The 254,972-nt window shown below is 36.6% G+C and overlaps 6 protein-coding genes and 4 long non-coding RNA genes across 14 annotated transcripts; 8 read left to right on the forward strand and 2 right to left on the reverse strand.

The window, feature by feature from the left end:
• The first annotated feature begins 3,673 nt into the window (after nucleotides 1-3,673).
• LOC139779088 (uncharacterized) lies at nucleotides 3,674-4,375 on the forward strand. The gene is made up of 2 exons (XR_011719803.1): nucleotides 3,674-4,086; nucleotides 4,162-4,375. It is a non-coding gene; the product is annotated as an uncharacterized lncRNA (long non-coding RNA).
• Nucleotides 4,376-21,181: 16,806 nt separating this feature from the next.
• On the forward strand, nucleotides 21,182-25,531 carry LOC139779100 (uncharacterized). The gene is made up of 11 exons (XM_071717342.1): nucleotides 21,182-21,330; nucleotides 21,497-22,070; nucleotides 22,608-22,738; nucleotides 23,027-23,287; nucleotides 23,352-23,497; nucleotides 23,759-23,825; nucleotides 23,901-24,045; nucleotides 24,168-24,415; nucleotides 24,660-24,777; nucleotides 24,979-25,112; nucleotides 25,196-25,531. The coding sequence occupies exons 2-11, from the start codon at nucleotides 22,001-22,003 to the stop codon at nucleotides 25,529-25,531; spliced, it is 1,656 nt and encodes a 551-aa protein (XP_071573443.1). The 5' UTR covers nucleotides 21,182-21,330; nucleotides 21,497-22,000.
• LOC139779093 (uncharacterized) lies at nucleotides 24,775-28,255 on the forward strand. Its single transcript, XM_071717336.1, has 2 exons — nucleotides 24,775-25,112; nucleotides 25,196-28,255. The coding sequence occupies exon 2, from the start codon at nucleotides 25,772-25,774 to the stop codon at nucleotides 28,226-28,228; it is 2,457 nt and encodes an 818-aa protein (XP_071573437.1). The 5' UTR covers nucleotides 24,775-25,112; nucleotides 25,196-25,771; the 3' UTR covers nucleotides 28,229-28,255.
• A 22,424-nt stretch (nucleotides 28,256-50,679) lies between these two features.
• On the reverse strand, nucleotides 50,680-136,381 carry LOC139779089 (uncharacterized). Of its 2 annotated transcripts, XR_011719804.1 has the most exons (5): nucleotides 135,956-136,381; nucleotides 131,582-131,726; nucleotides 65,140-65,702; nucleotides 52,977-53,146; nucleotides 50,680-51,210 (listed from the first exon to the last, which is right to left on the reverse strand). XR_011719804.1 is itself a non-coding variant. In XM_071717330.1 (3 exons), the coding sequence occupies exons 1-3, from the start codon at nucleotides 136,208-136,210 to the stop codon at nucleotides 129,287-129,289; spliced, it is 546 nt and encodes a 181-aa protein (XP_071573431.1). In that variant the 5' UTR covers nucleotides 136,211-136,381; the 3' UTR covers nucleotides 129,008-129,286. The 2 variants fall into 2 exon arrangements, 1 of the variants encoding a protein (XP_071573431.1); XM_071717330.1 differs by lacking the exons at nucleotides 50,680-51,210; nucleotides 52,977-53,146; nucleotides 65,140-65,702 and adding an exon at nucleotides 129,008-129,432.
• LOC139779084 (uncharacterized) lies at nucleotides 86,488-87,401 on the forward strand. The gene is made up of 2 exons (XR_011719800.1): nucleotides 86,488-86,936; nucleotides 87,011-87,401. It is a non-coding gene; the product is annotated as an uncharacterized lncRNA (long non-coding RNA).
• Nucleotides 89,624-91,222, forward strand: LOC139779094 (uncharacterized). The gene is made up of 5 exons (XM_071717337.1): nucleotides 89,624-89,708; nucleotides 90,126-90,253; nucleotides 90,403-90,528; nucleotides 90,657-90,848; nucleotides 91,070-91,222. The coding sequence occupies exons 1-5, from the start codon at nucleotides 89,624-89,626 to the stop codon at nucleotides 91,220-91,222; spliced, it is 684 nt and encodes a 227-aa protein (XP_071573438.1).
• Nucleotides 91,292-92,224, forward strand: LOC139779086 (uncharacterized). Its single transcript, XR_011719802.1, has 3 exons — nucleotides 91,292-91,358; nucleotides 91,576-91,752; nucleotides 92,090-92,224. It is a non-coding gene; the product is annotated as an uncharacterized lncRNA (long non-coding RNA).
• Nucleotides 92,879-93,857, forward strand: LOC139779085 (uncharacterized). Its single transcript, XR_011719801.1, has 3 exons — nucleotides 92,879-93,009; nucleotides 93,098-93,231; nucleotides 93,769-93,857. It is a non-coding gene; the product is annotated as an uncharacterized lncRNA (long non-coding RNA).
• A 9,457-nt stretch (nucleotides 136,382-145,838) lies between the features above and the next one.
• LOC139779082 (cationic amino acid transporter 2) lies at nucleotides 145,839-159,982 on the reverse strand. Of its 3 annotated transcripts, XM_071717326.1 has the most exons (13): nucleotides 159,815-159,982; nucleotides 159,628-159,747; nucleotides 159,061-159,239; nucleotides 152,390-152,633; nucleotides 150,815-151,099; nucleotides 150,416-150,520; nucleotides 149,717-150,116; nucleotides 149,065-149,204; nucleotides 148,898-149,000; nucleotides 148,577-148,725; nucleotides 148,337-148,503; nucleotides 147,946-148,054; nucleotides 145,839-147,853 (listed from the first exon to the last, which is right to left on the reverse strand). In XM_071717326.1, the coding sequence occupies exons 1-13, from the start codon at nucleotides 159,870-159,872 to the stop codon at nucleotides 147,735-147,737; spliced, it is 2,178 nt and encodes a 725-aa protein (XP_071573427.1). In that variant the 5' UTR covers nucleotides 159,873-159,982; the 3' UTR covers nucleotides 145,839-147,734. The 3 variants fall into 3 exon arrangements, with proteins under 3 accessions (XP_071573427.1, XP_071573426.1, XP_071573425.1); XM_071717325.1 differs by lacking the exons at nucleotides 159,061-159,239; nucleotides 159,628-159,747; nucleotides 159,815-159,982 and adding an exon at nucleotides 157,871-158,111; XM_071717324.1 differs by lacking the exons at nucleotides 159,061-159,239; nucleotides 159,628-159,747; nucleotides 159,815-159,982 and adding an exon at nucleotides 153,026-153,406.
• An 11,018-nt stretch (nucleotides 159,983-171,000) lies between these two features.
• Pkc53e (Protein C kinase 53E) lies at nucleotides 171,001-242,589 on the forward strand. 2 transcript variants are annotated; one of them, XM_071717328.1, is made up of 14 exons: nucleotides 171,001-171,194; nucleotides 205,969-206,000; nucleotides 206,095-206,177; nucleotides 214,625-214,736; nucleotides 228,017-228,145; nucleotides 231,232-231,385; nucleotides 231,922-232,150; nucleotides 233,139-233,270; nucleotides 233,361-233,534; nucleotides 234,010-234,101; nucleotides 234,533-234,734; nucleotides 235,175-235,363; nucleotides 236,914-237,054; nucleotides 237,121-242,589. In XM_071717328.1, exons 1-14 carry the CDS (start codon nucleotides 171,001-171,003, stop codon nucleotides 237,271-237,273), a joined length of 2,016 nt encoding a protein of 671 aa, XP_071573429.1. In that variant the 3' UTR covers nucleotides 237,274-242,589. The 2 variants fall into 2 exon arrangements, with proteins under 2 accessions (XP_071573429.1, XP_071573430.1); XM_071717329.1 differs by lacking the exon at nucleotides 214,625-214,736 and adding an exon at nucleotides 221,667-221,775.
• Nucleotides 242,590-254,972: the final 12,383 nt, after the last annotated feature.

The following is a 254,972-nucleotide window of genomic DNA, read 5'->3' on the forward strand; positions in this document are numbered from 1 at the left end:
CGTTTTTGCTTAAAAAGTAGAAAAAGTAGAATATTAACTCAAGAACACCACACCGCGGTGTAGCACACTCACGTTTGTTATTAAAATGCCCGCCGTTTCTATAAATAGTGAAAGTTAGGGAACCAAAATGGTAAGGTAATTAAACTTTTGTTCCCTCTCTACGACTCCTTATGCTACGCAGCCTCATTTGCCGTTTAGTATAGAGATGTATGGCACGCCATTAAAAATAATATGTATTACATGTAGGGGAGACCGGGGCTAGTTGTCACACTTCAAATACTGATTTTTAAAAAAATGTTAGCAATATTTTATAATGTCGTATACTACTTTATAATGTAGCTACATCCTTTAGATGTAAGAAAAAAAAATATTAGACTTGTATATATTTATACACAAAAAAGTTATCTAATTCTAAGCAAAACCGCGCAAATGTGACAACTTACCCCATACCCAGGGTTAGTTGTCACATGACTCTGGATTGATTGTCATGTATCTTTCATGTAGAGGAAACATACAACAAATAGTTCCTGTTTTAATATTTTATTAAAATTAGTGCCAGTTTTTGGTAAATTTAACTTAATAATATATTGCAGCATGAATTAAACGAAAAATTAATAATTTTCATAAATTTTGTAATATAATTCTCATAAACTTAGAGTAAATGAAAGAATAATAATTCTCATAAACTTTGTAATACTTTCATAAACTTTGAGTAAATAAAAGAATAATAATTCTCATAAACTTTGAATCCCATCTCATTTGAGACAACTTACCCCGAACGGTCATTTTGAACAAAAAAGATTATATTTATAAACTATGTTGCAATGACGGTTAACTAAATACAGGAAAAATTATCTAAAACTATAATGTTTCTTATGACCAAAAAGAAATTACGACTAGTAATTCCAAAAACCAACGGAACAATAAAAATAAAGGCAAGAAAAATTTACTCATGACCTCCAATTTTTAAAAAGTGCTCGTAAATATCATATGCGATGTTTTTGAAACGAGCTATTTCGTACACCCGACTAACATGTTAGTCCTATCGTGCACGATAGGAGCAACCTACACTATAAAGAAGAACATTCCACTCAATCTATTAAGTGAGATATAAGCTTTGTGACAACTTACCCGTGTGACTTCTAGCCCCGGTCTCCCCTATACATGCTACACCCATGTGTGGTGTGGGTTCTTTTGCGTCACGGTCCACAGACAACTTTTATCACGTCTAAACAATATATTTTTTAAAGAAATCACTATTTTATTTCTCTCTGAAAAGTTACATCCTTTACCTTCAACAAATAATTAGTCTTTTTATAAATACGACGTTGAAAAAAAAGTAATTTTTGGAAGCAAATAGCGCTTTTTTGTGAGTCAGGAAATTTCTACCCGGGCTTTTTCCGAAATTAACTTTTGTTTTTAAATGTTAATTGTAATTACAATGACACAGATGCGGTCCTGATATTCTGGCGTTTAAATAAAAAAAAACATGTTTAAAGATATCGACTTTTCGAAAAGTTATTGATAATAATTGAAAGCACACTGAGTATCGTACATCCAATGTGGTGAAATCGGGACTTTTAGAAAGTCTGATGTTTTAGGATTAATAAACTATAATAAAACAAATAATTAACAATTTATTACAGCAGTACTTTATTTTATTCACTTGCAGTTTTATTATCACATATATTTTACAACCCTAACAATAAAATATGTTTAACGTTATAACATCGTGTGTTATCCTACACGGAGAGAATTTTCTGTTAGAATTTACGCTGAAAATCATGATAGTTGTGGGACAACTATCATGTATTACGAAGAATTTTATGCGAGTTATTCTGATTAATCTACCATAATACAAAATATCAATATCTATTACATTAAAATATAAAACATGTTTGATTAATTTTATTAAAATATACAGTAAAATTTCAGCATTTTTTCAAAAATTACCAATCTGCTTGGTAAATTTAACGGTAAAATATAACGAAAAATTTTCTCCGTGTATGTACATTATATATAAATGTTTGTATAAAAATATAAGTTTGCGAAAGTTTGCATTAAATTACTTTATCATCTAAACATTGGGTAACTTCCTCATTATATCTCCTATTGAATTCGTTTTCAAATCGCTTTACATTCATGATTGTTGCTTTAATCGCATTATGCTACAGTAAAAAGCTACGGTAAGAAAATTTTCGATTGACATTTTCTCATGGAAATTTGCATACTCGTGAGAGTTTGAAATAACATTGGTAAATACTTTGGCTTTTTTCTCGTTAGAGTAACGCAAGAATTTATTTTAAAAGTACATTATTTATTTAAAAAAAAAACGCCCCTTGATGAAGCCACTTGTAGATACACAATCAATAAACGCTCGCAACAATTTTCATTCCTTCTACTAACAATTAATGTGCGCCGTTACCTTAACTTATTTCCAAAGTTTTCGTATAAAATCACAAGTAAATAAGCCAATGATATTTTTAATACATTATACATTATTTAATACATTACATTATTTACTTTAATCAGTTTTTGGACAATTCAATTTCATTGTTTCAGATTTATTCTCGCAAGCGTTTTGCGCAATTACGTATTTCAGGTAGCCCCAATACTCGAGACCGTACAGAAAGAGAATTACAATTGTCAGATTTATTGATCTCGGTTTGTGCAGCTTATGAAAAAGAGAGACTTATCGATTATAAAGAAAATACATTTTACTATACAAGTGCGAAACCATTCCATTTGATAATTTCAATTTTGGGCAAGGTAATGGTTTTTTAATATAACAAATAATACGAATCGAAGTTTATAACAACACTTGGTTAGAAGTATATTCTACATACACCTTTCTTTCCCTCCCTCTCTTTCTTCCTCTTTCTCTCTTTCTTCACCCATACAAAATTGTCTTTCACATGAAACATACGATATAACATTGAAGCAATTGATGTACAGCTTTTGTGTGATGTACAACAAACTAATACAAAAGTATGAAAACCTACACAACGCGAATTGTGACAATTATCATGAAAAATGTTATATCATTACGGTAAAAAAAAAAGAAAAATACAATTCTGATTGTGAGATTAACTTAAATGTTTCAATGTAGGTACAAATTTGATCAAGAGATACCGGTACCATCGTATGCGGTAATTATTGTGGATTCTTTATACAAGAGAGAAATTAATGATAGGACAAAAGTTGTGGTAGAAAAGAAATTTATTAATAAAAAATTTGATATAATATTGAGTATATTTTTAGCATTACAACAAATGACTTTTATGTTGTTTTCAGTTGTTGGACAGTATCAAATAGAACGATTAGTTAAACGTGCTCTCTTTAGAATTTAATATTATACCAAAAGAAACACCAAAAAGAATCGCATCGGATAAAAGCCTTTTTAAGTTAGTAAAAAAATAGGTAAAATGGACTAAGAAGATTAATATATACCGTCAATGAGGATATATGAAGATAATAAAAAAATTGTATTTCTAAATTATTTACACTCATTTTATGAGCAATTAAATCAAAAGAAGCTAGGATTAATTTTAGAATATCACTTTCTAAAATTAGAAAACGATGAAATTACGTAAATATTCTTTATTCAGATATTATTCATTATTCACATCTGCACTTAATGTAAAGCGCACGTTTCTTTCGCAGGTTTCTTTGGTTCCTACTAGGGACCCGGACCGGACCGAAACCGAAACCGAAAACCGTACTGTAACCGTATTTTGTAACGTAACGACGAACACAGAGAGCTTGAGTATCGTACTGTATATCGTCCGGAAATATTAGCCTTAAACGGACGCACGAGGTGTTGCATGATACACTTCTATTATACGAGTGGTAGATCATACGTCAGATGTATGTCGTGCATTTCATCGATTGACGATAATGATGATCCACAACTGTACGCCGTGCGAAAACATAAAACCGGCCCGCACAACAAGTTAAGCGGTCGTTTCTGTAGGAATTGCAGAGAGCCACTTTACACGATATTTCCATGCAATATATGTCCTATTTGCACGAAATAGGACATTGCAATATGAAACCTCGTGAAGTTTCATCGAATCAACGCAAAACGTAAGTATTACTTTGCATAAATTTTTCAAAATTTATTTTTTCCATAAATTATTTATCTACTTTATTTTTCTACAGTTTCAGAAGCAAGATGTAAATGTCATTATATCTTAAAAAAAATTAAGACCAGAAGATAAAAACATAAAAAACAATGAAGAAATGACATCTACGTCGAAAGATCATCATTTATTATAATATATTATTAATTATGATACATATTTTATACAATCCGTATAAATTAAAATAAAAAACATGTGTATGTAATGTGAAATAAAAACATATGTATCAAAAATTAAGATTTACAACCTATAAATCCACGCACTCAGTATGCATATGTAAACAATTTAATTTAATAAAAATTAAAATAAGAAAATTTTAATAAACCGGAACCGAAAAAACTGTAATTTGCACAATACCGATACTTTTGTTAGCTAAAAAACCGAAACAGAAACCGAAACCTTTATTAAGTATTTTAATGGACCGAAACCGGAACCGAACCGATATTTTTGTCCGGAGAGAATTCATGTGGGTTTGCATGCAACAAACGAGGGAGTTTTCGTGTCGATGGTCAAATTAACCGGCAACTATGCTGACGGCGTTTATTTCGACGAGAAATCGTGGCAGCAGTTTTAAGAGAACATGGGACTCGTGAACGAATATTTAAATGGGGAAACCAAATTGAAGCCGAATTCTATCTCCATTAACAATATCTCCGTCAATTTTACCTCAGCCTACGGAGCAAGATCTGTATTGATGGCGTACATGGAAAACGAGGAGAATACTTCCACCAGGTCGGGTTATCAAACAGACGAGAAGAATTATTCACCAGCGAAGAAACAAAAAACATATTCAGTGGCAATTGTGATGCAGAAGCCTACATTTCTCGGACTGAAAAATACTGCGAAATGCATCGATGCGCATTTATCACATTTAAAATCAGTGGCTAATAATGTTAACGATTGTGTGCGTTAACTTATTAAAGAAATAGAGTTAAATCTCCCTAAAAGTTATATAGATGTAGATATTGTGAAATTAATTTTCAGAGGAAATTACAACGACATCGAGCATAATGTACGTATGCAAATAACCGATTTAACTTTCCTCGATATGTATTTTAATATAGTATTTTTAGAACTTATTTTGCTGCGCTTTACCGAAATCCACCGTATAATTTTGTCGAATCGCGGATTGTAAATTTTATAACATTATTGTTAGAACAATTTATCTACAGCTTTATTTTATAAGCAACTATAAATTGTATTTTTTCCTATGAAGAATTTGTAGAAATAAACATTTTTTGTAACTTCCACTTTCATCTATTTTACTTCAATCCACACGTTCCTTTAAATTGGACTTTAAATTGGACAGGAATCGGTTTATATTAAGGTAATATCTCAATATTTTCCGCTACAGGTTGGTTTTCTAGTTGTTGACGTTTTTGTGTGGAGGAGGGAAAGAGAATCTTGATTTGAAATAATAGCTTGATCTGCAATCTAATCCGTTTAATTTGAACCCGTTTAATTGAAACCTCCCTTTTTCGTCATTCAACCTGAGGTTTCTTGAAAATGAATTTTATAGTTACCACACTCTTTATCAGCAAAAACTGAGAGTCGTGGCTGTTTTAATTTTTCTAAGCAAATATGTCATCGCAGTACATAAGCGAGCGCCGATGTCCAGCTGCTAGAATTTATAAGTAAATTCTAATGTCAGGTGCATCATGTACACTTCTACTCTAAATTTGAACTGCTATGACTGTCTTCTTCATGGTGTCATAAATTTGTAGACCATGAAAGTACCAAAATGGATCTGAAAATTACATATCCGTGCGACGGTGTAAGTGTTTTGTGCTACGTGTATTTATGTAATAGTTTTTGTTTTACCCGGTAAACATTTTTTTACCGGGAATGACCTTGTCATTCAGAGATGGCGTGATCTATCTCAGAAGGGCTTTCCCCCGGAACAGCGGGAGGCACTACTTAAGAAATACTGTCCGTCGAAAGAAGCGACTTTTCTCAGAGCTCCCAGGCTGAATCCTGAATGCAAATCAGCCCTAAAAAACAATGCTATCGTAAAGAGGGACGAATATGGTTGCGCAAACCAAGACCAGGTAGGCGCTGCTTTGTTTGCCATTGGAGAGGCTATTTCGGAATTTCTCAAACCAGACACGCAACAGAGTTCTCTGAACTCTGAAGCTCGGCTGGCCGTCGCAAAAGTTAACGACGGAGCTAAGATTTTAGCAGATCATTTCTACCGCCTCTCCTCATATAGGAGGGCGTTAATCAAACCGTCCTTTAATATCCTGGCCAAAAAGACGGCCATTCCGGCAGATAACCTATTATTCGGTTCTTTGTTCGGCGAGGACGCGCATTGACGGATATTACGAGACACCGACTAATGACGACGACGTACTCGATAAGAATATAAATAAGTGTATATGCGTTCATTTAAATGAATAAAAAAATTTATTAGCTACAAATTTATTCAGTAGGCTAGGGCGTTCAGTAGCCTAACCAAATTCATTGTTTGTTTCACATATATAGTGTCAACACATTACATTAAGAAACCGAATATAGTAGATAGGGACAGTCTTTACTTTTACCTTTACCTGTACCTCCGTTATAAGACTGATTATAATCTAAAAAAGACTGATAATATATATTATAAAACATTCTAATCGTGTTGTGTACTTAACTGGCTTAGCCCTGTACTTGGGCTAACCAAAAGTAACACTCAAGATCTCGACAATCATATAATTAGGACATTGTTTCTTTATTCGGTTTTTACCAAACAGTGATTATCAAACAGTTTATTCCAGTCGAGATCCAGCTATAACTACATACAATATACAGTCTAATTACATTACAGATAAACGAGACGCGACGTTACGTTCTACAGTTTCACGGTTGCCTTTGGCACGGATGTTCCACGTGTTTTCAGGTGAATCACAATAGAACGCTTTCGGCCGCGAATCGCGAGGACACGATCGACACGAGCGAACACTCGCGATGACATGTCATCTCCGAAGAAGGCCATAATTTCTGAAGAAGTAGTACACATAACTACATGTACCCCGGTGGAAGTAAAGATACGCCAAACTCAAGAATGTTATCAACAATTACCAGTATCAAAGGAAAACGAAACATACTTCTTAACGCCTCGATATACTTATTATACTTAACGCCTTATTATACTTAAAATCCTAGATGAGCAAATATATGCGTGCTTCCACGCAACATCTCATCAAAGTATTTAATAGATCATCCAAACTTGATATTCATATCGCCTAATTTAATTGGCGCAGATAAATTATATCAAATTAAATTGTTCGCTCAGCACACTGCAAACGTGCGTGCCGAATATTATTTGGTCACCAGTATAATTATAATCACATGTGGTTAAACAAGAGTTTAGGTATGTTTCTTTATAACAAATTTATAAACCGAACGCCGATTATTGATGCGGAAACAAAGGAATTTTTATTAACAAACTTAGGCGGAATTTACCAAAACTCCCAAGCTCCCCAAGCTTGACGACGAATTTCAAATTTAATGTCTCCTCCAAAAGATAGCCCAGTTTCTCCGCACGAGCCCCACTCGTGCGGAGGGTGCAGTTTGGAATATAAAAATTCCTGTGATCAGGTGGACTCGAACCCGGTTCCTCGGAGTTACGAGTCCGATATAATGATTTGGGATCCAATTGGCAAGCAGATATGTGTTGTAGACAACACGATTATTGCCCATACTGGATTCCACCAAAGACCACCAAATATAACTTATACAATAATTCCCCTTATGTGATATCGCTTTACCACAAGACCACACTGCCTCGAACGCATATCCTTTTTAAAACAGGAATGCAAATCTCGTGCAGTAAGATACTTCCTACGATGTACCATCTAAACGACGGATGGTACAGCATAACATCAAATGTAGAATACAGCAGATCACCTACAATAATGGAGCCGATTTCCGTGTAATATATGCCCGATTTGCACACAATAAGAAAAAAACATTATCGCGAGTGGCTCTTAAAAGTTCATACTCGGGGCTAAAGTTTTTTGTGTCAAGTGGGCGGTATAAAGAAAACATTTTTTCAAAACAGTGAACAAAAATGGAGATGGACAATAATTTCGAGGCAATAATGGATGTAGATTCATCCGACGAGGATCGTCCGTTGTCACCGGACAGCACTTATAACAGCGATGAAGACGATAACCGTAAAGAAGTTATCAAAAAAATAGTGTCGCGTCCCGAATTTTTAGCGTTAAATGGACGTACGAAGTGTTGCGCCATTTATTTTTATTATATATACGGTTCATATATCCTGTGTGATTCGTGTATGATCGCTTCACCAGACACTGGTGAGCATATATTTGCGGTTCGAAAGCATGTAACCGAACCGTACGACGTAATAAATGGTCGATTTTGCAAAGATTGTCGTAGTACTCCATTGTACCAAATATTGCCGTGCAACATGTGTCCGATTTGCATGAAGTGATAAAAAAAAAAACATTATCGCGAGTGGAACATTATATATAACGTGTGCAACATGGTGTGGATAATTGAAGAAGAGAACTCTATAGAGTTTCCAAAATCTGTGGATGATTTAAAAATGGAATATATTACAATAGATGTCACCGATAATTTGCGTGAAGAAGATCAACGAGTGGCATTACAACGATCCCGGATCCTTAGCTGCAAGCGGCATTTACACTAACCAAGACCTTGAAAAACTGAGAGACCACATAATGTTTCCCGCCGAAAAGACTGAGATATTGAATAGAGTAGCACGTGGCGTAATGGGGGAACCGACCATAACACAAGGGACGTCACTCTCTTACCTCTTGGACGAAAGTTTTTTTTTTTAGAAACCCATCATTTAGAATCGAAGCCCAAAAATCATGAACTCAAAAGACTCAGGAAGCACAACCTCCTCTTCAACCTCCATGGGATCACGAAAGCTTAGGTCCGAAACAGCGTCTTCAACCAGAACACAAGATCAAGCGTATGATCCGGTCGATCGAACGGATTTAGAGGACTACCTTCCTGAAGGACAACACGGAACAATACGAGACATCTACAAGGAGGGTACAGTTGACGGAAGAGAAGGATCTAGTCAACTAATACCTTTAATAGAACCACCCACCAAGAAAAGAAGACATCAACATTTGCCAAAAGAACCTATAGAACAACCCAAGAAACCAACCAAACAAGATGAGATCATCAACCTACTAAGGGACATTAGAGATCAACAGCAGACTATGATGGCTGACATTCTAACCAGATTAGAAGCTCTAGAAAACGGTCAAAAGCAAATGAGGTCCAAGCAAAAGGAGACACGGAGAAATTGAAGAAACAAGAAGAAGACGTTGCAGCGTCCATTCAAGCTTGCCAGACCAGAATGGCTCTGATGGAAGCCCGAGTCCAAGGTCTTCAAGAGGTCAGAAGAGATGAAGCCACTTAGGTTCTCCCCACGACTCGAGAAGCCCACACAGCAACACCTCACATCATGGAAGCAACACAAGCACCCAAGAAAAGTGGGAGTCTAAAAGTGGACTGGTCCAGGATCGGGAAATAAAACCTAATCCACCATTAGGGAAACACTGCCATACATTGTGCCAAATTACGCTACTCAAGATATCTGCCTATATAATTTTTTGTGTGTGCATTTTAGCTTGTATTTTCTTTTTTTTAAACTACGTTCTAGAAACTTCTAGAAAACCTCCCCCCTTAAGACGCGTAGGAAGTGGTGAGAATCTCGCGCGGGGAATTCTGGCCATTTTCGGGTATAAAAAGGGCGGAAAACGCCGCGGAGCGACACATCATTTTTGGCTTCGGCTTCATTAGTTACATAGTTTAGACTTCGGCTCTGTTACTCGACTTAAATCATTTTTCTAACTCTTACTCAAGTCCAGACAGACACTTTCCGACATTCGACTGTACGATCAAGTCCGAGCATTCGCGCTCGATTCTAAGACTTAATCCCTGTACTCTTATACTTTAAGACCGCGCTTCACGCACAACTCAGTTTGTACTAAAATATAAGAATTGTTACGTCCTGCGAACTCCACGACTTCCCTTTTTCGCTTAAATTCCTCTGCGCTCAGGATAGCCGTTAAGATTAGGATAAGGTAAACTAAGCACGGACGGTTGTCGATCGACGAGTGAGCCTTGATCCTTGCACATTCCTTTTCCTTTTTTATAGGTAAAGTATCTGTTTACCTAGGCGCTTAAACGCAACCTTCCAGATGACGAATTAGTGACGGACGGGGCATACGTGACAGGATTTTCATCGGCTTTGTCAGGCCTAAAACTGAAAGAATGTAAACCTGGCGACTCGACGCGCCAAATGGGCCTTAATGGGTTGATGAAGATCTTTATTGCATCAAGCGAGCTTTCAAAATGCACGTACGATGTTTCCGACAAGCGGAAACAAAGCCTGAGACGTGTCCGTAAATACACGTGGTGGAGTTTTTTTTGCTTGCATTTAAGATTGAGAGGTGTGCATCGTCCGTCAACACAAAAACAGGGCCGCGAGATAAAAAAAAACCCTAATAAAGGAGAAACCAGCGATAACCGAAAAACAAGTAAGTCACTGGAGGAAGCGATGGGTTGCACCCCGAATAAGACAGTGGGGGCCTTACGAGAAGACTCGCCAATGAACAGTCGGAAAAATCGACAACCGTCTCTAGCTTTCTAGGATAGGTGAAAATTTAAGAATCCACCTCTCGGGTAAAAACATCCCGCCAACGAGAAATCCTTTAAACAAAAATTAGAAGCATCTCTCCAACCCGGAGTCCCCCAAATGAAAACCTGACACATCCCACACGAAATTCATCCCTTCCATCCCTTTAACTTTCCTATATAAACCCCGACATTGGAGCACTCAGCCTCATTTATTTTTCTTCATCTTTATCTCCTGAACTTCGGTCTCCTCGAACCCTACAGTCAGACTTCCAAGTTGAGTTGTGCGCGTTGAAATTACGAGTGTTCGCTGAGAGCCCGAGGATCATCGGTTCCGGCTATTTCTACTCTCAATCCAACCAGCGTCAAGTAGTAAGTCGTATATACACTTTATTTATTTATCCCCATTTTTTCGTGTGTCCAGAAGTTCTCTCGGTTAACCATTAATCCATAATCCTTAAACATTAATCCCTCTAACCCTCCAATCACCTTTTCTATATTACTTCTGAGTTAGCTGATTTATCGGCGGGCTCGGAGTAATTTCTTTTTCTATATTACTTCTGAGTTAGCTGATTTATCGGCGGGCTCGGAGTAATCTCTATTATATTACTTCTGAGTTAGCTGATTTATCGGCGGGCTCGGAGTAATTTCTTTTTCTATATTACTTCTGAGTTAGCTGATTTAACGGCGGGCTCGGAGTAATCCCTTTTCTATTCACTGCTGGGAACCTCAGCAGACTCTCTCTCTTTAATTCCAATCCTCCAAAATCGAGTCGACTTCCCGCGGTTTACGGTTTTTAACAATTAACAAGCTATTAACTTGTAGTGGAATCCCGCGGTCCCCCCTTTAAGAAATCTCGAAGGGCCGTAAAACATGAGCGTGATCGTCGAAAGCAGCAAGAGCAAAGGAGATTAGAAAACGAACAAACTAAACCGGGTCCTCCGCGTGTCGCCAGTCCACCGCCTCCACCAACCTTCTCGGAGGAACCCTGTTCCTCTCAGCAGAGCCGCCCCGTCGTGGCACCTCGCCCTATTATTCTACCATCACGGCCTTTCCCCGCATCTTCTCGCCCTGTTTGTCGGGTGGCCCCATTCCGCGTGGTCCCCGTCAACCCCGATCCGGCCCCCCTGCTCGAACCCTCGTACTCCCCGGTTCCATCCCCGACCCCGTCGACAGCCTCGACCGTTGAGGTTCTCGAGGAAGAGGTCGATCCCGAAATAGTCACCTTAGATTGATTATTACTTTCCTTCCCAAAATTCTTGTTTCTATTCCACGAACATTCCTTCTCATATCTTTTACTTTTAAATCCGACTTAATTTAAGCTAACATTTTGTAATTTTATTTCCCTTAGGTTAAATTATCGTTTGTATTTCTTATTTCTCGTAAGTCTTATTATCATATTCTACCCCTCTCAATTATAAATTTTATGCTCAGTATACACATACACACCGCACACATATTTAATTAAATTCATGTAAACTCTATTCTACGATTAATTGTAATAATAGCGGGCAGGAGGTGCATTGAATAGGTTTTCCCTTCAAAAATCCTGCCCGATCACCTCCGCACTAGTATAACACCCGCGATGAATACACCTTACACAAACACTTTCACTCTAAAATATTTCAATTCTCCGTTTAAGTTGCCTATGCCTTACTAAACTGTAATATCGATAGTTTGCTCAAATTATATTTAGAATAAATGTTTTTTTTTTCATGTTAACTGTGAGTTCCCACCTCATTTATTTTTAACTTGAGATTCACCCATTACTCATCCCCCACCTCTCGAGATCGCACAAGGTTCGATCCTAAGTTAAAGGGATTAAATTTCCTGACTTAAAACAGGACCGACGATCGCACCGCTCTAGGAAGGCGTCCTACCGTTCCTACGGACGTCGACCCTTCCTGAGCCATTGAAAAGTGCGTTCCGCTCGCGCCACGCGCCTCAGAGCGTGTACCTGCGAGCGACATTTGTGAGTATCTGGTTGCGTCCTTCCTTACCCCTACCCCTCTGGTTAGCCTTTCCTTCGCTTCCCAGTTTTTCTTATCCTAATCCAGGGGTTGGACGTAACAGAATAAAGGTAAGATAAGTTTGAAAAAGGAATAAGCTTGAAATCTGGGATCTCATCTCGTATTTAAATTCTTAAACAATAACTCCTGAGATTCGGCTCGCAGTTTTCGCTGACAAAGAGTGTGGCGAACTGGTACTTTCGCTGCCGAAAGGCGTGGCGATTACGGGGTTGATTCTTAGAAATCGCAATAACCGCTATTAATTCTCAAAAGTGAGTTTGGCCTTTACGCTGACGAAGAGTGTGGCGAGCTTAAAATTCATTTTCGAGAACTCGGGCTGAATGACGAAAAAGGGAGGTAGACGAGTTCAAATCAAACGAATTAGGTTCCAGATCAAACAAGCTGTTACTTCTAATCGAGATCCTCTCCCCCTCCTCCAGGAATTGCAACAACTAAAAAACGCACCTCCATTTAAACCTATTCCTGTCGACTCCGACATTGATTATCCTAATTACAATCAGATAGATAAAAGTGATCCTCGTTACGAAACTTATAAACTCAGATATCTTTTCGGTCCCGAGTAATAATAATAATAATAATAACTTTCACACGACTTGTCCAAATCCCTGGTAAATTGCTTAAATGCATTGACCAAAAAAAAAAAAAAAACGGACGAACAACAGACAGAATGTGACAGCACAGTGACCTTCAGAATGTAGTAGTGTTACGTCCTGCAGACTCCACGATTCCCCTTTTTCGCGAGAATTCTTAGGTACCTAAGATAGCCCTAGGTTTAAGATAAGTAAACTAAGCGCGGACGGTTATCGATCGGCAAGCGAGGTTTGATCTCCTCGCATTCTTTTTTTTTACGATCAAACTGCCTATTTGCTTGAGGAACTAAAAGCGACCTCCCAGACGAATTCTATCAGTTGTCTGGCCCACCCGGTGACATGACGCGCGAAAAGGGCCTTAGTCGCAGATAAAATTGGTAAAAATCTTTATTGCATCGAGCGAGGTTTGTTCGTACGATGTTTCCGACAAACAGAAACAAAGCCTAACACGTGTTCTAAAATACACATGGTGGAAGTTTCTGTTTGCACTTAAGATCGAGAGGTATGGATCGTCTGTTAACATAGGAACAGGGTCGCGAGATAAATAAGGACCCCTAATAAAAGGAAAATCGGCAATAGTCGAAAACAAATGCGTCATGCGACACTGGGAGAAGCGATGAGTTGCACCCCCGATAGGACGGTGGAGGTCTTACGAGGGGACTCACCAATGGAAAACCGGAAAAATCGATAACCGTCTCTAGCTTTCTAGGATAGGCGAAAACTTAAGATCTGGCTCTTGGGTGAGAAACGTCTCGCCCAATAGAAAACCCTCTAGATAAAAATTAGAAGAATCCCACCAACCAAAAGTCCCAAAACGAAAACCAGACACCTCCCACAAGGAAACCACCCTTTCCACCCTTGGAACTTTCCTATAAAAATCGCGACTTTAAGCACTTACTGTCACTTCCGATCCGGCACGAGACAATTCACTTCTGAGTTCATATACTCATCCCAGTTTTCGTTAAATATTATAGACGATTTTCTGTTGTTCGCCATCCTAAAGAATTGCGAGTAAATTCTGTGCGCGCTAAGTGCCACGAACCACCTTCACTAGCGACTCGGCGAGACCTGCGGTCAGCACCAGGCCCGACAGAGATTCATATATACCTATATACCTGATCAAAAAGTAAGTCCCACCTACATGTACATATATACGTATATATCGGCTCCCCTTCGTTTATATATTCACGGGCTAGGGAAGTCTCTCAGTTATAACCCTTCCATTAGCCGATTTATCGGTCGATTCCGAATAACCTCCATTGCTTTGAGTTAACTGGCTCGGTGGATTCGGGGTATGTTGCTTTGGGTTAGCTGGCTCGGTGGACGTGGGGTATGTTGCTCTGAGTTAACTGACTCGTCGGTGGACTCGGGGTACACTGCTTTGGGTTAGCTGGGTAGGTGGACGCGAGGTACACTGCTTTGGGTTAGCTGGGTCGGTGGACGCGAGGTATATTGCTTTGAGTTAGCTGACTCGTTGGCGGACTCGAACTACTCCTTAGATTTAATCTCCAAAACCTGAGGTGACTTCCCCGCACTTGACGGATTTAAATATTAACAATCCGCTAATTTCTAGTGGATTCCCCCGGTCCCACCCGTAAGAAGTCGCGAAACGCCGCGAAACACGAGAGACGTCGCCAAACCAAACGGGCGCGAAAGGAAGTCGAAAATCAAGGGGGAGGATTCCCTCGGGAACAAGACAACACAGATCCTCCGCGTCTCGCCACTCCACCCCCCCTACCAGCCTTCTCAGAGGAACCCTGTTCCTCACAGCAGTGTCCCCCCGCCATACCATCTCGCCCTATTACCCTACCGTCTCGCCTCGTTCCCCCACTTTATCGCCCCGTTTGCCGCGTCCGCCCTTTCCGCATACTCCCCGTTAGACCCAATCCCCCTCCTCCGGTCGAACACAGGGTAACATCCCCGACCCCCTCGACCGCCTCCACCATCGACATCGATGAACCTAACCCTCCCGAAATAGTCACCCTAGATTAACAATCATTTTTTTTATCCATAAATTCTTGTCCCTCTGTTTTCACTCCCCAAACTTTTCTTTATATTTAGTTCTTAATGTCGACTTAAATTAGTTTCAAGTACTCATATACACCACACGCACACTTAATCAAATCATTATGCTATTCAATGCCGATCTCGATGTAATAATAGCGGGCAGGATGTCCACTTCCAAATAGATTCCCCCTCAAAAGGTTCTGCCCGATCGCCCCCGCACTTATGTAACACCCGCGAGAAGTACACACATGTACCTTAAACATACACTTCCATTGTAAAATGCTTTCAATCTACCGTTTAATTTGCCTAGTTCTCACCTATTGTAATATCGACAGATTACTTAACTTAAATTTATAATAAATATTTTATTTATGTTAAATACAAATTTCCATTTATTTATAATCTAAGACCTAACCCCCTACTCATCTCCCTCTCGAAATTGCACGAGGTCCGATCCCGAGTTAAAGGGATTAAATTCCTTGACTCGAAAGAGGACCGACGATCGTACCGCTCACGGAAGGCGTCTTAGCGTCCCTACAAACGTTGACCCTTCCTGAGTCATAAAAGTGCGTTCGGGCTCGCGCCACGCGCCGCAGAGCGCGTACCTGCGAGCAGTATTCTTAAGCTTCGAGTTGCGTCCTTCCTTACCCCGACCCCCCCTGGTTAGCCATTCCTTCGCTTCCCAGATTTTCTTATCCTAATCCCGGGGTTGGACGTAACAGTAGCTATTCCTAATAATGGTAAAGATATTCTAAAACAGAGAATCCCAGCGAAATAGGTGTATGAAAATTGAAAATTGTGATGCTTTCGAAAATAATTGCTGCTTTAATCCGAATTGTGGTCTCCTTCACAAATATAAATACTGCTATAAATATCAGAATACTATATGTCGTGCGTCAAATACTTGTGAGTATATTCAATAAGGACGAACCATACTGCATATATATATAATAAAAATGTAGAAAATGAGACCACCAACGCCAAACTCAAGGACCGAGGAAGAAAAGAATGAGAAATACGGGTCGATTGACGGAGTCCTCCCGGAAGAACATCAAGACACGTACAGGATACTTCTGGATAGCGCGTGCATCCGGGATCTTGAAGAAGAGAACGGTATGGTCCTGACTCCACCTGGCCACGGACGAATGTGCCTGGCTTGTTACCTAGATCACCTGCCGCCGCTCGAAGACGACGAGGGGATACCAGAAGTGGAGGGGTTCGAGATAAAAAGGAGTTACCACTCCCTAAGTTCGAGGCGACACGGCCTCCCGCCAGCAACAAAGATCTGTTACTCCGAATGCGACGAAGTGATAATGGGCCTAAGACTAGCCCGACAATGCCGTGACTGCATCGAGGAATTCTTCGTGCAGAAGGAAATACCATAAGATCTCTTTATAATATGAAGAAAAATATGTAACACATAAGGGAGGGTGGGAAGAAAGTGAGGAAAGCCTCGAATTTGCTAACCAATGCCTTAGCTAGACAATTTTTGTCACGCCATTATTCTAGAAGTTTTTGGAAATATTTTCAACTATAAATAGCCTGTAACACTATAGTTGAGAGTTAGTCCTTACTTGTCCGATCGTACTGGAGTCGTCTTGCACGCTCTTAGTTAGTCAGACAAGTGAAGTGCTTCAAAAATGTCTCTCCGTGTAATTTTAGTGGAGTTTTTCAAAGTGAGTTGCAATTTAAGCAATCGCTTAAATGAGCTTGTAGAAGCAGTGTCAAACGACGAAGAGGCTAATTACAGACTATTCGGACGTTTCGTGGATGGGTGCAGCAATACCCTATTATGTGTGATGAACGAACTGGGTTACTGTGGGAGAAATCAAACATTGGTGGACATTATTTTAAACGAAATAGAAACGCGCAGAGCTGTTGGCCACGTGGAAGAAGATGCAGGAAGAGGCCATATAGCAAGATTCCTGCGTCGTAACGGAGGAACAGGTAAGTGTTAGAAATAGAAATTGTACCTTAAAATTTTAATATAGTGGAGTTTATTACTAAAATTTAAATTAATTTAATAGTGGAGAACCGCATTGCCGTTGTGCAACCGGTCCGACGAGGACAGAGACGCCGAGCGGAAGAGAACATTGCCGAAGAGGAGGCAGTACCAGCACGTAAGTTAGAAAGAATAAAATTAATTAATCATTAAAAATCTGGTAGAAAAGCGAAACAGAAATTTACTAGTTATACTTTCAGAGAAAAAAATAAACGGACATACAAAATGCCGATCATTCCGGAAAATCGACTTATTAATACGGACGAAACTAATGGATATGACGCGAGAGAACAGGACCTTGTCGCTTGATTGACGATCACAGTCTCTATTAACGTTGTACGTTTAACTCCGTATAGTTGATCGCGTCTCGATATCTGACGATCGTGAGTGAAAGATAGTGTTCATAAATCGATGTGACCAAAATCGCTTCACAAGCAGCAAGTGTAGCGTTCTCGCGACGCCGACGCCGACGCCGACGCCGACGGTTGCTTCTGGCGAGTGAAGTTGGCCGTGCGATTTACGAAATTCTCTCCGCCATGTTATCGTCTATCTACGGGACATCGCGGCATGGGCCGACGTGGGCCGACGGGCGTCGAGCGGATCGTACAGCTTCGTTCGCAGCTTCTTCGTCGTAATTTTTCCGTTGCAGTGTAACTAAGTACGCGCCGCGTCGCGAGATTAATATACGCCATATAGCTAGATTCCTGCGTCGTAACAGAGGAACAGGTAAGTGTTAGAAATAAAAATTGTGCCTTAAAATTTTAATATAGTGGAGTTCATTACTAAAATTTAAATTAATTTAATAGTGGAGAACCGCACGCCGAGCGGAAGAGAACATTGCCGAGGAGGAGGCAGTACCAGCACGTAAGTTAAAAAGAATAAAATTAATTAATCATTAAAAATAACAAATATTATAAATATTAAATTTTATAGAAAGAGCTAGAATCGAGGCACCACCCGCAGACATCCCCGTCATCGATTTATCTTCTGGTAAGAGACTATTTAATAATAACACGTAAAAGCTAACACTTACAATATTTGTATAATAAAACAAATATAATTTATGTTGTTTTAGATGATGAAGAAGCGAAGAAGAGAAGGTGAGAATTGTGAGCTCACCCGATTCGGCCGTATTTACGTCGCGTAAGTTTTAAAAAATAAGTTAAGATAAAAATTTAGCAACGACTAAAAAGAAATAACAAAATGTTACATTTCACCAGGAAGGGAAGAAGAAGAAGAAGAATCGGAATTAGACGATATTTTCACCTCAGGCATCGATGAGGTGATCGAACGAATAATGATGGAAGACGAGGAGGAGGAGAATTATACCATAAGGTATAAATATACCTCAAAATTTCACTTTCGCACATTTATTCAGTTTGTTACAAAATATTTAAAACAGTGAGAACGAAAGTAGAACGCAGTCGATCGACAGATGCGCAAACACTTTATTAATTCAGAACAAAAATGTCATAGATGGATAAACTTATAAACTTCATCGCCTCGCGCACGCTGGAATAAATTAATTCGGGAGTAAATTAAAGTCGCATTGAATTGCGACGTATCGGATCAGTCAGCACAATCTTTGATGCGAGTTTTGTTTTCTGTTTTTCTTACATACCTGCATGCTAAGCTAGGATCTCAAACCGGCCATAAAATTTTGGCTAACCATGATCAATCCTTTTCTCCTTATATTTCCATAAAATGCGTAAAACTCTCGCTCTATTTATATAAAAATTTTCTAGTTTTTTAGATTCCTAATTTGATTTTGCACACTTAGTATCGCAAACTTCGTTTCCCGAGGAGAACCGCAACGAGTTTTTCGAACTTGTTACACAAGTGCAACTATTGAATTCCACTGGTCAATTCACCAAGTCAATTGTTCGAGAATACTTTCAAATTCAGACAATAGAAAGAAAGAGAAAGAGAGAGAGAGAGAGAGAGGGGGGGAGGGAAAAGATAGAGAACGATAGATGAAAAACGATTATAGATAGATTAGATTTTTTTGTGGGGATACTTGAATAACTGAATATAGAAAGCGGGCTAACTAAGAACCAGGCGCGGTAAATAATGCGCAAAAGTTTTATTTTTATTTCTATTTTACATATCTTCCAACCTTGACTGCGCGCCGATAAATATTACCACATGCCTCAGTGGTCGAATTGGTACGACACCTTCACGGAATGAAGGAAGTTCCAGGTTCGAACCCTGGCTGAGGTAATATTTTTCGCAATGATTTCTTTACAGTTATTTAGATGCATATAGCATCAAAAATTAAATCGAATCGATTTAATTAAGTGTAAAGAGGGGGATTTTACTACTCCAACCGGAACTGTGTTTCAAGTTTGACAAATTTAGTCGGCGCGCAGTCAAGGTTGGAAGATATGTAAAATAGAAATAAAAATAAAACTTTTGCGCATTATTTACCGCGCCCAGTTCTTAGTTAGCCCGTTTTCTATATTCGTGCGGATTTCCATTGGAACCTATACTTCGAATTTTGAATAACTGAAACTGTAAAGCAATTTTTCCCAAACTCCAAGCAATTTTAACCAAACTCTTGAAAATCACAGTATCAAAAATTTGATACTAATTTTTCCAAATGTTCGGCTATCGTTACTGATGGTGCTAGAGGTTATAGAACTCGTTAAAATGCGTGACGCTAATATCGCAAAACTTACGTTGCATGATACATGCTTATACATGATACCAGCAACTATATTATTTTTGTTCGAAATCGAACAATGTGTCGAACATGTATATTTCCATCTATGTCAGAATATACAGTATGTTAGTAATAAGTATAAACATTTTGTAACCATCTTACAGCAAAATTGTATCACGGATAAATGTCAGGCAAGGAAAGTACTGAGTGAGGTGTCTGATAAAAGTTCGCTTATAGATTGCGAACTATTAGCTTTTGCATTAGATAATATTGTATATGAAGTAAAATGTAAATAATGAATAAAAAATTAAATATTAGTATAAATAGTGGCAAAATTATTTTTTAATCTATCTCTTCCGTTTCCTCCATACCTTTATTTCCATCAACACGTTCTAACATTAACCTCCTCTATATTCAAATTATATATATATATATATATGTTGCGGTAATGTCCTTTTCAATTATATAAACGATAAACTCTGTACAACGATTCAAAATGGCGTCGTGAAACATGTCCCGACACGTAGCTCTTCATAGGGAAGAGGACATGATAATTGTAGGTCATAAATTATAGCAGCCTATCATCGGCGCTCGATTTTATAACGCTGTTTGTTTGCTGTATGGCTCTTTGTTGAAAATTTATTGGACGCACACGCAAAAAACAAATATCCGGCTGCAATCTTGAAAGAACCTTTTCCTGCGTCCCAGAATTCAACTAAAAATCTGTAGTTTACGTCACGTAAAATATGGTTTTTGTTGATTTTTTTTGGAACGCAGACCTAGAAAAAAATGGTTTTCGGCGCAATAATTATAACCTAAAACTCGCCTTTGTACTCGTACCGCGTGATGGCCCCCCTCCCTGCCGAGATTCCATTCGCTACACGGAAAAAAAGGCTTGGTTAAATTTACCAAGTTTTTCTTGGTTACATATATATTGGTAACTACAACCATTGACTTGGTTGCCGTAACCATGTACATTTAATGAGTTTGACAATTCAAATTTGGTAGGAACTATTGGTGCTTATAACCAACGTAATTGGTTGAGGTAACCAAGAAACTGTATTCCGATTGGTCATCCAGAAATTAGTTCTCACAACCAATGACCGTAGCTAGTTTAACCAAGTTCTTGGTGAATTAAAAAGCCATGGCTGCACTGCAGTTGAAGACTGAACGTGCTGACGTACGAATGTCGTTCGACCTGTTGTTGCGTCGTCGTTGACGATTTTTCTCATCGGCGTCGTGTGCGGGTATCGGTCGCGGTGAAACGCGAGCGGTAAGTAGTATAGTAATGCTAATTCGAAGCCATGGTGTTCGCGCGGGGATACAGGGCGAGGGAATCCACGCGCCGCCGAGATTCCCCCTCCCGGCCGAGATTCCCTCGCCCAGCACCATGGCTTCGAATTGGTATTGCTATACTATTGCGGTAAACCCCTCGGCAGTGAGTTTCTCGGTCGTGTCGATAACTGCATGTCCGCGGTATAGGTGTTGTGACTGTTGTGAGGTATCTTGGAGAACGAGAGCGCGGCGGGAATCGCCGGCGGACCCGCGAAGTCCTTCGGCGCGCGGCGGCCAGCGGAGAATCTGCGTCCCGGATTCCCGGCGACGTTCGCGAGCCCTGAGAGGGCTCGTCGACTTTTTCCGCGCGATCGGTCACGTCGGCGACCGATCGGCGACCCGGCGCAGCACCGCGCGCGTCACGTTGCGACGCAGCGTGGCGCGGTTTGGCGCGGCTTCGCTCGGCTTGTAACCGTCATCATCATCGTCGTGGTTACCGTCCCGCGATTGCCGGTTGCTTCGCCGCAATCGAAGACTTTTGACACGAGTGCACCGACCGCGCGAATCTTCATCGTCGTCGTCGTCATCGTCATCGTCATCGTCACCGTCGCCGCCGCCGTCGTCGTCGCAGACGAACGGAAGAAAGGGAAATCATCGATGTGTGTGCAATGATGGAAGCAAGTGTGGCGGATTTATTGAAAAATTGGGGATTTGAGAAGTTTGTCTCAATATTTGAAGGTAAGTTCTGTTGTACAATTAAATTAGATTTTTAATTAATAAGTTTTGCAAAGTGTGAATTGTCTGCATCGTGTGAAATTTCCATTTATTTTTTTCGTGCATGATGCACATAACCTATACAATAGACTTATCCGGCCGGTGTCTGCGTTCGTATCCTTGCACTAACCAAATCTACAATGTGCTCTTTGCTTCCTGTTGTCTGCTCTTAACTTCTTTGCGATTATCTCGTATTTCGTAATTCCGTCGCGTAACGTGATGTTTTTTGTCTCTTCTGAAGTTCGTCAATTTTTGTCTTCGTCAAGTTACATATTTAATTTAAAGTTAACATAGTTGGGCAAAATCCGTGTGTACACTTTAGTTCTCTCCTTGTTAGATGACACATGTAATGCCACACCTTTTCTTTTTTTTAACATTTACCAAGAAATCACAGGCACTCGTGAGTGATAAGATTTCATGAAAAATGTTTTTTATTGTAAACTGTTTAAATCTTGTACCTTATTGCTTGTATCTTCTTACTTATTAAACGATTTCTAACAGAGAATGAAGTTAATATGGATGCGATGAAGGTGATGACTCATGAAGATGTAGTTTTATTATTCCCCAAAGCTGGCCCCAGAATGAAGTTTTGGTCAAAGTTACAGGAGTGGCAATCAAGAAATAAAAATGCGGTATTACTGAAAATATATGCTCCTACATTTTTATATCCAATAGTGACAGAGAGTAACAAGTCTGCATGAACTTATTTTTTAACACTACTATTCCTTTAATCCTCTGTATTGTATATTACATACACATGCTCATATTAAAGGTTTCATGACGATAAAGCATCTAGCATGTACTACTTTTCCCAGCGAAGTACAAATACTTTTTATTTTATGCATGTTAGTTCTATTGTATATTGTATTTTATGATAATGGTTTATATCCACATAGATTCTGATACTTAATTTATTACAGATTACTATAAATACTAGTACCGACATAGATTTATCTTTGCCAACGAACCCGGTGACAGGAAATGAAATACGCATGCTTGATGCGAAACATCTTTTTGAACAAGACGCACTGGCATTGCCTATCAATATCAAAGATATCGACTTAATAATACCATCGACATCACATCTGCAGGAAAATTCAATAGATATTTTTATCACGGATGTTAAAACAATATCTGAAGAACAAACTCCCGTCGTCCAGTGCAAAAGAAACTTAAAAAATGTATGAGATTATTTACCCCCAGAAAAGTGCTCGAACCTACCTAACAATTTGTATTTTATTTCAGTCAGTCAATAAATATATTGATGACGACGCAGTTAACAGCGCAGGGATTAGAGAGGCCTTCGACTCAGGCACTTTTACTGAAAAACACAGATTAAAACTCAGTCGTCTCATTATTACAAAGGAATTCAAAAACGACACCAGTGCAAAGTAAGACTTTTTAGAACTGACATACGCGCACGCGCATACATACACACATACATACACACAAACACACACACACACACACACACACACACACACACACACACACACACACACACACACACACACACACACGGATACTGTGTTGGATAAATTACTTATCTTACAATGATTTATGTCACTAAAAAAAAATAGAAACTAATTATACATGGAACTACAATTGTCAACATAATACTTACCCTTTCTTATCGTTAATTATCATTACAGAATCAGACCAGAAAGATTTTTGAAGTTAGCTGCAGAAATCAGCGAGGTTTTTCCCGGCGAGGACGCGGTATGCACGATTAGTTATAACGTAATCACGGGATATGCAAATATATACTATTTATTATTTTTATGTATTTTTTAGCGTTTGTATTACATTCCGCGATGTGTGTCTAATGGTAAAGAAGTTGCGCCAAAAGGGAAATTATACAACCAATATACAAATTTAGTAAGGAAATTTCGACTGAATGATCTTCGAGGTAAATCTGCAAATAATGTAGAAGAAAAAGGTTAGTAATTTATATGATATTTAAGAAATAAATATTGAGATTACCGTTTAACGCCATATAGTCCTTACATTTATGTTGTAAGTAAAGTTTATTTTTTAATCATAAAATTGTTTTCCAAATAGAAAATAACGGTTGTAACGACGACGACATAAATGTCACAAATGATTTGGCATGGTTATCAATAAGAGTGGAACCATGGACTACCGTACAGGAAAAATGGCAGGCTACCAGTAAATATCGGCTTGCTATTTTACAAAAACAAGAAACCAATAATTTTCGCAAGCGCAAGAACAGTGGTCAGCCACCAGATAAAGTATCGGATTATATTAAAAAGTACAAGGCGCTACGATCAGGAGATGGATACACATTGGTAAGAATAATAACTTCTATCTGTAATTTGAAGAAACATTTGCATAACAAAGAAACGATAGAAAAAAAGACGTTCTACATTGCCCCGTCACACACACACACACACACACACACACACACACACACACACACACACACACACACACACACACACACACACACACAAAATAGTATTTTTATTAAAAACAAAATTCATTAATGTTAGCATGTTTTACAAATCAATATTTTGTTTCTAATTTTGGCAGCTCGAATCGGACTTTTTACAATTGTATCCGCAGTCCGATATAAATCTGACGAGTAAGTGGACAAAGTTTGTCCAGAAAGTACTGGAGTTTAGTCCACCCGAGAACGATGGTTTGGCAGGCATGTACATTTATGCACGATATTTACACTATTCTATTATTTCAAACCTATGTATTTTTACATAATTGTAGATTGTGTCTATGAATGTAGAACTTTAATACTAAACAAAAGTGTTATTCTGCAGTTTTCCTAACATTAAAATTTGAAAAAAAATTGTTGCGCTAGTAATTAACTTCTCTGAAATTATTTTTATTTTGATAGACGAGTCACCAGTCACAATTTTGCATAAGTTTGCTAAACTTTTTGAGCCAGTAACACTGAATGCACGAATTGGCAAATTCAAGACGCGGCCGACTAAAACAGAAATTGCGGAAGGATTGGTGTTGCACGTAAAGGTATGTAAGGTTCCTACACTTTTTAATATGTTGAAACTATTTTTCTTTTTTACATGTATTTTAAATTTCATCATGTGTTATAGGTTATTGACGATTTGATGCCAGCAATTGACCGTATGCGCTCGAAAGCTGGGCAGTTAAAAACAACATTGCAACCCCTGGCGGCAGTTGTTGGCCTCACTCCGCAAAATATAACTGAATCGTACGTTGCAATAGACGACATTTTATACAAGCTGGACAGTCCATTACGAGCCGTCGATGTCTGCTTTAAGTGCATTCATGCCTTACATGCACAGTATCCAGTGCAAAGTGAACGCCCATGGTTGGTACTACAGCAGATCATTTATGACATCTACACGCTGTGGGACGCTCAGATTCCTGCTGTAATACAGATGTGCAAGAAGTTTGCACTCGCGTAACACGAAGTACATTTTAAAGACTATTAATATAATATAAATTATAAAACTATTAGTATAATATAGATTATAAGACTATTAGTATAATATAGATTATAAGATTATTAGTATAATATAGATTATAGTTATAAACTGCGTTAATTGGTACGTTGTAACCAGTCGTTGATAATTTGATCTCCCGTCGGGCTGTAGATCAGGTTAGGTCCTCATTGCAGATCATTAGTTAAAACACAAGCCGCTAAAATGCCGCATTGCACAGAATGTGGCCTCCTCGTGCCGTCGGTACAAGCCCTTCAGATACACAATACGATTGCGCATAACTTATCTAACTCTGCAGTATTTAGATGTAAAGAAAATGATTGTTCCCGCGATTTTTCAACGTGGAAAACATTCAAGAAACATTTACTTTTCGCGCACAGCTGTTTTTTAAACACCCCATCCCAGGAACGACATTGTAGAGACCGTTCTAAAGAGCCCGAAATAGGGAATGTAGACTACGATGAACCTATCATTGATGGTTCTGCTACTGCAGCACATAAATTTTGGGAATCGCCATCTGATTCTATGCAAGAACAACTGCATGACGTCGTACTTTCCTTTTGCACAAAATTATACGCAACTCCTGACTTACCTCGTTCGTATGTTCAGGTAATGCTTGAGAATACAAAAGAGTTAATAAACGCAATGACTGCCATTACAAAATCAGCGTTAAGCTCAACGTTGGAAAACAGAGCTGAATGTAACGTTACAATAACGGAATTCACAGCAGCTTTGGATGCAATGTCCGCACCCTTTGAGTTGCTTGCGACTGAACATCGGCGTTTTAATGTGTTCAAAGAGAAAGACGGCTTTGTACTTCCCGAAAGTTACGTTGTGGGCGAAACTGTAGAAGATAAACTTGTCAATGGTAGAATAATAAAAGAAACGAGTCCCGTATATGCACAGTTCATACCATTGCGGAAAACGCTGCACTGCTTTTTCAGTCTCCCAGGAGTGCTAGAATCTGTTCTTAACTACATGACGGACCTATCAGAACAGTTTGGGATTCTGTCGAATTTTATTCAGGGAGAACTGTGGCAACAAAAAATCAAACATTTCTCTGGAAAAACTGTTATCCCGCTATTTATTTATTATGACGATTTTGAAGTGAATAATCCCCTAGGAAGTCACGCTGGAATACAGAAGTTAGGAGGCGTTTACTGTACGATCCCATGCCTACCACCCGAATTTAAATCTACGCTTGAAAATATTTTTCTTGTGGCGCTTTTCCACGCGGATGATCGAAAAGCTTTTGGAAATGAAAGTATTTATCGTATCCTCATTGATGAAATAAATTATTTACAAGAGTACGGAATTACTTTACAGTTGAACGGAATAGATAAAACTATTTTCTTTGCTTTGGGATTGTTCACTGGAGATAACCTGGGGATAAATTCAGCTTTCGATTTCGTGGAAAGCTTCAGGGGAACTCATTTCTGTCGGTTTTGCAATCTTTCTGGCAAAGAGATGGTTACTGATTTGATTGAAAGGAAAGAAAAATTAAGACGTGTTGGAGAATATGAAAAAGACCTCGAAATGGGACTGACTTTGAGTGGTATAAAAAAACGCTCAATTTGGAATGACGTAAATTTCTTCCACATTTACGAAAACTTTTATGTAGATCCGTTACATGACTTGTCTGAAGGAGCTTTTAAATATGGCATGGCTCATGTACTTTATTACTACATTTTTAATGCAAATAAAAAAATACCACTCGAAGTATTAAACGAAAGAATGCGCACTTTCAACTATAACGCCAATAACATAACTAATAAACCGCCGCTTATTCGTTATAGTGAAATTAAAGACAAGAAGCTCTCAATGACAGGTAGTGAAATGGTAAATTTTGTCTATATTTTTCCTCTGCTCATTGGCGATTATGTTTCTCCGGGTGAAGTGTGGGAATTTTACTTGACACTCAGAAACATTTATGACATTGTTGCAGCAAAAGACATTCAACCGGGATGTTACATTCAACTCGCCAACTACGTTACTGAACATCATAGATTATATATTAAATTATTCAAAGATAATCTAAAAGCTAAACATCATAATATGGTACACTATGCCAGAATAATGCGAAAGTCAGGGCCAATAATTGCTCTAAGCACAATAAGAAACGAATCGAAAAATAGACAATTCAAACAAAGCGCTAATTCCACATACTCTAGACGGAATATAACGTATACTCTCGCTTTGAAAGAAACTTTTAGATTATTTTTCAGACAGCTGTGCGGGCGAGGACTTGTTTCAAAATTTGAGGTAGGACCTCATAGTCTTATGAACCGAATATGCCTTGAGGACATTGAAAACTCATTACCCGTTTTAGAACTCCAAACTACTTATATCGACGTGCCGTGGATAATTTCGAAGGGTATTTCGTACAAATTAAATACCTGTCTAGTTCTGAAACTTGATTCGGATGAGATACCTGTTTTTGGCATTATTAAAACAATTATCTGCAATGAGGAAAAAAAAGTAATCGTTCAATGCAACATATGTACAACCGTTGGATTTAATGAAAACCTTCATTCCTATGAAATAATTAGTACAAATAATTACAATTTCTTTCAACTTGACACATTGTTTACGAATTTTCCATGTATCCTGCACCGAATGGCAAGCGGTCAATTATTTGTCACATTAAAATATGTAATTTAAACAAATAAATACTAATTACTTTATAAATACTTTCATAATTATATAGGTAACAGAACCCCGCAATTAACTAGAAAATTATACATTTTTATGTGAAATATTTTTTATAGCTCAGTTTATCCGTGAAAATATTTTTTCTTATAATAAGAAAAAATATTTTCACGGATAAACTGAGCTACAAAAAATATTTCACATAAAAATGTATAATTTTCTAGTGCTTTGATCTATTAATTTCACCAATAAAGATGGTTAAATTAACTACGGCCGTTGGTTGCATCAGCCCTAGTAGTTGGTTCTATCAACCAACTAACTTGGTAAAGTCAACCAAAACAATAGGTTAGAGCAACCCAGTCACACCTGAGTGACATCCAATTTCTTTTGGATGGTTCAACCAAGTACTATGGCTGCTCCAACTACGGCAGTCTAATCAAGTTCCGTTGGTATATGTAACCAAGAAATCAACTGGCGCATATATAAGCAAGGCACTTGGTCAAGGCGACCATTTTTTTGGTTATCTCAACCAAGTCTTTTTTTCCGTGTACCGCGAGATCCCACTCTTCCAACGTAGATACTTGACCAAAAATTTTAGACGATTCAACCCTAGAAGTACGTTAAAAAAACTCCGAGATATACGGGTAAAAAAGAGAAACAAAGAAACGCCGAAAAAGAAAGTTGGCCTGGGAGTCTCACGGAGACCCCCGCTGTGTATGTCTAGAATTAACCGTCGCGATGTCCTCTTTACATATGTTTTTTAGGTATGTAGTTTATCACAGATAAAGCTAAAAATTACGTTTCCGTGTGTCGGGGTAAGTATTTTGTGCTGTGCATTAATAAAATTTGTGCGTTAATTTGTGTAATAATTTTTTGTTTTTATTTTTTAGTACATAAAAGTTGGTCGGTTGAAGGTTGCGGAGGTACCTCAATCGAGGGTGCAAATGCAAGTATAATTTCAATTTACTCCATACGAGCAAATATCTCCGAGAATGAGATACATGTCGTGTGCGCATGTACATATGTACATATACAGGGTGTCACATTGCTACACGCGTGGCGACACATTCGCACACAAATGAATCGCTTATACACGGACGTATTAAAACAACGCTGCAATTTGGAACGACAAGTAATGAAAAACGCGCTTGGCCTCGCAATTCATGCTCCAGACGATTTCGCGTATCAAATCGTAAAGAGCCCAGGATACATGGCCATAATTTCTGGCGAAGTAGTACATATAACTAAATGTACCCCAGTGGAAGTAAAAATACGCCAAACTCGAGAATGTTATCAACAATTGCCAATATCAAAAGGAAACGAAACATACTTCTTAACACCTCGAACGCATATACTTTTTAAAACAGGAATGCAAATCTTGTGCAGTAGGATACTTCCTACAATGTACCATCTAAACGACGGATGGTACCGCATTACTCCAAACGTGGAATACAGCAGAGCACCTACGATAATGGAACCGATAACCATGCCTACCTGACATTATAGCGATCCAGGATCCTTGGCTGCAGGCGGCATTTACACCAACCAAGACCTCGAAAAACTAAGGGATCATATAATGTTTCCTAATACGTTTTTACAAGTTACAAGTACGTTTAACAAATATACTTTCAGTTGAATAATTGTAACATAGACATGTTTAGGTTTGACAAATCTCTCTTTTATTTAACAAACTTAAAAATTTTACATAACTTTAATATTATTCATGATCAATAGAAGTGTTTCATATTTCTCAATTTTTTTATATTGATTTTTATTTTACCATTAATTTTCTAGATGAACGAAATACCTGGAAAGCATCCTGGTACAACAGTTTATGTGTACAATGACTACACCTATAACAAAGATTCTCGCAATAATAACATTTTACGATGCAGTACTCGTCGTTCTTCAAGATGTCCTGGTACTATAACCATTGATAAGAATGGCGAAATACATTTAAAAGAAGAACATAACCATACTAAGACACAATGGAAAATACAACAGTCTGCTATGATATTAGAAATGTTACAACTTTGCCGAGAGACGTCTTTGCCTCTAAAAGAAATATTCGATAGTGTCTGTAGAAAGTAAGTATTATAAAACGTGATATGTTTTTCCCGCCGAAAAAACCGGAATACTGAATATCGTAGCACGAGGCGTAATGGGGGAACCGACCATAACACAAGGGATGTAACTCTCTTACCTCTTGGATAAAAATTCTTTGCAGAAAATCACAGAGAACGCCTGGAAGAAAATCTGGGGAACGTTCTTAATTTTTGGCAATGCAACTGCAGGATTAATCGGAATATACTTCTTTGCAAGGACAGCAAAGCTGATAATCGACACCATTATACACGGTTACGCACTACATACTATATACGGATGATCAATACATTTAGTCAGAGCACTGTGGGACTCGGTGACCAATCTACTACTGACAAAATACAGCCGAAGGATGACAAAAAACAGAGAAGAGAAGCAGGAGCACCCCCGCTCCCGGCCGAACAAGGAAAAACTGCAGCGGACACTGAACACGCACACGAACACGCACACGCACACGCACACACTCAACTCTTACGATCTCCGTCGTACCATATTGCTATGCAAAGCAATGTGGAAAACGTGAAAAAATCTACTATACGCAACGAAGCTCACAAAACGTATCCACAGCTGTAAACAAAAATATTTTTCTCTCTTTTCTTTCTCTTCCTCTCAAGGAGGACTGAGAGTGTGGCCTCTTTCTCATGACTTTCACATGACTTGTCCAAGTTCCTGGTAAATTGCTTAAATGCATTGACCAAAAAACGGACGAACAACAGACAGAACGTGACACAATTCACCCGGAGCACAACCTACGTCACTATCGGAAGAGAACTCCAGCAATCAAATCAGATTAAAAAGTAATCCCGCCTCCTTAATTTTGTATAAAAATCGCGACTTTGCGCACTTGGAGTCACTTCCGATCCAGCACGAAGCAGTTTACTTTTGAAGCCGTACTCATCGCAGTTCTCACGCGTCCGATTAGTTACTTAAACATCAAAAACAGATTTCTGTTGCGTCGCGGCTTAACAATCGCGAGTCAATTCTGTGCGCGCCAACACCACGTCGCAGTACCGAATCGAACCAAGGCCCCGGAAGAATCCACAATCCGGCATCACCGCCCATTCACTAGTTGTATTCAACACCATTGTGTTCAATAGTAATAGTAATAGTAATAGTTGTCGGCTTTCTAAGATCTCTCAGTTTTAATAGTAAGTGGTTCCACTTGGTGGTTCCACAATATACTCACGTAATTTAAAATATCAATCAATTCATATATAATTTAAAAAGTCAGGTTTAGGTAATTACTGACCGCACAATTACTGACCCAGAGACGTTTTAGATCCCGAAATCACCGTCAGCAATAGTAAGTCCGAAATATCAGCTAGCCCTTTTTTATTATATGTATGTAGTATATACAATAATGGGAATACATATATATGTATTTATCTTTAAAAACCTCCCCCTATTTCTAATGAAAAAAACTGTTATGTGCGCGTTATCTCTACTCGCTCATTCAGTAACAGCCCTACTCTCGCTCGCTCGACGAGTCGATGACGGCGTTGCGCCCGTGTCGTAAACACGTCCTCCAAGCCTAACAACATATCACCGCGAGAAGTCTTCATTATTATCTGCCTTTCACTGTCCCTTCTCGAATCGTTAACTCGAGTGGGGAAACATAATATAAAAGCACATCCGACCAGTGCGCGCTTTCATTGTTGAGTGATCAAGCAGACGGTCGAAAAAAAGTAAGTAGTTCAAAATATATTTCAATATTAGAAGAAGAAAGATCATTAATATGATATAAAATATATGTATGATATATTTATGAGAGATGATATCAATCAATCTTTCAACCTTATATATTGGCCCACACTAGAAAAAATGTTTTGTTGTATGAACCAAAATATTGTTGTAACGACAAAATTTCGTTCAGTTTCTTACTTCGACAAGATATCTATGGACATCATGGGACCGCTGCCCACCACCACCACAGGACACTCCTATATTCTCACGATCCAAGACCTCCTCACAAAATACTCCCTAGCCATCCCTTTAAGGCAGGCGTCCGCCGTAGACGTAGCCGACGCGTTCGCCAAAGATTTCATCTGCGTGTACGGAGCCCCAAGAGCTTGGCTCACAGATCAGGGTAGTCATTTCATAAACGCACTCATGCGTAACATCGCCAAGAAATTCCGCATCACCCAGAACAAAACAACGGCCTATAGGCCACAATCAAACGGTTCCGTGGAACGATCCCATCACGTACTATGGGAATACCTGAAACAATTCTGTGAAAGGAACAATTGGGACGAATACCTGAAATTTGCGACTTTCTCGTATAATACTAGCGTTCACGAGGGCACACTATACACACCGTACGAACTAATCTTCGGAAAAACTGCGCGCGCACCATCGAGCGACCCACCGCTGGGAGACGAACCCAATGAAACCTACGTCGATTACCTAGAACAGCTGTTCGAAAAATTGCGTAGTACACAGGATAATGCCCGCGAGAATCTTAACCGCGCTAAAATGCGATCCAAAACATATTACGGCAAAAAAATGAATGCGCGCACCTTTAGAGTAGGAGACCGCGTATACCTTTTAAAGGAACCGAACAAGGGAAAGCTGGACGACCAGTACACAGGCCCTTATGAAATAATAGAAACTCAAGAGAATAATAATGTTAAACTCCAAGTAGGTAATAAGCTAAGGATAGTACACGTAGACAAATTAAAGTTAGCTAGAACTTAATAACCTCCCCCACAGTGCACAGAACTTAAGAATTCTTCCCCCACAATGTATCTGTCCCCCACCCCACATAGCCATAAAACTAGCCATAAAACCTAGTATATAAGCACAACCCAATGACCGCCGGCAGCAGTACAGCTTGAACCACTACACAATCATGGAGCCCCTCACCGTATGGATCACCATCATGACCATAATCGGTACCCCAGCACATGGCTTACTGGGTTTCGACTGCAGAGGCGAAGGATTGAACGTGACGACGCTGTCACTTACCGACATCGGAGACTGCGAACTGGAGGATCTGGAACCCATCACCGAGGAAACGTACTTGCAACTCTTGCAACTGAGCGAATTCGACCACACCACTGGAATACAGTGTAAAATAGAAGTCGACCGAGATATAAAACACTGCGGGTGGTCCTCATACAACTCAGCCGTGCAGGGCGGGAAGTATGAATATATACACGAGATATCTGGCAACGCCTGCCGCAAAATGCAAGACAGCGGAACCATTTATCTAGGCGGAGCCAGCGGAATCATAGCCGGCATCAAAGTAAACGCCACCACCACACGAACAATCACTATGGCCGGATCTTTGACTCTCTTTTTAATTATGGACAAAACGTTCGTGAAAATAACGCTGATCGTCGCATTACACCAGCAGCCTCATCTCTCATTGAGATAACAAGATTTGCTTTTGATGAATACGCTACAAATAGTAGTGATTTTAAAAAGGCAATCTGTCCTGAATATCTGGACTATTATGCTACAGCTCTTTTATGGTTTAGAGCTATAACACTCAAAGTAGCAGCTCAAGACGCTATCAGTGAAGAAGAGGAGAGTATCTACCGCCAAATAAAAAGATACTCTTATTGCGTACCTGATCCAATTTTATTTCAGCTACGCATGTTTGGATTAATTCAAACCCTAACTAGGGAGCATCTGCGCTCAAAGTTTCCTAGCCGGACCACAACAACGCGTCACACTTCTTACTCCCGAAATCCCGCGTACTGACCAAAAGTGGCACGATTAGGGATTGCAACGAACTCTTACCCACCATGTATAGAATAGACGAAGCATGGTTCAAGCTAACGCCACGCCCAGTGGAAGCGTTACCCCCACCCACGATCCAACCTCTAAGTAATCCACAATGGAAGTACATGAACCCAACCAACCTCGCCACGAGCGGCATATATTCCACGCAAGATCTCGACCGCTTCCGTAACCACATAATGTTCCCCATCGAGAAACCAGCGATGATAAACACACTGGTGCAAGGAGCAATGGGCCGCAACATTCCTCGCGGAACTGTCTCACTATACAACCTGATGGACGAAGAATCATTGGAGAAAATCGCGGAAAGCACCGGACAGCGTTTGTGGAATGGGTTTGTCACATTCGGTTCAGCAAGCGCCGGAGTACTGGCCATCATCCTTTTATTCCGACTAGCCAAGCTGATAATCGACTCAATCATCAGAGGCTACGCGCATCACTCCGTTTACGGTTGGAGCATACATCTCCTGGGAGCAGTGTGGAGTTCCATCACCCACCTACTCTTGCACCTCAGCAGCAGGAAGCCCACCCCCGAAAACACCGACCCAGAGGCACGACCTCTCGAGATGACCACACTCGTCACCGCCAAAGGAAAACCCAGCACGAGCAATGGCAACGTCAAAGAAATGGACTACGGCGAGCTTAGGAAGTACTTACACGACGGTAAATAACCAATAAGAAATAAATGTAGCCCTAGATTAATAAGATGATAACCGTACCCTTGTAGCCTTTAGAGATAAGTAAAACACCCGCCAATAAAAGTAGCGGCATAACAAAATGTTGGAACAAGGTCCAACATTTTAAAATAAGGGGGGAGGTGTTACGTCCACCCCACCACACTCCCGCCGCTCCCCCCTCGGAGCACCTGATATAGAAGTCTCAATATTACCCTACTCGCGCGCAAGACATAATCGAAATTACGTATCCCGCTGATGGGGTAAGTATGGTGATTCGCGAGTAAATTTTAATTTATAGTTTTTTAAATTAACTGTGTGTTTTCTACATTACAGATGCTGTGGGTTAATAATTTTCCCGTTCAAAATGTTCAATTATATGTGTTACGTCCTGCAGACTCCACGATTTCCCTTTTTCGCGGGAATTCTTGTGCGCCTAAGAGTGGCCCTTAAGATTAGGATACACAAACCGAGCACGGACGGTTGTCGATCGGGGAGTGAGTTTAGATCTCCTCACATTCCTTTTTTATGATCAAATAAAACCAACCCTCCAGATTACGAATTGGTGACAGACGGGGCGTATGGTGACCAGATTCTCAGCAACCTTATCGGGCCCATAACTATAAACCCGGCGACACGATGCGTAAAAGGGGCCTTAATTCCAGACAGGGGTTGATGGGGATCTGTACTGTATCGTGCGACTAGCTCAAATTTCCCGCGCAATGTTCCGACAAACAGAAACGAGATCTAAAACGTGCTTTTGGAAATCTTGTAAAAGCACGTGGCGGAAGTTTCTGTTTGCACTTAGCAATAAAACTGCAATAAAACTGCACTTGAGATTGGAGGGATATGCGTCGTCTGTCGGTGATTCGAGCAGGGTCGCAAGATAAATAAGAAACCCTAACAAAAGAGAAATCGGCGATAGTCGAAAAACAAATGAGTCACTGGAGGAAACGATAGGTTGCACCCCCAGCAAGACAGTGGGGGCCTTACGAGGGGACTCACCAATGAACAACCGGAAAAATCGACAACCGTCTCTAGCTTTCTAGGATAGGCGAAAACTTAAGAGTCCACCTCTTGGGTGAAGACCACATCCCACCCAATAAGAAATCCTTAAACACAAATTAGAAACATCCTGCCAACCAGAAGTTCCCAAGACGAAACCAGACACCTCCCACAACGAAACCCACCCTTTCCATCCTTGAAACTTCCCTATAAAAATCGCGACATTACGGGACTCGCTCTCTTAGTGCAGCTCCTCTTCTGACAGTTCACTTCTTCGGCCCGGTTTATTTCAATTTACTTCGCCTCTCTTCCGTTTACGAACAGTATCACATTTAAATCCGATCTCAAGTTTTAAGTTAAATTCTGTGCGTGGACTTAAACTCATTGAGTATCGACGAGAGGCTATCCACAGGGCCCAAAGAGATCCAGCTAGCTACCCACGGGGCTCAAAGAGATTCAGTTGTTCTACTTCAGTTTGATCAGCACCAAGAAGTAAGTCCTCTACATACATATTCATATATTGATATCGGGTCCCTTTTATCATTATCTTACCCCTTTTGTATTCACCCGAACACTCACGCGTTCGGGAAGTCCCTCGGTTAAACATTAAACGTTAACGTTAAACATTAACCCTTCCAACCCTCCAATTCTCTTCACTATTCCGAATTAGCCGATTTATCGGTGGATTCGGAATAATCTCTATTGTTCCGAATTAGCCGATTTTTCGGTGGAGTCGAAATAATCTCTGTTCGTTGTTCCGAATTAGCCGATTTATCGGTGGATTCGGAAAAATCTCTATTGTTCCGAATTAGCCGATTTTTCGGTGGACTCGGAATAATCTCTCTCTATTACTTCGAGTTAGCTGACTCGTCAGTGGACTCGAGGTATTCTTTTAATTTCTTTAATCTCCAAAACCCGAGGCGACTTCCCCACAGTTAACGGACTTTTAACAATCCGCTAACTTGTAGTGGATTCGGGCTGTCCCACCCACAAGAGATCGAAAAACGCCGCGAGACACGAAAGGAATCGTCAGAACAAGCGGGCGCGAAGGGAGCTTGACTTCCCTCAGGAATCAGTCAACGCAGGTCCTCCGCGACTCGCCACTCCACCGCCTCCGCCAGCTTTTACGGAGGAACCCTGTTCTTCACAGGAAAATCGCCCCGTTGACCCCCTTTCTCGCCCTGTCATCCTGCCTTCTCGCCCTTTCGTCCCATCTTCTCGCCCTGTTTGTCGCGTGGCCCCTTTTCGCGTGGTCCCCATCAATCCCGATCCCGCCCCCTTACTAGAGCCTCCCGATTCTCCGACCTCCTCAACCGCCTCGACTCTCGATCTCGAGGAAGGACTCAATCCCGAAGTAGTTACCCTCGATTAATAATTAGCATCTTTATAGCATAAAAATTATTTACTTTTCTTTTATGTTTTAGTTTAATTTAAATACTCACATACATCCCACACGCACACAGTTAAATTCGTGTAACTCTAATCCTAAACTAATTGTAATAATAGCGGGCAGGAGGTGCATTGAATAGGTTTCCCCTTCAAAGATCCTGCCCGATCACCCCCGCCCCAATGTAACACCCGCGGTAACTATACACTCACACACTCGAATAACATACACTCCGGCATATCTCAATGCCTGATTCTCTACCAATGTCAGTACAACCATTATTTTATTGTAATGTTCACCCTACCAATCTCAGCAACACGTATTGTTTTATTGTATAATAAATGTTTAATTTGTTTATAAAATTTAATTAAATGTTCCTTTTATTTTAAATAAGACCTCACCCTCAGTACCATTATTCCTCTCGAAATCGCACGAGGTCCGATCCTGAGTTAAAGGGATTGAATTCCCTGACTCGAAAGAGGACCTACGGTCGCACCGCTCACGGAAGGCGTCCTATCGTCTCTACGGACATTGACCCTTCCCGAGCCATAGAAAGCGCGTCCGGCTCGCGCCACGCGCCTCAGAGCGTGTACCTGCGAGCAAATTTCTTAAGCGTCTAGTTGCGTCTTTCCTTACCCCGACCCCTCTGGTTAGCCTTTCCTTTGCTTCCCGGATTTTCTTATCCTAATCTCGGGGTTGGACGTAACATATGACATGATATATATGCGGATCCCACGCGATCAGGTATGCGTGACATATTTAATATTTTTAATATTATTAACGAAACGTTCTGTTGTTTACATATATGTGATTAATAATTATATAGATTAACATCCATTATTGCTCGATTATTGGCCTTTCCCTTATTAATTGTTATATTTATACGAGCATGCTAGTGTTATTTAATTTATTGAGGATAATCCTAATCTGATTTTAACGAGGGCTGACAAAGGGAATGTCACTGTAGCACTTGATAAAGATAGATACATAACCAAAATGGAAGAATTACTAGGGGATACAGAAACATATAAAATCGTTTCTAGAGATCCCACTAAAAAATTAACAACTCGTGCTCGGGAACTATTAACGAGATGGAAAAAATCGGAATTTATATCAGATTCACTATACAGATCTCTATATTGTAGTGATAGGACATTACCGAGAGCTTACGGACTCCACAAGATCCATAAAAATAATTGTCCTTTCAGAATAATAGTTTCGTCGGTAGGTAGGCCTCTATATAATTTAGCTGCATTCCTCCACAAGATCATGCATAGAAGCTTTCCGAAAGGGAATAGTCATATCGCGAACAGTGTTGAATTAGTCAAAAAAACTTTCCAAAGTTCATATCAGTAGAATCCGCGTCCAACGGGATTCATAATACTATCGCTTCTGGTCTCGACCCGCGCCGTCAACTTTATCGTTATTATGACTAAATTCTGTGCGCGCCAAAATCACGTCGCAGTACCGATCCGAACCAAGGCTCCAGAAGAATCCTCGATCCAGGATCGTCGCCGCAATTACTGACCCGGAGACGTTTTACATCCCGAGATCACCGTCAGCAATAGTAAGTCCGAAATATCCGCTAGCCTTTTTTTCTATATATATATGTATATATACAATTAACGGGAATACATATATATTATATATTTATCTTCAAAGAAACCTCCCCCTATTTTGGATTCAAAAATATAAAACCAATTTTAGTGTACTTGCACGTGCACCGCCGCAAGTCCCTGGGGGTAATTATCCGGAATCGGATAAAACGGAACAGGCGCGCCCGTATAGTGGAGCGACAGCCTCCTCGCTTCATTTTTGAAACATAAACGATCTCCGCATATCAATCCTCGCTTCTCCTCGATTCTCCCCCTTCACCATCCCCCTCATCAGTCTCCTCTTCCATTACAAGTAACATGAATGCTTTAATGTGTAGAAGATGAACAGATAATACGCAAAAGTTTAATAGACGGTGTGGAGGCGATCATAACAGATACCATCCAGGTTGCAAACCAAGAGGCCAAGAGCAATTGGCGAAATAATAAAATTTTGGAAGACGAACATTTCATCGAAGAAGTACATAAACGCCCCCCGCTGTGGAATTTCAAGCTTCCTCTTGGTGAACGAACTATGCGAGCCAAAAAAAAGTTGTGGGAAGAGATAAAAACAGCGATGAATGGTAATATTCTATATTCATAATTTACAGTAGCGGCGTAAAGTATTTTGACAAAGCGTTTATTGCCGGTAGAGCGCACCACCGTACGCGCTGCGTAGTAGAAATTGTTGTTAGTAAACACTTTTCCGCAGTCTGCAGCGGCGACAAAATCAGTTTTGATTGGGTGGATGTTTCGTTTCCGAGGTGCCGCTATTATCTTTAATCTGTAAGTCGAAAAGTATTTTGACACAGTGGGTTTAAGAGCGACACGCAGGGGCTCACGTAAGTTACTTTATTCACGGTTTTTGCTTATTTTATATTTTGTTTACGTTCAGGAGCTATGCCAAAACAAAAGGAATACTCCAACGACATAAAATTGGCTGTTATTGCAGCATTAAAAAATGGAAAATCTCAAGCTCAAGTAGCGAGGGATTTTAATCTGAGCAGACAAATAATTTCGGTTTGGAACCGTAAACAGCAGTCCACAGGCTCGGTTAGCAACAAACAAAGATCGGGTCGACCGCCAAAACTTACTGACAGGGTATCTAGAATTATCCGCCGCATGAGTGTCGCTAACCCACGTCTGACAGCAGCTGACATTAAGAGAGATTTAAATGAGAATCACAGTCTTGACATCAGTTTAACCACTGTAAAACAATACCTTCGCAACGCAAATTTGTTTGGCAGACGTCCTTCCAAAAAGCCATTTATATCCGCGAAGAACAGAAAGGCGCGTCTCGAATTTGCCCAAAAACACAAGAACTGGACTAGTAAGGAGTGGGCTCGTGTACTGTGGAGCGACGAAAGTAAGTTCAATATGTTCTCATCTGATGGCATAAGGTATGTTAGACGACCTCCAAACAAAAGAGATGACCCCAAGTATCAGGTACCGACTGTTAAGCACGGTGGTGGCCATGTCATGGTTTGGGGCTGCTTCTCTTATTCAGGAGTCGGTCCGTTAGTCGAAGTGAAGAGCATCATGGACCGATTTTGTTACTGTGAAATACTGCAGAATTACATGCTCCCTTATGCTAAGCACAACCTTGTCAGAAACTGGATTTTTCAGCAGGATAACGATCCAAAACATACCTCTGCACATGTAAAAAAGTTCTTTACATCTAAGAAGATTAAAGTTCTAGAGTGGCCAAGTCAAAGTCCCGATCTAAATCCAATAGAACATTTATGGGAAGAGTTAGATAGACGGATTAGAAAAAGAAAATTCTCCAGAAAACAAGATTTGATGGCCTGTCTTGCAGAAGAATGGAAGGAAATACCATTAAGTGTGATCACCAAACTTATTGACTCTATGCCGGCAAGATGTGCGGCTGTGATTAAATCTAAGGGCTTTGCCACTTAAATATTAAAGCTTCTGGTGCAGTCAAATTAATTTTTGATGGTTAATTACAGGCTTTGTTTAAAATTTTTAACAGATAATGGTGTTGTCAAAATACTTTCTTTCCACATTTGTTTAAAAAATGTAAAAAAAAACGTAGTTTTCGTTTATAAATGTTATATTTTTTTTCTTTCATTTCTACTGAGAGGCATTGTTGCCTTTGGACACATATTATAACTTTGTTTCAGAAATAAACATTTATTTTCTATAAATTGTGCTTGTCAAAATACTTTCCGCCGCTACTGTAAGTGGGATAAGATTAAGTAGAGAGCCATTAAACATATTTTTGTATTTTTTCTAGATACAATAGACATTACGACTATGAAGAAAAAATGGAAGTCATTGTGCGATACTTATAGGACGTACAAAAATAAACAGCAGAAACCAAGCGGTTCAGCAGGGACCTCACAAAAGAAATGGGTGCATTTCGAACAAATAAAGTTTCTTAGTGATTTGCAGCCCGAAATCAAGTACGTATTTATGAAATAACGAGCGTACAAACATATCTTAATGCAGTAGTACATATTTGTTTATATTCATTGCATGTAAATTTAAACTATCATGTAATTTAAAGAGTCATCCCCCCTCTTGGAACCCTCCTATTCTCCAGTTCCTTCCGAGGAACTGGCGGAGTTCCGGGAGAGATCACCATCTTTTAATCTTTCCCCGGTTCCTTTCGTATACCGAGAGGAATTTCTCGACAGAACTTCTTCCCCCGCGCTCTCTACCTCGACCACCATTTACCGCGACCGATCCCCCTCTCCCTCCTTCTCCAGCTCGAGTATCGAAATACTCGAGAAATTCTCCCCCCGAACCTCATCCCCTACCATAGAAATAATTTACGAATGTATAAACCTATAATTAGTTAATAACCATGTATCAAACCTTATGTATCAAATCCCTTAACCGCTCATTAAATCGCACAAAGTCCGATCCTCGGTAATAGGAATATTATATCCTTGATCGAAAACATGACCACAAGTGCACGAAAACTCTCAGTAGGCGTAATAGCGTCCCTTCTGGACGTTGACCCTCGACTGGAGTTTTCCCGAAAAGTGCATTCGACTCGAGGGACGCGCCCTTCTAGCGTGAACCCGAGATAACACAAGATCTTGTTACGTCTTCCCATATATCCCCCTCTCTTGGATAGCCTTTCCTTCGCTATCCTTCAAACCAATATTCGTAAATTCCGGGGTTCTGACGTAACAGTTCGGATCCCTCACAATCAGGTATGTATGAATATTTTCATAGATTTAACATTTTTTTAATTTTTGTTTAATCTGTTTTCAGCGCTATATATATATACGCGATATACAGATCCAAGGGTTTATAAATTTGGAGCACCAGCGTTGGGTCCGCTGGTTCCGAACTATAGACCAGGAAAATAATGACGAAATATGGGGAAATTCCGGTGACGTAGATATCTTCGCCTTACGTCGACTATTTGATATGGAGGAAGATTTTGAAGAAAAAGAAAAAGAACTGTGGTGATTTTAAAATGTCACAATTTTTAAGAATAAATATTTTTTAAATCCATATAATATGGTAAAATATTTAAATTATTTTTTCTTTTTGTTTACCATTCCTCCTATTCCATGTCATTAGAATTACGCTGCGATATTGTCTTCGTTTATTTAAATATAATATTAAAAATTAAATATCGCGACGTTGGCGAAGAAAAGATACGCGATCGTGAGCGAGAACGCGAATAGAGCTGCAAATGATGGAGAAGGCGAACGCGAAGAGGACACCCGAGAGAAATAGCCGAGTGTGAGACAAGACGTGAATGGATGACACACAGATAAGAAGGTAAGAGAGAGAGAGAGAGAGAGAGAGAGAGAGAGAGAGAGAGAGAGAGAGAGAGAGGAGAGAGAGAGAGAGAGAGGGAGAGAGAGAGAGAGAGAGGAGAGAGAGAGAGAGAGAGAGAGAGAGGAGAGAGAGAGAGAGAGAGAGAGGAGAGAGAGAGAGAGAGAGAGAGAGAGAGGAGAGAGAGAGAGAGAGGAGAGAGAGAGAGAGGAGAGAGAGAGAGAGAGAGAGAGAGAGAGAGAGAGGAGAGAGAGAGAGAGAGAGAGAGAGAGAGAGAGAGAGAGAGAGAGAGAGAGAGAGAGGAGAGAGAGAGAGGAGAGAGAGAGAGAGAGAGAGAGAGAGAGAGAGAGAGAGAGAGAGAGAGAGAGAGAGAGAGAGAGAGAGAGAGAGAGAGAGAGAGAGAGAGAGAGAGAGAGAGAGAGAGAGAGAGAGAGAGAGAGAGAGAGAGAGAGAGGGAGAGAGAGAGAGAGAGATTGATTGGTTTTATTTAAGCCATAGTCAAGACTTTAGGCTATTTGTGAATTAACAATATAAAATGTAAAACAAGACATAAACAAAATGTATAAACAAAAATATAAAGACGCAGTGAAATCGCTGCCAATGTGCAATTAGGAGCAAATAAACATTGAAAACATTAGCAAGCGAGTGAAATACACATGGCAGTGACTGAAAACATGTGCTTGGACTCGCTCGTAAGGCGAGCAACGAATAATCAAGCATAAAAACTAAAAATGAGATGAAAAGTATAACGTACACTGCAAACCAAGAACTAACTCAACTTAAATAATAATAAGTATAGTAAAAGAATGTGTAAAATTGCTGCGGATGTCCATTAAATATACACTGAGTTGAAAATTGTGAAGTATAACGGAATTACATTGAAAGCTGGGACACTCGCCGATAGTTGTTGCGGCTTAAATTGTGGTGCCATTGCATGTATAGAAAATATAGCACACTGTTCAAAGCGAAATATTCCAGTTATTATAGGTCGCGAATTTTTAGAAAAAAACGACCTATACAATATTCCTTGTCCATCATCATTACTTGGAATTTATAGTGTGCACTCTTGCTCAGAATTGAAATCGTGGCCATTAAAAAATGTTATTAGAAAATATGTGAAGTTGCCGCATGAAAATGACAAATATGCAGTTTTTCCATTGATACATAGCAAAATGTAATATGTATTGAAACAGAATGGCTGGCACGTTGAAGATGTACGTAGTCGTTGAATTTGAAGATGGACTTTCAGTAGTTCCAAAGAATTGGTTGACTGAAGATCTGACGGAAGCCTTTTGGCCTAAGTACACTAGTACTGCGAGACACGACAAAGCAGTTAAACGTATGGAGGAGCCGGAATCTACATGGTCAAAATGTTCCATTCGAAAAATATATGGGACATATTGTAAGTAATATTATATTTGTTTCTGAAATATGTGTATTATTATTTGTTTTCCACATGCAACATTAATGTTTGTTGATGTCTTTTAATAATTATAGGACAATGGTACATGTTTTTATTCCCATTATGTTATTTTGTTGCAGTGAATTATGACGTGGCAAGACAAAAGTTGAAACGAGCCGAAGAAGAGTCTGATCTTACATCAAATACCGAGAAAGATGAATATCGTAAGAGATCAAGGAAAAATAGAGCAAAAAAAGATAGAAACTCATCAATGAGCAGCAATGATACTGAACTGTCAGATGACAGTAGTATATTTGAGAGTATGCCAAAAGCACCGAAGTTTTCAAACAAAGTTACACATTGGAAAAAAACGGAAAATGCACAAAAAAGTAAGAACTTTATAAAGCACTAGCTTAAGCTTGACGGCGTTGCCGAGGAATCCGTGATAACATATTTTATCTTTTTTTACCCCGTTAGGGGTCAAATTTCTAAAAATACCTTCTAAGTGGGTGCTTACGTCACAGAAAAAACATACTCCGAATTTCCTGTTTCTAAGTTTAAGGGTTTGGGCTGGGCGTTGATGACTGATGAATCAGTCGGGACATTTGCTTATATATGTTTATAAATTATCAGAACCGATTCGTTACAGTAGCAGAAATATTACTTGTGATAAACAATTCATCTCTGTGCCTCTAACGCGACGAAAATTCTTTACAAATAACATATCTTACAGTAGAACTAATTATGCTTTATAAACTGTATGCAGTGTCCATCGTAACGGTCCCTACGATATTTAAAACCCTTTCGACAGATAAAAAAAATTGTAAGGTGTTATACTTTGAGATTTACCAATAGCAGTTATAGTACTTTGTGACGTGACAATGTCGCGTCCACCGCCCGGACGGTAGCTCGGCCGAGGGGAAGATCGGGGATGTCGCCTCGACTTGAGTAGGGGAGGGCTATTCGCGCTAATTAATCATAAGTTAGATTCGTAGGTACGACAGGTGATGCCGGAGCGTGTGATTGGCGACGGAGGAATGTAACGACTTGTATCGCAACGAGGGAAGGAAGGACGCTTGGGAGACGCTGGAGGGAGTGGTTGACCGACGGGCGGGTCACACGGGCCCGCCACCGCCAAAGCGCATGGAATGTGCTCGCACAGCACATCCCTGGCACCGCCGCAGCATAACGGAGGGGTACAACACCGCTACCGCGGAGCGAGTGGACGTCCCGGACGCCTCCCCCGACGGTACCTAGGGCGCCGAGCAGCACAGCTACGGCCTGACCAGCCTGGCTAAAGGCCATCGCACACAAAATGTATAGTAGAGCTCTAAAAAATCACAGAGAATGCCTGGAAGAAAATCTGAGGAACGTTCTTAAACTTTGGCAACGCAATTGCAGGATTAATCGGAATATACTTCTGCGCAAGGACAACAAAACTAATAATTGACATTGTTATACAAGACGGTTACGCACTACACACCATATATGGACGGTCAATACATTTAGTCGGAGCACTGTGGGACTCGGTGACCAATCTACTACTGCATCTAGCGCGAGGGACATCCAAGGATGACGAAAATCAGGAAAAAGAAGTAGAAGCACCCCCGCTGTCAGCCGAACAAGAAAAAACTGCAGCGGACACTGAACACGCACATGCACACGCTCAACTTTTACGATCTACTTGATATCATATTGCAATGCAAAACGACGTAATCTTGCCGGGTTCGGTCTCTATTTTTAAAGTTAGACACTCTGTATTCCCTTTCGTTCCAAAGGTGAAAATCTACTTCGCCTGCTTTAGGGCAGGACACATTAGTAAGACCTGCAAGGGTAAACCGAGGTGTATTTTCTGCGGTAAAGACAAGCACGACTCTGACGAGGTATGTCCTGACAAAGCAGATGCATTAACTGCGGTGGACCGCATCTCGCTAAGTCTTTCGAATGCCCTATAGTCGTACACAGAAAACGTGAAAAAACCTAGTATCCGTAACGAAACTCACAATATATACCCACAGCTATAAGAATCCCTCCCCCTTTTTTTTCAAAAGGACTGGAAACAATAAAAATCCAAATGTCAAAAATATGATAACTATATTAGCTAGTTAAAGAATAAAATGTGAAACTCGAAAAACAACAAACCGAGCGATAGTCAGTACGATCTCGACTCACGGAGAACACACATGTCCTGCTCAATATTCCTATCGGTCGTTATTTATACAAAACCATCAGGATATTCACAATTTTAATTTAATTTAATTTAATTTAATTTAATTTAATTTAATTTAATTTAATTTAATTTAATTTGACACCTGATCCTCACAATAATGCTCACTTGGATATTCTTCATATATACTCTTCATACTCTTAGTATGAAAATTAATTTGCAGGACGAAATAATTCTAAAAATATTAAAAAACCTAGATATGAGGTCGTTGAGCCATATGTACGCAACAAATAAACGCCTCAGAAGAATAATTTGTTCTAATTTTATTTGCAGTAATATATCTTGTAAAAGGCCCTTTACTTTAATTGCAAATTTCCCACAAGCGCACTCTTTTGCTAGCTATCAAGCTGCATGGTCTGTGGTGACTGCGATTTTGCTCGTCGAAGATATCCTTATATTATATTTTCAACCAAGGAGGATTATATATAAATATGACACTTTTTTGTAGTATAACTTAATTAAAAAAATAGTCATATTAAATGAGAATATATTGAATCTCATTATTTAGATTTAGGCGTGATATTGCACCCTTATTTAATTTCCTACATGCTCTCGCGGTATACGCGTGCTATACATACTATATACGGATGATCAGTACATTTAGTCGGAGCACTGTTGGACTCGGTGACCAATCTACTACTGCATCTAGCGCGAGGGACGTCGAAGAATGACGAAAATCAGGAAAAGGAAGTAGGAGCACTCCCGCTCCCAACCGAACAAGAAAAACTGCAGCGGACACTGAACACGCACACGCACACGCACACACTCAACTTTTACGATCTCCTTCGTACCATAGTGCTATGCAAAACGACGTAGAAAACGTGAAAAAAACTAGTCCGCAACGAAACTTACAATATGTATCCACAATTATATAAACTCTTTTTTTTCCTTCTTTCTTTCCTTCTCTTCTTTTCTTTCTCTTCCTCTCGAAAAGGACTAAAAGTAATAAAATCCAGATGTCGAAAATATGAAAACTGTATTAACTAAGTTAAGAACAAATGTAAGCATTTGTTGAGTACTAAAAATAGTTGGAAATGGACTCTAGAATATTAGCAGGCTTTTGTCAATTTGAAAGAAGCATTTGTTGAAACATTATTCCTTCATCTTTACATGCCTAATAAGCCATTCGTATTACAGACAGATGCTAGTGATAAAGGTATAGCCGAAATTTTATATCAATATGTAAAACCCGAAAACTCGAGCGATAGTCAGTACAATCTCGACTCGCAAAGAACACGCAACGGAAGATTCCCAGCGATCATTTATAAGTACGCAAGAGGTTAAGGTAAATACTAAATAAAACAATTATGTTATACATATATATACATACATTCGATTTAAAATTAACACGAACACATATATACATAAAATAGTATTAAAATGAGACCACCGACGCTGGATGAGAGGAGCGAAGAGGAGAGGAACGAAAACTATGGGCCGATCGACGGAGTTCTCCCTGTGGAACACCGAAACACATACGGGATCCTCCTAGAAAGCGGGTGCATTCGCGACCAAAGAATCTAGAACGCCATAAGAATCTAGGTGATCTCTCGGGTCACGTGCGAATTAATCTCACGCTTTTCCGTGAAAAGCGGATTTGAACTAAGACCAACGCCTCGCGGCGATTGATAAAGTTAAGCTTCTGGAAGGGACTGTCAAAGAGCAAGGTGATAACGTACTCGCCAATGAATAACCGCTAATTAGAAATTGCTCATAGGCAATAACAATTTTTGGGGAAACTTGTCAGGGGATAAGCGGAAAATCGAAACCTACGTCACTATCTCCAAGCACTATCTGAAGAGAACTCCAGCAATCAAATCAGATTAAAAAGTAATCCCGCCTCCTTAATTTTGTATAAAAATCGCGACTTTGCGCACTTGGAGTCACTTCCGATCCAGCACGAAGCAGTTTATTTTTGAAGCCGTACTCATCGCAGTTCTCACGCGTCCGATTAGTTACTTAAACATCAAAAACAGATTTCTGTTGCGTCGCGGCTTAACAATCGCGAGTCAATTCGTCACGTCGCAGTACCGAATCGAACTAAGGCCCCGGAAGAATCCACAATCCGGCATCACCGCCCATTCACTAGTTGTATTCAACACCATTGTGTTCAATAGTAATAGTAGTAGTAATAGTTGTCGGCTTTCTAAGATCTCTCAGTTTTAATAGTAAGTGGTTCCACTTGGTGGTTCCACAATATACTCACGTAATTTAAAATATCAATCAATTCATATATAATTTAAAAAGTCAGGTTTAGGTAATTACTGACCGCACAATTACTGACCCAGAGACGTTTTAGATCCCGAAATCACCGTCAGCAATAGTAAGTCCGAAATATTCGCTAGCCCTTTTTTCATTATATGTATGTAGTATATACAATAATGGGAATACATATATATGTATTTATCTTTTAAAACCTCCCCCTATTTCAGATTTAAAAATATAACCCGATTTTAGTGTACTCGCAAATTCACCGCCGGAAGTCCCTGAGGGTAATTATCCGGAATCGGATAAAATGGAACAGGCGCGCCCGTATAGTGGAGCGACAGCTCCTCGCTTTATTTTTAAGTCGTGAACGGCCTCCGCATATCGGCCACACTATCCTCGATTCTCTCCCTTCATCATCGCCCTCACCTGTCTCCTGTTCCCTTATGTATCGGGTGTTCCCCGATACCCCAGAATCATCCCCCTTTCTGGAACCCTCCTATTCTCCAGTTCCTTCCGAGGAACTAGCAGAGTTCCGGGAGAGATCACCATCCTTCAATCTTTCCCCGGTTCCTTTCGTATACCGCGAGGAATTTCTCGATAGAACTGCTTCCCCCGCGCTCTCTACCTCGACTACCCTCTACCGTGACCGATCACCTTCTCCCTCCTTCTCCAGCTCGAGTATCGAAATACTCGAGGAATTCTCCCCCCGAACCTCATCCCCTACCATAGAAATAATTTGAATTGTGTGTCACACAGAAGTATCTGTTTCATTTATTATCCGGAACTACTGCGCGTACGCGAGACGATCCTCAGATTCGAGAGTTATTGGAAAAGGAATGGGTGGGAATGGGAAGGATGACTTTCAAAATGGTCGAAACGACCTGCGTAAACTAGCGAAAGAATGTATAGCGAAAATTTAGCGTGAAAAAATAGAGTAACTTTTAGGTTTTGTGATATATGGCATTGTTATTCGCATAACATTTTAGAGAGTTTTTGCAATACCATTTTCAGATACGTTTACCGTATCTGAAAAACAGTATTGCAAAAACTCCCTGTTAACTTTAACGGAGTCGATAAACGACGTGTATCCCGCTAAATGTAAATTTCGCATAGTGAGCTTTCCATTTTCGGGGATCTCTGCAATCCACATTCAATAAAATTTTTTAGTTTCGGTCTTTCTCCTTTGTAACAGTACATTAGGTGTTTTGCAATTTTTGTAAAATGGAATATATGCGCTAAGATTCGTACGATTTGCGCGTAGAAACCCTACCAAGTTATAGGTATTAGATAAATTACTGCTCGTAGTTATTTCCCAGTAAGCAAGAAACATCAAGAAACATTTTAACTACATTGCAGCAACGTTAATGCAACATAGTTAAAATGTTTCTTGACGTTTCTTGCTTACTGGGTTATATAATGTTCTCAAAGAACAAGAAAAGAATTATTACCTCCAACCTAAAATAGAAATTGTCAAATTGAATGATTTCACGCTCGTATAGTAGAATACGTTTTCTTCATAATCGATAAGCTGCACAAACCGAACAATAAGTCTGACGACAATTGTAATCTTTTTTCTGCACGATCTCGACAATATATGTCCTTTTTAAAATTAATATGAAATAATATTAATATAAAATTCTTGATAGAAATAAATCAGAAATTACGAGATTTTATGTCCAAAAATTTACTTTTACTTACTTATACTTGAATTATAGAATTTTGATAGGACTGAATTTAATATTACATAACATAACAAGTTTAATATCCTGATATCGTATGCTAATATTACGTAATAAAAATAATATATTTTATATAAAAAATAATACGTTTTAAGGGGGAATATACACCTAGGAAAGAAAGAAGGGCGACTACGGCGTCGACAACAAAATTTAGAAGATATGGGCGTACCTTCCACTTCGGAAAACCTATATTATGGACCTGGTATCGATGACTCTGTGTAAGTTGAACAAATTTCATAATTTATCCATCAAAACATTTTCAAACGCGTTTTTCTCAAAACAACGTTTTTTAAACTGGTACCCAAAATATCTCGAAAACCACTGACCCAATGGACTTGGAATTTCTCGTGGTTATTGTATACATAATTATCTATCGCATGTCATAAAATTTTTTTTTCAATTCTTAGTTTTTGTTTTTTGGGTAAAAAAACAACTATGACACTTCAAAGATAATAGTATCTATTTTCATTTCCTGTTTGATTTTTTGTTTTAGATGATTTTTGACGAATCGCCGTTGGGTACCGTTTTGAAACATTTTTTTACGGCACTCCGTAGACGACTCTAGTACTCCGTGAATTTGTAACATTTTTTAATAAAAAAAATTTTAAACATTCTTGAAAGTGTATATTTTTAACTACAAAAAACCCCGACCCGATAATTCCAATAGTTCCCCTGAAAAAAATTCCCGAAAATTACTTTCTTTTTCGTTTCTAGGTGTATATTCCCCCTTAATATAGCACACATAATTTCGATATAACTTAATTATAAGTAAAATATAACATTTTGTTCATTCTACCTACACATGCATTTTTATAAAAATATTATTCCTACATCTATTCTTAGATTCTAGGGGGAAATCTGAAGAAGAGATTGAAGAGGGAATGAGAGATTCGTTTTCGGAGTGACTGATAAATGGGAGGGGGGAATTGAGGGAAATGATTGATCAAGTTTAGACGGATTCACTCTGTCAAGAGAAGAAGAAAATGGGTTGGTAACTCGCAGATTACTTAAGGTGTTTAAACATTCGCGGTATTTGAGATCTAAAAGCTCGCGTGCTTTACGTGCTAGCTTGTTTCGTCGATTCCGGCTGTGCTTGGCGGCCGATCGGGACTTTCGCTTTTTATATAAGAAATCGGCTGGAATTCTCGGGTCCACTATATATATAAAATTTATTTCGTTATTGATTGATTTAAACAGTTCGGAGTCAATTTTCTCTCTATCTCTTATGGGCGTGTATCAATAGATTTGAGAATGATTACGATAACTACCTTTGGCCCCTTGAAATGTTATATAGTGGTTTTCGGAGGGATTTTTGGCGAGGAATATGAGAAAAGTAGTAAAAAAATTTTCCGAGGTTTCTCATCCGAATCCGAAATCTATCATTGTATAACGGTTCTGTTTTCAACTTTCTACGCGAACCAAGATTCACCCTATCTGCGGGAGAGGGGCGGTAGCCTATATGTGTACTGTCTATACACACAATCAAAGTATTATTTAAAAACTCATATTATTTATTTTTAACTTCAAAACCGTATATCTTGAAAACTAGAACAGTTAGCCTTATAAAATCTATATAATTTTTTGTTTAGCGTAAAAAATACTACCAGAAAATATTAAATCAAGAGGCCAAAGTTATCATAATCGTGCCCAGATTTGAGTTATTTGAGTTAATTGAGAATGCTACGGATCTAATCGTTGATTTACTAACAATTAAGTAACACTACCCAAGTGTCACTCGCCGATTTTTTTGAAACTGTGCACCCATGTAAAACATGGAAAAATATTTGTGTCGTGTTTTTTTTATTTGTGCTCATAAAGCGTTTTAAGAGTAGACACTATACTCAAAATATTGATATTTTCAACCTTATGTATAACAACCCTTTAGGCCATGTACATTATCTTGAACGGTTTTTGCACCAGAATACTATCTCTAGAAGTTTTCAGGGTCGTTAATTAGGAATTCTTTTATTGGTCACGTGATGCCATTGGAATCGTGATACGTATTTCGTGAACAAAGTTTAAACTCCCGTTCTTTGCCGAACCCAGGATGAATCAACGTGGAGGTGACGAGCAAAACTATTCTTTTTTTATTTTACAATTTTTATTTTACAATTTCTTATTTTACAATTTTTTAATTTTCTTTAGAATTTTTTTTCAAAGTAATCGCATGTATAATAACACATGTCTTAACTCTAGCTCGCCACACTCCGGTCCAGTGGATCGCTGAACGATTTTCGGTTTTCTAGTTGTCACATAATAATTAACATAATTTTCTAGTTTCCTTATAATAAGTTCAGCTTAAATTCAAATCATTTTCTTGACATGATATTATCATAAACATCTTATTCAAAGTCTGTATTTTCAATTTCTACAATACAAGTTTAAAAATATTAATTAGAATGAAAATGACAACGCGATAAAGTCGAGCGGTCTCACGAACCGGAGTGTAGCGAATTAAGGACTCGAAAATAACTGATTCTAATGGCATCACGTGACTAATAAAAGAATTCCTAATCAACGACCCTGAAAACTCCTTATAGAGATAGTATTCTGGTGCAAAAACCATTCAAGATAACGTACATGGTCTAAAGGGTTGTTATACACAAGGTTGAAAAGTCAATATTTCGAGTATAGTTTCTACTCTTAAAACGCTTTATGAGCACAAATAAAAAGACACGACACAAATATTTTTCGAAGTTCTACATGTGTGCACATGTTTAAAAAAAATCGGCGAGTGACACTTGGATAGTGTTACTTGTAAGTTAACCCGTGATAGCAGTAAGGAAAAAAGTTGGAAATCGTAGAGGATAGAAATAAAGAAAGAAGATGATATAAGTGACGAATAATGTCCAGATATTCGAGAGTTCGATGCCCTACTTTAATAAAGAGAAAAAAAATAGAAGAAATTTATAAGACTTACTACTTGTTGAAATCTTTGAAAGTTCCTTTGATTTGCTCTGCATCGCTCTGAAGCCTTGTAACTTCGCCTTGTAACTTCGCAGAAATTCTCGAATACTTGGCACTTGGCGGTTTTTGGCTCCGGAATAGATAAACTATCCTTCGTGCAGTTCCCAGGATCAAGCCTTCTATCTGCAATTATTGATTAACATGTAAAAATGCAAACTATATACTTGAATAACTGATATTGGATCAACGATTAAGGAGGTTCCGTCGCTACAGAAAAATGCAGCCAGTTTCATGAAATTTTAATATGTTGTTCTAGAATGCAAAATAGAATTATGTGAATTTTTTGGGAATTTTTCACCGTCCCGTTTTGAAAACAATCTACTCCAAAAATTTAAAAAGTACAATTTTTGGAGTAGATTTTTTTCAAAACGGGACGGTGAAAAATTCTCAAAAAATTCAAATAATTCTATTTTGCATTCCAGAACAACATATTAAAATTTCATGAAACTGGCTGCATTTTTAACATAGGTTCTTATGGGAAATGACATATTGCATACCTTCAGAATGAAATAAGTGCAAGAAAAAATGCAAATGATAGGGAAAAAAATATGCACATGTAACTTAATAATTTACAAATAAATGAGCGAAAGAAAGGGGAAGGTTACCGCACATTTCGTAGAAAAATTAATTATTAAAGCATAAATTGCTTGATTTTTCGTCTGCTAGACTGCCACGATCGTGAGCAGCTTCACGCACTATACACGCGGCGACCAATCAGAGCAATCCCCTTCATTCCCACTACTTCAAACGTTAGTGCGCTGTTGCCAGAACCCCCGCGTCCCACTACTCCCCCCGATGAAGCAACCGAACCTCCTTAATTCCAGAATAGCGATATGGGAAAAACTTGCAAAAACCTATTTAACCCTTTGTTGCATAAATTTTTCTGTTAAACATATTTAGCTAAATTTTAGTATATAAAGGTTTTTGGGGTTGCTAATTGCAAATCTGAAATAGTTTAATAAATTAAAATTGTGCACTTAATATATGGCAGCAAAATTGAACAAAATTAACTATGGTTTATTATTGAAATATAAAATTGTTTTTTTAAGTTTTATAGACTTCTATTTTAAATCTGCAGTCAAAATTTCAAAATACAAAATAACAGATCCAATATAGAAGAAATTTTTGCTGCTTTTTAACGAAAAGATCTAATATATATAAATAAAAAAATATATATATATACCACAAATATAAGTTAAATAAAAATAAATTTTTAAAATTCTTATACAAGAGAATCTTGCAAAGTATGAAATTCCGCTGGTAATAAAATTTTATTTTAGAAATGATAGATGCATTTTGTTTCGTGCTCGGCCGGAGATTTCGCGGAGCGCGATTTATGCCGGCACCATTCAGAAAGAGCGCGAAACGAGCTCTCTAAAGTAGAATCAGTGAAAATATCACTAATTGAAACAGTAAAATAGGATTTCACTGAGAATCAGTGAGTATTTCACTGAACTTCAGTAGAAACGTTTACTTTTTGTTCCTTTATCTTATATCTCACTGATTATGGTCAGTGAAAGTAAGATGTCACTGTAAAATCAGTTATCTGTTGGTAATGCTGATTGATGGTGCGAGGAAGCGGAATAGGGTTGTGATGTGTGAAACAGAAGACGAGAGCGAAGTATACGTGACGAAGGACGAAGCGGTGTTAAGTGTACATTACGAAAAACGAGAGAAGCTGCGGTACTGAGCTAAGCGTGCTTGCGAAAAAGGAGAGGTTAAAAGTAAGTACGGAAGCTTCTTGAGCCGTAGTTCATTTACCGCGGGTACTGACGAGTACGGTGGCCCAACGGGGCGAGGTTATAGTTTGCCAACGGGGCAAAGACAGAGGCCCAACGGGGCTAGATTATAGTTTGCCAACGGGGCGGAGACGGTGGCCCAACGGGCCCATAGTAAATCGCGATAAACTAGAAACTGTTTCTCCCTTTTCATTTTCAGCATAAACCACGGCGTATTGAACCAGAGAACTGAACATCAAACAGAATAAGATTATTAATCTCGGTAATCGTTGGAAATAAGATTATATAAAACAAACTATATTATATATACATATTTTTTAAATTATTTTAAGGTGTCTAAAAATTGCATTTACAAAATCGCCACAATAAATAAATTATATTAAATCAATAAATATACGAATTTTATTGTTTTAATATCAAAATGTATTAATATCAACCCCTACCACTTTTTCCTTTTCCTTGTACAACATAACATCTAGAAAATTCCAACTAACAGTAACATAACCTCAATATTATAATTTCCTATTCAACAATATAATTGTAAACTACAAAACATATTGTACGTAACAGTTACATTGTTGAATAGAAAATTATAACATGTATTAAGGTTATTACTCTTTGTTACTGTTTGCTGGGACATTTACTGATTTAATCAGCTTGCATTACTGATTTTGCTGTTCAAAGTCACTGTTTCCAGTAGTCCAATATTACTGAGTAAAACAGTCCATATTACTGATTTAATCAGCTGACATTACTGATTTTGCTGCTCCAAGTCACTGTTTCTAGTAGTCCAATATTACTGATTGAAACAGTCAATATTAATAACTAATTCTTTCAGTGAAATGTCACTGATTCTCAGTGGTATACTTATAACTGCTTCAATCAATGACTATTTACTGTTTCCCAGTGAAAATACACTGATTCTCTTTTAGAGAGAGGGGAGCCCTTAGGAAAATTTACTTAAAGTTTTTTAAAGTTACTTAAAGTATTATAAAGTATTATAAAGTATACTAGCCGTAATAATAGTATACTAAGAGTATAATAGTAGACTAATAGTATACTGACAGCCGAGCGTAAAGTTTTCTTTAAGTTATTAACCTCAATAAAAACTTTATAAGCAAGTCGCAAATATACTTTAAATTTACTTTTAACAAACGTAATACTTATAAATATACTTTAACTTTACTTTTTATAAAGGTAATACTTAAAGCTGATTTTAACTTATGCGTGTTGTTTCAACAGTATACTTAAAAAGACAAGTTCCCTTTTTCACCACACTTGCACCACACGAGACATTAAGAAATATTATATCATATATCCAATTCAAAATTTTATTACTCTTTTTAAACTGAATTTGTTTCTTAAGATGATTTTTGGAAAATTATATATTAGCGCTGGTTATGACATATGTAGACTATATATAACACTTACATCAAATTAAGAAGTAGTCTACCACGTAAGGCAGTTGGCTCGCGATCCAGAGGTCCCGAGTTCGAATCCCACCAAGGTAAGTGTGTTTTTCAAATACGAGAAAATATTTATAATCATAGACTGCATCTTAAGAAACAAATTTAGTTATAAAATAGTAATAAAATTTCGAAATAAATAATTTTTTTTTATTCCAGGTGAATATCGGAAATCAGTGTCCTCTAGTATTAAGAGGACTGTAATCTTAAGTCTAGTGTCTCATGGTTAGAGGATATTCCTCTAGATTTTAAAATATCTTCTTGAGACCGTATTTCAGAGGAAAATCCTCTAAAATCAAGCGGGAGCCACTAAATGACAGAATATTTTTTTTGGGGTGATTAATAGTAATTGCATGAGTTAACTTAAAGTAACCTTTAAAGTATATTATAGAAATACTTAAAGTTTGGTTCGAAATCACTTCTAGTTTATCAATAGTTTATCAATAGTAATTTCTTTGGTAAACTTTCTAGTTTATTTTAAGTTTTTTTAAGTAAATTTTCCTAAGGGAGGGCTGCGGATGAGAGAACGACGTCAGCAACCGGTATTGAATTGCACCGGAAACTCGTTGTGAATTTCACGGACACTGTCGTAGTTCGAATCGCTCGGAAATCGTGAGTCGTCGGTTGTCTGCCGCAAACGCGAGACGGAGATCTTGCCGAGCATCGACTTGATGCCCTTACGACGGAAATCTTGCGGTCGAACGGAGGAGATCTTGTCCGCGAGGCAGCCGACGAGCGCGAACGCGACACGATGACAGTGATCGGAGACGAGCTCACTTAGTGAGCATGATGGTCACTCTCGTAGATTGCGTTTTAGCGCCTGTAGCGACTCAAAATCTGTCGTACTTATCCCGCGTTTGAGCGGGTGAGCACGCGCGAATCGTCACTATCGCGACTTAAAGAATGTGGAGTCCCTTGACACTCACGCACTTTGCTGAAATGATTGGGCGGCGATGCCGCGCATGAATCGGTGGAGAAACCACGCACACAGAATGTTTGCCATTATGCCGAAATCACTTGATTTGAAGACGTGTGAAACGAGTCTGTCTCGAGGTCGTTCTCTTCCGCCGGGAGGGTTCGCGAGAAACGGAAACGGGGCAGAGATCCGGAACGCGACGCTCTCTGATTGATGCGACGATTAACGGAGTTGCGCTGTGGGCACAATTTTCGCGAACAAAGACACTGCGCGTCTGGAGTTGCGCCGTGCTCCGATTCTCGACAATGCCGGCATGCGCGCACCTGTGCGTGGGGCAGCATCGACGCGTGATCGACCACGCGGGGCGGCGTAGTGATCCTCCACACGGAAAAAATTATGAGGGGCCTGCTGCACTTTGCATGGTAAAGCTGCTCTCACATCACAGTTGAGTGGACTGCCGACTCGAATTTGGGCGAGTAACTGTCCCAGTGCTGCCTCTTGTACGAAAGTATCTGCATTACCAACGCTTTCAGATCGCAGTCGTCGCAGTTTGGGAGAGCAGCTGTCCCAAAAAAAGAGAGCATGTGTTTCAAATCGTGAACGCGAAACTCATCTCCGGTTTGCGCTGCAACAATCGCAATTGCGTCAGCAACTGCCCCAAAATTTTTTCCGTGCAGGGAGTGATCGGAATAAGCGGTATCGTTTTCTATTGGTCGGCGGCTATTTGTTTCAAAACCGGAAACAGAGAGAGAAAGAGCGAGCGAGTAAGAGAGATACAGCTATACAGACTGGGCTCTGGGCTGCGATCAGTAATGGCGTAATACGTGCGAGAATACGTGATTGCGTGGTTTTCTTCGCCGCTGTTCCTCATTTCTACGACTATTTTTACTTTAAGTGAGTGACTTTAAGTGAGTGAATGCGTGAAAGAATCGATCTCGACCCGAGGCATCTATTAGGTAAGCATATAACGTCGTAACTGATACGTTTCTTGTGCGTTGATGCCGTTGACCCACGTTACTTTACGCTACGCTACCATACAATAGTATTGTGCGGAGGCTCTAATGCTTTATTGAAAAAATGTAAAGGAAAAAAACAACTACAGTCATAATTTGCATGTAGCTTAACATCACATAACCTATGCAATTATTTATAAATACGTAAATTTTATTTACAGAAAAAGAAAAATGACAGGTTGCAGTGCAGATTATTGTACGAACTCATCGAGCAAAAACTTCCAAATGTGTAGATTCCCACGAGAAGAGAAAAGAAGAAAACTGTGGATTGCTAATGTTAACCGTGCAGACTGGATTCCTGGAGTGAGTTCGACATTGTGTTCAGTAAGTACAAACATAATATATTTATTTGACTTATGTCCATTTCTACCAATATAGATTAACTTTAATCACGGTTTAACTTATTTTTCATCTTTTTCTAGTTCTTAAAATTAGAGAAAGATAAAAGGTAAGTTAAGCCAAAATCAAAGTTAATCTGCATTGGTGGAAATGGATATTAATGATAAGGAAAAGTTTTAAAATAAATTTTGCTTATTTAAAAGTTAATGTTCTTTGCATTTTTTATAAAAAAGATTACTATAAGTATTAACTATTACTTATCATTTTTACTATTAACTATTACTTACTATTTTTAGGACTAAATAGAATTAACAAAAATAACAAAATTTTAATACACAAAATAATTATATTTCATTGTTATTCCTTATTTTTCTAATTAAATTACTCAATATTTTTGTCAGATTCATTTCTCAGACGAGATGTGGGAAAAAACACAGGGAGGTAAACGCCGCTTGAAATCTACAGCAGTTCCAATTGTTTTTGGTGATTGTCTGATACCAGTAAATACATCTGTACAAGAAGAAGATGAACCAAGGAATATTGATATATTCCAAGATACATTGCCACATACATCGCAAGAAGCACAGGAAGAAATACCCATAAATAATGGTAAGATCTCATTACATTACAGTATTTATTAGTGGTAATATAAAAACATTTTTTAAGAAAGTAAAGAATTATATGTTAAAATTTTTAATTTTTTAATGTTTATAATATATTTTACATTCAAATTCAATTCTTCGAAGAAGTCATTCATCGAAGAAAATCCAAAGTGTGTTCAGAACTATTTTAAATATAATAAATATATCGCTTTTTGTATAAATAATGAAATACAATACTTAAATTATCATTTTTATCATAAATTAGTTGAAAATTCGAACTTTTAAGCTAAAAATAAATATTTATTATTTTTAGTAGGGCTTTTCTTTAAACCAGTATTTAATTTTTTTTGCGACCAAATGTCAGTTTTCTATTTAAAAAAATTTATGTGCAGGTGATGTTCACAACGATTCGCAGGAAGAAATTCAGATTGAAACTGAAGGAAGTATTGAAGAACTGAAGGAAAAACCTAACTTCAAAGAAACGCCTTTCAAAGAAACACTTGAACAACGATTGAGTAGATTAGAGAAGTTGTATGAAAAATCGGAAAAATCTAGGATAGCTTTGAAAAAAAATCTTATTGCAGCCAATAAACGGAATAAAAAATTACAACAGGAAGTACGTTCAAACAAATTAAAGAAAAGTTTATCTCGCATTCTAAATAAAGATCAAATTAATTTATTAACTCGAGAATATAAAAGAATGCCTCGTTGGTGCAACGAAACTTTGATGAATGCTTACAAATTAAGATTTGCATGTGGCACAGCAGGTTATGAAGAAATTTTACGACAAAAACTTCCTTTCCCTTGTATTAGAACACTAACAAAAAAATTGGAAAATTTAAAATTTTTTAGTGGTGAGGTAATTACAGAAGTATTCGAATTTTTAAAAATTAAAATTGCTCACTTTGAAAAAGATTTGTACAAAGACTGTATGATAGTTCTCGACAAAATGAGTATTACACCAGGAAGGTTTTACGATACACCAACGAATATGTACGTTGGCAATGTAACTCTAGTCGGGCACGATCATACTGCAACGGCAACTCACGCATTAGTTATAATGTTAGCTGGGCTTGGTGCGAGGTGGAAACAAGTAGTGAGATACGATCTTACGGGCGATTCTGTAAAAGGTGCAAATTTAAAACCTGTGATTGATGGAATTATTACAAAAGCCGAAGAAATTGGATTGCGCGTCCACGCAATCACCTCGGACATGGGCCCAGCTAACCAAGCTATGTGGAGAGCGTACGGCATTAATGCTTCGCGACATTCACAAATAATTAATTGGTGTAAGCATCCGTTCGATAAGGAAAGGAAATTGTATTTTTACGCGGATTCACCACATGCTTTTAAAAATACAAAAGCGGGATTTTTAAATAACAAAATTATTACTATTCCTAATAAGTTTTGCGAAAAATATTCTTTACCTTCAAATGTAGCTAATTGTGAACATTTAAAAGACGTACTTAACGAAGATAAAAATATCGATTTAAAGTTAGCACCCAAGCTACGTGAAGAATATTTAGATACTAGCAATCACTTCCTAAAAATGCGAGTTAGCAATGCAACCAGAGTTTTTTGCGAAGAAATAAGTTTAGGATTACAATACTTGGTAAATGGCAATTATAGTGATGAGCGATTAACAACTGCGTGGTTCGTAGATTTTATGGCACGATGGTTTCATATATCATGAGCAGTAGGGATATTGGAATAGCTTTAAGTCATGAAAAGCCTGAAAAGTATAATGAAGCAATTGAATTTCTTGAAGAGGCTATTGAACTTTTCACATGTATGAAAGTAGGCAATGATGGTAGGTGGAAACCGTTTCAAACTGCGTTAATAATATCTACAAAAACGGTTATTGAATTATCAAAAGATTTATTAAGTAATGGCTTTACTTTCTTTTTAGCATCACGATTAACACAAGACTGTTTAGAAAATTTGTTTTCGATAATTAGACTAAAAAATGTTATTCCAAACGCTCTGCAATTCAAAAATAATTTGAAACTTATAACTATTTCACAATTTATGAAGCCAATTTGTAAAAGTAATTATTACGAAGACGATCGTCAATTCTTATCGGAGTTTTTAGATACCCTATTAAAAAATCGCTCTGTTAACTCGCATTTTTTAACAAGTAATACTAGTAGTTTTGAGCCACTTATTTCTAATCAACGTATTTTTATAAGCCAGACTGAATTAAATGTTTTATATCACATAGCTGGATATATCGTAGCAAATATTCATAAAAATCAAAAGGTTTGCGATGTATGTATAAATGCTACTAAATCGAATACAATGATTAATCACTCTTATAATTTATTAAGCAGAATCAAAACCAAAAAACGAAAATGCTACTTTTTTGTAAACATTAAAACATTTAAATTTTTCATCCAAATGGAAAGAATTTTCCGAATGTTCTATAAGCAAGTGCATTTGCAAAAAACTAATTTGAAAAGTTTTTTTGTCACTAAATACGAAGAAATTGCATTTTCATTACCCGAATGCCACAATCTGAAAAGAAAAATTATTCTTCGTTATCATGCGTTTAGACTGAAGACCCGTTCAACGAAATTAAAATTGAATAAGAGTGTAACTTATGCCAGTAAAAGTGTAGCAATGCATGAATATGTCAAATAAAATATCTTTTATTCTTTGCTTTTATTTGGTTTCGTTCTCTTTTATACTTTGTTTTCATAGAAATACAATAATTGGCAATTTTAGGATACATTCTTTCAAAAAATGTATGCATTATAAGTCATTTATATTACGCTATATTTGTTTTGAAAAGTAGAAAATAAATTAACGTGCATTTATTTTGTTTCAGATGCAATCCAGCATTAAAAAATAAATTTAAAATATTATAAATCGAAAATGTGACAATGATCAAGTTTTACAATATTTTTTTAATACATTTATTATACACAAATTAATTTTACACGATTCGGCAGCTTTTAAACACTTTTCATATACACATTTTTAAACATTTTTGCATTTATATATTTATTCTTTTAAGTTACATCTGTTTTTTATCATCAATATATATTTTTTACGAAAGGAACTCTTGCGCACCAATTACCACGTCTGGCTCTCATTTAGCCCGCTTCTCTACTATTCGTGAATTTCCAATAAAGCCTTATCTGTGCAACATTATATGATCAATAAAATATCAATTTTTATCTTAACAAATTTTCTCTTTTTAACTTACTTTTTATAAACTTCCTTATTATTCCTAACTGAAATGTACTTTTAATACTACAATTTTATGTAAATATTTTCTATTTTATATAAATGTACATATACATATACATATATATGTATATATGTATGTGTGTGTATATATATATATATGCTTATTGTACTCTAACTTAACCAAAGACTTTTTACAATTCTAAACCAATAATAAAAGAAATATACATGTTTTTAAACTCACAAAGTAAAATATATATAAAGAATTTGTTTATATTTCATTATTTGTGTAAATAAACTATAATTGTAAGAATTACTGTACAACATTTTCGGTATTTAAATATTAAATATTTTATTTTTCTCATTATATAAGAATAATCCACTCATAAAAATGCCATGTAAGGTTTCATTGTTGACATTTTTCCGCGATGCTGATTGGTTTTTCATTGCACTTACTTCGTAAACATCTATCATCACTTATTTTGACAGTTTGTGTATCAATTGGTTAATAGTATAATGTAATAGGAATTGTATAATTAAAGCTAAATAGCACGCGCGTAGCGCGCGTCTGTCATGTCTAATTATATAAAATATACACATTTGCATTGAAACACGTTTGAGTTTTGCCGCTGAACATACCACTTCCGGTTTTGAAACAAAAATGGCGACGGTTATTCCGATCACTCCCTGGGCTGCGTTCGGAAACGTCACCCGGGTACACACGGGTATACTCCCTTCTCCTTCTAACTCGCTGAGATAGAGAGAGAAGGGAGTATACTCGTGTGCACTCGGGTGACGTTTTCGAACGCAGCCCTGGAGGAACACTAGGGCGGCGTGATCGACAACGCCGCCTAGAGTTCCTCTAGTAAGAGTTAGGACACCGTCCGCCATTAATGGGGAATTATGCGAACGATCGAGAGAGACAGCCTCCCCACTCGTACTTTTCATGGGTCTTTGTCTCACTCCCACTTACAGCTTTGTCTCACTCCCACTAACGTCTTCCCCATTAATGGCGGAACCAATCAGGAGTCAGACCGGGGTGTCCTAACTCTTACTAGAGGAACTCTAACGCCGCCGTGCGGATCGAATCCGTGCTATGAGACTGACAGCAGGCACGTAGCAGTCAGCCTCGCGGCCCGATTGCATCGAAAATATGTTCGATCCTTTTAACAATATATAAATATACCACAAATATAAGTTAAATATAAATAATTTTTTATAATTCTTATACAAGAGAATCTTGCAAAGTATGAAATTCCGCTGGTAATAAAATTTTATTTTAGAAATGATAAATGCATTTAGTTTTATCAGCGGTAGAGCAAAAAAAAAACGGAAAAATAATTACATATTTTTCATAATTACATATTACATGTTGTTTATGTTCGTATGTACAAGTCTTACAATTAGAAACATAACGATATCAAATATGTTACTACACAAATCAATTGTGAAATAAATAAAAACATAGAAAAACTGCGAAGAAATAGGCGCTCCTTAAATAAGGACACTATGCACAATAAATGCTTAAAGCTTTGACGTATGTTTTCGGTGTTGAATGTTACGTCGATCTACAAATTGATGCCGAGTTAAAAAAAAATAACATTGCAATAAAATATTCTTTCTATTAATAAATTTGTCTCAGTAGACTTTGGAGTTGAAAAGATAATATCTATAATTTTCCGTAATTGAGACAAAAAAATAGCGCTTAAATTGATTTTATACATGACGTATAAGTCTGTTCAGCGTTAATTTGAATGTATATAAATTCGTTGCATCGGTTTCTTTATTGCTATTACCTGATTTAGAAGTCCACCTCATGTTATTTTTATGTTCTTTCTGTTGAGATATATGGATTTCACTGGAATAAGCGTGCGCCACGTGATAAAGTGAACGAGAAAAATGAACACTTTATTGAGTCACGTTTCACACAAAAATAAAAAATATAGTTCTAGCAGTGTTCGTATAAATTTAGTGAATAGTTTACTCCAAAACAGTTTAAAAAATAAACGTCGATTGCGCCGATTTTAGCCGATAATTTTACTTCTCGCCGAACCGTTACACGTGTTCGCTTTTCGACTTGGCGCAGGCAAGTAAAGAGATTCGAACGAAGATGAAGTATCGTTCTTATGTTAGTATTGATCGATACTGCAGAGTGCGCAACTTGCCGGTTACATTTAGGCCGGTATTCATGGCTGCGTTCAGATTCTTCACCCGAGTGCTAAAAATCCTATAGTATGTTATATGTTATATGCACTATAGATTTTCAGCACCCAGGTGGGGAATCGGAATGCACTCCATAGTCAGATCTTATTTCACGACCGACGCTAGCATCCCGCCACACTCTTCGTGGAATTTGTTAACTTATACAACGAGCAATAAATTCAGGATTAAATATTTTGAGAGCAATAAATAATATCAATGTAACACCAAAATTAATTCAGCAAATAATTTTTTAAACATACTTTACTCTTGTGACGCTAGCACATGATGCCATACTCTTGGTGGATTTTGTTAATTTTAACAACGAGCAATAAATTAAAAAGTAACGTAAAAAAAATTTTTGTTAGATTTTCAGCACCCAGGTGGGGAATCGGAATGCACTCCATAGTCAGATCTTATTTCACGACCGACGCTAGCGTCCCGCCACACTCTTGGTGGAATTTGTTAACTTATACAACGAGCAATAAATTCCAAAGTAACGTATTTTACGAGTATTTGGTTGGAAAAACAGTTTAATGATAAACTTATACGTTTAACTTTCTATTTTCGGTCGTTTTGCTGTTTGCGCCTTCGTCCGTTGTCGTTGCACCCGAGAGACATTAGAATCGATTGAATGTAAAAAAAAAATTTACCTTGTGTAGTAGAATTTCTCCCTCGTGGAATTTTATAGCCAGTATAACCTTTGCAGGGCAACCGTCATATGCCAATCTCTTAAGTGAGAAATCTTGAAGATTTTTCCTCCGAGCTAGAGGGACGTCCAGAGATGAATCGATGGAGGATTTCACGTTGCCGTGCAAACGATCTTTGTCTTCAATAAGTCACCAAGTCAAGTACAAAATCCAAGATAGAAAATATACTTGTTATAAACCGGCACTGCGAACTCTCCACGTGCGAGCCCGAGGATGTCTCAGCGCAGAATGAGAGAGTGGAGATGGATTTCGTTATGGATGTGCTTTCCGCTTTTGGCGAGCTAAGGTTTTCGATTGGTAGGATTTGTCCACGTGACACAAGTTTGGTCCTGCGTCTACGGCTGCCCATTGGTGAATTCAAAGTTGGTTCCTGACCATTCCGGTTTTTGTGGGGTGAGCTACCGCTCCTTCCAGTGCCTCATTGTGTTCTCCCCTATTCAGCACTTTCTCTTTTATTGTTAGAAGTTGCCAACAGACTCGGATCTCTGGGTTATTTCGGAATTTTTCTGGAAACACACAGTAAAAAATTTTGTGTATTTTTGTTAAAAATGGATCTTGTTAAAGTTTTTGTGTTAAAAAATTTAACATTCTTATGTGTTAGTTTAACTAATTTTGATTGTTATTTTGTTTTTTTTTTGTGTTAAATTTATATTTAAGTAAATCAAATGTAAAAATAACACATTTTATATTTAATCGTAAGGTTAACATAATGTAGTTTTGTTAAAAAAATATTCTTTTCATTTATATCTAACATTATACAGATGTCTGTTGTACATAAAATTTTCATTCACATATCATAAAACTTTTCTTTATTTTGTGTTAAATTATGGAAATATAATATTTGTGTCATAATTTGACATATTCACATTATGTTAAATTAACACACAAATTTGAGTGGACTGTTTGGGACATGTAATTTATGTTATATTTAACACAAATTTTTTATTACTGCGCAGAAATAAAAATGTACTTTTTTGTCAGAACTACGTGTCTAAAGCCTTGTGTCCGATGCTAGAAATCGCTTCGAAATCTCGGAGACGGAGAAAGAATTAACCAATCGCATTGGTCAATTGGCCGAATTGTTCAAATAAAATTGGTCAATTCTTTCTCCGTTCGAGATCTCGGAGCGATTCCTAGTATCGTGGACACAAGGCTTTACTAATGGTCTAGAACAAATAGACAGTTCCAGTAACATTTTTTGTATTAGGATTACAGAAATGTTAGACTCACGTCGCAAACTCCGTTTTTCGGTAAGACACTACTCAGGCAATATTTTTTTGCCGGTCTAGACAGATATACCTTTTTATTAAGATTTTCTTTGAAACTAAAAGCCTTTGGCATACGACGGCGCCGAGATTGTTGCCGCGGATCAGACGAAATTGATAAAAACTTTGTCTCATCTGCTTTAACTGTTTGAATTTTGTCGTCTGGAAGGTTTCTCTCTCGGTTTTATCTTATTTACATAAAATAAACATATCGCTCATTTGCTACAACAAAAACATAACTCAAAAATTGTTATTTTTGAACTGTTTGCAAAAGAAGGGTGAAAATTCAATACACTTAATGAAAAGCTAATATATATTAGACATTTTTGTTTTTTTACAATCAGTTATTGCAGCAAAATCGCATTTAAAAGTATAATATTAAAAATTTTAATGATATAAAGCATTCAAACTTATTTTTTTGGAAAATTATGTTTTCTGAGTTATGTCATTGTTGTAACAAATAAGCGATATAGAAAAAAGGAAACGTGTCAATATCATAGCCCGCTTGCTGGCAATCGTTAACAATTTCGTCAGTTTTAGTTTATTTCTTATTCTAAAAATTAATTTCGTAAGATTTCTACGAAACAAAGAAATCTGTGGAATTCACAGGACATAACATTTATATTTTTTAAAGACATTATCGGGATGTCATTACTGTAGTTAATAATTTTTTTTAAATTATTATTTAATTATTTGAGTATTAGAAGTAACATCTTGCTCATTATTTATGGTCTCTTTCAAGATTCGCTTTAATAATACTTAAATAAATCCGTTTCTAAAGTTTGGTTGATAATAAAGCGATAAAAATGACAAAACTTTATAAAATTATCTTGTTAAAGAACAATCAAAAAAGATGTTAAATTCTTTCGACAAAATGTATATTGTGTACAAAAATTTGTTGATACATATTTTAATTTAAATTGTGATACATGCACTTATTATTAAATATTAAAACTATTTGAAAAATAAAATCCACCCTATTTCATCAGAGTGTTTATGCAAATTTTGTTGAAAGTCGAGATGTCATGTAATTTCACCTGAGGAAGCGACGGGGTATTTTGCGCTGTATGAGGATGAACATTATCTTGCATAAGCAAGAATCTTCGTTCAATTCTATTACGCATTGGAGCACACGCGGACGCTCTTAAGACACGTACGGCACGGTGTCATCAACGGCTCGGCCTTCAAGCTTTACGACAGTTAGGGGATAATAGGCGTCGCTTCAACAAAAGAAACGACCCAACATGTGCATCCCAGCACTTTTCCCTAAGATTTCCTCCACATACTACTTTCCAAAATGCAATAAAATGACGAAAAAATCGCAGATCAATTTTTAATACGCAGTTTTGAAGGACAGGCTTTAAACTTTAAATTTATCTTAATTTCAGTTGTAAAAAAATTTGTGTAACTTAAACCATTTAGAGTGGTTTAACTTCGCAAAATTTTTGAAATATAAATTCTTCTCGAATTTTCCACCTCGCGCGCGCGCGCTTCTTAGTGTAATAACATCTTTGAAGAAGATAAATTTATAGAGGTGTTGTACGATGTTATGTATTTATAAAGATTGTTGTACGATGTTTTTCACAAAAATGTAAGTTCAAAGATCGAACAATTTCTGCGGAAGTTTAGTGATCTTTTAATTATGCTGTTGAGTGTATAATAAAAAAGACAAAACTTTCGCAAATTTTTTTGATGAAACATATTTTGTGTAAAAAAATATGTTGATACATGTTTTAATTCAAATTATGATGCATAATATGCTTATTATCAGATATTAAAGTTTACATCTATTTGAAGAATAAAATCCACTCTATCCCATCGGAGTATTTATGCAAATAAAAGCCTGTTCTTTTTAGCTGAACTTCTTGCACGGTTGCACATTTATAATACATTAATAATAGAAAATTTAGTGTTTAATTATCTATAAAAATAAAATTTATTTAGTAATTAAGGAAAATATTTTAATAACAATTTGGTGAAAGGTACGAAGGTTTCAGCATATTTCTGATATAGGGACGCTGTTGAGGCACAGCATTACACGTGTCATTGACGACTCGGACAGCTTTACGGCAGGGTCGACAGGGGACAATAGGCTTCAGTTCAACAGAAAAACGACCCAACATCTGCTCGTATACCTGCGCGACTCTGACTCATTATGTGTTCTATAACTTTTAAAATACTTCGAATTGGGCTCTGAAACTTTGGGAATATATTCTTGAATTGTTTAACTATCGATTAAGCAAAAAAAATTCGAAAATCTTGACCCTATAAACCAAGTTCCCCCCTTAAGAGCGTCCTTATATTAGAAATATGCTGGAATCGTACCTTCCACTATAGGACCTTCCACTATAAGACGTTATTAAAATATTTTTCTTAATTACTAAATAAATTTTATTTTTATAAATAATTAAATTCTAAATTTTCTATTATTAATGTATTATATATGTTTCATAATTATAATTGTGATAATAATATATATTATAATAATTAAAGTTTTGACAAGAGCTTTTCACATCATCGTGAGGTACAATTGTTGATGTTTTCTTTTAAGTGGTTTTCTCTATTTCCACTAAAGATCTATTCCACTAAATAATAAATAAAATGATCAAATATGTACATGACTTGACAGGAAAGTAAAATTCTCTATTATAAGAGATGCACTATAAGATATTATATAAAAACAAATGAGAAATATAGAAGAAACAGAATTAGCCAATTTTTATAAAAAATATTAATTTCATCTTCTGAATCGTGTGTACGATTTTACTAGCGATTTTATAATGTATCCATAGAGATTTTTAGCGAGGATAATGATTTATTGCTCAAAGAAGAAAATTTTTTAATGCAGATGTTACAAAAGATGTATCGACAAAAAAAAGTTTAGGTATTGTCATATATTATGCTTATCCAACAAAAAATTACTTTGCAAGAACAAGAAAAACATGAATCCGCCTTTTCTCAAATTACAGTCTTATTACAGAAGGATTCTGTTTTTCAGCTTTTAATGTTACTTATAAATCAAACTGTAAATTGCAAATTTTATATTGTATATTTCTCAATTCAAACATTATTTAAAGAATAATCAAAAAAAGCAAATGCAAATCAAGATATTAAAATGCAAATTATATATACAAGTAACTAAATTCTAATCTTATAATGGTAAAAAATGTATTTTATTAAATAATACATCAATTCCATGTAAATAATTTCTGATAATTACAAGACATCTGATAAAATAACTATAGTATTATCACAACATAAAGTAAATGTCAAAAAGGAGTACTTGGAAATTTTTATTTTTGACGTTTAAATGTAATTACACAATAACGTCAACATTGCGTACAATATTGAACAACTGAAATAAGTCTCACAATCAGCTAGAGTCTCATCGTCTCGTTCACTTCGTGAATTCCGTCCGGCAGTTGTCTTCGCGCTGACTGTGTCGATATCGAAAGATCAGACTCAATTTTGGCTAATTGTACAGGCGGTTCTGCGGAGCGTTAACACGGGTGTGAGTGGCTGCTGCGTGTGCCGGACATCGCCGCGAATCATCGTGCGATTGTGAACCGAACTGCCATCCGGTACGCGATTTGTGTCAATCTGACTAGCCTCCCCCGCGCGTTTGCCGCATCATTATCATCGCAAAGCGGCGATATACGTTCTTTGTTTTCAGTAAAACCTTTACGCATTTCTGTTGTGAAAAAAGTACTCTCTGCCTCTTCGTCTAAATCAACCCGTTCCTTCAGCTATTCTGAAGAATCGCGCCACGCACGTTCCGCGCTCAGCTCTGGGCGGTTCCAGCAATCGGAGCAGCTCCACGGCTTGCTCCGAAACAATAATTAAATGTATATTGTGTAATACATTTGGATATATATTAATTAATACAATATTTAACTCAAATTGCAATGGAAATATAATTATGCACGCATGAAATTAAATTTATTTTAAATACACTGGGCAACAAAATTATCGCAACAAAAATTTACGTCAAAAATTTGCCCAACTTCAAATAAGCATAACTCCGCGAAAAATTGTCATATCTAAAAGATTTTTTTCATTTTAAAGAGTGAAGTCTGTACTTTAAGGAACCATTGTTAGATTTTGAATTTAGCCTTCCCCCCTCCTGCCGTTCTTCGAAAAGTAAGGACGTGTTACGTCTCCAAAAAATTGCATACTTTGACACATTCTACGGAGTAGAATGAATTTTTTTCGTAACTATCATGGCAACCATCGTAAAATATGGACTTTTCCCTGCAAATTAAAAAAAAATTAAGTCCGATTTTTTTTCGCCGAGTTATGGCTTATCAAAGTTACCTATACATTTTTGTGCATTCAATTACAGCCAACATTAGTATTACCCGATGAACACTACGGGGAGGTTATGGGTCGAATTTTTCCTATCGTGTATGTGTGTGTGTGTGTGTGTGTGTGTGTGTGTGTGTTAGCAGAAATTTGCGCAAACTAATTTTTATTCAAACGAGGCATTATTTTTACGATTTTGTCTTTTGTTTTCCGAATGAGCAATACAATACAGTGACTGCAATACTGTGAAGTTACTTACAGAAGTAATGTACTGTGAAGTTACTTACTTCAGTATTACAAAACTTCACAGTATTGCAGTCACTGTATTAGTGTATTGTATTACTCATTCGGAAAACAAAAGACAAAATCGTAACAATAATGCCTCGTTTGAATAAAAATTAGTATGGGCAAATCTCTGCTCACACACACACACACACACACACACACACACACACACACACACACACACACACACACACACACACACACACACACACACACACACACACACACACACACACACACACACACACACACACACACACACACACACACACACACACACACACACACACGCACGCACACACACACACACACGCACGCAAACACGCACGCACGCACGCACGCACGCATACACGATAGGAAAAATCCGACCAATAACCTCCCCGTAGTGTTCATCGGGTAATACTAATGTTGGCGGTAATTGAATGCACAAAAATGCATAGGTAACTTTGATAAGCCATAACTCGGCGAAAAAAAATCGGACTTAATTTTTTTTTAATTTGCAGGGAAAAGTCCATATTTTACGATGGTTGCCATGATAGTTACGAAAAAAATTCATTCTACTCCGTAGAATGTGTTAAAGTATGCAATTTTTTGGAGACGTAACACGTCCTTACTTTTGGAAGAACGGCGGGAGGGGGGAGGCTAAATTCAAAATCTAACAATGGTTCCTTAAAGTACAGACTTCACCCTTTAAAATGAAAAAAAAATCTTCCAGATGTGACAATTTTTCGCGGAGTTATGCTTATTTGAAGTTGGGCAAATTTTTGACGTAAATTTTTGTTGCGATAATTTTGTTGCCCAGATTTGGAATTAATATTTTAAACAATTATGCATTTTAACCGATCTGTTGAAAATTGAATAAATATCAAACTGATGTAAAAAATTCATCACTTTATATATTGAAAAATACGAAAACAAAATCAAAGTCTAAAAATCTGTAAAATAAAAATTATGCAGAATGCAGGATAGATGGAGAAATAAATGACTTTGCTATGTAACACTTATTTCATCATATAGCAGATCAATTTTTACGGCTGCGTTCCATTATTCATTGCCAGTACTGAACCTCTATAGTATACGTGACGTAAACTATAAATTTTCAGTACTGACAGTGAATATAGGAACGCAGCCTGTGTGACCTTCTAGTTAATTATTATAAAGTCGTTTATTTAAGAAAAAGTTTGTTTAGTTACAAAGTTTATAAACACAGTTTACCGCAAAAGAAACAAACAGAAACTTCCGGATAGGACAGAAGATTAATTGCTAAAGAGAGTACTTGTGGATAAAATTATAAAAAAGATAATAAGAAAGATATATTTGAACACGACAATGCTTTTCAACGACATACCTAATACAAATTTTACTAACATATCTTTATCTGTAGGCAGGTATATCTATATTGTTATACAATAAAAGTGATATAAACTTAGTAACAAATTTGTTTTCGACGAGGAAGAGGCTAATTTTCGACAGAGGCCAGTCAGGCTCGACGCTATTCATTTTCATCGATTACCTGCATATGCGTAATCAAGTGATTCGAACAAGTAATCATTTATACATCTCTCAGTGTCTCTTCCATTAAGGAGAAAATTAACAGAAAAATGGAAACGGAAGCAAGAGAAAAAAACAATTCAAAATTTTTGTATAATTTGGTATGCTTACTTCAACTGGAAAACAAAGAAATCTCTTAAATCAAGAGTTCAAGTAATCTACAAAATATGGGACACAGAACAAATTGCACAACTCAAGAAAGACAGTACTTGTGAATAAAGTTACGAAGAATATAGTAAGAAAGGTGTTTCAACGACGATTTCCAATCATACACACAATACTGAAAGAATTTTATTAACATTTCTCTATCTGTAGGTAGTAATATATTATATCTATTATTATATTATTTAACAACATCATAATTTTTTTGTGCGCGCCAGGAAACAATTGCTAATACCTGTATTCGGCAAAATAAACGTATTTGTTGAACCCGTGGTGAATAATCTAAGTCTCGAGCTTCGTGCTGGCCCCTCACACGCTTGAACAGGCATCCTTACATTTCTAAATAGATCATTGACAAAAAGGAATTTTAAGATACCTTGCACATTTATAAATTCAGGTAGGGGAGACCGGGGCTAAAACGTCTACGGGGTAAATACGTCTAATCAAATATCTCGGAACCTGTATATTGTGCGAACTCGCTATTAACATTGTAAACGCTGCTTATAGTACCCATGTGACCAACGGAGTTTCGGCAGGTTACCTGCCGTGTTATGATTTTTACGAGGGCAAACGTGTTTTCGAAAGGTGAAAGTTACATTTTCTGCGCGTGGAAATTTTGTAATATCTGCAATAATATTTGCTCTCCAAATCTCGAGGTACGTGATTATAAAGAGTAATGCATGCTGAACACGAATCCAGTGTAGTTTTTTCATTATCGTTGATGTCTAATATTTCGTGGGCGATCAAACCTGAAACTTGTGTTTGGGGCTAATCGGTCAGTAAGCAGTCCGGGTGCATTTCCAAGGCATTTTCGGGCTCACTGCATATGGAATATGGATGAGACGGGAATTACAACCGTTCAGACACCGAATAGAGTCATCGGACGTCGAGGAGTGAAACAAGTCGGGCGAGTGATTTCTGCGGAAAGAAAAACCCTCGTAACTATTTTTTAATAATGTTTCGCATAAAAATTTTAAATAAATTTTTATATTTTTCTCTTAAAAAACAATTATTGCATGTATCCTATTATTTTTTAGAATTAGATGTACGTATATGTATTGAAAATGCAGTGCAGACTGTTATACCCCGGCATTTTTGAGATTTCAATTTTTCCACCGTTGTCGTTTTTGCTCTATACCGGTTAAACAAAGCGACGTAGACAAAAATTTCCTATATAAATTTTGTAGCTAAAGGTTTACTCTTTACAGTGGTATACCACATTTAACTACAATTATTTATTTTGTTGTTAAAAATCGGCACCGAAAAAAACGGACTGTTTAGCCCCGGTTTCCCCTATAATCTGGAAAATCTAGAACACAGGACAACTCAAGAAAAACAGTACTTGTGGATGAAATTATAAAAAAGATAATAAGAAAGATATATTTGAACACGACAATGCTTTTCAACGACATACCTAATACAAATTTTACTAACATATCTTTATCTGTAGGCAGGTATATCTATATTGTTATACAAAAAAGTGGTATAAACTTAAATTATATCGGTAATGAACGTCAAATATACAAATATACATATGTATAATTTCATATTCTGTTAGAAATTATTCGTAACTTTTATAGCAAGTACATACATAGATTCTCGCAGCGTCGAATATGGTTAAATTATCATTATGGTTACGGTCCATATGGTCTTCGTGAAAAGATGATTTTATAGGTCCAGCGCAGAACATCGGGTTGACAACTCAGACTCGAAAACCAACGAGAGTTACAAAGAAACTTTTTAAATCTAGATGATGTTAAGAATTAACTTAGTTTTATCCGCCATCATTACTACTACTTTATTATTACTAATGCTACTACATGCTATTTACATTTATTTTTCATTACATTTATATTCAAAAGCGCAGATTACTTCTCTTATCTCTAAAGGAGGTGCGTGTTCGTAATCGGCGAGATCGATTCGGATCTACCTTAACAGCCCTGCCGTTTCGTTCATTGAATTTGAACGTCAGAATTTTATTGTATTTTACAGGTTGCCGTTTTACAGGTTTTACATTTAATTTTGCAAGGCGGTGCCTGCGTCTCCGTTCATCCATAGATATCGTTTCCCATGCTTCAGACACCGTTGAAACCGACCGGAGAGATCGGTTGTCCAACATGCCAAAAATCATGTTGGATATTTCAAGAGGCAACTGTTTAATGATATCCAATTTCTTTTGTATAAATACATCAAAATATGAAACAATTCTCCTAAAGGCTTCCATTGCTCTTGATCTGTGTCCTGTATTCTTCGAGAACCTAAGAGATAATGATAGCTCCGCAGTCTCGATGCTAATATTTATACTGTTGTGGTACGTGATGTATGCCCCGTAGTTCTCCGCGTATCGCAACTGTTGTCCAGCGTGCTATGTTTCAGGGAGAGGGGTTTTAGTGGGTGCAAGCCCCACATACCTCGGGTGCCGGGGCCCGGGAAGATGCGCGAGGCATTTCCCCTCTTCCTACGGGAAGCTGATATTTATAGCGCTCTCCCTACCTCTGATAAAATAAAGACATTATTACAGCCAATCAGAACGCGCCATTTTCGGGGTGACCACATGACGTCATTTTATTGGTCGCCTTTTGCCGATTTTGCCGGCTTCTCTCTACCAATAAGCTACCCCTAAAATGGCGCGTTCTGATTGGCTGCCCCCTCCCTTACACTGATAAAAATAGGGGAGAGTTGCCGAATGCATACCAGTCGCCTAAATCATACCTCATCAATATTTCATATTATTACTTAATATAAGCAATATTTAGTAATAAAAATATGAAATAAATGAGAAATGAATAATATCAGAGAGAACCCTGAGAGAGGCCATCTCGGCCTTTTTCGTGGGACCGTCGAAAGCCTCTGTACACTATCGCCAGTACATCCATTTTCGAAATTGGTACTATGTAGCCACGTTTTTTTCCGATAAAACATCATTTTGGTGCGCGTCCGTGCTACATCTGCAAATGTAGTAGTGTTATATGTATAACAATTTAATTTGATTTATTTTGGTACTAGTATCGAGAAAAAGGTATAAGCAATATTTTTAAAGGCCGTCCTGCTTGTACCGAATGTCATTGCGATTAAATGCATTTTGGACTTTGCATTTTCTTAGTTATAAATTAAATATTAGTTCTTATCTTAGGTAACTAACATCCGCTAGAAACAGGTCAACCTATAGAGGCCCTCCACCGCCCCCGCCGATTCCGATCGGCGGTCCTCTTTTATTTACAATACGGTTTTTTCACATTTCTATTATTTATTTTATTTCTCTTACAATTTACTTTACAATAATGTACAACATTATAAAAGAGTTACATTACAAAATTGATTTGATATACAATAAAATTATACGATATACAATATACAATATTTCTTTTTGACATGAAATTACATTTACAACATTCGGTATGCGTACAATAACACGAAATTCTCACAATGTTAAAACATGTGGCTATTATGTTACATTTCTTACTAATTATTAAATAACTATAGTCGGAAGTTTATTTTACTTCATTTTTAATTTATGCGAGCAATCACGACCAAAAAGATTGTTAATAAATTTATTGCTTACGTTACTTAATCAAGGAGAATGTCAATTATTGTTATACTATACTATGTTTTACGAAACACAAAAAAAATGACCAATACGTGAAAAAAAATAAAGCTTCTTCCCGTAGCAGATCATTTTCTAGCAGATCAAAAATAAAAGAGAGTTTCATCGATACATGTATTATGTACGCAAATTAATATATTAATTTATTATAATATTTTATCAAATTCAATTAATTACAACAAATATACATTGATATATATAATTTGCATACATATAAGTATGTATATGTATACAATATATAGACGTATATTTTATGTATATTATTATATACTTTTCTGGATAACGCTTTAAATCTGTTCCGCTTGATAATAACAAATTTTATTTCGAAAACGGAAGTAAAAATCTCGACATTGTTTTTTTAAATAAGTAATATTAAAAATGAAACAACAATAATTTCATTGTAATACCGATATAACAAGAAAATGATTCTGTTCTAATGAAGTTGATCAAAGAATTAAATATTGCAAGTTGGACCCCCTCAAGATGGACATATAAAGAAATCATTGTTTATCTTTATACCAATTAATTTTTGTTTTGGTTATATTATTTGGTTATATAAAAATTCGGTTACGTATATAGGTATGTTTCTTAAACAATTTTAAATTCTTGCTTTCAATTCTGTGAGTGATGTGACATATGATAAAATTTCTTTCATGAAATATGTTCCGTATCTTTGTGTTATTCGATTTCCAAGTATCAGAATTTTTGTTTTTTTACTTACTTTCGATATCTCAAGCGATTAAAGTCGACAATTGGTTATTATTTGCAAACAGTAGGCATTTGTGATTCTTTTTTATTTGGAAAAGACTCATATGCATGATGTCTGACTTAAGTCATTGTTCATCGACTATCAGATATTGATTTTATCATTTAATATGACATTAAGATAATTTTCAATGTTGCTAATTATTTTAAAATTAATTACCCTTTTAGTTCATAATCCTATCAGCATTTCTCTAATTCAAACAAATGTACAATTGATAGTAGTAGAGTGTACATGTACTTTCCTAGCATATGTAATACATATTAAAGAATTAAAAATGATACGTTCACGGAAATTATTTTTATTAGTTTGCCTTCCTTAGCGTTCGCCATCCGAAGAACGAGCGCGTTTCTATGTGATGTGATATAATATATTCCAAAATCATGCAAAATCAAAAAATGTGTACCTTTCCTTTTTAAATTATGTGATTTTCATGCTTGTGTCATTTAACTTTGAGTATTTATTTCAGGGAATAAAGCATAGATGTTACAAAATTAAACTGATTATAAAGCGCGAGATTTAAACACTATAATATACATACTCGTACATAAATAGATAGACAGATAGACAGAGAAGGAGAGAGAAAAAGAGGGAAGGGGAAGGAGAGGGAAGAAAAAGAGTGAGAGAGAGAGGGGGGGGAGGCAAACAATTTGTAGTGTCGGATATGGTTTCTTATAGCGTTTTCCATTGGAAAAAACTCACTGGCACTGGCAGCACTGAGTGCTTAAAGCGTATTTCATTGATAGAATTAGTGAGCATGTTTCTGAAAAACTCGAAAACTGAAACACTGAGTGCCAGTGAGTTTTTCCCAATGGAAGACGCCTTTAAATAATCTCTGTTTCACGTTTTCTTTTTGCTGGGGCATTCAAAAACTTTAACATTTGATTTTAATACTGAATTAAGTCTATCTTAAATGAAATTATGTAATTCATTATTTTAGCTTATAACTCTAACATTTATCGAAATATCATAACTGGGCAATAGTGCTTGTCCTGGGTATAATAGCGACATGAAACAAGCACACAATAACGCTTTACATTTCGCCTAGGTAAGAGGCTTAGTTTAACTCTTGATAAGTGTTCTTTTTTACTGAAACTTGAATTAAGTTAAAAAGTCAAAATTGGGAAGTTTATTTTATAAAAGTAATGCATTATCATTTCCGTTTTCGTCTCTGAAGGGTAAATTGGAACCATTATTTAATAATTAACGTAATCATTACTATTTGCGTTACTTTTTTCTGATAATTCTTTTCTGATATAGAAAACTCTCTAATATTATATACCTACATAGGCATTTTTTTCTCATTTTCTCAAGCTTTCCTCAAGCACAAACAGAGATTATACAAGAGACAGAATTCATATATAGATATATTTTATACCTAATTATATAGTATATATATATATATATATAGTACATATCTACTATATATAGTATATATTTATGTTTTTATATAAAAATGTTTTACCGGGTATATTTAAACGGTATATTTAAACAAAATTAAAACATTTCTGTTTATTCTTTTGACCTTATCTCTCTCTTGATTCAAAACGAACCTGTTTTCCATTTAGCACTAATAAATGGTTTAATAAATTTTTATTATTAAACATTTATTGAAATTTATTGATTAAATTTTAATTCATTCTCTCGCCTGATTATATGCTTCTGACATTAATTGTCCATTTTCGAGAGTCTAAATTTCCTGCAGTTTAAATTATTAGACTTGAAATTTTAGGAAATCTAGAAATTATGCGCTTTCCGAGATTTTTTTAAGCTTCTTACCTTCTTATCTTCTTACCATTTCTTACCTGATTGTATTCTCGTGATACCTTATCCATTTTTCAGAACTGAAATTTTAGAGAAACAAGAATGTAATAAGAAAGTAGAAAACGTTTTCAAAATACATAAATAATGCTTTAACATAATACGTTTTTAAAAATTTGTAAACATTTTTGCTAATTATACTTTTATACAATTTGTTTTCAAATAAAAACACATTACGTAACTTCTAGCTGTTATTCCTTAATGCGAAACAAAGATAAGGATCATATAAAACAGAGAATATACGGAACGATACAGTAATTTGGTTTAATTTTAGTCGCCAATTTTCCAATGAAACTGTATTTGACAGTCTAAACATATCTGATTTATCTAACTCGATAAATTGTGCCAGTAAAGTACGAGCTTAATGCGGACGCAGTTGATGCCATGTACTGCAATGCAGGATGAATATTGAATCTATTTTCCTAAATTGACATGGTATAATATTAATACAATTTTGTTTATAGAGGAAATATGAACGTTTTGTTTAAAAAAAGTAGAATATTAACTCAAGAACACCACACCGGGTGTAGCACACTCACGTTTGTTATTAAAATGCCCGCCGTTTCTAAATAGTGAAAATTAGGGAATCAAAGTAGTAAGGTAATTAAACTTTTGTTCCTTCTCTACGACTCTTTATGCTGCGCAGCCTCATCTGCCGTTTAGTAGAGATGTATGGCACGCCATTAAAAATAATATTGGGTGTGTTACACCCATGTGTAGTGTGGGTTCTTTTGCGTCACGGTCCACAGACAACTTTTATCACGTCTAAACAATATATTTAAAAAAAATCACTATTTTATTTCTTTCTGAAAAGTTACATCCTTTACCTTCAACAAATAATTGATCTTTTTATATAATACAATGTTGAAAAAAAAGGTAATTTTTGGAAGCAAATAGCGCTTTTTTGTGAGTCAGGAAATTTCTACCCGGGCTTTTTCCAAAATTAACTTTTGTTTTTAAATGTTAATTGTAATTATAATGACACAGCTGCGTTCCTGATATTCTGGCGTTTAAATAAAAAAAAACATGTTTAAAGATATCGACTTTTCGAAAAGTTATTGATAATAATTGAAAGCACACTGAGTATCGTACATCCATGAGTGTGGTGAAAACGGGACTTTTAGGAAAAGTGTGATGTTTTAGGATTAATAAACTATAATAAAACAAATAATTAACAATTTATTACAGCAGTACTTTGTTTTATTCACTTGCAGTTTTATTATCACATATATTTTATCCTAACAATAAAATATGTTTAACGTTATAACATCGTGTGTTATCCTACATAGAGAGAATTTTTTGTTAGAATTTACCCTGAAAATCATGATAGTTGTGGGACAACTATTATGTATTACGAAGAATTTTATGCGAGCTATTCTGATTAATATCTACCATAATAAAAAATATTAATATCTTTTACAATAAGATATAAAACATGTTTAATTAATTTTATTAAAATATACAGTAAAATTTCAGCATTTTTTCAAAAATTACCAATCTGCTTGGTAAATTTAACGGTAAAATGTAACGAAAAATTGTCTCCGTGCATGTACATTATATATAAATATTTGTATAAAATATGGGTTTGCGAAAGTTTGCATTAAATTACTTTATCATCTGAACATTGGGTAACTTCCTCGTTATATCTCCCATCGAATTCGTTTTCAAATCGCTTTACATTCATGATTGTTGTTTCAATCGCATTACGCTACACTAAAAAGCTACGGTAAATAGTATATTGTGCACCAAGGGGAGAAAGTAGCGCTTTTCAGACGAGTGTGAAGTTTGCCGCCCGAGCCGAAAGCGAGGGCAGCAAATCACACGAGTCTGAAAAAGCTTTCGACCCGAGGTGCACACGATATTTTTCACAACACCTTTACAGAAATGTTCGACTTCCATGCCTAGAGAGAGGCGAGAGGGCTTTCCTATGCCGGGTGGAAAGTATCAATTTTCTCCCCTAGGGAGGAAAGTAAGCCCTGGCGTGAAATTGGCCACTTTCGCCCCTCTCTACAGGCATGGAAAGTTGAACTTTCCGTGGTGATGTAAAAAAAATTTTCGATTGACATTTTCTCATGGAAATTTGCATACTCGTGAGAGTTTAAAATGACATTGGTAAATACTTTGGCTTTTTTCTCGTTAGAGTAACGCAAGAATTTTAAAAGTACATTATTTATAAAAAAAAACGTCACTTGATGAAGGCACTTGTAGATACACAATCAATAGACGCTCGTAACAATTTTCATTCCTTCTACTAACAATTAACGTGTGCCGTTACCTTAACTTATTTCCAAAGTTTTCGTATAAAATCACAAGATAAATAAGCCAATGATATTTTTAATACGTTATATATTATTTGATACATTATATTATTTACTTTTAGTTTTTGGACAATTCAATTCGATTGTTTCAGATTTATTCTCGCGATTTGCGCAATTACGTATTTCAGGTAGCCCCGATACTCGAGACCGTGCAGAAAGAGAAATTACAATTGTCAGATTTATTGATCTCGGTTTGTGCGGCTTATGAAAAAGAGAGACTTATCGATTATGAAGAAAATGCATTTTGTTATACAAGTGCGAAACCATTCAATTTGATAATTTCAATTTTGGGCAAGGCAATGGTTTCTTATATAATACAACAAATAATACGAATCGAAGTTTATAACAATAACTTGGTTAGAAGTATATTATATATACACCTTTCTTTCCCTCCCTCTCTTTCTTCCTTTTTCTCTCTTTCTTCACCCATACAAAATTGTCTTTCTAAAGCAATTGATGTACAGCTTTTGTGTGATGTACAACAAACTAATACAAAAGTATGAAAACCTACAATGCAAGTTGTGACAATTATCATGAAAACTGTTATATTATTACGGTAAAAAAAAAAGAAAAATACAATTCTGATTGTGAGATTAACTTAAATGTCTTAATGTAGGTACAAATTTGATCAAGAGATACCGGTACCATCGTATGCGGTAATTATTGTGGGCTCTTTATACAAGAGATAAATTAATGATAGGACAAATATTGTGGCAGAAAAGAAATTTATTAATAAAAAATTTGATATAATATCGAGTATATTTGCATTACAACTAATGACTTTTATGTTGTTTTCTGTCGTTGGATAGTATCAAATAGAACGATTAGTTCCACGTGCTCTCTTTAGAATCTAATATCGTACAAAAAAAAACACCAATAAATTGACCCACAACGCCAAACAAAAACGGCGTTGGACGGAAGAGGAAAAAAAATTTTTAAACAACTTTTTAAAGAGTTTATCATCAACGAAATAACTCCGCACCTGAAAGAGCTAAAGAAAATAATGGTTGCGAATCCAAAAATTTTGGACCGGACTATACACGCAATTAGGAGACAAATCTACGATCAAATAAACGAAAAATACCCGAGTCGAAATTTTGATACTACTTTGACATTCTTAAGGATAGTTTGCACCTACTTAGATACTCTATAACCTAGAGAAAACCTACTTTGATAATATTACACTTATTAACTTCTTTTTTAAACCTCTAATTCTATACATTTTATTTTAATACTACCTTGAAGCTACAATGCTCCCAAAATTTTAATGCTGCTTTGACACTGAGATATTCCACAGCTAATAAAACCTATTTTAATGATATTATACTTATTAACTCCTCTTTTAAACTTTTAATTCTACAGATTTAATTTTAACGCTATACCCCGAGGCAAAAATATATGTCATACAAATGCTAAATAAAATTAAATCGACAATTAAAAGAGAAGTAACGAATAATTTTATTCAAGTTCCTTTTTATTAATTGGTAAAACAACATATGTTAAATTATCAAAATTTACATAAACACAAGGTGTTATAAGAGCATTAACAGGAATAACATAGAAATTATTTGTTACATAACATTTATACAAAAATTGTGCAGTAGAATACTCAAATTGATAACCCGTAGTGACAAATATATCATGTTTAAGAATTTCACAAATAACCGCATAATGTTGGTGACAGCAATTACAAAAAGGTTGATTACAATTTGAAAGTTTAATAAAACAATAAATAATACCTAATCTTTCTTCATTATTCTGAAAATATTGTACAACAGATGATTCAGTTTGCAAACTTCGATTATACATTTTAGATACATAAAGTTTGTTATGATATAAAAGCCTAAAATATTGATATATTACAGTATTATTGTACGGTATTTTACTATTGTTTAATGCAGTTGTAATGATATCTGTAATTTGTTGTAATTTATAAATTCCAACACTGTAACAATGCGGATATATTTCTTGTATAATCTTGACTTGCTTTTTTTTCTTTAAACAAAAATTTCGAATATCATTATTTGGTAATAATTCTATTATTCTAATCATTTTAATAAACTGATCTTGAGAACTAGCCAATTGTGTATCAATGTGACGTGTACCGTTTATTAATTTCAATAATTGGCCATTTAAATTTTCATACTCATAGCATGTGTAAGCCCATAAAGGTCCTAACTTTTTTACACAATCTCCTAAATGTAATAATAAATGAATGTTTATAGAACAAAATTGAATTCCGTACAAATCTTGAAATTCATGAACAAATCGACATAATAAATCTTGAGATATTTGTATCATAGAATTTGTGATATCATCAGAACTTAAAATAGTTATAGCTGTAACTAATCGTAAATAATGTTCAAAATAATCTGCACGCATTACCCCTTCAAAAATAGGAATAGAATAATAAAAGAAAAAACATTTTAATTCTGATGCCTTCCAGTGCACTAAATCTGCAACTGTACGTGGCATACGATGAACAAATTTCGGAGGTTTTATACTAATTAATCGTCTATTTATGATGTCAATAACTGGAAACAAAGAAAAAGAAGTATGTGAATATTTTTGATCAAAAAGTAATGTCATAATTTTTTTACCACACCGCCATCGACACAATGCATGCGATCAATAGCCATTCCAGTAATAAAATCTGGCATTATTTTTGATAAAACTGTATGACCTTTCACTCCCATAAAGGGTTTGTCTGATGCTCTAATGGCAAATTCAATAGATTGTTGAGACGTTCTTAAACTTAATTCATTTTCAAATGGATAAATATGCACGTAACTACGTGGAGCAATTTCGATATTTTCACCTTTACATAAGCACGAATGACAACCATAATCACCATTAAACTGAATAAAATTTAAACATTCACATTTTGCAGGAAGATCGCAAGTTCCGATTAATAATATACCTTTTACAATAATATGATTATTGTTAGGTAAATTGATTTCAATACCTTCAGCGATTTCTTGTAATGCTTTCATAAATTTATATAAAAATGTATTCATTGGGGGTTTTTTATCATTGTACCAGTAACCGACAAGTAAAGTATTTTCTCTTTTCTTTCTATCTTCAAAAGGTAATTCATTAATAGTAAGATATAATGGCCAAATGCTTATTTTTGATGATTTAAAAACTGGTATGCCGTCAGTATACCACGTGAAAGAAATATTATTAGGATTACGAAGAAAACCGTTGTTTATCCATTCTTGATAAAGTTGTCCATCGTAAATATCTGTTATTTTTCTTTGTAATTGTAATGGTCTTTGAAATTGACTTTGCAATTTATCATAAAATGAAGGTCTTGCATACATTTCTCTTAATTGATTTTTGCAAGATAGTTCGATAAAATAAGAATTGTTTGCTTGGCGACATAATGGACAAATATCTTGCATGAATCTTACTTCTCGATTACAGATCATACAATAATAATGTTTAATCATATTAGTTTTAAACAATAATGTATAATGTTCGCTTGAAATAAATAACAAGACAAAAGGGCTTGCGAACTAGCAGGTTGTTAATGCTGACATGTATTTAAAATCATAACAATGACTTGACAATAACAAACGTTTCGGCCATAACTGTGGCCTTCTTCAGTGTAGTCGTTAAATTAAAACAATATACCCCCTTATACAATAAAGAATCATTCGCTTACAAATTAGATGGCCTGCTACATTACATCGATTAAAACGCACTCGCTTACATACGCTCACACCCTACGCACATCGCCTCGGTCAGATCGCAGCTCGTAGACATATCGCGTCTGGTAATACTTCGAGCCTTCGTAAAGTCAGTTTGCCGCTCGCAGATATATCGCGTCTGGTAATCCTTCGAGCCTTCGCAGAATCATAATGAGAAGGAATCCGTCCCTACCCCGTCTTCAGACGGGGCGTTGGACAAGGTCGAATATATTAGGAACATGGAGTTATCACTCTCGGATACTTCCTTTTACCAATTAATTGAGAAAGATCCGGTAAAAAAACTCTCGAGCGAGTTACGCTCCTTAATAACAAGGTGGAAGAAGAAGGGGTATATTGATCACTCCATGTACCAAAAACTTAATTGTACGGACGGCATCCTACCGAGAGCTTACGGATTGCCTAAGATACATAAGCCGGGCAATCCTCTTAGAATTATTGTATCATCCATTAACAGCCCTTTGTATATGCTTGCTTGCTGTTTACATGAAATTCTGTCGAAAAGCGTTTCGGGATCTCCTAGCCATATTAATAATAGCTACCATTTAGTTAATAAATTAAATGGTATGCCGTTCGACTCTAATCGTACTCTGATATCATTGGATGTCGTTTCACTTTTTACCAATGTTCCAACAGACTTGGTGGTAGACAGTGTAACAAATAGGTGGGATGAGATTTCGAAACTCACAGACATTCCGTTTGACGAATTCACTATTGCAATCCGATTGGTTCTTAACTCGACATACTTCTCATTTAACAATAAATATTATAAGCAAATTTTTGGCAGCCCCATGGGGTCTCCACTATCACCAATAGCGGCAGATATGGTTATGTGTGATCTGGAGCGGGTTGCAATATCACGGCTTAATTATGTTCCACAGTTTTATATCCGGTATGTCGATGACATTGCAATGGATGCTCCTGGTAATGAGATTGAGAATACATTGGAGACGTTCAATTCGTTACATGATCGGTTGCAATTTACTTGTGAAATCGGACGCGAGGGCAAACTCAATTTTTTGGATGTTACCATTATAATAGAGGATGAGAGAATTATTTTCGACCATTTCCATAAACCAACCTACTCAGGCAGATATTTGAATTTTAATTCCAACCATCCTCTTTGTCACAAAAGAGGCGTAATATACGGGCTCATTGATAAGATCATCTCTCTTTCCCACCCGCAGTTTCACAAGGAAAATTTAAAAAACACAATTAACACATTACTTAAGAATGGATATCCGCTTGGTTTCATTTTTTCGACGATTAGAAGAAGAATTAAATTCCTAGCTCATAACACACAACCTAGCAGCCAATTTGCTAAGATTTCTAATTTTACTATTCCGTATATTAAAACTATTTCAGATGGCTTTACGACGTTAGCCAAAAATATTAATTTTCGCCCCGCCTTTACGATTCCGTTTAAGTTGAACAGGTTCATCACAACGGGCAAGGATAAATTAGACATATCAGCACACTGCGGAATAGTTTACAAGATAAGTTGTGTGGATTGTGATGCTACTTATGTGGGGCAATCTAAAAGACAGCTCAAAACCAGAATTAAAGAGCATAAATCCGATATCTTGAAGAGAAGCGGATCTCCATCAGTTATTACCGAACATCGTTTAAAAACGGATCATAGATTAGATTGGGAAGGAGTGAGGATCTTAGACAGTGAGCCGGTGTATAATAAACGTCTCATTTCTGAAATGTTACATATAAAAAGACAGAGCGACGGTCTCAACAAACAGAGTGACACGGAGTTATTGCCAGAAGCCTATCTCCCGATCCTCAACACTCTCCCACCTTCCTGATTCCCACGTGGGTCTCTTCTCCTTCCTCTCCCGTACTCTATCCCCTCCATAATTTCCCTCTGGATAGATCGCTGACTCTCGCATTTGACACCTGACCGACCACTGACGAACATGTGTCGTTCGAGAAGCGTTTCCGCGAGCGAAGGTAGCTAGTGCAGGTTGAGTTGTATGAGTTTACTGTTTCTTTTTAATTTAACACGAAATAAATTTCTGCATAAGGGCATCCATTCTTATCGTATTGTGAAGACGGGGTAGGGACGGATTCCTTCTCATTATGATTCTGCGAAGGCTCGAAGGATTACCAGACGCGATATATCTGCGAGCGGCAAACTGACTTTACGAAGGCTCGAAGTATTACCAGACGCGATATGTCTACGAGCTGCGATCTGACCGAGGCGATGTGCGTAGGGTGTGAGCGTATGTAAGCGAGTGCGTTTTAATCGATGTAATGTAGCAGGCCATCTAATTTGTAAGCGAATGATTCTTTATTGTATAAGGGGGTATATTGTTTTAATTTAACGACTACACTGAAGAAGGCCACAGTTATGGCCGAAACGTTTGTTATTGTCAAGTCATTGTTATGATTTTAAATACATGTCAGCATTAACAACCTGCTAGTTCGCAAGCCCTTTTGTCTTGTTATATATTAGTTTTATTTATACGAAAAAATTTTTTTAATTTATATAAACTATCTTTTTTTAAATTTCGAGATATACAATGAAATTCTAAAACAGTAATAATGTCAGCAATGCATGACATTGTAAGATTATGATGTAAAAGAAGAGATAAAATTAACATCATACTATCCCCAACAGTTATTTCAGCACCATGGTATAACGGTTCATTTTGGTCATAATTTTGATCGTTATTTTCATCTTCATTATCATTATTAATAAAACTGAAAGCACCATAACGGATAACACGAAACTTTTTTGGAAATTTATAAAAAATATTAGATCTTCAGAGCCTCATGCCTCTTTCATTTTATACAATGATCACCTTGTGCAGGATAATGAGACTATCGCAAACTGCTTTGCCGATTACTTCGAATCTGTCTACTCCGGCGACGATGGAAATAATATTGAACCTGAAATAGATCCTAATCTGGCTCACTCTCTGAATCTCCTCTTCTTGGATATATCTATAGAGGAGATGTACAATGAAATCGATAATCTCTCTCTAAATTGCGCCGCCGGTGTGGATGGTATTCCTCCATCAATCTTCAAGTCAAATATTTTTATCGCATCACGGTTCTTATGGCTAATATTTAACAAATCACTAAAAATGGGCTCATTTCCTGCAGTTTGGAAACAATGTCTTGTTTCTCCAATTTTTAAAGGAGGTGAACGCCAATTTGTTACAAACTACCGTCCTATTTGTAAGCAAAGCATAATGCCTAAGATCTTTGACAGCATTGTGGCTCGCAAGCTTGGAGCGCTTTGCAAAAACCTTATTATAATTGAACAACATGGATTTGTTCCTGGACGATCCACGACTACAAATCTGGTAAATTACTATAATTTTTTAGCGAATATTGTTGAGAGTGGATCCCAAGTTGACTCTGTTTATACTGATTTTGCGAAAGCGTTTGACACTGTGAATCGTACTCTTTTATTAAGTAAACTGCGAGCCTATGGAGTCGGAAGCTCTCTCTTGTGTTGGATCTCATGCTTTCTCTCAGATAGAACACAAATTGTAAAATATAAAAACAGTATATCTAGAAATATAACTGTCTCTTCCGGGGTGCCGCAAGGTTCGCATCTTGGCCCCCTTTTATTTATTTTATTTATTAACGATATCGCTATGTATATTAAATATTGCCTCTTTTTACTATATGCTGATGACTTGAAAATGTATCGAAAAATAAATGGACTTGCAGATGCATTATTGTTGCAACAGGATCTGCACAATCTTGAGGTCTGGTGTAAGAGAAACTGCCTTCGACTCAACACCCAAAAAAAAGTATTCTATTTACAAAGTGAAATTTCCTGTAATCCCATATTCTAAGCGGAAAGTTTTACAGAAAGAGTATTCCTCTGTCAATAAGTGGACTATTCATCAAAAATCTATTACATATTATTCTAACGGTTTTCCTCTTGTATTAAGAGGAATATGTTTACTTGAAGCGGAATGCCCTCTGAAATTAAGCGTTACTTCTGTATAGTAATAGAATACTTTTATCTTACGATAATTCACTCGTCTACGCAGAGTGAATCAAGAGACACGGTAGTGTCTCGCGCCAAGTACACGCGGAGAGAGACCGACCGTGACTCTTTTACGCGACGCGACGAGTTGCGAGTACTCGAGATTATTGTTTACGGCGGATGGCGTTTCCCGCGAAACGGACGACCGGGACGGGACACAGCTACCGCGCGATTCTCAGTTGTTTACGTATAAGCCCGGCTGGCAACAGTGGCAACTCATCTAGTCCGCGTGCAAGTCGGTGCTCGATATACGCAGCGTCCTGCGTCAATAGTTCGGGTTTCCGTGTAGAAAATTGAAGGATAAAAATTCGTTAAAGAAATTTACGTAGCCGGAGCGCGCGCGCGCGCGTGTGTGTGGTGTGTCGCGTGCGCAAAATTTTCTCTTTTTTTCCTCGCACGGCAGCGGGCAGGCTTCCGCTTTCGACGCACATTTTTCGTACGGAAACGACAAGTGTTAGCCAAGTGATTGCTTTTCTTGTAAATTAGTGCTTTGAGCCGATTTCACAGTCTCCGATTAAACTCACTCTGCATCTCTTTCTAACCCTCTTTCTGTCCCCCTTAGAAAGAGACGAAGAGTGAGTTTAATCGAAGGGTTAAGTTAATCGGAGATTGTGAAATCGGCCCAAAAATGAGTGACGATACTGACGATCGAGAATTCATTAGAAATACATTAACTGAATGGAAATTATCAAAATGGTATGACCGATTTATTGGTAAGTACAATATATTACTTTCTTATTTTTTATGTTTATAACTTATACAATCAAACGACGGGAAAACGCCGTAATTGGTCAGGACTGGATCTTGCTTGTCCGAATAATGTATTAATTCTTGAGTGACTTTTTACGTACAATTCTTTTTGCCCAGGCAGACCACGCGCCGTTACTTTCTGACATAACGCAATCTCAACCAAAGGCAGAACGATACAATCACATAATTAAATTGATGCCTGGTCTGCTTGGGCAGAAAGAATTGTACGTAAAAAAGTCACTCAAGAATTAATATATTATTCGGACAAGCAAAATCCAATCCTGACCGATTACGGCGTTTTCCCTTCGTTTTATTGTGTATCTTACACGGTCTTATAATCTCATACTTATTGTTTATAACTTATATTTTATGATCCTTAGAAGAAGATATTGATAAAGAGGCGTTTCTAAGTATAACTGAGACCGAGGTGTCAAGAATAATTACTACGATTGGAGGGATTCGCTGTTTTCTTGAGAGGAGGAAATTATTGATGGACAGTATTAAATTGGTAAGACAAAAGTTTTTATGATAATTTTGGTGTATGCGTTTCGAGGCAAAACATAAGGTTTTTTGGTTAGGTGTACCAAATTTTGGTTAGGTCAACAAAACTGTTTTTTCAGTGCATTATTTTTCTACTTGCATTATTTTGCTTATTAGGTGAATATTGATGATCCATTGGTACATAACACTTGTGATGCGGGTAAAAGTTCTTCAACGAATAAATTTGATCGATTGGTACATAACAATAATGATGCGGGTGAAAGTTCTTCAACGAATAATCAAGTTAGTATATTAAGCTTTATATTATTTAAGACTTAGTATATATATATATACAGTTAATATATTGTTCATTATGCAGCACACATATTTTCATGTCATGGGTTAAAGCATTGTATTTCTTACTGTCACAGGAAAAAAATGATTTAATTTTCATCGAGTTACCATCGGCCATTTTAAATTCTCCAAGTGACTCTGATGTGGAAGTACGAGAAAGAGATACATCTAAGAGATCACAACAGGATATAGAACAGGATATAGAAAAAGAGAATCGCGCACCTAAAAGACTTTGTCAATGGTTCGCAAAAACACAATATCAGAATCTGGTAAGTGCATTTACCACAACTTTTCTGATTAATTGTCAGGGTAACTTCTGTCATTAATTTTGTAAATTACAATACTTATTTTATGTTGCTTAAACGGAAATAGAATCCAAACATCATTTATGTCTAAAAGATATATATATCTAAAGATATATATCTTTTAGCACACTGGAATTTCATATGTTTCATTACGCTGTGTGTTAATAAATTCTTATCTCATATAGAATTTGGAACAGATTTTGCAAGAACATATAAAAGGTGACGCAATATTATTTTATTATAAACAACATGGCTTTCTAAATGCAGAGGCAAGAGGAATTCTCTTAGATATCGTAGCAAATTATATGCTTAAAATAAACAAAAAGTATGTTTTGTAAATTTTTAAAACGTTTTTAATATTTGTAGCATAGAACTCTATGTATAATTAACATAATTATCTTATCCAGGCCCTCATCTTACGAATTTGGATTTGTTAGTAAAAAAATCTGTGAAGTGTTTCCTACTGAAGCTGAAGTAAGACAGTTTCTTATTAAGTTCCTTTAGAATAAACCAAATTTCAGTTTTGTCAAAATTATTGCTTATAAAATGTATTGTCTTCAAATTGTTATTGTTTTCTATATATAGGGTAAGGGATACAGTAATTGGGAGGGGTACAGTTATTGGCATATTAATTTTTTTAATTCAAATTTCTCGTTAAATTTATTTATTTATTTATTTATTTTTCTGTAAGATACCTATTACTATCTGCCATTCACAAATGGCCCATCTCAAAAAAATTCCGCTGGAAAACTCGTAGATAAGGTACGAAATACCAAATCGTTACTGAAAAAGTTGGGTGTTGCATATCCCTTGAGGCAAGATGATGAAAACGATTCTGAAGAACCTGAAGGTCGATCTTCCATCGAAGGTAATGGGAAATAGGTTTTAGTTTATTTATTTGGTTGTATAGTAAAATTCTCTCTGTCCCCTCTCCCCCTCCCTCTCTCCTCTTTCTCTTCCCTCATGTGCGCGCGTGTGTGCGTGCGTGTGTGCGTGCGTGTGTGCGTGCGTGCGCGTGTGTGTGTGTGGTGTGTGTGCGTGCGTGTGTGGTGTGTGTGCGTGCGTGCGTGTGCGTGTGTGCGTGTGTGTGTGTGTGTGTGTGTGTGTGTGTGTGTGTGTGTGTGTGTGTGTGTGTGTGTGTGTGTGTGTGTGTGTGTGTGTGTGTAAAGAAATGTGTCGAGTGTTTTATTGTTTTTTTTGTGTAGAAAATGATGAAAATGTTCAAATAGCAGTCCGATGGTTAAAGATCAGCCGTGAACCTTGGCCAGATATTTTAAGAAATTGGGAGATTACATATGACTTCAGGCAAAGAATACTTGTGGATAACAAAACTGACACAGGTGCTCCTTTGCCAATAAGTGATTATTATGAGGAATGGGAAGTTTTATCACTTCCTCAGGGCTATACTTTAGTATGTACATTTTTATTTTTACATTTCATTTTTTATTTCTTTCGTATTGCTTTAGGTATCCGTTTTTTTTAAATATATTTTTTATATTCGATATATATTCACTTTTATCTAAGCTCGCCATACTTTCTTGCCCATAGTTTGCTACACTCCATTCCGTGAGACTGCTCGACATATCGTCTTGTTATTTCCATTTTAATTAATATTTTTAAGCTTGTAATGTAAGAATCAAAAATATCGAATGAAAATAAGTTGTTAATAATAAAAGCAGGTTGACAAAATGGATTTAAATAGAAATTATTGTAAAATATGCAAGAAATATGAAAAGTGAAAAAGTGAAGCACTTCAGGCGTCCACTGGACCGGAGTGTGGGTAAGCTAGGGTTAAAAGTTGTTTCTCTCATTTTAGTGCTAACAAAGTGACTTTGCTAAAAATATTTTGGCAAAATAGTCTATCATAGCCAGTTTATATTATAATAATTTTATTTTCAAGTATTCTTGAGATATATTTTTTAAATATTGCTCACTGGAAAATTATCTGTTTTTTTTTGTCAGCTTGAACTCGACTTTCGCAAAAAGTATCCAGAAAAAGATTCTGTGTTAGTATTTGCTTGGGAACGATATATGCCTGTTCTTAAGCAGTTGATGAAAGCAGAAATTAAAGATATATATGGAAAAAAATTATTAAAAAAATTAAATGATGAAAAGCTATCTTTAGGTTTGTAAGAGAGCATTTAAAAATATTTTTTCGTATGCTTCCTTCTATCTTAAAATCATAATTTTATAACTATTTTATTTTATTATAGAATCAGCATCTGCTTTGACATTATTTTTATTGCCTCATATGATTCCACCTAGAGATAAAATTAAATGTCACTCAGGGGAGAAGTTAAAAGCCAATGTTACGGAAGCTCGGAATGCTTTTATCCTCCAAGCAAGTGTAAGATTATTTATCTGTATTAACATACTATTTGTAAATTTTTCATTATGTATTCTAATAATATATGCATTTTGTATCTTCTACAAATCTTTCTTACAATTATTGAGTGTTACGAAGTAGCGCTGGGAGTTAGTTTTTGGCCAGAGATATGTTGCCTTTCTATAATCAAAGTTTAATTTCATGTTCTACTCTAATTGTCCCAGAATTGGAGTTTGTTAAAAGTAGTCCTTAAGTAGTGACAGGATTATCAAGACAGTCAATTTTGTCAAGAACCTACAAATATACTATTACATTTATTGAATAATATATATTTTCTCAAAGACAATAAAATTATCGATTCTTGACAAAATTTACCATCTTCATAACCCAATCACTATTTGAGACAATTGGGGCAGAACATAAAATACTTTGATTATAGAGAGGCTACGTATCTGTGGCCAAAAATTAACTCCCAGCGCTTCTTTGTAAACACCCATTATCATTACCATGTTTTATATTTGTAGTAAGTTTTTTAATTATTTATGTTTTAACATGCAGGTACCTGGAGATCTAATACCTGCTATAAAGAGGAGACAGGAAGTGGCCTTAAAACTTAACAAAAGAGTGCAACCCTTTATTGCTGTTGTTGGAGCCTCTGTAGAAAAATTTGATATGTGTTATGTTGTCATAGACAACATTAAATACAAATTCAACAGCATTGTGAAGGCATTTGACGTATGTTTCAAAGCTATACACTCCCTCAATACCGAATATTCATATGAGGCTAAAGGAGCTTGGCTTTTTGTTCAGCAAGCGTTGTACGGAATATCCACTCCTTATGATAAAAAAAATTCTGCAGTAGCTGCACTGGTTAAGTCATTTCAAGCTGTATGTAATACTTCTACTTCTTAAGTTGTTTGAAGTTCAGTGATCTCCATTGTTGAAAAGGCTGTATAGATTAAACTAAGCTACTTATATGACTGTTATGATGTATATTGTGTTGTGTAACAGCTGAAGAACTTACAATTAGTCAATGATCAATAGTTTTAATTCGACGGTTTTTTAATAGTGTTTACATTAAAGTTCACATTAAGTGACCTGTTAATGATTTGATAATTATCCTGACTTCCATTATGGGACTAACTTGCTATATATGTCAAAGTGTTTCAAAGACCCCTTTGTCTCTAATTACACACATAAAAGTATTTCATCCTCTTCAAGCGCATAGTGCTGTGACATGCCCTGTTTCTAACTGTATTAAAATGTGTCCTTCATTGCGAGCCTTTAAACGACATTTAGTAAAATGTTACTCTAAAAGAGTCGATAGTTCACATAACACGACATTGTCTTTAGAGGCTACTCTTGAAAGAAATATAGTAGAACATCCAAATGAAAGTGACTCTCCAACTTTTCCAATGGACTTTGAACCATGTGAGACAAATACTGTAGAAAATCTTGATATTTCAAGTTATGATTTCAAGAAAGCTTTGGTGACATCTTCTCTTGCTTTTGTTTCAAAACTTTATGCTTCTAACACTCTAAATAGAACTCATGTTCAAGAGATTGTAGATTCAACATCGGAGCTTTTGACTAGTGGATACATTAACTTGTTAAAAAATAAAGTTATTAATATACTGCAAAACCCTAACCGCAGAAGTGAAGATCTGCAGGAACTTTGTCTCATGTTTGATGCTTGTGAAAATATTTTTGATGGATTACAAACTGATCATCAAAGACTAAACGCTTTTAAAGATAGTGACCAGTATGTGGCTCCTGTTAGTTATATTATTGGTAGTTATTATCGACCAAGAACGAAGAGTAACAAAACAATAATGAATCATGAACTAGATGTTGGTCAATATGTCCCAATGAAGGAGGTCTTAAAACGTTTTATTGAGTTGCCAGGGTGTCTTCAGACAATTTTGTCACATTTAGAACGTCTAACCAAAACGGATGAACCATTGACTAATGTTGTTCAGGCTGAAATGTGGAAAAAAAGGTAGCCAGTCATTTTCAAGGTAAAACTGTGATTCCACTTTTTGTTGTTTTTTTATGATATGGATCCAGATAACATTACAGGGTCACATGCGGGTAATCATAAATTGGGAGCTCTATACTATACTATAGCATGTCTACCGCAAGAGTACATGTCGAAGCTTGAAAATATTTTTTTAGGATGTTTGTTTTTGTCTGATGCTAAGATTCATGGAAATAAAAACTTATTTCAGCCAATAATTCAAGATCTGATTGATCTAGAGAAAAATGGATTAATCGTAACCCATAATGGAAAAAAAGAACACATTTATTTCAGCATGTGTTTATTGCTTGGGGATAATTTAGGTATACATTCCATTTGTGGGCTATCCGAAGGATTTAATGCAAATTACCCTTGTCGAATGTGTAAGCTACATAGAAATGAAATGACCACTACAACTGTTTTCGATGATAAAAAATTACGAACAGTACAAACATACTATGATGATGTTAACATACAGAACTTGGCAATGACTGGTATTAAAGAACAATGTGTGTGGGATATGATTCCTAGTTTTTCTTTTATATTAAGCATTTGCTTCGACATTATGCATGACCTGTTGGAAGGAGTATGTTCGTACGATTTAGCTCTTATAATATATAACTTAGTTTATGTTAAAAAATACTTGTCCCTTGAAACTTTGAATAACCGAATATTTTATTTTGATTATGGTCCGACAGAATCGGGTAATACTGTGCCACGTATAAATAGAGAGCACTTGCTTAGTGTAAAATTAAGGTTCTCTTCCACTGAAATGTTGTGTTTCGTCCGATATTTTGGACTAATGATTGGCGATTTAATTCCCAAAGAAGATGATTGCTGGCTTCTTTATGTAAAACTTAAATCAATCGTGGATATTATCACAGCTCCTTATGTTAACATTAGATCATTAAAATACTTGGCTACTTTGATATCAGAACATCATGAAATGTATCTAAGTGCTTTCCCCCACATGACTAAAGCCTAAGCATCATTATATGCTACATTATCCTCAGGTCATGCGTAATGTTGGTCCGCTATGGTTCGTATGTTGTCTTCGTTGGGAAGCGAAACACAGGCCTTTTAAACAAGCAGCTCGTGCTACTAATTCACGCAGAAATTTGCCCTTAACCCTTGCTATTAAGCATCAGCTGAATCTATGTGCTCGATTTTTATCGAAACAGCCTCTTGGTGATAAATTTTGTTTCGGAGTTAGTGAAGAAGTTAATGTGACGGATGTAGAAAATAACATTTTTTTTAGTCATGTTTTGCCTCCAAACATAAATGAAAAAAAATCAAACAGGCACAGTAACAATTGTGCCACAAACACGTAGAACTACGTCTACTGCACATTATGGGCACAGCAAGAACTGTGCCGCAAGCAACACGTAGAACTACGTCAACTGTCACTGATGATGATTGACGTGATCAAGGAAGGCCAAGGCCCACACCGGACTGTAGCGCCGAGTTCATCATCAGTGACAGTTGACGTAGTTCTACGTGTTGCTTGCGACACAGTTGTTACTGTGCCCTTTTTTTGTTTTTTGTTTTTGTTTGTTTTTGTTTGTTTTTTGTTTCTTTTGTTTGTTTGTTTTTTGTTTTTGTTTATTTTTCAAGCAACAACGTAGAACTACGTCAACTGTCACTGATGATGAACTCGGCGCTACAGCCCGGTGTGGGCCTTGGCCTTCCTTGATCACGTCAATCATCATCAGTGACAGTTGACGTAGTTCTACGTGTTGCTTGCGGCACAGTTGTTGCTGTGCCCATACTGTGCAGTAGACGTAGTTCTACGTGTTTGTGGCACAGTTGTTACTGTGCCTGTTTGATTTTTTCAAACATAAATTTATTTTAAAGAAATAAAACAATAAATGTTTTTCTATATTTACTTTTATGTCAGAAAGCATAAGATACTCATATAATTTAAATAAGAATGCCCACGCTACTCGAATAATAAAGCTTACAGAATGCTCGCATGTTAATCTTTGTCCAAACTCGCTGTACACTTTATGTTTTTTTTTTTGCAAGAATTGTATGATCATTTGTTCTTTTCTCGTTATAGCTGTCTCACAGTTAACATATCAATCAATATCTGAAAAACGTTATTTTTCGAAACTTCAAATATTGTTATATTTTTTGTCTATATTAATTTTACTTACATTTCAAAGGGGAACTAAAGATATAGGAACTCATTGCGATATTCCAGTCCTCCCCAATTTGTTGCAAATTTCGCCAATCTATATAAAGTATTCGATGCTTAGAGAAATCAAACATGAATCGCAAGATGCTCGAAGAAGATCAATGGCAGAAAGCGTAGTATACTCTCAGTAATTTTCGAAAAACGTGTATTATGCTCGAATAAAGAAACTTATTTAATTCTCGCAGGATACTCGTTGTTCAAACTCACAGGAGAATCTCAGATTCTTGATGTGCGCGTGTGCGCGTTTGTGTGCGTGTGCGTGTTTGTGTGGGTGTGCGTATGCGTGTGCGTGTGCGTGTTTGGCTGCGTGTGCGTGTACGTGTGCGTGTACGTATGCATGTGCGTGTGCGTGAGCGTGCGCATGCGCGTGAGCGTGCGTGTGTGCGTGCGAGCGTGCGTGCGTGCGTGCATGTGTGTGTGTGTGTGTTTGTTTGTGTGTGAGTGTTTGTTTGTGTGTGTGTGTGTGTTGTGCGTATATATAGGGATGTGAGTGCGTGAATACATGTGTGCGCAAAATTAAAGATTTTTTTATCTTATAAACCATGCTTATTATTTTGTAGATCCTCTTCAGTATTCTTATCGCTGATTTCTATTTTGGTTTTCTTAATTAAAAAAATTAAGTTATACGTACTGTTCTATCGCAAAATTCAATGCAGCGTTTACTAAAAGGAATTTAGCTAAACTTTCAAACGCTACTATATCGAAACGGTAACAAATAGAGAGTTCGGTCGGGATTTTTCATAAAAGGGACTCCTTAAGCTTTAAAATGAGATGTCATTTATTAGTCTACGATTAATAGTTTCGAAGATCTAAACGTTCAAAGTGAGACATGTTTTCGTTGAATCTACAAGAAATTTTGCGAAACTTTAAAACGCTACTATAACGAAACGGAAAGAAATAGAGAGATCGGTCTGGATTTTTCATAAAGGAGACTTCTTAAACTTTAAATTGAGATGTCAATGATTACTCTACGATTATTAGTTTCGAAGATATAAACGTTCAAAGTGTGACATGTTTTCGTTGCATCTACAAGAAATTTAGCTAAACTTTCTAACGCTACTATATCTAAACGGAAAGAAATAGAGAGTTCGGGCTGGATTTATCATAAATGGGACTTCTTAAGCTTTAAAATGAGATGTCAATGATTACTCTACGATTATTAGTTGCGAAGATCTAAACGTTCAAAGTGTGACATATTTTCGTTACATCGTTGCATTCGTGGATACCCCCCATACCGCGGAGAAAGACGTAGTTCTACGTCAAAATATAAGTACCTAATACTTTTGGCCAAAGCTGTATATGCATACTTGTTTGGCGTAACGAGTTGTACACGATTTTTCCGATGAAATTACAAGCGCAACAAATGGTAATGATTACAAGTTACTATCTCACGAGCTTGCATATAGTATTCGGTTATAATAGAAACTGAAATGACAAAATATGAAATATCCGATATCACAAATACAACGGAAGATTCAGGAAAAAACGTTAATATTTTTTATATTTTTATCAAAAAATAAAAGCTTATTATCTAACTGGTAAGAGTATAATAAAGAGCTCATTATTTACACCGTGTAGTCATTTATAATCAAATACCACGCGAGCCCACAGTGGCTCGCAATTGTGACTATTTGATATGCTTCTAATTTGAGCGAAAGATATGTGTACAAATCGTTATGCAAACGAGAATATATGTATTGTTCAATTATTCACATACTATAAGGAAAATAAAAAAAATCAAACTAGCACAGTAAACAACTGTGCCGCAAACACGTAGAACTACGTCTACTGCACAGTATGGGCACAGCAACAACTGTGCCGCAATCAACACGTAGCACTACGTCAACTGTCAATGATGATGATTGACGTGATCAAGGAAGGCCAAGGCCCACACCGGGATGTAGCGCCGAGTTCATCATCAGTGACAGTTGACGTAGTTCTACGTTGTTGCTTAAAAAATAAATAAAAATATAAATCAAACAGGCACAGTAACAACTGTGCCGCAAACACGTAGAACTACGTTAACTGTCACTGATGATGAACTCGGCGCTACATCCCGGTGTGGGCCTTGGCCTTCCTTGATCACGTCAATCATCATCATTGACAGTTGACGTAGTGCTACGTGCTCGGGAGTTCTTAAGCTTTAAATTGAGATGTCAATGATTACTGTACGATTATTAGTTTCGAAGATATAAACGTTCAAAGTGTGACATGTTTTCGTTGCATCTACAAGAAATTTAACTAAACTTTCTAACGCTACTGTATCTAAACGGTAAAAAATAGAGAGTTCGGACTTGTTTTATCATAAATGGGACTTCTTAAGCTTTAAAATGAGATGTCAATGATTACTCTACAATTATTAGTTTCGAAGATATAAACTTTCAAAGTGTGACATGTTTTCGTTGCATAGTCGCGTTCAATTGTTTCATCCGTGGGTACCCTCCCTACCGCGGAGAAAGACGTAGTTCTACGTCAAAACGTAAGTATATATGACACCTTTTTATTACATTTATAATTCAAACAAATTTTCGCAGAAAATATAATTGTCATGGCTTTTAAAATAAACATGGTAATCTATTAAATCTTTTTATTTTATACAAAAGAATTGGTCCTGTTCTAATATCTTGTATGTGTTACGGGCAAAGTCCGCATTGGTGTGCAGTGTCTAGTTAGCTTATAACGACATAATGTATAAGCAGTAAATTAAAAAATATATTCCTTTATTACTTATTATTTAATTATTTAATTAACTATTTGATATTTTCTATACAGTATAACTTATTTAGCGTTTTTTTTTATTCTTTAAATCAAAATTTCTATTGTTATTTTAGCTTTTATTTTATAGCCTTACTGTTTTTCTTTTTCCTATGTTTATTTTCATTTTTATACGCTAATCCATATACTAGTATGTAGTACTCTCCTTCTATATTTTTCAGATCGTCAAATCGTAACGCTTGTCTGTATATCGCTTTCTCAGCTTGAATAAGACCTGCAATTATACAAAAAGTGATTAAAAAAGTAAAAAATGTAATAGAGGAATAATATTTAAAATAATACAATTATACATTACTCGTCAATAACGCTCTTCTTTTTTTTCCTTTAATTTAATATTTTTGATTTTGTATCAGATCATAAAATGAAGCCACCAGATTCTGAGCTTGGACGGGACTTGCAAATTATACAAAGAATTAATTATTACAAAAGTAAAAAATGAATTAGAACAGTTAGTATTTCAAGTGTTACATGTTATTAAACATATTATTCAATTATTAGGCCAAAACATTTATTTTTAGAATTCAAATTTTTTCAATGGTAAATATTATCAATACTTAAATTTAGTGTTTCCATTATAATATTTACATTTATAATATATAAGTTTATATTTATGCACTAAAAACAGGTTTTGATTATAATAACCAAGGCTTGGTGAAATAGCTTCAACTAAAGGGTTTAGTGATTATGACAAAATATTTGGTTAATGTTAACCAAATTTGTTAACATTAACCAAATTATTTCGTCATAATCACTAAACCCTTTAGTTGAAGCTATTTCACCAAGCCTTGGTTATTATAACTAAAACCTTTTTTCAGTGTGATATATTTGCGCCTTGTACACGCAAAATGAGTTTCTACAACTTATTGTTGAAAGATGAGATATAGTGTACAATGCAAATCACTTAACGTTCTTTCCTTATTTTATCATAAAATATAAAAGTAAATATTTACTTTAGAAAACACTAATAATATGATAAATTTACGAAGTATGTACAGGGCATTTAATAATAGATTTAATAATATATTTAAAAGCGCGCGTGGATAGGTAGAGCGGAATAAACTAAATAAAAAAAATCGGTATCAAAAAAGTAACCCCACCACCGTCATTTCCGGAAAATTCTACCCCTATTTCATACATAATTTAAAATTCGGTTTATTAACGAATGAATAGTTCACGGTCAGACAGACAGACAGACATACAGACAGACGTCAGGTTCTTATAATAATTCCATTTCAAGAAAATCGGTTATAAATAGAGAGTTCGGTCTTGTTTTATCATAAATGGGACTTCTTAAGCTTTAAAATGAGATGTCATTTATTAGTCTACGATTATTAGTTTCGAAGATATAAACGTTCAAAGTGTGACATGTTTTCGTTGCATCTACGAGAAATTTAGCTAAACTTTCTAACGCTACTATATCTAAACGGAAAGAAATAGAGAGTTCAGGCTGGATTTATCATAAATGGGACTTCTTAAGCTTTAAAATGAGATGTCAATGATTACTCTACGATTATTAGTTTCGAAGATACAAACGTTCAAAGTGTGACATATTTTCGTTGCATTCGAAAATAGCACAAGAAATTTAGCTAAACTTTCTAACGCTACTGCATCGAAGAGGTAAGAAGTGGAAGGTTCCGACTTGTCTTATCATAAATGGGACTTCTTAAGCTTTAAAATGAGATGTTATTGATTATTCCACGATTATTAGTTTCGAAGATACAAACGTTCAAAGTGTGACATATTTTCGTTGCATTCGTTGCAGGCTGTGCCTAGATTTACCCCCCTTTATACCCCCCTTATATTCCCCTACCCCCCTTATATACCCCCCTTATACCCCCCTTATACCCCCCTTATACCCCTCCTTACTGTCGATAAAGACGTAGTTCTACGTCAAAATAACTTTATTTTCATGGGTCAGAATATTTGGGACACTGTTCAAAAAAGGCATGTGCGTCGCTGTAACATACAACGAAGACAACTTACCTATATTTGGTAAAATTTAGTTTGTAACCTATAGCAAAGAATCAAATAATGTATTTTTTCTTTTGACTATGTTTGATACCATAGATTATGATGAGCATCTTTGTAGCTTTGAGGTCCATAAAAACAATATTTGGTTCTTTGTTTGTTATGATGATCTTTTATCACGTATGCCTACGTATTGTAGAATTGGAGCGAGAAGTGCAGCTACATATATTTCGTTTCGCTATACGTTATTATAATAAAATTTTTTTTCTAATATATAATATTTAAATAATATATGTATGTATATATACATACATATATTGTTTAAATATTATATATATTAGAAAAAAAATTATATTATAATAACGTATAGCGAATTAAACGAAATATATGTAGCTGCACTTCTGTATTATACATACATATATTATTTAAATATTATATATTAGAAAAAAAATTATATTATAATAACGTATAGCGAAACAAAATATATGTAGCTGCACTTCTGGAAATAAGGATTGTATTTATCTGCAATAAATAAATTTCATAATAGTTTCTTCTTTTTATTTGAAAAAAAAATCCAGTAAGAATATATAATATTCCTCTTTAAACAATGTTGTATAATTTGTATACAAGAGGACATTGATATTAAAAATAGTAAGATTGTCTTCTTTAAACAATATTATATAATCTGTATACAAGAGGAAATTTATATTAAGAATAGCAAGATTGTCCTCTTGAAACAATATTATATAATCTGTATACAAGAAAACATTGATATTAAGAATAGCAAGATCGTACTATAGATGCAAGACGAAATTCCTCTAATCGTAAAAATATTGTGCTTAGAATATTTTCCTCTTCATTTTAGAGGATTCCTCTTGAGGCCATATATAAGAGTAAAATCCGCTAAAATTTAGAGGATTCCGCTAAAACTGAGATTATTTTTTTTTGGGTGATGGAAAACGAGGAGAATACTTCCACCAGGTCGGGTCATCAAACAGACGAGAAGAAAATATCCGAGTATTTGTAGCCCAGTGTGACGTAATTAGAGTGCCTTTTACCGAATAATGTGTGTTTACTTCTCGGTCTCTCACTGCTGAAACATCTGGAAACGTTGGTGAACCGCCCCGTTCGGTCAAAGGATCAAAAACCGCGTAAGAACTGTGTGTAAGTGTTCACCAGCGAAGAAACAAAAAACATATTCAGTGGCAATTGTGATGCAGAAGCCTACATTTCTCGGACTGAAATATATTGCGAAATGCATCGATGCACATTTATCACATTTAAAATCAGTGGCTAATAATGTTAACGATTGTGTGCGTTATCTTATTAAAGAAATAGAGTTAAATCTTCCTAAAAGTTATATAGATGAAGATATTGTGAAATTAATTCTCAGAGGAAATTACAACGACATCGAGCGTAATGTACGTACGCAAATAACCGATTTAACTTTCCTCGATATGTATTTTAATATAGTATTTTTGGAACTTATTTTGTTGCGCTTTACCAAAATCCGCCGTATAATTTTGTCGAATCGCGGATTGTAAATTTTATAACATTATTGTTGGAACAATTTATCTACAGCTTTACTTTATAAGCGATTAAATTGTATTTTTTCCTATGAAGAATTTGTAGAAATAAACATTTTTTGTAACTTCTACTTTCATCTATTTTTCTTCAATCCTCACGTTCCCCGTTCCCTGTAACAAATTCCTTTTCTCTTATTTTTCAGGATTAGTCAAAGTCTATCTCGTAAATTTTTCAAATGCGTTCAATGATAAAAACTTTTATCTAAAATGGAATAATCTCGTCACGGCACGTACGAACTTGTCCGTTCCTGTTTTCCACCCTCATTTCCCCAGGAAATTAGTCTCACGTAGGCAAAACTTTGTGAAACCAACCGTATTTAATTATTTCGTAAACTCTTTGACCAGGCACAAACCATAAGAAACTCTTCGATACAAAAAACAGGGTTGGGTTGCGTCACGTCTCAGTACCAGCCTGACTGTTTCTGTCTTTACTCCCTCCCCTCCCTCCCTCTCGTGACAAGACGCTCTTGAAAATTCCGCTTTCCATCTTCGACATCTCAACGTCCTAACCTTTTTGAGCTTAGCGTCGTCTACCACGTGCTTCCGCCAAAATGACGCTAGTCAGCTCTTCCGCCATTTTAGCGTCGTCTACCACGTGTAGTCCAAAAAAGACGCTGGACACCTTAGGTGGGAGAGCCAATCAGACGCTCAGCAGTTACGGGGACGGATGTGTCTCCACGCAAAAAAAAAAACAAATATCCGGCTGCAAATCTTGAAAAAACCTCTTCCAGAATTCAACTAAAAATCTATAGTTTAAGTCACGTAAAATATAGTTTTTTGCTGATTTTTTTTTGGAACGCAGACCTAGAAAAAAAGGTCTTCGGCGCCATAATTATAAACTACAGCTCGCCTCGTACCCGCGTGATGGCCCCCCTCCCCGCCAAGATCCCCTCGCCCCGCACCCCCGCGCGGAGCACCATGAATCGGCCTTCCTTATCTACTAGTACGGAAGCATATAACCGAGTTGCACGATGCAATAGCCCGAGTAGAAATTTCGTCGGGTTTACTTAACATGCATCGGGATCCGATACGGCTGAAGTAGGGTATCAACTAACGGGTTTTACCCGATGTAAATCTCATCAGTTTTCCTTCAGATCAACCCTAGTTGGAGTAACCCTCTAGTAATTATTATAGATACAATCGCCATGACGCAAAATCTCTTTTTTACGAGCAAAGCTATTACCAATGAATTATTCATATACACTATATTTATACATTTTTATCCGCTCCACGTGTGTATCTAATAACGATAAAAATAATTATTTTTAATTATAATTGCAATTATTTGCTGTGTTAGATATACAGCGAAACTATTTCAATATAGCACAATATATAGGGCTGATTTTAAAATACATGGTATCAGAGTTAATATTAAAATAAAAATATTGACGTAATTACACGTTGTGTACATCGATGCATGATTATTTATCATTTCGATTAATAAAGAAACATTACATATGACACAAATATCTTTAAATAGCTTTATTTTGTATCAGGAGAGGCAAAGACATGTTAATTTATAATTTCGTACCGCCGGCTGACGCGCCTACTATAGGTAAATGGTTCCATAAAATCGCCGACATAACGAAGACATATCCCTTACTCGAAGCTCAATGGTGGCCCTTTGTAATAATATTACAACGAAAAATACTATTTAGAATTTGCACTTGGCTCGGTCACTTGCTTCCGGCTTTACTTGTGGACACAATAAGCATTTGCATGAATAATCGTCCGAGGTATTAACAGAAATATAAATGGGTGCTTAAAAACAAAGTTGTGTAAAACAAAAGATCATAAAAATTTATGTCTTTTAGAATGTTTAAATTATATAGAAAGATTCATAATAGATCCTACGAAATGGCACTCTTTGTTACAAGGCGCTGGAGTTATTCCTGTGACAACGTTGAAGCGACTTAGTTGTCTTAGTTTATTCTTGTAATCAGCAACACTAGACTGTTCAGAATATATTTGAGGCACATGACTTGTACGTGATTTTTGAAAATAATTTATTTTACATAATCTTTTTTACAGCATGCCGATGTCATTCGCGAGGAGTTAGAGAATTACGAGGAGGTAAAAGAACATTATAATATCATATCATACTGTAACATGCTGTACAAGCGCCTCCTCCAGCAACGTATTTTATTCCTAAAATATGTAATTTATGTATGTGTGATTTTTTTAAATAATTTATTTTGTGTAATTTTTACAGCAAGCTGATGTCAGCCGCGAGGAGAGGACTTTCAAAAAATATATAAATTTCACTCAATTTAACTTAATTTACGAATGTATAAACCTATAATTAGTTAATAACCATGTATCAAACCTTAACCATAGTTTACGAAACCATAGATTTTGAATAGTTATTTCTTTAAATAGTTCTTTTCGATATTTTTGTTACGCTAATAATTATGCTACCAGAACAATTTTCATTTTACAGCATGCTGATGTCAGCCGCGAGAAGAGGACTTTTAAAAGATATTGTAATTTCACTCCATTTAAGATACGTGATTTGTGTGTATTATATGTTTTATAAAAAGGGCTCAGAGAAAACAAGGTTACATGAAAAAACAGAAATGCTCGCAGCACCAATCACATCGATACAAAATGTCTTGTCAAAACATGTTAATAAAACACCATTACATCAGGTAATAAATAATATAATATTTTCTTAATTTAACTTTGCGCATTATACCTTTAAAAAAACTGATATACCTTTAATTAATTGATAATTGTTTTAGTTCACCTTACGTGTAAGGGGTAGGACGTTTCAGATCCATCTGAAAAATGAATTTCGGCAAACAAAAACAAAGCGTCCAAGCACGCGGAGTTGCTTGGACCATGGAACAGCTATCGCCCGATCAAAGCAAAAAATAATTTTTATAATTTAATTTTTTCAGTGGATAGTAGACGTTCCGGAAAAGGGGACGCTACATATTTACGACACTGCAGAATGGGAGATGCAGCTATACGTGGTCTTCCGCCCGCCGAAGTATTCAAACCTGTCGCTATTAAATTCTAAAAGTTCCAATAGTGTTAAAATTCATACATTTCATAAAGTGCTTCAGAAATTCGAACACTATACGTCCGAGGATCACTACATATTGAGACGTTTTTTTATAACACTAATAAACTATTTCAAAGTATACGCAGTTTGAAAAAGAAAAAACAAACAAATATACAAAGTATATTTTTTATTTTATATATTGACAAGCCATTATCTATATTATAAATTATGGGAAGGTATAGTATATCTAACTATATTTATTGTTAATTAAATTCATAATTTTTTAAAACATTATACAGTTTTTTTATAATTTGTTTTTCAGTGGATCTTTACGACTGATATAAAAGTCGAAGGATATATAAATAACAAGCTGCAAGTAGAGATACAAGAGGAGAGGCTGTGGCAAGTGGCAACACAACAAAAAATTAGACTTAACAAAAAAATTCCGCCAACATAAGATAATGTTGACAAAAAAAAATTGAGAGAAACTTTTATCATCGGTAAGACACGCCCCGATAAATTCTCTTTTTTTCAGTGGATCTTTACAACTGATATAAAAGTGCAAGGATACATCAATAACAAGCTGCAAGCAGAGATACAAGAGGAGAGGCTGTGACAACACGAAGAGCTGAACTCTCTTTGGTATGACACGTCGTATGCCCAGGACATTGTGGCCATATACAACATCGAAGACGTATTCGACATTAACGCGGCAAAAAAAGACAAAAATGATGAAGGAATGATAGAGGAATTATGAATAGTATCGGATTATCCATTTAATTTTAATTTAGTTAATTTTAAGTCTTAGTTAATTTTTGAAATTTATTTCTCTGAGTATATAGTAGGCTATTTTTACTTCCTCTCCGACTGGGGGAAGGGAGGTCGGCACTTCGGCGGGGATTCTGGAGTGTCGACCATACCACCCGTAGAGCCAGCTCTCGTAGAGCTGGAGCCCGAAGATTGGAATTAAGAGAAATTTTTTTTCAATATGTACATAAGAATATTACATTTTATTCTTATATACACATAAGAATAATATTTTATCGTTAAGTAGAAATAATTGTTTGTTCCGCCAATAAATGATTAAAACAGAAATGTTTATTATTTTCGACGACAATTGGGCAGAATGTAACACATGTAAGAGACCAGTATCTTATTTAACAAACCGATCAAATTTAAAATTTTCGTAAACGCAGATGTGTAAGTCGTGACAAAGATTAGTTTTATACCAGATTGCTTGAGAAGGACCCAATCCTGAGGGTCGAAACGTTGTAAAGTCGTTTCTTATTAATACACTTGTTGAGAATTGAATAAATGCGAGCTGAAAATTCTCGAACTTCGACGAGACAGCAAGCATTATTCGAGAACGCTTGAAAGGCTCCAAATCGCGACGGTTTCCTTCCCCCCTTTTTTTGTGTGTTTTCGAGCAAACGGCACAGGTGTTTCTCGCGTGATCGCAAGCACCGCGACCAATAGACGATTTGGAGCCAACGAGCGTTTCTCACGTCACCGAATTCCTCGACGCGAAGCTCCGGCCGCGATCCCTCGCCTGCTCCGTCCGGGACGGCAGTGAGCCATCATAACTCGCACGCGATACATGATCGACGTCGAGAAAACGGAGGAATGTAGCGAGTGCGAAATCGCGAGTGCGAAGTCCAGTGTAACCCACTTTAATAAGAATGACTGACTGTTATTTCGTGTACTCATTTTTGTACTTTCCACGGCGCGCAACGCGAAAACGTCGAGCGGTCCACTGACATTTAATGGTCCTTCGAGCCGGATCGACATAAAAGACCGGCATAGACAGTTCGACCGCCTCAAAAGTGCTCGCGTTGTGCTACGCCGAGATTGACGAATCGGCGCGCCCGCTCGACTCGCTCGAAAACGGAGTTCGCCGCCTACGCGTTCTCGACTCCGTGGCTCACTCCGAACATTGAGCGCACCACACCCGCTCTCCTAAAGATAGGTGCCTTGTGATTTTGTGAAGTGCTTCGGAGGCTCCTGCGGGACCTCCAGCAAACGTATCGTGCTCCTTGCGATACGCATCCGCCGCCCGACGGCGCCCTGCTTTGCGACGTGCTATACGTCCCTGCCTCCCGCGAGTACCTGCTACTCGCCGCGGAGTCGCACACCGAGACGTGCCAGACGTCCCTGCCTCCCGCGAGTACCTGCTACTCGCCGCGGAGTCGCACACCGAGACGTGCCAGACGTCCCTGCCTCCCGCGAGTATCGCCCTGCTACTCGCCGCGGAGTCGACCACCGAGACGTGCCAGACGTCCTTGCCTCCCGCGAGTATCGCCCTGCTACTCGCCGCGGAGTCGCACCGAGACGTGCCAGACGTCCCTGCCTCCCGCGAGTATCGCCCTGCTACTCGTCGCGGAGTCGCACACGAGCGTCTTCGCTCGACAAGAAGATTGACACGCAAGTGTCTGAAAGATTTCTACACGATCCAGACATCTGCTCAACATGTCTTCGGATCTCGAAAATCTACTCATTGCTCAAGGCAATGCGATTGACCAGCTACGACGGTCGCTGATTAACTTCAAAAAGCTTCCCAAGGCTCAGGTCACTCTCCCTAAGACGAAGGGGAGACTGACGAATTTGGAGGGTCTCTGGGAAAAGGTGCAAGCCCTCCAGCTGCTGCAGACGGCTACGGCGGAGGAGAAGAAATCGACCCACTACTTCAAGGACGAGGAATTTCTTGCCGCCGAGGACGCCTACCTCGACGCGACGGACCACCTCCACGAGGTCATCGGTAAATTAAGTAGCGACGCCCCGAGCGCGCCGTATCGAGGTAACGAGTCTTCTTATCGCGACGCGCACTCCGGAGTGTCATTGCATCTGCCTCGTATCTCGCTTCCGAACTTTTCTGGTGCTTTCGCTGAATGGGAGAATTTTCGCGGAATCTTCGAGTCTCTCGTAGCAAACAGTGAATCGTTGACAAGAACGCAAAAGTTACATTATCTGAAAGCGAGCCTCTCCGGCGAGGCCGCGTCGTTGATTAATAACATTCAAATTTCTGACGCGAACTACGAGGCAGCGTGGCTACTTCTTACCGACGAATACGACAACCGCAACGCGATTATTCACGCGCATATCCATTCGTTCGCCGACTTACCGAAAATGAAAAACGAGAACGTGACCGAGTTGAAAAAACTTCGCGATAGTGTGTCCGCATCTCTCGCCGCGTTAACGAATCTCGATCGTCCGGTCGATATGTGGGACGACCTCCTAGTTTATATTATCTCGCAAAAGTTCAGTCCGCGAACACGCAATGAATGGAATCTTAAACGAGGCAACACGGATGCGTACCCTACGTATAAAGAGATTTATGACTTCATGACTCTTCGCATTCGCGGTCTCGCGGATTACCCTTCGCAATCCGAATCTGCGTCAAATAGTGCGCGCGGTAATAGAGCTCGTGCTTCGGTGAATACGGTTTCGCCCGTCAAATGCGTCCGTTGTTCCGGAAACCACGGTCTTGCAAAGTGTAATAAATTTCTAAGTCTGTCGGTCGAGCAGCGTCGACTCGCCGCGCGACAGCATAAATGTTGCTTTAATTGTTTGAGAACCGAGCATTTTTCAAACAATTGTCCGAGTAAAGGACGGTGCAATCAATGCCACCAAGCTCACCATTCGCTGCTTCACCGCGAGGGTACGGAAACTGGTACTAAAAGTACGCTTTCCGCGATTAATTCGCCGTCCTCAGCTCCGTCAGCTGTGTCAGTCGCCGCTGCCTCCGAGTCACCGGCCGCGCCCTCAGCGTTCGTTCAAAACGTGCATGCTACTCGAGATTTTGTGAAACAACCGCCTCATGTACTTCTCGCCACTGCGTATGTTAGTTTAAGTACAATCGAGGGCCGTACATTTAAAGTACGTGCACTACTAGATCAAGGCTCGACATACAGTTTCATATCAGAATCTCTTTGTCAGACGATGCGAACCAGGCGTCATCGTGCCGCGTTGAAGATACATTGTTTTGGAAAAAAATTTAATGGAGTCGCGCGGTCACAAGTTAATCTTGCTCTCGCGCCCTGCGACAAACAGGGACCGATATTTCCCTTCTCGGGTTACGTATATCAAAGAATCACTTCTTATACAGCCTCTCAACAGAAGCCGGCCGCAATGTGGCCACATCTACGCGATTTACCTTTAGCAGATCCTGATCCCTCATGTAATCACCCGATTCATGTATTAATCGGCGCGGATTTATACGGGTCTCTGCTACTCGACGGTCTACGTCAGGGCCCGGTCGGCACTCCGACGGGCCAGCTTACAATTTTCGGATGGATCCTCTCCGGTCCCGCCGGCCCTGCGCGCCCGGCCGGAGAGTCCGCTTCTGTCCTGAGTTGCGTATCCTGCGAGGATACGAATTCCTTAATTCAAAGTTTTTGGGAGGACGAACGTATCCCCTCTCGAACTCCTCTCACCGAAGAGGACGAACGTTGCGAGAAGCATTTTACAACGACTCATTCTCGCGATTCACAAGGACGCTACATTGTGCGTTTGCCGTTCAAAAACGGCCCCCCTCGCGTCGGCGACACATTCCGAAAGGCTTCCTTCCTGTACTCCTATATGGAGCGCCGACTCGCGCGGAAACCAGAAATCGCCGCGCAGTATCACGATTTTTTAAGAGAATACGAATCGATGGGGCACATGGAGTCGGTGCGGGCGGACGAGCGCCCCCCTTACCCCCCGATATACATCCCGCATCATTTTGTTTTACGCGAATCGAGTACAACGACCAAGTTACGCGTCGTGTTTAATGCCTCTAGCGAATCGACCGACAAAACCTCGCTCAATGATTTTCTAATGGCGGGACCTAAACTTCAACAAGACATCGCCGCGATAATCCTGCGCTGGCGACTCTTTCGGTACGTGTACATGGCTGACATTGCTAAAATGTTCCGACAAATACTCGTGCATCGGGATGACGCGGACTATCAACGAATTCTTTGGCGCCCCCCCGACAGTCTGTTGATTCGGCTTTACCGCTTACTCACCGTGACCTACGGGCAAAAACCTTCGCCTTTTCTCGCACAGCGCTCCCTTATCCAATTAGCTCGCGACGAAGGTAAAGACTTCCCCGACGCGGTCAATATAATCGAAGAGTCGACCTACGTCGATGATGTTCTTTTCGGAGCAGACGACCTTCTGTCTCTGCTCGAGAAGCGCAAGCAACTCGTGGGCATAATGAATCGCGGATGTTTCCCCCTGCGAAAATGGGCCGCGAATTCAGCCGAACTTTTGACGGATATTCCAGAGGACCAACGGGAATCCTCGGACTATCCGATCAACCACGATGACACGCTCAAGGTCCTCGGCCTGGCTTGGTCTCCGCGCGATGACTCGTTTCGTTTCGTAATTTCGCCATACGCCGTGACAGTTCATACTAAGCGCTCCGTTTTATCGTTTATTGCAAAGCTGTATGACCCCCTCGGCTGGGCGTCACCGATAGTCATCGCGGCCAAGATGTTGATGCAGGAGCTCTGGCTCCGTAAAATTGATTGGGATGCTCCCATCCCCGATGATCTTCTGCATCAGTGGATCAATTACGTTTCAGACTTGCCTAATATTAGCAAAATACGCATTCCTCGATGGACAGGGATGCGTCAAGATAAAATCGATGTTGAATTGCACGGCTTCGCGGACGCCTCCACTCGCGCTTACGCCGCGGTAGTTTTCCTCCGAATCGTGCATTCTCCCTCTAACATTCAAGTCATCCTCCTCGCGGCCAAAACGAAAGTCGCGCCATTGAAAACCGTTAGCGTTCCACGCTTGGAACTTAACGCCGTCGTTCTATTAATTCGATTGATAGAATGGGTAAGAAACACCACGGGCTTGATGCGAGCTCTCTTATTTGGATGGACTGATTCCCAAATCGTATTAGCTTGGCTTCTACAACATCCATCCCGCTGGAATTCCTATGTCGCAAACCGCGTCTCCGAGGTGCAGACGCGCCTTCCGACCGTACGTTGGCAACACGTTCGCTCCCAGGAAAATCCTGCCGACTGCGCGTCGCGCGGCTTTACTGCCGCCGATCTCGTCAATCATGAATTATGGTGGTCGGGGCCCCGGTGGCTTAGCTCGACCACGGCCTCGTGGCCGATCCCCCCGACTCCGACTGAAAAGGACATTTTACAAACGGTATCTTCCGAAGCGCGTAAAGCTACCGTTCATCTCGTCGATTCAGCTCCTGAGTGGGATCTGCCCACCTCCTGCTCGAGCTGGATCCGACTTCTTCGTATTACCGCGTACATTCGGCGTTTCGTTCGGAACTTAAAAAATAAAGTCGCCTCTTCGGTGATCGTCAAGTCTCCCTTGACCGCAGAGGAGATTCACGAAGCCTCCGTCTTTTGGCTTCGATCGGCACAAGCGACTTGTTTTTCGGATGACTTGAAGACTTTGAACGCTCACGCCGCTGTATCGCGATCAAGTTCCTTACGCTCTCTCCACCCCTTTATCGGGAAAGATAAATTAATCCGGCTTGGCGGGCGGCTCGAAAACTCCGCGCTGAGTTACAATGAGCGACACCCCGTCATACTTGCTAGACATCATATTGCCGAACTTTTGATCGATCAAGCACACCGATGCTCTCTCCATGGAGGGACTAAACTCACGCTTAGATGTCTCCGTCAAAATTATTGGTTAATTTCCGCGCGAAGCATGATCAAATCTCACATTCATAAATGTGTTACATGCGTTCGACATTCCGCGAAAACTCCGACGCAATTAATGGGTGATCTCCCGAGTCCCCGAGTAAATCCTGCTCCTCCGTTCTCTCACACGGGCATAGATTACGCCGGACCTATGAACATTACCCCCGTTGTCGGTCGCGGCCAAAAGGGGAGCAAACACTACGTCGCGGTGTTCGTTTGTCTCGCCACTAAGGCGATCCACCTCGAAAGTGTGGAGGATTACTCCACCGATGGATTCCTCGCGGCATTTCAACGGTTTGTCAGTCGCCGCGGACTGCCATCGGACATGTACAGCGATAATGGCACGAATTTTGTGGGTGCTGACCGCGAGCTCCAACGCAGCTTCCGCGCGCTTGTGAACAACCCCTCCCTTAAGGAAATTCTCGCTAACAACGGCGTACGGTGGCATTTCGTGCCCCCTGCGGCACCACATTTCGGCGGGCTTTGGTAGGCTGGAGTGAAGAGCTTTAAGCACCATCTCAGGCGAGTGACTGGTGCTCGCACTCTGTCTCGCTCCGAATTCGTTACGCTTTTATGTAAGATAGAGGCTTGCTTGAACTCGCGACCGATCTCTCCACTTAGCGACGATCCGTCCGATTACACCGCTTTGACACCTGGTCATTTCCTTATCGGCCGACCGCTCACGAGCGTACCGGAGGAATCCGTCCTCGAAATCAATGCGAATCGGTTGTCGCGATGGCAACACGTACAATTAATGCTCGAACAGATCTGGCGTTCTTGGTCGTCGGACTATTTACATTCATTGCAACAGCGCGTGAAATGGACCGAATCTCACGATAATCCGAAGGTTGACGAGTTAGTTTTACTTAAGAGTAACCTACTCCCTCCTTCAAAGTGGGAACTCGCAAGGATTCAGCAGGTCCATCCCGGACTTGACGGTCGCGTTCGCGTCGTCACATTACGCACCGCCAATTCCGAGCTAAAACGACCAAGAACCCAGATCTGTCGGTTGCCCGCGTCTATCAGTCCGCCGGGAACCGCGGAATCCCGTTAGAATTAAGCTCGTTCGTTTTTCATTAGATTTAAGGACATTGTAAAAATAGGGTAAGTTCTCAAATGTATATATTGTATATAACGCTTTGAACCAAGACGTTCCCACGCTCCTCTATGCGACCTTGTCAACCCCCGTTCGTTTCGCATTCCGTCGAATGCGAGGCGGGCGGCATGTTGAGAATTGAATAAATGCGAGCTGAAAATTCTCGAACTTCGACGAGACAGCAAGCATTATTCGAGAACGCTTGAAAGGCTCCAAATCGCGACGGTTTTCTCCCCCCCTTTTTTTGTGTGTTTTCGAGCGAACGGCACAGGTGTTTCTCGCGTGATCGCAAGCACCGCGACCAATAGACGATTTGGAGCCAACGAGCGTTTCTCACGTCACCGAATTCCTCGACGCGAAGCTCCGGCCGCGATCCCTCGCCTGCTCCGTCCGGGACGGCAGTGAGCCATCATAACTCGCACGCGATACATGATCGACGTCGAGAAAACGGAGGAATGTAGCGAGTGCGAAATCGCGAGTGCGAAGTCCAGTGTAACCCACTTTAATAAGAATGACTGACTGTTATTTCGTGTACTCATTTTTGTACTTTCCACGGCGCGCAACGCGAAAACGTCGAGCGGTCCACTGACAACACTCATTGCCAATTGTCGTCAAAAATAATAAACATTACTGTTTTTATCGTTAAGATTATTACATTTTTATAAAATAAAATAATTACACATAAATGTAATATAGCAAAAAAATTAGCATAGCGTCTGTCTGGTATATTAAAAAATATATTAATTTTATTTTAAAATTATTATCTTTCCCATGTTTACCGTTTCCTTCCATTTCAATCCAATTATTAAAAAATGAATGGAATAAAGAAAGAGAACTGCATACCATAACAAGAAAAAGCGAACCGCGTATGAGAGATATAATGGGGGAAAAAGAACGCACTACACACATATACAGATGATTAATACATTTAATCGGAGCACTGTGGAATTCAGTGACAAATTTAATAATGTACCTAGCGCGAGAAACGTTTGATAGTATAATTCCTGTAAGACCTTACTTAAATTTGAAATCGTTATGTCAAATGAATTGTGTAAAAGAAGGACGAAAACCAGAAAAAAGAGGGGAAAGCGTCTTATATATAGGTATATTAAACACCATTAAACACTAAAATAAATTTAAATAGTATATATATATATATATGTATATATATATAAAATAAAAATGTAGAAAATGAGACCACCAACGCCAAACTCAAGGACCGAGGAAGAAAAGAATGAGAAATACGGGCCGATTGACGGAGTCCTCCCGGAAGAACATCAAGACACGTACAGGATACTTCTAAATAGCGCGTGCTTCCGGGATCCTGAAGAAGAAAACGGTATGGTCCTGACTCCACCTGGCCACGGACGAATGTGCCTGGCTTGTTACCTAGATCATCTGCCGCCGCCCGAAGACGACGAGGGAATACCAGAAGTGGAGGGGTTCGAGATAAAAAGGGGTTACCACTCCCTAAGTTCGCCGCGAAATTGCACGAAAACGAGAAGAAAATAAAAAAATATCAAATACTTATCTAAAGGAAATAAAAGCGTTTATCGAAATTTTATGTATTTGCGGATTGCTTGGACCATGGAACAGCTATCGTTTATTTAAATATAATACTAAAAATTAAATATCGCGACGTTGGCGAAGAAAAGATACGCGATCGTGAGCGAGAACGCGAATAGAGCTGCAAATGATGGAGAAGGCGAACGCGAAGAGGACACCCGAGAGAAATAGCCAAGTGTGAGACAAGACGTGAATGGAAAGTACGCGTAAAGAACGAGAGTGATAATTTGGCAAAAATTCGAAATCTTTGGGAATCATTTGTATCAAATTGTCAAAAGTATTATAGGCCGGGTAATGTAACAATAGGCGAGCAATTTCTGAGTTTTCCCGATGAATCGTCGGTTTTCTCTCCTCGTCATCCTTTTTATTATTGTACTAATAAAGGAACGAAAACCGGAGGATTCAAAGTGATTACAATAAATGACTCAATAACAAGTTATATGGTAAATGCTATACCTAGATGTAAAAAAAACGATATAGAAACTCGTGTTTATAAATTATCAGAACCGATTCGTTACAGTGATATGAATTTTACTGAGGAGTGAAGTTCGCACCCTAGTATCCTTGGTGAATTTCGAAGCGCAAAAATGCAAAACGAAGTGAACCCCCAACAAAAACTAGTTGCCCAACAACAGCAACAAGGCCGACCAAAAATTTACAGAGGTCGAGTCGAAAATAAAGTGGACCCCAATGCTATCGCCCAACCAAGAGGTCAGCAGCCAAAACAACAAGTGCATGCGACTTATGGTACTACTACACTGATATAAAAGATGGATTAGCAATATGTACACGTTGTGAAACTGAAATTAAGGGAGAAAACTCTTGTATGTTACAAAAATTACTATCCCATTTAAAAACGCGTCATCAGATAGATAATATAAAGACGCCAGTACCATATAAAATACGTAATTGTTTTACCATTTTTAATAATACGACGGCAAAATGCAAATTATGCCTTTATAAAAAAGAAGATTATGCACAAAGAACCAAAAGCCTAATAACACACATCGAAACATGCCATTTTAATTGGAAGTACGAACTAGAAGTAGATAGAACAAATCGAATCTCAGGGACAGTGCAATCGAACCTCGGGGACAGAAGGCTCAAGGAGGCAAGAAATTTCAACTGCCTCGCACATTGAACAAGCCCACTAATGTTCCAACACCAGAACTTAAAGGTGTAACTATTGCAGCAGATGATCCAGCCCGCAATACTCTTTTCGCTCATGGAATAAATATCCGCGAGGTGAATTTCAGTGGTGGCTGCAATTAGAAGATATTCGAATCAATTATTTCATAAACATTCCGGATATGAAAAAAAGGCGATTCGAGAGACAAAATCTGAAAAAAAATTGTGACAACGTTTGGGGTTCAAAATATGAAATTTTTTGTTTGAATACATTATTTGAAGAAAAGTAAAACTCTTCAAAATTTGTGTAAAAATTTAAAATATAAAATATAAAATTTTTATAATCGATGAGACGTTTTGTCTCGCGTGAATTTTGTTACGTTCAAGTTTGTTATATCAGTCAAAAATCGTAAAACAAAACCTATCAACCATGAGAAATAGTATATTGTACAACGAGTGGGAAAAGTGGTCGATTCTGAATGAGTGTGGAGTTGGTCGCACGAGCGAAGCGAGTAAGTCATAAAGGTGCTTTTTCGTACCACCGGGCCGAGGCCCCTGATCGACACTCTTACCGACGATCTCATCGGACGACAAGAGTTAGGCCGGTTAGGCGGGCATATAGTGGAGTGGCACCGTCGCGACTCGCAAAGAGTCGCATGGTACTTTTGGGGACGCATCCTCCACATACCATCGTTACATCCAACGATACACTCTCCATCACTATCATCCATGATATCCCCAAAGTATATATATAAAGATGTGATGGGGTAAACAAAAATTTGGTCCTTAGGAAATAATAATTTCTATTTATTATTTCAAAGTTCTCGTTTCATGTTCTCGAACTCTCCCAGATTGACCTTTAGAGGGATAGTCCTATCTCTGCACGAATCCAAAAATATAATTCAATCTATTTGAATTGCCTGCTATTTATTTTTTAGTGCGGTAAAGGTATACATTGAATCGTTAAGAAAGCCACTTTACTTTTCGCACGCTAAACAGCAATCAAAAATCGAACTTTCGCAACAGGCATTACAAAAAATGTTTTTAAAAAATTACACATAAAATATGTAAAAAAAATTCTTTCGAAATCCGGCAGGTTTTGAACTTGAGTTCTCACCATTACTAGTACTGTGCTTAGATACTCACCGCGCCGTACGGCACTAATCGATAGCGCCTCTTTCTTTCTACCTTATAAAGTACTCTACCGATCGTTCAAATTTTTAAGAATAAAAAATTTTTCTTACAAGGCGCATTCGATGAAAAGCTCTTGTAGGGCTTAACTATAGCCCATATAGAATCACCACAAAAAAGGCGATTAAAATCGGTGAAGAGTCAAATGCGACCTCTCCTTAAAATTTTATAACATTTATGTACGTCTTTCTTCGTTAAAGTAATTCGTTAAAGTAACTACTCTTTCCGTAAGCGATGCAATACTTTTGACGGTACTGTATTTTTCTCTTACAAAACAGAAAAGATCAAATATAAGTAAAAAAATATTTTATGGGAGAATGTTTCACAATTTTAAAATTAATGATGGAATAAAGAAAGTTAGAGCTATAGCATAGGCAAATTCAAATTGTATATCTATATTTACATACATTCCAATAAATAAGCCATTCTTTGACCTTTATAAGCAGTTTTGTAAACGTTTGTTGCAGTGATTTGTGTACCACATTTATTAATATCTGTAACACAGAAGGGTTATAATGGCACCCCCGAAAAAATACAGCGAGTTACGGAGTTATTTCTAGGGAACTCCGTATTTTCTAAGGAACTCCTGGACATGGTAATAGAGGATCTCCCGTGCCACCGCCGCATACCGCACGGAATATCAGGGAGCTCATAGTTAAGGCGCTCGGGGCGGCCCCCAAAAAACAATTAAAATTAAAGGACATTTATTCATATTTTCAACAATATTTCTAATATAGGGATAGGGAATATGACAAGTGGAAAGATAGAATAAGATACAAATTATCGACGAATAAACGATTATTCGTCAAAGGAAGTAAAGGACCAGGACAAGGTCATTATTGGAGATTAAATCAATTATCGCACTCGAAAATAAGGAGTTCCTTCCGAAATCGGAGACGCAGTAAAGTGCAAAGAGTGCGAAGAGGAAGTTCAGGTACCTCACAAAAATCATATAATAAGAGCATTAAGGATACATATAATGAAACACGGAATTCTTGACAAAGATCATACACTACCTAACAAGATTATTCGGACCAGAATATGGCAAAATGTAATAAATGTCGTACAACGATATGTTATATAACAGACTATAGGCCTTTAAAACAACATTTAAGAAAACAACATAAGTAAGTACACATTCAATAATTTAAAATGCTAAGGGTTATAAAATAAAGGTAATAATACAATATTTCCAACAGTGTGATTTTTGAAAAATTAAAATTTGTTAAAATTTTTGGTAACTCAACTTTTTAAAACGTTAATATCTTGAAAATGTTCAATTCTATCGAAAAATGACGGATGAGCTACTGTATACGACGCCCGGGGCCGTGAACAAGCCCCAAGACTGGTATTCACAGACCTTATATTTTAAGACCGAAATAAGATCCGATTATGAATACCAGACGCCCTATTACTCAAGTAGCAAAGATGACGTCTAAAGACTTCTTATTGACGTCATAGACGTCATTATGACGTTATTAAGACGTCATATCACGTCACTTTTGCCATTTGGGGGACACCTTGTCTAATGATAACCTCATTATACATGTTATTTTATTTAATCAAACAAATCTTCCTAGCACGAGAAACAGCCATGAAGGACAAAAACCAGGAAAAAGAGGGGGAAGCGACCTATTAAACACCATTAAACACTAAAATCAATTTCAGTAGGCTTATGATTGTACACCCACAGCTGGAGTAAGTGACACCTCATTTCCTGCCTATGGCGGAAGATCAGCCGTAACGTCCCTGGATGTCAGGGTGGTTGATAAAGAAAGAGCAAGAGATAAACCCCATGCATATGTAGGTACTTGGGGCAATGCCATGGATATGGCTATATCAGTTGGAGTGGCTGTATATGATGCCTGGAATGTTGAAAACCCCCAACAAATAAATGAACGTTATAATACAGGCTACCACGACAATATTTATCGAGCATTGGGACAACGTGTCTCCAGTTAGAAAACTGGAAGAGAGGAACTGGTTTTATGGACGAAATGACATCCCCAGCTTTATCATCATGAGAATGAGACCGGGTCGTCGATCCCGCGAGTGCATTGAATAATTTTTCGTACGACGAAAAACATTCGCGGAGGAGGAATAACTAACCACCATGGGCGGATATGCAACGTGCTTATCCGAATAAAACACTCAAAATTAATAATTTTCGAAATTTCACCCGACGTCGAGATCTCTAAAACTTCCGGCCAGATTGCTAACGTCGACATTTTCACGTAAATAATCGGCACTGTTTCAGATAGAACAATGTTTTACTTTACAGGTTGTAAGTGAAAAAGGAACCGACAAAACAAACGAAGAGGGAAGACTTCAGATCTCGTACGATACAATAAAATCGGCACTGACTTAGATAAACATCATGCGACAAGGTAATAAATACTACAAAATTTCAGAATCACTTAAGTAATATAACTTTAAACGCTGTTAGGTGCTTATCGGAGCGTATATAAGAAATGCATGTGCATAAATTCATGTGTCAAGTACTAATGACCCCGTGTGTGTCAAAATACACGATATATACGATTATAAATGCAATTCTATCCTGAAATATAACACGAATTATGTATCAACCGAATATAGATCGTCTAAAATGAACTTGAGAGTGACAAAATTCTAAATTAATTTGATCAAAATGTGCCAATTGAAATAGTACTATACTATTTTATTAAAATGGAGAAGTATTACTAATTTTTTACTTAATATACAACAAGAAAATTAATTTAGATAACAACCGTAAGCCAAATCAAAATATTCGGCAAGAAGAATCGTCTAAGATCAATCTTTAAAACAATGTAATATGATTGTTTCAGATTCCTCTTCTTAACAGTGAAGATTTTAAAATACGACTAAAAGATGAATCTCAACAATTCACAAGAAGTATTAAAGCACGTGGCGTAGTGTACACGCTACTTAAGTTGTCGGACGAGCAAAAGCATAAAGGTGTTATATCACGCTCAACGGGCAGTTTCGCCCATACACTATGCTATTACGGACATAAGTTAGAAACAGCGGTGACTGTTCTGATGCCGAAATCAACGGCACATGACATAATTACTATGTGTAGGAACGATTTCTGGGCGACAATTATTATCCATGGTGAAAATATTCAACAAACAGAAGAAAAGGCTTTAAATATCGCCAAAAAGAAAGCCTAACGTACATTGACAGGTACTCTTTTTCGAAATCTCAATTGAAATCTAAGTTGAAATCAGGGTAGAAATGTTATTTTATAAAAGAAATTCTCTGTCGTTACTCAATATCTAAGAAATAATTATTTTTTTGTTACACTTTTCATAATAATGATTTAAAATGCTGATATTAGATCCAAAATATATAAATACTTTAATGCCAAATTCTTATATACTATACATATATATTTCTACAATGACCTTCTAATTAATTTTCATAAAATCATTATTAGTTATTTATTTAAATAAAGTCGGTTTGGTTACAAAATTATAAAAACGTTCACCACAGAAGAAACAAACAGAAACTTCGAGCTAGGACAATAGATCAATTGCTAACAAATCTGTTTCTGGCAAGGATAATTTCCAGTAGAAGCTTAGCCAGGCTAGAGAATAGTCCTTGTCACCGATTACCTGCATTTTCGTGTAAAGTGATTCTCATCGAACAAGTATTATGGAAAGCAAGAGAAGAAGAATCAAGGAAGTGGAAGCAAGAGAAGAGCAATTTTCTTATAATGTGGTCCGCCATCAAGACGACGACTGTGTAAGTATGTCTAATTTTACTAATGTTAACAAATTTGGTTAACATTAACCAAATATTTTGTCATAATCACTAAACCCTTTAGTTGAAGCTATTTCACCAAGCCTTGGTTATTATAACCAAAACCTTTTTTCAGTGCATAAATATAAACTTATATATTATAAATGTAAATATTATACTGGAAACACTAAATTTAAGTATTGATAATACTTACCATTGAAAAAATTTGAATTCTAAAAATAAATGTTTTGGCCTAATAATTGAATAATATGTTTAATAACATGTAATACTTGAAATACTAACTGTTCTAATTCATTTTTTACTTCTGTAATAATTAATTCTTTGTATAATTTGCAAGTCCCGTCCAAGCTCAGAATCTGGTGGCTTCATTTTATGATCTGATACAAAACCAAAAATATTAAATTGAAGAAAAAAAAGAAGAGCGTTATTGACGAGTAATGCATAATTGTATTATTTTAAATACTAGACATCACAAACGCGCGCTTCGCGCGCGCTATTTAGCTTTAACATTACACACAATACACACAACTGTCAAAATATTCTATGACAGCCGCTCACGAAGTTAGCGCAGCGAGAAAACCAATCAGCATCGCGGAAAAGAGCCAACAATTCGAGACTTTCGAGAAGACTTCGAGAGATGCGAGTATCGATTTAACATGCCTTTTTTTAGAAAGGATTATTCCTCTATTACATTTTTTACTTTTTTAATCACTTCTTGTATAATTGCAGGTCTTATTCAAGCTGAGAATCTGAAAGCAAGCAGAATCTGAATACAGACAAGCATCACGATTTTTAATTTGACGATCTGAATAATTATAGAAGGAGAGAATATATGTCTACGTGTTCTACTATCAGATATCTACATTATATAAATAAAATAGCAAGATGATGAGACTATTAACGCCACCGGACCTGATCGACGTGGAAGAGGACGAAGAGTCGATCGACGGAGTTCGACCGTCGGACGATCCAGGAAGATTCAAAATATTATTACGAAGCACATGCATTCGAAGCCCGGAGGGTGAGAACACGGTGTATTTCGTGAGCCGATCCTGGCCGCGAAAGAAACTATGTTTTTCGTGTTACCGGGACATGTTACCGGTGTTTGAAAACGGGGAGGAGATACCATCAGTAGGCGATTTTCAACTCAGGAGAGAATGGCACTCACTAAGCTCGCCGAGACACGGCCTCTCAATAGCCATGAAGGTCGCTTGCACCGTATGCAATGACATTATAATGGGGATAAGACCGGCACGGCGGTGTCAGGAGTGCATACGAAAGTTCTTGAAGAACAAGGAGATGTTTGAGGCAGAAGAAGCGCACCGAGAAAACTACGAAATCGAGGTGCGGCAGCGATAAAAAAAAATATATATATGTATAAATTAATAAGTGGACTTAATTAGTTTTATGAAATATTTTTTTAACATATAATTTTTTTGTTTTTTTTGTGTGTGTCTACCTAGATTATTTTAGCTTTATATTTTCCTTTTTATATACTCTATTTAAGTTAATTTTTCTCTTCTCTTTCCGCATTTAATTTTTTTTTATTTAGTCCACATATACGTATTTCTTTTGTATCACGCAGCCAAATATATTCCATTTTGTTTTATACACAAATTCACCATACTTCTTTTGAGCGTACTCCTTACCGTTAATTGTAAGCGCACAATTTACCATTAATCTATGAAAAAATATATAAGCATAAAAAAGCCTAATTCTAAGAATCGATATTATCTAATAGACTGCGAATGCGTTATATTAATCCGATCGACACGACATAAGCGAGCAATATCAATCATCATTACACGTACAAATATATAAGTATTTTACTTTTACTCATACGTGGCAACATAACGTACCACGTATGACTTAAGGGGGAAGGTGTTACGTGCGAGCAAAATTTAACTCAGTTTTAAAATAGCAAGGAATGTTAAAAAAGAGATATCGATATTGATTAATTATCCGATATAAATAAATCATATGATAAAATTTGTCTCAAATAAATTTTAAAGCCTGAAAATCTGGGAAGATTAATTAGAAGGTTAACCCTCTAATATGACTGACCTATTAGTATTACAGAAATTTGAGTTATAAAACATTTTCTTTCTATATCCTTCTCTCTCTTCCACCTTGTATCCCTTTTGCACAAATCTTACTCCACGAATTACTATCTATAAATACACAGTAGTGTTAAGTAATGCGTAAAATTATATTTAAAAAAAACTTTTTTTTAATTTTTAATTGCACCACATGCAGAGAAAGCACTTCAAGTTCAACCGGTTCTATCACGGATCCCTCTACAGAACAAGAATCACCTAATTTACCCTTTCAATCATTTGAACAAACGACGGAAAAAAACAGACGCAATTGATTCGTTTTGCTCATATCATACAATGTAATGATATCTAATAAGTTAAATATTGACTTTCCTGCACTAATATAATTTAAAACTGTTACATTTTTTATAATTATATTCTTCTATGTCTATTTTTAATCACACCATATTTTAATGCAGACCAAGCACTTCAAGTGTAATGCGTTATATTATCAAACCCTCTACAGAATGTCAGCTCGCCGCTACACGGCCTCCCGGTGAGCACTAAGAGCTGCTGCTTAACCTGCGGAGATGTTATGATGCAACTAAGACCAGCACAAGAATGCCGCGACTGCATCGAGGAGTTCCTCGTGCAGAAAAAGAAATTCGAAGAAGAAGAAGGGAAACAAGTAAATTTAGAAATTAAAGTGCAAAAAAAATATTTAAAAAAAAGAAAAAAATAATAAGTGGACTCAATTAATTGTATGCATTTTTGTAGCCTATTTTTGTGTGTGTTTGTTTGTATCTTTACTTAGATTATTTTAGTCTATATTTTTCCTTTTTCATACTCTATTTAGGTTAATAAATAGGTAATTTTAATTTTAATTCTCAAAACTAATTTTACTGTAATATCCTTTAATTTCACAACTTATTCGCACAGGATCTTACAGTTATACCAATACATCTGAACGTTCACAACTGTCGCTGCCAAAGAGCATGGCAACAGTAATTTCCTGATATTCTTGTTCATGCCAAAGAGTGTGGCAATAAGATTTCTTTTAATCCTCATTCATGCCCAGAAAAGGGAGCAAATAGGTGATTTTTATTTTAATTCTCAAAACTAATTTTACTGTAATATCCTTTAATTTCACAACTTATTCGCACAGGATCTTACAGTTATACCAATACATCTGAACGTTCACAACTGTCGCTGCCAAAGAGCGTGGCAACAGTAATTTCCTGATATTCTTGTTGCTGCCAAAGAGTGTGGCAATAAAATTTCTTTTAATCCTCATTCATGCCCAGAAAAAGGGGCAAAAGATTCCAACTCAAAAGAATTAAATATCAGATTAAACAAGCTATACAATTAAATCAAGATCTTTTCCACTCTTATTCAAATTAAAGAAATTAGAAAGTGAAATTCAAGACAATAAAACTCAAACCTTAATTCCATATAAATTAATCCCTTTGGATTTAATAGATTTTCCAAATTTTCCAAATTTGAGGACGACGAGGAGATATCGGAGATGGAGGGGTTCGAAATAAAAATGGGGTACCACTCCTTAAGTTCGTCGCGACACGGCCTCCCGCCAGCAACAAAGATCTGTTTTGCGCGGATAACGCTGTCACAGTATAAGTAAGAACAGTAGGTTCACTCCCCTAAAAAGTTGGTAAATGAATATGGCGACTCGCACAATCAATAACATGGCGGCTGTCATCTGACAGTTCATTTGGTTAGATACATCGGCGCGTCAGTTGTATTGTATTTGTATTTATTTAAAAAAATTTTTTTAATAAAATCATAATGAGTAATAAAAGTGGTTATCGATGTGTATTTAAAGATTGTGGGATCAAAAAAAACTTTATTCCGATTTCCGAAAGATTCAGAAAGGTACGTATAATATTCATTATGACAAATACATGAATATACATAAATACGTTAAATACACATAAATACATAAATACATTAACACATTAATACATAAATAAATATGCTATTTGTATATTATGTAATAAGATACATAATCAATAAATACATTTAAAAAAATTAATACATAAATATATTAATACATTATTAATATATTAAGACTTGAATGCATTAAATATATTTATGTATTAATTTTTTCAAATGTATTTATTTATTATGTATCTTATTACATAATATACGAATAGCATATTTATTTATGTATTAAAGTGTTAATGTATTTATGTATTCATGTATTTGTTATAATGAATACGTACCTTTCTGAATCTTTCGGAAATCAGAATAGTTTCCTTTGATCCCACAATCTTTAAATACATATCGATAACCACTTTTATTACTCATTATGATTTTATTTTAAAAAAATTTTTAAATAAATACAAATACAATACGCGCCGATACATATATAAATACAATAATAAAAATATGCTATTTGAATATTATGTAATAAGATAATAAATAAATAAATACATAAAAAAATTAATACATAAATAAAATGAATAAAATATACATGAATAAAATGTGTCGTGACATTTTTGTTTCAAATATTTAATTAATATGTAAATTCTTATATTTTTTTCATTTCTTATATAATTATCACAAGCGGTTTCTATTATTCAAATAAAAAGCGCATGTATTTTTTACTTATGTGCATGTGTTGTGACATTTTTGCTTCAAATATTTAATTAATATATATTTCTTATATTTTTTTTCATCTTATACAATTATCAAGCGGTTTCTAGTAAGCGGTTGAAATAAAACACGCTCGCACAACCAACATCATGGCGGACGTTTGCCACGAAGAACAAAGGCTTCGACACGAAGTGAACCTACTGTTCTTACTTATACTGTGACGCTGTACCAGAAATTAGAAGCCCATAGTGTAAACTGCCAAAAATTAAACAACTGTGCCATCCAGCTGCCAAGTGAGGATGACAAGTGGCTACAATTTCAAAACTATGGCAGAAAAAAAAAATAACGAGTTCTATTCATCATATACACTGACCTAGAATGCATCCTGCAGAAGAACGAGACGGACAAAGAAACGTCTACGTACGTGTATCAACATCATGAGATATATTTAGTATCGGATACTACGTGCACTGCTCGTACGATGATTCATTATATCCACATATCGGTTTCATCCCGATAAGGATTGTGTCGTGTAGTTTGCCGAAGAACTTGAGTTCTGTCCGATAATGTTCGCATGACAGATTTAACGCAAGAGACGAATGGGAAAAGTTCAATAGCGCTACGCAATGTCACGTACGCGAAAAACCGTTCGCGCCGGACGATACGCGGGTACGCGATTATTGTCATCTGACCTCTGACCGGTCGGTATAGAGGTCCCGCGCATTAAAATTGCAACTTAAATTATAAAGATTCACAATACATTCCTGTAGTATTTCACAATTTATCCGGCTTTACAATTCATATTTTATTATCAAAGAAATTGCTACCACGTTCGAAGGCAAAATTGATTTGTTACCGATAACGAAGGAAAAGTACATTTCATTCACAAAGTACGTTAAAGACTACCGCCGAAAGATCAAAGTCACAAAATTGCGTAAAGCTACGGTTTATAAATTTGTATGGCTGTATGCCACTAAAACCACAAATGCGGGTGATATTGTAAATAAGCTTAATAAACAGTCAACTATTTTTGGAAATCCGCGAAGAATAATCTCAGATCGTGGCGCGGCGTTTAAATCTAAGGTGTTTGCGGATTTTTGTACAACGGAAAATATAAATCATGTACTAACTACAACCGGAGTTCCGCGTGCGAACACGGTCAAGTAGAGCGTGTGAATCGGTATAAATGGTATAATTAATACCATTATTAACCAAACTTTCGGAAAACTTGCTGTTATTAAACTGAAAGTTTATTTTTGATCTTTTATACTCTTGCATATAATTATGTAATAAATTCATAATCTGTATTTAAGATAATATGTATAAAATGCCATAGAGAGTCTTTCAATGTTAAAACATACATATACTGCAACCCCATACATTTTGTGTTGTAGCATTATTTCACCTTTAACGGAGTCGATAAACGACGTGTATCCCGCTAAATGTAAATTTCTCATAGTGAGCTTTCCATTTTCGGGCATCTCTGCAATTCAATAAAATTTTTCAGTTTCGGTCTTTCTCCTTTGTAAAAGCACATTAGGTGTTTTGCTATTTTTGTAAAATGGGATATATGCGCTAAGATTCGTACGATTTGCGCGTAGGAACCCTATCAAGTTATAGGTATTAGATAAGTTACTGCTCGCAGTTATTTCCCAGTAAGCAAGAAACATCAAGAAACATTTTAACTACATTGCAGCAACGTTGTAACGTTAATGCAATATAGTTAAAATGTTTCTTGACGTTTCTTGCTTACTGGGTTATACAAAGTTCACAAAGAACAAGAAAAGAATTATTACCTCCAACCTAAAATAGAAATTGTCAAATTGAATGATTTCACGCTCGTATAGTAGAATGCGTTTTCTTCATAATCGATAAGCTGCACAAACCGAACAATAAGTCTGACGACAATTTCAAAACTATGAACTAATTTTTTTTATGCACGGTCTTGACAATATATGTCCTTTTTAAAATTAATATGAGATAATATTAATATAAAATTCTTGATAGAAATAAATCAGAAATTACGAGATTTTATGTCCAAATTTAATTTACTTTTACTTAAGGTACTTAATTATACTTGAATTTTAGAATTTTGATAGGACTGAATTTAATATTACATAACATAACAAGTTTAATATGCTGATATCGTATGCTAATATTACGTAATAAAGATAATATATTTTATATAAAAAATAATACGTTTTAATATAGCAAACATTTTGTTCATTATACCTACACATGCATTTTTATAAAAATATTATTTCTACATCTATTTCTCTATATTTTTTTCCTATACATCTATTCTTATATTCTAGAGGGAAATCTGAAGAAGAGATCGAAGAGGGGATGACAGATTTGTTTTCAGAGTGACTGATAAATGGGAGGGGGGAGTTGAGGGAAATGATTGATCAAGTTTAGACGGATTCACTCTGTCAAGAGAGGAAGAAGATGGGTTGGTAACTCGCAGATTACTTAAGGTGTTAAATATTCGCGGTATTTGAGATCTAAAAGCTCGCGTGCTTTACGTGCTTGCTTGTTCCGTTGATTCCGGCTGTGCTTGGCGGCCGATCGGGACTTTCGCTTTTTATATAAGAAATCGGCTGGAATTCTCGGGTCCACTATATATATAAAATTGATTTCGTTATTGATTGATTTAAACAGTTCGGAGTCAATTTTCTCTCGATCTCTTATAGGCGTGTATCAATAGATTTGAGAATGATTACGATAACTACCTTTGGCCCCTCGAAATGTTAGTGGTTTTCGGAGGCATTTTTGGCAAAAAACATGGGAAAAATAGTAAAAAAAATTGTCCGAGGTTCCTCATTCGAACCCGAGGTCTATCATTGTATAACGGTTCGGTTTTCAACTTTCTACGCAAACCGAGATTCACCCTCACCCTGCCTGCGGGGGAGGGGCGGTGTAGCCCTTCCCCCGCTTATATGTGTACTGTCTATACACACAATCAAAGTATTATTTAAAAAAACTCATATTATTTATTTTTAACTTCAACACCGTATATCTCGAAAACTAGAACAGTTAGCCTTATAAGATCTATATAATTTTTTGTTTAGCGTAAAAAATACTACCAGAAACCAATCAAATCAAGAGGCCAAAGTTATCGTAATCGTGCCCTGATTTGAGTTATTTGAGTTAATTGAGAGTGCTACGGATCTAATCGTTGATTTACTAACAATTAAGTAACACTACCCAAGTGTTACTCGCCGATTTTTTTGAAACTATGCACACATGTAGAACATCTGTGCCAGACTAGAGTCAAGCTCAACAGGGTCTTCTTTCCCCGCTAATGTACGTTATCTTGAATGGTTTTTGCACCAGAATACTATCTCTAGGAGTTTTCAGGGTTGTTAATTAGGAATTCTTTTATTGGTCACGTGATGCCATTGGAATCATGATACGTACTTCGAGAACAAAGTTTAAATTCCCGTTCTTTGCCGAATCCAGGAATAACCAACGTGGAGATAACGAGCAAAACTATTCTTTTTTTTATTTTACAATTTTTACTTTACAATTTCTTATTTTACAATTTTTTAATTTTCTTTAGAATTTTTTTTTAAAGTAATCGCATGTATAATAACACATGTCTTAACTCTAGCTCGCCACACTTATTTTCGAGTCCTTAATTCGCTACACTCCGGTTCGTGAGATCGCCCGACTTTGTCGTAATACTTTGTCATTTTTATTCTAATTAATATTTTTAAACTTGTACTGTAGAAATTAAAAATACAGACTTTGAATAAGATGTTTATGATAATATCATGTCAAGAAAATGATTTGAATTTAAGCTGAACTTATTATAAGGAAACTAGAAAATTATGTTATTATGTGACAACTAGAAAACCGAAAATCGTTCAGCGATTCACTGGACCGGAGTGTGGCGAGCTATAGTTAAGACATGTGTTATACCTGCGATTACCTTGAAAAAAATTCTAAAGAAAATTAAAAAATTGTAAAATAAAAATTTTAAAATAAAAAAAAATTGTTTTGCTCGTCACTTCTACGTTGGTTATTCCTGGGTTCGGGAAGAACGGGAATTTAAACTTTGTTCACGAAATACGTATCATGATTCCAATGACATCACGTGACTAATAAAAGAATTCCTAATCAACGACCCTGAAAACTCCTAGAGATAGTATTCTGGTGCAAAAACCATTCAAGATAACCACACGTGACCACATATATAAATAAATAAATAATAAATAAATGGGAGAGGGAGAGAGGGAGAGAGACTATTTGCGTGTCTTACTACATATGTCTTCCGGGGCGAAGCCCGGGTAACCAGCTAGTAATAAATAAATGTTTAAGACATTTTTTATAAAGCATTGATATTATTTAAATAAAACAATAGTATCATTAAAGCGATAGAGAATATGTCTTTCGTTTCAAACAATTGTTTTATTTAAGACAAAGATATATATTCTTTGAAAAATCAAACAATCGTAATCATTGATCGAAACATCAGTTTGTTTGGACCATTCCAATCATCAAATTTGTTTAAATGTAATAAAATTTATTAAATCCAAAGAATCTTTTTTCTCTGTGCAGTTTCAAAAAAATCGGCGAGTGACACTTGTGTAGTGTTACTTGTAAGTCAACCCGCGATAGTAGTGAAGAACAAAGTTGGAAATCGTAGAGGATAGAAATAAAGAAAGAAGATGATATATGTGGTCAACAATGTCCAGATATTCGAGAGTTCGATGCCCTACTTTAATAAGGAGAAAAAAAATAGAAAAAATTTATAAGACTTACTACTTGTTGAAATCTTTGATTTGCTCTGCATCGCTCTGAAGCCTTGTAGCTTCGCAGGGATTCTCAAATACTTGGCACTTGGCGGTTTTTGGCTCCGGAATGGATAAACTTTCCTCAGTGCAGTGCCCAGGATCAAGTCTTCTACCTGCAATTATTGATTAACATGTAAAAATGCAAACTATACACTTGAACAACTGATATTGGATCAACAATTAATTCCAGAATAGCGATATGAGAAAAACTTGCAAAAACCTATTTAACCCTTTGTCGCATAAATTTTTCTGTTAAACATATTTAGCTAAATTTTAGTATATAAAGATTTTTGGGGTTGCTAATTGCAAATCTAAAATCGTTTAATAAATTAAAATTGTGCACTTAATATATGGCAGCAAAATTGAACAAAATTAACTATGGTTTATTATTTAAATATAAAATTTTTTTATAAAAGTTTTTTAGACTTCTTCTATTGCTTCCTCATAGAGGAAGCTTTGTTTTCGTGAATTTCATATATGAACCTTTGATTGCGCATAAAGTTGGGTCTAGTCAATCAAATTTAAATGATTTATATATGAAATAGGGGTAGAAGAAACCAACGAAGAGATTGGTTTTTGAGTTTTTTCTGCCAATATGTTCAGATCGTTGTAAAACGTCGAAATATCGCCTAAAAAAAAATGTCCGTATGTGTGTGTGTGTATGTGTGTGTGTATGTGCACATTTGATGTTGTGGTTGCTCTAACTTCCGCAAATATTGAGATATCGGGCTGTTTTTTTTTTAATCGATAGAGTATCATTCAAGGAAGGTTGGTATTTTTTATTTTTTTTGAATTTGGCGATGATCGGTAAAAAGGTTCTTTTTTAAAAAAATTTTGAATTTTTTTAAAAATGTCCGTGGTTGCTCTAACTTCCGCAAATATTGAGATATCGATTTATTTCTAATTTTATTATATTTTTCAGTCTTTTCTACCCCTATTTCATATATAATTTTTTAAGATTTGGTTGATTAGACCCAGCTTTATACGCGATCAAAGGTCTATAATTTTGATCGCATATAAAGCTAAGTTTAATCAACCGAATTTAAAAAAAATTATATATGAAATAGGGGTAGAAAAGACCGAAGTAAAAATTGTTTTTTGAGTTTTTGATACCAATGTGTTGCTTATGTTCGAAAACGTCGAATTTGAATTTTTTGAGGATCGGTTTTGAGGATCGGCTATCCATCCAATAACTTAGGGTAGATTAAGGCAAATCGGATTAATATAAGTTTTAAGACAATTTTTGTTAGTGTTTTATTTTAAACGAGCTATTTTATCGTGCTAATTAGTAATCCGATTTGCCTCGGTCTACCCTATACATTTTTTAGGCAGAAATCGGTAACCCTTTCATTAATCTTCGCCAAATTCAAAACAACCTCCCTTTAATGATACCTTATATATAAGATTACGTGTATGATTTGTACATTTTTTAGGCAAAAATTGGTAATCCCTTCACCGATCATTGCCAAATTCAACACCTCACAAAGCTTCCTCTATGAGGAAGCCAAAACAAATAAATACAAATAATTATGCATCGAATAAAATACAAGCTTAAAATAGAGGAAGCAATGCAGGTTTCTACTTGCACACTTAAAAACTATAAGGAAACAATGTACAAGTTTCTACTTGCTTACTTAAAAACTATGAGGAAGACCTCTGTGAAGTTAGCACCTCATCTTTCAAAAAACCATTTTTTTTTTCAAGTTCTGAATGCACCCTGAAGAGTTCTAGAGTTCCTTATTAATTTTAGAAATAGTTCTGGCGAATAAAGCTAAAAAAACCGTTGATGAATCTTGGGGGTGCTAACTTCACAAAATGAAATCACTAAATCAGCGATAACAATAAAAGTATTAAAAATATTTAATTTTGCCATTAGGATTTCTTTTAGAACTCTTGAGGTGCTACCCAGAACTCTTAACAGAACTCCCAGAACTTAAAAAAAAAATTTTTTTACTTTACTCAAAAATCGAATATATCGAGAATTTTTTGTATATAAGTCTCAGAGCTTCGGGCATTAACAGTTATTGACAGAACTCGAAAGGTGCTACACAGAACTCATAGCAGAACTCCCAGAACTTTAAAAAAATTATTTGATCAAACGAAAAATCGCGAGAACTTTTTATATATCGGTCGTAGCGCTTCGAGCCTTAATAGTTTTTGGTAGAACTCGTGAGGTGCTACCCAGAACTCTTATAAAATTGCCCGGTTTGCTAAACAAAAATTTTATCCCGCGGAACTTAGAAATGTTTCGACCCGACATGTGAAAAATTGCGAGAACTTTTTATATATCGGTCGTAGCGCTTCGAGCCTTAATAGTTTTTGGTAGAACTCGTGAGGTGCTACCCAGAACTCTTATAAAATTGCCCGGTTTGCTAAACAAAAATTTTATCCCGCGGAACTTAGAAATTTTTCGACCCGACATGTGAAAAATCGCGAGAACTTTTTATATATCGGTCGTAGCGCTTCGAGCCTTAATAGTTTTTGGTAGAACTCGTGAGGTGCTACCCAGAACTCTCATAAAATTGCCCGGTTTGCTAAACAAAAATTTTATCCCGCGGAACTTAGAAATTTTTCGACCCGACATGTGAAAAATCGCGAGAACTTTTTATATATCGGTCGTAGCGCTTCGAGCCTTAATAGTTTTTGGTAGAACTCGTGAGGTGCTACCCAGAACTCTCATAAAATTGCCCGGTTTGCTAAACAAAAATTTTATCCCGCGGAACTTAGAAATTTTTCGACCCGACATGTGAAAAATCGCGAGAACTTTTTATATATCGGTCGTAGCGCTTCGAGCCTTAATAGTTTTTGGTAGAACTCGTGAGGTGCTACCCAGAACTCTCATAAAATTGCCCGGTTTGCTAAACAAAAATTTTATCCCGCGGAACTTAGAAATTTTTCGACCCGACATGTGAAAAATCGCGAGAACTTTTTATATATCGGTCGTAGCGCTTCGAGCCTTAATAGTTTTTGGTAGAACTCGTGAGGTGCTACCCAGAACTCTCATAAAATTGCCCGGTTTGCTAAACAAAAATTTTATCCCGCGGAACTTAGAAATTTTTCGACCCGACATGTGAAAAATCGCGAGAACTTTTTATATATCGGTCGTAGCGCTTCGAGCCTTAATAGTTTTTGGTAGAACTCGTGAGGTGCTACCCAGAACTCTCATAAAATTGCCCGGTTTGCTAAACAAAAATTTTATCCCGCGGAACTTAGAAATTTTTCGACCCGACATGTGAAAAATCGCGAGAACTTTTTATATATCGGTCGTAGCGCTTCGAGCCTTAATAGTTTTTGGTAGAACTCGTGAGGTGCTACCCAGAACTCTCATAAAATTGCCCGGTTTGCTAAACAAAAATTTTATCCCGCGGAACTTAGAAATTTTTCGACCCGACATGTCGACCGATATATAAAAGTTCTCGCGATTTTTTCACATGTCGGGTCGAAAAATTTCTAAGTTCCGCGGGATAAAATTTTTGTTTAGCAAACCGGGCAATTTTATAAGAGTTCTGGGTAGCACCTCACGAGTTCTACCAAAAACTATTAAGGCTCGAAGCGCTACGACCGATATATAAAAAGTTCTCGCAATTTTTCACATGTCGGGTCGAAACATTTCTAAGTTCCGCGGGATAAAATTTTTGTTTAGCAAACCGGGCAATTTTATAAGAGTTCTGGGTAGCACCTCACGAGTTCTACCAAAAACTATTAAGGCTCGAAGCGCTACGACCGATATATAAAAAGTTCTCGCGATTTTTCGTTTGATCAAATAATTTTTTTAAAGTTCTGGGAGTTCTGCTATGAGTTCTGTGTAGCACCTTTCGAGTTCTGTCAATAACTGTTAATGCCCGAAGCTCTGAGACTTATATACAAAAAATTCTCGATATATTCGATTTTTGAGTAAAGTAAAAAAATTTTTTTTTTAAGTTCTGGGAGTTCTGTTAAGAGTTCTGGGTAGCACCTCAAGAGTTCTAAAAGAAATCCTAATGGCAAAATTAAATATTTTTAATACTTTTATTGTTATCGCTGATTTAGTGATTTCATTTTGTGAAGTTAGCACCCCCAAGATTTATCAACAGTTTTTTTAGCTTTATTCGCCAGAACTATTTCTAAAATTAATAAGGAACTCTAGAACTCTTCGGGGTGCATTCAGAACTTGAAAAAAAAAATGGTTTTTTGAAAGATGAGGTGCTAACTTCACAGAGGTGCCGACGGGAAACATGGCGGATGTACATCGCGCTCGCGACGAAAACCGCGCGAGCTTCTCGACGGGACGACATCGACATGGCGATCGCATTCGCGAGCGCAATTACTCGTGTCGAACAAATATGAAGCGTTGCGTACTTACAGGAGAGGCGAGGCACGGTACTCGGATGCCTCCGATGTGTACCTCGATGCAAAATTGTCTCGAACGTCGGCCTCGATCGCGGGTCGATATTCCAGGGATTCCACCGTCATGCGCGAGACACGGCGACGAGAAAACGCAGGCTCCGCAAGCGTCGCGTACACCATGCTGGACGACGATTAACCCGCATTTTTCGCGATAAGCGACCATGTCGGCTATTCTTATTGCGAGATCGTCGAACGTACTCGCGAACACCATGTCCCCTCCGTACCTTCGTTACCACATCACACACATCACGCTCGTTCGCGACCGAATACGATTACGCCGATTACGATCGAAGCTGATCGAAGGTCGGAAGGATCCACGCCGCGTCGCGACGTCGCAGCCGTACCGCGCGGTGTCCTGATGGGAACTGTCTGGAACTGTCCACCACCCCTTACATCTTACCCCAGTGTTGCCAGACCCAGAAAAAGAAATGTAGTACCAATCCAAAAAAATAGTAGTATTTATGTCGTACCAACATGATAAAATAGTAGTACAAATAGTCGTACTGAAAATCTATAATAGTAGTACTTATGTCGTACCAACATGACAAATAGTAGTACAAATAGTCGTACTGAAAATCTATAATTCATGCATACGTTGCATATACTATAGATATTCAGTATTGGAGATTGGGGGATAGGATAGGAGGCAGTACATATCAGAAGTATCAGAACATCGGTGCAATTCCATTAATTTTTTAATAAATTCTTTAATAAAAAGTTATGCAAATTATATATTGTAAACGAAAAAACTTTAAACAAACACTAATTTTCACATTTTTGTGATATATTTATTATTGCGATAATTATATATGCATATATTTGTAATTATTATTTATTAAGATACTTTTAAAAAATAATTTCTGTTTCGCTGTCCTCTTGTTCTATTTGCTCGTTTTCTTGCCTTTTTTTTTGGATATAAAACGTTTGCTGTCATTTTTTGCAACATCTTATCTGTTGGCTGAAATGTGGCTGCTGCACAGCCTCTAGAGTTTTCTCCTTGTGATCGCTTCACGCACTCTGTTGCTACTAATGATCCGTTGACTGTTTCAATTTTCACTTATTTCTAAATTTTGTTTCATTAAATTGACCTGTAAATTAAATAAAAATTAAATAATTGCGTATATTTATTACATAATAAAAAGTATTGAAATTATATATTCAAAATTATCTATTTTTCATTTAATATTTACCCGACTAAAAATTTCTTTCACAATCTGCATTTGAATGTGGCAAACATAGAATATCAAGAGCAAATGTAGCCAATTCATGAAATTCAGACTTTCCCGCCGCATTTTTTATATCCAAAATCTTATTCCAAAATTTGTCCACATGTGTTTTATCAAGATCCTTGGGTAAAAAGGCAGTGGGAAAATGGAAGACGACGCCATTGTCATCTATTTTTTGCATCATATCATTACTGTCATTGCAACTCAAAACTCTGAATACTTTCATTAAATAAGAAGTGTTGGAGTTGTATCTCGATATGATAGAGATAAAGCATTTTTGGATGCAACGCCTTAAGTTTTTTTCCAAAACAGGATTTTGCATATCATAGCGATTTGATATTTGCTGTGCTGATATCTAAAAGCATTACAAACATAAAAGCAATAAAATCGATAATAGAGATGGAAATAATATACAACATTTGTTCATATATAAAATAATATATAAAAGGATATATTGTATTTTGTCGCGAAGGTGCGTTATACTATGTTTACGCGAGCGTTACTTCTGTAGTAACTTACGATATCACTCGTTTACGCGGAGTAAATTATCGCAAATTACTACAAAATCCCGTTTACGCGAAGAAAGAAAAATCCCGTTTACGCGAAGGAATTATCGTAAGTTACTACAAAAGTAACGCTCGCGTAACGTAGTATTAGACAAATACTGTGTTTGCGCGAGCGTGGTTCTGTGGTAACTTACAATAATTCCTCCGCGTAAACGGGATTTTGTAGTAATTTACGATAATTCATCCGCGTAAACGACCGTGAATTGTCGTAAGTTGCTGCAGAAGTGGCGCTCGAGTAAACGTAGTACAAGTGGAAGAATTTAAGGTAGGGGACAGGGTGGATTCGGACCACATGCCCCCTGACAGTGAAGATAGATGAAGAAGAAGGAAAAGAAGAAAGAAGAAGAATTGAAGAGGTTGGAAGGAAGAGAAGGTACGAAATGGAAAATCTGCTGAGATGGAGATGCAATTAGAAGTTATAAGGCAAACACGGAAAGCATTAATGGAGGGAGGATAGACAGAGTACAATAGAGGAAAAAATGGGATAAACTCAAAGGTATAATCCAGGAGGGCAATGATAAGAAAGAAGCTGGTACGAAGAGGTATGAGTTAGGACACAATAAGGATTGGTGGTGGGACAGGCAATGCTCAAGAAAGAAAAGGGAGGAGGGGTAAGGGCAGGAAGATAAAAATATCTGGAGGAAAGAAGAAAGTTGATCTCCGAAGGAGTTGGCAGAAAGGAAACAAGAGAAAAAAGAAGAGTGGGAACTGAAGAGTTTAAAAAATGCTACGGAGGTTTGGAGATTATAATAGAAAGAGGAGAAGAAGACTTAAAAGGAGGCAGATATAAGTAAGGAAGTTTGGAGAGACCACTTCATGAATTTATTGGAAGGAGGAAATACTGCAAGAGGAGGAACCTGGCGGCATAGAGGCTTTGGAGGGAGTAAGGTTAGAAGGTAGGGATTTAAAGGGAGTAAGAAATAGAGATGGGGAAGTGCAAAGGCAAATAGAGGAAAGCAGGATAAGGAAGCTAAATACAACAAGAAATATAGGAAATGGAAAGAAGTACAGAAGGTCCAAAATATTTGAGGGGCTTACACTTGGAAAAAGGCAATTCAGGAGATAGTGTTAGAAGCACTACTAAAGGCTCTGACAGACAGGAGCGTCAAGCGTCAAGCAGCGAGCAGCAACCCAATCAGCGAGATGATATCAGCAGTGGCGTAGAAAATATCGTCTCGCTGATTGGTTGCTGCTCGCTGCTTGACGCGTCCTGTCTGTCAGAGCCTTAAGAGTAAGATGCGGAAACATGGAGGATAGGAATAAATATGGTTAGAGAAGGAGGAGACAGTGTGTGTGTTTTGCGGACAAGGCGAGGACAGTATTAATCATTATGTAACAGACTGTGATATATGATCAAAGACTGGTTTAGGATTTTAGGTAAGAATTACGTAGAAATAATTAATAGGATATGGAATGATGTGTTAGATAGTACAAAAAGTGGGATACTGAGGAAGCTCTGGAAGGAGAAAGAGAAAATAAGGAAAGGAGAATTAGACAAGGATAGGCATATATTAAGTTTAATGGAATGATTGTGAGCGCGAAATGTATGAGTGTGTTAAGGAAATATTGCAAACCAAGTCCACTTTATGGCAAATATGCTGAAGTTAAATAAAAAAATATTATATAAAAGGATATATAAAAGGATATATAAAAAATACCTTTAGAAATTCTCTGCAACGCCAAAAAAAATCCTTTTTCTCGTTTTGTTGAAAATTATTATTTTGATCGTTCATGGCTTGAAGTACTTTCACACCAAGATATATTTGTGAAATTGGGATGAATTCATCTTCCTTACAAGGATTGATATCAGCAAGTGAAGTTTTCATAACGTAATCTCTCTCATATAGCATAGAAGAATTTCCTGATACATATTTACTATTTTGTCATGAAGTTCAGTGATGACCACCGAATCAGTTTGAAAAAAACGATTGAAATCCCGTACAACTTTGGTAAGATCCATTCAAGGAAGAAAAAATATAATTTGATCCTGGCTTGTTAAGTTCATTAGAAATTGTGTTCTGCGGCTCGTAATCGTTCAATAAACCATCTATCGATGAAGAACAATCTCAAAGCTTCCATTGTTCAATAATGCGTTCGATAACCATTATTAAAGAGAGCCAGCGTGTTTGAGATGGATTGTAACATCTTATGTGGTGCTACATTAGCAATTCTTGAAATTGGCGAAATTGACATTGCCTTTTTTGCACTTAATTTAAGAAATTATATATATTTCTTGCAAATCTTCAATTGATCTGGGAAGAGTTTTTGGCAAGCTTCACTTGCGCAATAAAGCAGCCGAATGACATACACATTTTAAAATAAATATATTAGGACATTTTTCTTTAAATCTACTAGCTACAGAATTATGTTGACCCATCATTGTACTACATCCGTCTGCAGCAATCCAATTATATTTGAAAGAGGTATTGAATAATTTTCAAGACACTTTATTATGCCGTTGAATAAATTTCTGCTGTTGCAACCTTCGTAGCATTGCTTGAATCATATATTTTATATAGCTCCCAAAATTCACTGACAATTTTTTTCTTATTAGTATCATTATATCTCACTACTACACAAGCGGTTTTAATGCAAGATATGTCAGTTGATTCATCTGTAAGAAGACTAAATTTATTGTTTCTTAATATCTCAGCAGTTTCTCCTTATGAGAAGCACCGATAACATGTACTGCAATATTAGTTGCCTTTGTCCTTTTCATGGCAATATTTTGTATTACTGGATAATCAGGACAAATATTTTTCAATAGATCTACAAAAATGATCAGTCAAACGGAATGACAGATTATGTTCCGTTAAAAATCCAACCAATTTTATTTCAGTTGACGTAGTAGCCTTAGATATAGATTGGTTTTTATTGGTAAAGCGTGAAATAGACTGTTGTTTCACTGTTGCAGCTTGCATTTTCTCTTTATGTTTTATACTTTCCCATGTCGTTTAATAACCATTATATCCGAACTCATTGAATAGTTGCAATATATGCATTTTGCTCTATATTCATCGTTCTGATCATGACTTAACCAAGCACTCAATTCTGGATCAGAAACCCATTTTTTTGTAAATTTTTGCTTTCGGTGTTTTGTTTTAATATTTTATTTTTATTTTTTGATGCACTGTAATCAATATCAGAATTAATAGCATAAGAGGTAAAAAATAATATAATAATTACACTTTACGAAGATTACGCGCTTGATTGATAAGCATGCGCTGAAAGAACCACAACTAAAAGGGCTTTAAGATGAAGAAAGAGAAGAAGAGAAATGAGAAAAAGAGGGAGGAGAAGAAGAAGAAAGAAGCCATTGGAGATACGAAGCGACGTGGCCAAAACTACAGCGCACTGAGCATCATCACATTCGTATTCAGCGAGTCGCGGATAACATTTGATCTTTGCCAACCAATCTAGTGAAAAGCGTAAAGTCTAGCGTCCTGATTTCTACCGCCTTTTCCTTTACCCGTCACTACAACCGTAAGTTCTCCTCCCCCGATTAAAACTATACCACCGAGATTGCCGATACAACGAAAGATTTCATTGACTTTATCGATAGATAACGAAAGTATCGGCATAGTCCGTACTCTGTCATAAAATTCCTCTCTCTTCAGCTTATTTAACAAAACAAGGACATATCAGACTCGTTATGTGAACGTACGCCGAACTAACGTCCTGTACATTTTCTGTAACGTCATTCCTTAATATTATCGGAGTCAATTTCTTGCGCAAAGCTTCAAAGCTCGCAGCTTCAAGAGCCGTCCTATTGTTCCTAGAATCATATTCGCACGTGTCTGAACTGTGTAGCCGGATTTAACAGCGGTTTGTCGTTAAACGTCTCCTTGGAAGTTACTACCGCCTTCAAATCACCCTCTAGCGACTGATACAAGTTATACTTCTTTAACATAGCGATAACATTCTCCGGTGTTCTCGGACTGTAAACGGTGGAACCGCTGGCAATTAAGTCTACGGGATCGCCGACAATATCGGACAATATCAGCGTGACAACGGACGCGGGATACGCTTAAGGCTTACTACACCTATTGTTGGACCAGGGTTTACAGTCGAATAATGAGGAGAAATCGACTATGATTGGTTTCTTACAGCTTAAAGCTATTACACCTATTATCGACCTATTTAAAGCTTATTACACCTATGATGAATATCTCCGAAGGAGTGGTGAGAGGCCTCGGCCTCGGCCTTATGTTCGGATGACCGGTAAGAAAGTCGAAAGAAAAAGCAGATGAAGTAGACGACGAAAGCCGTTAAGGACAGAAACAGATGAAACTGTACGGATTGCACGGTTGATGAAGCAGAAAATAAGGAGAGATGAAAGAGTGAAAATAAGAGGGACGAGCGTGAGTTCTCTTCCAAGGCGGTGAGAAAAGAAATTGATTTTTATCCAGTTCGAAAAATTGTAAAAAAAGACAGCGAAATGACGAAGAGCCGGTTTCTCGATTCCTTAAGAGTTCGACGTTTTTGTCTTTATATCAAACATGGTGCGCATAATTTGCCAATCTTGTTTAGAAATGCATCATTATCAAAGTTGCAAGGATAACAAAAAATGATTTACAGGGAAATAAGTACATACAACGAGATTATTGCTAGAAGTTAAGTTGCACAAAGATTTCTTGAATTTGAAGCACAAAAGAACGAAAGCAGAAAATACATCAAATATTTAATAAAATATAAGAGAAATGAAATAAATTAAACATTCTAACGTAGCAGATTGGACAGAAATGTTTTTGTTAAACAATAGCAGAGAAGTGCAAAGAGGTACAAAGGCAAACATGGATAATATTTGATGAAGGATATATGGAATCTTTTTCAATCGATTGCTTTAAATTTATATGTTAAAGCTAAATATTTTCCAAACAAGTAATGACAAAAGAAAAAAATGATGCGATCAAGATATCTGCTACTATCTTTGCAAAGTATTTACTTTGAAACTTGCTCTGTATAGTATTATAATGATTTACAAGAGAAAGGATTAAAGGTGAAGGCAAAAAGAAGATTACGCGCTTGATGATAAGCATGCGCTGAAAGAAACACAACCAAAAGGGCTTTAGGATAAAGAAAGGAAGAAGAGAAAGGAGAAAAAGAGGAGGAGAAGAAGAAGCCATTGGAGATACGAAGCGACGTGGCCAAAACTACAGCGAGATGAAAGAAGATCGGAAAAAGAGATCTCTTCAATATAATAAAAAAGATATTACAGGATTGTGGCTTATTTGGTCTAGAAAATTTAAGAGACTGAAAGCATTTAAGATTGGATGAAAGACAAGCATCCTGACAGCCATAGATCTCGTCACGTCCAAAGCAAGATGGGCGAGATGATAACAGAGCTTAAAGCTTATTACACCTATTATAGATCGGGATTAAAAAATCTCGAATAAAAATTCATAATATTTATAAATACTATTTTTTTACACACCTTGTATGTTCCTCAATGTTTTCCTCCTGTTTTCTTTTACCCTTAGTGCCTTTATGGCAATTTGATATGTGTCTATAATATCAAATAGCATATATAAAATTATTAACATTAATTTGTTAAAAAAGATTTACTTAACTTTTCATTAGAATCAATCATATACCTTTTATTTTGTGCAGGTGCATCATGTATTGGTGATGGATCATCTGCATCACTAGTATCACTGAACTCTCTCTGTAATAATAAGTAATATTTTTATTTGCATTTTTAAATTAATCTATTATATTTATAAATTTGCATGTCTTAATTTATAAATGACACACTAATTGTATATAAATATAAGTATGTAAAATGTAAAAGTATAGATATATATTTTTTAAAGAAAATCGAACAATATATTTAGTTACAATAAATTTGCTTTTAAAGTTTATATCAATGAACCAAATAGAGAGAAAATATAATGAGTTCATGTATTATTGGATTTATTATATAAATCAATAAAATATTTTTTCTGTCATTATTTGCAACAAAGATTACAACTATAACAAAAATAAAGCATATAGAAAGTGGAATAGCATCTAACTGGCTCTTATCTTATAACTCACACAGACAACACGTATGTCTTAATTGGTTCTAAAACTTACAAACATTATAAATTAATCAAAATTGTCAACTTAATTGGAAGAAACCATTTATGTTAAAAATAACTTTAACTTACCATCATATTTATAAAATTAACCTGTAAATACTATAATCTATATGAGTGTATAAGGCACCTATACCTCCTCATCCGAGGAACTTGAAAAAACCCCCTAATCTAAATGATTGATTATAACTATTACACATATAATGCGTATCCACATCCAGGTGTCAGAAATTGGCCGCTACAAATTCACTCGCACCTCGGTCAAGCCTCAAACCTCAAACCACGTAAAAGCTCAGCGCCGTGCTGATTGCCACGTACGTAATGCAATTTATGCAATCCGTTACAAACAATTGCATTCGTAATCGAAGCACATTTAGCCATTTAGCGCCAAATAACCGCACTTTACAATGCGTTCATAAACATCTCGTCGCCAGACTCGTCAGTCGCGAAACAATTGCGACAGCCAATCAGAATAATGCACCCAGTAGGTGCATCCAGGAGCAGGAGCGCAACTGCTCATTGAGTGGCTAAGGAGCAGTCAAATGTGATTGGTTCTTATCTTTAGATCCAGCTAATCACATTAAATTGCTACTTAGCCGCTATTTTCTGAAAATACCGCATAGATGCATGCAGTAGTAGTATAAATAGTCGTACATGATTAAATAGCAGTACAAAACGGCGTACGACACCTCCTTACTGTCGTACGTCGTGGAAAACATGAAATAGTCGTACCGGTACGACTATAGTCGTACGTCTGGAACTGTCCACCACCCCTTACATCTTACATTCCTTCGCGCAGCCGGGCCCTGCCGGGCGCGGGGCGCGGCGTACTTGCCGAAATTACTACGCGCGCGATAACGAAAACACGCGATTGGCCCAAATAATGGGGTGATCCTCGAGCGTTTGAATTCCGAGAAAAGCTCCCTGGCGACGAACGCAAACGGCAAATAGGAAAAAAAATACAGCGATTTCCGCAAATCTATATGTATATATGACTTCTTTATGTAGATTCTTTTGTGTAGATTCGACCGCACGACCACTGGGACGGTATTAAAATTCGAAGCAAACATTAATCATTAATCCCGTAATATAGCTGTATGTTAGCTGCGTTTATAAATTGCAGACATTTAGCGATACGCGAACTAAGATCTTGTGAGCCGATTAGACCGTTAGGTCTAAATCAAAGGTCCGTCAAGCTTGAACTGAGCTCGCAGGATCGTCGCACAACACGCGAATTTTCGAGTTTGGAAACGGCGCAGGTATGCGGAAGCATGGCCCGCGCGTGATACCATTGTCAGAGACGCGTGTATGCGTGATCGACTCTACACGCTGTAGTCGTCCGTCAATATCCAAATATAAGGAACTTGAATTCATGAGTAACGGCAAATCCGGAACAGAATCCAAATATATGAAGATTATTGTAAATAAAGAATGACATTTTTTATAACAACAAATTGTAAAATGTTACATCCCGTTTTCATGTAATGAGCCATAATTCATCTTAAGAAGAAGATTACATCGTAGATAGAAATATCAATTTGTGGAATTTTTCATCTCTATCTTTAGAAGGTCTAAACTGAACATTCTGATCCTTTAGTCGACGCTATTAGAAGAGAAATGTTACGCTCTAATGAATTAAATATTCCAATGATAGAGTATGATTATTGGCAGCCTGATGATAGAGAAATTATGCAAAGTTTGTTTGACAAGACTGTTAAGATAAAGGATAAATCTGTTCAAACTGCGACTGATACTTTATTTGTATCGATTAGGAAACATCTTCGACGAAAACGCAGCAATTGGTTTAGCTGCGATTTTATCCGGTGAACTCGATGAGCTATATAAAGACAAAAAGGTGACCTGTTATATAAATTTAAAAACTTCAAAGAGATACTTTTATTTTTCAGCATGTACTATTTGCACAAAATACATTATTTTAAATTCTTATAAAAGAATGAATTACGCGTGAAAATTGTCAAACGCCATTATATTTTTGAAAGTAAATGGGATACATTTCTCGTAAGTATATTTGTTATACGTCGAAAATAAGACATTATAAATTTTACACGTTATTGTTAATTCATGTTACAATACTTCGAAGTGCCGCAACAAATCAAGGGTAACAATCATTGCGGTTTATATTGCATAGAATATACATATGCGCAAACTAATTGTATGTATATAGTGAATAACATCAGTTGCTTATTTAAAATAAAATTTAAAAACTGTTTTAATTATATATATTTAAACATATATTATATATTATAACTATGTTATTTTTCAGGAAAAAATGAAACAGATATGTAGACAAGAGGAAAATTTTATACAATTTAACAGAACATAAGTAGAAGACAAATCGAGTACGTCACATATTTAAGAGAACATGAGTGTCATTGATGATAGCGAGATGCTGGATTCTTGCACTCTTAAGTACACGATGACTCGGAAAACCACAAACTCATTATCGTTTTGCGATAGATTACTAGATTTCGATTAAAACATCGAATTTATCTTTAATAAAAAACGATATATTTATAAAATTAATCAAAATTGTCATGTATGGTTATGGGTGTGGGTGCTTATACTGTTATATACGCATATAATTTTTATTATTTTAAATTATTATTAAAAAAGAAATGCTTTCTTTCATGTATTTCTTTCAAATCATAATAGAATCTTTCAAAAATCGAAATTTTGATCCGAAAATCTTGTTATTCTCACTTATTACTGGCAGGATGATATTAAACTAGATGTCAATCATTTATCGTTATGTTGATACTCATTAGATCCACAGCTAGAGATCCAGACGCAAAATATGATCTATCGTTTTGTTCAAACGATGGGAATTTAACAATAAATGTCCTTTTTTATTTCATATTTTCTTATTAATACAATATATCAAAGCGTATAAAATTTATTGCAAGAGTGAAAATGCGAAATAGCACTTTGAAATAGCGAAAAATGCATTGAGCAGTGATAGAAGCAACGCGAGCACGCGCGCACGCACACAAAACTCTTTTATTAAACTATAAAAATCTCGAATCGTTGTTTGACTTTTGTTTCGCCGTATTGTTTGGAATCTATTTATCAGTTGGACTCTATAAGATCAAACAAGTAATTTTGTGAGAAACAGAGTACAAACAATACGACGAATATAAAATGTTTCTATTCTGCTTACATTGTAACATTTTTGTTGTACCTAAATTAATATATACGTGTATAAAAATTGTTATATGTCATATAATTAATAATTTCTATACAGAGCATATTTATTTTCTTTCTCACTATTGTGGATTTTATGTGAAAGTAATAATGCATCGATTTTCTTACATTAATAATACTTGGAAGACTTAAATGCTCTATATTTGAAAACCAGACTTACCATAAGATAAATATATGTATATTTATTCTTGCATTAAGTCTGAGAATATCATATCGATATGCCCTGATGTGGAATTTAACGAAATTTTGAAACATAAATAATAGCAAGTATATTAATGATTTTTTATTCGACTAAACTGGCTATCTTTATTTAATATAATTGTCATGATTTTTTGACCATTGATTTTGGTCTTCTTTTCAAATGTGAATCTATAAACTATAAGTTCAAGTATATTAATAATTAAAAGAATCAAAATTTTCGTTATATCTATTTTCGTTACATCGGTGTAATATTCTCAAACCTAATGTGAACAGATAATAAATATACTTATACTTTCTTTATTTTAAAGTTTTATTGGACTATAATGGATATTTTCCAAGTATAATAAATGTAATACTACGTTATTTTTAAAAATTATCTAATTGATGAGTCAAATTAATAAATTATTATATACCAAGATATTATAATAGTCTGTCCCTATTTATTATGTAATAGGGGAAAAGACATTATTCTTGTCTCTGTCATTATCAGTTGATCTCGGCGGCAATTTCTTTTGTCGTATATTACTGTGCCACATTCCGTAGAAGAAATATACTCCCAAGCCTGCGATAATACGTAAGATAATCCAAGATATATATCAATGTAATTATATAAACGCATATATTTATATATGTATCTTCTCATAGTGCACTCACCAATTGCCATCCACACAGAGAATCGTATCCATGTGTTTGCATCCAACGTAAACATAAGATAAATGTTAATAAGAATACTGAATCCTGGCAAGAATGGCACTAGCGGTACCTAACGTAAACAATATTTCAAAATTACTTGATAATTATCACTATTCTCTAACACACTATTTAGCTAGTAATTATAAATACCAACTAAAAGAATTTGAAAATATTAATTGATAATAAAGTTAATTAAAATTGAAGAATTTGAGATAAGATATTTAACATAATAATAAATAGTATTTAATAATAATAAAAATGACCAAATGATATAAATGGCCTCGTGCATATTAACGTCGCTAATTAAGAATTAACAAGACAATATTAACAAAAAAATTGCAACGATACATACCGAAAATGAGAGCTTCTTGTCGGAGACTGGTTGGAAATAAATAAAACTGAGAGTGAATACGAGTGCAACGACTAAAATTGCAAGTGGCACTACGAAAATTACTCTTCCCTCGCCGATCTCTGTTATATACCTTGATAACAAAATGGCCGTACAGATACAAAAGATGACTGCAAAAGAATTTGATAATATATGAGACATCTCGAAAAGGCCAATGTTCGTGAAAATAATGACGGGTCTTACCGTAGCAGCATACGAGGGCGGTAACGATTTGCGCTGTGAGTTTCGTAGAGTGATTTAATTTGTTCGCGCTTACTAGTTGTTTTACGGTAAATATGAAAGTCCGTGGATTACGATCGCCTTTCTTCTCGTACGCTTCGCTTTCTTCGTATCTACAAAAGATAAAGATATATCTATTATCGATAAAGAGGAGCTTCTATTATATTATTTATTAAGCTGTTTAATTTGTTTTAATCTTAATCCAACTGATATTTTTAAAAATCAATTAAACTATAACGATACTTAAACAAAATTAGTTAAATTATAAATTCAAATCTCCTTTACCGTAGGATAAGTACACAAGCTGCAACAATTGAGTATGTAAGCAGCGTACAGATACTCATCATGTTAACCAGTGGTTCGAGTTCAAATATCGTGGCTAGAGCGCCTGTAATATGTCATGAAGTAATTATATAATTAAGTAATTAGTAATTGTTTTGTTAATTACAAACCTGTAAGTAGCCCAGCAGAAAGCGTGCCCATGATCGGAGTATGGAATCGCGAGTTTATGTTGCCCATCCATTTGAAGACCAGTCCGTCTGAAGCCATGGCATAAATCACTCGCGGCAATGGAAACATCGAACCTAATAGACTGAGGTAATTGGTCAGTAAAGGAAAATAATGTTTGTCCCTATTTTAATAAAAGATCTTTTAATAAGATATAGATGATTAACTGTTATTTAATGGATTAATTCCTTGTAAATCAGGTTCTAATCAATTTTGTTTATCTATTGAGTAGATTTTTGGAAAGAGTAACTCTTTTTATCCTTAAATATCAATTGTGGTCTAAAAATTTTTATTAGGACCCGAGTTATAAAGATTTAAAATAAAAAAAGCGCGTAGGAGCCTCCTAGCCTTATGATTTATCATAAAATCCTCGAAATATGTAAATTAAGTCAGATTTTGTTGAAATTATTACATTTGCAAACTAATGAAAAGCAAAGTACACTTATTGTTTCTTATATATTGCATTTGATGGAATAAATATCAGAACAATTTTTCAGGATATATAGGACTCACGCATTCAAGATCAATATGTGAGAACCAAAAAAGAAATTCCATCCTTTCTCTAAAGAATTGATGCGACGAAGAATGAGAAATTACCTGGCGCACAGTCCGCTAATCGCTCCGATTGTCACAAACCACTTGGCCCAATCCCATCCTATCACGGTAAACATATGCGGGAACGGTGCCTTGGCATTTTGTTCGTAGAACGGTAGCACGGTGGTGAGCACCACGGAAACGCCGAAGTACGCGAAGAAGACGATTGTTAGCGACGCGATGATTGCTATGGGGATGGACTTCTGCGGGTTCTTGGCTTCTTCCCCCGTGGTGGCCACGCAATCGAAGCCGATAAATCCATAGAAGCACGTAGCCGCCCCTGTTATTATACCCGATAACTCGTAAGGCATGAATCCCCCTTGCCCGGACTTGCAGTGCGAGCATACAGAGCAGTCCTTGCAGTCGCCACAAGTAGGTTCCGTTTTCCAGTTATTAATGTCGGCTATAAATCGTTGCAAATTTTACTGCTGTACGTATATGTATATTTCAACTTATGAATTTGTAAATACATATATGTAATAATTCTAATCTTTTATAGGTATCTGTGATATATTAAAATCAATGATATTATTATTATCATAAATATAAATTAATAATATAAATAGTATAATATACAGCAAAAAAATTGCAAACTGTATTATTAAAAGATATTATAAGATTTGGAAGAGTTTATAAATAATTAGTTAGCAAGTTAATTTATTAACTCGATATTATAGAAGATCAGTTAAAAAGAGCATTTACCTTTGAAGGAACCGGCAATTATGACGAAAAGTACAACAGAAAGATTCACCAAAGTGAATATATTATTCGCCATTGAGGATTCCTTAGCTCCGAAAGCAAGAGCGGCTAGGAAGAGAATTGTATATTGCTTCACCTGTTTTTACTATTATCAAGCAATTGTGTAACGAGCCAATGAATTATTAATACAGAGTATATGAGCATTTGTGTTACGAAATTCACCTGTTTTTACTATTATATCAAGCAATTGTGTAACGAACCAATGAATTATTAATGCAGAGTATATATATGAGCATTTGTGTTACGAGATACGCGTTTCAATCAGCTTTATCAGAACTACTTTATCCAATAAAACGCGCGAGATTTGATTCGTTGAAAATAAAAAAAAAATTCTCTTATCACCTGAGAATATTAGAGTGACGGCGAGTGCGAAAAAATCCGGATATGACGACAGACTGTCAACATTGATAGGCATCACCGATTCGAAGGAGTTTTTCATGCTGTCGTTGAAGAGCACGTCGACGTATGTGCTGAGAGCGCGCACCACGCTGGCCGAACCGATCACGTATTCCAGAATCAGGGTCCAACCCATGAGAAACGCCACGAACTCGCCCATTGTCACGTAGCTGTAAATATACGCGGATCCGGCGCGGGGCACCCGCGCACCGAATTCGGCATAACAGAGACCTGTGAGAAGAATACCACCCAATTTAGAAATAATACTCCGAAAATACTGCGCCTTCGCAACATTTTTATCGACCAAATGCGTGCGTTTTCTATTCACAAATTTGCAAACTCTTTATCATGTGTGATACTGCGCGGATGAAATGTAAACTAATACCTTGAGGTAAATAACACTTTATTATTTTTAACTATCATGTTTATGGAAATTTATTTAAAAATTTTAACACAAAACAGTGTCAAGAGACGATACTGTCTCGCGCCAAGTGTACGCGCGAGCAACGCACAAGTGGCGAGACCTCTCTGATTATTTTAACTCCATTGGTTTAGTCAAATTAACATTGTTTTAATTAAATTAACATATTGAGTAGGAGCAGTGGCGACCCATCTGAATCGTTAAAAATGACTCAAATTGATTTGATACTACGAATTTAACAGTAAAGTATTATATATATCAGTTTTCATTAGTTGCTTAAAGTCACAATAAGTAAACTTTCTTTCTCTGCTTCATCATAATTTTATATCATATAAGTTTACATACTTTTAATATACATATAACTATAATTCTTTAAAGAATGTACTAGTTTGACAAAAAGATTTATTATATCTGTCACACAAAATTGAAGGCAAAATCATGATTGACAAATTAGTTTCAAAGATATTCTAATAGATAAAAGCATTATAGTTTTTTCCAATTAATATAACGTGAATCGGTAAGCTTTACTTCATCTAAATTTATTTTAGCAAAAATGTTAAAGAGATAGACAGATACCTACCACTTGAATAATATGTTTATGATAATCGCATTCCGCGCTTATTAATCATCATTATCATTGTAAATCGATACTTATCAGTACGCGAAACGACTAATTGTGAATGTTATCTTAAAATTATCGATTAATTTGTCGCTGTCTATTTGTTTCCCAGAAATCCTTAAACCACGTATGGTAATGGAATTTTTAGAACGAAAAAAATTTATCTCGGTCGTCGCGCTTCAAAACAACGTCAGCGATTTTCATATCATATTCTGCAAAGCGTGCAGTACTTATGTCGCCGGGATTAAAATCTGCTCAGGCAGCAGCGAGATTAGAGGACTGGAAGATACGGACTACGCATTCATTATTTGATAATATTTAATTTCGGATAGTTTCTTTGAGACACGTTTTTTCACATGAAGCTGCCTAAGAGAAGAGTTAAGATTTGTTGGAGATCCAAAATTATGTTTTAATCGAATGTTTCATTATAAAGGAAGGAATAACGTTCGCCGACTTCTCACGTATCAATGTAAATGCGTACCTGCGAACATCGACGCTATCGCGGCGATAGCGAATGAAATGATCACGGCAGGACCGGCATGGCATTTCGCGACGGATCCTGCCAAAACGTATACACCTACGCCCAGAGTAGAGCCAATTCCTAGAGCTGTGAGATCGAGAGTCGACAAGACCCTCGCCAATATACTTTCTTGAGTGGAGTCCACCACTTTTCTGCGACTGAATGCCTCATACACGCTGCGTAATTTCAACTTCATATTATACAGCTAGAAAAGAACCATACACGTGCGATGAATAATTAATTTGAATATACACACTGTGTGAATGAAAATATTTGTAAGTCGGTCAACAGAGAGATTTTGCGGAATTTTATAATTTATATTTTCTAGCAAACAGAACCTCGAAGGAAAGAGTTTTTGACCAAAGTTGAAATTATTCAATATCGACACGATAGTGTTTATCGATTATCTTGTTAATAAAATATAAATTAATTCCGCGAATAAGAAGAATTACTCTTCTCATAATTTATTTATATCGTTCCAGATATGTCTTCTCGCTTAGCATTGATATTTCTATGAATGTAATTCGTAAAAGCGATTCGTAAAAAAAAAACGATGTATACATGCGGCCGACACGATTTGCGAAATAGCGGACTTACCACGATGAGTTTTGTCAAAGAAAAATCCATGTTTTTGCAAGTGTGAAAACAAGTTAAAGACAAATTTTACGAGCTGTCTCTCGAACAGTCAGCGCGCGACTGTTCGGCAGATAAGGAGACTTAATTAAAGTGCCTTGATAGAAATCACGTGACGACGGCGCTTCTTCTTAGACGCTTCTTGTCATTTAATTGGCCGAATTGTCTCGCTGCTAATAGAAGGGCGTTTCTACAAGTAAACTTCTGTCTATATTTATTACGGTTAATCATCGATACTTCGTTGCAAATGCGAACATCCATCTGATCTATCAGTTGGGTTAAATGGTTCCAAGAAGCGAAGTTAAAGTTCTCTAATTTCGTTTTTCGAATCCATTCATATGCGATTCAATTTTTGCTCTATATTAGATTTCATCATACGATCATAAGATTTGGAATCTGCCTGATTGTAATTTTAAAAAATCCAGTCACACATACCTATTAGCGTTAAACGCACGAATGTAAGTGTCTTCAGTAGCAAAATTTAATCGAAGCACACAGACATTAAATGATAAACAGAATGAAAGGTAATAAGAGTATAACGCGGTTTTTAGTGCGTAAATTGTCGTGTACATCGATATTTTTTAATTAAAAATAGTATACATAATTGAGGTTTACCGTTTATCCGTCTTTGCGTTCTCTTTTACTTATTTCAAAATTATTCTTTGATTATTGTTAATAATTTAATTTTAACGACTACATTATTTCTAATTAAACGATGTGACTTGCGGTCTTTATTTTATTCCAATGTTTCTCATAAAATGTGACTTATAAAATGTCAAGGCAAATTTTGTGTTGAACAGTGTCATCGGTGTCATGTATTGTATTCTTTAATTAAAAATAATATACATAATTGAAATAGACGTTTCAGCTCCGCTTTGAGCCATTTTCAGCGATACAATGTAATTAATAAAATCTCCGTGCTCTAAGAAATGGAGCACCAGATTAACAGATTCGAAGGTTCTATCCTTCATATAGGTAAGGTTGAAAGAACATATGACGAACATGTGACAAAAAGTCCAAGAGCATGAGAATAAAAATTTAAAAAAAAGTTATTCTAATTGAAAGTTGGTATGTATACGTTTGTCTAGTCACTCATCAAGTGTAAAAATTTTAAAATTGAAAATGGAGGATCTAAAATAGCGGATTAAAATATTGTGGATAAAAATTTGAAAAATTATTCAAATCATGGAGGTAGGCATGTGTAAGTTTTTGTGGTCGCTAATTTTGTTCTCAAATGATAGATTACAAAAACTTACACATATCCACTTTTATGATTAAAATAATTTTTAAAAAAATTTTAATAACGGATAATTGGAGACGTATATATGACTGGGGAACACTGCGATATTTCGACCACTTTTTTCAAGCAGAAAACCTTTCCTGCTTGAAACTTCTGGCATTTTTAATACAAAGTATAAGTCTTAAGCTTCATTTTGAGCTGTCACTCCTTTCTGTAGCACGTCCCCATCAAAAGATATATAACTTACACAAAAAAGTATCAAAAATGCCTATTTTATCACGGAAAAAAAAGATTAGCTACTATACTTGATAGAGATTTTCTTAAAAACTTGACGCGATACGCCATTTTTTTTGCGGTCCGATTCGTAATCAACGCTAAAAAGTCTACCAGATATGACTTGCTAGAATTTAAGTCAAGAAAAAAAATCTCATTTTGTTGACCAGTGCAATTTGCGCGTCGCGTTGCGCTCTCATTGTCCCTCATTCTGTTTATCACGTGTAGTTCTATGATTCAGAGTCCTTTTAATAAATTTATTTTCGCGAAGCATGTATCTCTTTCTATCTATTAACTCTCTCCGCTACGGCGGAGTTGACTCCCACTAGACTGTCGCTATACAGGACAGACGCAAGTGTATATTTAAAAAAGAAAAACCACAGAAAAGTAACATTTAACATCATTGCTACGCGTTCATAATAAAAATGATTTTTGCTTCGCCAACAGGCGTCTATCTATACGCTATCATTCACGTCTATACACAGTACGTATTAATTGCACATAGTGGTCATTCCACTACGTCGTACGTAGCAACTCTCGAGGGATAGCTACTGTAATAGCCGTTCGACAACACAGAGATAGGTCCGCAGAAGATCATTGTAGCGGCCATCAATAGCAAAATATCTGATAAGAAAAGTAGTATATACTACGTGTGTAACAAGTGACGAGTTCTCACTTTCTCCTCAACGTTTTCATATTATTACATGATTATTTTTATCATTACAGATAAGTATTTGCGCTAAACGTAAGAACAGATATATTTGTTACATATTTCATATATGTTTTCTTTCTCTTGTATAATCTCTCTTTATATAAATAGGAAAAATAATAAAAAGAATAATTAAAAAATAATTAGGAAAATAACTTTTGCATTATTTTTTTTTCTTTTTTCTTTTTACATATGAAAGGTCGATTCTCACTATCGATCAAGTCACGGGCCGGTCAAAAATCGTTGCCATTAAATTCAATTTATTCAATGCTTTTTCGAGTTTGCATTCACACTGCCAGTCACGGTCAAGTTAAGCGACGGTCACTTGACCGCGATTATTCTTCGAAATATATCTAGATGGTCAACAGACGCTCAACTATAAAAGTGAGCTTCTCTTTCTCGTCTAAAATAGACGAAAAACTAAGTGAATATATAAGTACTAATAAAGTTACAATTAATTCATCATCTATAAAAAAGTTCTGGATATAATGTCCAGAATTCTTCTTCTCTTTTTCGTTTTTTTAACGTTTCAATAATGTCTTTTCTTTTGTCACATTTCCATGCTGCGTTCTTTGTCATCTAAAATTAATGCAATTTTAATACACTTGTGGGGAGCATTTTTAAACAAAGTACTGATATGGATAGCACAAAATTGACCGATAGAAGATCGTCATATACTATGATAATTCACTCCGCGTAAACGAGTAAATTATCGTAAGTTACTATACAGAAGTAACAATCGCGTAAAGGTAGTAATAGTGACCGAATAGTGGGAATGCACTGAAAAATCCATGACCACGACTAGACCGTGATAAGAATTATACAATATTCTACATATTATCATACATAATTATATTTCAAATAATACAAATACATTATATATCAATTATTACATTTATATGTAATTATATATGGGCAAATTTTTCCTTAAATTTTACTTATTATAAAAAAAGCAATGCAAAAATTATCCTCTTTATTATTTTTTAATTTTTTAATTATTTTTTTCTATACATAAATGATCTAACAAAAGAAAAAAAAACATATGAATTTTATACCTAATTATATATGTAGGGAAGACCGGGGCTAAAACGTCAACGGGGTTGAAGCGTCAAATCAAATATCTCGGAACCTGTATATTGTGCGAACTCGCTATTAACATTGTAAACGCTGCTTATGGTACACATGTGACCAACGGAGTTTCGGCAGGTTACCTGCCGTATTATGATTTTTACGAGGGCAAACGTGTTTTCGGAAGGTGAAAGTTACATTTTCTGCGCGTGGAAATTTTGTAATATCTGCAATAATATTTGCTCTCCAAATCTCGAGGTACGTGATTATAAAGAGTAATGCATGCTGAACACGAATCCAGTGTAGTTTTTTCATTATCGTTGATGTCTAATATTTCGTGGGCGATCAAACCAAACTTGTGTTTGGGGCTAATCGGTCAGTAAGCAGTCCGGATGCATTTCCAAGGCATTTCCGGGCATTTCCAGGCTTACTGCATATGGAATATGGATGAGACGGGAATTACAACCGTTCAGACACCGAATAGAGTCATCGGACGTCGAGGAGTGAAACAAGTCGGGCGAGTGACTTTTGCGGAAAGAGGAATCCTCGTAACTATTTTTTAATAATGTTTCGCATAAAAATTTTAAATAAATTTTTATATTTTTCTCTTAAAAAACAATTATTAAAATGTATCCTATCATTTTTTTTCAGGATTAGATGTACGTATATGTATTGAAAATGCAGTGTGACGTTTAAACCCCGGCATTTTTGAGATTTCAATTTTTCCACCGTTGTCGTTTTTGCTCTATACCGGTTAAACAAAGCGACGTAGACAAAAATTTCCTATATAAATTTTGTAGCTAAAGGTTCACTCTTTACAGTGGTATACCACATTTAACTACAATTATTTATTTTGTTGTTAAAAATCGGCACCGAAAAAAAACAGACGGTTTAGCCCCGGTCTCCCCTATAACGCGAATTAAAATGAAAGATAAACATATAATACAAGAAAAATATTTTTATCTTTGATTCTCTTTGATTTTAAATCGCGTTATAACTTATTTAAGGACTAAAATGATGAAAATGTCCAGACATAGGTACGTGTCCAGGCATTGGTACATTTACCTTACTATCTTACATAGGATTCAATTTATTTTCTAGTTAAATAAAGGTTAGAAATTGACTTGGGTACAAATTACATTTTTTTTTTAAGTCGTAAAGTTAATTTTGTATAAATTAAATGCGTATGAAATTAATCTGCAAAAAATTTTAAATTTTTAGCTTGATAATTTTATTTATGCAAATCACACTGCACAAATAGCAATTTACGAGTGGTTTTGCAATCGTTTGTACTATTTCCAAATTCATATATACTTAAGTGACATGGATATAGTAATAAATTATTAATACAAAACAAGAGATTATACCTGAGAGACGTCGTTGTTCGGTTGAATATTGTGTATTCGAATGCAAAAATGGCAAGCGAATACACAATGTTATTCCAAATAGCACAATTTCGTTCCTTACTAGGAAACATTTAACACTGATAACACTTATGATAAACACGACGTGTACCTACCTCAGTAACTTTATCAGCTATACGCACGAACGTTTCAGCGCAACTACTGTGCAATCGCACCTGAACGATGCGTCAGTTATACTGCACGCGGTCTTGGAATTGTTTTCACGAATACAACTATTTTCTTTATTCTGCTTATCTCCGGGCAAGATATCGGTTATCCTCTACACATATGATAATATGGATCATAAAGAAGATACGTCGATAAATCCCTAAGCCCGGAGTTCAGTGTCGCTTCAGCAAGCTTGGAGAAAATGGTTACACGAATGATAACGAATGTGGAATTTGAGTACCCAGTTTCTATTTTCGCAAATATTTATTTTCAATTTCCAAATTGAAATTCAATTGTTAGTTGTAAATATAGTTTTATTGCAAAATGGACGGACTATACATCATACGTATATGTAACAAATATTTAAAAAATTTATAAATCATACATACATACATACATACATACATATATATATATATATATATATAGCGAATAGAACATTGTTCAAAGTGGACGGATGTATGTCATATAATACAATTGTGTATATATATATATATATATATATATATATATATATATATATATATATATAATCGCATAAATTTAAACTTGCGATAAACATTTCTGGAATGATTAACGATAATAAGAGCGTATACGTTCTCGCCTGAGTATCTATATATATAAACTTTTATATCTACGTTACAATTATCATAAAACCACTAGTGCAAATATAATATTCTGAGACATCTCAAATGTCCGAGATATGTCCGAAATTGTATGATAAAAAATGTCACAAAATTTTTACGATAAAAGATTAATTTGAACACAATACATTCATACATTTGCAAAAAGCATGTATAAGTATAAAATTATCTTGCATATATGACTGTAAACCTATCTTGCGTGTGCAACTTCAAAATTATCTTGCGTTAGTTATTACGCTAAAATAAGATCTTTACATATTCAGTCTGCAGCGATGAGATTCATCAATTGATTCGGCAGCTAAAACATCGGCCAATTGTCTCTGCAGAACCACTGTCATTGAAACCTCGATGCGCCCAACAAGGACATCAAGACTGTTATGGCAAATATTCCACTATGTATTTTCCTCTCGTTTCCACCGGACTGAAATAAACAATGAAATACTTATTCACTTATCGCATCTTTTCAAATCATTGACCAAAGAACTTGTACTTACAATAACATAGTAGTTACACCTATCGCCTTGGCAGCAAGAGGAACACTTCCAGTCCTGATACCAGATATGAGTACAATCGGGCATATTACCGCGCTGCAGCCTCTCACATTCCCTTTTAGTGGCACATTTCTTAGAGACGTAAAATTGTTTCTTAGCACCTTGGGACCAGTACGGTGTACCTATAATCACCAGGTTCATTATCCCTATGGTAATACTGTTACATACTGATATCCGATTTCACGTATACGGCTTATCACTGAGGTACATCTAATCGAATAAATATAATTCTTTAACTGGGTTATCTCTTTTCAGTTAAAATATAATTTTCACACTTGAAAACAAAATGCTCAGGGTCTCTCCCATTGCTGTCTGAGAGATATCGATATCAAGACGGTCTGATTATGTAATTAAATACGTCCTTATCGTCTTTAATAAAGAGCGATTAAATGACGGTTGTTGACTAATTAGAAAACTGATAAACGGAGCGCGCTCGGGGGCGCACGCGACGCCGCGCACATAACCTCAAAGAACTAAAGAACGTATGAATGAACGAGTGCGCTCACTTACTGCCCCATTTGATTTCCGTGAGGCAAATATCCTGTCCCTGTTCGCAGGTTTTGATGGTGTTCAGGCATTTATCGCGGTTGCCCTCCTGATCCGTGCAAACGTAACACTCCAGGGCGTGGCCTACGGGCAAAGATATCGGGTTAGGAGAAATGAAGGGTGGGCGAATCCCGGAATTTCGATCACTTACCGAGAGACGCGCAGGAGATAACGATTAGCGCGAGGTGCCACTTTGTAAAATTCGACATCTCGAAAGAGATAGCGCGATAGCACGGTTTATCGCGGGATGATGATGATGATCGAGAGCCTAGCTTTAAACGCTTTAAGCCGCAATTTCATGCAGCGAAGGAAAGCCAGCGTTTTCCCCTCTCCGTCAATTTTCGACAAAATGGCTGTTTGATTGGTCGCGACGGATGACGCGACGTGTGACGCGCTCAGTGGAAATTCAGCCTTATGGCGAAGGCACGCTCAAAGTTCGACACAGTCCAACTTATAGCGAAGCGACGCACAGTGGGAAATTTCGGTGACTTTTTGGACAAAAATCTTGTTAGAGCTCAATTCTTTATGAAACTGAATGAATTTTTTTTTTAAATACTCGTAAAGACTTATACTTTAGACAGGAACTGCAATAATTTAGTTATCGTTAAACCTACATTTAAAAAAATTATTAAATGCGAGTAAAAGTAAAACTCATGTATGTGTATGTGAAGTTGGCATATCAATTGTCAGCATATAAAAAAAAAGTGGAGTTCTCTTTGCATACAACCGAGTTCTATAGTTTCTGATAAATTTTAACAGTAGATCTGGTCATTTAACATTAATAAACGGAAGTTGAGAAATGATATGCTAACTTCCCACGAAGTCAGCATATCATATAATTTTTTCGAAAATTACTCCAATGAATTTTATAGTTTTTGACGAGTTCTATAGTTCTATAACATAGTTCTGACCATTAACTATCTCTAAATAATTATTAACAATTATTATCAGCATATCACTCGTACTACAGTGATATGCTATGCTTCTGCGATAAGTTCTCGGCTCGTTCGAGGTTTTAAACAATAGTTCTAAACCCCCTGACGATAGTTCCGTACAGTTATTACCACTCTCTACCTTTAAATAATTATTAACAATTATTATCAGGATATCACTCGTATTACAATGATATGCTATGCTTCTGCGACAAGTTCTCGGCTCGTTCGAGGTTTTAAACAATAGTTTTAAACCCCCTGACGATAGTTCCGTACAGTTCTGACCACTGGCTATATTTAAATAATTATTAACAATTATTATCAGCATATCACTCGTGCTACAGTGATATGCTATGCTTCTGCGATAAGTTCTAGGCTCGTTCGAGATTTTAAACAATAGTTCTAAACTTCCTGACGATAGTTCCGTACAGTTCTTACCACTCCCTACCTTTAAATAATTATTAACAATTATTATCAGCATATCACTCGTATTACAATGATATGCTATGCTTCTGCGACAAGTTCTCGGCTCGTTCGAGGTTTTAAACCTCTGCGAAAACTTGTCGCAGAAGCATAGCATAACACTGTAGTAGGAGTGATATGCTGATAATAATTGTTAATAATTATTATTGAAAGGTAAGGAGTGGTAAGAACTGTACGGAACTATCGTCAGGAAGTTTAGAACTATTGTTTAAAATCTCGAACGAGCCTAGAACTTATCGCAGAAGTATAGCATATCACTGTAGCACGAGTGATATGCTGATAATAATTGTTAATAATTATTTAAATATAGCCAGTGGTCAGAACTGTACGGAACTATCGTCAGGGGGTTTAGAACTATTGTTTAAAACCTCGAACGAGCCGAGAACTTGTCGCAGAAGCATAGCATATCATTGTAATACGAGTGATATTCTGATAATAATTGTTAATAATTATTTAAAGGTAGAGAGTGGTAAGAACTGTACGGAACTATCGTCAGGGAGTTTAGAACTATTGTTTAAAACCTCGAACGAGCCGAGAACTTATCGCAGAAGCACAGCATATCACTGTAGTACGAGTGATATGCTGATAATAATTGTTAATAATTATTTAGAGATAGTTAATGGTCAGAACTATATTATAGAACTATAGAACTCGTCAAAAACTATAAAATTCATTGGAGTAATTTTCGAAAAAATTATATGATATGCTGACTTCGCGGGAAGTTAGCATATCATTTCCCAACTTCCGTTTATTAATGTTAAATGACCAGAACTATTGTTAAAATTTATCAGGAACTATAGAACTCGGTTGTATGCAAAGAGAACTCCACTTTTTTTTTGATATGCTGACAATTGATATGCCAACTTCACATACACATATACATGAGTTTTCTTTTACTCGCATTTAATAATTTTTTAAAATGTAGGTTTAACGATAACTAAATTATTGCAGTTCCTGTCTAAAGTATAAGTCTTTACGAGTATTTCAAAAAAAAATTCACTCAGTTTCATAAAGAATTGAGCTCTAACAAGATTTTTGTCCGAAAAGTCACCGAAATTTCCCACTGTGCGACGCCGACAGTGCCACACACACAGAATACATTTCTAATGTTTAAAAATTTTAAAATTTTTTAAAAATTATAGCTGAAAGAAACAAAGAACATTTGATAGTACCAGAATAAAGTTATACAAACGAAGTTAGTATATAATATTATATAGTAACAAGTATACTTATATATATAGGATAAGTTGCTCTTTTTTCATATTTATTTATTTTGATTTATTTGTAATATTGTATTAATTTGTATTTCTTATATTGTGGGAAAATCTTTTATTTCTTTACAATCAAGTGGCTCAGCGGGAACACGAAAAAGTAACTGGATGCACTTTGAGCGGATATGCAATTTCTTCACAATGTGCAGTTTGAAAACGAATACAAATTTATAAGCGTACAAACGTATCTCAATTCAGCAGTACATTTTTATTTACATTTATCGCATGCAAATTTGATACAAAACTGTACGTTATAGAACTGCCATCAACATCTCAGTGTTGAAAGGTCATGATCAATAAGACTCCAATGATGGTGACAGCATTTTTTTATGGCAGCAGCAACAGCAGTTGTCGTGGATCATGTGAATTAACTTATTATAGTTATTTTCTTGAAATATGTATATATTGGTGTATGTTTGTATAATATACAGGAAAAATAATAAGGAAAATTAAAAAGTAATTAAAATTTAAAGATCATTTTTTCGCATTAATCATTCTTTCTAAAAACTGAAGCTTGAGGAAATGAAAAAAAAAATTGCCTACGTATGTACACTGCGCGTCAATGATCCCTTTCCTGAGGTAAGGGGGGAACATAGAAGATTTTTATGTTCCCCCCTTATCCCAGGAAATGAATCATTGACGCGCAGTGTACATATAATATTTATATAGTATTCTATTTTGATATTAGATAAATATAACGCAAATAGTAACGACGCATTGATTATTAAGCAATGATTTCAATTTACTTCTCGGAGACGAAAACGGAAACGATAACGCATTACTTTTACAAAATAGACTTCCCAACTGTGATTTTAATTTAATTGGTTTTTAGTAAAAAAAAAAAAGTACTCGTGAAATAAACTAAACTCTCGCCTGGGCGATACGTAAATTGTGTGCTCGTATCATGTCGCTACTCTGGACACGCACTGTTGCTCGGTTATGATATTTCGATAAATGTTAGAGTTATAACAGGAAAAATGAAAAAATTGCACAATTTTATTTTATATAAACTTCAATATTAAAGTCAAATGTGGAAAATATTTTGATGCGCTGATAAAAAAAAGTTACAGAAATAGAAATCATTTGAGACACCTTATTTTCAAACACACAACAAAATTATTCGGTCTCTCTCTCTCTCTCCCTTCCTCCCTCCCTGTTTAAAACTTGAACATCACGATCGGTTTAATCTTGTAACATCTATGATTTATTTCAATAAATCAATAATCAACAAATAAAAAAATTGGTATGCAAAGTTACGTGACACAAGCATGAAAATCATATTTACAAATAAAAAATATAGACTTTTCTTTTAATTTTGCATCTTAATTCTTAAATACATAGTACCCCATGTTGAAACTCGCACTTTTAGCTTTTTTTGAAAGACAAACGCTGATGAAGGAAAACTAATTAAAATCATTTTTTGTGTATATCATTTTTAATTCTTTAATATATGTGTTATACGATTAAAAAGTACATATACACTCAACTATCAATTCTATATTTGTGTAAATTTATTATCACAGACGTCTACTATACATATTTTGTTCAGTAATACTTAATTGTCGACTAATAACGAAAGAAAGCGAAAAACAAGAACAAAAAATCTAGTACTTGTAAATCGGATATAGCACGAATATACGGGACATATTTAATCAAAGGAGATTTTGTCATGTGTCGTAACACAGAGTTTAAAACATGAAATTAAAATTGATCATTAGAAAACATATATCCATATATCCATATACCTACAGTTTCCGGATTTTTATACATAAAATCAAAATAAAAATTGATTGGTATAAACAGTAGTATCTTTTTCTTATTATATCGGTTACACATATATAATAAAATTACATCGTTGTTTCATACTTAGTGTTACTAACACACACTGTAAAAAAATTTTGTAAAATTACAACTATTATAGTAGGTAATTTTGAGATCTACTATAATAGTTGTAATTTTACAAAATTACAGTACGGAAGAAAAAAGTAATTTTGTATTACAATTACACAAATTAAAAATGTGTGGAAATTTACATCTATTATAGTGGGTCTCAAAATTACCCACTATAATAGTTGTAATTTTACAAAAAAAAATTTTACAGTGCAATGTCGAGATTTTTACTTCTGTTTTCGAAATAAATCTTGCTATTATCAAGCGGAACAGAATTATCCAGAAAAGCATACAATAACATATATAAGTTTACGTCTACATACATATATTATATGTATATGTATATATAAATTTAATTAATTGCAACAAATACACATTAATATCTATAATTGTAAAGTGTTATCATACTAATTGCATGTAATTTACTTCAGTTTACAGTGAATTTTATTTCAAGTCACTTAATACGCAAAACAGATGTTACATTTTTACGTTTCACATATATTTTTACTCACTTTCATGACTTAAATTCTGAAATCTACAAATGTGTTGAGATTTTTAGAGTTTATGAAAAATCTGATATATATTATATATCATACTATATATGTATAGTTTATAAGAATTTGGTATTAAAGTATTTACGTACTTTGGGTCGTCTGCTTTTTCCAAAAGTGCGAAGGTTAAATAGTTATATTATAAGGAGATCTTATGGGGGGGGGGGTATTTATTACCTGGTCGTATGATGTTGTCCGAATGTATTCTTTTATCTAAGTCAGTGCCAATTTGACTGTATCGTACGAGAGCCGAAGTCTTCCCTCTTCATTTGTTTTGTCGGTTCCTTTTTAACTTACAAGCTGTAAAGTAAAACATAAAATTTCGTTTTCCTACTTCACCGAATATACGTGACGACCCGCTTATACCATCCGGCATTAATTCTTTGAAAAATTCTTTTTACGGAAAAGGCAGGCGGTTCTTATTTTTTAATTTTAAATAAATTTAATTTAAAATAAACTTTAATTCTAACAAACTTTTAATTAGGGACGGAGCGCTAGCCGAGATTAAATATTAAAAAATGGAAGAAGAACGGTACTGCGGCGTCCAGCAAAGGTTTACTCAAGGGAAATCATCCTCGAATTGGTTATATTATAGATTCGATGACTCTCAAACGTAGCAGCAGCAATTACGGAACATTCCGTATATTTTCAAAAGCAATTGCGATAGACGCGATAGTCTTAATTGCATTTAAATAACTTGGGAAAAAATACAAAGGTAATTACTTGTGTGTGTCTGTGTGTGTGTGTCTCTCTCTTTCTCTCTCTCTCTCTGTGTGTGTGTGTGTGTGTGTGTGTGCACGCGGGATCATAAATGCCATACACATGAAGTTGCAACGCTGTTTCAAAGTGGCATAATTCGCAAAGTTTGACACATCAACTTTTGTCGCGTAACAATATAATGTGATAATTAATAACGTGTAATAATATGTAATAAAATATGAATGGCAGGAAGTATACGCCCCTAATATGCGAATTCATGTGCTAAAACGTTTATGATCCCATGTGTGTACACGATAATTAGCTTTGTATAAAAGAGAACCGAAGAAAAACACTTCTGAAATATTCGTAAATGAATATCTGCCGAAATAGCTAAATATATCTATTTGAGTAATACATTTCTTTGAGTATTAATTTTGATAAAACACACACAAAAGTAGTTTTGTGCTTTTAAAAAGTAGAAGCTAATTCGATTAAGGAAACTTTTTCGGTTCTAAACTTTTGATAATTTATTCCAGCTAATAAAATATCAATCTGAGTAATTATTTAGAATCTATTAGTTTATTGTGTAATATTAATTTAACTTAAAAAATGTAAGTGAACATATAATATAAGCGCGTTAGTGTGTCTGTGTAAATTTTTCATGTGTAAAATTGTAATAAAACAGAAACATGACACTTTGTACAAAAATATCTTCTTAAAAGAGAGACTATTTCTCAGTATTTAAAAACTACTGCTAATAAAAACTAATATTTAAAAGGTATAAGACATATTTTATAACAGACTTTATTATACTCCGGCTAATCAATATCGCCGACACTCTTAAATGCTTGAAACTTCTTTGAAATGAGAAATAAATTATAGAGTAAATAAATTCTAGAGATAAAAATACGCAGAGAAACGTTAACTTTTTATTGATTACTTATTGCTAAAAGTAATTTTAACACGAATTCGTTTATATATATCTCTTCGAAGTTTTATTTACCAATTATGGGTGGCTTTACAAAAATTTACGAACAAAATAACACGAGAGAAAATCTTTAATGCGTTTCAAAATACGCATTAACCAATGCCACGGAAATTTACAGATCTACCAGAAAATGTCATTAAAACGATAATACATAAACTCGTAATCTGTTTATCAGCATTATCATCGTGCGTTATCATCATGAATAATAGAGAGGAGAATGCAAATGACGCGTATTACGTCGTACGCGAATATCTCTCGAGCGAGAGTCGTACAATCGGCGAGCTCGATCGATCGATCACCTCGCCGTAATCCGCGGGAATTCGTGGAGCGCAAACGGGGGGGGGGGCTCGATGAACGTATAGGAGGATGACTGGATCATTTCGCACCGCCATAAATCCATCCCGAAAATCCCTTCATCCCGCAGAGTCACATATGGCCGTCACATGACAGCCGCCAATTTCGTAAAAATTCCGCGAAAAATTCGCAAATATTCCCTAATCTCGAAATCATGCGCGGGATGTTCATTGAAATTAATCGACCAAGCGACAGCTCTACAATATAACAGTCGTCAGATTGGAAGAATGCAATTATGGCGTTTTATTAAAATTTAGAGAGAGAGAGAGAGAGAGAGAGAGAGAGAGAGAGAGAGAGAGAGAGAGAGAGAGAGAGAGAGAAAGAGAGAGAATTAGGATAAATAATAATAATATATTATATAGAATTTCTTTTTACGTAGAAATTAAAAATAAAAAATGAAAATGTCGTTATTAATAAAATATTAAGATGCCACAAATTTCTTAAATAAGCCCAGTTAGCTTCCTGCTCGACAACTGTTTAAAATCTCGGACATAGTTTAAATAACATGATGCCTTGTCTGACACTGACGTTAACGTTACACTGCAAATCCAAGTGTGTTGTTCTAGCTGAAACTCTTCTTACACATTTCTTGCCGTTTTAAATCACGTCATTTAATGCGATTGAATGTGTTAACTTTCAATTTAATATAATTAAACGTGTTAAATGACGTGCACATGAAGAAACACATGTAAAAAAAGCTTCAGTCCGATGTGTCATTTTTAAACGTTTATACGTATAAAAATAGCACACTTAGATTTGCAGTGTAATTATTAATCATCACGACATACGCGGTCGCTGGATAGTTTACTGGACGGTGATCTCCTCGAGGCGCAAAGGCGAAGGACGCGCAAAGAGCTCGTCTTTAACCGGGTGAACTTTTACCGCTCGGGTGTCTTCCGACAGTCCTGCGGGATGTCCCGCGGACGTTCCGGGACGCAAAGTGTGCACATGCTTTTCACACAGATGATGTATACCGCGCGTAAATGTGTGTCCATGCGCGCGCGCTCTCGTACAAGTCTCTGTGCATGGTCGTCACGTTATTAAAAATAGCCCGGGGGTATTATTGACCCGCGCGCGTCACAACTTGGATTACAGACTTTCCAGTTGACCGGCTTAGGATTAAGCTGCAGCTCGTAGCTCGTGCCTCCAATCTGAAGCGCGCCGTAGCTAAGGGCAGCGAGATGAGGCGACGGATTCTGTCTCGCGGCTCGCGCCACCCTAAATAGTACGGCTCGGTCCGGTTTCTGCGTTTTCCTGCGGGGATGAAACCGCGGATCGATGGCCGGCCTCCGAGTGAAACCCGGCGGAAGCCCGCGCGAATCCCGCACGAGTCGTATTATCGTCGGATATATATACGATCGCGCATTCCTTTAACGCACGATGAGAGAAGGGAAGGACCATCCCCCCCCTTGGCAAAATCTCCGTCGATTCCATTATCATCCCGCTCGTCCGTTTTGTCTTGAGACCTATCTTATCTGATATTAATTTTTTTTTGCGAAATATGAGTTCGCACGAGACGCGCTAAATACATTTTTCGAAATAGGGATCGTTTGCAGGGAATTGCATCTGTATATATTGACAGATGTCGGCAGCGAGATTTATAATACATTCATTTATATCTGTAATTTATAGCTGGATGCATATAATTAAGTTGTCGAAAAATGTTGAAGAGGGCCACGTACCGACTCGAAATTGATTAGAGCAAACATTCTATAGGTGCGTAAACAGTTCGCGAATGACGCGGGATATTCTACGGTTAAAAAATAGAACGCGATAGATGAGGAATCGATAGTTGTGACACGTGAGAAATTACTTCAAATTAGATAAGGTCTCAAGGAGACATCGCGGCCATCCTTTCGGGGATCTCCCTTCCGCGATCGCGGCGGACCGTGAGTAGCCGAAATGTGTGACTAACACATGCGCCAGGGAGATGCCACGATTGTGGGTCTGCGTGGGGTGGGATGCGTCTGACATCGGGCAGCCGCGACCACTGCTCGCGACGGAGAGGCAACCGGTCGTCCGGTTGAGCGGATCGTGCGTTTAGATTCGCCCGGCCGAAGGGGCTGATCCTCTGTCTCCTCCACGGGTAGGTCCCGGCGCTGTCTTCGGTCCAGCGACCGAATGTCCGCGCCAAACAGACAGGAGTAAGAGGGAGAGAGAGAGCGGAGGAGGGGGAGGGGGTTGAAAGAGACAGAGGAACACATATAAAAATCGGGATATAGGCGGATGAAGGCAGAGGTCGAGCTTCCACCACCACCACCACCACCACCACCACCACCACCACCACCACCACCACCACCACCACCACCGCCACCGCCACCAGCAGCACCAGCAGCACCAGCAGCACCATCAGCAGCAGCAGCATCATTCTCCCTTCCGTCTCGTTGCTGCTGCGTGGCCCGCGGGGGGTGCATCCCGCGCGGGAAAAGGAGAACGAGGGAAGAGCGCGACCCGGACGTCCACAGTTGAGAAAGAAAGGAAGGAAGGAAGCGGAGCAAGAAAGCGGAAACGTCATACGCTCTTCCCTTTCCACCTTTTCTCCACCTTTCACACCGAGATCTCGGCGTCGCGTGCGGCTCGCGGCGGGTCTCGTCGGCGGGCCGCCGCCGCCGCGCCGTCGGTCGCATGTCGATATTCTCGAGTGCGCAGCGCAGGCTGAGCAGTGGCTAGTGCTGTGCCGAGCCACTAGCCACTGCGCCGAGAGTCTAAAATTATCGGGTAACCTGCGCGCGCGCGCGGCTAAAAGGGGGAAGAGAGAAAAGAACAGAGGCGCGGCAGTCACGGCGTCGCGCCGCGGAACGAACAAGGACGGTGTCAGCAAGCGACGGTCCGCCGTGGTCGGGGTGGGGGGGAAGAAGAGTCGGCGGGAGGGATAGAGGGAGACAGACGAGTACGACGGTACATCGCGCGACGGCTAAAACCAGGTGCCGGGGACGACGGACGGTTCGCGGCGGCGACGAGGAAGGCGCAAGGCGATCGAGACGGCGGCGAGAGCGAGACGACGAGAAACCGGAGCGAGGGGGAGAAAGAGAGAAAGTCGCTGAGGAGCGAGAGAAAGGTGCGGACGAACGGTGGAGCGCGAACAACAAAAGGGAAAGGTGGGCGTCGGACAAGGAGAGCCGATTGTGAGATCGCCCGACAGAGGGAGTGAACGGAAGAGAGACGAAGTGGGCAAGTGTAGTAGGAGTAGTATAGTATTTGCTATTACGAGCGTGGTGGAAGCGAGAGGGGAAAGGGAACGACAAGGTGCGCACTTCGCGGCGAGAGAGAGAAAGAAAAAGAGGGGGGAGGGAGGGAGAGAGAGAGAGAGAGAAGTCGAGCGATCGGTGCCGGGCGAGCGCGCGAGAAAGAGGGAGATAGTGCCTGTTGCGGAGCAACGAGGAGAGCGCGAGCGAAAGGGAGAAAGAGAAAGGGAGGAGCAGACTCCCTAAAGTCGGAGCAGGACGAGCGGAGAGAAGGAGCGCGACAGCGCGAAAGCGCAGCGCCCGGTGTAACCGTGAGGTGGGAGGGGGGGGGCGGGGAGTCGACGGGACCGGGAGAGCCGTCGTTGAGCCGACGTGTCACTGAGAGAAAGAGAGAGAGGAGGTGCGTGCTTCAGGAGCGGCGAGAGAGTATATACGCTATCTGGCACCTAAAGACTCGATCGGACGTCGCAGGACACGCTGGACGGCTCGAAAGAACCACGCGCGCCGACGTCGAAAGCGTCGTTTCTTTCTCTCGTTCTACCCCTCTCCCTCTCTCTCGCTCTCTCCAATTCTCCCCACCCACCGGGCGCGCTCTCCCTCCTCGCCCGCCGTCCGTCGCGCGCGCGAGACACACCGTCGTCGGTCGTCGGAGCCGTCAGCCGTGTGACAGCTCCCGCGCGCGGTCACCACTCCGTGCGAGTTCGATCGTCGTCGAAGAGCGGAACGACAGCTCCGTGACTCCGTGCGCGCGTAACCGAGAAAATATCGAGAGTAGAACGCGACATCGGGAACTGACCGAGGTTCCAGGGAAGTCGGCGTCGTCCCCAGCGACGAGCCGCCCGCGTGTGACACGGGGCACCGTCGACGTCGACGTCGTCGGCGAGTCGATTCATCGTCGATCGGCTGGTCAGCGACAGGAACAGCAGCAGCAGCAGCAGTAGCAGCAATAGTAGCAGCAACAGCAGCAGCAACAGCGGCGGAATCATGGCGGACGATCCGGACTACACGTGCGAGGACTCCTTCGGGCCCGACTACAGCAACACCGCTTTCGGCAAGAAATTGCGGGGCCGGAAGGGCGCCCTCAAGAAGAAGAATATCTACATGGTCAAGAATCACAGCTTTATGCCCCGATTCTTCAAGCAGCCCACCTTCTGCAGCCACTGCAAGGACTTCATATGGTAAGTGCGGACACCCTGTGTCATGATTCCCCGCAATCGTCATCCGACGTGAGTGATGTGACGCGCCAACTCGCACGCTGTCTGTTGTTTATTACCGATTGCCTCGGGATGCGTCGATTAGATGAATTGAATTTTTCTTCCCGTTATGTATCTGCGACACAACAGAGATCAATGACTTGTTTGACAAAATTATTCGACTGTTACATTAGAAAGAACCAAAGAACGTTGACATTGTTTTTAAGATAACACGTTGCTTCGAGAGAGAATAGGATATAAAGAAAGATCTTGTTCTAAACCTAAACTCTAAAGAAATGACACTTTTGTCTTTCAAAGATCTGATTTCCAAACGAAAAGGGAGCAATTCGTCGACAAGCAACTCTTCCCCGAAACGGCGCGCAAACATTCGCACGTTGCTATTCGTATTTTCGTCTTTGCGACTGTTACAGTCGTTACTATCATTAGCCCCTTATTATTCGAACGTTTCTTCCCGAAAATATACGGCGCAGCGAGAGCTGGTGTGCGCGCTGGCACGCTTTCGCTCTCCTCTCGTAAACGTGTCTATGCGTCGGATGCGTTCCAGTAACGATCGAGTTTGCATCCCCGGGAGAAGAGTAGGTGAACGCCTCGGGGAGAAAACTCGTCGCGGGACGGCTTGGCTTGCATCGACAGGCCTGCTCCGACGAGGAACGTTCATGAGCTCTCATTCATTCCCCGATCGATTTTGACAAAAAAGACGATCGGCACTTGTAACTTCGATTTTGCCCCTGATCGGCACTTGGAATTTAAAATTATTCGAAATTACACGTCCTTATTCTTGATTCTTCAGGTAAAGTTTTATGGTTAAAATCGAAGGGGAGAGAGTCTATGAATATTTTCTCTCGAACGGTCGATGCTTCCCTTTTCCTTCGTGCTTTTTTAAAGCGATGACCCGACAACCTATATTTAAAAAATTTAAATAATCCTCTCTGTACATATGGCAACTGTAATCGACATATCCCCGTCGCTTTATTCGGATATTTGACATCGGGACGAGATCGGGAACGATCTACGTGTTTGACTATCAACGACGCTAATTTTAGCCCGTTTGTTGATTCTTCTTCAATGTTTTGTCAATCGTAGGTTTTTACGCCGCGAGTTTTTATTTACAATCTCGCGTGTATAACGAGAGACTGATAATCGCGGCGGTGGCATATGGAACGTGGAACGATACGCCATTCTAAAATTAGTAACTCAATTAACGTTGATGCAGCTAACAGGTTCACGGATTGATCACTTGAATATCACGTTTTCCCTAATACCCTTACTCCGTATACATATATTGTATCCGATATTCTCTCGATTATCGGGATGAAAGTGGCGTGCAGAAATTTTCAATGAAGTTACGCGATTATTCGGAACATGACGGAGAAAAAAAACGTGTCTCTCTCTCTCTCTCTCTCTCTCTCTCTCTCTCTCTCTCTCTCTCTCTCTCTCTCTCTCTCTCTCTCTCTCTCTCTCTCTCTCTCTCTCTCTCTCTCTCTCTCTCTCTCTCTCTCTCTCTCTCTCTCTCTCTCTCTCTCTCTCTCTCTCTCTCTCTCTCTCTCTCTCTCTCTCTCTCCCCCTCTCTCTCTCTCTCTCTCTCTCTCTCTCTCTTCATTGAGTTAATCCGCTTTTGTACATGCTATCCACTTCTAGCCAACTTTGGGCCTTCGACAGCATATTGATAATGGAGTTTGGGGTTAATTATAAGCAGAGACACTCAACTCCGTAGGGAAATGCAGCCTTTTTCAGTTAATCTCGCCCATTTTCAATCACCTAACGAGATTAACGCGGAATGTTGTTTTTTTTTAATCGCGATCCCTTGACAAATTACAAGTATCATCTATTGATTTAAAAACGCAGAAAATCCACTCTTGCCTGCGAATTTTATGAACTATAGATGATTCTTTTCTTGTTCATAGAGACACAATTAATTACCGATTGAATGATCGTCGTGCGAAAAATTGATTTGCTCGAATTCTTCGGTTTTTTCAAAACTTCATTGTTCGTTTTGCTCATGGCCGATGCTGCGATAGCTTCTTCTCGCGTCGTGACGCGGTACGATGAGGTACAGAGATTACCCGTCCGTCTTCTTCCCGTCAAGGCAGACAGATGCATAAATCCAGTTAATAACGCTTTCGGGTCGGTCAGTCGAGCGGTCTGTGATTAAACGATCCGGCCTTGACGCAGCCACGCCGTTCTTCCTCTGTCCGAATTAGAAACCTCTCCGTTGCGATGCGAGGAAAATCGGCGGCGCCGCTTCTTACGAATGCTGTGTGCGTCTGTGCGTGCGTGCGTAGTACGTACGCACGTGCCCGACCTCCCATCGTTCCTTCCCGGTAGGACCTTCGGTCCACCCTCCTTCGATTTAGCGATGAGAATACCCCGGGTCCGCTCTGGTTACGTGTTATAATTGACTTGTTTAGTATATGCAATTATTGTCCTATTTTTATGTCTTACGGAAGTAGAAAGTTTCGCGTTAATCGTAATCGCGAGTTCTTTATTAAAGTTACAGGAATTAAAGGAATTTCGTTGTATTAGAATTACAATATAGTGCAATTGTTAGTTGAGATTTATATCATTCTAATAATAAACGGAGAATACAATGCTAAAGCGATTTACACTGTATATCCGAATTTGCTGAATACGATAGCATTTGTATCTGCCCAAACCTGTGGGAAAGTGAGCAAAATTCGCCTGAAAATAAATAAACTTTTAATAATAATTTGGTTAGTGACGATTTTGCTTCAATTATTTAATTACTTGTTTTATGGTTTAATTTTATTACTTTTGTTACTAAACTGAAAACTAAGGAAATACCTCAAAATGAAACACTTCAGAAATCGAACATTGCGAAATCAATATGATGTAAAAATTAAAAACGATAGTCTTCCTTATTCAGAGAATCTCTCATCAAATGTGTACCTGCATCCATTGTGCAATTTTAATAATGTTAAAATGGCTAATGATGGACTTCCAATTACTCTGGAGATGGTCTACCAAAAAACTTCTAATAAGAAAAATCTCTAAATTCATCTTAAAAAGTAACACAACGGTCCCCTGGTTTGTTGGTCATGCTCGATATTTGGATTCGGTACCTAATAAATATTTAAATAATGTATTATTTTTCGTTGACGTTACAGTCGCGCGATTCCCATTTAAATTGAAAGTTCTCTAAAGGGATGGGAAGGACGAATGTTCAACGTTTGTGCATAAATCCCTTCTATTTCGAACTCACAGAATAGTATTGGTTGTTTTCATTTCAAGATATTGGTGCGATATACGATGCGTTGACATCCGTGATGTCGGAACAGATAGGAGAGGCCCATTTGGACACTCCGTATCATATTCGTAACGACAACGACAAATGCCATTCTATAGTTTGTGGGAAGATTAATGAATGAGTATCTTTACCAGGCTTTTCTCAACCATTTATCGAAATAATTTTATATATCCGGACGTATATATGTTCAGTGTAAGTTTACTAAATTTTCCAATTATAACACATTGATTTTTATCTAACAAAGTTTTTAGTTCTTATCGAAGAAATGTTTTTAACTTTACTGTTTGCTTAAATTATCGTCAATTACAAGATTGCCGGAAAAGACTCATAGCTTATTACTTGCAATTATATAGCCGAAACTATCGGTTGCACGCTCGTCGACTTCGCGAAGTGACTTAATTCTTGCCTCGTCGCGAAAAACAAAAATCGAAAAGAACTCATTCAATATTTAAAACGGGATAGCCATCGAGCTCGATCGAAAAGCGATCGTATTTGAGGTGTTTCGCGGAAAAAATCGCGGCAACGCCGTGTTCCGGCATGATTTGCGATTGTTGACATCCACGTGCGCATTTGTGTCCAACGACCCTGACGATTGATGACGCGCGCCATCGCATTTGTTGCGCGACATTCCGCGATCGTGAAGACGAAATGCATTTTATGACGATGTATCGTGTCCCCCTGTTACTTATACACTTGCACCCCTGCGTCAGCCTTTTTGACCAGCCTGCACTTTCGCTCACACATACCACCGGTATACCACGGGTGTCTGTAGGCCAGACACGCGCTGTTAACGTTGGAATGAATATTTTGTGAAAGTTGACAAAGTATTTGCATGCTACTCTCTTCTGGAATAATTTGACACGGAATGAGAAGAGAGAATGCCATTGCAAAATAATTCTATCAAAGAGAATATGTGAAAGAAATTTTTTGTTATATTAGTGCAGCGAATAAAAGACAGAGTAAATGTGTCTGTAAGAAATATTTTTCGCTCGAATTGTTCCAAAAAAGTAAGATATACAGTCACATTGTTTTTTAACCACGTATGTCAACATTGAGAACTAAATGTAACATCTGCCGGAATTCGCAAACTCTAATTTTTCTCTTTCTTCTTTTATGGATGTCTGTCTCTTTTGGGATACAATATCTCTATTTCTCCCTCTTTTCCCGGTGTTCTATGGTTCAATTTCCGCAGAAACTGTGAAAAACTGCTGTGTCCGACGTTATTTTACGTCAGCCACGTTTAAATTGTTGGAATCCTCCTGGTAATAATTATTGATAATGGAAGATCCGTGACAAACAATAATTTCAATGTTAGAGTGACGAATATAAAATACTATTTTTTTATATCTCATTATCAGGATTAACGAAATTCTGCAGTATCTTGTACAAAACGAATTTTGTTATTGCAAAAACCCTATATACATAATTGTCATATTTAATATTTCGAGCAATTATCTCTAATAAATCGAAGTAAATAATTTCATAATTATCGCTATTAATAAATTTTCTATTTTACAAAATTCTAGTATTCTCTTTTAATAAAAATAGAAATGTTCGATTTTAATTCGTAAAGTATGAAATTTATATGTGAAAATTTGTTGTAAAAATAGAACGACAAACTATTAGCCGTAATATTTATAAATTTTATCTTTATATTTATTAATATTTCGAGCAATTATCTCTAATAAATCACGAAGTGAATAATTTCATAATTATCGCTATTAATAAATTTTCTATTTTACAAAATTCTAATATTCAATTTTAATAAAAATAGAAATGTTCTATTTTATTAAATAGAATTTGTAAAGTGTGAAATTTACATGTGAAAATTTGTTGTAAAAATAGAACGACAAGCTATCAGCCGTAATATTTATAAATTTTATCTTTATATTTATCAAGATTTTAAAATTTTCTATATATTTTTTGCTGACGAAATGAATAATTTTAATTAGATGCGTTATACCAAAGGTAATAACGAAGTTCGCGATATCGCGTATGTAGGGCAGAGCTACGTGGCAAGAATTAATTCTTCGTCGGCGTTGCGCAATGTCTTGTTAACGAAGCTACGGATATCGGCAAGTAAAAGTGAATATTCGAGGAAAATTCACGGGCACGCGAGATGAAGCGTTATGTAAAAAATTAAGAGAATGGTGAATTAATAGAACCGGTCCCCGCAGATTTATGCCGGCGACCTTCCATTCGAATCTGACATCGTTAGCCGTACTTTAGATTGTACTTCTCGGAGTTCACGAATCTTATTATCCCAATGCCAAATCAGAGAAACCAATGTCGTGCTAGGAGAGAAAAAATATCCTATATTCTACCGACAGCAAGAAATAGCTACATGTTATGTATATATGTATATATATATATACATAGTTTTTTGTATTACTGTGTGCAAAAAAGAACGAATCATTATTAATGTATGTATCAGATTATATTTAGATGATACTAAAAAATTAAAAGCTGCGTATAAAATTGTATATTAAGTTATAATCAAAACTTGAAATGTGATTATTGATAAAGTAATGAGTTGTCATTTTTATCAATAATATTCGTTAAGATTGGAATTAAAATAATGAAGCTCTAATTAGGGACTATATTCCGTATGTTTTAGCATTTACTATAATCAATTATACGAACAATCTGTTTTTTTTAACCCGCATTATTTCGATTTATAACAGTTTCTTGAAATACTTACGCCATTTTAGCGAAAGACTGTACATCTTGTTCGAGTTCTCGCTTCCGAACTATAAAACAATATTATAGTTCGTTTTACTTGCGCGTATTGATCTAATCGCACATAACTTCTGTACATACATATACATACATACATATACATACATACATACATATACATACACACATGTGACGGCAAATAAGATTTATTTAACAGGTTTCCTTTTTTTATATATGCGTCAACTCGTCACGACTCACGACGATCACTTTTCTACTCGTATATCGTTATCGAGTCTTGTGGTTTTCTCCAGTCACTTTATCGAAGAGGAAATCCGCGCGTAACACGATCGTTTGATCCATTAACTCGTATCTTGACTACCACACAACGACTACGACAAAAACTGCATCTATTCACACTGTTGCAGTTGTCCCACACGCAATTAATTTCGCTGTGCTGTTGTTACATAACTGACATTCTTAGCGACACGCAAGAATGGCACAAAGTCGACTGACGTAATTGAAACTGATCAGTAAATTGGGACAATAATGTTATAATCTTCAAAAACGATTTTTATTTAATTTTATTTTATGATTAAAAATATTTTTTTATTTTACTACTCGGTATATTTCTGTCTTTAAAATTTCATTTATTATTTTCAGGTATAATATAATACTATGAAATGAAAAAGTAGTACTTAGTTAAGTATAATAGTACTTAGGTTACGAGATTATCAAAATATGATAGCTATTAATTTAATTATCGGAAACTTATTGTGCGCTGGCCTATTTATGTAGCGATCTCAGTTACACCACTTGATCCTATGCTTAAAGCGCACTTGTAACTTGTAACAATCTAGGTTAATACTACAGCTCGCCGACGAAGTGGCCTTCCAAATCGTTAATTATTTATTTCAACAGCAAACTTTTTTTACCATTCTTCCTCGAAAGGTTTACTCTTAATAAAAATTAATAAGATATCACCTTTAGAACTGTCTCAATACCAGCTTTTCTAAAAAATTTGATCTTTTCTGTACTACTTGTGTAACTTTTGCCTTTTATGTAGTCATCCTTAGGGAGAATCTTTTTTTTTCGCGCGATGTCGCTTTAAAGTGGCTTTTTCTTATTTTCTTTTCTGCTGCTCACAGCTGTTTAAATGTAACCTTGAAGAGTTCCGGGTTTTGGCGTGCACTTCATGAAAATATATCGAGCTCACCATACAAATATGACATACGTACGCGCGCATGTATGTACAGGGCGTCTCTACATTGTTAGGCCTATAAATCGCCGCACAAAACATCTGACCCTTCTGTCCACTTGCCACTAACAGACTGTCTCATGTTTCGTACACAAGCGCGCGAACATCACACACACACACACACACACACACACACACACACACACACACACACACACACACACACACACACACGCGGACGAACAAGTATTTCATATGTATGTACAACCAACGTGTTCGCAACGAGCTCACAGTTGTTGACCTATACTCGCATTCCCTTTTCCGTGATGGAAATGGTAGCCGGAAAATAGGTGGCCGGCACTTTTCGGCAAAAAGCAAAATTCGACAGAGAAAATTCGAGAAATTTCGAAAATTCGGTTTTAGGCTCGAAAATCTAATTTTACGCGAATGAGAAACTGAAAAGCTTTTGAGGATAAAAGCGCGTGCGTTAAATTTACATTTAAATTAAATTCGTTTAAATTGAAATTACAGGTACATTAGTTTACGAGGTCTTTTTTTTTTTAAATTCTGCAACATGAGGTTTGAATATTACATTGCACGAACTTCGATGTATCTTCAGTAATGAGTTTTCCCTACGGGGCGGTCGACTTCTCTTGTTAAAGGCGAGGACGCTGTTATTATTTCCAACCAGATGCCGGAACTTACGAAAAGTCATTTCCATCGACAACTTTATGACAGTGGCTCTAGACAGGAGCTCTTGATCACATTTGACATTATCCTCATTAAAATTGGAACGATCCTGACCAGCTCCAGGCTCGGTAGTTGTTTACAAGTACAGTTATTTACAGCTTTTAATTTTAAAACAATATTAAAACAAGGATTTCTTTTTAAAAAATATAAACTTCTCTTTTAGCATTTGTGTAACTTATATTACTAATGTTACAATAATTAAAAATCTATAAACACCTCGTGCCATTTCAGATATCGAGTGTAATTTTGTGATAATACTGTTAAAGCGATAAAGAAAATAGAGAACGAAACATTTTCGCGGAGGAGAACCGTTTTGCGGATACTGTTGATTTATCGGTTCATTTTTCCTTCAGAGTTCGGCGTATCGGACATGAAGTGAGACGTGAAAGAACCGGAGTTGCTGCGTCGACATGAACGTAAAGTTCTCATCGGATTTTGTATTTTGCCGAAAATTAAATTGTATCTGAAATTAAATGAGTTTCATCGGCGGCGTAGATACTCTATCGGAACCCCGATTAGCGACGCGTGATTGATGATTGGGTGAGAGTAAATTATCCCGGCTGGTTGTTTCATCGCCAAACACACGCGGACACTTCAGCAATCACATCACGATCCACTTCGATCGCAGTAAATCGCTAACAACCGCGACGTCGTTATACTCTTGACAAACCGGATATTGTGTCATTAACATTTGATTAATAAGAAGCAAAATATTCCGCGTGATATGGTCGCTCGTTGCTATACAGCTAAAACTTTACGTAATTAAACGCCTCATTATTTTTTTCGTGTTATTTTTTCATTAATCTTCCAATATATTTTCATCGATTTTCATCATTTACCTCGACAATTTTTTAAAATTATTGTAGCAACGTGATTAATCAATATTAATCGAGATTTAATCGAGATATTTTCTTAGAAATGTTTCTTTAGAAAATATTGATGCATAGAGGTGATGCAACGAGTTTATACTGTATCCGCATATATTAAATCAGTATAATTTATCTTAATAAATCTATTTATATATTTATCAAGCGAAGAAAACGGATTAAATCGTCGGCAAAATTCAATAATTTTATTTGTTCTCAGAAAAACTACTTTATAGAATAATAATAATAATATGTATTTTTTAAAGTACACGTATATTTTTAAAATATTATTCGAGGAAATTATTTCACGTTTCTTTATGTAAAAATTTTTCGTTTTTTCAGAATAAAGTAAAATTAGTGACGTTTCTTAAATCGCGCTTGTATATAGGATCTAGCTTTTTGTTCCTATTTTAAACTACAATTTGCATCTAATCCACGATTTATTTTCGTCACGAGAAGGGCGTTGCGCTCCACTGTCCATTACGAAGAACAGTTTACGGGTGCTATAGTTACGTTTCCTCTCGCTGCATGCCTCTCAAATTCACTTGGGATTCGAGCATGTTCCACGGCGCTCTATGTTATAGTGCAACGTGTAATGTGTATCTGTAGTACATTGTGTAAAATGTTCTTGCGTATATATACCCATGTAACTCGTGCTATACTCTTACTCGGAGTTAACAAAGTGCACAGGATTGCGGAAAGATTATTTAATCTATATGAATAAGTATTCAAAGCATAATTTTTTCATCGTTCCCATGTGCGAATTTCATAAAGGCTCAGTGCTGGCTTGGTACTGGTGCCAGAGTTACCAGTACTGGCTGACGATTCTGGGCCAGTACAAGCTAAGATCGGGGTCATTACTGGGGCAATGTCGGAATGATAACACGGGTCCCAGTCTTGGCGCCAACTTTGGCCCGACACAGAGTACTAGTACGGGGACAACACTGATTGCCAGTATTGGGCCAACTCTTGGCGCCAACTTTGGCCCGACACAGAGTACTAGTACGGGGATAACACTGATTGCCATATCATACTCGCGGCGTGTTGCTTTCGCGCCGCGGTCGTTACTTCCGGCGCCGCTCGAGCAAAAAGCTTTCTAAATCCCCTCGCGGCGTGTTGCTTTCGCGCGGTTGTTACCTCCGGCGCCGCTCAAGCAAGAATTTCTCCAAGTCCAATTCGGTCTTTCGATACTCGTGGCAATGCTGTGTTCGTATAAGTTACACGACGGTGGCGATCGACTACAAGCGCGAGCGAACGGGAAACGATGCTCCCCGCATCGACTTCGTCGTATGTGCCCCTTTCGTGTACGTATTCCATGGAATACGTTTGTGCACAAACGTTTTACACATTTGTACGGACCAAGCGAAACGCGTTTGCACGTCCGTACGTATCGCTCGTGTCGCTCGGCTCGCCGAGCGCACCGCACCTCTTATAGTACCCAACCGGCTGGCCGAGCGATCGGCGACGCACGGTCTTACGCACGGTCGCTTACGGGCGCTGGAGGCGAAATATCGAGACCATCGGGACTTGACCGCTGAGAGCGACGACGACGGCATGAACGCGGTCGTTACCTCCGGCGTGGGCTCTAGCGAAAAATCCCCTCGCGGCGTGTTGCTTTCGCGCGGTTGTTACCTCCGGCGCCGCCCGAGCGAAAATTTTCTAAGTCGACCCAATACATGCCCAGTACTGAGCCGACTCTCGGCCGTAGATCAATATCATTTCTGGCCTTATACACGGTCAGTACTGAGACGAGACTCGGCTCAGAACAGAATATGGTTGCATGGGGGTACTGACACAATACTGATCTAGCGGTTTATCCGTACTGGGGCAGCACCACCCATCAAGTCTTGGCAGCCAATATTGTGCCACTTCTGGGCCATGCGGACAACTCTGGCAGAAGTCCGACATTCGCACATGGGTAGTCTTCTTTATGATCCTAATTTTTCATAAAAATTTGGGTTAAATGGGCTAAACGGGTGTGATGCGTAACGAATCTAGCATAGTGTCGCATAGATCGATAGACAGAGTTAATCCAACGTAATGCCGAGGAGACACCGGACGATGGCTATTGGGTTATCCCTTCTTTCTTTCCGACGAAAGTTCACGGCCGCGCAGCTTGCGGTGCTTCGTTCAATTTGTAACGAGATTACGTCGCGGCGAGTGCTCCCGCGGCGTTACGCAATTATGCAGCTGCGACGCTCTGTACGGGGATTTAAGGAACTTTTTTTTTACATCGGTTCCCGAGCCTCGTTACATGCGACGACGACGACGCCAGTAACGAGACCGTCGAGCAACGACGTGACGAACTCCTGGAAAAGTTTCGGCGGACTGCATCCGCAAAACTTTATCGCCTACGTTACATAAGCGATTTTCAAACATTTTTCTTTACCCACGGTATACCTATTTACTACGTGGTATCTCAGGAGAAGTACATAAATATTTGAAGTACGAATGGAATATTTTGTATTTCGAGCTTTAACTTTTAGAGTGTATGCGATCTTCAACCATGTAACTTATATTTTACATTCGGAATGCATTCTTCCGGGCATCTTGCGATTTGCATTGGAAACATATTTTAACGATATCTTATTGTTAGCTAACACTGTTTGCCGTGAAGAATCGCGACACGCTTTGTGGGAAAAAAAAATTAACAATGAATACTGTATAACGTATATGTATCCCGCATATAGGTACACGCTAATGTAAAATTTATATTAAACCAAGTTATTTGTAAAATTAAGTTTGTGTTCAATAGTGCGATTTCGCCGCAGCACGTGTTTTAAATGTCATCACGTTTAACTTTCCAGATGTTTATATTATAAATTAATTCTCAGCACTGTGTACACAGCTGCCTCGACTCCGTTCTTTCACTCCGGTGATCGCAAGGATATTATCGTTATCGTCGTGTCGTTTGATTTCTATGTACGACGGCAACGAAAACACACAATCCTGGAAATCTGTCTTTCAATTTACGTCGAACGAGATATTTCGCCACGTCGTAAACAGTTGCGTAATCTAGATGTTTTATTTCATATGACGTCATTCTGTTTCGCACCTTCCGATACCTATACGTCTATACGGGATCACGCGTCGAGAGGTATCGCCGAGACATCGACGATGTCGCGACGACGGCAACGCCTAGACGATGCAATTGCACGTTTATCGTCCGCGTCGGAATAATGAAATTAGATTGCCCCGGATAGAGTTACGAGTCGCCTGAAGTAGCGATAAACGAATGATCCACTTGCATATCGGCGTGGTGCAGGTGACCGCGTTGCGTTGTTAGCTCGATCGAATAGAAAACAACAGCGTATTTGCTCTTCATTCGGCTCGATGAGAACATTATATGTGGAACTTGTATGGATTACAGTATCGGATATTCTACACATCTCAAAGAACACTTTACTTTCAATTTTATTTCGTTGAGTTGCAATTGACTGATTTTACTGTGTAAACTACTACGTATTATTTTTAGATTAAAGTTATTGTATTTAGTACTTTGAGGAGCGAATTTGGAAAAAAGATAAAATTTAGATGAGATTTATTTAAGTCTGGACCATCCATAATGTGGGATTTTTCTAGTTAGCTTTGGAAAATAAAAAGCGTAAAATTTTCTTTTTATCTTTAACATATTTATAGTATATCTACAGAACCTGATAAGACAATTCATAGAGAAAAAATTTCTCAAAACTACTCTCAAATCTTTTATGACTTTACAATAATTCTACTAGCTTTATTTGTATATATTTTTACAGATATGTTTTATACTATAATTTTACACAAATAACTCTCAACTTTCGTTTATAACAAAGTTAGGCGATTGGATATTCTGCAATATATTTAGTCATTATTATTTATTTATCCAATACTTCCTAGTATTCTCAACGCGCCTATACATAAATAAACGCGGAATATTATTTAAGAAGAAACCAACAAGCACTTTTGCCGGGTTTTTATCGTGTCTGCGTAAGCCGCGAGATTGCGTTAAAATCTGCCGCAGGACACGAAGATTACATCTTTCCGACCGAATGTGTTAATATTTGAAGAGCGTGGGCGGGCGAGAAAGAGCCGTTCCGTCTTGCAACAGCAGCTGGGCGAGAGTCGATAATTTGAAGTGACGGGTCTTTAACCCGGCGATAGATTCGAGTGGAAATAATATAGTAAAACTTGGGAGGAAAAGGGAGAGAGAAAGAGATAGAGAGAGAAAGAAGAGATCCTGCTGCCCGGGCTTTACGGCAATAGGGCGAAACGAAAGGGCGCTTCGTTTGCTTTCAATAAACACCATCGGCCTGTCGGCGTACAGCAGCCGGGCGCACGAAAGTCGGCGCTTCCGATGGATGATGGGGGTGAAATGGAAGTGGCGCTACACATATACCGCCATTACACGTTGCAGCATCCGATATAGATGTACATACGGTTACGTGTAGGTATATATGTGCATGCGCGCACTCTCCTTTCGGACTCCGAGGTCGAACCCGAATCAGCTTAATCCTTCGAAATTGGCCGTCATTAGGCGCAATTTGGTAAAAATCTAGCGATCCTCGTGCAATTTATCCATTTGATCCGATCAGTTGCGCGACGCGTCTGCAGAGGCGGATTTGCGTGGAAATTTTATACATCGCACGGGAAATCAAGGGACTTGGTCGTCCGATCTCCGAGGCAGGGCGTTCGCGGAATAATACGCTTCGTAACTACTTGTCAACTTCTTAAGTTTGTAAAATGGGAATAGTAGGCGGCATAATTTTAGTCACTTGGGTGGTCGGAAGTCGGAAGCTCTTGCTGGGAGGTCCCTAAAATTATTATCAGACTGCGGAATATCATCATCCGTCTCTCTGTACATCTAGCAGGGGATGCAAATAGCTCACTCTGTGCGAAAGTTACGACCGTCTGCATATGCTTCCGACTACTTCGCTTGATCCCATTTCGAGAGAATTCCATAACTTGTGATATTCGCGATCCTATCTTTCTCTCTCGTAAACCACAGTTCGCAGGATGTGTTTTACGAGATTTTTTTGCCGATCAATTTCAGAATCCAGACCGCCGACTTTTTTTGGTGTCAGCTTCGGAATTTTATCGTTATTTTTGTTAACAAAGACTGAATAAGTACAGGAAAAAATACGAGGCGCATTTTTCGCGTTTTTTATCGAATTCGTACACATGTGCACTTCTCTCTCTCTCTCTCTCCCTCCTCTCTCTTTTTCCCTCTCTCGTTGTTTGCTTTCATCGACACGGAGATACACATAAGAGCCGTTTTACCGTGGCATGTCACAAGGGCTGCTTTGTGGCGAGGCATGAGGGGGGGGGGGAGGTAGTAAGAGGGTGAGGTTGCGAATCGATGAAAATCAAGGGTTAGAGGAAGGCCGCTCGGGAGGAGAGAAAGAGCGGCCGAACTCGGGATGAAAATAGCCGGCCAAACTCCGACTTTCGCTGCACTCGTACAATACGGTATTGTACGTCGTATAGCACGCGGCCACACCGGCCTCACCACTCGCTCGTATTATTGGCCGCAAGGGAGACACAAAGTACCACGAAGGACTCGCACCCAATTTCTATTAGAGAGATATTCATATGTATTCACGTATTACATAATCCTATGTGTAATAAGGAAAGACTTTTTTCCACGTTGTACGATGAATTCCGCAGTGATGTAAGAAAAAGTCGAGACCCGAATGTGGATTCTCGAGGCGAACTTTTTATCAACGTCATATAAAAGAAATGCTTTTTTATTCGATGAACAAGATAAAAATTGTTAACTGTTATTATAAATATTTAGAGATTTATTAATTTCATATTAATCATAAATTCAAACAAGTTGTAAGTTAAAGAGAAGAGCTCAGGACTAGCATTCATTCAGATTTTTATCAATTTTAATTTCAAGTTTTGTTGTGTTTTAACGGTCCTTGACCGTTTTATTTGCGTTCAGGAATTTTTTGTCGTCGAATATCGGAAAGGTTCGTCAGGGTATCAGACTCAGTTGACTAGAATAATTATCATAAAATTGTATAATGGATGCAAATTAGATGAGAGGATATATCAAAATCGCAAGAAAACAAAATTAATATGTAAGAGATAAGACTGCATTTATGTATATGTAAACCTGCCAAAAATATTTTATAAAGATATTAATTTCTGTATTAAATTCTGTATGTTTATTTATAAATATGAAATATACACTTGAACATTTGATAGAATATAATAAAATAAAGAATTTTTGATTAAATAAAATTAAATAAAAGACATAGAATATTAATTTCATAAACAGTTTGGTACTTTGCATCACAATTGCGAATGCTTCGCAAATTGGAAAAACGTGGAAATTATTTTATAGTAAATAAATCTTTGCAATATAAAGAGCTAAATAAAAAATTGTCAAATTAACAATGTATAATTGCCTTTATTTTTGCCATTGCAAATTAGTGCGAGTATTGCGAACATTGAAATTATAATGCAAATTACAGTATAATCTGTATAATTTGTAATCGCACTATATTGCATTTTTTATGTAATACACACCCGTGTTATTATATATAAATAAATGTAATTTTGATATTTATATAAAATCGTAGAGTTTACATATATTATGTATTTAAATTTTATATATGTGATATCGTGTTTTGATTATAATGAAAAAAGAAAATAATTCAATTATTTTATTTTGAGCTCAAGCAGAGCAATTAACATAAATTTTCGAATAATAATATTGAATTACGTGCGAATGAGAATAATAACATGAAAACTGCAATGAAGAGCAGAAAAAGCGTAGGCAAAATAGATCAGTTGTAAAATTGATGTAAACTTAGCACCCACCTTTCACAATGTTCCTCAATATCGATGCATCTTCCGCTACATGTCGGAAGTGGTTCAGGAGTTTTCTTGCATCGTTCCATGTTGATTACATTTTACTTCACTTTACATTCACTCTGCGACACAAAATTCGCAAAAGGCACAATGTGCACAATGCAAAATTCACGATTTTATTGGTGAATTTATTTTTATAATATTTATGGCAGGATATGACATTTGCGAATTTTTTAGTAATAATTTATTGCAAAATATTCAGAAATTAAGTATGAAGCATATATATACATCGCAAAATATATACTTGACAGTCCTTTTAATGTCCTTTAAATTTAATTTGTATTCGTTTCATTACTTATTCGTTGCTTTACAATATTTTTGTGAAGATTGCCTTACTCCGCAGTACCTTTATATAAGAACGTTTTCATAACATTTTCACGAAGATCGCTTCGCTTCGCAACACTCTATGTGATTCTCAATTTCGCAATTCTATTTCGTATGTTGACAGAAATCACGATGTCGAAATTGGTATGTAAGATTGGAATCTGAAAATCATGACATCTGGAATATATAAACTGGTTGCAAATAAAATTGCAAAGTTTCTACTGTTATCACGAAATTTTGATAATAGGAATTACATACCTAAATCTATTTCAATAAAATTCTATTTAATAAATCGCGAATTCATAAATAATAAATTAAAACTTGCAGCAGTGAATAGGAAATCTATTCGCTAAATGGAATAATATTCCAATACCGAATTGGTGAGAATTCTTATTCGTGTCATTTTCGCGAAGAGAATTGAATTATTATCATAAAATTACATTTATCGATATCAATATTATAGAAATAGATTTGTTATAAAGTCACAATACACTGTTTTAGGTAAGAAATTCTTTTAGATATCTTAGTGCGTTAAATATTGCCGAGTTGTCAAAGTGCCGTGAGTATTGTTCGTGCTCGCACGCGATGAAATATGTAATGTTACGTGTATGACGCCTTGACCTCCGTGTGATTTTGAGCGAACGTGAGCCTGCCACGCATTTTAACAGCGGTGATTGCGTTGTACCTATGTACGTATTTGAACGAATAGATCTTTTAATATCTTTTAGTTGCTGAGCGTCTCTCTTCCGTGCAACACGACGGAAAGAAACGAAGTATATATAATATCGTAACTATTTTGTAGTATTATATCATAAAATCTATCAAGATTGTTAAATGTTTTGCTTGTGCTGTGCAAGAAACATGCATATGTGTAAGAGAATAATGACTGCATTTTATTATACTAATTTATCATGCTTTACGTTATGTGTGATACCAGGTATATTATTATCCTATATTTCATTATTATCTTATTTTATCGGATATACTGTTATTTTATTATATTATTATCTACATATAAATCATTTATTACATATGTAGCTTGATATTGATTTAGTAAAAAATATTAAGTATATTATGCATATAAATATGTGTATATTAAATTATTCAATTATATTAAAATTATACAAAAATGTTTGATTTTGATTTTCACTCGTAAGAAAAATCTTTATGTAACTATTTAAATAATAAATGATTCATGAATCAAAGTTTGATGAATCGAAGTTTTATAAATCAAAGATTATTTAAGGAATATGAATTTTGATATTTAAGTACAGATTGGCAAGCGTAATTAGAGATTCATAAAATTGATTATTCATTAAATGACAATTGATTATAAATATTGATCTCAATTTATTATTTACTTGAAATTATATTTTCTCTTACCGCTACTTAGATTTACATATGTATAAACGGCATTCGTAGTTAGAGAATTCTTTTTCTTTCATGAATATTCGTTCCTTTCTGGGACACAGTTTCTCTCCATTTTCCAATATTCTACTTCGGTTTTCGTTCGAGAAACTTTCAAGAATTGTCGCAGCTAGTAATATTTCATATTGTCATATCTAATCGGAATGTTTCCATTGACCGTTATTGACAACGAAAGACTCGCGACTAGGTAAAATATTAATGGAGAACGAAAAAGCATCCAGTTTCAAAACGGTCCCTGTCTTCACCGATCGATGACTCTTCATATCCCTAGATCATCATTGATTATCGTCAAGGATCGTTCGTATCGACCTATCATGTCGTCGGATGTTACGAGAATATACACGTGGCGGAATAGCTCGCGCGGCGAGGAAAAATTGAAACGGGGCGGATTATGGTGTGGCCTCTTTTCGCGCATATCGTCGATGTCGGGCCCTTTTCCACAACTGAGGAATTTTCTCGTGTAGGACACGTGGCTTATTCGGTCATCGATCAGCTAAGTCGGACACGCTATATGCGCACATCGGGATCGATCAATCGGCGCGATCAATGGGCGCGGAGAGCGGTTTGACATCTCATCGACCACGAAAATGTGTTGCACGCGAAACGACTTTGTATCCGTCCATCGCTTCGGCATGACTTCGATAGACCGTCCTTCAGCAGCCCTTTCAGTCAATCCGATCAGGCCGGCAGACGAGGTTCATCGCCGACGTAAACATTGCGTGAAACGAAGTTTCTTTGGCGAACGACGGCGGATCGCCTTTCACGCACAGTTGACTATAATCTCGTGGTTTAGAGAGTAACTCGAATCCCGTAAAAATTAAATGTTTTCATATTTTGTGATGACTATTCGATTGGTATAAAGTTACTGAGGAAATTTTGTTTTATCTGTACTTCGGCATGGCTGATGGACAAGCCATGGATCCTTAATCTGAGTTGGAATTATATTTACAATAGCGCGTAATGCAGCTTTCTTTTTGTGGAATCATATAAGAATTTATTATACTAACAAAAAGAAATTAGATTCTACATTAAATACTCTTTCATAAAACTTCTTGTTTATCAAATTTAAATAATCTTAAGAAATTGCAAATCGGAGAAATACAGAAACCGAAGATATATTGAATTTACCAAATTCAGTATCCGAAGCGCATTTATTCTTTGTTATTCATATTGATATTTAAAACCTTGGGCCACATGATACAGTACGAGTTTTCAAAATAATATAAATGTTAACTTTCCCTTTAAATAAATTTATAATGTTGTTACATAGCTTTCTGTATCCTGCCTCTCGACTTATGTTCGTTTCTTTGGATATTTTTATATTAAAAGTCTATTTTTTAATTCACGCTACGTAGATCTCATCGTTGCAACGAATCGACAACTGCTTCCTTCCTTGTTGGATGGGGGACGTATAAAAGATGGATGCCGGATACCGGAAAGTACATCGGGCAACCAGCACCGCGTAAAAGGTTAATCGCGGAAAATCGGAGTTTCCTGAGCAAATTCCTTGTTTTTCTTCGGCCTGGTGTCGGCACAAGTGTGCGCAAGCTGTCGCGGTCGAAAGGATAACTCTTCGTCCGGCATCACGCCGTGCGGATGTTATTCTATTGGGAAGAGAATTTGAGATTACGCGGGGCAGAGTCGGATAAAATTGTTCCTCGACGTCCCGAATTATATATCCCTACGAGGATTTAGGATTAGCCATGTTAAACAAATCTTTAACAACTCGATCGGATAAACACAGCCTGTCGCCAGTTGTAGGTACACGTGTAGGTACCCCGAAAGATTTGCGTGTGTCGAGGAATGTTTATTGAGGAATGACGTACGTGCACCCTCGATATATTGAGTGGGATGATTAACATCTCGTCGAGTAAATGCTTAATGGCAAAGTTTATACTAAAATCGTTTCATTATAAGAGAGATAGAGAATATTGATTCAATGGTGATTGCGAATTTGTTAAAAAGGGAAAAATTTTTAAAACTTCAAAAAGGAAAAAAACTTTATCAATTGCTATTGGAAATCACCGCATTGCCCCATTTATCTAAAAGTATTAGTTATAAATAACGAATGTAAAAAGTAAATGTTTGCCGTGGCAATATATATGTTGAAAAGTTATATCTCTGCATGCTTTTCATTTTTTGTCTAGACTTTCCATCTCTTCTGAAAATGTATTTTGAAACTTTCAAAGTTTGTACGAATTACATTTTTATATCTCCTCCACTAATTTATTATCGTAATTATCTTTTATCTTATAAACTGCGTATTATGTAAGAAATTAGAAGAAAGGGAGAAATAAATTTCTGTCACGCGCGTTCGTGAACTTTATCGGATCTTCTTCACTTGTTTTTTGGCGAAGTTCAAGATTAGTCCAGAATCCGAATTTACCCAATTTATAGCGACTCAGGCACAGGAAGTCGAATAACAGTAAGTACTTTAAACGGAACAACGTATTTCTCAAGATAGATCGTCTCCCGTGTCTCTTTTATTCTCGGCGGTTCCGACAGCGCGGCGGTAACGATAAACGATGAAACATTCGCCGCGTCTGATACACGTCGCAAGGAAGAAGTGGAGGCGCGCTTTTATGCTTATGCACAAACTATAAGTGCAACGACGAACGGCCGTCCCGTCGTTTCACTCGCGTTTCATTCGCGAGCGGCGGCTGCTGTGTAATTCCGCGCAAAATTTATCCGTGCGCCGTTTTATTCATGAGAAACGCTCATGTCTCCTCCCAGGCGTTTGGCTCGCAATGTGCTTGTCGAAGAAAAATGGCTGGAATGCTCGTTTGTTATAATATTGCGCGTCGTAACAAAATGCATTGTACTGCCGTTGCATCTTCAGGGGCCGCTATCGCTATCCCTCTCTCTCTCTCTCTCTCTCTCTCTCTCTCTCTCTCTCTTTCCTCCCTCATCTTATCAGCACGTATTCGCTCGTATTTAGGATTACTGGATATCACGACACGGATTCCCGTAATCCCGGCCATACCTCAGAAATTCGCGAGAATCCTGTCGTATCGCTCCCGCCACCCCGCTCGCTCGGCTTATGTATATGCCGCCGGGTGGTTGCTACCGGATTTCCTTCTGTGCTGCATAACGGGGGCGGAATGATGCGACGTACCTCGGGGTGCACTCGAGGCTTCTCCCGCCCATATTCGAGAAGGTTTCCAGCCCTTCTGGCCGGGTTTCCGCCTCTTTATATTAATATACAGGCATATCGTACGTGGCGTGACGGTCCCATACGAACGCGCATCGCGATATCTATTTTCGGAGCGAAGAAGTCAATCCCACCCACGTGTGGATACAATTTGACAGTCGCATTTGAATATATATCAATATGAATAATATCGGATTTTCGAAGCGATTCGATAACAATCCTCTGACGTGGATAAATGCTTATTTTTTCGGAACACTTTAACTGATTCAAGTCCATTGATGATCAAATATGTAATTATTAACGCGTTTAAATGCAAAACGGTAGAGGTATTCTCTTTATTTATATACAGGATCTGGTAATTACCGTACCATCTTTGGGTAGGTAGAGCGATTTAAAATAAACAGAAAAGTTCCTTAGCATTTTATGAATTTCTCAATAATTAACGAGAAATTAATTATTAAAAACCTTGCAAAACAGTAAAGGACTTTTCTATTCAGTTTAACCCTTTCTATCTACCCAGGGCGAGTGTTATTAAACATCCTATTATTAAACATCCTGTATATTAGTAAAAAGGATATAAATATACTAAAACGTAATCTGTTATGACGAGTGAGATATATAAAGACAGAATTATGTGAATCTTTCACATATTGAATTTAATTTCATCTTACATGGACAAAACCAACCCTTGACCCCTTGAATTTTGCTAAATTTTTAATATGTTACAATACACTCCATTCACTAATACAAGGTACAATAACTCTGTCCAATGCGCAATGGTTTATGTAAAATATTAACGTTTAAAATGTTTTTTTCGATATCAATGATAAATAAATCATGCTTATGCAAAGAAGTTGCATTCCTAAAATGCGCTTAGTGTAAATTAGTAATGTGTTTTAAATGTTTCTATGATGGATACCATCATGAAACATGTACTCGTTGTGACCTTATCAATAATATTGATAATTAATGAACCAATTGAAAGTTCCAACATCGAAGATTAATGGGCATGCAATGTATTTTTGTTAATTGCGATGTACTTCTTTGTAATGCCATTATAATTCTATTTTTCTTATTTATAAGTAATACATAATTATAGTACATATATAGATAAACTTATTTTACAGAATTTTAAAACAATTACGCGCACGAAAAGTTTTATAAACATTAGAATTTCATAAACTGTTTTGCGCATTGGACAGAATTACTGTACCTTATATTAGAATGGAGTGTACTGTAACATATTACAAATTTAGCAAAATTTAAAGGGTCAAGGGTTGGTTCCCTTATTTTATATTAATGTAAACGTTATGAAGTATACACAATATATATGCGGTGTACAACACTGAAAATTAAGAAATTATTATTACAAGATTAAGAAATTTGTTTTATGATTTTTATTTTAGTAATTCTGATTTCAACATAAAAAGAAATTCATAAAAGATGATTGAAATTCAGCAAGCTTCAAATTCAGTTGATTCTATTTTGATAAAATTCAGGAAATTGTAATTCTATTTTGATAAAATAACATCTTCGATCAAAGAAGGCTTCCATATTTTCCTATGCCAGCGAAGCGTGATTTGATCAAACAGTTTTCTATTTTGAAACCCTTTCGAAACTCACGATTCACATTGAGTGACATTTTAGCAGCTGCGCCGTGAAATTTCGCTGTGAAATTTTCTAAATAAATTTTCGTTTTCACCTTTCGATTCAGTATTGACTGATCTCGTTTGCTTTGATTTATCCAAATTGTTCGCCGTGTCGTGGCGACTAATTTCTCAACTAAGAAGCGACAGACACGGTGATCTTGATCGATATAAACACCCGCGTGTTGGCGGAAGGCCAGCGAACTGCCTGTTGAGTCCCCCTCCGTCAGAAATTTCACTCGACCATTCATTGTTTTCGTGACTTCGAAGACAGCGCGCGAGTTGGCTGAATCGCGATATTTATATCGTCCAACGAAGGCCAACGCTTATTTCCCGCTTCACCTCGCTGCTACTGAGGCTCTTACCGGCGCGGCGCGCCGCGCCGGTCCGCGGTATCGGTGTTCCGAGTTTACGTTGTATTATTTTCTACAATACGACTACGTCGCGGCACCGCACAATGCGAATGATAAATACGCGATAAGGCGTGTAAGTCGGTGAAATATATATTTGTTACATTGTGTTTTAATGTAATTAAATCGCGTGCATAAATCAAATGCAACCGCAATGTATGTATATGCGGTGCACATTTACATCTAACATAAATCTAATGTAAATGTACATTTTATTACATAGACAAGCACTAGTTAATAGTTAAATTAATTTTCACGTATATTTTTATGTACATGGAAAATGCTATTTTCTGTGATACATATTTTTCAGGTTATGTGATACTTTTAATATGTGCAACTGGGTCACTTTGTGTCTGCATCACTCTATGTAACGCTAAATATAACTTTAGCGTTACTGATAATCACTCTTTTTCCCTCTTTCTCTCTCTTCCTCTCCCTCCCTGTCTCTCTCTTTCTCTCTCCCTCTTTCTTTCTATAAAACCCTTAAAACTATAACATTAAATATAACATAAATAAATAATTTTAATTGTCGCGTGCCATGTGGTATGCGGAACAGATCGGAAGAAATGCGCTTGCATTCCAAATTCCAAGATTGAAATGTTATAGCCGTTATCGTGCGTATCTTCGGGCAATCAGTTTCTTATTACCATCTCCATTAACCGCCGCACCTCGCTATCTCTCTTTATCAAGATCCGTGGTATCAGCGAAAAGCGGGACTCGGCATAAAGTTCCAGTAATTGGAATACCACTTCGCTGACTTTCTTACTTTATCTTGTTCTCGTTTTTAAAGATGGTTTTCAGATGTCAAAGGTGCAAGTGTACTAGCCCGCAATTAGTACGCGGAACTTGGGCTTCAGAAACGAAATTAAGATAGATTTGTAAATTGTGCCTTATTTTCTATTATTTTTGATAGTGGTTGACTTCTTTCAGTGGGCCAACAATAAGAGTGAATATTTTTAGTATATTATTATAGAGAGAGAATGAGAAAGAGAGAGGAGAGAGAGAGATAATTTTAATTATGATAAAAGAGATGTTTAATTTGCTCATATGTTGTCAAATTTAATGAATTAAAATAAATATAATGATTCTTACAATATCAAAAGTAAATATTGTTATAAATATTTTAAAATTTTTTTACTATAACATAATTTGTGTTTTTTTGGTAAAAATTATTAACCCACCGTCTGTATGTTTTTTTTTTGCACCCTCGCGTGTATACGTCGGTCTGTCACGTTTGACGCTATTTTTTCCTATCTTAAAGTATTTTTAAAAAATCTGATAAAATTCACAAAACATCTGTCTACATTGTAGTTGACGATTTTATGGTCATTTTGATAAATATCGTTTATTTAACATTTTCTGACAGGCTTGCAAGTTTTACAGTTACGAGCAGATATCATTTTGGCTTGGACGACGTAGACCCACGTATACAGACGGAGGGTTAAAATCCTAAAGAAGTAGAGGAAATTTTCTGATTTCCCAAATTTCTTTTTCCTAGTAGTTTTTTTATGCAATATATTTATTTTTTTCAATCGAATGTGTTGGGTTTTTGAGGCTTGTATCTTATATAGGTAGGGGAGACCGGGGCTAGACCGTTATTTTTTTTTCGGTGCCGATTTTTAACAACAAAATAAATAATTGTAGTTAAATATGGTATACCACTGTAAAGAGTGAACCTTTAGCTACAAAATTTATACAGGAAATTTTTATCTACGTCGCTTTGTTTAACCGGTATAGAGCAAAAACGACAACGGTGCAAAAATTGAAATCTCAAAAATGCCGGGGTTGAACCGCCCCCCCCCCGGGGTTAATCCGTTACACTGCATTTTCAATACATATACGTACATCTAATCCTGAAAAATGATAGGATACATTTTAATAATTGTTTTTTAAGAGAAAAATGAAAATTTATTTTAAATTTTTATGCGAAACATTAAAAAATAATTGTTTTACCTATTCCATAAAACAATTTAGGCACGTGAATACAGAGGTTAACCAAATCGTAAACTCCCCAACGGCACGTCACATTGTCAACGCGGGCTACCACGAGGAACACGCGTGACGGCGTTCCGGTGCCATATAATCAGCGCGGACCCTCGAGCAACCTAACCAAGCCGCGTTTCTCGCGGGGGAACGATAAATAGCGACAGGGGGGTTAGAAAAGCTCGCGGTCACGTGGTGGAGCGCGACCATTTTACCGACTCGACGGCGTCCTCGCGCCGATTCCTCGACGCGCCGACGACGACGACGACGACGGCCACGACCACCACGACGACGACGGCCACGACCACCACGACGACGACGACGACGACGACGACGACGATGACCACCACCGACACCACCACCACTACAACGGCGGCGACAATGACGCCGAGACGATGCGGCGAACGCTGGACGATGCGGTCGCACGCGCGACTGTCACTGGCCTAGTTTACACCGTGCGTTTAGGCCGCGACCTATACCTTATATTCAACCCAAACACGATAGGTCGCGACGATGTGAACAGTTGCGACCTCGCTTGGGTCAGGTCTCTTTTTCGCGTGCCCTGACCTAAATTAGGCCACATGACGTAACGCGTGTAAACGCAGGTGACCTAAAGATCGCCTAAAGTGCAGAGAGTGTACCAATAGATACTAATAGATAATTTTTACTTATATTTGACCCAAAAGTATCATAGGTTTACATGGTGTAAACGTTTTGTTTAGAAGCCTATTTTAGGTCAGGGTATAGGTCAGGTCGCGATCAGGTCGCACGGTGTAAACTAGGTCACTGACACAACGACCAACAACGACGATCTACCGCGCGCGCGGCATGTCAACTCTCGCGCGGAAATCGCGGGATCTCAGAGCCGTGCCGTGTCTCGCCGTACCTCGCCGACGTGCCGTGAGCGCGAGCGATCTCGAAAACAACGGTCCGCCATCTTTTCGGTCGGCCAAAACACCCGTTTTGCGACGATACGTGCGTACCATTTCCTTCCTACACAAACTGACGCACGTGCAAGGGAAGACAGAATCACGCTCGAGGGAAACCTAACCTGAAATCGCCGTGAGCTGAAGTCGTGCGCCCGGCGCGCCACAGTGACGAGACTGACGAGACTAGCGGACCAGCCCCGGGTGGTTACTAGCGGATAAGCCCCAAACATAAGTTTCAGGTTTGATCGCCCACGAAATATTAGACATTAACGATAATGAAAAAACTACACTGGATTCGTGTTCAGCATGCATTACTCTTTATAATCACGTACCTCGAGATTTGGAGAGCAAATATTATTGCAGATATTACAATATTTCCACGCGCAGAAAATTTCACTTTCATCTTTCGAAAACACGTTTGCCCTCGTAAAAATCATAACACGGCAGGTAACCTGCCGAAACTCCGTTGGTCACATGGGTACCATAAGCAGCGTTTACAATGTTAATAGCGAGTTCGCACAATATACAGGTTCCGAGATATTTGATTTGGCGGATTTACCCCGTTAGCGGTCTAGCCCCAGTCTCCCCTACTTAAATCATCAAAAGAATTGATTCGGTAAGATTGGTTCATTTACTTTGTATTAGTGCAATGTAAGCGCAGTTTTTTCATTCCACAACCGTGAAATCGGACCTTCTCTATTTTCTCCTTTTGTCCTCCATTCTGTCGTGTATCTAACGGCGAGAAATGGGTACTGGATAATTGTGCTCAGAGTGTCTGGCGAGCGGCCAAACTGTTCGCCTGTGGTACTGTCTACTATAGACGTTTTGACCTACCGTATATATTTCGGACGAGAATGAGAGCAACGTTTAGAACATATGCTACTGGACCGTGCATTTATAATGTACGTCATTTTCATAACAATAAAAAATAGTAGTATCATGAACACGAGAGAGATTCTAATTCCTACAGAAATTGTACATAACTTTATTGTCACTAATGTTTGTGACCATATCCATTTTTCTAAATAAAGGAATCTAGAAAATAATATAATATTTATATAATTTCGGAAATATGTGATCTAAAAAATAGAATACTAAAAATGGAAATAGACCATTAATTGAGGAAAATAAAGTTTTGTCATTTTTTTATCCTATTATACTATTAGATTTGTTTCTCTATAAAAGAAAGTATAATTTTAAATCGTTTTTTATATTTTTATTATAGTATAATTTACTACATATACAAAGAAAGTTTAATAATATATCGATTAAGGAGAAGAAGGTTAATAGATTCTTAATGACAACTTATTTACAAGAGATCAATATCTTCCAAATGAATCTTTTTGTGTCGTTGGAGCACATTACGAATGTAAGAAGCTAAGCTGCCTAAGCAAGAGATCTCAGCCAAGTGCTATTAATTTTGGCGTATACTTAGCGTGGATTAATAGATATGTCCAAGAAAAAGAGTTCCTTGTAGCTTTAGACAGATGTTTACGAGGTCGTTTAACCGTTAGTGGTCCAATGCCAACGTGAGATTTATTTACTCTCGCTGTAAGTACCATGTCCGGCGTCACTTTGCAGAGAGTGCTCTCGTTGACAATTTGTTGTCAGCAAACCGTCAGTCGACGGTAAATGATTCTTTTTATACAGGACCCTCGTCGCGCTACGCACGTGTCATTAACGATGTAATTAATAAATGTCAGCGAATAATTGCGTTTGCGACGTGGAACGTGGGCAGCAAAATAAACCGTGCGTGCAATGAATTTTAGGAGTTCTGCATTCATCGCGGCTATTGTTGCGTCGCAAGTGCACCCAATCGCGATTTACGACGGATTTCGGTCCACACATTTTGCCACGATAACTTTATCGAATCATTTCCCTATATAAACGGCTCATAACATCCCATCCATCCATCTGTCGAAATGGCAGATTGGAAATTTGCGAAATCTGTTTATTTTCGGGATTTCGGAAAATAGCTTTACGTAAAAGAACTGTTTAAAATTAGCTTCTTCACTGAGAAAAAATATCTATATCCAAAAAATATTTATTTAGATTGTTGCCAAGAGCTTATTTACTTAATATAATACACATATTTATTTAGAATTAAATATTTTTATTTAAATTAAGTAAAAATATCTAATTCTAAATAAATAAGTATTATATTAAGTAAATAAGTTCTTGGCAACAATCTAAATAAATATATTTTTCTCGATGTTCAAATACATGGAAACATCAATCGTGTAATTTTTCGCGATTTAGCTTCAAATGCTAATAGAAAGAGAAAAATATATCTTATATGTTTAAGTTCCGTGATCACGAGTAAATGTATAAAAATAATTTTTCTGACGACGACAGCAGGAGTTAACTTAAAAGTGAACTTGTCTAGAAATAGAAGTGGAAAAAATAGAGAAGTTAAAACCCAGTTAACTTTATTGGAACGGTCATGCGGCGTGAAAATCAGAACCGAAGATAATATACCGATTTCAATTCTACTGAAATGACAGTTGGGGGCCGAAGATGCTTCGTGTACGTGAAACGTTATTGTGTGACCTAGAGTGAATTTTTTCCGGTTGATTCGACCGATTCGCTGTCCATTTCCCGTGATTTCTCGATTGATTTCCTCCTGGCGATTCGACTACTCTTCATTCATTTCCCGCGAGTCATAGCTTTTTCCCTGGACGGAGAAAACCTGCCACGTCTGAATTATCAGCAATTTTCAATTGAAACCGTTAATTGTGTTTACATCTCGATATATAATAGACGTGCAGAAATGATTCCTGTTATTTGTGATAACAAAAGTGCAATTGGCGTAAAGTTCAAAGTTTTCCGCTTATCAATACGTTAATAAATAGAATTTCTAAAATTGTATTTCTTGACTTTTAGTATTTTGTGCTGGCGATTGAATATAAATGTTTAGAGAATTGGAAAAAAAAAGAATTTGGCATACAGTTGTTGTAAATATTTAAAACTGACTGGGATTTAATTTAACTTCTCTGATTTTCCATTATCCAGAGAAATTCGAGCAAGGATCACAACTTTTTATATTCAACTTCATCTCTTTTCATTTCTTTTTTCGATATCAATGTGATTTTGTGTACGTGCGAATGTGTGGCACGAAATCACTCCGTATCATGCCATATTTGCGTTTTGATATAAGCTTTATAGCAATGTAGGCTAATCACAGATTTGTCGCGTTTTTCTGCCACCTTCGTTTCCCTCCATTGTACATTAGTACTTTCTTTTGATCGTGAGCAATCTCGGCAAGAGAGCTCCGCAATCCATGACTATCTTGTGTGACTTCCTTCTTTCTTCCCTACAAGTTCCGCTCTTAACCCTTAACGTCGCGACGTCTTTTTATTGCGTACCTGTGTTGCACGACGTGCGTCATCGATGCCGTCCGTTGTTAGGTCTCTTTTATTTTTGGTATACGCGCGCGCGCAATTCCCCGGCATGATTGCCATCAACGATATGAAGCGACCTGATGCTTCGAAAGGTGGAAAAGAAGTAAGAAAGTTTATGCACTTCATTTCACATCTCCGCGCATAAGTATTATATTGAATAAACAAAAAATATAGAGACGCAATAAATAACATAAATATAATATATGTGTGTATTCTCGAAATATAAAAAATTTCAAAATATCTTTGTTTTCATGTCAAGATTCATATTTGGGCAAAAATTGTTAAATTTAGTATCTATAAATTTGAGCACGTAATCAATTGCACTTGCAATAACAGAATACAAATAATTCATGATTATTCTGATAATAAGAATTATCTTTAGACCCTTCGATGATGATGACGACATTCTTTTATCGTTATTGCGTAAAATATAAATTTTCGAAGCGCGTATAAATAATTTTAAAGAAATGTAAAAATGGTCGCCAAGTGTACGCGCTCGTTGAATGCGAAAAAAATTACTGGGTAGAACATGAGTTCAGTTTCGAGACGATATCCGCGTTTAATAAATCATATGTACTTTCCTTGAAGGGAATCGATGCAGAAAACGCGAAGAGACCTCGCATGCGATTGCAAATTCATGAAACATATATGATTCCTTTTTCTTCTTCTTTCGAATCGACTATATATTTATACGATTCGATTCGAGCCGAGGTTTAATTGAGAGGTCATCGGAGGTCATCGATGACTAGCCGTCGAAATGCTTCCCAATGATCGGCGTGAGTGCTCGGCGGAACCTTGAAATATTGATTTGCTCGTTGAAGCTGATTTAATCGGCAGTTCAGCATAGAGTCCTCAGCCCGCTAGAGTTTATAAACAACGATCGGCGTTGCGAAATGCACTTTTATCCACCGCTGGAAACGGGCACTTTACTTCTTTCTTCTCGTGGATGTATCGTGTGCCATACTTTCGGCCTTATTGTATAATGAGTATAGTCGAATACCGCGGTGTAACGTTACATCACACTTAGGATTAAACGCGTATAAGAGTTGAATGAGGCAGGAGTCGTAAACATGTCGCTCGTATTTAATGTATACATTAGATAAGGATAACAAGTTAGACAATGCGTATGTTGTAACGCGACGGGGGATTTATGATCGAGATTAATGAGACAAGATGTGGATATACGCCGCGTAAAATATACATCTTCGTAATCACCATGAAAACACAATCGGCGCGCGTTTCTTTTACGCTTCACACGCTATGAAAAAAAAAAAAAGAAGAATCTCCATAAAAATTTAATCAATTTAATTCCGTAAAAGAAATTGCGTGTACTACGGGCGACAACGAAGGGATTATGGATATTCCGCGAGGCAATAAATGAGCGCGATATGAAAAGCACCTGCTTGAGAAAGGCTCGCTTTATTGACGTCATTCAGCAGCGTCCTGGCCGATTTGATTTATCACATTTGCCGCGCGTCCAGTCGTTGCTCGATCAAACATTTTCGATTCACAGTTCGTCCGCGTAATTAAAAGCTTCTAGTTGGACGTTGGGAACGGGCGATATTCTCCTGGCCGTTAATTGCATCCGTGTGTGCACGGGACGCTTGAATACAGACGCGGAATTGAGCAAATAACGAATGCGCGCGGTGATTCACAATTTACAGAACGTGCGAGTGCGGATCGGTGTGGATTTAATATAAATTTCTCGTCAAACGAAATATATCCGCGGCTGTTTCAATTTTGTATACGCACTTCGCGGATGACTCGCGGGTTAACTAACTCTGATTAGCAATGTAATTTTGTTACATAGCTAGGTCGAATTATAAATAACGTTTGTGTAATAATGACGACGAGAGAAAACATCAACGAACTTTGACATGACATATGTAGAGACTCTATTTTATCCTTTATTTATTAAAACATTTAATTGGATAATTCTGTAGGGGAGAGTGAGCATAAAAGAGCCAGTATTTTTCAAAGTATGGAAAAAAGTATTTAATCTGGTGTTAATGAAATAAAACCGCTCTCTAACTTATGTACTTATTTATCTATACGATCGATTTAACAAAAAAATAATATTTAGTCATTAACAGATTTTAATCACCTTTTTTAAAATAGAGAAAATTCGGCTCTTTTTCAACACAACATGACTTTGAAGAAGCCATCACTTGTTTTTACCAAATTATAAGCTAATAACACAAATAAAATCAAAATATGTTATCCTTTAACAAAAATTATCTTCTTAGAAAACTAATAAATATCTGAAAGATAGAAAATATAACATTTCTTGTCAAAAACACTTACTACAAAAAGAAATGAAAATTCCCCCTATTGCTAACGTGAGTTACGAGCTCAGCCAGTTCACAACTTGCACTGATACCAGTCTTCATTACTTACAGAATAATCTTTTGAACAGACACAGCAGTTATTGCCGTTTCTCTCAACACACCGGCTCTTTCATAACGTTATGTGTCAAAAATCTAATCACGAAATATTTGATAAACCAAAACAAACGAAAAAGTTGTAACTACGTTCTTGGTTAGATTGGTGTACATAGTTTTCGATTTAAAAAATACTTTTTCTAAAAACTAATCGCAAATAAATGCAAAAAACATGGAAATTTAATTCAAAAATTTACTTTTTGTCGTAATAATCTTTCACCTTTCACTACGGCAACGCCGTTTCGACGTTGACTGTCAAATTTCTATGGATGACGTAGTTTCAGTGTTGCTATCAAATAAAAATAGTTAACAATTTTTGGTTACATTCAGTTAGTTGAAATATGAGATGGCGCTTTCAAAACATGACTTTTTGATATCCATTCTCCCCTATATAACGTCCACAGAAATAAACTGCTTTTTAATTCATGAGGGAATGTATGTATATCCTAAAATATTTTGTAGATTCTTTCGGATTTGTGTATACTTTGTATATAAATTGCGTTTGATATTGAAACGACTACATTGCAAATCCAATTGTGTTATTTTTATATGCATAAACGTCTAAAAATAACACATTTGACTGAAAGCTTTTTTACATGTTGCCTTCATGTGTTAAATATCGTCATTTAACGCGTTTAATCGTGTTAAATTAAAAGTTAATACGTTTAATCGCGTTAAATTAAAAGTTAATACGTTTAATCGTGTTAAATGACGTGATTTAAAACAACAAGAAATGTGTACGAAGAGCTTCAGCTAAAATAACACACTTGGATTTGCAGTGTATTAATTAGTTGATGATGAGATTTTAATAACATTATTAATCGAGTCTTAATACGTAATATTCGACGTCGCTAGATACAGCCGCGATGTACTTAATCCGTCTACACATAGAACTTCCCAAGCGAGAAATTGAACTCTACTATCTAGCGCGGTGACTAGCGCGGTGACTAGCGCGGTGACTAGCGCGTCTACTTGACACTGTAAATATTTACGCGCATTGTGTAGCGTGTGCCATAGGATCGTGCGTCGCTGTTGCAGAAAGTATGTACGGTATAACAGATTGTACTGAAGTTGATATTGCGCGATCCGCGGTAAACCGTACATTACTTATCTCGCGCGCACATATGATGTTTATGTCCGAAAACCACGCGATTACAATAAAATACTGTTGCAACAAATACTAGTAATAAAATGAAATTTTCGCAACGATTTACTTAAATCCAACTAAACGATAATATTTGTATGCAATTGTATAGTCACACTGAAATTTATTGTAATAAGTCGGTTGTGAAAGAATAGAAAATGAGAACTTCAGAAAGAGAACGCCGAAAGTAAAACTTTAATAAGGAAAATCTAATCAAAAATTTTTTCGCGTTTATTTTGCGCAAATTAATATTTGCATAAGTAGGTATTATTTTGCACCATAAAAAAATCTTATAAAGAAATCCTATATAGATTTCTTTTTGTACAGTATTACTAGCCTTGGCACAAAAGATATCGAAGTCTTTTCAAACATAAAAATGATTTCAGAGGATGTAGTGCCTACAAACCTTTTTCTTACCCTTGCCAATCATTTTTAATTATTATTTAATTCCAAAATAACTTGTTCTACTGTGTCCCGATAGGTTAAAATTGCAATCAGTAATTATGTATATCGAAGACGCGCGAGATCGACGAAGAAAATGGAATTTCGAACGAACGTCGAAGTGATCAGGAGGAATTAGGGGACGTAAAGTGCCATTAAAATTCCGTTTCCCGCATGATGGGGTAACTGTTTTCGAGATTCGCAGGAAGTTTGAGTCCCTGTGATTGGTGATTCTCAAGAAAGAACTGTCTTACTTTAGCACCGAGAAACCATGAAACTTGAAATGGCCTACCTCAAAAGACGGAGAAAGAGTCTTTGGAACGATAAAATCGCCATTTCAAGAATCCTTTCGCCGAAGTTTCGCCACGAGAGTTAATCGGTGGCTGTCATCATCCATAGGGGCTTCGTCCTGCGCCGACGTAGATTAGGGAATCCGTCGTATAGGACGGAGAGAATTGTCATTCGTAGACTCTCGCGAACCTTTCCGCACCACTTATCTCTGCTTTATTGTCCATTCCAGACACTTCGACGCAGTGAATGCGCTATTAAATTTTAGAAGAGCTTAACTCTTAATAAACGTATTTACGTGAAAGAATGCTTGGCGCTAATTAACGAGCCCGATGGTAGCGACAGAAATGGATTACTTACATAACCGCACAATGTGACTATTAATATATCCCAAAAGCTCGGTCGATTAAAATATTAAATTAATCGGAAGGTTCAACTGAAAAAGAAAAAGCTGAAAAGAGGCGTATAAAAACTGCAAAGTATATTAATTACACAACGCTACCTTTTTCTCTTCGGATTTATTCAGGTTTATACATCAAAAGATAATTTTTTTATCAGATATATATAAATTTTGTTCTTTAATGCTATAAAGTTTTAATTCCCTTTCGCTCTTTCTTTCTCTCTTATAATTCTCTTTTATCTCAAAATTTATTAAATTTACATTTTAAAAGGGTAAAATTTGTACAAATAACAATTATAATGTAAATAAATGGAAATGCCCTTTATATGGCCGGGCTGGATATTTGTGCCCAATAATACTATTACAATAATATAATTATATTGATAATCAATTTAATAATACCGATGCTAATAAACATCTGTAGAATTATTACAAAAGAATAATTATAATATTCCTTTCACTCTGTTACTCTCTAGTGATATATTTAAATTATCTCTATAATCCACGCGGAAATGATGTCCGTGTCTACGTTATTGTACTTTCCGGAAAATGGGAGTTTCAGAATTGTCGCAGAATGCAAATATAATCTGTGACTAACTGGTACGTACCACTCATAATCTCATTGCACGAGCGACGCTATAAGTATCGCGTTACGCATTAGCAACCGCGCTTAATTCGAGGTACTTGGGTGACGTTGAAATTATTTTGGCAAAACCGACGATCACGCGAACACCTCCTCGGGATATAAATCGCTCATGCAATTACCGTTCCACCGAGAATTTGCGGAACGAAAATTACATTGTGCTTTATGACTGTGCCAAAATTCGTCTCATAATCATGAGTGTAGTATCCGTTTCACTTCAGTTTTTATTAGTATACAGATTTGAGAGGCCTCCACAAGTGTTTCTCTAATGGATTCTCTTATTATACGATAATTGGCAATGTTACTCCTAAGATAACTTTTAAAAATTGTCGACGAAAATATCCTAGTTTATTCAATTTATCAGAGATATCTACAAAATTTTCGAACATATTTTTGGCTTACAGAAATATAGATTGTTTGTAGTTGCGCTCATGACACGCGATTGATTCTTTCATTTACACATCCGCTGACGAGTTTATCCCGTTTATTGTTGCAGGGGCTTCGGGAAACAGGGATATCAGTGCCAAGGTAAGAAGGTCAGACCGATCTCATCGGCTCTGCTATTTGCCCAAGGTACATCCTCGTGGAGGAAAACTAGGGACACATTTCGCTTGTGTTTCAGTCTGTAGTTTCGTCGTTCACAAGCGATGTCACGAATACGTGACCTTCACGTGTCCGGGGGCCGACAAAGGAGCCGACTCGGACGTGAGTACCGATATTATATTTAACGCCGAATATATATATCTCTTCTCTCTTCACAACCTTAAATTCTTAATGCGCAGACTATCTCGCCTTTTCTTCCTTTTGTCCTCAGCCAAGGTTTCTTTCTCACGAGCTGTCGATGAATACGAGCTTCCGCGAATTTCCATGTAGATCTCACATGAAACATATACTTGCTATAAAAATCCAGTCTTGATAGATTTGATAGATTTGATGAATGTAAGATGCGCCATACGGAATTTAATAACACCGATAAGTCATTTGTTAAATATGTTATAATTTTTCTGTTTTTTATTCCTTTTACTTTACTAACTTTATTTTATGAAAAAAAATTTTCTCTTATATGCGTATAATACTAACACATAAATGCGTTGAGCAAAGCGTCGAAAGTTTGGATAGGATCTTATCTTCTTTAGTAATATAAAAAAATCTTTTAATTATATTTCTTCTATTTTTCTATCTTTCCGAAATTTTGAATGCTACCAGCGCTGCCATTCAGTCTCTTAAATCACTTTTTAACAAATCTTTTTTTTTTTACAAGTCACTAAAATATCACTGTCGTCCCCAAAATGGGTCACTATAGTCATCTTTTTTTTCCTGAGCTGACATAACATTTGTAAAACACAAGTATTTTATTTGTGTTTTGGTTATCTCGTCTGATAACAATTACTGTTGCTCACTTGGTACTGCTCCGGGGTTTTAGAGTCTCAGCATCTGATTACTTAGAATTAGCACCGCGCATCGAATATATCGTTATAACATCTATCATGCTGTCGGAAATAAAAGTGCAAAGATAAAAACAATTGCTAAACATACAAAAAATGTTTGTGTTTGGTCTTTCGCGACCAGCTCGGAGATACAGTTCACGGTCTGGACTGTCCATCCAGTACCTACTCAAATCCTTTTGCTTTATCTAGATAATAATATTTAAACTTTTATTTTATTTAGTTGAGTTTTTATTTCATTACATATAATAAAATGTATTATTAATTTAATAAAATTGCAAAGATGTATACTTGTATTATATTGTTCAAACTTCAAACCCCTTTCCGTTTTTTCCTTATTATAAATTTTAAAACCATGCTATGAAAAGAATTTGTTACATTTTTGGCTATCCAAAGGTCTCCGGGAAAATAAGAGTAAATTTATTTTGCTTAAATGGTCTTAATTACTCTAAAAATTTGATTAAAAATGTCACTTTTGATTACTATTTTAATGCCTAGAAGGTTACTTTTTATCACTTTTCAAAAAGCAGTCACTATTACACTTTTTCTGTCCGATGATTGGATGGCAGCGCTGCAATATTAATCTCCTTACACAAAAGCTGTTTCGATCAAGTTTTATGTTACTCTTGCACTAACGATGGTCCGAGGACGGGTCAAAACGTCAGAAGTATAACAAAAGTCTCTTTATACCAAAAATAGGTCACCGAAAGTAGCTTGAGGGTTGGTCAAGCTGGCCAGGAGAGTCAAATAACTGTTTGACACGTCAGCTTTTAAAGCCTCCTGCCTCGAGTAGGCACATAGCTAATCATCGTGGCTCTTTGATGATTCTCAAAAAGTTGAGGGTGTTTCGTAAAAAAAAAGGAAAATGTTCACCGATACATCAGATGTTAATATGTCATTTTAATAAAAGGACGTCACTAAAGATTCTTGGTCTGTGATAGATGATGATGTAAGATATTTCCTGCGTAAGATGTCGTAAGTCAAATTTGTGTCTCTTTTAAATAATTAAAAAAAAATCAAAATCACATAACGACGCTTTATAATACCGATATCTTTATGAAATCTGTTACAATCTAGGTGTGGAAGTCGTTTATCATCATTTTCGAGTGTCATGAGAAATATGGCTGAAACGAGATTATTTGGTTATACGTGCTGCCGTTGATGTTAAGAACTTGTAATTGATAAAATCACTGATTCTCCTTGAAGTGGATTTAATATGAAACTTTTCATGGCGAAATTATGATAGGATAATAAATTATAATAATATAATTTGTGTGAAAAAGTAGAAATGATAAATCTTCGTTAAGAATGCTACGTTTATAAAGAAAATATGGCGGATAATAAAACCGAAATGTTTCCTTCATATATTCTCTTTGTTTCTTTCATTGTCTATTGCTTTTCTTGATTCTTTACTTAGAATCAAAATTTTTATTTATAACAAAAGTTTATTAATTGAAAAAAGTAGTTAAAGTTAGCGGAATTCAGATTCTTTTTATATATTGTAGCAACCCTTGAACTACATTCGAGCGCGCGACAGTAATAAAATAAAGGAAAAAGGAATGCGTGTACATGACGGTGGAATTTTCATTACATTAGTTTGAACCGCAAAAGAGAGTCAAGTTCCGTGTGTGAACGTGGGAGAATGAGGTACGTGACGGCGTTTTACAAGCGTAGCGTTCAACTGAGCGTGCACTAATTGGCTGCTGCTGCACGGCTGCTGCTAAACGCGTGTGAAACGTCGTCCGCTGTCCCATCGTCGTAAGGTGCTAAAGGGTTGGGGAAGAGCGGCAGCACATATAATCAATATCGAGGTCATTTTCGAAGGCTGCGATAAATCGCGTGCCGCCGTCACCTTGTAAATGGATAATAATAACGTATACGTAGCGCGCGTCAGTAATTCGTTCGGTCAATCTGCCCGTAAGAAGATAGCCTTTACTTAACCTGACACGCATTAGCAGAAGCGGATTAATTAGGCTGCAAATACCTACACTTAGTAGCACCTTTTGGAAATTGCACACATTCGCATCGTCATTTGCAAGAAGTCTAGAGAAATTTTGCCTTGTTACAGACGATAGCGTACTTATTTAAAACTTATTAATGAAAGCGATAAGAGAATTGATTCATCTATAAAATTATGAAGACAGCCCGTCCTCGGAATTATGATAATTCGTATATATTTGACAATTAAGTCGCACAGAAATATAAAATTATTTTATTGACCTATAGTATATTTTTGTTAGATGCCAATATGGGGTAACAAAAAGTTGTGAATTTAACAATTCTAAGAACGCATATTTTTAATTAGATGATTTACTGCAGACAAATTTTTTCCTTTGTGACATTTTATTTATTTTTGTTTGCCATGTTTGAATTAAGTTCCTGCACAGAAAGAACAGTTTTGTTGAAGTATCTAAAAATTAAGCTACATATAGATCTAAAAATATTTTGTTGGGCCATTAAAATAATTATGTAGAACACTCAAACTGATTGCTAAAATGTCAAAATTTTTTACAGCATTATCATCATACTTCAGCGATCTACTATAATTATTTTGATGGTGCAACAAAATTATTTTCAGATCTGTATCTAGCTAAATTTTTAGATACTTCAGCAAAACCTTTTTTTTTCGTGTAGTGTCTATTAATAAACATCTTAGCGTCTTTATTTGTTAATAAAAAGAGAACGATTAGCTTGTTACAACTTATGCCTCGGAATAAAAATTCCAGCGTCAAAGGGATAAAAACTTCAAGGTACGGATATTATTGCGCTGTCCGGTGCGCTACCTCTGAATTTTTCCACCGCTGAGATACGGAAAACAATATTCCCGTGAAAATGCAATGAAATTTATCGCAAAACACCGGGCGGCCGTTGTATCTTTTTTATCTGTCGACTGACAGGACTTAGCGTCGCTTAAAAGGGCAACGAGTTATCGAGATCGGAACGCCGAGAGATAAGAGGATAATGAGATAAGAAGATCCTTGGCTGGGGTAAAAAGAAAGGAACAAGAGAGAAACAACTATACCCGGGGGTTAAGAGCTGTACGTTCTTCTTTCATATTTGTCTCGCACCGCGCTCACCGCCTATTGGCCTAAACGTCCTTTTTGCGCTTCGTTTAACTACGCTTGTAACTACGTCCGCGCAACGATTATCGAAGCGAACAATTACATCGGGGATATCGTTCCCGATGTAACTCGGGAGGGCAAAGCGTTTCCGGCTCGAAACAATTTCCCCTTTATGAAAACAAAGTTACTTCCTCTCTATCGTTCAACGACTTGGGAATTTAATAAAACTTCCCTAGTGATAAAATTGTATACTTTTCTGCTTTCAACGAGTAATAAATACGAGTAACGTGGGATATGTCGCATCCTCAGCTCAAGTTCAACCTTGACGCCTAGTTATTTTAGCTCTACAAAGTTTCAGCCAAAGTTTCAAGCGACACGATAATATTGATATTAGGAAAAAAGTACACTGTGTCTGTTAACATAGAGTTAAGTACATCCCACGTTTCTCTGCTACAGTCGAGAACTTCGACCCGGGACGATATCTGGGTATTGCGATGTTCACGCCAGACAATCGTAAAGTTTTTAAGGATGGTACAGAGGAAGACTTCGATATTCGAGCCGCGAACGTTTTCCTCTTGTCGCGCCGGGAATAAGTTTTTACTTATCTGGAAATTTCCGATGAACTAATCGAGAGAGTCCCCGCTGTCTCCATTTGATTCTGGGCGCTGACTTCTTGTTCTACCTTCCTTTTATGCTTCTGCGCTTCAAAGGTAATCCTTTCCGCGCCTATTCATTCCGCGCGAATATCGGCGATCATGGATTTCCCCGTATATAAGGCGCATAATGCATTTTCATTGTTGGACACAGGCTGCGACAGAGAAGAAAAAGCTCGCGTATGTGAGCGAGCGTAGATAGCTTCGTTTTCTTTATCCTTCTTGTGTACGGAAAGTCGCGTAGTTAACATACGTCGGAATATAATTCGCGAGATATTCTTGCAATATGTATCATCAGGTTCAATAAATAATTTGGTGCACTAATGCATTCGCGATATGTGATATTACCTTGCGAAAATCTATCAGACACATGTTTGAACTGAACCATTTATAACCGAATTTTCATCCAGGAGAAAGAGATCTTAATTCTTTATGAGTTATCTTTATATGATAGATAGTTCAGGAATTTTTTAATAATACTTGGATGAAGCAATTTCGAAATTTTAACAATACCGAAAAGATTAATATTGTTTTGCCGTAAAAACATCTTGTGTAATATGACATCAAACTATCTGTAATTTTTATTTATCAAATGTCAACCATTTTCGCATTGTGAGATTACATGAAAAATATATCAGAGTTACATAAGGAAATGAAGATATTTATCTCAATTATATGTAACTTCACGACTTATAATTTGTTTTTTGGTCTGCTTATTACTTTTCTTGAAAAAGAAAATAATAATAGGCGGTTTGTGAGCGTAGATTTTATTTAATTAGTAAATTTCATTTAATTACCCTAGTAGCACAGTGACGTTAAATGACGTTTTAAAGACGTTTCTAGACGTCTCTAGACGTCTCTAGACGTCATTAAAACGTCATTTAACGTCACTGTGCTACTGGGGTAGGGCGGCATCTCTTTGTGATTATATTAATGCAAACGCGTCGTAGCTATCACGGTTGACGATTCACGGTTTCTCAGCTTCCGCTCTGCTTCCGCCGACTGAAAACGGACGACATCGCTCTTCGTTTGACGATGCTTTAGCTGGACAGCTACGTGATTTCTAGCAAGGTGGTTACGGATAATGAGCTACCGTGGAACGCGGACTAATTGAGTTTACGTCTCGACCGGCGAAATTTCTCGCCTGGCGAAACGGAGGCACCCGTTTCCGCGATGACCAGAAGCACCGGAAGGCTTAATGCACCGGTTGCATGCCGGATTCACGACAACCGCTAAACCCCACGAAACTTCCTGCACGCTTGTTTCGATTTCCGCTACCCTACCCTACCCTCGAACGTTATCTAGGAAGCAGCGGCAGTAGCAGGCTTCGGGAACGCCGGCTGCGGCCTGCTATTTAATCCTATTTGGATATAAGACCGCGCGGTTATGTAACTTTGTATCGTAACTTTGAAAAACATTATCGATAATTTGAATTAGAGGAGATTAGGGCTAGTTGTTATACATGCACGTTGTTACATTTAATATATTTCTAGAATAAAAGATGATACTATATGAAGAATATGATATTGTCTCAAAAACGTTATTAATTCAGTGATCATTTTTGGAATGCGTAATATATTGTATTGTTCTTATGTGAGCTCCAATGGACTTTATCTTTATTTTTAATTTTGCTTTTATTAAATGTAACAACATCTGCCCTGAAGAAGACCAAGTAGGTCGAAACGTTGGCTTTAAATATTAAATTTGATTCTCACGGTTATTGCAAATTTCTTTAATAACACCTAAAAACTGCTCGTAATACAGGCCGTAATATATTGATTAGCGTAATATATTTTTCAAGATAAGTAATATTTATCATTTTTTTAAAGTAGAGTAAATAAAATATATTATCTGTAATATTTCTAAATCTACCCGTTATATGTTGCAGTTTACTTTAATAACATATTCAATTTTCATTTATGTTAATTTCTTGAAAGATTTTTTTGTCAATTAGATAATTTTAATTACAAAATATGGCAGAGCGGGGCTAATTGCGACGGCAAATTGTAAGTTATTACAGTTTCTTAGTTGCAAAGAAAGGTTCATTACATTTATATTTATTATATCTCATATTTCTAATCGATATACAGAAAATACAGATTATTTTTAAGTCTTTTTTGTATAGTTTTGTAAATTAATGTTTTTATTTTGTTAAAATAATGAAGAATTAAGAAATTGATTACATTTATCTTTATCATACATAATATTTATGATATGTGTATAAATACGCATTTCCATTATTTGAGAGTTTAAAAAAATGTTTATTCAATCCATTAATTAAAGTATTCCTCTGCACAGTTTTCTTAATTTTTTTTATTTTTACGTGATCTATTTGGAAGAACTTACAACTTTTATAACTTACTCCATGTGGGGTAGCTCGTTACAAATGTTGTCTTCTGATATTTTTATTAATGTAAAATAAATAAATTATAACTTTAAATTAAAAGAATATTTATAATATAGTATAAATATACAGCTTTTGATAAATCTCTGCATTATTTATCCGATTCGTAGATTAGCTAGAATTATCAATAAAACATATATATTAATAAAAAAAGTGTAACAACTAGCTACGGTCTTCTCTACTATCGGACTCGCGAGCGTAACTGTTAACGTAAGAACGATAACTAACGGGAAGTCAAAGAAACATGTTCAATCACCAAACTTTAAAGAGTTTGCAGACATGTTACGACGTTTCTAAAGTAACACTTCGTTTCCAGGCAAGAATAAACTAAATTAGAAAACTTCTTCTTATGGGAAAATTTTTAAAGCTGGAGGAAGTTTAACAGACTTCGAAAGACTAATCTTTTCCATTTGAAGTACGACGCTCCGTTTCACTAAAATTTATTTTAGCATAGTTACAACTTACTTAATCTCACAATTTTGAAGAACATTTTTTTATTTTAAATCGGCTTAAACGTTTCTACAGCAACAGATGCATAAGCACTGAACTTAATCATTAAAAGTTAAACATTGAGTATTACGACAAAATGGATTCATGGAATGCAATTATAGAAAATACATACATATGTATGGCTTTCGTCACGATTAATATTTTACTTACATTAAAAATTAACAAACTTACTTAACATTTTGACTGCTATGTCGTAATGTCACCCATATTTTACGGATGACGCATGAATTTCTGCAACGGCTTCATCACTCATTTGTAAATGGTTTTATTTATACAGTTAAAAATGATTTTACTAAGTATTTAACATATTTAAACAACTATATAATTTAGGTATATTAAGACATTACAAAAACAATAAAGTATGAAAATGTTATATTACATTTATTAAAAACAAAATTCATTTTTCAATTTTTCTTATATCTGTTTTAATCACGAAAAGATCTATTATTTCGATTTTTGAGTGACAGTTTCATTTATTTTATTTGAAATTATATTATTAAATATATAATAATATAAATATATACTACATATATCTTTATATTTATTTTTTTAAATAGTTTACTTTGTAATCTGATTCTGCATATTTTATAAACAACGTATTCTTGACTTTAAGTCTCCCAGAGGTCAATGCCGAAATCAGCTTGGCAATCAAAGTGTTAACTAGTTTTGGTGAAAACTAGATCTTCAACCAAATAATTGATAAATAAGTGAAGAAAATTCTTTAAAATATATCGAGTTTTTCAAATAGATTCGAGGGATAAGTAAAAATTAATCTTTTCGGCAGTTAGACCAGTACGTGTTCAATCTCGCTTGAAGTAGCCATCCTAGGATTCAATAAGCCAATTTCAGAAATTTTTTATTGGGCATTATTTTTAATTTCACTAAATCAGATGATAGTTATTCGACTTTAAACCATCGCATTGCGCTTAAATTAACTGGGAAATCCAACGATCTATGGATTTATTCCTGATGCCATTATCACTAAGTCTCCACGATCACAATTTCCTTCCTCCTCGTCATCATCATCAAATCCGAGAGTCTGCGTGTGTGTGCACGGTGTAATGGTGTAATAACGCAGGACACGCGGACGAAGCATCAATTCAAGCAACACACCTACAACAGCCCCACCTTCTGTGACCACTGCGGTAGTCTTCTCTATGGTGTCATCCACCAGGGCATGAAGTGCCAAGGTATCATATGACAAGTGAAAAAGAAAACGAAACCAACGTAAAGTCAAACGATACGCACAACAGATTCAAACATGCAGCCCACTCAGAAATACAATTCTCCCATCAGAGACACAGTCATCCAACGAGGATAAGGGCCCATGCACAATGAGAGGAACAAGGAACAAGGAATTAAACAGAGAGAATTTATAGCCGCATCTTATTTCAAAAGACCGTGTCTTGAAATAAGATGCGACTATGAATTCTCTCTATGTCTAATTCCTTGTTCCTTATTCCTCTTATTGTGCATGGGTCCTAACACGCACATACATGTACACATACATATACGTATAAACATATATACATATACACGATGTACAGTACACTAGTAACACATTTTTCTTTTTCTTTCTGTTTTCTTGGCCCAGCGTGGTGTTGCTTTGTCTTCGTATTGTACTCCTGTATAGTGTTTCTTGGTCTATTTCTTGCTCTCTCTCTCTCTCTCTCCTCTCTGTAAATAATACTCGTTGTAAATATTGTACAGAAGTTCTACGCTGTATCTTCGCCTGCCGTCGCAGGTGGACGCTAGAAATCCGTTTAATCGCGTTAACAACGATCGCGGATGAACGCCGCAGCGGACGATTGACCTCCCCCCGTTCGCTCGCGTTCCAACGTATCTGCTAATGCGATTAGCGGCGCTTTTAATTATGTATACGGTATACATCCTCCGACGTGGATTTTGCACTGATATTGTACATACTCTGTTAGGTGGCTTTTGTGCGCATTAACTGCGTCTCTCTCTGTCAGCAGGAACATGATTCACAGCTGCGTATGTGTGTGCGCGCGCGCGCGCGTGTGATGTGCCATGTGTGGATTATTATGTATTAACTTGCATAACAATTATATGCGCTGTGAAAGGGATGTTACAGTGAATGTATATACTGTCTTGCGGCAAGAAAGGGCAAGGAGAGAAGGAGAGAGAACTCGCGCGCCAATGCAGTTACAAAATATACGTGAAATCCAGCGAGAAGGCAGGAAAAGGCGGCAAACGGGAAGAGCGAAGGGCACACCAAGGGAAGTGTGACCGAGTTTCTAATGTCTCGCGTTTCTCACTTTCGTTCTCTTCTTGCCCTTTGGCAGGGAGTGCACCTTTTACCAAACCTTTTACGTATCCTCCTTTTGTTGCTGCCCTCGAATATCGCGCGCGTGTAAAATGACCCTTTGTCCTTAATAAGTCCTGGTTTAATATTCGGCTCACACTTATTCGAGACGTATATATCCACATTTGCGCTCGGCTCGGAAAGTTAGCGCTTCAAAAGGATACTTTTCGTCGATAATAATTGGATGAACTCGCCTTTGAGTTTTATTTAAGCCGGTACATTAGACGTTCTGGATGACGTGAAAGAAAAGGAAACAAGAAGCTCGCTTTGACAATTAGCCCGCGAGCCGATCCACATCGAGGGCGCATTTGGTCATCGATGTCGAGCGCGAGTTATACATATATATGTATTTTTCCTTCTATGAAGTTTCCCCTCCCCCATCGAAGTTGTAAATAACACTTGTACAGTTATAACGTGGAAGAGAGAGATCATCCGACAAGGGACTGTCGGTTTGCCGACCAAGTTTGCATCTATAAATAATATTTGTTCAATCGTTGTGTGATTTGTTCATGATCTGTATAAATGTGTGCGTGTCTGTGTCTGCGCGCGTGACCGTACGTGTGTGCATGATGGTTGATATAAAACTCTACATGTGCCTAAGAAGGAAGATGGCCAGAAGCTAAATTTTACGAGTAGTTTACGATTGTTTAAATATACTGAACCGATATAACGTTTATGAAAAAAATTAGCAAAGTTATTCCAAAGAACACAGACAGTATTTTTATGCAAATTATTACCTAAACGTTATCGGAAATAATATTGAAAAGATTTTAAGGTTTCTTAAATGTATCTATAAAGCGTGCTTCTAATTGCTTTTCTTCCCCGTATTTTTCTTAGGCGCATGTAGATCGATGATCTTCTTACCATTCTGTGTCTTTTTCACTGTCACGAGTTTCCGCCGTTGCACCGTAACCGCACAAAAGTCGTGCACTTTTCCGCTGTATTTTCTTGGTGTGATTTTCGCTGTATATCTTCTCGATGTGATTCTTCAATGTATTTCCACAAGTTGTTGACGTCACTCTTCGTTTATCTATTTTTTTGTTCTATCTAACTCTCTTTGTACGTTTGTCCTAAAACTGTTTCTCGTGTATTTCACAATTTGTTTACGTTTATGCTCTTTGAAGCACCTTGTTTCTTTGACAGTTCGCGATTTCCTTGATGTGTCTTAATTCGATCCAGTGAATTATCGATTTCTCCATATTATCCACGATTTATCAGCAGTTTAATTTCGGCTTCGTCGTTGTTCGTCGTCACGATCGCTCGTTCGCAACAAAAGTTCGCCACAACGATTTTTCAGGTCCGGCTATTCTCTCAAGAGAATTTCGCAAGTCTGAAGCAATCTACTATTTGCAAATTTAATTTGTCGTTTGCCTGCGAAAAATTTTGCGATATTTTTTCTTCGCGCTAAAAAATATAAGATAACAAATTGACGTGGTAGAATCTTTCGTAATTTTAACTTATAATTAATCAATTAATTCTTTGATCGAGAACCATTTTGCTTAACGACCTTCTATACGTTCTATGAAAGAGATTTAAGGGGAGGTTCTAGTTCATGACGATCAAAAAATGCATGAATTTCAGGAATTTTTTTTTGATATAAAATAAATGAATTTGAAAAAAACTTTTAAGGGGTTTTATTCTTGTACTGTTACATAAGAAATTTTGATTTTTTAATGTTAAAAAAAATTCAAAATGGCTTCACGCCATGAAGCCACAAACGACGTGAGTTTATGCGCGCGGGGCGCTCCACAGCCTTGCCAGCTGATCTGACACAAAAAACACAAAAAATTTATTAAACTAGACTAAATTTGGGGGGCCTTATCGTTTTCCGATTTTTAAAAAACCCCCGGAATACAAAATGGCAGCCATTTGAAAAAAAAAGACCCATTTTTTCCGTTTCTTTTTTTGCTTCAACGTTCAAATAAAAAAATTTGCAATCAATTTTTGAAAAAAACGCATCTCGTGAAGGCCCCCCAAATTAAATTTCCTTTCTTTTGCACCGCGATTTATTAGAATCGGTTTATCCGTTGAAGCTGTAGAGCGCCCCGCGCGCATAAACTCACGTCGCTTGTGGCTTCATGGCGTGAAGCCATTTTGAATTTTTTTTAACATTAAAAAATCAATTTCTTATGTAACAGTACAAGAATAAAACCCCTTAAAAGTTTTTTGCAAATTCATTTATTTTATATCAAAAAAAAATTCCTGAAATTCATGCATTTTTTGATCGTCATGAACTAGAACCTCCCCTTAAAAGCGATAAGATTTATCGAAGAATTTAATATGGAGGAGCCATATTAAAGCCATTATATTGTTCAGTAAGTTTTCACTCCCATGTTGGAAGGTAGCTGTTTGTTATCACGCAATTTGCTAATCTGTCAATTGAATTTATGATCTTGAAATTAAGTGCATATATATACTACAATTTAAAACGATAAAAGACGTACGTAATATGTAAGATTGAACGTTCTCGATGTACACGAATGAATAAATGAAGAGGATATCTCATATCGCTAGCTTTTCTCTTATAGATTATCACACGTGATTCGCTTTTATGCTGCTTTAGCACGTTTATCATTTCTTCGTCGTGTTGAGCAAAGCCGTCGCGTTCCGCTAATCTTTTCGCGGCGATCAGCGGCACGCGAGCCGCAATTTTGCACGCCGTCGATGCAAGCGATAAAAGGCAGCACGATTAATCTGGTCCTTAAGAGGCGTGAGCTTAAAGGGGCGTCTTTCGCGACAGTAATTATCCGATTAAGTACGTTTAGCATGAACGTGACGATTCGCGCATTTGCTCGCTCAATCGTTGATTTAACAATTCGCCGCATGAAAATGAGACGAAAGAGGAAATAGATGCAGAAAAAGGTGGATTGGCACAGTTCCAAGATATAGTATATGAGCATATCGTGCCTAATTTCTTCATTCCTGGCTTGCCAGATCCCTTCGTTCTTAGCTTACATTCCGTTCGCATTGTCCCTCTTATTGTCGTTGGCGAGAGAAAGATGAGGACAATGGTTTTCCTGTAAATTTTTTAAGCGTACCCACGTTTCATATTTTCGTGGTCGGGATTTTATAGATTGCTGAAAATGCTCTGTGAATGCATTCTTCATAATAATCATAATCATTTCTGTTGTGAGAATCTTGACATTGTTCCAATCAGCATTATGGATCAAGTTTTTGCATCAATTTTAAATAATTTTTACCGTAATAAAAAATTGATATTTAACACAAGCAAGTATTTTTATGTTTTTACGTAAATGATGCATCTTAAAGGAAGGGTAGTGACGTCTGTCGTATTTTTATCAAACCCGCATAATAAATTACCTATAAATAAATATAAAAAATAAGTTTGTGTAAACATGAAAATATTTATGAACAAATGTAAAAGGATGTAATAAAAATAGAGTTCATTATCTTTGGCGTTGTACGTTGCACAGAATTCTATTTACCTTCTATTTGAAAAAAAGACACTATTCGTGCAACTTTAAACGGAAGAGATCAAGTAAGGAGCGCAAAACTTCTTAACGAAGTTAGAAAACAGTTATGGTGTACGCTGCTCCCGCTTGTAATCTAATTTTGAGGTCTATAATTTTTTTAACGCTAGGAACGCGCTGTGTACTTTTACTTTGTTCAGTTGCATTTTCATCTCACACTGATTTCAATGTTCATTGAGATATTTCATTTGAGCACACGGTTTTATCACGTAGCACGACAAAAATAATTCGAATTATATAAATTCTATGAAGCTCCTACGCTTCTCTCTCGTCGATGATTTAATTTCCAAACCAGATTATGATTAAGGGTGGCAAGCAAAGAGAGAGTGAAGTTCTGACGAAGATACCCCAGGTGCATTTAGGCAATATTCGCGTTGGATGGATTCGTAAGGTCGTGACAAAGGTCTAGTCTTTTACGGGAAATGCCGGTAAAGGATTTTCTCGAAAGACGAGCTTGACGCTCGGCACGTGAAGAGGAAGGGAAGGAGAAGGACAAATGACTGGCGTGGAAATTAATTAAACGGTTGAGTCCACGGGCCAGAAGAAAAGGCTGCAAAACGGAAGTGAGAGACCTGACATTGCGCAAAGGTTTTTTTATGCATCGCGAAAAAGAGAACACTGTTCTCCTCCAAAGAAGCCTCCGTTCAGATGCTATTGAATTAAATTTTATGGATATTATTTCGAAAAATTTAATAGTTTGCAGGATTTTGTATCTTGGATAATAGATTTTTATCTGCGTTACTTCCACATCGTGAAAGGGGTTAGGGAAAATTTATTGCCTGACGTATCCTGAGATCAAAATATAATTATTTCCATTTATCTTTTGTGCGCGATAGAAAAGAAGCAGCGAAATGTTATTTTTAACCATAAAAATTTAATCATTTGTTGGTTATTCTTCGCATTTGACAAATATTTTTCGAGAATCGCGAAGAAAGACGCGTAAACAATTCTTCTCGACGATTTTGAAACGTTAAAGGTTATTGGTATTACAATTTTATACTAGGTTGCACGAGGATTTGTTTGGAATTTTTAATCGGATAGTCGAAATTTTGCATTGTGATTTCATCGTTGATAGGTATTGGTTACAGTTAACACTGCATTTTTCCACTGACGTCCTTTTGAGAGCTTTGAGTGAAAGCCTTTCCTGCACCGGGGTCCAAGAATAACGCCACTATTGACCATACAGGCTCGATAATAACTGGTGATAGTCTGCCCACGTCGGTGTCTCGTGAAACTGATTTTTATAGTCTTTTATGCGAGGGAAAATATTCATAGTAACGACAAATTTCCAATCGACCGTCGTGCACGCCTCGAGCTGCGCGCAACCTTTCAAGACTCCACAAGTAACGGTCTTGTAGGGACATTTCGTATGACAATGTGTGCGTTATTCCGCTGTTTTAAACCTTCTCACGTATCCGATCGTGAAATTGCATTTTTCTTCGTGCAGTTGCACTTTTTTTCGCGCAGTTGGAAAAGCTCGTTGAAATTATTTGCATCCAGTTTGATGCATTCAGTTTGAAAGATAAAATTATTTTGGATATAGCATTCAAAACATTTGAAGAATGCGATGGTACAACATTCTCCAAGGTTGTACATGGTAACAATTACTTCGTTCATCAGGCATTCGTGCTGTTATAATTATTTCTTCAGAATTACAGATCAAGAGATCAATTCTCTGACTCTACAATTTAACACAAAACAAAGGAATGATTTATTTTGCGCCACTATCTGTATTGCGCCAGGTTCCGTTTGAATTTACGACAAAGCGAAGGTTCGCCTTCGATTTGTCGAATTGCAAGCAATAAATTTATTCCGTGGCTGAACGAAAAACGTGCTTTGTGTGCCGATCGGGAACTTCGCGCATACAGAATGTCTAGATTTACAGTTGTAATATCCACACGCGTATCGATACTCACAACGAATCAGACTCTGTGAAAAGAGTCCGGTTGCACCTGTATACGGCACACTCTCATCAACGATGTTCATCGTAATCGTGTGCGCCACCTTATCCTTAATGTTCATCATCACGTGGTCCACGTGCACGTATTCCCTCTTGTTGCTTCTGCCTCACCTCAGCTTTTGGGGAAAAGATCGCAAAAAAAACAAGTTTTAGGGTTTAAGAGGGGAAAGGGGAAATATAGAGAATGGGCTTAATGTTTTTTTCCCCGGAGCTGGACGTTCCCCGTTTTTGGGGGTATCGATCGGCGCACCGCCACCGTCCGTCTCGCTTTCTCCGCCACGCTGCTGGAACAGACCGCAAATGAAGGACCGGGCTTCCCCGGGCCCCTATTTCTTGTTCCCAGGTGAGCCAAAAACACAAATGGGAGGTTTTCACGTACCTGACGCCGACCTTCTGCGACCACTGCGGCTCGATGCTTCACGGTATCGCCCATCAGGGACTCAAGTGTTCAGGTAGTTAAAAAGCTATAAGAAATCAAGCCGCGCGCGTCAACGACACGCCAAACCCATCAAACCGGTCAGATATCTCGCACATCAATCCCACTCTCCGCCACCATTACCATTAATTCCCGTCATAGTTTCACAGGAATTTGACCATCTGGGGTCGCTCGCATATCTGTCCCGGCAAGATGATCGATTTGACGGATTAGGCCAAAATTTCGGATATCGATTTTAGCCCGGGAATATCAGACAAGGGACGCCCGCAATTTTCGCGTCGACGTAATAAATATGTGACAGATGCAATGAGATATATAAATTAATATCATAATTTATGGGTATAAAGGTGACGAAGACGGGATGTTTGCATTATTGATAGTGTTACGCGGTGGAGGGAACAATCGCGTCACGGTTTAACGGATGATAGATATTGTTATTATGGAGGGCAAAGCGAGAAATGTCGATAAAAAAGAGTATCGAAAATCCATCGACGGTGCGAAACGGGTAATTCGTTGTACCGCTATTAATAGCTAACATATCGATATCTCGCTTCATCTCGTTGCGCGCGTTTCGCGCACTTATTCGGAGACCCAGTTACAGGCTTTTCAGATCACGAGGCCGCGCCGCCGCGCGCTTGCGGGCGGTATATAGAAAAATACTCGACAATTAAGTCCCCTTTGTTGCTTTTATCTCGTGGTGCGTTAAACCGCTTTAAAGTAATCGCGGCTAATTTACCGCGAATTTAGTACGAAAAGAATAGAGATGCTCCTAGCTCCAAGCACTAATAGAGCGTCGTTAGCATTAACTTTCACCCCAGAGGTTTAAAACTTTATCAAATTGCGCGACATTATCAGCGAGAATGTATAGAAACTTTTTTATTTGTAATGTGTAAATAAAATAAAACAATAATTATTATTATGTTATACCTTAAAATGGATTAAACTGTTTTTTATCTCATTTAGGCTGTATCATTTATATTTATTTATTCACACAGTAAATGGTTCGAAATTAAATTAAGTCATTTTACGAGGCATTTTATTTGCTCGTTTTTTCGCTAAAATGTGATTTCTTGGAATAACAATTTTCCAAATCATACAATTCAGTATTTATCGCTATAACATGTTTTTTTTTAATCTTCGAATTGGCACAAACATTTATCAATATAGTTAAAAAGATGATCTATTATTATTTTAATTAAAAGTACGATAGAGATTTGAGAAAATGCGTCAAACGAATTGATCGAATGTTCTCGCCGGGATATCAGACGGAAATAGATGTTGGGTTGAATCCAGGTGGGGCGATATCGACTTCAGAAGTAACAAATGTTCCTTGAATTTTCTTCGTCGTTCGTGAAACCCCCGGGAGAAAGAAGCGTTGGAAATGCACGGATCGGATGACTCGAAATTTCGTATCTCCAGCACCTCGCGTCTGTACCGAGCAAGTTCGGGATCGTGTGAGGGCAGTTTGCTCAACGACATCTCGCTCCAACAGGCACTTTGTCCAAACGGGTCCAAGCTCGATGCCGCGAGGCGTAGTTTTGCATTTACGAACCGACTGGGGGAATCTAACGCGAAATTATGCAACGGATGTTACGTAAATTTTAAAAATTTGCAAAGAATTACAAGACATAATAAATTCTTTGAATATGTACTTTCGACAAAATTTAAAAAATGTTTTTTTACCATGCACAATAATAATCAAATTGAATAATCCTGTTACAACTATTTTACTCGTTTTTCTAAATTTTGTACAAATTCTTTGTTTTCTAAAAATATTCCGAACAGTTATGTAAGTAGGTATTTTTAATATATACAAAAGTATAACTTTTTAATTTCTTTAGAAACAGAGATTCCTCCCAGAGTAATCACGAATTAGTGCGATAGTGCCGCTCGCGTCGCTCTCTATTTTCGCGAGTTTCTCTCGAGTTTCTCGTTTTCGCGGTTGCAACCGGTCTTTTGCGCGCCGCGCCATTACAACTGTCGAAAGTCGAATAAATTTCATGGAACGTGCATTATTTAGCTAGCGCCTCGAGGCTATAACGCACGAATCGTCCAGTCCAGCTTTTCAGCTAGAAAACGGCGATGTTTTTTTCGTCGCTTTTGTCACTTTCGGGGTCGCCAAACAAACTGCTCTAAAATTGCGATGCAGCGAGCTTTTATTTGGATATACATCGCGCGAATACACATGTCGCGGTGCAAGCATATTAAATTTATACGTGCAAACAACGCCGTGATTGACGACAGTCTCTGATAAAAACCGTAGGAATTTCCTATATACATTTAACAAACAGAAAAGTCGGTTGAGCTTGATTCATCGGAGCAATCAATTTGATTATAGAAATTTGATTATGGAATATACGTGCGCGGAAACCCAACGAATATGGTCAATCGTTTTCATCGCTAACTTCATTAACCGAAACCATTCAAGAGTCGATTAAGAAGACGAGAGACATTTATAATGTGATAGAAAATGTATTGCCTTATACATGTATATACTTTTTTATCAAAATTACATATCTTTCATGAAAAAGAAATTGTGTCTTTCAAATTCAGCAAAAGCGATGCATTATGATAATTATCTTTTTACTCAATTATCTATTTTTACATTATTCCGTGCAAATAGAAACATTAGAAATTTAAGAAATTGATTAGATTGCTTGTTCTTCTTTAGCTTTAACCTCTTCTTGAAAGCTTTCAAAGCTCCGTGGCTTTTAATATAAAAAAGTTTGCAATTTTTGCTAAAGGTATAAAATAAAATAATTTTAATTTTAATTACATATAAGTATTAATATATCTGGAATATATGTATAGCGAAAAAGAATGAACATAATATTTTTCGAGACGTTTAGTTCACGACTTTTTTCTGTTAGAATTTGAAACGTAAAGATACGATTTCGATAGATTAAATCTTTGCTGATACTCTAATTACAAATAAACATAGAGGTCATTTTTACGAGTTTTTACGGCATTGAGATTCGAGGTTTCTGGAATCGTATCGCTTTTAGCGCGTCGCTCGGAGCAAGGAGACACGGTAATTTAAATTCGAGATCATCCTGAAAAATACGGAACGCGCACGCGATCATACCGCTTATTTCACCGTATCTTTAAACGTCTGCAGAAGATCTCACTTTAAAAACCAGGGTCCTTCACTCGAGGGCGGTTCACTTTTTGCGCTTCGACATTCGCGCTACGGGTTTTATACGAGCTTTAGACCGCGTAATCATCCCTCTCGATGCACTCGGAAGAAGCATCTCCTCTTCCCCCCCCCCCCCCGCCCTCGCCGTCGAGAAGACCCACCACCTCACGTTCGCTCGTACCCACTTGTACCCTCGCTACCTCACCGTCGCCTCTCGTCTTGCGAGAGCTCTGTGGAAAAGCTTCCGGACGACAAGATGCACGATTACACGCCGACTGACACAGAAAACGTGTACCGGGCGACGCTCACGTATTTCGCCGTGAATTTTATATTACGCGGCAAGGCGAGAGTGGCACGGAAACGGTATACCGGGCGTCGCGGTGACGCGACGAGATACGTGCCATTTGCGTGTGTTCTACGTTTTCTTACGGAAAGATAAGGGGAAATCGCATCCGCATCTCATCAGGAGTCCTCGCCCGTTTACGGAAACCCTTAATCGCATGAAACATCTTCCGTACGATATCACTCAGCCGTAAGAAAATCCAATCGACTGCATCACCCCCCCCCCCCCCGCAAGACTCGAACGAGTACGTTACTTGAAATATACTTGAAATGTAATTCATACCTGTTCAACGGTAATAGAATATTAACGCGATGGCCGTATATGGGTCTTATGTAGGTATACCTTTGACCTTGATACATTTTTGATTGTGTTATCACACGCCTGTACTACACACTATGTCGTATCGCCGCTCGGTCTCCTCCTCTCGTTCTCTCCGTCGCGCGTCGTATGGACGGACGACCGCCTTGTGCCTATCCCCGACGACAAAAAGCGCGAGCAGAAATGTATTTTAATATACCACTCTCCATTGTTCGCCTATTCACTCGTCGCTTATTCACACGGCGCATTCTAACCCCGCGCATCGTGTGTATCTCGCCGGGTGTTGTACACCCACCGATGCGCCGTCATACGCATCTCCACCAGTGTATTACATATGTATATAGATTGTATATATTACGTCATTTAACGCACCACTCTCTTGGACGAGTAATTATTATTATAACTGTTAAAATGAAGTAATTACATAATTAATGTAGTAAGAATTGCGATTTCAGCGATTGTACATGCGACATATATGCGTGCATACAGCGAAATTCTCAATGAATTGAATTAATGTTTGTTACGAATTGTTTTTGAATCTCCTCCGACTTTAATTTCGGTTTCTTTAAAAAGACAGTTTCCTCGATGGCCTTGAAATCAATTTCTTTGTAGGGAAATTTGCCAAAGAAGCCATTCCTTGATTGAAGTTCGCAATTTTTTTATGAGTGCTAACTATCTTGGTAATTAAATCTTAAGTTGAGAGTTTTCGAGAAGGTAAAGTCTTTAAGTTTAAGTGAACAATGAAGTTTGCCTATTTAGCTGCGTATTAGTGGCTTATTTATTACAGAATTTACATTACTCAGTGTTTCACTTGTTTTCTTTAGCGTCTTAAATTTTTGCTATATTCCCCTTGTAGGTTTTTGAAATTTATTCCGCGAAATAATGGATACTTGAAAATAATCTAAAAGAAGGTGAAGAAAAAAATATCTTGCAGTTTTTACATGTAAATAAAAATTTCTCCGTATGTACGTATTTTTGTGTTCTACGCACTGATGCACGCTATATACAAATTCACATACATATGTATACACACATACACATACTCATATATACATGAACATGTTTGTCGTGTGCATGCATGTAAATTTTATTTATATATATATATATCCACGTTCATGTAGATTTACGGTGTCAACTTATCAGCGCGTGAATTCAAGTAATTGTGTATCCTTCCCTAGCAGACATGCGAACCTCTGATTGCATACTATATATGTGTTGACCACTTGCGTGATTATCATTCGTGTTACCCGCAGTTAGCTTTTCGTTGACATGTATCTGTACACAGCCACACATGTAACTATTTACCATACTTATATAGGACCTTTCATTATGTTAGTAGAGATCTCCGTGCGCCAAATAGCGAGAGATCTTGTAGACTATTTTACATATGTACGCGTGGGAATGTAAACGCCAACGAGAAACGAGATCATACTCATAGTTTACATAAAAGAACTTTTTTTTCCTTCATAATGTACAGTCCCAAAATGATTTTACGTTTATTATCGAACAATTACGATTTACAATAAAATCAGATGAATGGGATCGGAGAGCGAGTCGCATCTTCATAAAAGCTCGTTTACCGATTTGCTGTATCTCAATTTTTGCGTCACGAGCTTTCTCCAAATCAGCGGGAAGCAGTTATACTTTTGTATCGTCGTCGTGCTTTTCCTCTGGGCCGTTTTAAATTCGATTCACTCTGCTATTCCATTCATCCGTTTCACATTGGTTCCCACTGAATCCTTGTAGATGCTATTCTCATCAACATGAGAAAGAGCGAACGTCTTTCCCGTATTTTGGAATATGAATCGTCTCGATGTTCTAATAAGTATAGCGAATTATTTTGAAAGCGGTTTTAGCTGAGATAATGTTATAACGCAAACGCTGTAGTCACAATGCACCGTTATAACCGTGCAATGTTATAAATCGATATTTTAAACAAGAGAAACATGTAAATATCTGAGTTTTTTTATCGTTGTATTTTTATTGCGACGAATGAACACAAAGATCATTTTTCTGTAGTAAAAATTATAGCAGCTTTTTGTCTTATGTGTCTAAACGTCAGCTTATACGTATAACTGAAGAATTCAATTTTGAAGATTGTAACAATATATCTGAATCATCTCTTTAAAACGTGATACACCGCTTTCGAAGTAAATAACTCATTTATCTCCCTGAATCTCCATGAATCTCCCACGCGTACGTATGCGTAACCGCAGCTGCGCTCGAAGATTTTAAGCTTTGAAATATCAGAAGCCAATTAGAAATAACGTAGCCGATTTAAGAATATTTAAAAGTGGCGGACGAGCAGTCTCGCACAATTCGAGCGCCAGCTGCGAATTTCGTTGGTCGACTGGAAAATTAATGACACAACGAATCGATCTTCCCGCGGCAACATTGAGAGAAACACAGAGATTATTGGTGGTCGACGATGATATAATCGATGATAATCTGATGATGTAGCATGCGACATGAACGTGCACAAGAGGTGCGAGGAGAGCGTGCCGAATCTATGCGGATGCGATCACACCGAAAGACGTGGTCGTATACACCTGCACATCTCATGTGCCGGTACCAAGCTATCCATAGAAGGTAGGTTTAAAATTCTTATATATACTTGCGCTTCTGTATACTCTTATCGCTTTCAATTTTTCTGTCTTAGAATTTATGCCGGGCTGTCTCTTTTTTTCTCTTTTGCGTTTTTCAAAATCATAGAATTGTTTCAGTGTCTGCACAAGTTAATCGATAATACTATATTTCATACAATTATGTTTGTATGCATATAGTTTGTATTATTTGTATTATTTGTATTATTTTTATATAATAACTTTCATGTCTGCAGTTATCGTTAATGAACGAACTCTCGTTTTTCGCTATCCGAGATTTTATTAGTAGGTATATCGTAAGGCAGTTATGTCACGCCCATTATTATATAATGTTACGAAGCAGAACAGAATTGATGAGGAAGATTAATTTTGTAATCATCAATTTATGGCAGCATTTCATGGTGATGCGAGCCATTATTTTCAGTGATATAAAATATGTTTTTTCCGTCTTGTGACACAAGAAGGTTTAGAAAAGCATTTAATACAGAACGTAATTACTTTCTTTTAATATTTTTCTATAAGTCAAAAAAGAGGAAACTCCAAAACACTATGTTGAACATTATACAATTTTGTTAATCGCAATATTATAATGAGGGATTAGTCAAATTAAAAAACTGGTGTATACCAGAATTTTATTTTTGCTAATTTATTCAGTACTATATTCAATAATTCCAAAAAAATATTTAATCTTCTTGCAATTTCTACGCAGGTAAAATAATGTTGAAAAACCATGTTCCATTCGTTTAATATTTGAATATGGAAGGCGGACTTTTAATTTAATTAATGAACGCATATGTATTTAATTACGCCGCAAAAAAAAGATTCCCGGTTTAAATCACAACATAGCGAGTGCTGAAACGCGTCACACATATTGAATCTTCATAATGTGTTTACGGAGGTCGTTTTTACGATGAGAGATGAGATCATTCCGCGGTCAAGAAAGCACACACACACATCCTTGTCTTCTTCTTTAATGAAGACCTACCATAAATAAATAAATTAGGTATGCTTAAATCGTCGATTGCGGCAAACGAATAATCCGAAACGAATTTCTAACGATCATTCGAGATAAAGATAGATGATGTAAAGGGAAAGGCGATCGTTAAACGGCGCGATAATAATAGCTTTCGTTATTAGTGGCTCTTTACTAGCTGGGCTTCTTATGAATATTCTTGCTCATTAAAATTAATTAGAGAGCGCCTCCCTTTTTGAATGCCCGATTTAATGAAACCGTACAATGTCACTGTCGACGAGGATGATCATTTCGTCCTAAATAAGGACGTAGGTTGTAACAACGGCGTCGGAGTTGTTATTGGTCGTTATCTATGATCGCCCGCGATATATCGAGCCTTGTAAGGGCCAGGTGAACGCAGGCGTTATTATCGTAAGGACGTAATAGCCCTGAATACCCCGTTACAACCTGAGAGCGTAATTACCCGCAGCCGCGGCACTAATAACGCGCCGATATCCATCGTCATCCTCCTAAATTCACCATAGCTAGAGTGCATTTGCATTAAATTTTCCATGGCTCTTGTCAAATCGGTTCACCGAGGGTGATACTATTACGAGATATTCCTGGCGGAACTTAACTGCACCACAAATATCTGGTTTCGGAGGTCGCGAGCGCCTGAATCATAACGATGTTATACTTAACATCTTCGTTAATAATTTTTTGCTCTATGCATATTTTAACTGGTATTCAAGTTACAAGAAACTTGACAACTAATTAACAAGCGGTCGTTAAATATAAGTGGTAGCTTTGTGTGTAGCATCTTGTCTCTCAAAGTTGTGTCACAATAATGACTAAAAAAAAAAAGAACAAAAGAAGAGCAAATACATATTTTAGCTGTATTTACATGGATACACACATTCAACGTAGGTACACGCGCGTACGCATCATATTTTACAAAAAAATTAAACATTCCGCGATAAATTATTCGTGCAGTTGCTTTACGTTTTACATTATATACATTTTATATTAAATAAAAGCTGTATGGAATGCATAACAATTGCAAGTGTAATTTATTTGTGAAATCGTATAACGTTTATAAACATTTATTACTCAATTTTATTAAATTAATGTAAAATATTTTTTTATGCAATTATTTGTAAAATTGTTTTACTTTGCTAGCAATATAAATTGTGAAAAAATATAAACATTACGATAAATATAAATTTAAGTAAAGTTTTATCTAAGCTAACTTTTATCATAAGCTTCGCGGATCAACGTAAAATTTGCCAGGAATGATCATCGAACGCGGTGTTAACGTTTACGGATTACGCAATACCCTGCAATAAACTTGTGAAATACCGTGGCACCCGCGCAATATCATCTTGTCGCGTATCGCAGCATCTAAGTGACTCGATAAGCATCGCCGGAGAAGCGGTACGTCGGCTGCCTCGAAGCTCTTATCACCTGTCGATTATCTCGAAAATTAGGTTTCTTCGAACTCATTCGCGGCGAGCCCGATCGGGTTACCAGGATAGTCATGTTCTCGAGGTTTAATTAAAATTATAGCGGTAAAATGGATTAGAGGTTTCTTCGTGCAAAACAAAACGTGATTTTTCTCCTCTTAATTACATTCTTCTTAGCCACGTTTCACCTCCAGCCAGTAGGTTATTAATTACATTATTATAAAACGTCGGTCATATCTGACGTAAAGTATATAAAATGGAAATTATATTAATGATTTTCGGGCAGTTTATAAGAAAGATCGATGGGATTCGTTCAAGAAAAGAAGCTCAATAAGAAGTGAAGAGAGCCTTATTTAAGCATGTGTTCAATTTTAAATAATTGAAGAACATTATGTTATGAATTAATTTTAAAAATGCATAAATATTACGATTAATAATTTAAAAAAAAATTATATATGTTTCAAAGCTTACAATTGATATTTGATAATTCTCGGTGTATCTTGCAGTTTGTTTGCGAGCATTTTTTAAGCAATCGATACTTTCAAAGTACTCTGAACGTGAAACTCGCTTTCCGGATAAGTGCATGCTCCGCAGCTATCTCGCGTCTTCCTGTTCGCGAATTCTTTCCGGAAAAAACCTCGATTTGTTCGTTCGCAGTGCGAGAGGGACGAAATCTCATTCCCATGGATCCGAATGGGCTATCGGATCCTTATGTTAAGCTGAAGCTAATCCCGGATGCGGACAACGTGAAGAAGAAAACAAAGACAATCAAGTCGAACTTAAATCCAGAATGGAACGAGACAATCATTTTGTAAGTCGCTTTGTTCGTACACTAATCGAGCACCAGATTCGCATCGAACAATTAGTTTTCTTTATTCGAGAATTAAAATATTCCTCTAACGATGAAGTTTCGAGATGTTTCTTTCCAGCTAAGCTTGACGAGCTGGAACATTACGTAACTTAAAATGCTAGATATGTTTCTAATTTATTTATCGAATTAAAATCATGAAATAAAATAAACCTTATAGATTCGATTTTGACAAAATATTTTCTAAATCATAAAATATATTAAGCAAAAGATTATAGTAAATATTTGTAGTGCGTGTAATTTGTCTTAAACCTTACCAAGTTATTCTATTTTATCGACGTTGAATTACGCAATAGATTAGTAGTTCTTCAAATATAACTCATAAATAACTCTATGTCAAGTTCTCTACTTTATGACAAATCACAAGATCATCGAAGTATAGGAAAGTCACATCTTGAGATTGAGTTAGGGGAGATTGCAAGGATTACTACCTCCGTAAGATAAAAGCAGCGCTTAAGCAATCTGGCTTTTACCATTAGCGACCTCAAACCCGAGGATAAAGACAGGCGGCTGTTGATCGAGGTATGGGACTGGGATCGAACATCCAGAAACGATTTTATGGGATCCCTATCCTTTGGCATATCGGAGCTTATTAAAGCGCCTGCAAGTGGGTGGTTCAAGCTCCTCACTCAAGAGGAAGGAGAGTTCTACAATGTACCTGTTCCTGAAGAAGGCGTCGACCTCGCCGAGCTCAAAACCAAAATGCGGGTATTTACTTACTGGGCAATTTAGCGACTCGTGATTTATTTTTAAAATAAATCACTGAGAAAAAAATATACTAAAAAAAAGAAAATTTCCTTAATTTTAGTAAATTGCGAGTTTGCATACAACTGTGAACGCATTTTTTAAAAATAAGAAACTGTTTGTATTTATTTGAACAACATAATTCTTTTATAAAGGAAATAATTGATTAATTATAACAAGTATTTACTACAATGCAGTCAATGATTATTGAAATATAATTTTTATTTTTTACTAATTAGTAATTTTCCAATTATATTTATTACTTTCAACAAAATGCATTTTCTTATTAAGTAAAGAATTCATAAACTTTAAGAAGTACTTTGTACAATATAGTCAATATTTATAGAGATATGAATCTTATTTTTTATAAGTTAGCGATTTTCACGTTTCCTCAAATGTAATAAATTGCACTAAAGAAAATATTTATTTCTTATAAGTACTCTATTTATTATTTTTATAACTTTGGAAACGTGAATTTAAGCAAATATTTTTATTAAAATGCCATTTCTAAAATTAAAAGATTCGGATTTAGTATTTTAAAAATTCATTTACTATATTTCAATAACTATTACACTGTAATATAGTAAACCTGAATTTGATTCAAGTAAACGTTTCAAGAAGAAAACATTTTCTGATTTTAGTTTACTATAGTCAAATTAATAAGTTTTACATTTTAACATTATTTATTTAAATTAAGTAAATCTAATTTTAGTAAATATATTTACTAAAAGTAAGCACATTTTTTTCTCAGTGTATAAAATAAGTTAAAGCTAAGTTTGAAATAGTTTGTTTAAAATGTCTGATATAGCTTTTCGATAAAGATAACGAGGTGATTTTACATAATATTTAAAATGATATTAAAAATTTATCTGAAATGTTACTTTTTATTTTGTATTTTAAATAACGATTGTCCAGTCCCGGCATGATTTATACTTTCGTTGACTTTATTCAGAAAACTTCGGTGACGAAAAAGACACACACGACCCAGGACAAGGATGTGCCGCACAACATGGGCAAGAGCGATCTGATACGAGCTAGCGACTTCAATTTCTTAATGGTACTTGGCAAAGGCAGCTTTGGCAAGGTAAGTTTTAACAATCTTGAGAAACGGCTGCTTTACCTCGCGATCGGCCGCAATCGCATCTCCCGATGGAATCAATTAATTCAATTCAAGGTCTTGCTGGCGGAAAGAAAAGGCACGGATGAACTGTACGCCATCAAAATCTTAAAGAAGGACATCATTATCCAGGACGACGATGTGGAATGCACGATGGTTGAGAAACGTGTACTCGCGCTTTCGAACAAGCCGCCCTTCCTGGTGCAATTGCATTCTTGTTTTCAAACGATGGTACATACAATACTTTCTTTGCTCGTTCGAATTACATACATTCTTTATTTACGATTATGATTGAATACGACTTTGAATTACACATTTAATTAAATGATTACAAATTGTACGACTGTGTTTATTTCTATTTATACCTGAAATCTTTGTATAGCGCAATTTTTAAAAGAGATATTAAATACCTTGAATATATTTAGCTTAAAATTTACGAGAATTGTACTATAAACCGTAATCTATTTTAAATTGCTACAAAAATAAAACTTTCATTCATTTATCTTTTCAAAGTTTGATTCAAACGTTATCAAAATGAATTAATCCGCTCTGGTTAAGTTTCCTATTAAAATTTCCGCAATGAGGAGCGTCGAGCAAAGAGTATACAAGCTCTCTCGTATACGAACGATGCGAAACGCAATGAAAGATTAACCGAGACACTTGCTTACACGGCTTACAAAGATCCGCTTTCTGCTTTCCGCTTCAGGATCGCCTGTACTTCGTGATGGAATACGTGAACGGCGGCGATCTGATGTACCAAATACAGCAGTGTGGCAAATTTAAAGAGCCGGTGGCAGTGTGAGTATTTTAGTGTTCATGAACGTGCTCTGCTTTAACTTGCGGATCGATATCCTTAACTCTATTAAAGCGCCGTGAGAGGCGACGACGACGACGTGGGAACGCCGCGGACGGGAACTCTCGAGCGATTCACGTTGTCGAACTTTCTCAACACGTTCCGAATACGAAATGAAAACCGATTGTACCCGGGAGATGTGTCTCGTCGACGGCGGACGTACGCGCCGCCTGGCTTCGCTTTGTCGTTATCGCCATCGTCGTCGTGACCTTAATTTTTACTCGTTAACCGTGTCCGTAATGCCGTCGATTTCATTATTTTATTCCGCATTCACGGCGTTCCGCGCAGTTTCAACGTAAATCTTATTCTTGGAATCGATCTCGACGACGAGTATACGTTGGCCTTGTGCTTCAAGCGCCGCTCTCCTCGTTTACAGATTCTACTCGTCTGAAATAGCAATCGGCTTGTTCTTCCTGCATTTGCGCGGCATCGTCTACCGCGATCTCAAGCTGGACAATGTCTTGCTGGACCAGGACGGTCACATAAAAATCGCGGACTTCGGCATGTGCAAGGAGGGCATTACCGGCGACAAGACTACCAAAACCTTCTGCGGCACGCCCGATTACATCGCGCCCGAGGTAAATGTTTAAACAAAACTTGTATGACCAAGATGTTGCAGAATATTGACGCGTGAGTGATGGAATGTACTGTCATTCTTTATGAAGTTTTAAATCGATCTTTCCTTGACAGAAATGTACGGGAAAATTATCTTTTCTCACAACTGTTCTAATATCAACATTCTGTATCCCGCTAATTAAGCTTCAAATTAAAGTTTTTTGCTGAGATACAATCAACTTTAAATTGAACGATAGATGATATTACATTATTTATTTTTGCTCTTGAAGTTTAATTTGCGAGGAGCAATTTATTTTTGAAAAATGCATGTTATATTAACACGAAATTTGGGCTGCGAAAGGTCGACTTAAATATCGCAAGAAATGCGTTGTATATTTTTGGATATCCAATAAGCGGAACTTCGGTGTTGTTTTACCTGTCGGAGTTTCTCATTTCTGCGCAGATCATCCTATATCAACCTTACGGGAAATCCGTGGACTGGTGGGCTTACGGTGTTTTACTCTACGAGATGTTAGTGGGTCAGCCACCGTTCGACGGCGAAGATGAGGATGAACTTTTTTCCGCGATCACGGACCACAATGTCAGTTACCCGAAGAGTCTGTCTAAAGAAGCCAAAGAAGTTTGTAAAGCGGTATGCGTGTCTTCTATATGCCCGTATTATCTCTAGAGCTTTCTGGAATTTAAATAAGTTTAGACGCTTTTATACGGAGTCTCGAGAGATTTATTTAAATACATTATAAAGGACTTTATAAGAAAAAGTTCAGGATTTTCCTTCAGTAGAAATGTCGGGAGAAATTGGCGCAATTTCTTGAATTTTAATGTTGAATAATTAAGTGACAGTTTCTGTTAAGATTTTAATGTAAACTCTATAGATTTGTAAATACACTGCAAATCCAAGTGTTATCCCAGGTAGCAAACACAAGTCATTTTGACGTCAAATACTAGTCATGTTTGTACAAATGACGTCAAATGACCAAAAAGCGACTATGTCTTTAAAAATGACATTATACTGACGTTATTCCATAACATCATTATGACGTCTATTTTTAGTCATTTTTGGTTAGGTTAGTCTATGACATCGGCGACTAATAATGGACGTTTATAAGACGTCATTTCTTAGACCATCTAAAGACGTCATTTTAAAGACGTCTTAAAGTCGTCCAAATAAGGTCTTTTTGTAATATAACTATTTTTACTTCTTAATATTGTTTAATAAAGTAATAATAAAATAAAAACCACAAAATTAACTGCAATATGTTTGTTTAGCAACTTTATGATTGAAGTGGCGAATTTATGGTATAAGTGGATGTAGTTGCGTGTGATTATAGTTTTATGATAACTATTTCACGCAGTGTTATAGCTATCAAGAAGATTATCATTACAAGATTTTTGAACACTTTAAAGATGTACCTGTTATAGACAAGTACAGTTAATAAGGAAGCATCAGGGTGAGAAGATCGTCACTGTCCACTAGATCATCGAAGTCAAGCGACTCGGACGCGGTACTGTACTAGGATGGGTGACCGCCTTGAGAGCGGCTATACGCACATGGCATGTAACGAAACAGTTAAAAAAGTTTTTTTTTCTTAGATAAAGAAAAAAAACATTTTTTTATAAACGTTTATCAAGTAGACATTTTAACATTTTAATTTTATAAAAAACATTTCTAGAAACCGGTATGTCGTACAATGGACCTATTTTTGCCGTCAATAAGACGTCAGAAAATGACGTCAATTGTCTGTGACATTAGACCGTCATTTTAACGTCATTATGCCGCCAGTTAGTGACGTCAGGAATGGTCAGTAAAGGACCAAAATTTGACGTCAAAATGACTTGTGTTTGCTACCTGGGATTTTTACACGCATAAAAATGACACACTCGACTGAAGTTCTTTTTACATGTTTTTTCATATGTGTTATGTTAAGTTATGTGTTATTATCATTTACACGTTTAATCGTATTAAATTAAAAGTTAATACGTTCAATCGTGTTGAATAATGTGATTTAAAACGGCAAGAAATGTGTAAGAAGAGCTTCAGCTAAAGGATTTGCAGTGTAGTCCTAAAAACTAATAATAAAAATGTTTAACAAAAGTGTAGTCTATTCGAATGTGCGAATATGTGTATAATACGTCCAGCTGATTAGAAATTTTTAGCTTACGCACAAAATTCGTTTGTCGCAGTTTCTCACGAAGAATCCGAGCAAGAGACTGGGATGCGGAATGCGCGGCGAGGACGATGTGCGAAGCCACGCATTTTTCCGGCGTATCGATTGGGAGAAGATAGAGAATCGCGAGGTGCAGCCACCTTTTAAGCCAAAAATTGTAAGTATTTTCGTTGCAGATATTTTTGAAAAAAATGTCTAAAACGACTTATTCTTGTTTGTGCAGCAACATCGTAAGGATGTGAGTAATTTCGACAAGCAATTCACCTCGGAGAAGACAGATCTGACCCCCACGGATAAGCTGTTCATGATGAATTTGGACCAGACGGAATTTATGGGTTTCTCGTATCTCAATCCGGAGTTCGTGCAACATGTTTAAGCGAATATTTTTTTTTTTCTTAGACTTGTACCCATTCTTCACTTCATTCCTCGTCATTCATCTTCCTTGTTATCACTCAGGGCTCTCTCTCTCTTTTTCTCTCTCTCATCCTTCTCTTTCGCTCTCTATCAATTTCTTTCTCTCTCTTTCTTTCGCTCTATCTCCTTATCTTGGAATCTTGCTATATTCTCATGACAGAAACGAGCGAGAACCTGGGACGCTATCATTTTTGGATCTCACTAGGATTTTATGCGAGATTCTTCGGTGTATTTCTAAGGTTGCTGATCGTATGTTGCATTATTTGCGCTGTAAAGGATATAAAAAAGAAAAAGAAACGCGGTATAGATGCTGATTTATCGAATGAATCTGAAAAGCTATCGCAAGGAAAAGACGAAGCCGACGAACGGAGAAATGCGCGTGGGAAAGAAATACGGTCCCCGCAAAAATAAAATTAAAAAAAAGAGTGATACGACTGGCAAGAGAGAAATTTCAAAATCGATGTCTTCGTTCTTTGCGTATATTATTATGCATTTACTTCAGTAGTCTCTCTACTGTCGCCTTCCAGAGTATAATATATATATTGGACGAATGGATGAATATATGATTATATATACATATACATAATATATATATATATATATATATATATATATATATATATATACAAAAGTCATTTATGGTATATATTACATATAAATATATATATTATATATAAATAATATATATTATACATTATAAATTTCTATCGATATTTCGTTAATGTTGCACTTCTCGTCGGTTTAATCTTCTTAAGTAGCGGATCTTTAGAGCTGGGTCCTCAGATAGATTCTCCGGACTCACGACGGGTAAAGAATTTATTAGTGCTACGTCGAGGTCAACTCTCATATTGACACACACACAAACACATACACATACACAAATGTAAACGTATAAAAATACATTCACACATATACACACGTATACTCACGTACACACAAGCCACGTACGGCTTTTCTCTTTTTCCTTTCTCCCTTATTCATTGCTGAAGCACGAGTCTGAAGTCTTTTCTAGTTTTTTCTCTCCGTTCTTCGATGGGAGCGCGGATGCTGTTACAGGTATCATGCTCGATAAACTCGTATATATATACATTGTGTCAGTAAGTAATGACGGAACGTTTTTCGATGCGAGCCGAGGGTGCGCTGAGTCGATCGTGACCCAATGCCGATAATAAGCGAAGCGATCGCCGCATCGAATAATACAGAAACGGAATCGTATAATACAATAGTTTCACGTTTATGCGGGGAGGATCGACAATATATGAGCACCAGCATGACCGCTGGCGTGTAAAAGTTTTACGCACTCCTCGCTGATGTAATGCGCCATGCGATGTTATTCGACATAATAATGTTTTACGCGAGATGAGATAACGTTAGGAATGCTATGCGATTAACTCGTAACTCTCTACAATTACATAAAGTTTCTTGCCGCATGCTTGAACGGATTTTATCGTTTTACGTGACGTAAATTATTATTATTCTGAAATAATCCTTTTTCTCGAGGCAAATTTTTAATACGTAGAAGAAAACGTTTGTGCGCCAATGATTAATTTTGCATTGTCTGACAATCGAAAGGATCAAGGACAGCGCCTTGATCCACTTAGCGCTTTCCTCGCGCATCTTTGTAATTTACTCGGATGCGTCTTCTCTCATTGAGACCTCCCGGTTCATCTCGTCGAGCAGAGCACGATCATCGGGGAGGGAGCTAAGAGAGACTTACAATTAGTACAAGCGAGTATGTAAAAACAGAAGATACTCATGCATTGTTTTTCTCCTCGATCATGTATTCCTTTTTGTTTCGACGATCGTGGCGAGCAAAGCGACGATCAATAGCATGATTAATAATCATTATCGATTAATGCGCGAATCGATTAATCATAATTAACGTAGACGTAGTCGACGAGCTCGACACGAGCTTTCTCTTCGTTTTATACACCCGATATTAGCAACTCGACGAGCGACTCTTTCGATTTATTCGTACGACGCAGTTGCAATTGATGCGACTACGACGAATTACAAGAGTGCCAAGGCGAAAGAATGACAAAATTTTCCTGCACTTCGAGGATCTTTAGCGATGAAATATGATCGTATGTTCTTTAATCTCTATAATAAGTTCTCACAACGCGTATCGTCGCAAAGAAAGACAGTCGCAATCGCTCGTTGAGTTACGTGATATATGTACGTATAAAAATAAATATTCAAGGACGAGCTCGTATCCTCTTCCTCGTCCCATTGTTCGTCTCCTTACGTAAACAATGAATTTCCCAGATCGCCTCGATTAAACTTCATAATTTAATTCCGACGGGACTTACCCGTCACGCAATATTCTTAATGAAGAGGAATCGCGTTTGCCGATTAATAAGATTCTTTTTCCCGTACTTTAAATTAAAAAACATATCGTAATTTGTTGCGGTAAGGATATGGGCGCCCGCGCCGTTAAAGTCGCCGTCGCAGTAAAAGGATACGAGTTCGCGTTCTTCTTTACAACTTGAGACTATCGGTTATTATTGAGCATGTTGCGAGATAATAAAAGATTTAATGTAGTTCTCTGCCCCTTTTTTTCTACGGGCGACTCTTGTTCTTCGATCGGGCGACTTCGCGCAGTCTCGCCGCGAAATTATGTTCTCATCCTTCGCGTCGCGCTGTCCGACGGATAATGTCGAGACAAATTTTTGCCAGTTGAAACCGAAACTTCATCGTTCTTTCATAGTATGTAATTATACGTTGTTAATTATAATTTGCATTGTTACATTATATACGATTATATTACTGTAAGTCAATGTGGTAGTTGACATTCTAGCTCTCTGCACATCCTGCGTTCGCCGCATTCGTTCACGTCCTCGGATGTTACGATAATGCAATTCTTCGCTTACCCACACGATATTATAACAACTTTGAGAAACGTAATAATAAAAAAGTTCTGCATCCGTCAAGGTGAGAAATATACCAATTCCATGCCCACAGCCACCTGATATCGTTTTTTTTTTGCGACAGGTATAACGATATTAAATTCAGTTGTTTTGTTAAAATGCACACCTAAAATATTCCTGCACGGGGCTGCGCGATCTGTGCCCGAAATCTATTTTTGTACTAAAAAAAAAAAGAAATTGACATTCGTGAGAAGGAGGCTGTTGCTTCCTTCCCCTTTCTACGTGCGTCTAATGAATCTCTCATTGCCACAATTATGGCACCTTCTTGTAGAGTTTTTTAGTCTGGTCCAGACATTGTAAGAAGGCACCGATAAGAATAGCTGATAAGTCGCAGTCGCTGATGCATATATCTACGAGAGAGAGAGAGAGAGAGAGAGAGAGAAAGATAGTGTGTTATTAGGCCGTAAATTCGAATAAGTATGATTTTGCAAGGATTTTTTTTTATCTTAATTAGTTTGGTACGGAGAATATTTCTATTTCAATAACAATAAATTTATATCCGATTAGCAAAAATATTGTCGTTAATAAGATCTGAAAAAAATGGATTATCACCTATTAATATTTAATTCAAAATAGAGTATTATTTGAGAAATAATTTTTGTACACTTATAGAATTAAACTGGAACGAATACTATTTTTATCTTTATTTTATCATCATAAATGCAATTTTTCTTTCATAATCAAATGCGAATCCATTATAAGATATGCACGCAATCCATATTTTTTTATTTTTATGTAAACATGAAAAATTTCTTATATTCAAATTTGATTATAGAAAAGATAATGCGTTCGTATTTTATTCTCGTTTTTGTATAACCAATCAAACAATGATTAAATTGACGATAAAGTGATGAAATCTTCAATGAGAAACTGATAGTGATTTTGTAATAATTGTGCTGTGGCTTTTTTTTTTTAATAGAGATGTGATACGGTATTAGTCTTCGTATCTCTATATTGTTGATCTCTGTATATCTCTTTCCCTTCTTTTCATTCACTCTTCCTTCGAACCGTCATTTTTTCTGTCTCTCTTTCTTGATCTCTCATTCTAAGTGTTATCCTTTTTGATCTTACAGCAGGTAAGGGATAGAGTACGTTTTTATTAATATGAGATTTCGAAGGAATCGATGCAGCGAATACGCGCGTTTGTCCGTCGCGATTTCGAATGGGAAAATCCGGAAAAATCTCGTCGAATTATTTTATAAATGAGAATCAAAGGTCCGTTAACAGCGGAAAAAATCAGAAATTAAATGTAGATCTCTAATATCAACGTTATTTACTTGTTGCACATTAATAATTTTGTTGTGCATGATGAAATAATGAATTGTTTTACCGACGAAGAAAAATGATATTTGTTGAAAGCAAAATAATTCTCTTTCAGAATTATGTACTGCAACGAGATACACGTAACGCATTTGCGGTGATAAAAAATAATTATTATTTATAAAATTCAAGTTATTTCAATACAAAAATGTCTTTGCGGCTAAAATCGCGATTACACTTTGTTATAATACAATTACGCTTTGTTATAATACAATATAAGAATTTATTTCGTTATCTATAATGTCTCGTCCTTGGGTAACTTATATATCTACTTTTTCCGTAGAGATTCGAAGAAGCGCTTGAAAAGCATATCCGATCTGTAATTAACTAATACATATTATAATTTAATTAATAAAACTGCAGATGCGTGCGTACTACGCGCGTAATCGCGGAATGTAGTCGAGCAGTTGACTAGCGCATTACACTTAGCACTTAAGTTAAAGAGAGAGAGATAGCAAATAATAAAGAGAAAGAAAGAACAAAAATATATATAAGGAAGAAGGTAGAAAGTAGTCAGAGATATAGAATGTATACAAGGATAATTCCGATCGCGCGTAGCACTCTCTACTTCATTCTACCATACTGTAATAAAATCTATCGTTCTCTTGATTACGCCCATATACATATAATATACGTATTTACACATATATGCATATTTTTAAGATGTTTTGTGCATTTATAATGTCGTAATAAAAGTTCCGAATCTCTCGTGTCACGAGTTTTGTTAGAGTCCCTGCGTTGAAAGTATAATTTCAGATATTACTTAACGTTTGAATTTTTTCTCATTTTTTTTTATATCTTCCGGTAGAACGCGTCCTACTCTTTTCCTTAATACGATTTATTCGGAAAGAATTATTTCGTACATTTTATTGTAACTAATCCGAAATCTAATATCGGCATGCAACATGAAATCTCTCTGGTCTAAAAAAAAAGTGAGACCACAATTTGTAATAATACAACTTCGGAAAGTCTCAAACGTGTTGACTGTCAAAGGAAAATGTCTCTTTAAATAAATGAATATATATCCACAATTTATGTTATTTCTCTCCTTTTGATTTACATGTTATTTCGATGTGCGGTGTAATTTTTGTATAATTAAAAACTGATTTAGGCCTTTCTGTCATTAATTCGCGATATAATTTACACTTGCTGTATAAATTTATATATTGACTTAATAGCTGTTGAAAAAGACATCTTTTTATTTTAAACTTTGGTTTACATTTTTTGTCATTTGTCTTATATTAAAATAGTAAATAATTTGATTAAAATTATATGCAGTTCTGCTTATAACAATGTCGAATTTTTATTAGTTCTTATTCCTTTAATATCTATTATTTAAAATTTATAGTATAGTTGCTTGGAGAAATTTCTTTAATATAGTTAGAAGGTAGAAAATGTAGAAAGTTAAAAAATCGATATTTTTTATTTTAAAAAATAGTATGTACTTTTAAGATTTTTTACCGCGAGGCTCATGTCGAAGAATTAACGATGTTATGATTATTTTTGTTAGAATGCCTGGCACACTGTGCGACAATGTAGCCGACTCATTGTCAGTCTTTATTTTTTATGCCTTGGGCATAAAATTAACAGATCGAGTCTTCTATTTCTGTTAGTTAGTTCTTTTACAAAAATAACAATTTTATTGCACTAAATATAATTAAAAATCATAATTTATTACTTGTACCAGTATAAACATATGAGAACATATCTCTATTGAAATCATTTTTTTCGTATTCTTATACCTTTGTCCTAATATTTTTTGAGTATACAAATATTGCTGTGTCAAAGGGTGCTACAAAAATTCAAATGTTTAATTTTCTATTCGACTAGGATATTTGAAATTTGCACATGGAGTTTTGGTTTAGCGTTCAGCGATGGATCGGATCTGGAGCTAGCTCGAGAGTGAAGGGATTCTTTGGGCCCGGAGTCGGGGTTTTATATTCCTTCGAAACGATAAAATTCAGTGAGGGTTGCCAACTCTCTGGATGAGACGAGCGCCAGGGGTGATATCAGAACTAGGAATGGGCTATACAATATCGATATTTAAATATCGATACTTTTGAGCTTTAGTATCGATAGTATCGGAACGGCGCGAAACTACGGTTCCTGGCGCCGCGCTCGCGTTCGGCAGAGATCGACCACCTTCGGCGGCGTTCGCCGCTCCGAGCCGTTATCAGCGGCTCGCTATCGTAAATAAATTGGAATAGATTAAAATAAATGTGGGCGCACCGCGCCCATGTCTTCGCCCGGCTGGTGTTCGGCCGGGCGGCATCCGGTCGGTGATCGCCGGGAACGATGATTTTATAGGGTGCACCGTTACACCCCCCTCCCCTTTAGAATGACTGAATCTAGGGCACAGACTTCTCGATGCATGATCGTAATCGGCCGGTTCCATCGAACCGTAAGTGCCAGCGCCGGTTACCGAGCCTTGGCTTGTACTCCCGGCTCACGTGGACTGCAAAGTAAGGCACGTCCACGATAATGCCTGGCTCAACTTCCACCGGGATGGGTGGCGGTAATGGGCCCTGCACCCGTAGACGCTTCGGTGTAGGCCGAGGCGGTTGCGGCTCGATGCGACGTGGTGGAGGCGGTGGCGGCATGGTGAGCCATGCCTGCTTGGCCTGGTTGCTGGCGTCGGATCGTTGGATCATGGCGTCGACCTTCGGGACGTTTTGTGGTTGAATGCTAGCCAGTGGTGCGGGTGACGGTGCTACTTCCGGTTTCGTATGGAAGAGCGTGATGCACCTTTCGTCGATCTCCGGGCGAGTCGGGTTGTACTCCGACGTGTTCTCGCGGAGCAGCACCTGGATTATGGACTCTATATCTGCTTCCATTGCCGGTCGCTTTTAATCTGATGAGATTAACGATCGGTGTCGTCACGCGGGGTGACATTGTTTGTTTATCTGACTGAGCATTGTTGCGGTCGTCGCTAGTTATTTGCCCCTCTCGTGATCTCGTGATTCGAAGCGTTGTCTGCGGGTTGCTATTCGATAGGGGCGGACTTGAGATCTTGCATGTATACGTGCCTGTACTATTTTCCCGTACGACTTCTAAGGTCTATGATTAGCGAAATGATACGTCGGATTTCCAGCTGTCCGATAAGCGGCGGCGGACGGTCTGGAGAGTAGCGGTCCCGGTCTTTACATTTTCTCCCGGTCGGCGTGACTCTAGATCATAATTAATCGACAAAAATTCCCTTTCCCTCCCTTTCGGATTAAAACAAAAAAAAAATTTCCTTAGCGGCTGTACGATGAAAAATCCTTTACCTTCTTCCTTAATGGTGGTGCGTAACGATATTTTTATGCCAAAGAAGGCGCTGAAAATAAATCTTTACCCCAACGACGGTACTAAAAAAAAAAATTTTACTTTAAAAGTGAAATAATGAAAAATTTTGTCTTCTCGGATGTCTGAGCTAATTGTAAGATCAAAGTGTGGAGGGTGTAGTAGGAGATCCGCCATGTGCGGTTTTCCAGTCATGTCGACGATGTTTCGCGGGGAGTTGGAACATCTCAGGTCGCATTGTGTGTGGTCGAGCCATTTTCTCCACAAGCTATCGCTTACTTCCAAAGCTTTATGATCAAATTTCAAATATCCTAGTATTCCTAGTCCAATCACCCAGGCACTCTGTTGTCTTACACTTTATGTATCGCGTCAGACATATCGCGAGTATACAATACGGTTTAAGCTTGCGTCATATTGCATAAAATAAAATTTCTTTTCACAACACCTCCACGGAAAGTTCGACTTTCCATGCCTGTAGAGAGGGGCGAAAGCGGTCAATTTCACGCCAAGGCGGCATAGCGGGCGGAAAGTAACCACTTTCCTCCCTAGGGCGGAAAGTGACCACTCCGCTAAACAGGGAGGAAAGTGGTCACTTTCCTCCCTAGGGAGGAAAGTGGTTACTTTCCGCCCGCTATGCCGCCTTGGCGTGAAATTGACCACTCTCGCCTCTCTCTAGGCATGGAAGTCGAACTTTCCGTAAAGGTATTGTGAAAAATATCGTGTGCACCTCGGGGCGAAAGTTTTTCAGACTCGTGTGATTGTCGCCCTCGCCTTTGGCTCGGGCGGCAAACTTCACACTCGTCTGAAAAACGCTACTTTCGCCCCGCTTTTGCTAGGCCGTACAGTAGCGCCACACATCCACTTTCAGGAATTGGAACTACGAGTCACATCCACTTTTCGATACTATCGATGAATTTGGTTCATGTCCGTGCTATGTATACATCCACTTTTCGATATTGTCGGTATTTGGTGGTTCGTGTCCGAACTACCCAGCTGGAGGGGATATGCTCTGGCGCGGCGGTACGCGCCGGCTATGCGATGCGACGTTGCCACGATGCCACGCATCACCACGCATTTCGGGTATCGTGTCTCGTGCCTCGCCGACTGCCAAGTCTCGAGTTGGCAAATCGACGATGCGCTACGTCATATTTATAAATATTTATTTAATTATATTTACAATTTTTATATTTATAACTTTTAAATATGCATATATATATATATATATATATATATAAATATGCATATTAAAAAACATATACATATATTTATTTATTTATTTATTTATAAATGTAAAAATTGTAAATAAAATGAAATAAATATTTATAAACACTAATTCAGGAAGGAAAGGATTTAGGAGTTAGATTTAGGAGTAGAGAGAGCTATGCATAAAATATAGATATTAATTGTTACTTTATTATTTATTGAAGATTATTTTTGGTAATAATATATATGTTGATGCCCGATAAATTTTTTTCTTCACCAGCTCCGCCTTTTCCTCTGCCTCTGCCTCTGCCTCTGCCTCTGCCTCTGCCTCTGCCTCTTCCTCGGCCTCTACCTCTCCCTCGCATCGCGATAAAACAAGACAAAAAGAAAAAGAAAAGGAAATATGTGTGTATGTGTGTGTGTGTGTGTGTGTGTGTGTGTGTGTGTGTGTGTGTGTGCAGCGTTACAGCGTAACATATGTCTTAGATCTTATGTTAGATTGTTATCTATACGAATTTATTTTGTATATATATATATTTATTTTGTATATATACATATACATAAAAGGTATATGTTTTACGCTGTTATATATTATTTATTATATATATAGAATATTTAAGAAATATTAAAATATATACATATCTTGTTCGAGTTCAAGTAGAAACTTACACATTGCTTTCATATAGTTTTTAGGTGTGCAAGTAGAAACTTGCACATTGCTTCCTCGTAGTTCTTAAGTGTGCAAGTAGAAGTAATTATTAGTATTTTTTTTTTGCTTCCTCATAGAGGAAGCTTTGTGAACGAAGGTTTCTACTTGCACATTTAAATAGTATAAGGAAGCAATGTGTAGGTTTCTACTTGCACACTTAAAAACTATAAGGAAGCAATGTGCAAGTTTCTACTTGCACACTTTTTTATTATCCTAAAACATCATTTTTTGATGTCTCATTTATTGAGACTGCATGCATATATATATATATATATATATATATAACTTTAACTTACAATTCTGATGTTCTTCCATTTCTTCGTATTTTCGCTTCTCGTATAAATATAATAAAAATTGAAAATATACCACCAAATGACATATGTCACCAAATGACATATGATATGTGAAACTATCAACTTATGAAGTTGTCTTTTTTATAGACTAAATTTTTGATCGATTGAATTTAAAATTGCGCATAATTTCGTACAGTAAAAAAGAAATAAAGGATTAAGAGATCGTAATAATTCGTATGTTTCTTACGAGCATTCTGCGAGTATTCTGCGCTCATACTTTGGACTTTTTGAGAGAATAGGTTGCCTCTATCGTGTTTTATTAAATGCGTTTTGTAGACAGTTTTATCGTGATAGTAAGAGAAACGGGGAACGGATTTTTTAAAATTTCAGTAAACTTGGTTGTTTTTTTAACAGAAATCAGTAACCCCTTTATTATTAACAATTTTTATATAAAAATTTCAGTAAACTTGGTTCTTTTTTTAACAAAAATCGGTAATCCCTTTATTATTAACAATTTTTAATAATTATATTCTTCAGTCTTTTCTACCCCTATTTCATATATAATTTTTTAAAATTTGGTTGATTAGTTCTTGAGTTATAGAAATTTCAGTAAACTTGGTTGTTTTTTTTAACAAAAATTGGTAACCCCTTTATTATTAACAATTTTTAATAATTCTATTATATTCTTCAGTCTTTTCTACCCCTATTTCATATACATCTGGTTAAGATTTGGTTGATTAGTTCTGGAGTTATAGAAATTTCGGTAAATGTACAGAAGTAAATACGGAACGCATATCATTATTTTATTTTAAAAATTTATTGAAGCAAAAACATTTTAGTAAACAGTTTATACGAATTATTTATTCAAATTGTTTGTTATTATCTAATAATTTTTTATAGTAATGAACTTGTCAATGACAAAAAATCTTCTATAGACAGGCCATCGTCTAATCAGTCCCACGCGTTCACAAGAGCATGATTTTTTATAATCCAACTATATCTTAATCTTGTTAAAGGCTTTCCTGCTTTTAAAGTCGTCAGATCTCGACAAGTTGTCGCCTGCAATTCTTCTAATTTTTCTGTAAATAAAACATTAAAGCAAATGGTACATATAATAATTTATATTAATATACAAAACTTACTCCTTGGAAAACGAGCAACCACCATGTATGTATAACATTTTGTTTTACTTTAATATTGCATTATTCGATCTTCAAAAAAAATTTTAAATGTGTAATTCGTTTTTTAATCATTATTAAATATAGATATCTGTCATGTAAAGAGAAAAGGAAAGGATGTGGTGGACGAGGAAAGTTAAAAAATAATAGATTTCGACAAACAAAGAGACACGATCATCCAGCTGGTAACCATGCAAAAGATATACGGTTATTCAAAAAAACTTTAAAACACAACGTTCAGAACGATTTCCGAAATATAAAAGATGAATATGATGATGTGAGCAAGGAGTAAGTGCATAGCGCACACACACACACACGCACACACCACACACACATAAGTTTTTTTACATCTTTTAATATAATTAAATTATTTTTTCTTATTAAACGCTCTTTTCTAATACAACCATATTTTTAGATATAAAATTGTATCTCCTTTTCAAAGCGTAAAAAGATCAATGATACGATGCAGAAAACATGTAAGACTTGTATGTCCTGTATCATTGCGAGATTTCACAAACGTTAAAAAGTAAAGAATGGAAACACTTAATGAAGTATAACAAAAAATATTTTCTAAGTATTAAAACTGTATAATCCGAAGATCGTAGCAAAACGCATTTGGTAATATTTGATCGAGCTTTATTTATTCGGACTTTATGCAAAACGGGCACTACTAAAGAAATATTTGTTGACGCTACGTTTAAAACTGCTTCTATTTTATTAGAAAATAAAAATAAAAATACAACTGTTAATAAAACACGACAATTTTTTACATTAATGGCTCGAAAATTTAATCATGTAAGTTATTTAAAATTTATTAATATAATATCTATTTAAAAAGTTGTAACAATGATTCTAAACATAGAAATTATTATTTTTTTTACATATTTTTCTATTCTAGGGAATACCTTTTGCGTGGGTTATCATGGAACGAAGGAAATATACATATTATAAACCAATATTAGAATATATATTCAATAAATTAGTCATTGCGTCCACGAACAGTAATGACCGATTTTGAATTTGCTCTTCAAAAAGCTTTTTTAACGGTTGTATTATATCCGCTGAAGTAAAAGGATGTTATTTTCATTATTCACAGGTATAAATTCTCTCTCTCTCTCTTTCTCTCTCTCTCTCTCTCTCTCTCTCTCTCTCTCTCTCTCTCTCTCTCTCTCTCTCTCTCTCTCTCTCTCTCTCTCTCTCTCTCTCTCTCTCTCTCTCTCTCCTCTCTCTCTCTTTCTCTCTCTCTCAATCTTTATTATTGTATGCATAATATTTTAACGTATATATTAAAAATATTATGCATATAATAACAAGTCATATATTAAATATTTTTAATTATTTATTTAAATCTTTATAATATTTTATAGACGTTATGTAAAAATATTAGAAAATTCATAGGAAAAAAGAAAGCAAATTCGAAGCAATCAGAGGAAATACTTACAAAGCTAATGGCTTTGGCGTTATTACCTGAAAAAGATATTGTGACAGCTTTTCATAATATTAAATTAGACATGTCGCTATATATGAGACGTCGATCCCAACGTTATTTTCGCTATTACGACCGTTTTTGGATAAAACGAGTAGTACCAACCCGATTTTCAATGTATCGGAAGCTTAAACGAACAAATAATTTAATAGAACGATACCACAGGACATTAAATCATAAATTTACAGATAACCATGACCCATGGATGTTTATAAGTAAGTTTTGTACATTAATATAAATTGTGAGGAGTAACTATATATATGTATATATATTCATAATTATTACGTAAAATATTATTATATATACCATTTGCTTTAATTTCTTATTTACAGAAAAATTAGGAGAATTGCAAGCGACAACTCGTCGAGATCTGACGACTTTAAAGGCAGCAAGATTAAGATATAGTTGGATTATAAAAAATGGATTATAATGCTCTTGTAAACGCGTGGGACAGATTAGACGATGGCCTCTCTATGGAAGATTTTTTGTCATTGACAAGTTCATTACTATAAAAAATTATTAGATAATAACGAACAATTTAAATAAATAATTCGTATAAACTGTTTACTAAAATGTTTTTGCTTCAATAAATTTTTAAAATAAAATAAAGATATGCGTTCCGTATTTACTTCTGTACATTTTTTAATATTTCTTAAATATTTTATATAGGGGAGACCGGGGCTATCTCTGTCTACGGGGGCTATGTGTCCACAGCACTGCTATCTCAAGTTTTAAGAGACAGATGTCTCTACCATTGTAACAAAGTAGTTGAAAAATGCCCTACGTAAGATATTTAAATGTTGTTTGTTTTCTTGCAATGCCTTTTGCAGACGCTATACATATACGTTAAAAGAAAAGCGAAAACAATTATTCACATTTTTCGACGGTCGAAAAATTTGCTGTGCGACAGTAGTTTAACTCAAATTAAAGTAAGCAATTCATAATATTATCAATTAATATATATAATAGTTATCAGGTGTGAGAAACGTCAAATCTTAATTCCGCAATATCTAAAATTGGCAACATGTTAAAGACTGAAAAACGTGGTCGGGGCTATCTGTCCTATTTTTGATGGGGCAATGTGTCCACACTTCAATGACGAATTGTTCTTTTATAAATAGATAATTGTGCGTAACTACAAAAGAAAGACTTTCCTTAAGGTAGACATATCCAATAAAGTTATATTTAGAGCGATTAAAAGAATAAAAATTGAGCGAGAATCTTTTCATAAAAACAGCGTTAGACTTTGGAATAAATGTTCGGGCTCTCACTCGCTACTGTAAAAAAATGACCTACGAGCAACTACTTGATTCTGCGATTCAAGAATTGTCACCAAATTTTTATTATAAAAATACACGTCAAGTTAAATATATGAGTTTGTCTTAAATTATTGAGTATTTTCTATTTCAAACGCTGCCGAAGATAAAGTAAAGGCTCCAAATAAAAAAAAAGATTAAAGAATTGAGGGGACAAAAGAAACTCATCACATTGATTTTGCAACGGACTCAAAATCAGTTTGATGCCACCATATATAAAGAAAAGTCAGCTCTACGCAGGAAACTTTCAAAAAATCTACACCAAAGTGCCTGCTACTTCTCTGACTCCAACGAGTAGGCAGTTTTTTCAATATTATATTAATAATAAATAATATTATAAATAAGTATAAAAATTAATATAAATAATGTGTTTTTTATTATGTGGACAGATAGCCCCTTGAATGTGGACAGATAGCCCAAAGATCAATGATTTTAATTATGTTTTTTTTTTAATAGCAAGGTTGAAAGGCTATACCATTAAAATTTTAGTCAAATATCTTTATTAGTTTTTTAGTAAAAACTAATACACTTGAAAAAAGTGTAAAGTGTGGACACATAGCCCCGGTCTCCCCTATATGATAAATAATATATAACAGCGTAAAACATATACCTTTTATGTATATGTGTATTAGGGTGATTCAAAAAAACCTTCTTTTTTTATTTTTCGCGATACACCCCAAAATATCAAAGCTTACCTAAAAAAAGAATTTTCCTCAAAAGGGGAGCAAAATCGAACAAGTTTTAGAGGTCGCTACGAGCGATTTTCAATATTTTCGATTAAAAAATCGGTTTTTTTTTCAAATATTCAAAATTGCATAACTTTTCGAGTTTTAATGAGAGGCATGAAATTTTCAGGGAATCTTCGTCAATTCATGTAGTTTATGAATATTGAGTTAAAAAATTTATTTTCGGAAACAATTTTTTTACGTTTCTTTTGTTTATAATAAAAAAATAATTGTCTATAACTAATAGGCGCCAGCGATCTGGGACTTGGTTTTGATTTTAAATTACATCTAGGTAATCCAAAAACACATTTCAATAATCAAATGCTTGAACATCGGTGAATTTGTTGCTAAAAATTTGTTTAAACAACAAATTCAAAAAACCACGTTACCCATAATGTAGAAATAACGCATGTCATAATCTTTATTTAGGTGTCTGTATTGCATTCCAACTTTTGTTGTCAAATTTAAGTTGATAGAATAATAAATTATCCAAATGCTACATATTCAATAATTATTTTTTTACTGCGACTCATATTTGTAAAATGGATAGATTAATAACAATGTTACTTTTTTTGTAATTTGTCATAATAATTTTATTTTCAAAGAACAATAAGTACATCTTACAGTTTCGATCAAAAAACTTATAGCACATTAATTGTTTCATGTTACACGGTTATAAGTTTTTCACATTTTACGACTCCAAGTATTATTGCTTGCTTTTGCTTCTCGTCTTTGGAATGGATAGCAATAATACTTGGAGTCGTAAAGCATCGAAAAAATATCCCAAACTTAAACAAAAAACCAATTATTAATGCTATTGAGAAAAATTAAAGCGTAAAGGCCCGTTCCCTAAAATGTGAAAAACTTATAACCGTGTAACATGAAACAATTAATGTGCTATAAGTTTTTTGATCGAAACTGTAAGATGTACTCATTGTTCTTTGAAAATAAAATTATTATGACAAATTACAAAAAAAGTAACATTGTTATTAATCTATCCATTTTACAACTATGAGTCGCAGTAAAAAAACAATTATTGAATATGTAGCATTTGGATAATTTATTATTCTATCAACTTAAATTTGACAACAAAAGTTGGAATGCAATACAGACACCTAAATAAAGATTATGACATGCGTTATTTCTACATTACGGGTAACGTGGTTTTTTGAATTTGTTGTTTAAACAAATTTTTAGCAACAAATTCACCGATGTTCAAGCATTTGATTATTGAAATGTGTTTTTGGATTACCTAGATGTAATTTAAAATCAAAACCAAGTCCCAGATCGCTGGCGCCTATTAGTTATAGACAATTATTTTTTATTATAAACAAAAGAAACGTAAAAAAATTGTTTCCGAAAATAAATTTTTTAACTCAATATTCATAAACTACATGAATTGACGAAGATTCCCTGAAAATTTCATGCCTCTATCATTAAAACTCGAAAAGTTATGCAATTTTGAATATTTGAAAAAAAAACCGATTTTTTAATCGAAAATATTGAAAATCGCTCGTAGCGACCTCTAAAACTTGTTCGATTTTGCTCCCCTTTTGAGGAAAATTCTTTTTTTAGGTAAGCTTTGATATTTTGGGGTGTATCGCGAAAAATAAAAAAAGAAGGTTTTTTTGAATCACCCTAATGTGTATATATATATTATAGGGTGGTCCTTATTTTTCGACTTTTAAATTTATTCTGTGGCACCCCCCAGAATGTTTCCAATTCGCAAAAAAATAATCCCTGCCAAAGCTCAGCTCGATCGGATAACGGTAACCCGTGCCCCCGGATTTTTAAACATTTGAGTTCTCTTGTATTAAACTGTTTATTCCATCAACATTGGTTTTTAAAGCGTATTTTTCACAAAAATCGGCCTAAAGCACTTTTCATTTTTTAACATGTGTGTCTTGCTTTTCTGCATCGTTTGAGATCTTATAGGTCTCATTTAAACAATTAGGTAAATTGTTAATAACTAAAAAATAAAAATAAATAGTTATTGCATTTGCAAAAGTTATAATAGTATGTTTAGAGCCAAAAGAAGAACAAAAATTAAAAGATTTCATGTCTTTATTAAAAACAATCAATTTTTTGTGGCTAACGTTACCTAATAATATTTATACTTAAGTCCCGAAGCTGTTGCGCTTGCGTTCTTTGATCAGAAAGTATCCGCAGATACGAAAAAATCCCGTGCACAGCAGATGCAGCTCTAGAACACTTAAAAAAAGTTTATCTTCAAACGCAATTATGGTTAGGTAATAATTTGATACCAAACGAATGGGGACGGAAAATTGGTAATTTTTTAATGCCAAATCCCATGAATCAGCAACCTGCCCCTGAAAAATTAATAAAAATCATCTTTTGCAAATGCAAATCAGGATGTGGAGGAAATTGCAGGTGCAGGAAAACGGGATTATTCTGTTCACCAGCTTGCTCAGGATGCAACGGCGACAACTGCTCCAATTGTTCCCCTACGATTTTGGTAGAAAATGAACTCGAGGAAGAAGTTTAAAAAAATATTTAAAATATAAAGATTTAAACATTTAAATTTAACCATTATGTAAAGAAACAATATAAACTATTTACCTACTTTCATATTTTGTATCACATTTATTCACTTTTGTAATGTTATTTTTTATTCTGTAAAATATTACATTTCAAATTTTATAAATTGTAATCAATAAAAACATAATTAACTATCTGAAAAACCTCTTTTTTATAATTATTTTAAGTTTATAAGCAAAAAATGCAAGCTAGTACGTTTAAAAAATGTTTTGTCTTAGAATTTCAATTTTTCGGAATTTTCTTGAATTTCATATTTAAAGCGTCAATTTTTAACCCATTGTAACATTGTAGTGTTTTTAATTACCTACATTTAAAAAAAAAACGTTCAAATCCGTGTAGTTTTAACCGGTTCCGAGATAAAAACCTAATTTGCCTCCACTATGTTGCAAAGAATTTCGGTGCGGGCTGTTGAGTAACGTCACGCGCGCGAAGAGACTTGGTTGCGCAGCGCCCAGTTTCATGGCCGTTTTATGAAACGTAAAATAGAAAGTTTTTCTTTTTGTAAATCAAAAGCGTAATGTTTAAAGTACTAGCACCACAGACGCGCGCTTCGCGCGCGCTATTTAGCTTTAACATTATGCTATTACTATTACACTATTAATTTCTTGATACACACAACTGTCAAAATATACGATGACAGCTGCAAATGAAGTAAGCGCAGCG

This window comes from Temnothorax nylanderi, unplaced genomic scaffold (assembly GCF_030848795.1).
Source record: "Temnothorax nylanderi isolate EJ_2023f unplaced genomic scaffold, tnyl_v1.0 TNYL_tig0209_pilon, whole genome shotgun sequence".
Lineage (NCBI taxonomy): Eukaryota > Metazoa > Arthropoda > Insecta > Hymenoptera > Formicidae > Temnothorax > Temnothorax nylanderi.

Excerpts from the sequence above, each read along its gene's own strand:
- LOC139779094 (XM_071717337.1), top strand. The coding sequence starts at position 89,624 with ATGAGTGACGATACTGACGATCGAGAATTCATTAGAAATACATTAACT. Across the intron at positions 89,709-90,125 it reads ATGGTATGACCGATTTATTG|AAGAAGATATTGATAAAGAG; the intron begins GTAAGTACAATA and ends TATGATCCTTAG. Across the intron at positions 90,254-90,402 it reads TGATGGACAGTATTAAATTG|GTGAATATTGATGATCCATT; the intron begins GTAAGACAAAAG and ends TTTGCTTATTAG.
- LOC139779093 (XM_071717336.1), top strand. The coding sequence starts at position 25,772 with ATGCCGCATTGCACAGAATGTGGCCTCCTCGTGCCGTCGGTACAAGCC.
- LOC139779082 (XM_071717326.1), bottom strand. The coding sequence starts at position 159,872 with ATGTCGAATTTTACAAAGTGGCACCTCGCGCTAATCGTTATCTCCTGC. Across the intron at positions 159,748-159,814 it reads TATCTCCTGCGCGTCTCTCG|GCCACGCCCTGGAGTGTTAC; the intron begins GTAAGTGATCGA and ends CTTTGCCCGTAG. Across the intron at positions 147,854-147,945 it reads CTCTGTGTGGATGGCAATTG|GCTTGGGAGTATATTTCTTC; the intron begins GTGAGTGCACTA and ends GTATTATCGCAG.
- Pkc53e (XM_071717328.1), top strand. The coding sequence starts at position 171,001 with ATGGCGGACGATCCGGACTACACGTGCGAGGACTCCTTCGGGCCCGAC. Across the intron at positions 171,195-205,968 it reads CACTGCAAGGACTTCATATG|GGGCTTCGGGAAACAGGGAT; the intron begins GTAAGTGCGGAC and ends TTATTGTTGCAG. Across the intron at positions 232,151-233,138 it reads AGCTCAAAACCAAAATGCGG|AAAACTTCGGTGACGAAAAA; the intron begins GTATTTACTTAC and ends GACTTTATTCAG.
- LOC139779089 (XM_071717330.1), bottom strand. The coding sequence starts at position 136,210 with ATGGTGTTCGCGAGTACGTTCGACGATCTCGCAATAAGAATAGCCGAC. Across the intron at positions 131,727-135,955 it reads TACCGTGCCTCGCCTCTCCT|GTAGAAGACTTGATCCTGGG; the intron begins GTAAGTACGCAA and ends CAATAATTGCAG. Across the intron at positions 129,433-131,581 it reads ATCAAAGATTTCAACAAGTA|TGGACCCGAGAATTCCAGCC; the intron begins GTAAGTCTTATA and ends TTATATATATAG.
- LOC139779100 (XM_071717342.1), top strand. The coding sequence starts at position 22,001 with ATGATGGAAGCAAGTGTGGCGGATTTATTGAAAAATTGGGGATTTGAG. Across the intron at positions 22,739-23,026 it reads AATCAAGAAATAAAAATGCG|ATTACTATAAATACTAGTAC; the intron begins GTATTACTGAAA and ends AATTTATTACAG. Across the intron at positions 24,416-24,659 it reads CAGGAGATGGATACACATTG|CTCGAATCGGACTTTTTACA; the intron begins GTAAGAATAATA and ends TAATTTTGGCAG.